The sequence below is a fragment of the Anabrus simplex genome, chromosome 5 (assembly GCF_040414725.1).
Source record: "Anabrus simplex isolate iqAnaSimp1 chromosome 5, ASM4041472v1, whole genome shotgun sequence".
Classification (NCBI taxonomy): Eukaryota; Metazoa; Arthropoda; class Insecta; order Orthoptera; family Tettigoniidae; genus Anabrus; species Anabrus simplex.
The window spans coordinates 93480229-93745137 of NC_090269.1; the positions used below are offsets into that span (position 1 = coordinate 93480229).

General features: G+C 39.6%; 1 protein-coding gene across 2 annotated transcripts; it reads right to left on the minus strand.

The window, feature by feature from the left end:
• Positions 1–22654: 22654 nt before the first annotated feature.
• Positions 22655–219217, minus strand: Rev1 (Rev1 DNA directed polymerase). 2 transcript variants are annotated; one of them, XM_067148274.2, is made up of 11 exons: positions 219060–219217; positions 187465–187588; positions 149697–150573; positions 136373–136493; positions 128796–128949; positions 103896–104218; positions 96885–97003; positions 93965–94092; positions 78760–78812; positions 65208–65374; positions 22655–23923 (listed from the first exon to the last, which is right to left on the minus strand). In XM_067148274.2, exons 1-11 carry the CDS (start codon positions 219108–219110, stop codon positions 23791–23793), a joined length of 2250 nt encoding a protein of 749 aa, XP_067004375.2. In that variant the 5' UTR covers positions 219111–219217; the 3' UTR covers positions 22655–23790. The 2 variants fall into 2 exon arrangements, with proteins under 2 accessions (XP_067004375.2, XP_068083835.1); XM_068227734.1 differs by lacking the exon at positions 219060–219217 and adding an exon at positions 181732–181829 and having other exon boundaries at positions 187465–187507.
• Positions 219218–264909: the final 45692 nt, after the last annotated feature.

Sequence of the window (264909 nt, forward strand, 5' to 3'; positions counted from 1 at the left end):
GATCGGCCTCGAGATCCTCGAGATCTGCGACGTCAGTCTCGAGAGTCTCGAGCGAGAGCGTTGCCCATCACTACTGGCGACAGTGTTACTTGTGTTGAGTATCTGAGAGGAGAGTCCCTTCGAAAGCGCAATCTATGCAGGTGAGGGAACGGCCAGCTTGAGAACTGACTAGACAAAGTAGGCGATTACCAAATACGTGATTTACCTGTGTGTGTACTTAGGAAAGATTTTCAAGACCCCTTTTAGAATGTACGGTAATTTTCAGTTTCTGTCCACTTTTAAATTTCTATATATACGAGCTTTTCTGGCAACTTTTCACTTCCATATTGACCTCCGTTCTCCTTCTTAGAATTTGGAATTTCCCATTGATGGAACCTTGTAAAAATATAAGAAAGCACGAGTGATACACCCTCGTTAACCTTCCTCTCTACTTAAAATTCGGTGACCAGATTTTTTTTCTAATCGTTAACATTAAAGTCTTCCTTTCGGCTTTTAAAATTTTCCGTAACTTAGTCACCTGGTAGTATGGACTAGCCTCTGCTTTGTGGGGCTTTATGCCGAATTAGTTAATTGTGTATTGTCTCTAGAATGCTGGGGTTTTGCCTCCATTCATTTTGTTTCTCAGCACTTTGTTTCAAATTATATTTCTTGTTCTTTCTTCACTTTGGTAGCCATGCAGCGTGGGCCTTCTGCTCCGGTTTACTACGGATCTGTATATCCCTTTTGTACTCCCCTGTAGTGTAAATAACGAGCGTATTATTGTTTTCCAAGCAACAAGAGTTGCTTTTTCTCTTGGTAATGTAATCAAATGGCCCATTTGAGGGAATGTGTAAAATGTGTTCTTGGGTTTGCGACCCTTTGTTAAATGAATTTTGGGTTTGAGACTCTTGCATTTGTAAATTATACTCCTGGGTTCTGGACCTTAATAAATTTTGTAAATGAAACTACCGGGTTCGAGACCCACCTGGCAAATTGTTTCAGAAGCGACGGCTTCCCTCTTTACGGGTACTGAATATACCCTTTCCTAAACTGCACTAGTCAAATTAACCGCTTATGTAACGGCATGTAAGATTTAATAATTCTGTAAGTGAATGAGCATCTGTACTGATGTAGCGCAAATTACTCTGAGCTGTTGAGCTCTTTCTTGTTAATGATCTGTGAGCTTTCGAGCTCTCTTATTTTTTTATTTTTTTTAGAACTTGCTTTACGTCGCACCGACACAGATAGGTCTTATGGCGACGACGGGATAGGGAAGGCCTAGGAGTTGGAAGAGGCCGTGGCCTTAATTAAGGTACAGCCCCAGGACTTGCCTGGTGTGAAAATGGGAAACCACGGAAAACCATCTTCAGGGCTGCCGACAGTGGGATTCGAACCCACTATCTCCCGGATGCAAGTTCTCCCTTTGTTAAAGAGCTAACGAACTCTCCTTTGGTGTTTGAATATTCTGACCTTGTAAACTGAGCGTTGAGCTCTATTTGTTGTTGCCTTAAACTTTTATTATAGTCTATTATATTGTTATTACGATATTTACAGTTGATTCTGTTGAAGAGAAAGAAAATATAAATTTCTCACATTTATTTTCTTCAACTTTAATTTTTGCTTTTCCCCACACATTCACCCCTCACGCTCCCTTCCCTCTGCGAACCACGGAAAAGTCCGTAGCAATAATAATAATAATAATAATAATAATAATAATAATAATAATGGAATGGCCTCGGCTATTGTGTGCAATTCGCTACGCGAATACTATGACTGTATCTTTAATATGTTGGAAGTGCTGTATCGTGCTATATGAATATAAAAATAGTAATACTAAAACCGGTAAATAATAATATAATGGTCTCAGCTATCGTGTGCAGTTAGCTAGGTGAATGCTATGACTGTATCTTTAACATGTTGTGTGCTTACATTATGTAATAATAATAATAATAATAATAATAATAATAATAATAATAATAATAATAATTAATAATAATCATGATTGTTACGGGGATACCCGTGGAATGCAGAGGTGAAAGAAGGTGCGGGCTGGAATGGGTCTATCCACAAAGCCGAGATAAGAATTAAAATTTCATTAAAGGTTATATTTTCGAAAATAGCAAAAGTTAAGAATTTTCATATAGAATTTGAAAATTTAACAAGTAACAACAAGTGAACAAGTAACCGACACTCAGGTGCAAGATCAGGAAAAGCCAAGATTTAGAGACAATTTAACAAGCTGGGCTTCAAGCCCCAAGTTTTACATTTCCTGAGCTCTCCGCTCACAAACACATATTACCAAAGGGCAGAAATCCCCTAATTGCATGGAGCACTTGCTCCCACCTAGCAATGTCAAGCCTCCTAGAGGCACATCTCCAATACATAAAAGAGCTGACCCGCTCTCAGTTTTCCAAGCCTATTAAAGGCATACCATACCTTACAATCACTTGGCATCAAGGCACTAATTACACCACTGAAACGGGGGTATTTGTACCCAATCTACTTGGCCTTAGCAGAAAAAGAATAGGTTAAGTAAATGGCCCAAAATACAAAATGAATGGAGGCGTATACTTGCACTCCTGACTGAAAATTCTTAAAACCCAAGAAGCCCAAGGCCGATGGAACAGGGGCTATTCCCAAACTATGGAGGTGACTCGTATACAGAATAAATTTAACACATTAAGGAAGAGTAGAAAATCGGTTACGAAAACGTAGTCACCTCAAATCAAAAATGAAGGGGAGCTCGAGAGGGTAAAGCACTCTCTATCCACGATTTATAGTTAAAGATATATGAAGTTTTACAAAAGCGACGGCAAATTACATGGTTGAAGACAGGTTACATAATAAAGGTTTCTGACCTTCCCCGCGGGTTAAACTGCTGAGCTAGCAAGAAATAAAGATGTTTGGCGGCCATTACCTTATTGAAGAACTGCTGCCTGAAGAAAGAGGCGCTTCCCGCCTCCTGCTGCACGCCCATACACTAAATTAAATGTTGATGATGTGGCCGAGAGACAAGAAAATCAGCAGTTTTTATACCCTCGGGGAAGATTCGAGACCTTTCATGAATAATTAAGACACACCCACAGGCGTTTATTGGCTAAAGTACACAGTCACACACAAAATCGAAGAAGAAAGACACGATTGGTCAAAAATTAATTACAGAAATAATGTATTGGCTAACTTCAAAACTAGCGGAAAGAAAAGATTAAGATTGCCAACCCACAAATGAAAGAACGAAATTTAGCAAAGAGAAAACTTATGAATCCAAAATTTCTTCAAAAAAGTTCCTTCACTTCGCATCAGTGTGCATGATCAAAGTTTTTTAGTAGAGTCATCTATGAGACAATGTCCAAACTTCTTGATAAATATTAAACAAAAAAAGACGACGAAATTAACACAGTGACATCTTCAGAGCAAAAGTTTAAGTAGATCCAGTTTTAAGTTCACAGTTTCTCCTGTAGAGGAGTACTTTAAGGCGGAAAATTCAAATGTGCGGCGTAGAGGTGTACCAGCCGGTACAATGATAATTATTATGCACACAAGGGTAATAGAGGGGAAGAAGCGGCAGGGCCAAGAATCCTGGACAAAATAACCACACTAAAAATGTACACTTTAAATGTATTTCCTAAATATATTTTTGTTCTTTATTTCCTGTTTCTCTTTCCAAACAGCAATAATTAACTACCGGAATAAATATTTATAAATGGATATAACAAATGTTTAACAATTCAAGCTTTAGAGCTTCATAAGTAACTGGGAAGAAATAGCTCCCAATTCACAAGACTATTAGCGTTTACCACGGTAATATAATTCTTTGGTATATAGCACGATGAAACTGATAGCTACAGTATAATTTACACTGTTCGGAGAGATCGAACCTCCAATATCCACAGGGCCTAGTACCCACATCAAGGTATCTTTATAATGCATTCGCAAAACGTAAAAATGAATCTTAAAAGCTCATCAGCTTTTACACCTTTACACGATCGCTGCTCTTATTTATTAAAGTAAAGTAAAGTAAAGTAAATGACTTTATTTTCCTCCGATCTATAACATTGAAGCCTTATTGATCTACTAAGGAGAAAAATAATAATGCCCAACCTAGGCAGCTTAATCTAACATACACATATTATAATTCCTGTAAAATAAACATATCTGACACCAAAGCAAGGTAAAAAGCCATATTGATATAAATAATAATAATCAAATGGCAACGAGACAGAATGGTCTGTTGTCCCTAGTATAAGACAGTATGGCAGTATGGCAATGAAAAACTAACTGGTAACATATTGCTATGTAGAGTACGATGTTGTGTCAGATTTGCATCTGCACTTTAAACAAGACAGTATGACAGTATGGCAATGAGAAGCTAAACTGGTAACATATTGCTATGTATAGTACGATGTTGTGTCAGATTTGCATCTGCATTTTAAACAAAGAGTATATCACTTCCGGCCGGGTTCGCACTCAGAATATTCTTTCTTGAACACTGGCCTCTCCGGTTCTCTACTTAAGTTGCAGACCTGGCTTCGTATTTCCTCCACTATAGTGCCGGTGTGCAATTTTTCACCTTACGTTTCGTTACTGTTGACCACTATTTGAACTCTATTGTCTCACTATATTTATTAAATTTAGAATCCAGACAAATCACTACCTTAACTGAAACCATATTCGCTCACCATTAACTTGGACACCTCAGCTCATATACCAACCATCTCCACATATTAGCTTTATCCTTAACACCTATCCAATTTACAATCACTCTCTTCCTCATTCACTGCACACTTTACCGCCTACGAATTTAACTATTTAATCACTCTTGTCATAGTTACGAATAACACACAAACTCCGCAATTCTCATGTGCACACCAATTTACTTTCTACTGCAAATTGCCTTTTTTGCTTCTTGTCACTATGCCTTCGTCCAATTTGTTCTTCTTACCCCATATCTCCCTTAGGCTCAAACTTCTCCCTTTCGCCAGGGTACCCCTTGTTTCTTCCTGTCTCCCAGCCGTAATTTCATCTCCTTTGTGTGCTCTTGTCACATCTTGTGTTTCCGCCCCCACAATCACTTCCTGTATCTTCCTTTCTTCTCTTCGTCCTTCGTCCTCTGCTCCTTAAATAATGCCCTGGTCTCGCTGGTTTCCTTCCTTATTTCCCTCCTCATCTCAGCTGTTACATCTCTGGCTCCTTCTTCGATTGATTTGTAAATAGCCTCTGTCAAGTTAATTTCTTCTGCTGCGTGTCTTAGGGTACGTTTATGCTGCAGCCTGGCTGCTGGCACATAGCTAAGCCTCGCTGCTCGATATTAGGCAATGATGAAACAAACCAATGAATCTCAATCAGTGCTTTTACCCTGGAGCCTGGCTTATAGCTGCGCTGCCGGCTGCTATCCTTGCCACATCCATGGTCTCAAACATGTTTGATTTTCGAGCCTGGCCCATCGCTGGCAATCCTGTAACTTGGACTGTGATTGGTTCGTTCAAGGTCATCCAGTCTCCCATTCTTCTATTTGCTTTACACACAGATGTTCTGTGGTGAGCACTAACTAGCTATCTGAACTTGATACGGTAACGTGTGTTTCACTGTTTCGTTTCTGCTATGGGTGACGATTTTAAACAAATGCTGATATCAGCTGTCTTCAAAAGAAATGCAATTTGGAACCAGCGGCATGCGGATCATCATAACAGGTTCAAACTGGACAAACTATGCAATGAAGTGGCAAAAGAATGCGGAACGAGTAAGTAAACTTTATTCTTGCTATTTAGGGACCTATATTATTACAAGTAGGTGATCTATATGAAGTACACCGAGCTCGATAGCTGCAATCGTTTAAGTGCGGCCAGGATCCAGTATTCGGGAGATAGTGGGTTCGAACCCCACTCTCGGTAGCCATGAGGATGATTTTCGTGGTTTCCCATTTCCACACCAAGCAAATGCTGGGATGTACCTTAAGTCCGCTTCCTTCCCACTCCTAGCCCTTTACTGTCCCATCGTCGCCAAAAGACCTATCTGTGTCGGTGCGACGTAAAGCAACTTGTAAAAAAGAAATGAAGTACCACTTTTTCATGGAATATTGGAAAGCTATTTTTTGGACTGTAGGCATTTTACATTTTGTTTAGGAGTCCTAACTAAAGTAGAAATGAGGTACTCCATAACCCCTTTGTTTACTTTATTAAAAGTGCATTATTAATTACGAAATGAGCATTTGTAACTTCATTTTATTATCAACTCCCGCAGTGGAGAAGCACTGAAAATCCAGACGAGGCATTTTACATTTTTGTAATAAACATTCAACAAAGCACATTATTTTAACATGCAATCGCCAACAAAACTGTGACTCACACGTTAAAAAAGTCTCTGAATTTATTTCGCACTTCAAAGGTTTCAGTTGGAGCGGCGTTGTTCCTTCTTGACGAGGTAGCTCTTGGAAGTACGTCTTCGTAGTCCAAAGTGTTCAGCCCCTCTTTATCTATAATTACATTATGTAAAATACAAACAGTCTTAACAATCAGTTCCGCTGGTTCTACATTCGTCTCAATAGATTTGCATAGTATCCTCCATTTTGCAGCTGCAATTCCAAACGCACATTCAACATTTTCCTTTGACAGATCGGGATTTCTCCTAGCATAAGGCTTCATCAAATGTTTCAGTAAGGGATAGGCTTCATCACCTACAAACACGAATGGAGTAGCGATGTCACTATTCGGAAGGAGTCTGTCTTCAGGAATCTGAAGTGCACCATTAATCGTTCCCTGATATAAACCTGACGATCTAAAAATGCCTCCATCGCTTTCTTTTCCATAAGCTCCTACCTCTATGGAAGTAAATCTACAGTTAGCATCACTTACGGCTTGCAGAACTATTGAAAAGTAGTTTTTGTAATTGTAGAACATAGATCCTGTCCATTTAGGACAAATAATTCTGATATGTTTCCCATCTATAGCGCCACAACAATTTGGGAATCCCCATTCCTGATAAAACAAATCAGCGATTACTTTGAATTCTTCTGCCGAGGGTGGTTTCATATGCAATGGTACTGGCAACATTTGCCTTACAATTCTGGATACAGTTGTGATTCCGAGCCGAAATTCGGCAGCCAGACTCGCGTATGAATTTCCTGTTGTCAAGAATCTGGAAGAAAATGAAATCCAATAAATAAGGAGCTTTAAACATTTCAGATGTATTTTCCATGTAATAACTATATTTGATAAATAATCAGTTATATTTTAAATTACTAAATGCTTATTACGACGCATTATGCCAACGCACGTCTCTATAAATATACATTATTTTGTGTGTTGCAGCAACAAATGAAGTTAAAAAGAAGTGGAAGACTCTCCGACAACAATTCAGGGAGAAGTATCAAAATATTCCCAAACTGTCATCAGGAGCATCTCCCTCTGAAGACACAGTACAATGGCCATACTTCAAATCTCTAGAATTTCTGCGCGATAATTTTGAGCACAGGCCAAAAAGTGGAAACCTGAACTGCAGTGAGGATGTTGTGGAAGCTGAAGACACCGCTGACAACAATGATTACGAGGAGGATCATTGCCCAAAAACACATGTATCTGATTCGTAATCTCTGTCGGAATCTCAGTCAGCTATTTCTTCAGTCATACCATCATCATTAGGCTATAGGAAAAGAACTCGACCTATCGACCCAGTAGGTAGTGAACTAGTGGAGATTGAAAGGGAAAAGTTGCGAATGCGAAAAGAAAGACATTCTCAACCAGCGAACAAAGAGGATGAAGACATCGCGTTTTTTACCTCTCTTCTCCCTCATGTGAGACACATGACCCCTTTGAGTAAAATGAGCTTTAGGATTGAAGTGCAGAAACTTGTAATGGAGAAAGCGTATGGCTGCACTTATGTATCGTGTGACACAGGTCGTATTAATCAACCTGAAGCGTTCAATCAATCAATACTGATCTGCATTTAGGGCAGTCGCCCAGGTGGCAGATTCCCTATCTGTTGCTTTCCTAGCCTTTCCCGAAATGATTTCAAAGAAATTGGAAATTTATTGAACATCTCCCTTGGTAAGTTATTCCAATCCCTAACTCCCCTTCCTATAAATGAATATTTGCCCCAGTTTGTCCTCTTGAATTCCAACTTTATCTTCATATCGTGATCTTTCCTACTTTTATGAACGCCATTCAAACCTATTCGTCTACTAATGTCATTCCACGCCATCTCTCCGCTGACAGCTCGGAACATACCACTTAGTCGAGCAGCTCTTCTTCTTTCTCTCAATTCTTCCCAACCCAAACATTGCAACATTTTTGTAACGCTACTCTTTTGTCGGAAATCACCCAGAACAAATCGAGCTGCTTTTCTTTGGATTTTTTCCAGTTCTTGAATCAGGTAATCCTGGTGAGGGTCCCATACACTGGAACCATACTCTAGTTGGGGTCTTACCAGAGACTTATATGCACTCTCCTTTACATCCTTACTACAACCAGTAAACACCCTCATAACTATGTGCAGAGATCGGTACCCTTTATTTACAATCCCATTTATGTGATTACCCCAGTGAAGATCTTTCCTTATATTAATACCTAGATACTTACAATGATCCCCAAATGGAACTTTCACCCCATCAACGCAGTAATTAAAACTGAGAGGACTTTTCCTATTTGTGAAACTCACAACCTGACTTTTAGCCCCGTTTATCAACATACCATTGCCTGCTGTCCATCTCACAACATTTTCGAGGTCACGTTGCAGTTGCTCACAATCTTGTAACTTATTTATCACTCTATAGAGAATAACATCATCCGCAAAAAGCCTTACCTCCGATTCCACTTTACTCATATCATTTATATATATAAGAAAACATAAAGGTCCGATAACACTGCCCTGAGGAACTCCCCTCTCAACTATTACAGGGTCAGACAAAGCTTCACCTACTCTAACTCTCTGAGATCTATTTTCTAGAAATATAGCAACCCATTCAGTCACTCTTTTGTCTAGTCCAATTGCACTCATTTTTGCCAGTAGTCTCCCATGATCCACCCTATCAAATGCTTTAGACATATCAATCGCGATACAGTCCATTTGACCTCCTGAATCCAGGATATCTGCTATATCTTGCTGGAATCCTACAAGTTGAGCTTCAGTGGAATAACCTTTCCTAAAACCGAATTGCCTTCTATCGAACCAGTTATTAATTTCACAAACATGTCTAATATAATCAGAAAGAATGCCTTCCCAAAGCTTACATACAATGCATGTCAAACTTACTGGCCTGTAATTTTCAGCTTTATGTCTATCACCCTTTCCTTTATACACAGAGGCTACTATAGCAACTCTCCATTCATCTGGTATAGCTCCTTCGACCAAACAATAATCAAATAAGTACTTCAGATATGGTACTACATTCCAACCCATTGTCTTTAATATATCCCCAGAAATCTGATCAATTCCAGCCGCTTTTCTAGTTTTCAACTTTTGTATCTTATTGTAAATGTCATTGTTATCATATGTAAATTTTATTACTTCTTTGGCCTTAGTCTCTTCCTCTATCTCGACATTATCCTTGAAACCAACAATCTTTATATACTGCTGACTGAATACTTCTGCCTTTTGAAGATCCTCACATACACACTCCCCTTGTTCATTAATTATTCCTGGAATGTCCTTCTTGGAACCTGTTTCTGCCTTAAAATACCTAAACATACCCTTCCATTTTTCACTAAAATTTGTATGACTGCCAATTATGCTTGCCATCATGTTATCCTTAGCTGCCTTCTTTGCTAGATTCAATTTTCTAGTAAGTTCCTTCAATTTCTCCTTACTTCCACAGCCATTTCTAACTCTATTTCTTTCCAGTCTGCACCTCCTTCTTAGTCTCTTTATTTCTCTATTATAATAAGGTGGGTCTTTACCATTCCTTACCACCCTTAAAGGTACAAACCTGTTTTCGCATTCCTCAACAATTTCTTTAAACCCATCCCAGAGTCTGTTTACATTTTTATTTACCGTTTTCCACCGATCATAGTTACTTTTTAGAAGCTGCCTCATACCTGCTTTATCAGCCATATGGTACTGCCTAACAGTCCTACTTTTAAGACCTTCCTTTCTATCGCATTTATTTTTAACTACCACAAAAACAGCTTCATGATCACTAATACCATCTATTACTTCAGTTTCCCTATAGAGCTCATCTGGTTTTATCAGCACGACATCCAGGATATTTTTCCCTCTGGTTGGTTCCATCACTTTCTGAATCAGCTGTCCTTCCCATATTAACTTATTTGCCATTTGTTGGTCATGCTTCCTGTCGTTCGCATTTCCTTCCCAATTTACATCTGGCAAATTCAGATCTCCCGCTACAATCACATTTCTTTCCATGTCGTTTCCCACATAGCTGACTATCCTATCAAATAATTCCGAATCCGCATCAGTGCATACGATGGCCCATTCCGAACTGCATTAACCTGTGATCACCAAGTATACTCTGTCATATCACCATTACAACAGTTATATCCCGGTAGCCACTTGGAGCCGGGAGCCGATCTGGTCAGCTGTTCACCATCAGCTGAAAGAGCCCAAGGCTCCGCCTCCACTCTACTACCGTAACTCTTTATAATTGGAACAATGATTTATGAATAACTGATCCGTTATTAACGGTGATAAGATAAAGTTACCTATGTTTCTACACCTGTATCTGATTGTGTGTTGCAGCAACAAATGAAGTTAAAAAGAAGTGCAATAAATAAATTTTTCTCCAAATGATTGATTATTCTAACTCTGAGATAAACTACCTATTCATTGCCATCTTGGTAATTATAACTCTTATGATGTACGGTTTTACTTGAGCAGTAATAGTTAAGTTCTTGAAATTCAAAGCATTTGACAGTGTTTTAGTCTTTACAGAAGAATCTGTTATCGACAAGTAAAATGACAATAAAAATTCAAACATACGTAATTAATAAAAAGGAGGCAAATAGAAAGATATGTTTGTCAAATGTTTAGCCATGTTTCATCCAATTTCAAGGAACTGTACGTACTTACGCCGATAGAAACAATTGTACACACATAATGCAATAAATAAATTTGAATGAGACGTCTTACCTTACAGTAAGGACTAGTCGCTCTTCCACAGCAATAGGATTGACTATATTTGGTCTAATTTTCAGTTGCTTTTGAATTTCAGGTTCCACCATATTCAAAATATACTGAAATGTAGATTTGCACATTCTGAAATGTCTAAAATATCTCTCTGGGTACATTTTTATTTCACTATAGTATTTATAGAAGTAGCCGTGGTTAGGACGATTCTGGTTTAAAGGGTGAACACCATATTTCCTTCTCTTTCTTCTTGTCACGTACCACAATCTTGCCACTGATGAATCAGAACTACCACTCTCTGAAGACGAGTACATGTTCACACCACGAATTGCCGACTACAACTGCGAGCTGCCAGCAGCGTGAGCAAGGGACTGCTGCAGGGTAAAAGCTCCATGGTGAGCAGCCTGGTTACAGCCATCAGTGAGGGGCTAGGGCGAGCAGGCATATGCCAGCAGCCAGGCTGCAGCATAAACGTACCCTTATTTTCTTTGGTTCTTTCTTTATCTCCAGGTCCGTCTTCACCCACTTTACTGTCTCTGACTTGCCTTTCTTCCACTCTCTTCCCCACTACCCCTTCGTTCTTCCTATTCTCTTCCATTTCCTGTAATTTCTTCGCTGTCCACACTCTGGTCCATAGTCCGGCACTCCATATATAAATAAGCATTTCTTCCTGCGTTCTCGGTTGCTGTCTTCAATTTCTGCTTTCAGCTTCACCACCCCTTCCTCCATCTCCTTTATTTTTGCCTTTAGTGATATCATTTCTCTCTCGCTGTTTTCTACTTTGTTCATTGTCTCGTCTGTTTTTCCCTGTATCCAAAGCCTCATATGTTCAAACACCTTCATTTGTTCTTTCATCATATTTTTAATCTGCTCAAACGGAAATACTTCTTTCACCACTCTTCTTTATGACCTCCACGTCTTCCCAGTTCATGTTGCCACTGGAAGTCGGGCCGGGGTTCATCTCCACACCTCCTATGGCTAACAGTACCATAATCACCGCTGCCACCAGTATCATCTCGCCCATCATTCTTGTTTCCACTTTACCTCCTTTATTTCTAACTGTTTCCTTTTTCCATCTCCCCTGACATCTTCCAGTAGCTGCACGATATTGACCCACACCAATCATCTTCCTCTTCCCTCCCGACTTACTTTTCCACTCAGCGGTCACACTCCACACCGGCTCTACCGGCACCTCACTCAGCACGGCTGTCACCGAACGCTGACTAGGTAGTCCTCTTATTTATTAGGAATGGGACATGATGATGATGATGCTTGTTGTTCAAAGGGGCCTAACATCTAGGTCATTGGCCCCTAATGGTTTGAAGTGAGATGAAATGAAATGACAAATTAAAAATCCAAAATCCTCTACTGATCAGAATTCAAAACGTGAGGACGAAGAATGAATGGATGGATATGAATTTAAAACGATCAGTGGAACCGACCCACAGTGCCTCACATGCACAGAAGCTTGCGTAAAGCAATAGTATTACTGACCAAGGGACAGCTTCTATAGCACGATACTGAATCGATGATGCTTGTAGTCGAAAGAAGTCCAAAATCCAAGTCATCGGCTCCTCATAATGGTACTTATCGCTAGAAAGGTAGAACCATGGTATTTGTCATGTTGCGGTAATAATCAAAAGTAGCGTAGACTCGCGGTATTCCACACATTATGGTACTACTCACAGGTAATGAAATTCGCACATGTATTACAGACCTACGGTGTTTAGCACATTGCGTCGCCATTTACAGGTCATCAAACTTATGGTGTTCATCACATACGTGTACGAACTACAGGTACTCGTACTATCCCGTGGTGTTCCTCATATAGTGGGTACTAATCATAGGCAAGCCAGAACCATGGGTTCCCTCATCCCATGGTGTCGTCCATATAGTGCTACGAATCACAGGTATTGTAAAAGCCGTTGCGCTCTCGTTTGCTACTAATCAGAAACCTATTTGGTACCTAACATAGTAGTACTACGCACAAGTAAAAGAGACTCATGGTGTTCCCCGCGTGGTGGTACTAATCACGAGTAGTTTCATGGTTCTAATATATCCATCCCATAGTCGCCCCTTTTAGTCACCTCTTATGACAGGCAGGGGATACCGTGGGTGAATTCTTCGTCTGCGTCCCCCACCTGCAGGGGGTTGTGTGTTTGGTCCGCGAGAGGTATTTTATTTCCCTCAAGTCCGCCGGTAAGCCAGTTAGGACCCCCCTATCCGCCACCTGGGACGCCACGTGGGTGTATCACCTCTCCCCCTGCTACGACAGCGTAGGAGGTTCGTGGAGGGATGGGACAGAACAACATCTGGAACAGAAGAATCCAGAAAAAAAACAGGAGATGTTCAAAGTACAAGGCCTAGAATAATTTAAATTGAATGCTCAATAGAAAAGGCGAAAAACAAATAGAATGGGATGCCGAACCGACTCAAACAATCCCATGACATGATCACAATAAAACCTAATGGGACAGCCACGGGTGACTAATTCTTTTTCCGGTGAGCTTACTCTATAATTGTTTCAAGAGTCTTAAACGCTCCAAGATGACCAATAACCGGCTTATTCATGATAGTACGTAAATATAATCGTAACTAATAGAGAAAGGATTACAATTTTAAGCTTCTAATCCTGCCAAGAAGGATAGCAAACAGCACCATTTTTCAAAGAATAAGGCTGGACTACTTTGCCAGGAAAAGTACTACTAACAATTTGTTCAAGCTCCAGGTCTTCTTTTTGATATTTAGCAATATCATGGCACAAAAGAGGAGCTTCAGATATAATTTTATTTACAAGAGGAAACAGAAAAAGACGTACTAGGCAGCACAAGAGACATGATCATTAGTATTAAGATGATTACTAGAAAACATAGACCATCGTCCATCACGTTGTCCAAATCTCTGTGGCGCACATCAAATTGAAAGGCAGAAATTCTGATGGTCCAGCAATCCTAACAACCAGTTTGATGAGGTCCTCTTAATACCCAGCTAAGAGCTTGCTTATCGGTCTCCAGCTCGAACTTTACATGTTCCAGATACATTCTGAACTTTACAAAGGCAAAAAAGAACTACAAGAACCTCAAGCTCAGAAACTGAATATTTAGTATCTTGAGGAGTGAGAGTTTTCAAGGAATACCCAACTGAACACCTTACTACAGTAGAAGTCCGATAGTCCGGCACGATCGGGACTGGCCCGGTGCCGGATTACCGAAAATGCCGGACTATCTGGTGGTACCTCCTACTACGATATAAGTTAAGGCGTACAGCAAGAACACCTGAAAAACGGCGTTTTGCAGTAAAATGTTGATCAGCAGAATCATTAGTTTAATAACACACTCCTCTTTTCAATCGTATTGTTTCTTATTGCCATTCCATAATAATGCCGAAGTTCATCGATGTTTGTATCCGTAAGTCTTCCTTTCCCATTTAGAGTCTTTCCATCTACAACTTCTTTTTTCCTTCTGTCCGCTTCAATTTTTGAAGGCATGTACCCATCTGTTTGTGAACGTGGCCCATACATTCAATTTTAAATATTTTTTGTCATATAGTTGGCATTCCAGTACTCAGTGTAGCACACAGCCTGCCAGACTGAATATTTCCAGTGATAGAGATATTTAAGTCAATGCATATCAACTGGATTGTATCAGATCGATTTGCATTATTAACTTTGAAATAATAAAAAAATACACTTCCAATGGTTTCGACAAATAATGCATGAAATTGTTCAGGAGAGATCATTTTTAAGCGATAATAACATTTAAAAATTCTGAAATGGTGCCGGATCATCGGGCGTTCCGGACTGTTGGATGCTGGACTAATGGAATTCTAGTGTACCTCAGAATCTTGCAGCAAAACATCTGTGAAAGCGGATGAAGAAAAATCAGTCTTAGCTATGAATTTCTTAGAGAAATCGGAGAAATAGCCACATCTGGGGCATTACACAAGGCAAGTTTCAGGTCATCAAATTCCACTTGTTGAGATCAACCCCTACGCAAATTACACTCCTTTACGATGTAGAAGATTAAGTGGTTGAGCGGGATGGTCAAAGGTCGGAATACATTTTCCAAAAGACATTTATTATGCCGATGAAGCGACCAACATGAGTGGAAGGTCTGAAATCGTGAATAGCTTGCGTGCGAAAATGATCAGTTCTGGAAGAGACATGATAGGTTTGGAAAAGGACAATTTGTACAATTTAAAAGTAAGTCTAGCTTTCCTATGGTGATGTAAAAATTAGTTGATATGAACAAGATGTTCTTTGAAAGACTCACTATAGATCATAACGTCATCCATATAATGATAGACAAAATGAAATTTTACATCTAATAGAATTTGATCAAGCAACAGCAAAGCCAGTAGAGGGGACACAGTTGAATTCATATATTTGACGAAGGTGGTAAGAGGCTTTGATTCCTCAACTAACGGAATCCGATAGTAGGCTTGGTTGTGATCCTAAGTAGTGAAATACTCAGACTTAAAAAATCATGAAAAGTCTGAGTGTAAATAGGGTAGAGGTACAGACTGCAGGATTACCTTTTCTATCTGAAGCACAGTAGTCAACTTATGGTTTTGGCACAAGGAAAATAAGTGATGGCTAGGTTGAAGTAGAATAATCCCATTATAAAGCATCTGAGTGATTGTAGATTTCCGTCAAAGCATTCAATTTGGGAAGGGCGAGACTGTACGGAGGAAACCTTACTGGTATAGAATCGTCACTTCAACTTTATAGCTTATGACGTTGGCAACTTGTCCAAAATCACATCCGGATAGGTTTCACATAAGCTACAAGTCCTATCTGTCGGATCATGAAGTAGGTGACTAGGATCTAACACACCTTATCCTGAGCAGGTGACACAACACAAGAATAAATATAATTACTAACAAGAAAAGGGATAGTTAGATTACTGCAAAATTTGAAACAAAACACATGAATTCGTAGACTGGAAAGACACATCAAATTGGCACCCGGAATTACATCACGATAAATTTCTAATAACGAAAAGCCAAAATTTCCAAGCGAACTTAGAAATCCTGACCTTACATTGGATAAAACCTAATACAGTGTTTCAAGGGTGGTCATGTTAGCTGAAATACATTTTTGAAATGAGGGGGGATTAAGGAGAAAATTTAGAAGCAGGATGTGACCAATGAGTGGACGCTACTGGATGTCACGAAAACGCTCTTGTATGGCTGTATAATCCCATAAGTGAGACACACTTGTTTTCCAACCTCCAGAAGGCATGTGAAGGCCTTTACCACATTTTGAAGAGAATAACTCAAGTCATCTATCGCGTACAATGGACCTCAAGATGCAAGATGAGGGCGGTGCATCTGGAGAGATTGGTGCCTTACCAATCAACAGCTGAAGAAGCTAACTGATCAAGATGATCAACTCTCGAAGGGAGGCAATGTTACATGCTCATAAGACTGCCAAGCCTCTGGATGCACCCCTCCAGTATTTCCTGAAAGGGAGGGATAAGTGAGTCAGGCGAAGGAGCTACCAGTTGACCTTAGGGCTTTGACGGCTCCTCCTCCTATTGTGCTTTGCGTCTGATGTCTGTGGATTTTCTGGAAGGAAAAACTAGAACATTCCTATTCTGGCCGCACCCTGAAGGTACTAGAACTTCATCACCAGGTATATGAACGCTGGTTTACCACGAACAAGGAGTAGAGTGGTCACTGTTTAGTGGTTGGTGCTGAGTTGTTGTGTTGTCTTGCTGAGTGATATGCATTGAGTAGTTCAGAGTGTGGAGCAGTTACTTGAGTCAATTGTGTATATTATTTATTGTTCTTTTATGGGCATAAACCGTGCATATGGCAGTTGTGCATTGTGATAGCCATTGGACACAGATTTGAAAACAAATACAGGGAACCGCTGGGTGAAGTGATTGGTGCATGGAAAGCCAGGTCAAAGGTGAGACTTGTCAATCAGGATTATGGAAGGATTGTCTGTTCCACATAAATACCAGCCATCCAGAGATCCACAAGGGCAAGAGACTTTTGTAAATGACCACTAATTCAAGAAGTGTCATTCACTGTCAACAACAACAACAATAATAATAATAATAATAATAATAATAATAATAATAATAATAATAATAATAATAATAATTGTTCCAGGGTATCTGTGGAGCGCAGAGGTGATGAAAGAAGGTGCGGGCTTGAATGGGTCTAACTACAGTCTCAAAATTAATTAAAAACTGTAACAAAGGTTATATTTCTTTAGAGTTTCAAAAATCAACGAATAACAACATAACAGGTACAATTAGCAATTTTGGAACAAGTCAAGGAAAATGTACAAGATTAGTGAACGTGAAAGATTTTGGGTTTCAAGCCCCTCGTTTTACAATTCTTGAGCTCCCAGCTCAAAATTTACAATTCAAAAAGGAACAACTTTAGTAAGGGGCAGAAATCCCCTAATTCACAGAGCACTTGCTCCCTAAATACAGTATCTGGCCCTCCAGAGGTACTCTTTACAATTACAAAGCTAGGAAAAGAGCTTACTGGCTCTCTGTCTCTTTCAGCCTCAAAAATCTTACACTGGCCTTCCATGGCCCAACTTACAATTTGAAACAGGGGTATTTTGTACCCAATCTATAGGGCCTTTGTGGAAAAGAACAGGTTAAGTAAATGGCCCAAAACACAAACTGAATGGAGGCGTATACTTGCACTCCTAGATATGAACACTAAAACAACCTAAGGGGCTCTAAGCCAATGAAACGTGGGCTATTACCAAACTACTGAGGTGACTCGTATAGAAATTACTTTAACACATTACAGTAGGAAAAACAGTTAAGAGAAAAACGTAGTCACCCCAAACCAAGATGAAGGGGAGCTCGAGAGGGTAATTCACTCTCTATTCCCGATTTACAGTTAAAGATTTAATGAAGGTTTTACATTAGCCGGAAGAAAGTTACATTTTAGAAAAGCTGGTTACATAACTAAAGAGTCGGACCTCTCCCTTGGGTTAAACTGCGGAGGTAGCAAGAAAGAAAGAAGTTATGTGGCCATTACCATGTAGATGTTCTGTTGACCGATGAAAGAGACCGCCTGCCTCCTGCTTTGACACGCACACTCAGTAAGATGACGATCAATTGGCCAAGAAATGAGAAAATCTGCAGTTTATAAACCCTCAGGGAAGGTTCGAGATCATTCAAGACTAAACTAGCCACACCCTCTCAATTTTATTGGATGAATTTCAAAGTTACACTTAGAATCGAACAAGAAGCCTGTGATAGGTTGAAAATTAAATACAGAAATTAAGGATTGGCTAGATTTAAAACTGGTGGAAAGAAAAAGGAAATATTGCCAACCCAAAAATAAATAAACATCAATCAGTTACAAAAACCTAGAAATACAAAACTTCTTTAAATTATAACTTCTTACATCTCGCACCAGGGTGCATGATCATAGTTTTTAGTGGTGTCCTCTGTGGAAAAATGTCCAAACTTCTTGATGAATGTCAAACAAAACAAGTAGAAATTCACTCAGGTTAGGAAACTGCACAATAACAAAATGACTCAATATTTCAATGGTGACATCTTCTGATTAAAGTTTCAAGTTGGTGTAGTTTCAGTTTCACTGTTTTATCAATAGAGGAGTTCATTTAGGTGCTAGTTTTGAATGTGCGGCGTTGAGGTGTACCTCCCAGTACAATAATAATAATAATAATAATAATAATAATAATAATGCTATTTGCTTTATGTCCCACTAACTACTTTTACGCTTTTCAGAGATGCTGAGGTGCTGGAATTTAGTCCCACAGGAGTTTTTATGTGCGAGTAAATCTACCGACAAGAGGCTGACATATTTGAGCACCTTCAAGTACCACCGGACTGAGTCAGGATTGAACCTGCCAAGTTGGGGTCAGAAGGCCAGCGCCTCAATCGCCTGAGCCACTCAGTCCGGCAATGTCAAGTATAAGAGTGTGTGTGTACTGAATGGATCATCCTAGATTAAATTTAGTCCAATGAAACAGTCAGTGTTTTATTTGTAACATTATTTTGATGGTGGGATAGAGAAAGATGGATAGGTGTCATTAACATCTTGATTTGGCTAGAAATGGAAAAGGAAAATATTGATGATAATGACAGGGTCTTTAATTGATCAGTGCAAGTGAAAGGTAGGAGTATGTTGAAGAACTGGTTGAGGAATAAAAACTGTGGTACAAAAATGGCAGATGCTATTACTTCTGTAACATCTGTGCATGCTGTTACCATGGTTGTCATTTAAAAATGTTTTCATGTGTCAGTTAACAGTGTGTTTACTCTTATTTGATGAATTAGTTTAAGAAACAAACAAGAAAATACACATACCAGGTAAGGGAACAAGCAAAGACGAATGCCATGGGAAAAGAAATAATATAGAGTGAGGCAAAGTTAAGGCACTGTAGAATTCATGGGCTGCAGAAGGTCCTGCACGACGACCAGGGGCCAGTGATCTCCAAGGCAGGCATAGGCGTTCCTCTGAGAGATAATGAGAGAAACTTCCTATTCACTGCTAGCCAGTTGAGCAATTGTACCTGAACAGATAAGGCGTGGTAGATTGAAAATGCCGTAAAAAACAAAACAAAAACCAACAACAAGGAATATTTCTTGCGGAGATGTACTTTTAAAGAAAATGTATGAAAAATGCTGGCATCATTTTCACAGATGCTACCCAGAATCTGCTCAGCCATCAAGAAGTACCATGGTGCTGTTGCTTAAGAAATGACAAAACTGGATCCATTTCCAATAATAAAAGGCGATGTCTGAAACAAGCTCTGGTTAAAGGGACCCTTCCAGACATTCAATTCAGAATAGAAATGAGTTCAAAAATCTAACTCAGACGCTTGTGCAAGTATGTGGCATTTCTCACTGCTCTGTTGCGGGCTTATGGGGCTGTGACTTGGACGTTGAGAAAAGAGGAAGAAAGAAGACTAGAAGCATTTGAAATGTGGATCTGGCAGAAGATGGAGAAAAACAGCTGGCAGGAAAAAGTAAGGAATGAGGAAGTATTAAAAAGAGTGGGTGAAGGAAGGAGAACGATATTGGAATGCATTCAAAGACAGAAGAAAAATTGGTTAGGCCACTGTTTGCGATGAAATTGTATAATAACCGAAGCATTGGAAAGGAAGATACAAGGAAAACTGAAGAGAGGAAGGAAGAGGTTCAGTTAGTAGACAGTGTAAAGGTAAATAGAAGCTACTCGAAGACAAATAGAATGGCTAAAGACAGAACAGTGTGGAGCATTAATGCGAAGACCTGCCGATAGGCAGACCACCAATGATGATGATGATGATGATGCAGGAGAAAATAAAATAACCCTTAATGATTAAGCTGGACACACTGATTTTTTATAGGTGGATTTTACAATTCGTACACAACAGAACTGTGGATCCTACACTTCTCCAAATGAGCGATGAAGCTTGGTATATTAGCAGGTATGTAAAAGCTCAGAATACATGGTAGTGAGACACTTAAAACTGCATACAATTCACAAAGATCCATTACACAATCAAACTGTTGGGGTATGGTGTGTGATTAGTGCAAGATGGATAATTGGTCCTATATTCTTTCGTGATACAGTGAATTCAGAGCACTACATGAACATTTTGGAACCATTCGCTAAAATGTAGTGGAGGAAAAGAAGGAATACACATACTTACAGCAGGATAGCGCTATGGTTCACTGTTAGTTGGAAGTTGTTCATAACATTTTTGATGTACGAATAATTAGCCATGGACTGTGGCATCCTCCGTCTATGAGACTTAACAGCTAGTGATTATCATCTTTGGGGAATCCTCAAACAGAAAGTGTAGAGGATAAACCCTCACAGTCTTCAGGTTCTTGAACATGAGATCACAGGTGTAATAGGGAGTATAAGCAAGATGAACTGCAGCAAGTTTTCCCAGAACTTTCTGTGCCGACTTGCATATTGAAAATTTTCAACAGCTGCTGTGAAGTACAGGTAAGATGAAACCTTCATTACGATAAAATGTCACTTAAATATATTAGTGCAGCACAACATGTTATCAGTCTCCTCAGCGAGACCACGTGTGCTGTCAGTCAAACGGGAACTGCCCCCATTTCATGAACTCCCTGGTACATTAGGTCTGTCTCTCCCTCTACAATATTATTCATCAGAGACAGGAAGTAACGAGAGAGGGTAAGTTCATCTGTGTTGTTATGGGCTGATGATTTTGATTTTATCTATCTACGAAGGTCATCCGGAAAGTGGTACCCGTTTACACAATAAAGACACAGGAGTAAATATTAACAAATATACACATTTTTACTGGAAAGAGCATACTTTACACTACTTCTCCACATAATCTCCAAACAAATTTAGGCATTTGTCATAACGTGGGACGAGTTTTTGTATTCCAGCGTCATAGTCCACTGCCGCCAGCGCATTGAAATACGTAGTCACGGCTCGTTTAAGTTCTTCATCGCTGTCAAATCTTTTTCCCGACAGAAAGTCTTTAAGCTTCGTAAAGAGATGAAAATCCGAAGGGGCCAAGTCCGAGCTATACCGGGATGGTCGAAGGTTTCCCACTTGAATTGCTGCAAAAGTTGTTGTGCTATCGCAGTTGCAAGAGGCCTGGCGTTGTCATGAAGGAGAATGACGCCTGTAAACAATAGACCTCGCCGTCGATTTTGTATTGCCCGCCGTAATTTCTTTAATGTTACACAATACGCATTAGCATTAATTGTGTCTCCATTGGCCATAAAATCAATGAGCAGTACACCTTGGCGGTCCCAGAAAACGGTTGCCATGAGTTTCCTGGTGGACAGAACTGTCTTGAATTTTTTTAGTTTGGTTGGTGAATGAGCAAGATGCCACTCCATTGACTGCCGTTTACTGTCAGGTGATGCATAACAAACCCATGTTTCATCCTCAGTAATGATGCGAGTCAGGAAAGAGTCTCCTTCATCGGAATAACGTCCCAGAAACGTCAGTGCTGCAGCCATACGCTTGGTTTTGTGCTCCTCTGTAAGCATGCAAGGGACCCATCTTGCACAGATTTTTTAATAATGCAGATGGTCTTTGACAATTTCATGAACAAATTGTTCGAGACACATTAGGAAAATGTTCACAGAGTTCATCAATTGTGATGCGCCGATCGTTCTTCACGCATTCGTCTACTGCGCTCAGCAGTTGGTCTGTAATGATAGATGGTCTCCCTGAACGCTCCTCGTCGAGTGTATTCCCCCTCCCCAGGTTGAAGTTGCGACACCAGCGCCAAACAGACGACTCGTCCATCACATTGTCTCCATACACCTCCGTTAATTGGCGATGAATACCACAAGGTCGAACGCTTCGTGCATTAAGAAATTTAATCACGGCCCTCACTTCAAAACTGGCGGGGTTCTCAATTTGTTTAAACATTTTAAACGATCACAGACACAACACAGGCAATGCTAGCGTCATGCAACCTCGCACAGAGCAGGCAGACAAGCCAATGACGCGGTCTGACCTTGCCCAGCGGCTACCCGAGTCGGCAGCGTTTCATGCGGCGCTAACGGGTACTACATTCCGGATGGCCCTCGTATCTATCTATCTATCTATCTATCTATCTATCTATCTATCTATCCATCTATCTATCTATCATGTCAGAAGGGAAATATGGTACATTAAAAAAAGATCACATACATAATGGTACATTATATAATTTATATAGACTACACTATGTGGACACAGGATTCCACTTTCGTAGCCACTTCAAGTGCATTTGTTGCTGCCTTCAGCAATGTTTAACTGGCCAGACCTGTACCACATTACAACAAGTGGACTGTGGACTATTCTTCTCCACGTTCACACAAAGTGTAATACAAACTGAAGCCCACTTCTTCAGGTTTATTCTACATCCTGTGACACCTGAAGACAGTCCAAGTCACCCAGCCCACCATGTGGCTACGACAGAGATGCTCATCTGGCATGAGCCATTCATTTTGATGCTGGTACAACACTTTTGAACTTTTGAACCTTTGCTTGCCATGATGTTCCTGTAAGTGCCTCAATGGATCTTAAGAAGCTCCTTTTTGATCTGAGATGTTGACAAGTTGGTTGATGTCCAAACAGAGGACGGGACTGAGATGTCAATGACCTGTTCGTTTCTTTCCTGGCAGCAATTCACAACAGATGTCTGGAGGTGTTATACCTGCAAGACAGAGGAGCTTTTGCAAAGATGTGGGATGTAGAAAGCCACTGATAAATAATTTGGTGAGTCTTGTTGAGTGCCACATCCAGCTTTGGCATGGCAGGATTCATACCACATTGAGCATGCATATTCAGGTACAAAACAGCGAAACGCAAGGGTAGATGCCTTCACTACATCTAGACATGCAGCCTAAGTTATTCCAGTTAACTTCCACACAATGTTAATTTTAGTAGCCACTTTCAGCTTCGTATTTGAGTTGTGCTTTCTGAACCTCAAAGCATGCTTAAAGGTATTTTGAGGTACTGCAGTGCCCAGTGGAATTCCTTCCTAGCTGAATCTCAGAGTTCGGAAAGCCTCTGTTCTTAAGATGGAAGCACAAGTTTGTGTTGAACATCGCCTTGTCCTTCTGTACTTGTTCTATGTTTCTGGTCTTTTTCTACCAATATAAACCTTTCTTTTTTGTCTCTCCTTTCCTCATGTCAGTCCAGCTTTCTATGTCCCACAAGCTATCTCAAGGTTAAAAAATTGAATCGTCACTGGTTGCACATAGCAGCTCGATCTGATAAGGTCTATAAATCTACAGCTGAATCTTATTAATGATGTTGTGGAAGCTCAGAACACATCTTCAGTTGATGTCCATAAACTAACTGTACAGCTTGTTGGGCCTTACTCATGATGGTGTTGAAGGCAGCTTGCCAAGTGGAGTGGCTCTGTCTAGACAGTGATCTACAACAAACAACATACATCAATAAGTAATGGAAAGGAACAAGAGTGAAATAATGATGTATACAGAGAGATAGGAACGTGAACATAAACACACAATAGTACAAAAACAATAAGTCAGCATCCAAAGAGGGAGCAGCAGAAAAGGAGATGATGATGATGCTTGTTGTTTAAAGGGGCCTAACATCGAGGTCATCGGCCCCTAATGGTACGAAATGAAATAACAAAAGAAATCAAATTCATCCACTGACCAAAATAAAATAAAAATGTCGTGAAGAAAGAATGGATGGAGATGAACCAAAAAAAAAACAAACAAAAAACGAGCAAACAAAAAAACAGTGGATCCAATTCAAAAAAGATCATAATTAATGTATGACTGACCAAGGGACCACTCATAAAGCACAATCCTGAATCGAGAATGCTTGATGTCGATAGGGGTCCAAAATCCAGATCTAAGGCCCCTCAGAATGGTACATGTCGTGAGTAAAGTAGAACCATGGTATTTGTCATGTCGGGGTACTAATCAAAAGTAGCGAAGACTAACGGTGTTCCACACAAGAAGGTACTACTCACAAGTTTTGCACTTCGTACAGGGAACGCAGACCTATGGTGTCTCGCACACAATGGCGCCACTCATAGCCAACGCAAACCGATAAGGTTCCTCACCTAGGTGTACTAACCACACATCCCGTGGTGTTCCTCACAGAGTGGGTACCAATCACAGCCAACGCAGACCCACGGTGTCGCTCATATAGTGGTACAACTCACAGGCAACGCCCAGACCCGCGGTGTTGCTCACATGGGTACGACGCACGGGTACTGGAAACCCACAGGAGAACCCCCTCCAGCTGCTACTAATCATAAAATTATTTCATACCTAATATAGTGGTACTACTCGCAAGTACAGGCAACCCATGGTGTTCCCCACGTGTTGGTACGAATCAAAAGTAGTTTCATGGTTCTAATTCCGTCATCCCTTGGTCGCCCCTTTTAGTCGCCTCTCACGACAGGCAGGGGATACCGCGGGTGTATTCTACATGTGCGTCCCCCACCCGCAGGGGGTAGTGTGTTTGGTCCGTGAGAGGTATTTTATTTCCCTCAAGTCCGCCGGCAAGCCGGTTAGGACCCCCCTATCCGCCACCTGGGACGCGCCACGTGGGAGTATCACCTCTCCCCCTGCTACGCCAGCGTAGCAGGTTCGTGGAAAAGGAGATGAGGAAAAACATGAGAACACAAAATGACAAGGGCGATTTCAACATCTTCATACACTGCCTTCTTCAAACAGATAGGTTCTCTCCTCATGAAATTCAATTCTCATCCATCCATTTCTTCTGAATCCCTGATGAATTTGTTTCTGCTTCCCAGCTACAACACATTTTGAGATGGGCGTGGAGCAACGAGCTAGAATAACATAGAGAGGTGGAAGCTAATAGAATGAACGTCCGCCATATTTCCTGTGGTCACACAAGCAAGGGGACATGGCCCTTGAATGACGAAAAGTGTAGAAAATAAGCATTTTAGAATCAGCGGGGCAGAATTAAAAACCATTGCTGAAAGCTTAAAGCATTAAAGGTCATAGACTGCGAGTACCGCCACTTCATCATATTGTGGCACGAGGCCAACATCACGATCAGTTAACTGTAGTGTAGTTCGAAATCATCACGCAGTGACATACGAATAGGCCTCAAAATCCAGAAAAAGAGCGTTACCCTGCTTGGCTGTTGTGGTTAAGCGTAAATTACAATAAAAACCATGGACATAAATATTTATGACAGAAATCCTTAAAATGGTAGGGACCGAAAATAGGTTACAACCTCATTCCGATTATATTTTTAAAAGTATTGCATCCCCACGAGTACTGTCTTTCTTCCTTAATCGGTTTACCCTCCAGGGTTGGTTTCTCCCACGGACTCAGTGAGGGATCCCTCCTCTTCCACCTCAAGGACAGTGTTCTGGAGCGTGAGACTTTGGGTCAGGGGATACAACTGGTAAGGAGGGCCAGTACCTCGCCCAGGCGGCTGCAACTGCTATGCTGAACAGGGGCTTTGGCCGTAAGTTAGGTACCAACCCGGCATTTGCCTGGAGGGGAAGTGGGAAACCACGGAAAACCACTTTGAGGATGGCTGAGGTGGGAGTCAAACCCACCTCTACTCAGTTGACCTCCCAAGGTTGAGTGAACCCCGTTCCAGCCCTTGTAGCCCTTTTCAAATTTCGTGGCAGTGCCGGGAATCGACCCCGAGCATCCAGGGGTGGCAGCTAATCACACTAACCACTACATCACAGAGGCGGCCGATGAGTACTGTACCACTATAATAGTTTAATGTAATTATTTATTATAATGTAGGGAGGCATATAATATTTCCCATTACCATATCATACTAGAATTACTATCTGAAAGGTAACCTTGAAAGTTGTCCATTATGAAGTGTAGCCTAATTTTAAATACCAATGCAACTGACATCTAGAATATAAAGGCTTCATAAATTTCACAAATAGCAGAAAAATAGTGTATTTACCATATTGGTGTACGTTTGACCGAAATAGGTGACTTTTCGTGGTTATGCAAGGTAAGTAGACTATTACGTTACGTTTCGTTGATGGTGGGCGCTCCATTTTCTTTGTTTGTAAATGTGAATTAAATAGGGTTGAAACGGCATTTGCCAGTAATTGCCATTGGTCATTTATTTCATACATGTACTTATTTTTGAAATGTGCAGAGCATAAGCGACTGTTTTGAGTGGGATAACATTCATCTCTTTTCGTCCTCACAACGCATTGTTCCTTTAATTCCTTGTTCTTTAAAGGAAATCTAAAACATAATCCGACAAATAATTACCGTGGCTACCCGTACTTTCACTGTGTAAGCATTAAAATGGGTTGAATTACAAACAGAAATTACAAAAAAGTAATCTCGGCTATCACTCAATAATACTTAAAATATGATATACCCTTGGTTTTATTACTCCAATTAGTACAACCGTACGCTGAGCATACGGATGGCATTTTTGAAAGTGACAGTCTATCTTTTCACTTCTTAAAACTTATGAAAACTTATGAAATTAAATTGGCATGCACTATCTCCCTGTCACCTCAACATATGTTCTCGCGCCAACTCGCTTTGTTTTGACAACCGTTAACATGGCTGCCCCTTATCAACTTGCTTTAGCAGGGAGCACTGATGTCAGGTATACAGCTCGTTGGTATGGAGCAACTGGAACCAATTGGAATTGATGAAGAGAAAGACAGTTTATTTGAAGACAGCAGAGTATGAAGATGTGGAGACTGTTCTTCTCCTGTTGGTCCTTACGTTATTTTTTACTACTCCTTCTTCCGATACCGACTTATTATGATTATCCTATTATGTGTTCCTGTTCATTGTCCTATATAAAGAAGTTAAATAAAATAATAATTTTTTTATTTAGTTTAAATTTTTGCCTCATACTGCATTTAGCTTGGATCAGATATACAAGAGTAGAAAGTAAGTTCAGTTCAACTTTTATCTGTCTGTTACAATGTCATGAGAAAACAGCTGAACAGGATTTCTCAAAACTTTCAGGGAATACACTGAAGTATAAACCAAAATCGTGAATATTCTCTGCCATTAATCCCTGGACCTTAAAAACTGGTGAAACAGGGAAGATATGAATTTACTTTTGCAAAAGTTTTATTATGTACAGTGTTTTGATACAGCTAATATTAATACAGAAATTTGACATTTCCTGTTTTGGCCCCCTTAAAATCACTAAGCCACCGAATACTAAAACAGAATATAGCTTAGTGCGCAGCCTGATTATCCCTGAACTTAAATACAGAGTTTTGAGAAATTTGGTTCAACCTTCTTCCTGTGATGTAACAAACAAGGAGACAGACAGACAGACAGACAGACAGACAGACAGACAGACAGACAGACAGACAGACAGACAGACAGACAGACAGACAGACAGACAGACAGACAGACAGACAGACAGACAGACAAAAACGAAACTGAACCCACTTTTGACTTTTGTACACCTTACACAAGATAAAAACGAAGTATAGGACAAAAAACTGGAGCATATAAACAAAAAGATAATTTTATTTATATAAATTACATGAAGTGATAACCTCAGCCTTTGTGGGTGGGATTAAATTTCAATAAATAAACAGGGGAACCTGACCCCTTCAGAGTGTGTCACCAAGTGGTGGATAGGAGGTTTCCAGTATACTGTAGTGTATAGCCAAAAAAGACCAGGGGCAATCTGAATTATTAAACATAATCCAAGAAGGGAACCAAAATTTCATCAAGCAGAAATATTCGAAGGAGCTGGTAAATCTACTAGAGCATTATTGGCAATTTTTAAATTTTTGTCGTAAAGGGCCTTGGAAGATGTTTGTGATTTTTATAATTACGATTAGAGTGAGGAATAAATAGTTTACTAATATTAAAGTGATTAGGTGGTTAGGTTTATTGTAAATTTTAATTAGGTGGGGTGTAGCTTCTGTTCTTAAGATGCTGGTTGTTAGACCTATAGATATCTTTGGCTCTACAGACCAACAGGTAGCCCAATTCCTGGGGGCTTTAAACTTTTCATTGCTGAGTTTTGGTGAACAGGGGAACCCTCTGGGCGGGGCTTTTTCAAAGGAAGTAGCGCTTTTACAGATACATTTTTACTGGTAATATTAATGGAATGTACATCGAGCTCTTAGCACCGCTGCCCAATAAGAGGTCAGGGATGAAGTGAGATGATATTTGACAGCATGTTTTTATGGCCAGATGCCCTTCCTGATGCCAATCTCAGTTAAGAAGATAATGAAGATGAAATGAATGAGGTGAATGAATCAGCTGTGGCTTATGAACAGGATCTGTCCCGGCATTTGCTTGGGAGTGAAAAAAGGAAACCACAGGAAACCACAGGAAACCATTCTCAGGACAACTGATGGTGGGGTTCGAACCTACTCGCCTCCCAGATGCAGAGCTTGGCTCCATAGCAGTAGCATGTTAACACACAGCTACTCTGCTCACTGATACTATTAATGTAATATAACAAAAAATTGTTGATCCAAGAACTAGTGTTATCAAAATCATTCACATTCGAATAAAAGAATTGAGGAGGGGGTAACAATACTGCATCAGATTTGTAACAAGTGAAATATGTAATGCGAGTGGAATGTATTTTTTTTTAAGTCTTTGTTTGTAAGATACAATATGATGTTTTATTTTTATTGACCTAACCTGTACTGTATAATGTTGTAACATAGGCATTTGTAAATAGTAGAATTCTGTCTATAGTTCCTGGAAAGATCTAGAAAGTTACATAACATTTGTACAGGATGTGTTACTTTGTTGGTATGTGTTCTAGAAAGTGTGTTCTGTCTATTCTGGAAAAATACGACTTTCGCGATCATGCGTATTCTAGAATGTTAGTCAAAGTTCTCGATCGAAAGTAAGGTTGTGATTGGTGAGTCTAGGTGGTGATAGGGAACACGTGCACGCTGACTGGTTGCCTCCAAGGCCAGTAATTCCTATATATAGTGAGCGAGGCAGTGTTTGAATTTATTCTGTATCCTGAATTCTGTCGGCTTTGTTCCATCTGTCTGCGACAGCCTATCTGGTTGACGTCCCCCGGTTTTCGGGATGGCGCTCTCCTCGGGTAAGCACTCTTGAATTCCGTTCCTGCTAAAATTTCCGTAATGTTCCGATTTGCTTTTCATACAGGAGTCTGCCCTAACCTCGCCTAGATTCACCAAATTAGTTACTTATGACGCCTTAGTTTTTCTGCTGGACTTACCTGTTCGTTTCCGAGGCATTCCCGTTTTGTTTCACTAAAATATGTATATTGTAGTTTAATAGTATTTCCCTTGGGGTTTGCCTCTGATAGTTCTGTATCACTTTAGGTACGCTAGATTTTGGATAACCTGTAAATTACATTGTACTACTGCATTGGTAATTAGATGCACAGTTGATTTGTAATTTGAATTTACACTACTACGAATAACCTATGTATATCACTGAACTTATAGCTCATAACTTGGAATGTATTTGTAGAATTATCTTGTAAATAATATTTTTAAAACTAAGGATCACGGTGATTCATTTCGGAATCCGCTATCTAAGCCATGTCCATACCTTTGGTAGGTTCCCAGCCCTTCCATCTTCCCGTTTTGTCGTTCACTAGTTGGCCCTACTGATAGTTACGTACTTGTTTTGTTGGAGATCCGCGTATGCTAGCTACTGTTTTTCCGAGTGTGTAGCGTTTTCTTATATTGTGTATTGTACTCTTACCTTCCCCTTTTAACTGTGTTTGTGCCTTGTTTGGTGTTACCACTGTAGTAGAGGTAACAAGATTCATCATTGCTACTTTGCCTGGAACTTTCTTGTAGTTCAATATCGTCTCCTATATATTCTCCCTCTTCCTTATGAAAATATAGCTCTCCAAAATCACTACTTATGAGTCTCTATCTCCATAACACATACGTGAGAAGGTATAGTTGCCTGACTTCCATTTCTCCCCTCCATAGATTTTTGGCGTTACCAATTTTCCGTTACCCACCCCTGTTAGTTTGGAGAGCTAATTAATTATCACAAATTATTTTGATCAAATGTGCCCTTATTATACTGAGTGTTTTGGAAAAAAAAAAGAGACTTTTCTTGAAATACTAATAAAATGTATTTGTATACCTTTACATATTGAGTTTAGTATGGTATGCCTCGAAACAGCAGCTGAAACGAAAGGGCACATTTTTGCAGGCAGCAGCACATTGCTCTTACATCTTCCCTAACATATATTTTCTGATACATCACATATCGCTGGCTAGCATATTTTTTCTTGTCTGTGGATAGAATCTTAGAGATGAAACATCTCTCTTTTAGCCTAAAGGGTGAGGGCTTTATTGATTCCCCACACTTATGGCTCTTCAAATCACAAGGCTGTTGTAAATAGCTATGTCCAACATGTGAAGGAACAATTTCTTATACCACTTCTCAGTTTTCCTCATAAAAGTGTCACTTGATCTTCTAAATCTGCACCCCTCTCCCCCCCCCCCCCCACCATATTCTGATTATAATCAACCACTAAGTCAGGTTTGAAAATTGCTAATTTTGTAATAGGATCAATCTTCTGTATATTCACCATTCCCACCCTAGAGTGACAATTAGATAAAATGGACACTAGTCCTCTATCTCTCCATAACACATACATGAGAGAGTATAGTTGCCTGACTTCCATTTCTCCCCTCCATAGATTTTTGGCGTTACCAATTTTCCGTTACCCACCTCTGTTAGTTCGGACAGTTCCAATTGCATTCGTTCCTTTATTATGGAGAGCTATAAACAGTTTTGGAGAACTGTACCAATTGTCCAGATATACTGTATTGTGCTGCCCTGGTTTAGTAATGGGTCTATTAGATGCATTATAATTGAACCCAAAATCCGTAACTTATGGTTTCCGGTGATGTCTGTACCTTTTCCCATGTAAATACTGCTATTGTAAAGATATCCAGTCCCATTCTTGCATAAATCAAAACTTTTGATTCCCAATAGAGTTCTTTTCATCAGAGACAGCCAGACAAACCCTTCCAGTCAACATTCAGAATGACGTACGGTACGAAGCAAAGAAAAAAATTCCCTCTGTAATTAAAGGATTACTGACCAATTCCTCAAATACTAAGATCGAGAAGGATCTTCAGCGTAAAATTAGACAAAGTGACGTAGTTATAACGAATGCTGATAAAGGTGGAACAGTGGTAATATTAAATGAAACCGAATACATTAAGAAAACGGAAACTTTTTCCATTAACAACAAATTTAAGGTAATTGAGAAAGACCCCACCCTAAAAATTCAAAAGAATTTGAAAGGGATACTGAAGCAAAGCTCCTTCCTTTTTAACGACCAAGAAATTAAAAAACTCATAAATATGAATCCAGGACTGCCTAAAGCTAGAGCTATGCCTAAATTACATAAAAAGGACGCACCTATGAGGCCTGTAATAAATTTTTGGAGAAGTCCAACATACAAAATATCCCAATTTATTCATAAGTTCTTGACCCAAAACTACGTTTTTTATACCAAATCTTCGGTTAAAAAAAATCCAAAGAATTTTGCATGGCTGTTAAAGATTTTAAGTTAACTTCATCTCATGTAACAAGTTCCTTCGACATCAAGGACATTTACACGAACATTCCTATTAAAGACACCATTGAGATTATTAAAACGAATTTATTAGTTCACAAACGTATCAGTATACCCGAAATAGAGAACTTTATGACTATTTTGGAATTCGTTTTGAACCATAATTTCTTTTCTTTTAATAATAAAATATATCAGCAAGATGGACTTCCAATGGGAGCGCCGACTTCTGGAATTTTAGCTAACATTTACCTCGATTATTTGGAACACATTCAGATAATAGGCCACATTGAAGGACTTGATCTCTGGCTACGCTATGTTGACGATACTTATGCCATAATTAATAAGGATATCAATGACAATCTTAGTATTCTAAATACTTTAAATAATTTAGACCCTAACATAAAATTTACAGCTGAAGAAGAAGAGAAAGGCATACTTAATTTTCTAGATATCCAAACAATTCGGAAATACAACCATTTCCAGTTTAAAATATACAGGAAACCCACCTTTACACCAATCACAATCAAGTGCAATTCTTTACATCCCATCTCACAAAATAAATCTGCTTACCATAGTTTCATCAACAGAGCCTTTGAAATACCAGTAACAGAAACAGACAGAAAGAAGGAAGTATCTTTCATTCGTCATTGATATCCTTATTTAGTTTGAAATTCATCAATAAAATTATTACTAAATGCAAATATCAACAACAAATTAAACTTAAACAGCAATCAGAAAAGGCAAAGGGATATGTCAAATTCACCTTTAATAATCCGAGGATTTATGAAATCACCAACTTATTCAAGAAACAGAACACCAAAGTAGCTTTCTCTACCAACAACAACAAGAAACATAGGTTCTTTAATCACAATAAAGCTAATAAACTTAAGGATGACGAATTCTAGGAATCTGGCATTTATAAGCTAACATGTACTCAGTGTAAAAAACTTACGTGGGACAATCGGGAAGGAACTTCTTAATTAGATATCAAGAACACGTCAATGCAGAAAAATACAGAAGATTCTCTGCCATGGGAACTCATATGAAAGAGACTAACCACAAATTCACTAATATCAGACAGGACCTTCAAATCATCTGTATGATCAACAAGGGAAGTCTAATGAACAACCTGGAAAACATCCACATCGTTCTTGATAAATTAGAAAACGGTGAACAGAATCTTAACGAAAACAACGAGCAAAAAAACATCTTATACGAGCATATCAGTAAATACTTGGAATGGTTAGACAGGAAACAGACAAGACGGACAAGAGATATAATCAAACACGACATCGCAGAAGCACAGCCTAATCTTTCTCCTCCCTCACTTGATATATTAGATGACGACAGAACTCTACTTCCCTTCTCTCCAGAGTATTGCACGAACTGTCAGACTGTGTCACATCGCTACTACACTAGATCACGCTCAAAGACAGACCTTCTGGACAGCGCAGAATAAACATCTTTTCCAAATAAGAACGAGGGGCAAGATGTCCTGATCAGGTGACCGCCCTTTTATAACAAAGGAGTCACCAAAGAACTTTTACCAAACAGTCAACACAGCAATTATTTTCATTATAACCCAAGAGTATCACTTGTGCTTATTATCCTAATGTTTTTTCGTCTTAGTTTTTTCTTTATACAGCTGAAGATGACCACTAAGTGGTCGAAACATGTTCTGTAAGTGTTAATATATATTCAATTTTGCCTGAGGCAAAAAAAAAAAAAAAAAAAAAAAAAAAAAAAAAAAAAAAAAAAAAAAAAAAAGTATCGATTAGGTGGTTCTTTATATTAACTTCTTGATTTTACACTCTTGTCGCATACTTGAAAGTATACTACATCACTGCCACTTGTATGTAACTATTGCCTGATATCCACAGTTTAATTTAAAAAGACTTAGTGATCTTATCTGCAGGTATTTTTACTGTTTAATCTGGTGAAACACGGCAATAGACAAAGAGCAAGTTAACAGATGAACGTACTTATTTAAGAAAGCATTGGGAGGGCTACTGTAAGATGAAAGGAATGTCAGAAAGAAGGAAATAGCTCTTGTAAATTGGGTCATTATCCATCTACCTGCTTATATTATGACACTGAAAGCCCCTTCTTTGATTAGGGAAGGCTTCTTGTGTTGCCAAGGGATGTACAATGTACAGAATTCATTAGATATTTGATTTAGTTCAGAAATCTAGATAATTGACCATATATAAGAGAAAAATATGTCTGTATATGCACTAACATACAAAATATGCATTTTTAAAATATTCGGGCCCTAATAATAATAAGTAAAGAGGTCCAAGAGATAACTGATAGTTTGAAAAAAAAAAAAAACGCTGAGGAAAAGGATAGTAAGGTCCTCGAAACATGTACGGTGTATGAGGTGATAACAAACAGTAATGATAAACTCTATATATTGAAAAGGCTGATTTTAAATATCAAAGGTGTATTTATTGGAGTAGAGATTGTAGTCAATACGGAACATTATAAAATCAAACCACAATGGTTAAGTTAATAAAACCAGCAACCAATTCACAATATCCTCCTTCTGCACGCCAACTGTATCAAAAGAAAGAAACAGATGATAAGGTTCTGGAACAAGAAGAGTCTGTTGATGCTGATGAAATGGGAGACCCAATTTTGAGGTTAGAATTCGACAGAGCTTCGAGAGACCTAATGTAGAACAAGGCACCTGGAATTGACGACATATCTTCCGACACCCAGGATTTGTTCAGCTGGTTTTTGAGGGAAGTATAGGTGGTAAGAAAGGTACGAGTGGACCAAGGCATGAATATGACAAACAGATTAAAGTAGATATAGGATGTAATAGTTATCAGTCGAGCTTAAGCAACATATCGAGCGGCAATGGGAAGATGGCAGAGGAGTTTGAAGAGAAAAGCAACAAGGAGAATGGAGTGCAAGGGTGATTTGGGAAGTATGAGAGAGGAGGCATTGGTGGCAGCTGTGGTGGCAGTTCTACTAGTTATTGGGGGCGTGGAATCGAATCCCGGCCTGAATACAAGTGGTAACATCAGAAGGGATGATATCGAAGCCATTAAGGAGGTGGTTAAAGAGCCGTGTCAAATGGACCAAATCAAGGAAATAAGGAATCAATCGAAAGAGTTATATGACATGAAGAGGTGGATTCAAGAAAAAATGGGTGAGACAATGTCCAAGGTCGGAAGTAATGAGGAAGAAATAGTGCTACTGAGGAAGAAGGTGAAAAATCTGGAAGAGGAGGTGGTTAAATTAAAGAAAGGGGAATGAATCAGTAGCCAGGAACATATGAGAAAATGTATATTTATCTATGGTGTCCAAGAGGGAGCGAAGGAGAATAAAGTGGATTCAGTGTACAAAGTGGTGGAGGTGATCCAAAATAAAATTAACTTCAGTGAAGTGGACATTGATGATATAGAAAGGGTAGGAAAAGTGAGAGGTTATAGGCCGATTAAGGTCAGGTTATTATCTAATGGCTAATAATGTGGTGGGAATTTACAACGTGAGAAAGTAAGGGTGAAAAGAGACATGGGGAGTGAAGGTAGTAAGAGCTTTAGAATTTTAAGAAAGCATCTAGTGAAAGCCAGGCCCCAAGGACTGAGAGCATACAGCAAAGATGGCGGAGAGCTCAGTCATAGTGTAAAGTGTGTGTCAATGGCAAACTCATAAATCTGCAAGATAAACAGCAGCTAAGTGCCATTCGTGTCCTAATCTCCACAGTTTTAGTAATCACCGCCCAAGACTGACAACAACCATGATGCTACGGGATGTAGTTCAAAAGCTATCAGCAATTGAAGATGCAATGCAGCATTTCCACACCCAACTCAAGAAGGCGACCAGCAGTGCCAGCCGGGAGGAGAAACTACAGCGGCTGGAGGAGGAGTTCTGTGCGTTTCAAGAGAAAGTGTCTGGTGAACTGAAAGACATAAAAAACATTTTAAAAATAGAGGAAAAGCTGGACGAGCAAAGTGAATGGATGGACGAAGCGGAACAATATAGCTGCCGAAACGGTCTAATTTTGCATGGCGTCCTAGAAGCACCAGGTGAAACCATGTAGGCTAAAGTATTATCAACTATTAAAGAAAAACTGGATATCGAGATTAATATGTCAGACATTGACCGTTGCCATTGCCTAGGTGTTCCGAAGCGAACAACAGCTGATATGGTTACCACGGGTAAACGCCTTATGATTATTAAGTTTCTGCGGTACCAGGATCGTGACCGCATCTGGAGGGCTAAACGTCAGCTAAAAGGCACGCACCTTCTCCTGACGGAATTGCTCATGGGTACCAGGAAAAACATCTTAAATCATGCACGTGATCACTTCGGCTTAAATTGTGTCCGGAGCCAGGATGGTCGCATCGTTGTGCTATGTGACAATGGACGAAAAGTGTTTATTACTACAATGGTACAACTTGATAGTTTAATGTAAAACACGAGTGAGCACTGATATGGGCTCATTACTGAGATGGCATTAATGCATAATGTTGTAGTTTTAAGTAAATGTGCGTGTATGTGTGTGAGTGAATGTGATTGTGCCCCTGGAAGTACTTGTGGAGAAAACAAGGTGAGTAGACAGAAATATTTTCTAGACAATGGCTAGTCACAATACAAGTGTTATTTCTACCGATTGTAGTGACCTTGATGTCAGTGACCAGATTCCCCCCCCCCCCCCCCACTCCCAGTCGCCCCTCTCACCCTACCCTTTAACAGCGTCAGCGGGAAACATTCTCAGGGAAAGTCTTGCAAGCCATCGGTGAGCCCTACAGTGTTGTCATATTAACACACAATCGTTAATGGCTCGCAATGACAAAATACAATCCCTTTTTCATGATAGTAATACCTTGCACTGCATATGTGTAACTGAGACTTGGTTACAACCCTCACTAAACTCAGGCCTTGTTAAATTAAATAACAAGACTTTACATCGTCTAGACCGAAGAAAACGTACAGGGGGAGGGAGTGCTATTTACTTTGTAATGATCTCAAAAGTAAAATAGTGGCTACTTCAGACCAGACAATTCCCAATCGACCAGAATTTATGTTTGTGGAAGTTTCGGATAACAATCAAAAAGTACTGATCGAAGTAGTTTATAAACCCCCAGACGTAAGACATATATCGGACCTTGAACTTAGCCTTGCCAAGTTAATTCCACCGTACGAAAATATTATTATACTTTTTTTTGCTAGTTTTTTACGTCACACCGACACAGATAGGTCTACAATTAAGTATTTATTTATTTTCCACCTAGTCGATACAATGATTGCTTAAACACTATATCTTTTGTCACTTTAGCTATTTTCATCTTTAAGTTGAGGTAGATGTTAGCTTCTTTGCTTGCCTGGTTGGCATTAGGATTACATAAAATCAGCTTCATGGTCCGTATCGTCGCTAACACCTACCTCAACTTAAAGATGAAAATAGCTAAAGTGACAAAAGATATAGTGTTTAAGCAATCATTGTATCGACTAGGTGGAAAATAAATAAATACTTAATTGTGAATCTATTGAAGTGCGATACGGACCATGAAGCTGATTTTATGTAACAGATAGGTCTTACGGCGACGATGGGACAGGAAAGGGCTAGGAGTGGGAAGGAAGCGGCCGTGGCCTTAATTAAGGTACAGCCCCAGCATTTGCCTGGTGTGAAAATGGGAAACCACGGAAAACCATTTTCAGGGCTGCCGAATTATTATACTTCGAGATTTTAATACAAATCTATTGACTATGACAAACGACTCATTACATTTACAAAATATGTTCTTTAGCTTAGACCTAAACATCCTACCTGTAAATGCTACTAATCATCTACATACCGTAAACCGGACGACTTGTACTTTGATTGACTTGATCATAACTAACAATCCTCAGAAAGTTTTAAATCACGGACAGCTTGCAGTGCCAGGTATTTTTACCCATGATCTAATATATGTCTGCTATTCATTAAAGCTGCCAAAATATGAAACTAAATATATAACACATAGGGATATAAAAAAATTTGGACAAGGAAAGAATACGACACGAAGCATATTATCTGCCGTGGAACTATATTTTACACATGGATGATACTGACGTAAAAATAAATAAATTATTGATCTGGTGTTAGAACTGATAACAGATTTGCTCCCAAGAAAGAGATCCGGGTAACTCGATCACCTTCTCCGTGGTTGACTAGTGAGATTAAATCAGAAACGGCAAAGCGTGACTCATGGTACAGAAAGTTTAAACGAACGGGTAATGCTAATGACTTTGAAAATTACCGCGTTCTCCGCAACAGGGTTAAACAGTTAATCAGAAACAGTAAATATAAACACATATGTCAAGTATTGAAATGCAAGAACTCGACAGAAATATGGAAACAATTACGAACGATGGGTATGGGTCAAAAGTTATTAAATCAGGCGCCGAATGTATCCCTTGATGACCTTAAATTTACACCTCACATCGACCGAATCCACTGTAACGGCAAATAATAATAATAATAATAATAATAATAATAATAATAATAATAATAATAATAATTGTACCGGGCGGTACACCTCCACGCCGCTTATTTAAAATTTGCGCCAGTTGAAACTCCTCTGCTGGAGGAAATCTGAACTTTATCTACGGTATTAATTTTCAAGTTTCTCAGAAGCTGTCACTACGTGGAAATTTTGGAGTTTTTGAACTGGGTCATTTTTGATGTATTTTTGTTTTACCAGTAGTAAGAAGTGTGAACTTTCTCTTCTAGAGGACACTACTGAAAAACTACAATGGTGCACCCTAGTGCGAAGTGAAAGAACTGTTTTTTGGAGAAATTTTTATTTCAAAAGTTTGTTTCTTGTTAAATTTCCTTCTGTTATTGTTTAAGTTGGCTGTATACCCCTTTCTTTCCCCTTGTTTTGTATTTAGCCAATCCCGAATTTCTTTAATTAATTTCTGACCAATCTGATGTATCTTCCCCCAACTTGAATATCTTGCTTAACCCTAGCCAATAAAGTTTTTGGTGGGCGGGTGTTCTCATTCCAAAAACGCCTCGAACTTTCGGCGAGAGTATATAAACTGCTGATTTTAGGGTCTCTGCGCCACTTCTGTACCATCTTTCAGTGTGTAAAGTACATAGCAGGGGGCGGGAAGCGCCTCTTTCTTCGGGCAGCAGTTCAACAACCAGGTAATGGCCATTTAATAACTTCTTTTCTTGCTAGCTCAGCAGTTTAACTCTCGGGGCGGGTCCGAAGCGTTTCCACCATGTAACTTTTCCCTAAAATGTAACTACTCTTAGCATCTATTCTCTTTTAAAGCTACATATTGGGATAGAGAGTGCATAACCCTCTCGAGCTCCCACTCATATTGTTTTGAGGTGAACTTACTTTTCACAACCTATTCTTCTTTAACGTAATGTAAATTGTTTTTTTTTTCTAAAGTCACCTCTTTTGTATGGGATTAGCTCTTGCATTTGTGGCCTAGAGCCAGATTAGGTTTTAAAACAAAATGTATTAGGAGTGCAGTTCGCCTCCTCTCACATTGGTATTTTAGAGGCCATGTAATTATCCTTTTCTCGCTTAATAGGCCTCAGTAGGTTGGGTATTTTACCCCTGTGTTTACGTCCTTACAGGACAGCTTGAAGGTCGAGTTAGGTGTGGCCTTTTGATAGGCTTAAAATTTTGAGAGCGGATCACTCTTTTGAAATTTGTTTCTGTGTGCCTCTAGGAGGTCTTACTGTGCAATTTGGAGCAAGTGCTCCTGGGCGTGATTGGGGTTTTCTGCCCCTTTGGTTAACCTTATGTACATGTAAGCTTGGGCTAACTGCTCAGGAATTGTGTGTTCGGGGCTCGAAGCCCAAAGCCTGTAAATACTGTTGTTGCTCGTTTGTTGCCTTGCTACTCTGTACCTTCCATGCTTGTTATTTCTTGATTGTGAAAAGAGAACATAACCTTGTTAAATTTTACATTAACTTTAATTTCGTAGTTTGAGACCCGTTCACACCCGCACCTTCTTTCACCTCTAACTACCACGGAAATCTCCGTAACAAGTGGTAGCAGAGCGTGGTTGAATGGGTCTCAATTTAGCCCCTTTTGACGGCTAAACATTGCTTTGATCCAAACTCTAACAATTTTCTCTGTTGCTGGAATTTTTTGATTTTTTCTGTTTCAAAATTGTTCTGTCATCATGCCCGGCCCTCACGATGTTCTCCATCTTAACTATTTGCGCAAGGAGGAGTTGATCTATGAGTTAACTATCAGAAATGTGCAATCTGGAGGCACGGTTGCAGTAGACACAAACAAGCTTAGAGAGTCCCTTGATTTGCCCATTTCCATCCCCGCTTTGGGAGAGAAAGAAATTGACGACTCTCTTTCCACGATCACTGATAATACTACTGAGCTAGCATCTGTAGTTAGTTTTTTTGAAGAAAATGATCCTTCCCCTAATCAAATTAAACGTGTGCAAGCCAGGCTATTTCATTTTTCAAATAGAGTTAACGATTGTTGTCTCTAAAGTTGAATGACGTTCAGAGGAAGGAAGCTAGTATGGTTCTCGATAGTCTTTCTGAATTACCTAGTAAGGTCACCCAATTGTTAACTGGGGAAGTTCCTCCCAAAACTGATCAACCCGTCACGGTGAATGTAGGTAGCGAGGAAGAGCCTCCTAAGGGAGACGTCAATAGGAAAACCGTTGCGGCTCAAACGACCTCTGCCCCATTGGACAACGAGTCTGAACGCTGTAACTCATTGAATAATGTACGTTCTGAATTAACGTCCTTGCCACTTCAACCTTTACCGACTATGTCACCTGGGTTCAGCAGCTTGCCTCATCCATTGGCAATGTTGCTCAGAGGTATCTCGAAGTTTTCTGTTAACACTACCAGTGAAGTTATTTCTTTCTTAAGGTTTTTAGTTGAATTTCAGGATCATACCCTTGTTTTTTTCTCTTTCCCCATGTCAGATTTTGCAAATCATCTATCCCGATGCAATAGGTATTCTCTCAGACAAAATAGTTAAGAGCCATTGCCGAGCAATCATCGATCGAAGACTTCCACGCCCACTTGCTACCTAACTTCATCCCGGATAGGGCAAGGTCCTCCCTTATTCAGAAGTACTATTATCGGGTACAGCGCTTGGATGAAAACTTGGCAGATTTCATCCAAGATATTAAGTTCTATACTAGGGTGTTTGCTCTTCACTTCCCTGAGGATCAGATTGTACAAGCTATTGTGGAAGGCATTCACCATCCTATAGGTCATATTTGTGTTTCGCGGCGTGCCCGCAAACTTTCTCTGAACTCGAAGCATTGGCCGTCTCAGCGGAAGGAGTTAGATACGCCGATTCTTTGCGTGTCGCGAAAGAACCCCCTCCTTCTTTTAGTAATCTTCGGCCTCCACCTCGCCGACCAGTCACACCCCGTAAATGTTATCCTTGCGGGTCGCCTGACCATCTTCGCAATAAGTGTCCACTGATCAAGTCTAGTGGGACAAGGAATGGAGCTGGTTCATCACAAGGCTGTTTTAAATGTGGGGCTTTCTTACATATCGCCAAGAATTGCCCAAATTCAAATAGCACCCCCTCCTGCTCAACTTCTGGTGCAAATTCCACCAAGGCCAATAATAAAAAATGACTAGTGGCTTCGGCTGAGTCGACTAATCCCCCTTCCCGAGGCTCAGCCCCTGGTAAACAGGTCGAAAATTCAGGGAACGTTCAATCTTCAAATTCATCTTTTGAATGCCCCAAAGAATGTCTTAGGATTGCGGCGGATACCCCGCACCTGTTCCTTTTCTTAAAATTGAGTTAAATAATGAACCAATAACAGCTCTATTAGATTCAGGCAGTGTTTGTTCTATTATTTCGGCTGAATGGTATTCAAAATTGAAATCTGTTTGTAAGCTTCCTAACTATTGTTTGTCTGCGATCCAATATGTTTCGGCTAATTCATCTCCATTAGAAATTCTAGGTTCATTACATGTCAAAATTCGTATTTTTAAATTTACATGGAAAATCAAATTGTTTGTGGCCAAGCACTTGTCTTGCCCCATTATATTGGGAGCTGACTTCATTTCTCACACTGGTCTCGTGCTTGATCTTCAGAGTAAGTCGTGCACATTCAAATTTGCTTCCAATTGTATAATCCCCTTGTTAAAGTGTAATTCTGTATCATGTTTATCTATTTCGCCTACCCAGGATGAGATGTTGTTAGACCTTAGACATCTACCTGAGGGGCAGGCTGATAGTATTCGTAAATTGTGTCAGTCGTTTCCAGAGGTGTTCTCTGATACTCTTGGTGTTACTGACCTTATCGAATATAAAATTGAGGTCACGGATTCGACTCCTGTCCGTTTTCCACCTTATAGGCTGTCTCCACCTAAAATGAAGGCTCTGAAAGAAATCATCGATCAGATGTTGAAGGATGGTATTATTAGGCCCTCTAAGTCGGCGTATTCTTCACCTATTTTTCTAGTCCCGAAACCCCAAGGGGGCTTCAGGCCTGTCATTGATTATAGGGCTCTCAATCGGAAGGTGGTGTTACAATCTGTGCCTCTTCCGGACCTTCATTCTTGCTTTTCATGGTTTCGTAAGGCCAAGTTCTTTACTATCTTGGACCTGAATCAGGCCTACAATCAAATTCCCCTAGCGGAAGAGTCTAAACATCTTACAGCGTTTGCCACGGACTGGAATTTATATGAATACAACCGCGTGCCTTTCGGGCTCCCCACGGGAGCAGCTGTACTCACTAGATTGCTAGATAGGGTCTTCTTCGACATCAAATTTGAGTACTTGTATCACTACCTGGATGATGTCGTCGTATTTTCGGAGACCTTTGAAGAACATCTAGATCATCTGCGAGAAGTTCTTAATCACCTTCGTAAGGCTGGGTTAACTGTGAAGTTGTCCAAGGTTGCCTTCGCTAAGCCCTCTATGTCATTCCTAGGGCATATTGTTTCACCTGAGGGTGTTGCAGTCGATCATTCTAGAACACAGGCCATCCGTGATTTTAAACCCCCTAAGGACATCAAAGGTATCGCCAGGTTCATTGGTATGGTGAATTTCTTCAGGAAGTTTATTCCTAACTTCGCTAATAGAGCGGCGCCCTTGAACCTTCTTCGTAGGAAAGGCATCAAATTCGAGTGGGGACCTTCTCAACAAGCCGCTTTTGAAGATCTTAAATTAGCTCTCTGTAATGCCCCTGTCCTTGCTATGCCTGATTTCTCAAAGAAATTCATCGTCCAAACCGACGCGTCGTAATCGGCGGTAGCTGCAGTCCTTCTTCAAGAGACTGAACTAGGGAGGCGACCCATCGCCTATGCATCTAGGACTCTATCGGCTCAAGAAGCAAAGTATTCCATATATGAGCTCGAAGGTTTGGCAGTCTTATTTGCCTTAGAAAAGTTCCGTCTCTAACTGGAACATGTCAAATTCGACCTGGAGACAGATAATCAAGCCTTAAGCTGGGTTTTAGGTAGGCCGCGTCGTACTGGTCGTATAGCCCGTTGGGCCATCCGTATTTCTGCCTTCCAATTCGATGTCAGGCATATCAGAGGTACCGAAAATGTTGTTGCTGATGGACTCAGCCGTATGTTTTCCAACGACGTTGAGACCTATGAACCGGTCGATAGTTCATCTCCTCCCGAGTCCATACTATCTGATGTTAATGCCATCTTAACAGATGCTCCCATGCTCTTTAGGGATATCGAAAAATACCAACGTGAAGATCCGACGCTGGCTCCGATAATGGAAACCCTTTCTTCTGGGGAACATGTTGTCCCTTATGTTCTGAGGAATGGTGTTTTATGTTGCCCATCGAGGCATGATAAAATGATGAAAGTTGTCGTTCCTGCTGTTCTTGTACCTATGATCTTCAAGTATTATCATGAGACCCCATTAGGAGGGCATCTAGGCATCTTTAAAACTCGTGAGAAGATTCGTGAAATGTTCATCTGGAAGGGTATGGACGGTGAAACCCGTGAACTAGTAAAGGCTTGTAAATCCTGTTTGCTTAGTAAACCAACCATGTCCACCAAGGTAGGCCTTTTGTCTTCTCATCAAGCGTCGCGCCCCATGGAACGCCTGTATATTGATTATGTAGGACCCTTCCCCCAGTTGAAGGGAAATGCCAACAAGTTCATCTTTGTATGTGTAGATGGTTTTACAAGATTTTCCTGGTTATTTCCGACTAAGCTGGCTACCGCTCAGTCCACCATTACTTGTCTAAATTCAATCTTTGCTTCTTTTGGTCCGTGTCAATATATTGTGTCTGATAATGCTAAGGCTTTCACATCTAATTTATTTCGTAAATTCTGCTTCGACCTGTCCATATCTCATGTGACAACTTCTGTTTATTACCCTCAACCATCTCTGGCTGAACGGGTTAATCGTAATCTCAGGTCCGCGCTTATTGCCTATCATCATGAAGATCATTCTAGATGGGACACGTCCCTGCATTGGTTAGCTTTTGCTTTGAATTCGGCGGTTCATGAATCTCACAAGTTTACTCCAGCTTCTTTGATGTTTAAGTTCGTTCCCAACATGCCGCTCTCTAACCTCTGGTCTCTGAGTGACATTCTACCTGAGACAATAGACCCAGACAACATTAAAGATCTTTGGAAGAAGGCTAAAGCCAATCTTAAAGTGTCTCATGAAAAGGTTAGGGAAAGATATGATCGTGGACGGAGACCCACCAATTTGAAGGTAGGTGACCAGGTGATGGTCAAGAATTTTGTTCCCGCGGGCAAGCTTGCCCCCAGATTTCATGGGCCGTGTATCATTCTCGATTTCCTTACTCCCGTTACCTTATTGTTAAGTAATCCAGCCACCGAGAGGATATTTAGGGTTCACCTGTCACAGGTGAAACCGGTGTAATTTCTGTGTTAACATGCTTCATATAATTTTGAAAGAAATAGGAAGGTTATATTTTTTTTTGAGGGGTTTCACTTTTAAGACCTTCCGCCCTTGGAATCTGTTTACCTTGTCTGTTACCATTGATTGTAAACCTTCCCCCGATTAGTTAAACTGCCGTCCTGTCCTTGCCACGGCCATTACCACGCTCCCGTCTCCTGCTTCACAACACACAGTGGCTTAGAGGAATGAAATATATATCTCCACGCCGCTGGCCACTCATCTCCTCCACTGAGACTGTACCCTAAAAATCATTCTGGTCAAACAAAATTCTGCCGCCGAGCTTTAATGTTTCAGTGCCCCCGCAGCAGCGCGGCGCCGTACCGTTCCTGAGGCAGGGTATGGGCCCGCCCTTCCCCAGTGAGGCCAACCTGTGTACGGCGAGCCGGAGCCCTCCTCCCGGCCAAGGATAATGTGCGGCGCACGATCTGCTACCGGCCCGCAGCCTGTATATATTCACCGCGGGCGCGGCGTGCTTCAACACCACTACTCCTCTCATAGTGCGGGCGAGCGGTATCTCAGGGTACTTGAGGGGTCCGGGCGGCCTCCTCTGAACTCATGCAGTGGCGGCTGGTCTGGCCGTTAAAATTATCAACGCCTCTCATAGTGCGGGCGAGCGTTATCTCAGGGTACTTGAGGGGTCCGGGCGGCCTCCTCTGAACTCATGCAGTGGCGGCTGGTCTGGCCGTTAAAATTATCAACGTTTGAAGTACATATCCAGCTATATGGACATTACTACCTTTTCTTGGATTTTACTGCAATACCTGGTGGACTTAGAAAATTTTTCCTCAACTTTAAAAACTAAAGTTTTCCTTCTGAATTCAACTTCTACAAACATAAAGACACCGGGCGAGTTGGCCGTGCGCGTAGAGGCGCGTGGCTGTGAGCTTGCATCCGGGAGATAGTAGGTTCGAATCCCACTATCGGCAGCCCTGAAGATGGTTTTCCGTGGTTTCCCATTTTCACACCAGGCAAATGCTGGGGCTGTACCTTAATTAAGGCCACGGCCGCTTCCTTCCAACTCCTAGGCCTTTCCTATCCCATCGTCGCCATAAGACCTATCTGTGTCGGTGCGACGTAAAGCCCCTAGTAAAAAAAAAACAAAAAAACAAAAAAACAAAAAAAAAAACAAAACAAAAAAAACAAAGACATTACTTCAGCAGTTACTACGAGAATTTCTGAAACTGGATCAAATCAAAGTTCAACAATTTTATAATGCTTCTGCAATTAATCTCCATATCAACATCATAACTTGGACCTTGTTTTCAAACAAAAGTTTATGTTCTTCTGTGTTACCCCTTGGAGGAACTTTTTTTTTGGGGGGGAGGGGAGGTCTGTACCGGGCGGTACACCTCCACGCCGCTTATATAAAATTTGCGCCAGTTGAAACTCCTCTGCTGGAGGAAGTCTGAACTTTATCTACGGTATTAATTTTCAAGTTTCTCAGAAGCTGTCACTACGTGGAAATTTTGGAGTTTTTGAACTGGGTCATTTTTGATGTATTTTTGTTTTACTTGTAGTAAGAAGTGTGAACTTTCTCTTCTAGAGGACACTACTGAAAAACTACAATGGTGCACCCTAGTGCGAAGTGAAAGAACTGTTTTTTGGAGAAATTTTTATTTCAAAAGTTTGTTTCTTGTTAAATTTCCTTCTGTTATTGTTTAAGTTGGCTGTATACCCCTTTCTTTCCCCTTGTTTTGTATTTAGCCAATCCCGAATTTCTTTAATTAATTTCTGACCAATCTGATGTATCTTCCCCCAACTTGAATATCTTGCTTAACCCTAGCCAATAAAGTTTTTGGTGGGCGGGTGTTCTCATTCCAAAAACGCCTCGAACTTTCCGCGAGAGTATATAAACTGCTGATTTTAGGGTCTCTGCGCCACTTCTGTACCATCTTTCAGTGTGTAAAGTACATAGCAGGGGGCGGGAAGCGCCTCTTTCTTTGGGCAGCAGTTCAACAACCAGGTAATGGCAATTTAATAACTTCTTTTCTTGCTAGCTCAGCAGTTTAACTCTCGGGGCAGGTCCGAAGCGTTTCCACCATGTAACTTTTCCCTAAAATGTAACTACTCTTAGCATCTATTCTCTTTTAAAGCTACATATTGGGATAGAGAGTGCTTAACCCTCTCGAGCTCCCACGCATATTGTTTTGAGGTGAACTTACTTTTCACAACCTATTCTTCTTTAACGTAATGTAATTTTTTTTTTTTTTTTTTCTAAAGTCACCTCTTTAGTATGGGATTAGCCCTTGCATTTGTGGCCTAGAGCCAGATTAGGTTTTAAAACAAAATGTATTAGGAGTGCAGTTCGCCTCCTCTCACATTGGTATTTTAGAGGCCATGTAATTATCCTTTTCTCGCTTAATAGGCCTCAGTAGGTTGGGTATTTTACCCCTGTGTTTACGTCCTTACAGGACAGCTTGAAGGTCGAGTTAGGTGTGGCCTTTTGATAGGCTTAAAATTTTGAGAGCGGATCACTCTTTTGAAATTTGTTTCTGCGTGCCTCTAGGAGGTCTTACTGTGCAATTTGGAGCAAGTGCTCCTGGGCGTGATTGGGGTTTTCTGCCCCTTTGGTTAACCTTATGTACATGTAAGCTTGGGCTAACTGCTCAGGAATTGTGTGTTCGGGGCTCGAAGCCCAAAGCCTGTAAATACTGTTGTTGCTTGTTTGTTGCCTTGCTACTCTGTACCTTCCATGCTTGTTATTTCTTGATTTTGAAAAGAGAATATAACCTTGTTAAATTTTACATTAACTTTAATTTCGTAGCTTGAGACCCATTCACACCCGCACCTTCTTTCACCTCTAACTACCATGGACATCTCCGTAACAAGAATAATAATAATAATAATAATAATAATAATAATAATAATAATAATAATAATAATAATAATAATAATAATAATAATAGTACCGGGCGGTACACCTCCACGCCGCTAATTTAAAATTTGCGCCAGTTGAAACTTCTCTGCTGGAGGAAGTCTGGACTTTATTGATGGTATTAATTTTCAAGTTTCTCAGAAGATGTCACTACTTGGAAAGTTTGGAGTTTTTGAACTGTGCCACTTTTGATGTATTTTTGTTTTACCGGTAGTAAGAAGTGTGAACTTTCTCTTCTAGAGGACACTACTGAAAAATTACTATGGTGCACCCTAGTGCGATGTGAAAGAACTGCTTTTTGGAGAAATTTGTATTTCAAAAGTTTGTTTCTTGTTAAATTTCTTTCTGTTATTGTTTAAGTTGGCTGTATACCCCTCTCTTTCCCCTTGTTTTGTATTTAGCCAATCCCGAATTTCTTTACTTAATTTCTGACCAATCTGATGTATCTTCCCCCAACTTGAATATGCTGCTTATCCCTAACCAATAAAGTGATTGTGGGCGGGTGTTTTCTTCCCTGAAACGCCTCGAACTTTCCGCGAGAGTATATAAACTGCTGATTTTAGGGTCTCGGTGCCACTTCTGTTCCATCTTTTAGTGTGTAAAGTACATAGCAGGGGGCGGGAAGCGCCTCTTTCTTCGGGGAGCAGTTCTACACCAAGGTAATGGCCTTTTAATAACTTCTTTTCTTGCTAGCTGAGCAGTTTAACTCTCGGGGCGGGTCCGAAGCGTTTCTATCATGTAACATTTTTCTAAAATGTAACTTCTCTTAGCATCTGTTATCTTTTAAAGCTACATATTGGGATAGAGAGTGCTTAACCCTCTCGAGCTCCCACTCATTTTGTTTTGAGGTGAACGTATTTCTCACAACCGATTCTTCCTTAATTGTAAAGTAAATTGTCCTTTTCTAAAGTCACCTCAGTAGTATGGGATTAGCCCTTGCATTAGTGGCCTAGAGCCAAATTAGGTTTTGAAACAAATACATTAGGAGTGCAGATCGCCTCCTCTCAAATTGTTATTTTAGAGGTCATGTAATTAACCTTTTTCATTTAATAGACCTCAGTAGGTTGGGTATGTTACCCCTGTGTCTATGTCCTGAGAGGACAACTTGAAGGTGGAGTTTGGTGTGTCCTTGAGAGGCCTAAAGGTTGAGAGCGTGTGGATCTTTCTTGAAAATTGAGTGTTGTATGCCTCGAGGAGGCTTTTCTGTGTAATTTGGAGCAAGTGCTCCTGAACATGAATGGGGTTTTCTGCCCCTCTGGTAAAACTTATTTTTGGAGTAAAATTGGGCTAATTGCCCTAGAAGTGTGAATTCAGGGCTCGAAGCCCAAATACTGTAAATACTGTAATTGCTCCTTTTGTTGCCTTGCTACTCTGTACCTGCCGTACTTGTTTTATTTCTTAATTTTGAAAAGGAAATATAACCTTGTTAAATTTTACATTCACTTTGATTCCGTAGTTTGAGACCCGTTCAAGCCCGCATCTTCTTTCACCTCTACCTACCGCTAAAACACGGTAACAACAACAACAACAACAACACCAACAACAACAACAACAACAACAACAACAATAATAATAATAATAATAATAATGTGCCAATTCAAGATACATTTGTGTTTAACCCAATCGCATCATTTGAGGACCCTAGCTTGTCATAGTTATTCGTGGCATATGAATCAAATGACGAGCTCTGCTCATGGCGATGCACAGCTGTACATCAATTCATGTAGTTCAGTCACTAACCCACAGTTGCCACTTGTGTGCATTCTGAGCTGAAGTTTACACATGTGGCTTCGGTTTTTTCCCTTTCAACAGGTTCTCACACACTTCCGGAACAAGAGATAAGATAATCTTTTTTCATATTATTTCGCTCTAGTCAGTTGCCATCATGGCGTCAAGCAGATGTGCTGGTGTTGATGAAGAAGGAATACGGAAGCTAATAGATAGTGTTTTGGAGAGTGATATTGAAGGCAGTGATGTTTGTGATGACGAAATAGACCCTGAAGTCCTTAGTTTGAGTACTAGCGATGCGTACAATAGTTCTGATGACATGGAAAGTGATGCAAATAATGACGGTGTGCCGAGTCTTTCGAAACGAGCTTGTACCTCGGCACAGACTAACTTGACTAACTGGAACTGGACAAAAAGTGACAATAAACCTGTTGTACATAAGTTTAGTGAATACAGTGGGGTTAGTGAAAACTTATTGAAAATGTTTGATACGCAGCCACTATCTAACTCTCAGTTTTTTGTGAATACATGAACCCTTTGTTTGACAAAACACAGTTGAAAGATGATGACAAACGGTTTGAGACTACACCCGACGAAATTAGGGCATATTTTGCGTTAGTTATGCTAATGCCACAAGTGCGAAAGTCAAGAATACAGTTATACTGGAGTAAAAACAGGTGTATAAACACTCCTATTTTTCGTGAAACCATGAGCAGGGGAATTTTTATTATAATTTCACGATTTTTACATTTTGTTGACGAACAAGTAGATAGTAGTGACAAACTAAGAAAGATTAGGACTATAATACAACATTTCTGCTCCAAATTTTCAGAATTATATTTACCTTCACAAGACGTTGCTCTAGATGAAAGTCTAACGAAATTCAGAGGCCGCCTTTCATATGTCCAGAGTAATAGGTCTAAACGTTCTAGGTTTGGAATAAAAATTTATAAAATTTGTGAATCAAGTTCTGGCTACTGTCTGTCTTTCAAAATTTATGTAGGTGATGATGTAACGGATCCAAGTCTGCCAGCAAGTACAAACGTTGTGCTCAACATGTGTGAATCCTTGTTAGGCCGAGGACATACATTGTTTTTAGATAACTGGTATTCTTCCCCAGATTTATTCAAAAGGCTACATGACAAGCAGATGAATGTAATTGGAACTGTTAGACAGAACCGAAAAGACATGCCTCGCGACATCAGTAAGACGAAACTAAAATGTGGAGAGTATGAGATGTGGGCTGCCAACAGTATGTTGTGTGTGAAGTGGAAAGATAACAAGGATGTTTGCTTTCTCACCACTAAACACAAATCAGCTAACATGACAGGGACAGGCAAACTCACACGAAAGAGAGGACAAACCCTTAGGGAAGAAGTGATAAAGCCCAAGTGTGGCCTTGAATACCAAAAGGGGATGGGTGGTGTTGACCTTCAGGATCAGGTTACAGCTCTGTTCCCCGTCATGCGACACACAGTGAAAGGGTATAGGAAAATATTCTTTTACCTTCTAGATATGTGTATTTTCAATTCCTTCACTGTGTATCACAAGATCGCTGCTAACAGAAAGACGAGCTACACCGACTTCAGAACTAGCATTGCACAGCAGCTACTAGAGACTGTTCAGTTGCCGGAGTACTTGGTTTGAGGTCGACCTTCAGCGAGCACCACTCCCAACAGATTACAAGCTAAATCGTGGGCCCACTTTCCCATGCGTATTCCCCTACAGAGAAGAAATCAAAAGTCACAAGAAGGTGTGTTGTGTGCTACAGCCGGGGTAAAAGAAGTGAAAGTTGCTGGCAGTGCAAAAAGTGTGGCGTAGCTCTTCATTTAGTTGCTTGTTTGCTTGTTGTTTAAAAGGGCCTAACATCGAGGTCATCGGCCCAAACTCTTTATTTAGAAGAATGTTTTGAGGTGTACCACACCCAGCAGACGTACTAAAATAGCGGCACTGGTAAGTTTATTACTTCGTTATCATGCATGCAACTTTTCAGAAAGGAATATTTCATGGTTGGTTTTGTATGATTTTCTAAATAATAGTGTGATGACGACGGCCATAGAGCGGTATTTAAATGTGATTTCTTGGTGCACTCCTATGGTACTTAAATGTGAGGCGAATGGGTTAAAGAGGTTGGTATAAATGACGTAAAACGAGTTATGTATTCTCTCAGATCAAATACTTCTGGACACGATGGCATACTTCTGTCTTTCTACAAATATATCATTGGCGCCATTCTGCCGACCGTAACACACATTATTAACTACTGTTTAACCCAAGGAATTTTCCCTACGGTGTGGAAGGACGCCCTCGTCATCCCAATCCCAAAAAAAGGATGGACCCAGTTTTCCTTCAGATTAATGACCAGTTTCTAACCTACCACCCCTGTTCAAAGTGCTGGAACGACTGGTACATGAGCAAATCCTTACGTACTTACATAAATATGCTTTACTCGACTCTTACCAATCAGGCTTTAAGAAAAATCATAGTACCATGACAGCTCTGCTGAAAGTGGCAGATCACATTAGATATGCAATGGACAACAAACGAGTGACAATACTTACTCTTTTAGATTTCAGTAGTGCATTTGATACTGTCGAACCTAGGTTGCTTCTTCCCAAATTACAGTCCTTAAACTTTAGCCAGAAAGTGCTGGAATTTTTCTATTCTTACCTCACAAACCGCCGGCAGTGTGTGGTTGCAAATAATAATAAATCAACGTGGCAAACAAAAAATATTGGTGTCCCACAAGGGTCAGTCCTGGGCCCTGTCCTATTCACTTTATATATAAACGATATCACCAGATCAATTAAGCACTGCAAGTACCATCTTTATGCTGATGATCTGCAAATTTATTACCATACTAGAACTAATAATATACAACAAGCAATATGTAATGTAAATGCTGAACTTGAGCAAATTAATGGCTATGCAATTAAAAACAACCTTACATTAAACCCCTATAAAATGCAAGCCATTATCATCGGTACATCAAAGAATCTTCACATTTTAAAACAAAATTGCATTCCTCCCATAACTTTAAATAATACTGTTATACCTTATTGTGAATCAGTTTCTAACCTTGGAGTTATTATAACGAAAACTCTAAACTGACCAGCGCAAGTTAAGAATATCTGTAAAAAGGTTTATTGTGGCTTGCACCCCTTAAAACGGTTCAGAAATGTATTCCCTCGATCATTAAAAATTCAACTTGTTCAGTCATTATTATTTCCCATTTTTGGCTACTGTGATGTAATTTTTACGGATATAACAAATGAATTAAGCTTAAAACTACAACACACTCAAAATGCTTGTCTTAGATATACTATGGATTTATGGTATGATGCTCGAGTTTCTCTCAATTATAAACAATTATCTTGGTTACGACTAGACAACTGGTGTAAACTACATTCAAATACTCTTGTGTACCAGGTACTTTCGGAAGACATCCCTGCTTATCTCTCCAGCAATTTTGGTCACATCACAACCTTGGTTCTTTACATCTCCATGATACTCGCTCAGTGTCCCTCCTAGAAATACCTGTCCACCGAAAAACCACGTACCATCGATCATTTACTATCACCGCTTCGGGATGGTGGAATGCTCTTCCCAAAGACATCAAGGATGCTGCATCAAAAAGTATATTTAAAACGGCTTACCAGCAGTTCCTCATTAACTGCTTCCAGCAAGATACCTGTTAGGGTGGAACGAGTGACTGTGTGTGAAAATGATATGAAATTATTGTACAATAAAATAAAATATTGGGTTAATATGGTAATTTAAATTAAATTAAAAACATCTGTACTGTATTTACGAAGTAGAAGTAGCCTAAATATAGCTAGTAGTAACTACAGTATTTAACTTAGATCTAGTATTGCAAGGATACAATTAGTTAAATTTCATTCAATTTTTTATTAAACTTACTAGTATTTTTACGTTCTTATTTCTTTCGTTGTGTATTTAAATGAGTATTTTTTCAAATCTGTATTATGTAGGCAGTTCCTTTTCCTTTCTTTCTTCTTTGCGTGTATATATTCATATTTTTGCCTTAAAAATTAGTGTTATTTGTAGTTCTTAGTATTTTAAGTTAATCAGTGTCATTGAATGAACAAATAATAATAGGTGTGTGGTTAAGTGTAAGAAAGGGCCAAGAGTCCTAACTTCACCACAGAAAATAAAGGATTTTATCAATCAATCAATCAATCAATCAATCAATCAATCAATCAATCAATCAATCAATCAATCAATCAATCAATCAATCAATCAATCAATCACTCAATCAATCACTCACTCAATCAATCAATCAATCAATCAATCAATCAATCAATCAATCAATCAATCAATCAATCAATCAATCAATCAGGGGCCAACAGCTGGTTGAGGCAAATGGGAGATGGGTTAGAACTTGATCAGTGACTAAACTACAGAAAATGAAAAGCTTAAATAGGAAGAGTGTATGGTGATGAGGCAAGGTGAAAGAAAGGTCGCAGAGTGAACGGAGGGACATGACTAGGCAAGAGGTGGGGGCATGGTAGAGGACAGAGTCCAGGGCAGCTCAGGAACGGAAACGAGAAGTCAGCAGATTTTAGTGAAGGGAGAAACTGAAGAATCTGCAAGTACTGCCGACAGTGTGCACGTGCATGGAAAAGGTGAAGGTGCGCGAGAAGAAACAAAAAGAAGAGAGGCCTTGGGCGAAGGGAGAAGTCCGACTTTAAGGGACCTGTGGAGGAAAAGGCAGATAAAGAGCGTCACAAAATGTCTAAAAAAGATGGAAATGGAAAGCGAGAGGTCCATAATAACAAGAAGTAAGTCAAGTAATATGGCAGAGAGGAGTAAAAATAAGGGGGAACGTGGTGATGCAGGGGAGGATATGTTATAACTAGATTAGAAGATAGGTTTTGTAAATATTGAAGGATTGTTAAGTAAGATGGGTTATGAAGAAGTAATAAAATTAGTAGAAAGCTTTAATACTGTGGACCTTTCAGAGACGTGGTTAGAAATAGAGAAGGTGTTAATGAGGAGGGGGTTTGTGGTCAAGTACAAATGAGAAAGGAAAGAGTGGACGAAGGGTAGGACACCGGTGGGGAGGGGTATAGTTATTTTAATAAAGGAAGGAATTACTGAATTAGTTGAAGACATTGAAAATGAGATGGAAGAGGTGGTCTGGATAAGGTTCAATATGGGGAGTGAGAAAGTGAGAGAGAGGATGTGCTTGGCTTTTCTATACTGTCATTCCAAGGGCTCGCCATATGCTAGTGAAAAATGTTTTGAGGATTTATTATTGGAAATAAGTGTCACTGGGGAGAAATATGAAGAAGATGGGATGCTGTTATTCGGTGACTGGAATGCTAGACAGGTGACCTTTGTCCAACATATAGCAAAGAATATAAGTTGATGATGAGGGGAATAAGGTGTAGTGAAGATAAAGAAAGGAATAGTATGTGTTAAAACTGTTAGAATTATGTGCTGCAGGCAATTTTTATATTTTGAACAGCTGGTGGGAAGGGGATAGGAAAGGGAAACTGAACGTATATTACATCGCATGATGGAAGTATTATAGATTTAGTAATTAGTTCGGAAGACATGTTGGAGAGAATTATTAAGAGGATAGAAATAGAGGAATCCTATCATGCCCTGGTTTATGTGAAGCTGGAAAGAAGTGAGAGAGAGAGAGAGGAAGAGGAAAGAGAGAAAAGGAGTGTTGTGAAGGGTAGAAGACATATTAAATATAAGTGGTCAGAAAACATAAAACAGGATTTAGGTACTCGTATAGAAAATTAATTGCAATTAATCAAGTGTGGATGGGAGGTAGTTTTAAGGGAAGATAATGTTGACAGAGCGCTGGAATTAATTGAATATCCAATAAAGAGGGTATCACAGATAGCTAGATGTAAGAAAAGAAAGAAGGGAGGGAAAGACAGGAGATATAATAAAGAGTGTAAGGAAATGAGGAAAGTAGTCATGAGGGCTCTAAAAGAATATAGAAAGTAAGGAGGGAGTGCAAAAAGATAAGACTTTTGTAAATTAAGGAAATAACAAGCTTAAAATTGCAGAGAGGAAAATATTATGGCTGAGAGAACAAGCAGAGGCAATAAACAGGGAGTGTAGGATGAAGCAACCTGAAAGGGTGTAGGACAGAGTAAGTAAAATTAATAAGGCAGGGCGGGGGGGGGAAGGGGGCGGGGAGAGGGTTGACAAACTGATTATTGACTATGATTCAAGGCTGGACTACTTCCGAGAATTATTAGAAGGGAAAGATAAGTGGAAAGATACAAGGGGGGAGAAGGTCGTACAGAGGAGAGTGGATATACAGATCTATGATCTTCATAAATATCAGAAGGGGAGGTTATAAGCGTGATAGGGAAACTGAAGGGTAGGTCGGCAGGAAGAAGAAATGGTATCAATAATTTATCTTGGAAAGATATAGGGAAATATAGTCAGATGATAGAGGGCATAGTAAAATTATTCAACAAGATTTTCAAGGGTGGTAGTTTTCCAAAAGAGTGGCAAATTGGGATTATATGCCCAATTTACAAAAAGAAAGGTGAGAGAAATCTCCCGAGTAACTATAGAGGAATAACTCAACTCCTTGAATAAGATCTATACAGGTATATTTGCGAAAAGACTGAGAGATTGGGCGGAAGAGCAGTCGATACTGTCAATTTTTCAGGGTGGTTTCAGAAAGGATAGAAGGATGACAGATAATATAATGACAGTCAAGATGATCCTGGAGAAATATCTGGATAAGGAAGGAGGTAAAGTATATTTAGCTGCCACTGATTTTGAAAAAGCTTTCGATACAGTGAGTAGAAACACGTTAGTAGAAAAATTAGGAAGGGTGGGGGTTTCAGGAAAGATGATCCGAGCGACTGAGGCTATATACAATAAAGTCTATTGTAACTTAAAATCCAATGAAAGTATTTATTAAATCACCTATTCAATACTTTTTGTCCACTTATATGTGGTTATAAATACATATAATCATTTATCACTTTCGGGACATGTTTTACCCTATTTAAGGGCATCTTCAGCCTTGAATACAATCTTAAAATATTACACTTAAATACTAAAAAAGAAGCTAGAAAATTAGCCTTGTAACCTTGTTATTATCTAAAATATTGATACATATATTGTGAAATGGATTACATTTGATAAACTCATGATAAAATGTCAATGGAGTACTATCTATCGTCACTCTAAAATAATGTAGTCTGAGATTTAAACTAGATCTTCTTCTTGGATAAAATTTAAAGTTCTAATAAAATGGTTCATTAAATGGTGTACTATTTATCCAAGACAATATTATGTACATACATTATAAACAAGCGATATCACAAACACAGAGACATATGTCTGTCAAAAGACAGGTTCAAGGTCGCAGCTCATATCTTTAAATTTGAAGGTAGTTAAACATTTAAAGAGTAATTAGGCATAATGTGGAAACTGAGGCCTCGAAACACGATCGTGAGAAATATGAAACATCATGCAGGCATAATTTTGTGTAGGGCACTCTGCCAAGAGCATTCTATGGTTTACTGGACTAGCTGTTCTGTGTTTGTTCTAAACAGTTATACATGACCTTCTGTTGCATCAGCAATCTAGAGATACATCTATCAGAATCATTGCTTCAGAGTAGTGTGATAGGCTTCAGCAGCCGGCACAGTTGACGCCAGATGGGGGCTTCATTCAGTCTATTCCTGATCCAGTTGAAGCAGAAAACAGGCCATGGATTTTCATATTTTCATTCGTTCATTCCTTCATTTTCATTCATTCAGTTAAAATGTGTATAGTTTAAGGATAGGAGTTATTTTTGGGAAGAAAGGTAGTTTGTTGAAACAAAGGTTCTTGAATTAGAATAATGTTTTTGTGGTTTGATACATGTCTTAATTGCAAACCCTTTATGATGTGCATGATATTTGAGATAGCCTTGAAGAATTTGAGTCCTCAGAGTTAATTAGTAAGGATGTAAATTGCAGTGAAAAGAGAGAGAAACATTACAGTAAAAAAACTTTTTAACTAACAATTCATTTTGTGAGTCTGATGTTTTTTAATTCATTATTTGTATATGTCTTACTGAGAATGACCCTATGCCGGCTCAAAATATGTCTATGTAAAGTTTCATCTTAATTGGATGTAAAATATTATAATATTGACTAGGAAGATATCAACATAATTTTGTACAATTTTGTAAGAAGTTCAACCGTCAATACGGACCTAACATGAGTCTGTAAAAGGAAAATTCATGAAGCAATAAGTGAAGTATTTTTATGTACATTTAATATGATGGGAATAGTGAAATCAAATTTACAACATGTTAAGCGAGAAAACGTGTTAATGAGGAATGGACTAATGCCACTTCATGTGCAGGATTTAATCAATAATAATAAAATCCACTTCTCTTCAACTGTGTCCTTGAAAAGGTTGTGACAGAATGGCGCAGAGAACTGACCAACTTGGGTATCCAAAGTGGGATATACTTGGGTCATAAGAAGAAAGGGCTGGTTGTAGATTGCCTGGCCTTTGCTGACAACATGGCACTGATTGACGATTCGCTGGATACAGCAACAATACACATAAATTGCTTCAGAAGATATGCAGCCAAAGTGGGTCTTCAAGTGTCTTTGGAGAAAACAGAGTTCTTTACCAACATCAAAGAAGCTAGCAGAGAGATACTACTAGAATGGGGAAAACTCAAGAGGACTGATAAATTTACGTATCTCGGCGAATGGATGAACCCAACTTATCAGAAAGAGCAACATTATCCATGAGAGTCAACAAGTTGGAACTGGCCTGTCGACTGACAAAGAACACTTATAACAAAAAATGCATATCACGCAATCTGAAACTGAAGCACTACACGTAGGTCATACGACCAGAAGCTCTGTATGCCATGGAGTGTCTTTCATTGAGCCAAAGAGGTCTGATGGAGAAACTGGAAGTCAGAGGAGAATTCTGAGGAAGATTTTAGGTCTGGTAAAGCAAGACGAAGAATTCCGTAGATGGCACAATTCCGAACTCTACGAACACATAGAGAGGCTCTCTGATTGTGCTAGGAAACAAGAACAAGAAGATCTGTACGACGTACCCTGAAGGAAGTCCATGGATTTCAGGTAAAACCCCAGAAGAAAGGCACCCCCTGGACTGATGAAAGAAAGGTGTTACACAAGCAGAAAATGCACCAATACTGGGCAAAGCTCAAAGTCCAATTCTATTCATGTACGTCTTCTCCATGACGTCTGCTATTGTTGATCCCCTGTCTTTGATGTCAATATTAACAATGCCTATCCAATGTGTTCTAGGCCTTCCAACCATTCTTCTTCCTGTCACCTCTCTCTCTAGGTTCAGCCTGGCCATTCTTTCTGGTTCCATCCTCATCACATGTCCGAACCACCGTTGTCTAGAATTGCTGACTCGATCTGGTAACGATGTCTTTATACCACTTCTCTTTCACACCTCCTGATTCCTTATCTTGTCCAACTTGGTTTTTTGTACAGTGGACCTCAGGAACTTCATCTCTGAAACCTGTAGCCTTGACAAGTCTTGCAAGGTTAGGGTGAATGTCTCAATACCATATGTCAATATTGGTACAAAGCAGCTGTTGAACATGATTAATTTTGCCTTCTTTGGAACTTTGGTATCCCATGAAGCATCCTCATTTGTTGGTAGAAACAGGAACTCTTTTGCATGCTGTTGTTTATCTCCTTTGTGACTAGGCCCACGCTAGAGATTATGCTGCTGAGATAGGAGCAGCTTTCTACACATTCCAGCAGTTGGTCTGCTAGTGTGATCCTTGCTGAATGACCCTCTCTGCTCACTACCATCACTACGGTCTTAGTCATGCTGATCTTGAGGTTGAATGCTTTGAACTTGGCTTTCCAGACATTTAATTTTAATTGAACCTCCACTTCTGACTCTCCCCAGATCACATCATCATCTGCCAAGGCCATGGCTTTTAATTCACCTAATGATGTTTCTTTGATGGATTTCATTATTTCATCCATTACAGTGATGAACAGTAGTGGTGACAGTGCATTTACCTGTTGTACTCCACTCTTGGTCTGGAACCAGGATGGAACCAGCTTGTACAGTCCTCATATAACATCCGAATTTTCCTCACTAATCCTTCAGGCACATTTCTCTTTTCTTAGACAATCCCAGATCTTTTCTCTTGTCACACTGTCATATGCTTTCTCGACATCCAAGAAAACCACGAAGAGATCCTTGCATTTCTCCCAGTATTTTTCTATCAACATTCAGATGCCTAAATTAGGTCCGGTGTTGACCTATTAGCTCTGAAGCTATATTGCTCTTCTTCTAGTTGCTCCTCTAAAATGATCCTCAGTCTCCGTTCGATGACTTTTTCCAGGATTTTCAGTCCATGTGATAGGAGAGTTATTCCTCTATAGTTTGTGAATTGTAGCCTTTTTCCTTTCTTGAATAGTGGAATGACTACACTCTTGTTCCAGTCTGTAGATATCTTATTGTCATTCCAGACTACACTGAGTATTCTATGCAACCACTGCAGACTTTATTGATTGATGCTTGTTGTTTAAAGGGGCCTAACATCTAGGTCTTCGGCCCCTAATGGTACAAAATGAGATGAAATGAAATGACAAATTAAAAAACCCAAAATCTTCCACTGACCACAATTTAAAACGTGAGGACGAAGAATGAATGGATGGATGGATATGAATTTAAAACGATCAGTGGAACCGACCCACAGTGCCTCACATGCACAGAAGCTGGCGTAAAACAATAGTATTACTGACCAAGGCACTGTATCTATGGCATGATACTGAATCGATGATGCTTGTAGTCAAAAGGAGTCCAAAATCCAAGTCATCAGCCCCTCATAATTGTACTTATCGCTAGAAAAGTAGAACCATGGTACTTGTCATGTTGCGGTACTAATCAAGAGTAGCGTAGACTCACGGTATTCCACACATTATGGTACTACTTACAGGTAATGAAATTCGCACATGTATTACAGACCTACTGTGTTTCGCACATTGCAGCGCCATTGACAGGCAACGCAAACCTATGGTGTTCATCACGTAAGTGTACTAACTACAGGGACTCGTACTATCCCGTGGTGTTCCTCGTATAGTGGGTACTAATCATAGGCAAGCCAGAACCATGGGTTCCATCATCCCATGGTGTCGCTCATATAGTGCTACTAATCAGAGGCACTGTAAAAGCCGTCGCGCTCTCGTTTGCTACTAATCACAAACCTATTTGGTACCTAACGTGGTGGTACTATGCGCAAGCAAACGTGACCCATGGTGTTCTCCGCGTGGTGGTACTAATCACAATGCGTTTCATGGTTCTAATATAATCATCCCTTGGTCACCCCTTTAGCCATCTCTTACGACAGGCAGGGGATACCGTGGGTGTATTCTTCGTCTGTGCCCCCCCACCCACAGGGGAGTTGTGCGTTTGGTCCGTGAGAGGTCTTTTATTTCCCTCAAGTCTGCCGGCAAGCCGGTTAGGACCCCACTATCCGCCACCTTAAACGCACCACGTGGGAGTATCACCTCTCCCCTGCTATGCCAGCATAGTAGGTTCGTGGCACTGCAGACCTTGTATCCCTGCTGCTTTGATCATATCAGCGCTAACATCATATCCTGGTGATTTTCCAGTGGGCATTTTCTTCAAGGTTTTTTGTTTCCATCCATGTTATCGGATGTTCTTCGGTATATTCTTCGACAACTGATTTTGTGTTCTTCAGCTCTTCTGTTGTCCCATTTAGCAGATTCTCAAAGTGATTCCTCAAGACTTCCCTGATGCCACACTCTTTCCTGATCATATTTCCATAGCTATCTTCAAGAGCCTTTATGGTGTCCATTGGTTTTCTTCTTTTTTTGACCACTTTGTACAGCAACTTCCTGTTTCCTTTGCTGTCTTCCTCCAGTTTCTGAGTGAAGTTGTCCCAACATTTAAAGTTTCCTCCTCAATTATTCTTTTGGTTTTTAGTTTCTTATCACGGAACACTTATTCAAGGATTCTGATCTTCACCTCATCCCGTATATCATGTCTAGTTTTTCACGGTCCTTTTCTCTCCTAGCCAAATTTCTATCCTTTATGGCTGTTTTCACCTTTGTGCTCCACCAGAGTGTTATAAGGCTTATTAATGTCTTTAAGTTACAACAGAGGGTTATGGTATGGCCAGTGAAGCCACTACTGCCCTGGACATCAATAATGTTAAAACATAACCTATTTTCACAATATACAGTTCTTAGGAATGTAAACATATTTTGAAGCAGAACTTTTTCTAATCTGTTCGAAAAGTTTTAACCAACCATCATCATCATCATCATCTGGAGCAGTTTCTAACCACAGGCTGGATCTGCTTGGAACATAATCCTCTTCATCGTTTTCTGTTCGTCCACCACTTCTTTTCTGTCAATGTTGTCCAGTTCGCTCCTCTTGCCTCGATGCTCTTCTTTACACCTTTGAGCCATTTCTCCCTTAGTCTTCCTCTAGGTTTCCTTCACTTCAACTCCATTTCTAACATCTTTCTTGGTAACCTCTCTTCTCCCATTCTCTTAACTTGTCCATACCACTGTAACCTTGATTTTTCTATCTTTTCCTGTAGGGGTACCTCACTTACCATTTCCTGAACTCTCTCATTTCTTACTCTGTCCATTCTCGTTAAACCTACTTGACACCTTTGAAACTTCATTTCCACTGTTCTTAATTCCATTTCTAGTGTTTTCCTTTTTCAATGGCTTTCAGTGAAAATCATGGGCAATGAAAATTGTTGATTGTACTTTGATCAAAAAGTTTGTAAATTTGGTAATTAAGCATTTTAAATATCAGTACAGTACAGTATTGTGATTGGTTAAATACAAGAACAGCTGACAGTGGGATGATTAGCTGTTATAGCCTACACTTGCACTGTGCAATGGTGGCACGCTTAAATTCGCAAAGTGATGATGCTAGTCCTACTCATTCTGCTATAATAGTGAGTGTGTCGATAGCTTCAGACCTTCTGCTCAACAAACTCAAAATTATACCCAAAAGCAAGTATGGCTTGATCATCAGCACAGAATAATTTTCTATTCCACTTGGTAATGGCTGACTGTTGTGTAAATATTGACAGTGATGGTGCAAGCACAATTCCTTGGGGAAGACCATTATCCTACCTTCTCTGCACCAGAAATCAACAAAGAAATTCCAGTTTTGAAGCAGATTTTGGATGGCACAGGTAAGATAGTAGTCTGTTCTTTGTGGCGTAGACCCTTCCCACGAGATGATGATGATTAATAGTATTGTAAGTTGCCGAGAGGTCTATGAACACAACTCCGGTGATCTGCACCTTTCAAAGCCATCTTCTAAATGCTGAGTTAGTTTTTATCAACTGTGAAGAGCAGGTCTTTCCTTTTCTGAAACCACCTTGATGAGAAATCAGAACTGGCACTTTCTTGTCCATCAGTCTGTCTAAGATAAGTCTCTCCATAACCCTGTAATAATAATAATTTCGTGTGGTTATTTCTAGCCGAGTGCAGCCCTTGTAAGGCAGACCCTCCGATGAGGGTGGGCGGCATCTGCCATGTGTAGGTAACTGCGTGTTATTGTGGTGGAGGATAGTATTATGTGTGGTGTGTGAGTTGTAGGGATATTGGGGACAGCACAAACACCCAGCCCCCAGGCCACTGGAATTAACCAATGAAGATTAAAATCCCCGACCCGGCCGGGAATCGAACCCGGGACCCTCTGAACCGAAGGCCAGTATGTTGACCATTCAGCCAACGAGTCGGGCCACCCTGTAATGATGGTACAAAAGAGTGATTGGTCTGTAGCTTTTAGGGTCATTTTGATCTTTGCCCAGTTTTAAGATGGCTATGACCCTTGCTCCAGATTGTTGGGTTCTTACAAGATTTCACATAGTTGTTTGTTACTACAATAGCCAGAACTTTGTGGCAGGATCATATTTCTTAATTTGGTCCATTTTAACGTCATCCAGACCTGCTGTTTTGCCAGTCTTACATTTACTTAAGGCTAATTCCAGTTCAGATAGCATGAAGAACTAGATAGATTGTTGCTCTCATAGGCCGATTATCTGAATGTGGATTTCTTCCATACTTTGATGCCAGGTGTAGATTTTCCATTCATTAGAAGTTAATAGGTAATATGATCTGCCCTTATATTGACACTACTGTTTGGGAAGGATCATTAGTCACGCATTTTAAAATCATCCGAGCCTTCTGGCTACTTCTGCCCATATCAGCTTGATCTTTGCCTGCGAGATGGAAGAGAGAATACTTTGCACTGCCTGATGAGTTTGCTCACTGAAAATATCATCATAGGGCTTGTAGTAATCTTTCAATAGGGCTGCTGTTCTGGGAGTAATTCCTTGAAGGCAGCATGAGGAATTTGCTCACTGAAAAAATCATCATAGGGCTTGTAGTAATCTTTCAACAGGACTGCTGTTCTGGGAGTAATTCCCTGATGGTAGCGTGTCCTACATCCTCCTGGAATAGATGCATGGGAACAGGTTTTCTCATTAATATCAAAAAATGCTCTTATTCCTCAGGATTTTCAGAAATGGAGTTGCAATTAACTATTATGCTGTATATATTCAAGCAACAAGATTTTTCTATTGTCCTCAAGAAAGCTTTTAAATAAGAAGAAGCCCTTTTGACATCACAGGATGTTATGGAACAATATTTAAGCTCTGAAATTTGTGATGCTAGATAACCTGATATTTGTTTCCCCTATCATACTGCAGTATTCTTGCAACAAACTGTAAAAATCTCGCAAACCGGGTGAGTTAGCTGTGTGGTTAGAGGCGCACAGCTGTGAGCTTGCATCCGGGAGATAGTGGGTTCGAATCCCACTGTCGGCAGCCCTGAAGAGGGTTTTCCGTGGTTTCCCATTTTCAAAGCAGGCAAATGCTAGGGCTGTACCTTAATTAAGGCCACGGCTGCTTCCTTCCAACTCCTAGGGCTTTCCTATCCCATCATCGCCATAAGACCTATCTGTGTCGGTGTGATGTAAAGCCACTAGCAAAAATCTTGCAAAGTAGATGAGATGGTGGCTTTATGTTTTTATTAGCTGTTCTTTTAATCTCAGCTCCATAAATGAGTCATACACTTCTAATATTATACATTGGCCAGAGTAAACAATGCCTTTTGTTATAGAATACTTTGTTGATTGCTGAGGAATTACCCACAATTAAAGTATTTGCTGACAACAGTGCTCTGTTTGAATGTTGTCAGAATCAAACAAAGACAGCAAAATATAAACTATATTGTATTTCAATATCCTCATTTCTTCTGTATTTCATTTTCCCAATTTTTCATATTCTTAATCCAGTTTTACGCATCAGATGGCTAAAAAAAAGAAATCAATAAACTCCTCATATTTATGTGTTAAAAGCCCAAATATGTATGCATATATGCACTATAAAATCTTGTCCTTCAGTTGCAAATGACCTGGAACAAATTTACGATCCAATCCGCAACTAAGGAATAATATGTACATGCAAATATGCTAAAATCAATCCCATCATCAGCATAGCAAATATTGTTGATCCAGACCCTGTTGTGGTTATACCTTTTGCTACATCTTCAAGTGCTTCCTGAAAGATCCTTTCAGAGTACAATAAAAAAACAACCCACTCATAAGCAGAAACTAATTCTGCTCTGCAGGGGTTAAGCGAGTTGAATTCTTTATCTTGCTCTTCACAGTACAGACCTAAGTTGTAGACTAACCTGGAGAACTGCCTAAGGAGAGTTCCAAGAGCTGAGAGTCGTCGACTGGCTGCCAGCTGTTGGAAATACTGGGCTATGAGTGTTACGTCACACTGCTTGGGCTCGTATTCAGAGTTGACCCAAGCATGAATGATATCTCGAGCCTGGGCAACAGACATCAGTGGTTCCTGAAAGATTACACAAAGACTACATTTCAGACTTGTATTTAATTTAGTATTTAACCTGTATGAAATTATTACTTTTAGGTGAGACACAGAGTAATTCAATTTTGTCAGAATGGACAATATAGTGTGTAAGGTACTTCTACTGTCAGAATGAAACCTCTAACAGATACTGGTAAGAGGAATAAACAATGCTAAGTTCCATGTCTGTAGCTTTAATAGTTTTCAAGAAAATGTTGGTTGTTCTGCATTGTAAATTGCAATGTTGTTGCTACTGGTAGAAGCCTGCACAGGTGCCAGCCAGGCGTGGAGGGTCCATCTGGCTTGTGGTCAAGTGCTTGCATCATATGTTTAGTGTCATCTTCCCATTATTACGAAGGTCGAACAAATATAAATTGGATTTTTGTTCCTGAACATCGACAGTTGGTAGGACTGGCTCCGTGCTTCTGCTATGCTTAGGCGGGACCGTTAGGAGCGGGAAGAGCATGCTGTTAGATATTTCCCGCAGTTTCATCAGTAACGCTCACAATATTGGAGCAACAGGTGCACCCCTCCACTGTGCAACACAATTATAAAATTTCTTGCTCGTGAAGGAGTTACAGCAGCAGAAAATTACCAGAGATTGACTGCACAGTTTGGTGATCAAACATTGTCAAGGACGTGTGTGTTTGCCTGGCATGAAAAGTTCAAGGAAGGACGAGAACGTGTGGAAAATCAGCAACACGATCACCATCCTTGGATCAGCATTACAGATGAAAACATTCTTGCAGTTAAAGACATTATTGCTGCTTGATTTTTTGCGTGAGCGACGCATAATCAATACTGCTTACTACTGCAAGCTGTTGAACAAGGCGAGGGTTGCATATCGCCGCAAAAGATGAGACCAACCGATACAACAGGCCATCCTTCTCCACGACAATGCGCAGCCCCATTCTTCAGCTTTAACTGTCTCCAAGCTACAAGAAATGCACTGGACTACACTTGATCATCCTCCTTACAGCCTGGACTTATCGCCCTGGGATTTCCATTTGTTCGGACCGCTTAAAGAAGCTCTAGGAGGGCAACGATTTCAAGATGATGAGAGTGTGGAAGACTTCGTGCGCAACTGGCTGGTGACATGTAATTAATCTCATAATGGAACCGTACTGAAGTTCATATATTTAAATTATAAAATTTTATTTCAATACACTACAATATACTCATTGGATTATAGTATAATCATGAAGTATCTTAAATAATGGGACATGTTTCGTTCGACATAGTGAACATCATCAGCCATTAATGCACAAATACTAGGTCAGGGCCCTGAGTTTAAAAATGATCAAAATGGTTTTATCAAAATCAAAAGAGAAACCGTGTCATAATAAAAGAGTGATCATCAATGATCAATACAGTATAAACAATAGACTTGAGATTGTAACAAAATATGTGCAAATTAAAAACAAGTATTTGTCATGAAATGCATTAACAATAACAATCTGTAAATTAAAACAATCACGGGGTTGTTAAAGTATGACAATAGACGCTGTGGACATTAAAATATACATCAATGCCTGAAGCGTGGATTAAATAAAAAATTGTGGAGTTGGAATTCCTTCAGATTAATTAAAGACAAAAGTTAAAAATAGGGTTCGTGAATCATCGCATGTCTAAGTTGAACCAGTCAAAAGGCACATAACAGCAATACAGACTAAGGTTTACATATGACGTGAACATCAATATTTGTGAATTCCATAGGAGAGACACAATCTTGATACCACAAGAATTCAAGCCGAACAAGTCAATTTGCACATGCTAGCAATAAGACTAGGAAACTGTATGTGATGTGGAACACCAAATAGTGGACTCCTTATAAATTAACGACAATCTTGAACATAAGGGGAGTTCTACCAATCCTTAGCTGAAAGAGAGCAGATTATGGCGTGTGTTCGAGTTTAGAATCCCTGGAGCAGCAAAATGGCTGGTGACACGACCCTGTTCTTTTTACGATGAGGGCGTCAAAAAGTTGCCCATACGCTGGAAAATATGCATTTCCAAAGCAGGAAACTATGTGGGAAAGTAAATTGTAACTGCCTTGTGTTTTTCAATCATCATCATAGGTTGTTCTGCCATCCGGCAGGTCCTGTCATGGCTGTGACCTCCATATCTCTCGATCTTGTGCCTTTTTCTTCACTTCTGCATAATCTTCCTTTCTTTTTCTAATGCTGTCTAATAACTGGTATCGTATCCTTCCCCTTCCTCGTATTCTTTTTTTTTTTTTTTTTTTTTTTTGCTAGGGGCTTTACGTCGCACCGACACAGATAGGTCTTATGGCGACGATGGGATAGGAAAGGCCTAGGAGTTGGAAGAAAGCGGCCGTGGCCTTAATTAAGGTACAGCCCCAGCATTTGCCTGGTGTGAAAATGGGAAACCACGGAAAACCATTTTCAGGGCTGCCGATAGTGGGATTCGAACCTACTATCTCCCGGATGCAAGCCGTTTTCCTTTTATCATCCCTTCAATTGCTATTCGTAGTAAAATGAATTTAAATAAAAAATAAAATCCTGTTTATATTTGATCTCGTCTTGTACTTCTCAGCCACACTCCTGTCCTTCAAGTTCTCCTTCGGCTATTCAGCTGTTCTGCCACCTCGCCTAAGTTCGTGCAAAGCACATGACTGACAAATATACATTGCGAACGGATTGTTTTCTACTTGAGACCAGAATTCTTTCAAAATGGCAGCATATTATCTGTCTGTTTAAAACAATATAATTTTCTTCTTTCAGTTGAACCTGATACAACTACTTTTAAAGAAACATCAAAAGTACTGCAAGTAGAGTACATGCTAAAACAAACAGTATTTCTCTAACAGAAGTAAAAGTTAAAAATGGCTTTCATAACATTCCAAACATTACTCATAATGTCAGCACACAATAAACAAATGCATACCTGGATACAAATCATACAATGTTAAATACCTGGTCATTATTCAGCAACTTCATTGTCATCTTTTTCATGTTGGTGTCCATTTGAAGAAGGGGGCGATCCAGACTCTTACCTCACCCAAGTACCTTGAACTGTTTAGATGTACAGTAACTACTGTCACTAAAGTATCTTGAAATATTTAAATGTACCTACTGTCACTGAAGGCTATCTGAAATACATTCACAGCACTATATGCATTATCCAACTACCGCTGGATGGCTGCGTAATTCTTAAGTCCATCCAAATTACTGTACCGACTGATAGACCCACAACTGAGTCGACAGGACAAATGAAATACAGTCTACTCGCCCTGGCCATACAAATGAAGAATGCAGTAGAGCCTATGCAGTGTTCGACGATGGCAGTGTTATTCCTTTTCCTTTATTTAAACATGAATTCCATTCTTCTATACCGTAAATCCGCAAACTTAGAAATGACTTTATCGTCAAAGGCAAGCATATCGTAAATGAGGTATTTAGCAATAGAAATCACTGCCAGAGCAGTCGTTCTTCAGTCATTGTGTTGCGTAGACATGTCTTAATATGAGCCAGTGTCGAAAAACAGCACTCTGCTTCGGCTGTGGACATAGGTGCTGTCACAATTTTCCTGAGAAGCTTTAGCGTTTCTTTGAACATTGATTTGAGATTCATCATCATCATCAGTTTTCCACTCCAGTTGCCCGGGTGTGGTTTACGAGCACTCTCCACTTCTGTCTGTCCATGTACCACTCTTCTCTTGAGATTATTTTCTAAAATAAAAGTGAGGAGCGGCAGAGCTCCTTTAACTTGCCTGAAACCTGTCCGTTTATAAATCACTTCTAATTCCATATTAGCCTTTCTTTCTGCAACATTGGATAATGTAACACAGTAGAATTGAATACATTTACTGGAAAGTGTGTAACTTCTGAAATTTATTGAAATACTGAACAGATAAACGTTGACTCAAATAAGTAAATAACAAGGATAATGGGCGCCACCTGCAAAACAATTGCAGGAATATTTAATTATGTAGAGCAACGAGTCACTCCCTCTCCCAAGGCGACGGTCATCAGGCTGACGAGGCTCCAGACTTGCTTTGTAACCTTACCTGTTGCTATATAACCCCTGAAATTAAATTTGGGTAACATGCCAGGTTCAGCCTTACTCCACTGACTAAAGACTCACTTAAAGTTTGATTCTATGACTTTACTCCCAGAATAAGAACTAATATGTGACAAACACCAACAAAATAAACACTTATGCAACCCACTTAGTGCTTGCTGTTTACATAGAGCTAATATGCACAATACTACCCAACAAAATCATCTCTTCACGAGATTTATTCGTTTGCCGTCTACAAAGGCAAATTACACATCATTAAACTCACCAATAAAAATAGAACATCGAATAAGAACTAATATGTGACAAACACCAACAAAATCAACACTAATGCAACCCACTTAGTGCTGGCCGTTTACATAGAGCTAATATACACAATACTACCCAACAAAATCATCTCTTCACGAGATTTACTCGTTTGCTGTCTACAAAGGCAAATTACACATCATTAAAATCATCACTAAAAAAAAATCGAACCTCATTATACTTTTAACATACCTCCAGGTAAGAGCCCCACTGCACTCCACTGTTACCGTGAATCCTAATCTGGTAGAGAAAAGTACGACGACTATTTCTCTACACATGGATGCAACCTTCTTTACTAACAGCATCCCTAACCTTATTTACACTTCTTCGTCGTCTTGAATTCTTTACAATTGCTGGCTGGACAGAAAGCGTTACATGTCCGGAGGCAAGCAAACAGCAAAATTCTCCACCAACTGAAGCTGCATACTCGGGTGACAAGTTCCAAACAAATACTTTCTTTTACAGAAAGTCCACTGCAAAGCCGGTCAGTCGTTGAGATTATACCATGTTCACTCCGTAACAGATAATCACGAACAATAGCAGATTGTATAGCAAACTGCGCAAATACGTCGCTCCCGCAGACCAGTACAAATGAGAAACACACAGTATCAGCATCAGAGTCAGAAACACAATGAGAATCAGAATCAGAAACACAATGAGAATCAGAATCAGAAACACAATGAGAATCAGAATCACTCGCCGCACACGCGTACCCACTTATATGTGCTTCCTACACGTGGTAATCGCGTCCTGAAAAGTTTAGTGGTAGCAACGCTCACACCGGCACCTCTTCCCGCGTCACTCTGTCAACACAAACCTCGCTCAAAACAAAGCCCTCGCATTGGCTATCGAGTATATGATGTGACATAGACCGTCCACTCATGTATGTCCACATTGATTCACTCCAATTCTTCAACCGATACAACCTGCCGTACCCCGTGTTTTCAAGCCACCTGTTGCAACACATCCAACTGACTTCAACCGTCCTTCCCGATATAGTCGCAGTTTTCCCAGTTGCACAATCCTTACGGCTAGGCCATATTTACAGACTCTTACCCAAACGGAAATTTATACAAAATATAATGATGAACATATGCAATATTCCCTAACTATACATTCTTCTTATAATATTACGTTTTTACATGGTAAATAAACAAAATTACATGATTTTAACCTAACAAACTATATACGAAAATTTCCTAGCCTAAAAACTCGGGGATCGTACATACGTACGGTTACAAGTGTATAGAAAATATGTCAAAAGAATCGGAGTACAGTAGTGTTGCAGCTGCAATATACCGGTACCCAGTAAATGCAAACCTATCATGGACCTGCTTCATTACAACGTCACAGACTTCTTTTGCTGCAATGGTCCCTGTGTCTTTTATCGGAATTATTGCAGTCCGTGAGATCACATACAATTGTATCTATTTCTACACCTTTTTGTGTTACACACTTTGCAAAGTCAGAAATAGCCTATTTTTAAAATTTGGACTGAATCTGTTTCGCGATTTTGTAGCTGAATGTACAGTATGTCAACCTGCGGCATTAATTTCTGAAAAACAGACAACCAGAACAATAACATGGTATCCTCAATAGCACGGCCCATTCCACTGACTTCATTTACTCAGTTTCCTTCTATTCTCGTAAACTACAGAGGTGTGAAAATTATTAGAATAATTGTGATTAACACCACACCTCTGTACATTCACCATACGAATGTTGTAGTTCCAGCGAGTAGTGATTTTCCGAGGGAGTTTAATCTTCAAAAACATGTTCAGATTGCGGACAGGTAACAGAAAAATAATTTGACTTGGGGATTATATGAACAAGCCTTTTGCATTGTCAAATTTAGTTGGGTCCATAACAAAGAACAAAATGCGCATTAGAGTAGTGTATATTCAATTTCGCCTACAAACCCCCTGTCCTTCCGCTCATTATGCTGGCTCAGTCATAACTTTGACAAATAAGTTTATGTGGTGTGTACCTTAATATGGGATTAATTTGCTCTAACTGACACTGACTCAATCCATCCGCTGTCCTGACGGTTGGATTCAAGAACCCCCAAAACTTTTCATGGATGTGACCCTCTAATGCATTTCGAAAAGCAAGTACCACTTGGTATTTGTTTGAAACATCCGTTGTTTCATCTGCTTCTATGGCAACGAATTGGGATTCCCCAATTTCTGAAGAAATTTGTTCCCTACCACACATTCAACATACAGTTGAGAAGCTCGTTCTGAATGGTTTTCGACATACCTTTAAATACAGAAGCTTTTGCCAGGTGTTCTTTCATAGCAATGCCTATTTCAGCTGTAAAATAAATGAGACCTTTGAAAATTCCAGGATTTAGAGAATTTTCTGTCTCATAATGGCCACGGAGTGTCTCTTCAAATACCATACGCCACAGAATGTTATGCACTGAATAATTCTGCGTAATATGTGCCTATTTTTCCTAACCTGATCATTGTGTTTGTTAATGGATTGGCGATAAGCAGATCGAATTGAGCCACTATATTAACTTTCCCCAGAACAGCTAATTCCAAGCATGAATTGATATGCTGGTAGGAACTTTCGTGATTTTTAACTTTTTTCCCTAGTGTTTGAGATCTGTTACTCCGGTTTTCATCCACGTCAGGTCATGTCGGAATAACATGCATGGAAAACAGAAAAAATGCATTCCTTGAATCATAGCCACACAACCACTCGTATTCTGTATACAACCCTGGCTGAAATCTACATCGATATTCACACCTGTTATATTGTCTGACTTGTTCTAGTTGTAAATGAGGTGTTGGTTGACCAAGTGTCTTTATCTCTGTCTTTGCCATTAGGGACAGTTGAGAAAAAGGTCTACTTAAAATATTACTCACAGAATTTATTGCACGTAGTTTACAGGTTAATCATACCTGTGTGACATAGGCCTACCTAATGCGACTCTTCATAGGGATTCTATATATCTGCACACAACACACAACAGATTTATTTATAACGACATCACACTAAATATTACGAGATAGGATACTGACTAATTTCATTAGCCACTAGAGCACGTTTATCAGACTGCAGATGACAGACTTGGAACATGAATTTGAAATGGATGTTCTGCTCGGCGCGATAAGCCTTCGCGTATTTTTGGAATCGTAGCGGGCTGGCTTCGGTAACGACCCAATCTCCCATTCAGTACATGTTAAAAAGTAGTTACTTCTACGCATGTGGAAACAAAAATGACCTAAGAAAGAGTCAACAGCTAAGGGCACAGGGCCAAGATGACTGGCCAGCGAAGAGCCCGCCGGAGGAAGCAAAGTACGCGTCTGATTAAAACATTGACGCACTAGCTGCATGCAGCGCCTTATATCAAAACTGAATGTATCATCATTCAATTTGCCAGTATTTGTAAAACCATACATTAAGAGTTACTTAGCTGGAGGGGCACGTGCTCCTCTGCCCTTTAGAGCGAGCCGCTACTACATAATGTTCACGCAGATTTTGAAAAATGTAGCAAATGAGTGTTGTTGCAAGTTGCAAAGGAATGTGGTACAATATTTTCTTGCAATCTCACAACTGAAGACTGGACATCAATAACGGGCTAAGTGCCAAAACAATTAAAAAAATGTTTAGACCCAAAAAAGTGAGCTCTGTGCCATTGCCAACAACCTATAAAGCGCGCTATCTGCCATGACCATGACTGTAGTGCATACAAGGCCCGAGATATGGCATGAGAGATATGTGCCGGGCCGCTGGTGACGCTATTACGGGCTATGTGCCACCGAGCTTTTACTGTTGATTCTGAGCGTCATGACAACAACATCGCTGTGAATTTTAACCTAATTCTTTTGAGAAAAGCCTGTTGAGAGTTTTAATTTGTGATAGTACATTTTAAGAACGATGGAATTAAACAGTGACACAAGCAAAATAGAAAGAAGGGAGAATCAATGTTTTATTCCCCTCAGCTTTCATGCTACAATCTGTGTGTCCATGTAGGTGACAACAAGGGGCTCGTCGTACTTGTGGCACGAGGGTATGAGTGGTCGAGGCGATAATGAAATTGCTCAATGTCTGTTTAAAGCACTCGGTAGTCCTGAATTTATGACAAAACGAAAACTTAATGTCTAGTCTGATAACTGCAATGGCCAGAACAAGAACAAAATGATGTTTCTTTGGATTTACGTGATGATTACTGGCAAGCATGATGAGATAAACCATAAATTTTTAGTCTCTGGCCATTCAGTTTTATCTTGTGACAGAGATTTTGCACAGATCGAGAAACGTAAAAGGGTTGAAAATTGTCAAGTTCCTGACCTGGTCAAACTTATGGTGAATGCAACACCGAACAATCCATTTATGGTTACTATGCTTCAACCTGATGACTTCTTTGATTTAAAAAAAAGCAGCTGATTCATACATCAATACGACAAAACTTAATATTTCCAAATGCAGCTGGATTAAAGTTCAAAAAGCCGCACCCGGATTCGTCAAGAAGAGAACTATATTTAATGAATTTGAAGCATGGAGCACTTGCAAGGTTCTCAAGAAAAGGGTTACTACTAATGCAATCAAGAACTTGGTTTTACCATCACACCCGTGTCAAAAAAAACTTGTCAGCTGAGAAGAAGAGATTTGAAGGAAGAGAATAGAGTATTCTTCGAAGAATTAATCAATTAAAATTGTTTTGTATTCTTAGAAAAACTATACTAGGATTTTCTAACTAGAAGTAAAAAAAGGTAAACTGTAATTAAATGCTTGAAAATGTACTTGGACACTTTTTATTATTGTACAATTACTGAAATAAACAGTTAAAATTAATAAAAGGTTGAGATTTTTCATTGGCATTTACCTCGTTTTTGCTGACAAAAAATGTGGCACTTAACACGTTCTACATTTTGCTGAGTAAAATTTTATGTTTTATTCATACGAGAAAGGAAATTAAGAAAAAAATGCAATAGGAATATGAATCTTGCCTTAGATATTAAATAAAAAATATGGTTAAGGTTCTTTATCAAAAGATTTTTGACAAAAACAAAAAAAGTTGAATAACTCAAAATCAACTTTTTTTTTTTGCTATGGGCTTTACGTCGCACCGACACAGAAAGGTCTTATGGCGACGATGGGATAGGAAAGGCCTAGGAGTTGGAAGGAAGCGGCCGTGGCCTTAATTAAGGTACAGCCCTAGCATTTGCCTGGTGTGAAAATGGGAAACCACGGAAAACCATTTTCAGGGCTGCCGATAGTGGGATTCGAACCTACTATCTCCCGGATGCAAGCTCACAGCCGCGCGCCTCTACGCGCACGGCCAACTCGCCGGTAAATCAACTTTTTGGCACTTAGCCCATTATTGATGTCCAGTCTTCAACTGTTGTCGGCAGGTTCTCCAGAAAAATGGACGCTACATATGCATCAGGGAGTGAAAGGTCATATGAATGCAATGGATAAGAAAAATCTGTTTCATGGAAAATTATGTTCACCAAAAGGTTCCCAGAGAAAACTGAATGAGTTTCTGGCAGTGATATCTTGTAGAACCATCGAGTATGATGTGCAATGTTTTGTGTATGACAAAATCCTTGAAGATCCCTCAGAAATTGTGTGATTATAAGGTTTCTACACTGATCATGGTTAAATGTCAGAAGATGTCCACCACTGACTTCCTCAAAATATTGGCCCAATACACTTTTTGCAGGTACGGAGCACCATATTGTTACATGTGGAAAATAAATGGGTTTCAGAACAACAAAGCCTATTCGTTCAAAACCAAAGAAGCGAGTTTTCTGTCTATGTACCCACTGAAATGAATACGACACTCGTTGGTGAATCATATGTTAGACAACAATGTGAGATCTTCGTTAATCATTGCTAGCACTATATCACAGTACACAATTCTGACTTGGAAGTAAGTATCACCAAAATGCTGTCCAATCCGTATTCGATATGTAAATCGACTCGGTCTCTTGAACAATCTCTGAATGTTACACTGAAACCTACTTTCAAAGCCGTTCGCTTAAGACTTCTCCTTTGAGACTGTAACACCAGAGTCAGAAGGCACATGGTTATCATTGTTTGTCATTGTAACAGGCTGCTTGAGCAGCCCTTTCCTTGATGAAGGACACTTCCTGTAGAGTGAAGCTTATCAACAACTTCTTGTGAAACTTATCACGAAACTCATCTGAAAGGTGTTTCAAATCTGGATGAGCATGAACAGAAATAGTACTCTACAATAAAATATATTTTCTTTGTTGTGGGAACCATTTTAGCAACTCTCCACAATTAGTTCTGTTATATAACATCCTGGTTGCATTACACACATGTGCAGTATCAGTGCGAGAATTTCCGTACTGTTTGTTTTGGTGCATACCGACACAGATAGGTCTTACAGCGACGATGGGATAGGAAAGGACTAGGAGTTGGAAGGAAGTGGCTGTGGCCTTAATTAAGGTACAGCCCCAGCATTTTCCTGGTGTGAAAATGGGAAACCACGGAAAACCATCTTCAGGGCTGCCGACAAGGGGATTCGAACCCACTATTTTCTGGATGCAAGCTCACAGCTGTACACCTCTAACCGCACGGCCAACTCGCCTGGTAGCAACAGCATTAGGAATGTTATCCACTGCAAAGGACATGGTGAAATAAATTCCTGATTTCAATGGAAAAGTGACTGACAAGTTTACAAGTGACAAACACTGAAGGATGGATTTCTATTACACATGATTAGGCCTACCAAACTACCAATATGATTTTTTTTTTGCCAGTGGTTTAATGTCACACCAACACACTGAAGGTTTTCGGCGATGCAAGGTTGGGAAAGGGTTAGAATTGGAAATGTAGCGGCTGTAGCCTTAATTTAGGTACAGCCCCATCATTTGTGTGGTGTGTAAATGAGAAAACATGGAAAACCATCTTCAGGGCTGCTGATGGTAGGATTCGGACCCACCATCTCCTGAATGCAAGCTCACAGCTACCAAGATTAGTACCTAACATACTTTACTATACTGGGTGATTCAAAAGATTGAGCAGAAATTGAAATAGTCCATAGGAGAGTCAAAGTGCAACAACTTTTGAATAAGAATGTACAGTCTAGGATGAAACCCTGAGTCAGTATAAGTCTGGGAACATCATGAATGACATAACAGACCATTTATTTTAATCAGTGGCCAGTGTTTAACTTCACTGTGTGCACAAACGACTATAGTCGTGCTGGCAGTAGTACCAGATCTGTAGCTTAGATTCTTTCCACCAGAACTAATATGACCATAACACAATCGGTAGAGCATCTGATCTGAAATAGGAAGAGTGTGGGTTTTGTTCCAACTGACATACAGTTAGCCATTTCTGTGTGTACTTAACACCTCTTTGGCATATACTAAATTTATGTAACACAACTTAATAAGCTGAAAGTTTATTTCAAGACTATCACTTTACTGAGTGACAATTCTGAATTGTTAAGGAAAGCAGAACATTTTGCAAACACAAATTAGATAAATCATGCATTATGTTGTTCTCGACATTCCCAGGCTTGCACTGAAGCAGGGTTTTGTCCTAGACTACATGCTACTATTCAAAAAGTTTTGCATTTTGACCCCTCCATGGGCTACTTCAGTTTGTGTGCAACCTTTTGAATTACCTTGTATAAAAATGTCTCTGTGCTCTTAGTTTGTTGCCAGGCTGAGTGGCTCGGATGATTGAGGTGCTGGCCTTCTGATCCCAACTTGGCAGGTTTGACCTGCCCCAGTTTGGTGGTATTTGAAGGTGCTCAAATAAGTCAACCTTATGTCAGAAGATTTACTGGCACGTAAAAGAACTCCTGCGGGAAAAATTCTGGCACCTCAGTGACTCCAAAAACTGTGAAAGTAGTTAGTGGGATGTGAAGCAAATAACATTATTATTTATCATCATCTTAGTTTGTTTTCATTTCTATGGCTGAGCCCCTTCGAAATAAAATCCAAGAGTCGCTACAAGTATTACTGTAAGTCATGGTTGTATGAGGCAACAAACACAGGAAATGCAAGGCTCCAAAATCCCATCGTTTATTAGAACTATCCTGTATAACTCATTGATCTCTAGACAATTCGTCTACCCCAATATTCTGACTACCATTCCTGTCTAATGTTGTCCCACCAGATCTGCAATGTTTTAATGCATTGCCTCGAGAGTACAACAAGATCCTTAACTAACAATCTCCTACCAATCAACAGGGACAGCTGGGCCGAGTGACTCAGATGGTTGAGGCGCTGGCCTTCTGACCCCAACGAGGCAGGATCGATCCTGGCTCAGTCCGGTGGTATTTGAAGGAGCTCAAATACGTCAGCCTAGTGTTGGTAGATTTACTGGCACATAAAAGAACTCCTGCGGGACCAAATACCAGCACCTCGGTGTCTCAAAAAACCACAGAAGTAGTTAGTGGGACGTAAAGCAAATACAATTATTATTTTTTTATTTCAACAGGGACATCAGAGACCCTTGCACCTGTGGACTAAAATCCTGCAACCCATCAATCATAACAGACAAGAAGCTGTCAGCAACAAACTTGCCTAAGTGAAAAGTGGGAAATGGAATTGACACATGTAGTTCCAAAGCAATTCAGACTGCTCATTCTAAATAACACTTCAAGAGGCTTCGATCTATCTCGTACGACTTGGTCAGCATCAAACCAGTTTAACGCGATAGATACAAGGCTGATGTGCATACGCACTTCATAAGTGGGACTTCCGGATCTCACCTGACTGTGATTGTGGAGCTTTCCAACAGTCTGTGTGGAACACATCTTTTCAGAATGTCCACTGAGCTCATACTAAGAACCACAAGCAGACCTTGTAAATACTGCACCATTATTAATCCAGTGGCTGAATGACCTTGCATATTCAAAAGGTGTAATCATTATCTTTCTGTTGGCAAGGCTGTTGACACCTTACTACTGTATATACTGTACAATTATTATATATTTATTTTCTAATACTGTGTGTATTAGTATTAATACACATATGATAAATAAATAAATCCTGTATAAAACTATGAAATTAAAAATGAACTGACCTTCATGTAAGAGCTGTCATTTTCTCTTCGCTCCTGCAATATGCCTGGTTTATCTGCAACAATAATACAACGAAACGAATTACTTCAATAGAATGTTCAATGTACGTTCATAAACTGGCAGTTCTACATGACTGTTAATAACCTCAGCGATGTGGCTTTTCTTATAAATTTAACAAATAAAGCAGAACAAAGAGACAAACATCAAACTAACAAATTTACACACATGATGAACTAGTGAAAGACAACTTGAAGAAAGTAAGAAAATAATGTAAGAAAATCATCAAACCTCTAAAAATATTTTTCTGAAGACTTTCAGATTACATGCTTTAAAACAAGAGATTGCTCAATGAAATCTGTTCAGCGACCCCATCGCCCTGTGGGCAACCACTGCAATCAGCCTCCCGAGTATTGGCGGGTAAACCATAGACTTAACTGACATGAGGAAATGGGTGTCAGGCACTGACCATCTAGTGCATAATAAAGTATCAACGCAAAGATCCATGGTAGGCCTAGCAAACCAATGGTAGCGTCTTCGAATTGCTTTCAACAATCAAACGAGCCTCGGATGGAGATAAAAAATAATACCAAAACTGACAAAGTCTTCGAGCAGATCTGGCAGGTATGACGGCCAACATGGCTCTGATGAAAGACAGATATGTCCGAAGAACAATGTAAGAATTGGGACTATGAATATTTTGACCCTGACTGGAAAAACTGAAGAACTTATCGATATGATGAAGAGGAAAAATCTATCCATATTGGGAATGAGTGAAACAAAATGGAGAAAGGCAGGTAACAAGATTCTCAGTTCTGGAACTTAACCTTTTATTCATTGAATTTGAACTGTACCTGTTCAGATTCTCCCCAGATCACATCATCAGCAAAAGCCATAAAATTAAGTTTGTGCCATGAAAAACTTTTAGTCTCCCCTGCCATCGTTTGTTTTCTTTTCATGGGCCATTACCGAAGTATCCTATAAGAATGACAGGATCATTAAATTATCTATGCAGCTGGAGTCCACAAATTACACGGTAGTGCAGGTATATGCACCACAGGTTGGATGTAGTGCTCAAGAGAAGGAAAAATTCTGTCAAGATCTAGAAGATATAATTGATGAAGAAAATGTCATCAGCATTGGGGACTTAAATGCACAAGTTGTTCTTTCCAATTGGTCATTATCCAGGGTTAAAAAAAAGCTTTCCTCTTGTTTTGGCACATGTTTATCCAATAGAAATTACAATAAATGGTAAAAAGTTGGTCTCTTAAAAAAAAAAAAAAAAAAAAAAAAAAAAAAAAAAAAAAAGGAGGAACAAACATGCAGGATTTACAAAAAAATTTCCTATAAAAATCTGCCTACCCATTTTCTTTGTAATTCTAACAGTCTGCCAGAAAATTGCAGTTTCACATGTTGAAGGAGCAAGCAGGTGCAGGCAACTGTGTAGGATGGGGCATGTGTCAAATTTGTGTGCATAGACCCCAATGTGCAGATGCAAGTGCTGAGTGCAACTGTCTCCCCATCTCACACAGGGAGACTTGTGCAACTGTCATGCACCTTCCACAGTTCAGTCACCAACTTCCTTTAGTCAGCACATTACCAGTTAATTGCACAGTAGATAGTGTTTTTCCACTTTACCAGAATGACAGATTAGTCTAATGAAAGAAATATATATTTTGTAGAAGATTACTGTTCATTTCCTTGTTTGTGGCGTACATGTCTTTTGTTATTAGGAAAGCTACACTGTTTCTGGCCTCTTCCTCACGTCCATTCTATACTAATTTGTAGCCATCTCTGAGAATCTGGCCTTATTATGCTTGCAAGCTGTCTTGTGTATTGTGAACTTGTTGGATGTATTTTAAATGTATTCTTTATTTGCTAAGGGTTAGCCCTTAAATAATAAATCATTACCCTTGTTTCCCCGCATGGCTTCAGAGAATTTCAGAATGTTCTCGCTCTGAAGCGCCTCCCTTCAGATCGAGCTCCCCCCCTCTTGCTTCATGCCCCTTCCCCTTCCTCCTCGCCCCTCTGGGGGAATTGCGTAAAACTTGACCTTGGCTGCTGCTCGCGGTGGTCACGCTGCCTGCGGTGAATTGCCTGCTAGCACTTGAGCTGTGCGCTCCCTCTTCAGGCTCTTTCCTTGGCCCTTTGTCCCGGTCTCTAGCGTGAAGGTAAGAGAGTGGGACTTCGTTCCTTTTCTTGGAATGTTAGCGTATGGGATGGGCCTGAGGTATTAGAAAACGTTTATTACGAACATGTATTTATAGTAAACTTGTAATGTTTTAGCTTCTCTTTTGAGAGCTTTAAGCGTGTAGACCCGCTGGTGTTTAGAAATAGCTTGTATTGTTTTGTAATGATGTTTTCCCCTTCAGGGAAGTGCCTGTACTATGGGCGATCTGAAATCTCCGTATGTAGAGGAATAAGCCTCTGCTAAGTTGTGCAAGTACTTGAAGGTTGTATCGAGCATTGTATTTGCATGGTGCTGTTAATTATTTGGGGAATTTCTTAACGTGCCTTTGAGAATTGGTTTTGAAATACGGAGGCTATTAACTAATTAGGTGTAAATTCTGGTTTCCCCTTTGTATTAAATCTGTTTAAGTGTTCTCTGCTTATTTTGGAGAGTGTTTTAATTTAAACTGTAATCTTTATTGTGGTCTGGTTATGCTCTAGGTGTTCGGAGTAAGAAACTTTTCTCTCACTTGTTGTAAACTGAATGGTGCATGTTAATGAGGGCTGGCTCCCTCGTTGTTTTAAAGTAGTTATAATATATTCTCGTTCCTTTGTATTACTCAAGATATGCGTGATTTTAATTATGTAAATAACTTCATGTCTTGTGAAAATGAAGAAGGCAACTTGTTCTATTTGTAAAATAAAGTTTTGGGCATATTTTAATTTAAGGTGGCCTTATTACCCAGCCCTTAGGCTTACCGCTTCTTATAATACTGCTATTGGACAATATTTTCCGGAACAAAGTTCACGAGAGGTTTTGATGTTCTTTATTATGTCACCTGTGATGGTAATAAACAATAACTGGGACAGTACACTGCCCCTGTTGGACTCTACTTTTGGTCTCGAATCAGGATGAATGTGTGTTACCAAATTGCACACAGCCGGTACAGTGCTCATACAGTATCTGTACTTTCTTCTTCTTCTACTTCTTTCATTTCTTGGTGCCCTATCTGTTGTGGATGTCAGCAATCATCATGGTGAAGTTGCCTTTTGATACGACAGCTCTGAAGAGCTCCTCGGAAGTCGAGTTGCACCATTTGTTAGCGTTACCCAACAAAGAAATCCTTCTCCTCCCAGGTTCTCTTCTTCCATCAATCTTTCCTTGAACGGGCGAGTTGGCTGTGCGGTTAGGGGCGCGCAGCTGTGAGTTTGCATCCGGGAGATAGTGGGTTCGATTCCCACTGTCGGCAGCCCTGAAGATGGTTTTCTGTGGTTTCCCATTTTCACACCAGGCAAATAATGGGGCTGTACCTAAATTAAGGCCACGGTCACTTCCTTCCAACTCCTAGGCCTTTCCTATGCCATCATCGCCATAAGACCTATCTGTGTCGCTGCGACGTAAAGCCACTACCAAAAAATCTTTCCTTGCAAGAAGAGCTGGAGAAGGCAGTACTTACGCTCATTTTCCTTCTTTTCTTTACAAGTTATTTTACATCGTACCGACACAGATGGCTCTTATAATGACAACGGGGCAGGAGAGAGCTAGGAGTGGGAAGGAAGCGGCTGTAGCCTTCATTAAGGTACAGCCCCACCATTTGCCTGGTGTAAAAATGGGAAACCAAAATGGGAAACCACAGAAAACCATCTTCAGGGCTGCAGACAGTGGGGTTCGAACCCACCATCTCCCAAATACTGGATACTGGCCACACTTAAGCAACTGCAGCTATCGAGCTCGGTACACTCGTTTCACATTAGATACTGCAGTTTCCTCTTCTTAATGGTAAACACGTGTTCAGGCTGATAGGACAACACATCATCATACGACTTCTTCGTTGGACACATGTTGGACCCATGTAACCTTGAGCAGGCGCCTGTAGGTCCACATTTCGAAGGCTTGGATTTTCTTCTCCATGGCATTGGTTATTGTCCAAGCTTTGACACTGTAAAGAAGTGTGAAGTAGACATAATATCTCACTAGTCGCCTCTTCAAGTTTGGACTGAGGTCAGGACTGTGTAGTATCTTTTACCCATCTTAATGAAGATATTTCTTGCTCGTTCTATGCAAAATCTGAATTCTAAAGAAGGATCCCAGACTTTACTTAGGGTAACCAAGTAGATGAATTTAAGTTACCCTCTCAACAATTAGCCTTGAGTATACTCAGAGTGGCACTTCATGTTTGCTGCTGACCATGTATTTCAATTTTTTTAAACATTAATTTCAAGGCCGTATCGAAGACTGGGATGGCACACCTTGTCTAAGAGATTCTGCAGTCCCTCATTACCCAGCAATTAGTATGGTATCATCTGCATACTGTATGTCACCAATATATGGAAAAAGTGGATATCTCTCGTGTGAGATAGAAATTACGTCTAGGAGCAGTGCCTTACATTTTTCCTAATTTGCCGAAATACCTTTGAAGTGAGATTAAGTCACGTGAAACTCCCAACAGGAAAAAAAACCTGACACCATCAGGAAAAGAAGAAAGAAGACCGAAGACGGGAGTGCAGTTGCAAATCGGGAATTAAAAGGTCAGTCTAATGTTGATCAAATTTTGGGTCATTCTAGTGTACTTTCTGATGCCGAAAAGACAATATCACTTAAAAGGTGCCTAAAAAAAGGTTAATCAAAATTTATTTTACAATCTGGAACATTTGCCAAATCTTCACGCAAGCTTTTGTTAAGTCCAGTAACCAACAAAATGAGTTGGCAAGTAGAGTATTACCTTTAAATAGTTCCTGGGCATTTGTTATAATATGCTGGGAGTTATGTGTTATTTATCTGTTATGTATGATTTTTTTCCCATTGTGCCCTGCCGTGGTATTTAATTGCAATCTCTCATTGTTTTTTAAAAGACAGTGTATATACTTATCAGTTACGGAGTAATTAATATGTTTCCTCTGGCATCATTCCTAACAGCAGCTGATCGGTACTGTGGAGCTTGCCCACTCTAGCACTGCCTGGCAGGGCGTGCTCGAATTCGAGGAGTCCTCACACTTGTTCTTATATTCGTTGTAACACATTCAATGCAGTTCAAGAATTGGAATGTTATTGTTTTCACAATGTGATAAAGATTTTAATATTTTCCTCAAGAGATAATATAAGATAGGTTTAGGACAGTGACATGAAAAAGCATATTATTGTAGATTTTAATGTGTGTTTTTAAATTTAGGTATTTTATAGCGAGGTCTTATATATTGTAATTTTAAGCATTTCCTTGGAAATGTTGACTGTTATTTTTTCTATTAACGCTGAAGAAGAGAAATTATCATTTTCTCGAAACATGTATGAAGATGAATTGAATTAGTAATCACTAGGGCCCGGATGTTTATGCAGTAATAGGTTAGAATGCAAACTTACTGAAGCGAGTAGCAAGTACAGTCTACCTTCACAACGATCATGCTAGGGGTACGGCCCATCAGAACCCCTATAATTTATGTTACTCTTGCTACACTATGGAAGAGCGGGTGGCCAACACTTCCTACTAACCAAATTAGTTTTCAATCCAACCTGTTACTGCATAAAAATCCGGGCTTTAATAATCACCATATGCTGATTGTGTAAATCCATTGTATTGACTGGCAGACCCATATTAGCCCAGTTTCCTCACAGGTTATCAAATCACCCACTACATTTAGTCGCTAGTTTACCTTCTGATATCAAAGTGTTAATATGCTCTCATATAAATAATATCCGGTAATATTGAAACATTTCTTGGTTTATCAGACGGGCTGAATTTGCTGGCCGCCGAGTTCAATTTGATGCCAGTGACTAGCAGCAAATCTTGCTGACGTTGTCGTCTTCAGTAATGTTGTTGTAATAGTTTTGTGCCATGTTTTGAGTTTTTGAATGTTAAAATATATGATTATGACTGATAATTTTTGCATTTTTATGAATAAAATGATGTATTATTTGATGGATATATGACTTGTGAATTAATTTTAGCAGAATTTACACATTGAGTTTGCAATGCCAGTAAAATATACTAGCCACTACAGGTTAAATGATCGCCAGTTTTAGGATTAACAATGCATTTCTTAATTTCCACAACAGCAAATTGCAACCATTTCATATTTAGCACTATCACATAACAATGAGTAAAATAACATTCACCGAGCCAGCTGGCCGTGCGATCAGGGGCGCGCAGCTGTGAGCTTGCATCCGCGAAATAGTGGGTTTGAATCCCACTGTCGGCAGTCCAGAAGATGGTTTTTCGTGGTTTCCTATTTTCATACCAGGCAAATGATGGGGCTGTACCTTATTTAAGGCCACGGCAACTTCCTTCCAACTCCTGGGCCTTTCCTATCCCATTGTCACCATAAGACCTATCTGTGTCGGAGGGACGTAAAGCCACTAGCAAAAAAATAACCGTATATAGGCAATTAAAACCTCAGGTGTTATGTGTTAGAAAGTTTAAACAAATCTGTCTTGTCAAGAGATATGCCCTTCATTGAACATGAAATAACACATGAAGTTTTGATGCGTAGCTTTTGCACTTGATCTAGCATTCCGAAGAATTCTTCCAAGCTCGGCTAGTCCCGAATTAGTCCCACCATCTGCTCTCCAATATTCTGGTATCACTCATCCTTGTGTGGAATTTTTGCAGGTGGTGTAGCCTGGAGGGCAGTAGAGGTGCAACAAGGTTGAACTCTGATGAAGAAAGTTGTGTAGACTGACACATGTGAGAACAATGTATTCTAACGTACCAATATTCACCATCATAGGCTATCTGAAGATTTTCCACACAGCAGCTAAAATCCAAAATCTGTTTTCAACTATACGACAAGCTCTTATCAGTCTGTAATTGAAGACCTTACCGGAATAAGGATGAAACCAACAAATTTTGGAAAGTGAAATTTTAGTGGAAATAAGAGTGTATCATCATGCCTCTATGCTGTGGTGTCATTTTATGTCTTACACTTGATTTTCAAGCTGGTTTATAGCCAGCAGAACTTTGTCGTCCGTGGTGTAAGGATGGAGCACCAGTCAAGAGGGTGGACAATGCTTGTGTTGGTTCATCATCAGGTGCAATAGATGATTTTAAAAAGGTCACAGACGAAATCACATCTGTATTTTGAAATATTATCTTGACATTTTTATTATTATTTGTTTTTTTATTACACTAATATTATTTACTTTCATTTTTGTTGCATTTGCATGTATAGGTTTTCTCTTTTGTTATATACAGATGTGAGACATACTTTCAGATTATTTTCCATTGTGTCACTTCCAATTCATACATTACTTTTAGAGAGCAGTGTAATGAGCCCTGTGGAGCAACATTCCAACATCAGACTTGCAACCTGGTTTACCTATGTTTACATACTGAAATACATAGTTTGCATTCACAAGAGCAAATAAAACAACATTAAAATCATTCTCTTGTAATTAATGTAGCTGCTTCCACTTTTGTAGGTTTTTCAGGACTTATACAATGTGCTAAGAACAACATGTTCTGTGACTAATTACATAATAATAATGTTATTTGTTTTACGCCCCACTAACTACTCTTTTACGGTTTTCGGAGATGCCGAGGTGCCAGAATTTTGTCCCGCAGGAGTTCTTTTACGTGCCAGTAAATCTACCGACACGAGGCCGACGTATTTGAGCACCTTCAAATACCACCGGACTGAGCCAGGATCGAACCTGCCAAGTTGGGGTCAGAAGGCCAGCGCCTTAATCGTCTGAGCCACTCAGCCCGGCAGACTAATTACAGAAGATACACTACAATTTCTTGATCTTGACCATGCTACCAATGATGACACCACTGAATATGAAAGCGATTTCCGTAGCACTGTGGGGAGTGACGGTGAAGATGTTAAAGACAGCATGCCGGAAAATAAATTGAATTTTATCGGCATTTCCTACAAAAAAAATATAATAATGATCGATTACTGGCAAAATGACAGTGGTAAACAGAGAAATCGGAAGTCTGTTATGTGGAAGAAAGGATATGTAACAAAATCCTTATGTCATCCGAGAACCATTGCGAGAGTATTGATAGATCGCACACAAAATCGGCCATGATTGTGATTTAAAAAGATGGACACACCAAGCAGCTCAGCGGGTATATTTTCCTTCTTTCAAGGCTTTAGTTTGTGGGTGGATAAATTAAAACAATCTTGTAATATTTTGTCAAGAAAAATTACCAACCTTGTCACGAAACGATACACAAATGATTTCACTAGTACTGTTGCAATTTAATAGTAATGTTATTGGCTTTACGCGCCACTAACTACTTTTACGGTTTTTGAAGACGCCGAAGTGCTGGAATTTAGTCCCGCAAGAGTTCTTTAATGTCCCAGTAAATCTACCAACACGAGGCTGATGTATTTGAGCACCTTCAAATACCAATGGACTGAGCCAGGATCGAACCGGACAAGTTGGGGTCAGAAGGCCAGCGCCTCAACCGTCTGAGCCACTCAGCCTGGCATTGTTGCAATTTTGAATACATTTTTGAGTGATTCAAAAGATGAAATCAGCAAACGTGGCCTCTTTAGCGTTTTCAACATGGACCAATAAGGGTTCAGTTTTGAATTCCATGGTGGCAGGACACTACATGAACATGTTGACAAGACTGTATTAGGTGCGGTGTAATCACTCATCAGCAGAAGGACGTCTCTTACCAGTGATTCTTATTATTTTGCAAGAGGAAACTGCTTTTTTGGCCCAGGAGTAAAGGAAACCTTGTTCCAAGTCCCAAATCTTTATGTCGTTGCCCCTAAATCCGGAAAATTAGACAAGAATATTCTTTGAATCCAAACCTTTGTACACAATCAGTTGTCTTCTCCAAAGGTTACAAAAATGTGAAAATGTGTGTGGTACAAGGCAGCGCATGTTCATGACAGGCCAGACCACTTTGAAAATACAATTTCATTTTGTTTTCATTCCATGGACTGCGACATTTGATGTGCTTCTTGTAGCAAACTGTCTCTAATCAAATGCTCATGGTGCAAAGCTTCTTTATGTCTTACCTACCTTTTCTCCAATATAGTTTGGGCAGAACTAGTGGGATTGAGAGCTGCTTCAACACGTGTTTTCCAGCTGTAATGGGCATGGAGTATGAAGAAAGCATTAGTAGGTTGTCTTGACAGCTCGGAATTTTTCCAATCACATGTGACTAACCACAAAAGACCATAGGCCAGCGAAGAGGAGGGAGGCAAAGCTTAAGGCAATGTTACCATTTTGCAACGTGTGGTACGAGAGGGCTTTTCCCAGCAGCGGTCCCTGTGCTATCAGTTTCTTAACAGTAAAGGTTACTTTGTATTTTTGTGTGTATAATTGTACATTTAATTTTTAAATATTGTTTGATTGAGGGAGTTGGCTGTGCAGTTAGGGTTGCACAGCTGTGAGCTTGCATTCGGGAGGTAGTGGGTTCGAACCCCACTGTCAGCAGCCCTGAAAATGGTTTTGTTATGTCAGGACTTGTTTTGGTGCATTCTTCAATACAGGGTGGTTTGTCTGGCCACACGACCTATTATTTGACATTTAGCAATGGGAAGATTCTGTATTCATAGAAACAATGACAGATAACAGAACATGTCAAATAATATCCATTGACAGTCTCAATTAACATCAAATCTCAATTATGTATATAATTTACTTCCCTACATCAATGCATTTGACAACTATTCAAGGAGTATTTAGAATATAACAACATAAAAAAGAGCAGGCTGTTACTATATAACAGGATTTTATAATTTTATATATCAAGACAAGAGATCATACCTCAAATTTAACTCGATTTTACAGTCATCCCAACACTGTGTACAAATTCTTACTCATGATGACCTTGAACTATAAAATATTTTAATATTCAAAACCTTTTCAACAAACCAAAAAAAAAAAAAAAAAAAAAAATCTGTGTACTATGTTTTGTACAACAGATTACAGTAAGTATAACCTTGATTATACGTTCCCGGAAACTACATTTTCCCATATTATTCGTTCAAATTACGTGGTCCCGCGAGCATCCTAATTAAATCACATTGTAAAAATCCCATATTATCCATTCCTCGAAGAAACGATTTCCCGGATCAACCATCCAGAAATTTCAGTTCCATCAACGCTAAATCCTTGATCACGCGTTTTTCAAGAGACTGTATCTCACGAAAGGACGGCTACGGCACACTTACGGAACTTGGTGTTAACATCCCGTCATTGCAATAATTAGAGGAAGTACTGTACTGAAAAAGCGATCGGCGATGATCTTGCATAAGGGACCATCTTAGCATCGCATTCGGGTGGTACTGTTTAGAGAATCCTCGGAAATCATAAAGCAAAGAGTGGCCACAACAATTGGAAGGAGACAGAGCGCATTTCGACAGCTCTACTTGAAGATGGAACGAGTTTCGTCAAATGTTCGTACTTGCAAAACATCTACATTATGTCCAGGGTTAGTTGTTTAATTTTTTTACTTTTTCAATTGTATCACCGAACAGGTTTCCGGCACTTCCCTCAGGGCATTGTATTGTAACTGGGCTTTCAGGCAGAAATTGAAACTGCTCCTTCTTAACACAAATTTATTTATTTTAATATCATCGTATATGATTATGTTATCAAGACCAGAACAGATGTTGCACCTTACATGCATGAAGCCATGGGAGGTTTTGGGATTGCCTATTACTGTTTTGGTCCTAATATATGAATCATGTTTTTGTGTTAAAATGTCATAAAAACTGCAGTTGTTTTAATTGCACACGTTACATTAAAAAAGTTTGTAGCATTTCGCACTCGTACTGACTTGTACAGTGAGCGCGCTTTTCAGATGAGCTCAAGGTCATGAATAACCGTAATTTCTGAAGTTTAAATGATATTTTTTCTCTTTCCAATTTGATTGTGATTACTAGCGATAAGTGATGGGCAGAATTGAATATAATGCATTCGAGAACTTTCGAGAATCAATATTTACATTCGAAACCATATTCGTGAGTTCAACATAACCTTTAAAAGTCGATGTAGGCCTAATTTACGCGGTACACAATTTCCATCAACTGACTACGAACTGTATACCGGTGACCAAATTAAACTGGAAGATTAAAAAAAGGGATTTCGCCATCATGTTGGGCGCTTTTATATCTAATGTGCTTTATTTTATTAGATTAGAGAATTAAATACTACTTGCGGTCGATTGTTGTTTGGCTTGGCATTACTGGTATCAGATTTTTAATTCGTGTACCGGTAATTCATGTTTGAAGCCGGCCCCGCGATCTAACTCTTCTGCCTCTCACCCGGAGGGCACGGGTTCAATTCCCGGTCAGGTTACGTATTTTTACCTGCATATGAGGGCTGATTCCAGGTTTACTCATTCTATGATAATACCAATATAAATCGTCTGTTATTGGACATTATAAATTTTCCAGCCAACTCATTCCTGGTTGTCAGCGTTTCGCCCCCGTGTGCTAGGTTGGGCTCGTCAGGTGGTACCTAGCACACCTACCAAGACGCATGACCTGTGCATACCGTGGAGGCCACTGAGTAGGCTAACTGAAACCACCGGCAGTGCCAATGCACTATGAGAGACTTCATCTCACTACCAAAAATTGATGCATCATCTGATGGCCAAGCAGGCATCAATTTTTGGTAGTGAGATGAAGTCTCTCATAGTGCATTGGCACTGCCGGTGGCTTCAGTTAGCCTACTCAGTGGCCTCCACGGTATGCACAGGTCATGCGTCTTGGTAGGTGTGCTAGGTACCAACTGACGAGCCCAACCTAGCACACTGGGGCGAAACGCTGGCAACCAGGAATGAGTTGGCTGGAAAATTTATAATGTCCAATAACGGACCATTTATATTGGAATTATAAATTTACTCATTCGGGACAAATATTTCAGATTCCCTATGGGAATCAACATCTGTATCATCATTCTATGATTACCTTAGATTGATTAACTATAGAATGGTGAGATGGGGACCTCGGTCTAGAGAGCCAGGAATAACGGCTGAGAGGATTCGTCACACTGACCATGTGTAACCTCGTAATCTGCATGTCTATTAGATTATAATAATAATACACATTTCATTTTTGGGACATTTAGCCAAATTGTTGATGGTTCATTCGATTCTGGACTTTCCGTTTTCCCATGTTGTACGGATTTGTTTTTTTTTCCGCGGTCCCTCTAAAAACGGAGAATCAAGGTTCCACTGTATTGAACTATACGGAGCATGCACGGCCGCTCTTAGCGCCTCTAGCGGAAGAAATCGGTAACGTTCTGGTGATCTTGTCTTGAGCGGTCAGTCCAGGCTGTGTAACTGTGGGTGTGAAATTGTGGTGGTAGTAGTATATCAAAATACATAAATCAAATAGAAACTGTTGTGCAGTGAACTGCCACAACGCACAAAGAAACACGCATGGAAAAGGAATTATATTTCGCACATTTCCTGGTCGTCCATGGGAATCGGACAGACGCAGGAAGTGGATTTCGGCTGTGGGAAGAATAAAGTAAGAACAGTAACTTATTTCATTTGTCATGTAAATCACACATTTCATGTCACACAATTCAACCATACCAGGTATGCCAAGTCAAGAACACGTTCATTTAAGTACACTTTGAAATAGTACATTTCATTTCAAGTATGCATTGCAGCAGGTTCGTATGTTTACATTCATGACCTTCCATGTGCACACGTCTTCACTACGCTGAATATTAATAATAATAATAATAATAATAATAATAATAATAATAATAATAATAATAGATGTTTTCCTGCATTTCAGCGCAGATGGAACTCCATGGGAACCCACCAAATGCTCCGTCATTTGCAGTGAACGTTTTTTGGAGGAAAGCCAAGTAATATTGAAAATCATCCATCATATATACCATCTGTGTTTCATGAGAGCTATAAGAAGAAACCGAAAAGAGAATGTGATGTATCCTGGTGTGAAAGAGCGAGTAAACGAATGAAATGTTCAAATATGCATACGTCTTCTAATCAGGAAACTCATGAATTTATTGAGAAAAATGAGTGTGAAAAACTACATGAGTCGGTGCAAGCAGCATTTGAGACTGAAGCAACGCCTTTCGAATTCACTTGTGTTTTAGTGGGAATGATGTAGGCACACAGTGCAACTCAAGCACAGTACCTCCAAGTATTTCAGAGAAGGTGGATAAAAATTGTGGTCCCAACACCCCCCGGGACATATGCAGAGGATTTCATGGATACCAGAGCATAAAAGTGAGGCACAGTTGAAGGATTTAACAAGTGTTTCATTTAAAACATTAAAAGTTTCTATAAATATAAATAATAATGATGTTTGTTTACTCTTTTTAATGAAAATGAAATTGGGTATAACCTTTGCTGCCTTGGCAGTCATATTTGATGTACATCGGACTACTGCTGCGCGGAACAGTCAAGAAATGCACTTCTAATTTTATTTTCTAGCCTAGCAAACTATCCGTGCAAAACACTTGGCCTTGCTCTTTTAAAACATTTTATCCTGACGCACGAGTTATAATAGATTGCACAGAAATGAAATCAGAAACGCCAGCAAGAATAGATGAGAGATGTTACATGTATTCTTCGTACAAGTCATGTTATACATTAAAAATAATATTAGCTGTGGCCCCAAACAGAACTATTGTTTTTGTTTCCCCTTGTTATGGTGGAAGAACTAGTGATACTTTTATTGTTAACAATTCAGGCTTCCTAAATCTTTTGAGTGAAGGGGACGTTATATTAGCCCACAAAGGATTCCGAGGTACTAAAACACAGTCGCCTCATTCTTTACTTGTTATGCTGCCTTTTCTTCACAATGGGAGATTTACAGAAGAATAAGTGCTACAAACTCAGAGTTTAGCAAGAGTGCGAATTCATGTTGAAAGATGCATACAGAGGGTGAAAATATTCAAAATCTTGAAAAATATTCCTAAAGATCTGTTTCAGTATATCAGTGACATTGTTTACGTAGCTTGTGTGCTAGCAAATTTCTTGCCACCAATAATAAAGAACGTAGAACTGTAACACATGGCCACTGTCAACAAGTTTCTGCGCGTTATTTACTGTTGACTTGCAACTATTTTGGAAGTGTATGTACTCAAACCCATATTGTATTACAACTTCCATAGCACTACTTCATATCTTGACAACAAGATGCAACAATATTTTTTGCCTTAACGATGACGCAAGTCTTCACTTCAGCGGAACGCACTCTCACCGTATGAATTCTCGGAACTCCGCCAGAGCGCTCTGTTACTAGTACCGTGCACGCTCCCTATAGAACATGTATTCTAAAATCATTTTAACTGAACTCTACACTTGTTTTTAGATTTAAATAGATTTAAGGCAAGAGTATGTATAAACTTTTAATCATAATAGCCTTGAGCTACTGAAGTGTAGTTTTAATATTCAAGATTTCTCTGTAAAACTTAATTACTTAAAGCTTTTGTTAAGCATATTATTGATTGTAACATATGTAATTTTAAAGGTCAAGTCCATACCAAGCGTCGAAACATGTAGGGTCAATAATGAAAATTTGACTCCTTCACAGAAGAGGTAGCATTGTATTGAATAGGATGAATTAAAACCTACATTATTGTATAACTCATTTTGTCAATATGGACATGAAGCTGGTATCATGCAACAAATATTCCGACTGTAATTAATTACTTTGAACACATCCTTATTTGCTCGAACCCACCACTAGGACATGTCTGTTTTAGCTCAGACCTATATTTTTGTACGTTCAATATTAGGGGGATCTGTTCAGATGAGGTAAGATTTCAAATGAAAAACGTTCAAACAATACTACTGCATCAAAACCAATGCTTACATTAATTTTTGATTTTTTTTTTAGGGGACATGTTTGGTTTTGCCTAGATGTCCCTCATATAGCCTAATGCAGAACCTAGCTATCCCTGAGCTTAAATAAGTTTTGGGAAATTTTCTTAAATAATTTTTCTGTGATGTCATAAAAAATGGACAGATGGAAAAAAATGAACTGAACCTACGGCATTTTTATATCTAATCCAAGATAAAAATGAAGTACAAATTAGAAATTTTAAATGTACAGACAATGTTATAATTTTATTAAAAAAACACTTACCTTGTTGTCTGTTAGCGGAGACATGCCTGTCTCTTTTTGTAGCTGCCTGCAAACGAGACACCTGGATGCCCATACCACGCAGATCACTAGGAGTCACATTCAGCTGATGTTCTAATGCTAACACCTCCCTGTACAGCAAACATAAAGCTGATCTGTTATGAAATGGACTCAGTATACTGTTCAGTAACAATAGCATTGATTACATCACACACAGACACCATATCCAATGTCGTTTGAACAGATAGTAAGATGGCGGCTTGTCACATTCAGGTTCCTGAGTAATATTTGTGTTCTCAACAGTTAACTACACCTACGGTCTGGTTCGTTTGTACCGATGTGATTAGAGTACTCTTAAGCTTGACAGTGCGTGAGATACAGTTTGGGAAAGAGTACTAGTAATAAACGCAGTTTATATGGCCTCATGGCTTCTCTAATAGCACGAAGTATTTGGTGTCACCACAATGAAGTGAAAGTTGTTTTTCATAGATATTCATAGAGATAACATAGAGCAGCAATCCAGCATTATAGGAACCTCTCTTAAAAGGATCTCTTTAACGTAATGCAATGAAAATCTTGAACATTACCTTATTTCTGATATGGTATGTACATATCATTTTTAATATTATTGACACTACACTGTGTCTTCCATTGCTTAAGTGTTTTACAGAAATTATTTTATTCAACCAGTCTTAACTTAAAATTCTATTGATTGTATGTACAGTTTTTTAAGACCATTATGTCACTACGTTGTTTATTTTAGTCGATACATTTGTGTAATTTGCTTCATGGTTGATGACGACCTATGATTTAGGTCGAAACTAGTCCCTGAATGTTAATATAAATGTATATCATTTATAATTTGTATTGAAAAGGTGAACATGAAATATAAAATATTTAACTATTATTGTAATTCGCAGTTCAATACGGACCAATAATAATGAAATTTCATATTCATAAGTGTCCCAGATGCATAATTTTTCAGACTTACTCCACTGTTTTTAAAACTGCCTGCTTTATGCAAAAGCTGGCATAATTATAAAAGCCTACAATAATATGGAAGAAATAAGCTTTCAAATGGTGAAAGAATGAAGTCGGTTGAGTGGTTCGTATTATTGGTATAGATTTGTTAGACCTTCATTTCTACATCTCTATTAACGGTAAAGCTATACTACCGTCCATACGCGAATAATCCCCGCCCTCTAATTTTAGGAAGTGAAATTTAACAAAAAAATGTTTTTCCAGTATTTGTATAGCTTTGTTAAATATATACTGAGAAGTATAATTACAATAGTACAATAAATTACATGTTGTAATCTTCAAAATATGCTGACATCTGGTTGCATTACCAGTTCGCAAGAGTAAATATGAATTTCTCTGGTGCAAACAAATATCTAATCTATGGAAATTCATTATGTTTTTTTTATAATTGGCTGAGAGATGATGTACAAAACTAGTTTTCCTGTGAAAACTAGGTAACTATGTTCAAAAACATGTGTGAGGCATCCTGAGCTAGCCTTAAAAAAAGTACATTATAACTCTTGTTATTGCTACAGCTTTCAATCAATATATTTAATTTGTGACTAAATGTCCAAACGGTTTCTTTTCACTCAAATACTTGCACATCCTCTTTTTGATCCTAGGAAACACGGCTTTTCGTTGGTGAAATGCCCGGCAGTTACTGTTCCTGTGTATATCCATGTCACAGCAGACAACATATAAATAATGCACAGGAGAGTTTTCCACCTATTCAATACTAAGTTGTATTTACAATGTTATTTACATTACATGGGACTTTCAACCCTACTCGGGGTCATTTTTTTTGCTAGGGGCTTTTCGTCGCACCGACACAGATAGGTCTTACGGCGACGATGGGATAGGAAAGGCCTAGGAGTTGGAAGGAAGTGGCCGTGGCCTTAATTAAGGTACAGCCCCAGCATTTGCCTGGTGTGAAAATGGGAAACCACGGAAAACCATCTTCAGAGCTGCCGATAGTGGGATTCGAACCTACTATCTCCCGGATGCAAGCTCACAGCCGCGCGCCTCTACGCGCACGGCCAACTCGCCCGGTCCTACTCGGGGTCATCATCAGCCATGATGACCCCGGGTAGTACTGAATACGTGGAAAACTCTCCTGTGTATTATTTATATGTTATCTCAGTTCAATACGGACCAACAACATGAAGTTCATAACCCTTGACACAGAAGACAAACTGGATGAATGAGTTATGTGACAGCATACACCATGACCCATTCATTTTTCCTTCAATCAAATACTACAATTTTTGTCCATGTGGGTTATTTGTAATCAGAAGGTCAAGTCCAATATGGCTTGTATATTTAAGTGTATGAACATGATTAGTTGCATCCAATGGTAAGATCGTCATGTCGACGGAGATAAATGAGGTTAATAGGTTGCTGTTTTGGTTAGATTTGCCAGCCAGGGCTAAGATATTTGTGTTTAAGTCACCAAGAAGTAGTATATGCTCGTAGGTTGGTACTAGTTTGAGAAGGTCAAACATGTTAGTAACATTCGGTGCTTGTACTTTCTTCCTGCAGTGCGATTACCAGTTTGCTCTCCATCTTCTATGTGCAGTATTTCTTTAGTTGTGACTGAGAATTCAAGCCAGCTGTTGAAACACACACTACTACTTAAACTGCCGCCACCCAAATGATGCGATACGTAAGCAGCGCACTTGTCGCTTAAGGCAGGAACAGAGTTGCCAAACGAGAGGAGAGAGAAATAGTAACTTTCAAATCTCTGTGTGCCAGGAGCACAGTACCAACCTTAATGCAAATAATCCCTGCATCCCAACTTTTTGCTGTAACATTTTGAAAAAATATGCTGGGATTATTCACGTATATTCAGTATGTCCATACTGAAACGAACTTACAAGATTGCTAGGAGAACTCTACTACATACCTGGCAATTATACTGGCATCAGATGTTGCAGAAGGCAGAGTGGATGATCGAGTTATGTGGTCGCACACTCCATGACCCATGTATTTTGCAGTCTCCTTGCCCGCATTTTTTGCTCGAACCTTCAACATGTCAGTAACAGATAATTGTTAAAAGAAGGCAATACAGACAATGAACAAAGATGGGTTAGCAACTAGGGTCAGAGTTAAACAATATTTTATTTAGAACACAGTAGGATGACTTGTAAAGGGAAATATTTCTACAGTACCATTTCCTAAGTCATACTGTACATTGACAAATGCTCCAAAGGTGATGATAATAATAATAATAATAATAATAATAATAATAATAATAATAATAATAATAATAATAATAATAATAATAATTGTACCAGGGGTATGCCTTCCCTGACTACTTAAACTGCACACCTTCTCTATGGCCATCTATGCCAGTGGACAGTGGACATGAACTTTTAAAAACTTTCAAAAAACCTTCTTCTTCAACAGTTGGATGGCTATGCCATCTATTTGCTAGTGACATCTAATGGCTGGACACAAACTAATTGCTGAAATTTTGTTTTTGTTATTGGTAAACCTTTTCTGAGGATTGTTTTCTTTAAATGTATCAAATTTGTCAACGCTTCAGTGGGTTCCTCCTCTATTGTAATCTACCTATCACATGCTTGTAATTATGTTCTCTAGCCAATCAAACCTGGGGGTGTGTATGGAAATTCAGCCTATCAGCGTTTTGTACTTTAATTTAGTCTGGAACTTCCCCTAGGGAACGATTATAAGGAGAGCACTTTAGGGCTGTCTTGTCTGGACTGCTCCAGTTCTTGAGAGTGCAACCTGACGGAGGCCAGAGAGAGCTAGGGAGCAGGGCGCGGCCGCCTTGAAGAAGATCCAGCGCTACAAGGTAATAGCAGAATTTACCTAAACATGTGATCCTGCTTGCAGATAGTTCAAGGGGAAAGTTTCAGCAGTTTTCTTAATATCTAACACGTAATCTTTCCTTTTTGGGGTTGAAATGTAGGATCTTCTGCACAGCCTTTGGACTCTATTTCTATTCCCTGCTAGGAAAATATTTAATGTAAGAGAGCACAAGTGGTGACCCTCAGTTGTCTTCCCTTCAGCTTTTGAACTGGGTGACTAAAGTTTTCAACCTCTAAATTTTGGAAATCTTGTCTCGGCTTTTTCATTCTCCCCCCTTTAACCACCCTTTTTTGGTGTGGGATTAACCTCTGTGTCATTGGGCCTTAAACCCACTAAGGTTCTCGTCTATTCCAGAATGTTCGTCAAGGATTGCTGGTGTTTTGCCTCCTTGCCTTTTGTTAGTGGCCTGTTGTGCGTAACCTTTTCCTTTTATTCATAAGTCCTTGTAGTACAGTGTCTATGTTTAGGTTCTCTTTGGGAACAGTACTTAAACTTATTGTGGACCTTGGTAATAGATAAGCCCCATGAGGCACCCAGAGTATGAACAGTATGAAAAGGTCACCCTAGTGGTTACCATGTGTAATTAAGAGTGTAAAAAGCCACTGATTGCCTGTTTGAGGCTAGCCACTTGTATTTTGGAGCCTAGTTTCCTATGAATTGTACCTGTTTGGAACAACTACGCTCTTTCATAACATTGTAACTGTCAGGAGCAATTATGCTCTTTTGTATGTAATTTAACGACTGGGAGTTTCTCCCAATTTACTTTGTACCTGATTTAGGACTTCTAAGTCCAAGGCATTGTTGGAGCTGACAAGCTTGTTGTAAATATTTTCAACTGTTCTTTGCTAAACTATTAAATTTTTCTCTCTGAATTTTAAGGAAAGAAAGAAAATTTCCAAATTTGTTAAAGTAAAAGTTGCTTTAAGTAATCCCCTGTCCAGCCATACAACCCAGGCACTTCCTGTTCCTCTGCGAGTCACAGAATAATAATAACAACAGCAATAATAATAATAGGCAACACCTTAAACATCTGAATAAATTGAAGTTTGTAGAAACAAGCTAAACTTTATGTTACTATGCAGTTCTGAAGCCTGCCAATAGATATCACTGATTTGATTAATCTTCTAAGTGCTGAGTTTTTTCATTCGTATGTAAAAAAAATTGTAGAAGCCTCAATTTTTAACTTATCAGTGCGGTGATTAGCTTAACATGTTTATAAATGTTGAATATTATTTTGAGAGAAAACAAAATTAAGCTTATGTGCCCATACATGCATTATCTTTATACAAAGTAAAGAACCCAAAATAATATTATTTCCTAAAATCTGTAGGCAACTAATACATGTAACTTCTTAGAAGTATATAAGTTGATATTTTAAAATACTTTCCAAACCTGGAATGTGGTGATAGTTAAATGTTTTCTACTGGTTGTTTATGATGCCGATTTGTTCCAACTATCTGCACCAACTTCACTGGCACAAAAGTTTCTAAAAAATAAATGATTTTCGGGTTGTCATCAAACACTACTTGGCCCTCAGAGCCTGTCACAGTTACCTGAAACTCTGGTGAAGAAAGGTAATCCATCCGCCATGAAATTAGCGATAAAATAGCTTTTGTACTCATTGTGTTTTTCTTCTTTCGTTTAGAAGGAGGCTCTGTTTCTCTCTCACATACTATATTTTCGGCACTCTCTCTATCACTCTCACTTTCAAATCGCTTAACAATTCCTTAAAATGAATATCTCCATCATCACTTTCCGGCTGTGGTTAATAACTGAAAGATTCGTTGATCCGAAATAACATCGCTGCAAGAGCAACTAAATTGTTGTTCCGCCATGTTTGTTTACATCACAGATGAACTCCACAGACGTCTACAAAAAGCTCTGTAAGTTACTTCCCGAAGCTATAATCTCTGATCAATTAGTTCTACATAATGCCCAACAGATGGCAGAATATGTCAGAGATCAAATTCGAACTCGAAAGCGAACTGGGAAACTCGAAAAACTTTAAATTCTCGCGTCAGCCCATCTATAGGCAGGCATACCACTCATCGGGTTAAGGGTGCCACCTAGGAAATGTGGATTAAACTCTCTTTAGTGACGATATGTAATGGTTGGAGGTGGTATTCCCATATACTCACTGGTAGTTCTAAGCTTGCCCCGACTGAACTTTTAAAATTAAATTAACCAATCAGAGCCCAGTTTGCCATTATAAATAAGGCAGTTTTCGCTCTCCCAGAGGTGATCTTGACTGGTGTATCGACGTGTGAGGATCTCCCTCAATTAAGGCAGCTGGTGTGCTGGGACAACATCTAAGGAAGGTGGCTTTACCATCCCAATTATGTGAACTAATTTGCATGTGGCGACGGGAAGATACCAGCGTTCACCTTGGCATGTAACTGTTATTTGTATTAATGTAGAGTTTTGTAACTTTATTTAGTTGTGTAAAATGTAAGGTTTCTAGGATTTCAAGCCAACAATTAACCACCTGGGTAGGTGCCATGTCATGAGGAAGCACAAGTGTGGACTCTCGTTTCCATAGTTAATTTTTGATTTCTTGTGGTTAAGTTTTTCAAAATTAAAATGTTCTTTTCTTGCATTTTCGGTAGTTAGTTTCCCTCCCCATTCATAGTTATAAAGTATCATGGATTATCCACTGTGTCACCAGGCCTTCTGCTCCATTAGGTTTTAATGTGATTATGTCATGGGATAGCTTAAATGGGTTCAGCATCCCCTTCTCTCTGCGTCTGAAATATTTTCATGTTGAATATTTAATATTCTCTTTATTCTCTTGGCCTAGTATTATGTGCTTTTGCTCCTGTTTTGCACTGGATCCTTCTGATCCGAGCTGCTTCCCTGTGGCATAAGAGCAGTGAGCATCAAGTGTGTAGTTGAGGCAAAGGCTCTCGTAAGCCTTGAGAGTTTCTTCCCCCCTCCCGGAACAATTTAAGAAGGTGCCTTAATTTTGATGTTACGCTCAAAGTCATGAAGGTTGGGAGTTCATTCTTCCCAAAAATTAAACAGAGTTTGGTCATGTAAAGACTTATAGGTTTTGGTAAAAAAGGCAGCTTATGCTCCTCAGCAAATTTGGAGCTCAGTGAGCTGATTTTTATTGTCATTTCAGATATTAATCCTTGTTGTTTTGTTACTGCTGATTTAAAGTAAAAGAAAGAAAAGAGAAAGAAAATATTAGGAAATATATTCCAAATTAAATGTTTTCCTTGTGGGCATTATGTGTCCACCCCTTCAGCTCTGCTTCTTTCCCCCATCTCCCACTCTTGTGACGACGACGACGACGACAACAACAACAGTATTGCCTCAGTTACCAGGTGCAGGCATTTTTATTAGAGTTTATGTTCAGACCTGGGTAACCGAGTATGCAGATCCCATTATTTATTTAATTAATTAATGAAATAATTAACTTGTTTAGGTCTTTAGCAGTGGCGAAGTTATGGATCATGGTCCTCTCTTACATTTAATCACATAATTACAATAAAGAAATACTATCAATGAATTAGATATGTAAACAAGATAATAAGTTAGAAAAATACATAATAAGTTAGCAATGCACATCAAAGAAAAATATAAAGCAGTTATGAAAAACAATACATATTAAAGGATACATACTAGGCCTATCTATCTATACCCATATATAAAACAGAATGTTCCTTATACAAATCCATACTGTTCCACTGATCTGAATAAAATTTTGTATACTTACCTTAAACATATGAATTCGAAACAACTTCTTACATTTCATTATGATTGGAGTTCATTTTATGGCCTAGCGCATGTTCCCGCGTATTTCATATTTGAATGTTAACATGTAATATACCTTGTGGTGTATATTTGTAGTGTAATTTCTTTTGATAGTATTTCTCCATTTTATGTGTGGTTTTAGGCTTATTATGGGCATTCCTTTGTCATATAATGATAAAAAGTATCACATCAGTAGGATAGGAATCACATGCAATGATGGAGACTTAGCAGTACCCGTGTGACAGCACAGCTCTTGGTAGCAGGCCTCTTTTTCAAGATGGCTGTGAATGTACCCATTCCTTGGTCCAGCTTCTAGAATTCCATATTGCCTGGCAGATTTTCACCAGCTTTTCAATTCCAGCATCGCCTGTAGCTTTCAAGATCTCTGAACATAGGCTTATTCCATCAGGCCCACATGCTTTTCCGGTTCTCAACATTTTCAAAGCCATTTCTACTTCAACTCAAGAGGATGCTAAGTTCAAGATCAGTTTTTCTACTTCACTTTTTTTTTTTTGCTAGTTGTTTTACGTCGCACCGACACAGATAGGTCTTACGGCGACGATGGGACAGGGAAGGGCTAGGAGTGGGAAGGAAGCGGCCGTGGCCTTAATTAAGGTACAGCCCCAGCATTTGCCTGGTGTGAAAATGGGAAACCACGGAAAACCATTTTCAGGGCCGCCGACAGTGGGGTTCGAACCTACTCTCTCCTGAATACTGGATACTGGCCACACTTAAGCTACTGCAGCTATCGAGCTCGGTCTTCACTTATTCACTCAAGAGATCCTGAGAGTACATGTCTCTAGAACATTCTCTATATCCAGAATATCGCCATCTTGAAGGTTTTGTATAGTCCAGGAATGTGGCTTGAATTCTTGAGTACTTGTTCTAATTTTTGTCAAAAGGATCCTTTCTGTGGTTTTGGTTTGTACGGTCTTCAATCTCAAAACAAATGTTACTGAGGAAATTATTCTTCTTTCTTCTACAAGATGACAATCTTTTGATCAAGATCAGACATTTGTTCCCTTTCTCTTGAGTGTTAATGCCAGATTTAAGGCTCAAGATCCACTGTTGCTTCCTAGTGCTTGGTACTTGAGATTCACTCACAGAGAACTTTCACAATGATTTCTTGTTTCACCAGTTCCCAAGATGACTTCATCCATTCACACACTTACTTGACTGTTGGTATTTTAATTCTGCCTGTTGGTATTACATCATGGAATGGAATATCCATTCATCTTGTGCATTCCTCATGCATGAAGACTTTGACTAATACTTCTTTATGGTTTTCACAGAAGTTGAGGTGCCGGAATTTAGTCCCGCAGGAGTTTTTACGTGCCAATAAATCTACTGACATGAGGCTGACATATTTAAGCACCTTCAAATACTACTGGAGTGAGCCAGGATCAAATCTGCCAAGTTGGGGTCAGAAGGCCAGCGCCTCAACCGTCTGAGCAACTCAGCCCGGCAAGACTTTTACACTTCTCTTAGTCATTTCTGTTACATGTGATTTGAAAGGGTTACAACAATCCTTTCTCTGCCACCCTCTTAGCTGATCACTACTCCTACTACTATTTACAGTTGAGGTAAAGGTTACAGATCTCTTTGCATGGTTATGAAAGTATTTAGGAGTTGTAGTAAGGATGTACACAACCGTACCTGGCTTGCTAGAGCAAAGAAATAATGATGATGATGATGATGATGATGATGATAATGAGCAAGGATATAAATTTACGACCCCAATTAGAGTATGGTTCCAATGTATGGAACCGACACCTGGACTACGTGATATGAGAACTGGCAAAGATCCAAAGGAGAGCAGCATGATTTGTTCTGGGTGATTTCCGAAAAAGAAGTAGTATTGTTGCAAACTTTGGGCTGGGAAGACTTGGGAGTAAGGGGACGAGGTGCTTGACTAATTGGTATGTTCCAAGCTGCCAGTGGAGAGATGACGTGGAATGACATTAGTAAACGAATAAGCTGAGGAGTAAGGGATTGGAATAACTTATGAAGGGAAATGTTTGATAAATTTCCAAGTTCTTTAAAAACGTTTCAGCAAAACCTAGCTTCAAAAATGATAGGGAATGTGCCACCAGGGCAACAGTCTTATATGGAGAACAGTCATGACTGATTGATATCGTTCTGTATAGTCACAAATATCTACAGATCTTCAGACCACAAGATACAGGGGAGTTTCACGTTGTATTTCATGGGTACGGTGAGAAAAATATGCTAACAAAGTACACCTGGTAACCCTAATGGCCATGTAGGAAGGGAAACGTGCAAGGCATTGACAACCAACTTGCCAGCCCACGATAGACACACTCACCATTAATTTTAAGGTAACACACTGTCCTCTCATACCAATGCTGTTTAATCTGGACTCCACTTCTGTCGCCAGCTGCTGTAGAAACGTGTCTGCCTGAGTCTGCTCTGTGAAGCGGATGCCATAGTTGATCTCTGCAGACACCGACTTGCGCTGGTGACTCACAGCCAGAGTTCTCTCATCCAATCCTCGACTGTGCTTGTACAGCATCTCACCTGTCTTTGCTCCAAACTGTTTCTTCAGCTGGTTGAGAGGCAAATTCTGCAGCTCACCACACGACGACACTCCCTGAGAGTGCAGGCGGCTGGACAACGAGTACCCCACACCTATACAGTGCAGAAAGAACAATTTTCTGACAAAATACTTGGAGGGATAGAAACAACAGCTTGTGGAGCATATTGGTTACAGTGGATTATTATCATTATTATTATTATTACTAAATATATTGCAACCGAGATGTATTTATTACTTTAACCATTATGGTTTATTCTGGTCTGCACTGATGTTTATCTAATAACAACACTTAGAAATCACTGGTAATGTGTCTGCCTTGTCAATACTATAAAGAAACTATTTAATCCTTATTAATTAATCTGCCATACATGTTTCGAGAACCACTTTCATTCTCTTCATCAGCGACTAAAAATTCACCAAATAATCTGCGGACTTGATTCAATTACATACCAACAATATATTACCAAATAAGTTATGAATTAAAAACACATGAATCTAAATAAAATCTTGGAAATTACAATAAAAACTTTTCTTCTTAAAGTATTCTGAATACTCTATATAATGTCTCTAAAAACCATGTTTGTGTCGAAAATTTATATTGCAGCTCCAGCTGAATTCCTTGTGTGTTGAAATACCTCCCAAAATGGTTAACAACTGTCAAACTGGGTTGTGATTAATCTTTCCATTACATGTTGTAGCTGCTTATTTACATATCAAAAACCCTAATAAATGCAGGTGATCGTGACTTGTGAATTGATGTGATATTGCTTTTTTTTTTCCTCACAGAACATGCAAGCTCGTCTTGATGTAACTCATTCCTTTGTTACCTGTGTGGCTTCTTGTATTGTACCAGGAAATACACGTACTTCACATACTTCGGTATGCTATCTTTACACGTACTTCATGCTTGATGTGTATGTATTCAATAGGAGGACAAATTATATTTCCTTTGCAAAGTGAAAACCGTCAAAATGGAATGATTCTAATATATTGTAACGAAGAGCACGAGACGGACGCAAGGCGTGTTCGGTATGCTATCTTGGAGCAGGTACAGAGAATGAAAGGTTTGAAGTTGAAATAATGTTCATAATCCTTTTGTACTGTTCTTTTATTGAAAGGAAAGCAATTGAAGAGCCCAACACAAGAACCAGACAGCTCCACTTTTTGGTCAATTTTGGTTTTTTTTTCTGTAAGCTATCACAAAAAGAAAGCTCTATCTGCTGGTGCAAGAACTGTAATGCTCCACTGATTTGGTGCGTGGTAAGAGTGTAACAGGAGCTGTCGGGGTTGTTTTAACTGTTTCTTCAGGTGCATGAACCCTGACAGCTCCTGGAGCTGTCTGTTTCTTGCAGCGACCATAGTTCAATGTTCAACCGCTGCGACTGGACCTTTGGCGTAATCGAGAAGGAAAACGAAAAGCCAGAGAGAATATATCTGCCCCAAGATTATCGTGCTCTGGTACAGAATGCAAGTTGCAAGTTCATTGTTCATGATGTAACACAAACAGTGTTTTTGGACTACATAACTCCCTTCAAAACCTTTTTCAAAACAAACGTCAGTCCTCATACAGGTGCAACACTGATAGTGTCAAAATATAGATACGTTGAATACAACAGCAATGGACTGTCGTGCAGTGTCAATTTGAGTACCATGGTACAGGATGTCTTTGTTTTGGAGAGAGCAGGAGCTAATTTATCCTTACCAGACACATCAAGTGTTCTACATCGCAGTGTCTTAGAAGACAATGCAAATAAGGCAAAGGATGTTAAAGATATAGCTTCGAAGTATGTTCCACTTGACTGTTTGTGGTTCTACAATCAGATAGTTTCAACTGATGATTCTGGTGCTGAATAATCATGAACTTCCTTTGACCCTCATTTCCTTGGTGTATAGAAATCTCGTTGCATTGTAACGATATTTACTCTCACATTAAGTCTGCTGTATAATAAAGTATCTTTACACTGATAACTCATACTCCATTGTAAACATAGCTCACCAGTCGACAAACTTGACCATTCAATTTTACGGACCAAAAAATCAACACAACTTTCAAACACACATAAATCTTCAACTTATACTCCATTTCAACGATTATGCCAGAGTATATCTTAAATGAATTCAACTCAACGAAGAAACACCATTTGTTTCTTCTTAACCTAAATTCAACAGTTGGAACGTATAATTTAAAACAAAATTCATCCTCTGATCTGCTTAGCGCGGCAAATATTACTGACTTTTACTAAAAAAAGGATCCATTTCAGTTCCAGACACATGCTGATTTTAAAAACTTCTTATTACAAATAATTTTTAGACAATATTGTAAAATATACTACAATAATTTTATCATGTGCTCGTGCTTCCCATGTCAAATTTCTTAACTACCGATTCAAAGAAATTTTTTTTTTAAAAATCACAACATACCTTATCTCAATTTTTCATAATCAATAATGTAATCATCCTTAAAAAAATTGTTTGTTTTAAGATTAACTAAAGTGCTGATGATGCCCAATAAGAAGGGCAAAACAGGTACACAACTTTTTAATCTTTTATGATTATGTAACCACAAAACATGGTATTGTAGAAAGTGAATAGGTGAATAATGAATGTATACTTTGTAAAATTGAATGTGATCACTGTTGTCAATACGGACCAAAAAATGAGATTAATGACTTGTAAACTTGACCATATCGGTCCTTAATTGCTCTGTATTGACTCATAATAACAATAAAAGAAACGTAACGGGAGGTTTGTTCCGCTCTGTTTTAAAGAGTCCGGTCCTACAACAGTTGAGCATATCATCATCTGGCACATACATGGCTAAATTTTAATATGTATACAACTTTGTAATAAATCAGTGCATCCTATAAAGGGTCTTAACTTCAACAAGATGTCAAAATTGGACGATAAGATGGTAGATTCCTAGTAGCAGCAACAATACAGCAGTGACAAGTATCGTTTCATCAGTGTCTGACTCAGCTAATGGATCCATCCAGGGTGATGATACACGTTGTAAGAGTGTAAAGGACAGGAGAAATGAGTGAACTGTTCAAGAGTGTTTTTAAATATGTTCCATGCCTTACGTGTTGGGTTACAACAGATATTATTATTAAAAAAAAGCAAAGTGTACGTATGTTAGTCTAGAGTTGATGTTATACAGGACAATGCTTAATGTTATTATGATATGATGTATCTTGAGATTTGGATAAGGTTGATTTTCATGTAAATAAGCTGATGAAGGGAGTTAAGGCTCCCGAAACATGTACATATAAATAATTCAAATACAGTATTAATAATATATTGACAGGACAGACTAAACAATCACCCGTTGTACATTATTGTTATAGTTCACCAGGGCATGAAACAAGACAGCTCCAGTGGTTGTGTGAATAAACTGAGAGGAGTCCAGTGACACAACCCGTATCATTTCCACTTCAATATGTACAGTATGTACTACAACATGTACAGTATGTTACTACAACTTTTAGCTGGTGTACATAGATAACCCTTACTTTTTCAACATATAATTATTTTATGAAGTTTTTAGTGTCTCCTGAAAATTTTTATAGTTTGGTGTTGTCTGGTTCTTGTGTTGAGCTCTTCAATTATAACATCACCACAGTACAGCCAGAGTAATTGAGTACAAGATCCCCTCGTACAATTGAATGCGGTGTCAGCATCAAACCCTGGCCCTCCTCGTCCAGGTCAGGAAATAGCTGCCGAACCATGAAAACCACAGACTACTCCCTTGTTGGCCGATCTTGAAGACCCAGAAGTTCTAGAATTTCCCAGATGATCTAGAATATCTTGTAGTTCACGTACAGGTTGCACTCACTCGAGTCAATGAGGTGAGCACACACGTATGAGTCACTCGTACTATGGTTGGGTAACAAAGTGCACTTTGTGATTTACGTTCAACGGTCCCATGAAGGCTTTAAAGAAATGTCTTAAATGCTTGTAGAGTTTATTCATGATAGAACACTGCTATTACCGAAGAGAAATTATTTACAACTTTTCACAACATATACTTCAACTGCCTGCTCGAAGTTAAAATGTATTATGTGTGAAGCTAGTCCCATTTACAAATATCAGTGTGAAAGTAATACGAAGTTATTTTACTTGAATATTATCACTAGAGCCCGGAAGTTAGGCAAAATGCCTTTTTTATTTGACTGGATATATTGAAGAATCAGATAGAGATAAATATGTTTTTGTGCATTTAGGAAGTGTAGAGACAATTTTTATTTTGCCTTTTTTGCCTATTTTGGCTTCCGTTGCCTATTTTCAGATTTAAAGGCTTTTTTTTGCCTTTTTTAATCACTATGCATTTTTTTCTGCGATTTATTTTAAAAAGCACATAATGAATTTCCATACATCGAAGACAAAAAAGGTTGCACAAATTAAATTACATATTGCCATCACAAATATCTATTTGGAATATTGTTCTCTGTAAATCGTTTGTTTTCAGGCATTCGAAAGCTTATTTTCTTAACCCATTCATTTAACCTCTGTAAATAGCAGAACCTTCATTAGTGAAAGGAATGCACAAACATAATTAATACCAGGAAAGAGAGAGGATGAGGGAAGTACGTCTCTTCTCCTTCCTCACACCCCTTCTGCTGTGACAATGCGTAATTACCTGGTATTCCTGATTTAAAAAAAAAGGTTAGGTTAATGCAGAGGAAACCCTCAGGACGTTTCTACAGAAGTACACTAAAGAAGAAGTTCCGTCAGAATCCACATTAAGAAAAACGTATTTGAATATCTCCTTTGAAGAGACCCTGCAGAGGATTCGAAGCGGAGTTGCAGGAAAGAAGATCTGGATCTCCACTGATGAAACTACAGATGCAATGGGACGTTACATGGCCAACGTCATCATTGGAACTATGAAAGCAAAGCAAACTGACCTATCATCAGTATTTCTTTTGACGACAGAAGAGATACCAAACCAAACCCCATGGCACTACAGCCCTTGAAGGGCCTTGGCCTACCAAGCGACCGCTGCTCAGCCCGAAGGCCTGCAGATTACGAGGAGTCGTGTGGTCAGCACGACGAATCCTCTCGGCCGTTATTCTTGGCTTTCTAGACCGGGGCCGCCATCTCACCGTCAGATAGCTCCTCAATTCTAATCACGTAGGCTGAGTGGACCTCGAACCAGCCCTCAGGTACAGGTAAAAATCCCTGACCTGGCCGGGAATCGAACCCGGGGCCTCCGGGTAAGAGGCAGGCACGCTACCCCTACACCACGGGGCCGGCGACAGAAGAGATGGAGAGAGCAAATGGTTCCACAGTGGCACATTTGTTCACAAATTCATTAATGTTACTCTGGCCGGATGGAATACGGCATGATGATGTCCTACTTTTTGTCACAGATGCGGCACCTTACATGAAAAAAGCAGCTACAGCCTTGAAAGTTCTCTTTTCTAAAATGCTCCACCTCACATGTCTAACCCATGGACTGCACAGAATTGTTGAAGAGATAAGAAGTTTGTATCCTCACGTGGATAATTTATTTTCAAATACAAAGAAAATGTTCCTAAAATCACCCTCCCGAATCCGGGTTTTCAAGGACGTGGCACCAGAGCTCCCTTTACTTCCACAACCAGTTCTCACCAGATGAGGAACCTGGATCTCAGCAGTCGTATATTACAGCAACAATTTGGACAAGATACGTGAGGTACTTCATGCCGTATCAGTAGAGGAAGTTGCTTCAGTTCAGGTAAATAAGTTGTTGGACCATGAAGAGCTCAGCAATGATCTGGCATTTATAACAGCACATTATAGTGTGATACCGGAAGCAATCTTGAAGTTGGAGAAAAGAGATGATTCGCTGGTATCATCTATGGCGATCTTCGAAGATGCAGTAAATCAACTGCTACAAGCACCAGGAGAAAGAAAGAAGCAGTGTTAGTGAAAAAAAAAAAAAAAAAAAAAAAAAACGTGTTTTGAGTTGTAATGTGGACATTGAAAAAATGAAGAACATTTCTGAAAGGTGAAAATTCTGTTTTAACTGGCATGTGTCCTTCCGAAATAGATTGTTTCAAATTTGCGCTAATCACTTCAGTGGAAGTAGAACGTTCCTTTTCCATGATGAAAAACATTCTTTCTGACAAGCGTCTGTCTATGATAGTTGATACTTTGAAAAAGCACATTGTTGTTGCTTGTAACCAAGGAAAGTAAGAATAAGTATGCTAATTATGTGATAAATTGATAATAAAGAAATTAATGAGTATTTAAAATACATATTTTTATTAATAATGACCGAGCTCGATAGCTGCAGTCGCTTAAGTGCGGCCAGTATCCAGTAATCGGGAGATAGTGGGTTCGAGCCCCACTGTCAGCAGCCCTGAAGATGGTTTTCCGTGGTTTCCCGTTGTCACACCAGGCAAATGCTGGGGCTGTACCTTAATTGAGGCCACGGCCGCTTCCTTCCACTTCCTAGACCTTTCCTATCCCATCGTCGCCATAAGACATATCTGTGTCGGTGCGACATTAAGCAAAAAAAAATAAATAAAAAAAAATAATGAGTGAGATTCCTCTTTGCTTTCACTCCTAATAAATGCCTATTTTAATTACAGTACTGCCTATTTTCAGTATTTCAAGTGCCTTTTTGCCTGCCTATTTTAACGACAAATAAATGACTAACTTCCGGGCTCTAATTATCACTGTTCAAGTTCACAAAATAAATAACAAAAAGACTGTTATAACATAGTTCACTTTGTGGAAAGAATAAATTAAAGTTATTTCACATGGAGACTATCACTGCACAGTTTTTGTCAAGTAGTAAAGAAAGTGAAATTGTTCCACACAAAGACTATCTTGACAGTTCAATTCGTAAAATTAGTAGAGCAAGGTTACTTCACAGAATACAAGTATTTACACAGTTCAGGACATAAAAGTATTTCACAAGACGGTTCGTATAATACAGTTTAAGAACAACCTAAGTGTTTGAAAGACAGTCTATTCTTGGAGAAATATTAAGTTCAGAGATTACTGAATTTATAAGTTACCTAAATGTTCACTGCAGAGGCGAAAATCTAAGTTTGAATCAGTAGGTTATAATCATTTTGAAAATGTTGAAATTCAGCAGCTAATTTGTTTGGAATATTTTAAAGTACCTTAATCACTGCCCCCATGGCTCATTCCATTTGCACGTAGAAATTTAAAGTATTCATTCTCACAAACTTTGAAGATTTTCACTCACTTAGCCATCTCGGCACACCGACGCTCACCAGCAGCCCCCCATGTGGTTCTGACTGTGGAATAAGACTATATTTGTGTCCCGTTCTCGCATCTCTTTTATACTGGAGTTCCGGGTGGTGACTGTTTCATATTTCCTTTAATAATTTATTTAATACGTGGAGGATCTTGCTGAAACTTGGAGATTTCAATGATATTAAAACGAGGCATACAGTGGTGTTATTCCCATGCTTCTATGGTAATTATTATGGGACGTATTCCGGGTAGAAGGAATGTAACATTCTATGGATTATGTGACGTAGCCTGGGTGAGGTGGAGCCGAATGCTATGTTAGCTGCAGCTGGCAGCCCACTAGCGCACGGCACGTGTTTCAAAGTTTTAAAATACTTTGCGAAATGATCACAAGACCAGCGTTCCTGGTTCAGCATACATGTGTTCCATCATTCCCAATCATATGTCCCCAAATCGTTCACAGAACACCACCAAATGCAGCACTTAGTGTTCACCAGCAAAACGTGTAGATTACGGGTGAATGCCCAAGCCATGACCCCCATGTATCTCACAGAGCACAGACATAGTACTAGCTGCAGAATTAGTGAAATTCATCTTACTGTATCACCTTCTACACTACCTTCTTCAAAACATGCAGCCTACCTGGCCTTTGTTTTGTTGTGGTTGTTTTCCAATTCCATTTCACAATTTCATCTTGGACAGTTGACTTGGGGAACCTGAGAAGACCAAAAATGGCTTTGACTGACTATTTACTGGTGTGGCAACCAATAATCATTTTATGTTTTAAGCCAGTATTTTATAACAGCAGCTGTCACAGTGATATCTAGAGTCTAGTTTACATCTACAGTGGGGTGTTGGGATCCTGCTGATCAGATGTAGTCTGGTTCCATACACAACCAGCTGGTTTTCTTTCAGTAGGCCTAACTGCTATGAATAATTCATTATATGTTTCAACTGTAGAGAGTGCATGTGAGTATTTCACTTCATGGAATGTGTATTTATATTAAATATACATATTTTTTTTTGACCAAGCAGACTGGCCACACGTGTTAACATTGTCCTAGATGCCAAGCTCTGCATTCTGGAGACAAGTAGGTTCTTCGAGCCCAATGTTGGCTGTCCTGAGAAGTTTTGTGTGGTTTCCTATTTGCACTTACAGGTAAACGCCAGGACAGTTCACAGGCCACAGCTGATTCCTTCCACCTTGTTATCCAATTTCATTCACCATCATTCATCTTCATTAGCTCCACAACTGAAGCTGAAGGAGCACAGTAACAACCTAGTCACATAATATAACCTGTGTCCATCATCTACCAATGCTAATGCCCTAGCGACATCCTCTGAGCTCAATGGCTTCTTCACTCTCATTAGTGCTCTTTAAAACTGAGTAGAAGGTTGAGAATTCCCTCCCTCACACATGGAGGTAACAATTAGGACATTGAAATAAAGATACGCATCAAGAATGGGTTCAAGCCCAGAACATCATACTGCAAGGACAAGAGGGGCCTTTTGGTTGGAGAGGAGGAGAAGGGCGATGGGCAGAGCACTTCGAAGAGCTCTCAAACACTGACGGGGCAGAGGCAAGGGTGCCTGATCAGGTGACAGCTGGCTACCCACCTACTGACAATGAGCATGAGCTAGTCTCCAAAGTGATGAAGAACGAGGTGAAGGAGGCAATCAACCTTATGCACAATAACAGAACGCCAGGAGAGGATGGCCTACCAGTGGAGCTGTTCAAGTATGGAGAAGAAGAGCTTGGAGATAGCATGGATGCACTGATCGATCTGTATGGGAGAGCGAGGAAATGCCACAGGACTGGAGCTAGGCCCTTATCTGTGCCATCTACTAGAAGGGTGACAAGACAGTGTGCAGCAAATACCAACGAATCTCATAACTCAGTGTGGCCTACAAGATCTTTTTGAAGGTGCTGGCTAGGAGACTTGAGCCCTTTGCAGAGAGGCAACTGGAAGACTATCAGTGTGGTTTCCAGCACAACAGATCAACAACAGACCACATACTAACCCTACGGCTCATCCTTGAAAAGTGTCATGAGTACTACATCAACATTCACAAGCTCTACGCTGACTACAAGGAGGCTTATGACAGTGTGGACAGGTCAAGGTTGCGGCAGGTGTTGGAGGTGCAGGCGTCAATGAACATCACCCACCTTGTCCTGATGACTGTGAGGAGTATCAAAGCCATGGTGGAGATCCAGGGGCAGCTCTCCGGGGAGTTTGAAGTGCAGAGAGGGTTGAGGCAAGGTGACATGTTTTCAACCACCCTGTTTAACCTCTGTCTGGAGCACATTGAGCATGGAATACCACTAAACCCAAGAAGTATCATTTGCAAAAGAACCCTCCAGTACCTGGCCTTTGCATTGTTGTCGTGCTTGTGAGAAGTGCACAAACTACCCAACGGAAGCTCTGCAGCACATGAGCGAAGGATCACAACATCTGGGCTTGCAGATCAACAAGGACAAAACCAAGTACATAGTGAACACCAGAGAAAAAACAAGATTTCAAGGCACGAGAGGCCTGGAATATGCAGGCGACACCTGTGAGAGAGTGGTGCAATTTAAGTACCTGGGAGTCCTCATGACTGAGGACAACAAAATCAGCAAGGAGATATAGGCAAGGGTGGTAGCTGGGAACAGGCGTTATTTTGCCTTCCAGAAGTTACTGAAGACTACAACGCTCTCCAGAAGATTGAAACTCACCACATATCGGGTTATAATCCACCCAGTGGTGCTGTATGCGTGTGAGATGTGGATGCGAAACGAGTGATAAGAACTTTCTATGGGTGTGGGAGAGAAAGATCTTGAGGAAGATCTTCAGTACGCACGGTTCATAATCAAGGGGAGTGGCGCATTGGGACCAATGAAGAAGTCTACTCCCTGTACAGTGGCCTCAAGATAGTTGCAGAGGACAAAAAGAGGAGATTTTGGTACCTCAGACACATCGTAAGGATGGACCAGGACTGAGCAACAAAGAAGATACTCGACCAACATCCTGACGGCCAATGAAGACGGGGGACACCAAGGACAAGATGGCTGGACAATATCTTGAGAGATTTGGAGTTGTTAGGAGTCCAGGGCCCCTCATGGGCTGTAGTGCAAGAAGAGTGAATGAGTGAGTATTCTTGTGATAGGCAGTAATTTTCAGCTGCATAATACTATTCCTTTGGGATGGTAAATTGTAGGCTATTGTTGAGTTCATTCCATTTGGCAGTCTTTGAAAACATTTCCTAAGATTCAGTACATAGTAAACAGTTTCACAGGAGAGGATGAGAAATGTTAAAATTTATATTATACTAGCTGTAGTACCTGTCATCCATGGGACATTCATTTAACATATGCACGAAGACATGTTTGGCTATCCCTCTTATTGTTCCTCACATTCTGAGGCACATAAGGAAGTATGCCTCTCCCTGTCAGTGGCTTGTCATGGTGTACTCGCTTCCTTGCTCTTTGTGGCCCTTTACAGTTACTTTTTTATTTATTTAATCATTGCTTATCTTGACTTGACCTCTTCCTTCTGGTTTACAATAAAGATTAATATTCACAAAATGCTGACAAATGCACAAAGCATTTAAAATGTTGCCCGGAAGATCATTGCAACTCTCTCTACAGTCTACAGAGCTAGTTAGTGGCTCTTGGGCTTTAACTTTCATGTGACTACCACTCATACTTCCCTTTTTGTTTTTCACTTTATCAGGAAAAGATATAGAACATAAAATCGCCATGAATTTTTCTTTTGTTTTGCAAAACCAACTGTAGGAGAGACATAGTTTTATACTTTAGGCCCCTTCTGAAACACACCTTCCTGCTGAATTTTTTGGACAATGTATAGCTAAGATCCCACTCAACCCTATACCAAACTGATATATCAAGTTTCATTAAAATCCATCCATACATTTTCCCACGATGCTGTAACGGACAAGGACAAATATTAAACTGAACTCAACGTAGGCCATTACAATGATGCCAGCATTCTTGTCAAAATATAATATTAACCGACTGTTGTAATGTCATGGGTAAAAGCAATGCTATCATATGAAAGGCTCAATCAAATGAAAAATGACGCACTTCCTCACTTTTCATGAACAATCACTGGTGTTCTGACTGCGCCAAGAGCTGAAACGACTCAGCCACAGACAGCGGTGAACATTGTTCTGCCATTTACTATGACGTGCACACTTCTCATTCCTATCAGAGCCTCAGAGCATGGATCGAATAGCTGGAATACTATGATGAACCACTGTGTCACGCACCAGTAGTTATGTATGAACCAGTGGAATGGCATGCTCAAAAAGGAAGTTATCTAACTTTCCGGCTCTTCCCACAAATATTAAAGTAGGCTGTTATATTCAGAACACAGCAGTAATCCCATCTATCAGAAATTAATGGTAGCAGAAGAAACAGAGCACATCACAACAAATAATAGTCAATGCAATGTTATTCTTGATCTATTTTATGGGCTTTCGATATTGTAGGCCTTCAAATTTAGTTTTCTTCTGACTGTGATATTAGGGAGTCGTCCTTCCTCCTTTCATGACTCCCTCTTGTCTTATTCTTCAAGCGATCATTCTTTTGAAACCTTTTTCTCATTTTGATAATCATCGTAATCATTTTCCTTTTCGATATGGGCTGATGACCCTGTGGTTTTCTTATTAAAACAATACTGACAAAAACCACCACTATCATCAGTTAACATGATTGAACAATATTTCCATGTTAGCAATTCTCAGCGTTGACATGGATTTAGCAACAAAAGTCTAAATTCATGAATTCTATTATCATAGACAGTACGGTAAAACTGTGTAAGACATAAATGATTGGAAATTGTATTCTCAATAAATTTTGTTATGCAGTATTTATCAACAGAACCAATAATAAAATAAATATTTGAGAACTAAACTTTAGGCCTAAGTGAATACATTTCTTATAGCCAAAGTTCAGAGCCCCTGTGGCCCCTTCTAGTCACCTCTTATGACAACCAGGGGATACCGTGGGTGTTATTCTACTGCCCCCACCCACAGGGGGATCTGAATGTGATGATAAATTGTCAATTATCTATTTAAATTGTTTGCCTAAAAAGAAATAATCTCATAACATTTTTATGTATGAACTCTAGTTAATGTGTCTGTGAATATTTTGCAAATCTCTAAATCTGATAATATGAAAGGAAGATATTGTTTTATGATTACAAACAAACTTACTTTTAGCTCTCACAGTCATTATTTAATCCTGTGTCATACACAGCATCTTTGTTAGTTCGCCTCTTAATTCAAACTTGTGTGACCTTGTATGGTGAAGGTTTAGGCAGGGAAGACCAGCGCGTAGAGGGGAAGCGTGCTACTATCCGTTGTTCAGGGCAGGAAGAATGAGTTGGGGAAGGAAGGGGAGGGGAACACCTAAATCTGGTTATGCTGTTGCTAATTTTCTTCCCCCCCCATCCCTGTATTTTCTTACTAATTTAAATAGCACATTCTCATCATTCAGCGGTTCATTCAAATTCAATTCACTAATCCACTTTTGTGCCAAGTAAATCCATATTCTTTCTAGAATGTCCATCAGTTTTCCTTTCTTGACTATGTGTAAAATCTTCATAGCTTTTCCTATGTCTGTAAACCTGAGATTAAACTCCTGTATTTGTTCACCCATTGTCGAGTACCTCTTATGCTTAATTGCATTAACGTGTTCTTTGTATCTAATTTCCAGGCTTCTACCTGATTGTCTGAAATACTGTTTCTTGCAATCCTGGCATGTAAGACAATATACCCCTGCAATTTCAATTTTCAGTCATCTGTCTGTCTGTACACGTATCACAAGAAAATGGCTGAACAGAATTTAATGAAAATCAGTATGTAAAGTCGGGGAATAAGGCATACTAATTATGTCAGTAGTTAGACGTTGTTTATTTTAGGTATGGCGGAGCAGAAGGTTCCAGATGTGTGCTGTTATTACCATGATTGATTTTATTTTATTGGAAATGTTTGGTCGCTTTGGCTGATAAGCAGATGATTACATTATGGTACGAAATGACATAAGAACTGGATCGTTGGGATATTCAACTTGTACGTTAGATTGATAAATAGCTAGGCGATGGTATATGACAGACAAAATATGGGAGGACAAACTTTGGGCCAATACGTGACAAAAATGAATGAACAAAGTGAATATTTCATATCCTTAACTTCGACACACCTAGCTCCACCCCTACTCCCACAACAGCAACTCTCCCTACCCCTCCTTCCCTTCCCCTCACAGCAGCTAGTATGAGCCCAAGACGAACACGAAGCAGTACACAACGAACTCACATATCAAATGCAACTCAATCACACCAATAACAGTAAGTACACATTCAAATTAGCAAACAGAATCCTTAGACATTCCCCCAACATAACATATCACTCACAGCTCAATCTTATCTTCCACAGATAATTATAACATCACTGCACAGCTACAGATGGGAAAGGAGCCACCACTTTGAATCCAATGCCACTCAAATTTTATGAATGTCAAAAGACAATGTTGTATGTCCGTCGCTCCCTTCTCGATCCGCCAGCCAGCTACACGCGTGCCAGTGTGTTATTCTTCGAGCCTCGACGCGCAGCCCTCAGTGCGCGTGCCTGGAACGTCGTGTGTGCTATATAAAGGAGCTCCTAGCCTGTCCAGGCGCTCACTGACCCCGGTGTCCAGCTCCAGAATACACCCTACGTCGAGCACGGAGGCTACTCCTCTTGAAAATGTGCTTCGGCCAGGTGGACTGAATTTCTGGCAGTAAGAGGTCTCACCTCAGGTCACCGCTCCTCTTGCCTATTCCGCTGTCCATGCCCAGTCTTACCATTATATACCACTATCATTCCCTAGCTAATGCAAGCTCCCATTATCGACTTAGTTTCACTAAGTAGGAACTCTTCAGTCATTGAACTTACGTTAATGAACTCAGACACTTCAACAAGGAAGGACTCTCTGAGATATTTACGTCAGTGCTTCTGATAGTTTTCGACTATCAAGAACTTTTCATGTCACAAAGACTATCTTTCCGAAATAGTAGTGAACGTGAATACTCCAACGTGTATATAGTGTACAAAGACAGACTCTTTCTCCAAATTCATAGTTCAATTTGCTTCGAGATAACTTTCAGTTTTGTTAGTGTAAATATTGTAATTTTACATGTGAAGCAAATAAAGAAGTTGTGCTTTTTGTAAACCCAACCTTGTTTACAACAGACAACATGATTCAATTTTAATATAAAACAACTAGATTCAACACACAGCAGAGCTGAATATTAATATTTTATCCTAACTGTATCCATATGCCTGGCACTCTTTTTAAATTTGGAAAGTGTTTTTATTCTATATGAAGACAAAATCTTTTATACATATAATGTGATAATTTTACAAGCATATTATATCATTCAAGCTCCAAAAAGATCAACCAAGTGTACAACTATGAAAATAAGACTTGAACATAGAAGTCAACCGATGAACTGAATAACACGCAAGACACAAACGTTCATATGCATGAAGTGTTCCCACATATATTGTTTTTGTCTTATATACTTATAAGTTTTAAGTAAAGATAGTGTTTTATAAACTAATTTTAAGACCTAAAGCATATCATTATAGACATATAATTGCATTGTCACACATAGTGACATACACGCCAGTTCCCGTTTTGACATGCCCTGTTGGAGTAAAATGAAAATGTTAAAGGTCCACCATTTCAATACCATGAATGTTTATTGATGTGAATATTTATCACATAACGTCTAGAGAAGGTTGGTACTAGTTTCGACGCTCATTGCGCGTCATCATCAGCCAACAAAGTAATTGAGCAAAATGCAACTTATCGAATAGCAATATATAACACATGATAGCACCTACAAGACAAATGTTAAACTATGACTAGTTGAAATATAAAACACATGACAGCAAATACAAGGATTAATGTTGAAAGCTAAATTGTCAAAAGTTAAGACAATGAAATCAAAACAGAGAAGGTAACAAGAGTTAGGGTATGATACACGAGAAAGTAGTCCAGCTTGAGGTTTGTACAACATAAGGCGTATCTATATACAACATTTAAATGCACCAACTAAGGCAAATTTTAAATGTAACATTAAAATGATGAGGGTATGGGCGTATAACCATCTAAAACATATGACAGCACCTATAAAGTCACTGTTAGATTATAACCAGTTGAAATGATGTGGTGTGTCTGACTGTAAAACATAACATTTTTGAGAAGGTATCCCAGTTGTTGAGTCTTGATAAACAAGAGAATAGTCCAGCTTGAAGTGCATAAATCATAAGGCCTCATATGTTATCAGTGGGAAGAATAATCTTGTTCTCTTAAGTTGCAGTAATTAACAGGCTTAATTCAGGTGGTTTCGAAGCCAACAATGTGGCTTGTGAAATCATAATTTGAATTAACGTCATAATTCCCAGTTCAGTATGGAAACGTGGAGACCTGACGAAAAGATTGAAAGCCAAATTAGGCGTGATATAAATATACATAGCCAAAAGAAATATAAGGGAAAGGAGGCGAACTCACCTTGAGTAGCGTGATGGCATAGATGTTGAAAGGAGAGGAGCTGGGCTAATGAAGAGAGCAATAATGGAGGCCGAGTAGCAGAAGGGAAGGGAGAGTGAGGGGAGGGAAAGGGGGAAAAGGAGGAGCTAAAGCTGAGGAGTAGGGCTATGGTGGGGCAGAGGGATGAGGTAGTGGGGGTAAGTGACGGGGATGTGGACTGCACATGGCTTGAAAGATAGCGCTAGAAATCAAAAAGGATATTAGGCTTATCAGAGATTTCATTTAAGTTGAAGTTAGGATTAAAGTATTGATCGAAATGGATGAAACAATTTTCGATTATGTTCATGAGATGCCCTTTATTGGCCATTTGAAGGATCTCTAAATTGTGTTCAATGTCGGTAAACTTGTGGTTGGAGTCAGAGATGTGTTGACCTATTGCTGAAAACCTATTGTATCTTATAGCGTTGACGTGCTCTGAATATCTAGTGGTGAAACTGTGTCCTGTTTGCCCGACGTATGAGGCATTGCAGTCATTGCACTTGAATCTGTAGATTCTGGACTTTAAGAAAGTATTGGACAAGTTAACTGATGGGGAATTGTGCAGAATTTCAGAGATCCTGTTATTTGTTCTGAAGGAAATTTTTACGTTATGTTTACTGAAGAGATTGGTGATAGACATCTTTGTTGAAAGTAAAGGTGGAAGAAGTGGCGTCTTTAGATTTTTCTTTAGTAAGAGTGACCTTAGGTCGGTGTCTGAATTTGTTGATAATCTGTTCTATAAAGGGTTTATTGCAATCGCCAAATGCAGTTTGTGTGGGTTTCGTAAAGATTTTGTAAGATAAAAGAGGAAGGGTGTCTATGAATGGTCAAATCTAGAAAATTGATTAACCTGTTTGTTTCAGACTCAAGTGTAAATTTAATGTGGGGATCAATGCTGTTAAGATCGTGAAGGGTAGAGGCCGCGTTCTTAATTTCTTCGTTCATGATTACAAATGTGTCATCCACGTATCTCGCCCATAGTAGAATGTTGGGAAAGTTGTTGATTTTAGAGTGTTCCAGATAGTCTAAATAAATCTCCGCTAAGATACCAGAGGCGGATGAACCCATTGCTAATCCATCTTGTTGATAAATAGTTTTGTCAATAGTGAAAAAGTTATTATTGGCGACTAATTTCAGAATGGAGATGAAGTCATATATTTCAAGTTTGCTAAGAGGACTGCATTTCTTTAAGTTGATTTCAATGATAGGGAAAAACTTTGCTGTTTGTATGCTTGGATACATGTTGACTATGTCGAAAGAATGAAGGGAGTGGTTAGGTTGCAAGTCGAAGGTCTTTAGTTTGTCAATTAGTTCAATGGTGTTTTTGGCGAGAAAATGGTAGTTTTTAGCCAAGAAACTTTGGACAAATTGAGAGGTTTTATACAGAGAGCTAGGCCTATAGTTAATAATAGGGTGGATAGGGATGTTGGCCTTATGGATCTTTGGGAGGGCTTTAGCTGTAGGAAGACCCGGGTTCATATTTAAAAGCTTAGATTTTTCGAGGTCCGTGAAAAGAAAGGAAGTGTTCTTTAGGGTTTGTTTTAATTGTCGCTGAATTTGTTGGGTTGGGTCTTTCTTAATTATTGAAAAGGTGCTGCTGTTAAAAAATTCCTCAGTTTTGGAGACATAGTCGGTTTTATTCATTATAATTGTGGTATTACCTTTATCAGCTTTAGTGACTATTAGGTCGTTATTATTGATTTTCTTTTTAAGATCGTCGATTCGTTTGTGTTCGGAAATCTGCCTTTTGTCAGCGGGATGAATGGAGGAGAATCTTTTGTTTACGTTGTCAGAGGTAAACATTTTGTCTAATTTCCTTTTCACTTCGAATCTAAGTTCGTCGTGTTGTTCTAGCGGCATTTTGTTGATGGCGGCCTCAGAATCAATAACTAAAGTAGTGGCGATGTTCATTTTGTTCAGGTTAGGCCAGTTGTGCTTTGAGCCTTTCGATAGAATGGCGGTTTCTTCTTCATTTATAGTTACTTTAGACAGGTTAACTACAGGGGGGTGGAATTTCTCAATTACATTTTTAGACAAATTAGTCTCTTTAGACTGATTTTTCAGTGGAGTTGTGTTCAGTTTTAAAGTTTTTAAGTGTTTAATTTTTTCTCTAATGTAAGTTGTTTCTGTGAAAGTTGGTCAAAAAGTCTGTTGTTAATTAGGTCTTGGAAAAGATTCCACTGGGCACTAGGGAGCAAATTGGCTGCTTCAAGGTGAGTCTCGTAAAGACTATTATTCAAGTAAGATTTTTTCTTGTGTAAAAAACGGATTTCATTTCTTAGCCAAATTTTGTTGGTTTTTTGGTGAGTTTTGATAGAATATAGATACGCCTTATGTTCTACAAACCTCAAGCTGGACTACTTTCTCGTGTATCATACCCTAACTATTGTTACCTTCTCTGTTTTGATTTCATTGTCTTAACTTTTGACAATTTAGCTTTCAACATTAATCCTTGTATTTGCTGTCATGTGTTTTATATTTCAACTAGTCACAGTTTAACATTTGTCTTGTAGGTGCTATCATGTGTTATATATTGCTATTCGATAAGTTGCATTTTGCTCAATTGCTTTGTTGGCTGATGACGATGCTCAATGAGCGTCGAAACTAGTACCAACCTTCTCTAGACGTTATGTGATAAATATTCACATCAATAAACATTCATGGTATTGAAAAGGTGGACCTTTAACATTTTCATTTTACTGTAATCCCAGTTCAATACGGAACAAAATGAAGTTTCTAACTTTCAATGCCCTATTGGGACGTGACCAAATATTTGTTATCATATGGCATTCCCCAGACAATGTAATCTCAATCATAGCTTCATGATCTATATGTGAATGAACTGTTCAGGTGAAGATGACCCTATATAGGGGGTCAAAACCGGTACTGTAGTATAAGTGCAATAAATAAGTATTGATAAGGTGGAAGTCCTTTCCTATTTCTAATTGTGTAGTTCATCAACACGGATATGAAGATCATATTTACGATACCTCTAAGATCAGACGAAAAGTCAGGATTGCTTCACATGTTCCTAAATTTCTTCTGAAGTCAAACTGATCTTCTCCCAAGTCAGCTTCAGCTTGTCTTTCCATTCTTCTGTAAACAGTTCATGTTAAAAATTTGCAGGCATGGGATACTAAACTAATGGTGCGATAGCTTTCACACTTGACAGTACCGGCTTTCTTGGGAATAGGTACAACAATGTTCTGCCAAATATCGGATGGCACTTCTCCTGTCTCATATATCTTGCACACTAAATGGAGTAACCTTGCCATGCTGGTTTCTCCTAGGCAGTCAGTACTTCAGAGGGAATGTCATCAATTATTCCAGGTGCCTTGTTCTGGGTCTCTCACAGCTCTGTCAAACTCTGACCTCAAAATTGGGTCCCCCATTTCATGAGCATCAACTTGTTCCAGAACCAAATTGTCTACCTTAGTACAACTGTTGGATATGTTCCTGCCATCTTTCTGCTTTGTCTTATTTCCCTAGAAGTGGCTTTCCATCTGAGCTCTTAATATTCATACACCTAGATTTCCTTTCTCCAAATATTTCCTTGATTTTTCTGTATGCAGCTTCTACGTTTCCTAGGACCATACAACCATCAACATCCTTGGACTTCTCCTTCAGCCATTCTTCCTTAGCTACCTTGCACTTTCTATACACCTCATTCTTTAATCGCCTGTATTCTTTTCTGCCCTCTTCATTTCTAGCATTCTTGTATTTTTGTTGTTCATCAATCAGGTCTAGTATTTCCCGAGTCATCCACTGATTCTTAGTTGATTTTTTCTTCCTTCCTAATATTTCTTCAGCAGCCCTACTAACTTCATTTTTCATGATTATTCATGCTTCCTCTATTGTGTTTCCTTCAGCCTTTTCATTCAGTCCTTGTGCAACATGTTCCTTGAAACAATCCCTCACATTCTTTTCTTCCAACTTGTCTAGTTCCAATCTCCTTGCATTCCTTCCTTTCTTCAATTTCTTCAACTTCAGATGGAATTTCATGACCAACAAGTTTTGGTCAGAGTCTACATCTGCTCCTGGGTAAGTTTTGCAATCCAACACCTGGTTTCTGAATTTCTGCCTAATCATAATGAAGTCTATTTGATACCTTCCAGTGTCTCCAGGTGGGGGACACGAGAGAAACCTCCTAGTACGGTGTATTTGCATGTGATATTGTTATACATCCGGGTGTCTCCTGGGCAACGGACTAGGACTTTTCCTAGATGGCTGATTCTCTCACTCCAGAAGTACCAAGATCAATTTCAATGGTTGATAAACCCCACAAATGGTCGTTTTCAGGATCAAAGCTGACAGTTGTATCAGTTAACACAGAAGGCATAACATCAAACAAGGAAACCCTGTTACAACTACTTTGCCAAATACACAAGTGTGACATTCTCTGTGTTCAAGAAACTCACAGAAGTAGCAACCAAAGATGACCAAGAGTACTAGGAATGCGTTTGGTAGCTGAGAGACTGCATGTAAACTACGGTAGTTCTATATTCACAACGCCAGAACTGAACGTAATATCTACTTCATCTACAGACAACAATGATATAGAAATCTCAACAGTGGAGCTATAGAACTGTATCATAACATCTGTCTATAAACCACCAAGCGTTCCATTCCACTTTACTGATTCAGCTGTAGGGCAAGAGGAGAAGATTCGTGTCATCATGGGCGATTTCAACAGTCATAGCTGCTTATGGGGATATAGAGAAGAGAATGAAGACGGTGAACCTGTGATTACGTGGTCAGAATCTAGTCAACTGTACTTAATACATGACAGTAAACTTCCCGCTTCTTTCAACAGACGTCGATGGAAACGTGGATACAACCCAGATCTCATTTTTGTCAGTGATGCTATATCACTGCAGTGTGTGAAGTCTGTCTGCGAACCTATACCCAACACACAACACAGACCCGTTATGTGCCAAGTTTTCTCAGCAGTTCATCCACAATCTGTGCCATTCAGAAGGCGGTACAACTTTAAGGAAGCTGACTGGTTGAAGTACACAAAGCGCTTGGATGAAATGATAGCAGACATCGAACCTGTTTCAGAGGTATATGATGTGTTCCTCGATGCCGTGCAAGAATGCTCTCGCACATCAATCCCAAGAGGCTGTAGGGTTCAGTACATACAGGGTCTAGATGCCAGTACAGTAGATAAATTAAATGAGTACCTAATGCTCTATGAAGAAAATCCCTTCAGTGAGGACACTATTCAGGCTGGTCAACAACTAATCCAGTCCATGGGTGAAATAAAGAGAGAGCATTGGGTTAAGTTGATGGAAGAATTAGATATGGCAAAAAACAGTAGAGAAGCTTGGAAGCTACTTAGACATCTGAACAATGACCCCATGAAAAGTCCTCTACATAGCAACATTACTTCTAACGAGATAGCTCATCAGCTCCTAATAAATGGCATAACAGACAAGCGAAAAAGACTACCAAAACTTCAAAGAAATATCGAACAAGAAACGTCCAGTCTGTCCAATCCCTGCTCTATGAACGAGCTGGAAAATGCCATAAAAATGAGCAAAACTGGCAAGGCAGCCGGTCTAGATGACATGCGTATGGAGCAGATACAACACTTTGAGAATGCTACCAAACAATGAATCCTACAGCTTTTCAGTAATTGTCTGCAACGATGTCAAATCCCTAAAATCTGGAGGAAGGCTATGGTGGTTGCAGTCCTGAAACCTGGTAAGCAGCCTATGGATCCAAAGAATATAAAATTATATATATATAAAATTTTTGAAAGAATGCTTCTGAACTGTATAACACAAATGGTCGAATCTCTTCTAATCCCAGAGCAGGCTGGATTTAGACCATGAAGGAACTGCTGTACACAGATCCTTAATCTGACACAGCACATAGAAGATGGATTTCAGAGTGGTGATATTACTGGGGTGGCTTGTGGTGATTTCTCTTCAGTATATGATACTGTACAACACCAGATAGTTCTAAGGAAATGTTACCATCTTACTATGGATTTCATGCTCACAATTATTGCCACGCTGTTGCAGAACTGATGTTTCTTTGTTGAATTCCAAGGACAGCGGAGTAGATGAAGAATACAGAAGAATGTTCTCCCACAGGGCAGTGTCCTAGCACCAATGCTATTTAACATATATACCATCCACCAACCTCTTCCACCTCACACAAGGAGCTTCTTGTACGCAGATGACCTGGCCCTGGCAATTCAGAGTAAAAACTTTGAGCAAGTGGAACAAAACCTTACTGCTGCTTTGAAGATGCTCTCAGATTATTATGAGGAAAATCACCTCAAACCAAACTCATCGAAAACTAATGTGTGCGCCTTTCATTTAAAGAACAAAGAAGCCCCATGGAAGCTGTGTGTGAATTGGAAAGGAATGGAGCTGGAACACAGCAATACTCCAGTTTACCTTGGTGTTACCCTGGATTGTTCGCTGACCTTCACCACACACAGCACCAAACTCAAGGCAAAAGTTTCATCACGAAACTGCCTATTGCGTAAGGTAAATCGTTCTGGGTGGGGTGCCCATTCCCAGACAGTACGGACAACTGCCCTAGCACTCTGCTACTCTGCTGCTGAATATGCTAGTCTTGTGTGGTGCAAATCAGTTCATGCAAAGAAAGTCGACATTGCCTTGAATGAAACCTGCAGGCTAATCACAGGCTGTTTAAAACCAACACCCATACAGAGGTTGTATTCACTTGCAGGTATAGCCCCACCTGATATTAGCCGTGAGGTGGCCACTAATATCGAGAGACAAAAGGTTTGCAGCATCTCAGCCCATCCCCTTCATGAACATCAGCCACTACCAGCTCGACTGAAGTCCAGGAAGAGTTTTCTACAGTCTTCTGCTCCACTTGATTCTGACCCAAAAAAAGCTAGGGTTAAGCTATGGAAACAAAGGTACCCAGATCATCCAGAACGTGTTGAAATTGAAGTGGTGTATAGGGAAGTCGTTAAACAGATTGCGGACCGGCGTTGCAAGATCTACGGACAATCTTATGAAATGGGGCATCGTGCATGGTGGGGACTCATTGTCTGACTCGTTGGCTGAACGGTCAGTGTACTGGCCTTCGGTTCAGAGGGTCCCGGGTTCGATTCCCGGCCGGGTCGGGGATTTTAACCAATGGCACGGGGGCTGGTTGTATATGTTGTCTTCATCATCGTTTCATCCTCATCACGACGCGCAGGTCGCCTATAGGAGTCAAATAGAAAGACCTGCACCCGGTGAGCCAAACCCGTCCTGGGATATCTCGGCACTAAAAGCCATACAACATTTAATTTCATTGTGCGAATGTGGAGACGAACAGACTTCTAGGCATCTCTTGCACTGTCGTCTATGCCCAGATTCATGTACAGGGTTGGAATTGGCACTGACTGGGAACAATGCCATCAATGTAGCCAAATACTAGTCACAACTTGTGTAAATAATGTGTGTAGATATTTTCATGTATTACTTGCTTTCTCCTTTTTATGTATGTTCTTCCATTTGTTATACTTCATATGCAAATTTTTCAAGCGCTTCATTCATAACTATATACGATTACTTTGTTCATGTACATTTTTCATATTCAGTACACATATTCAGTATCTCTTCCTCGTATATATTGGTACCTCTGACACCGAATAAAAAAAAGTGTCTCCACGTCTCGTCCATGTATACAGCCATCGTTTGTGGTGTTTGAACCAAGTATTGGCAAGGACTAAACTATGATCAGTGCTGAATTCAACCAGCCAACTTCCTCTTTCGTTCCTTTGTCCCAATCGGAATTCTCCTACTGTATTACCTTCTCTTCCTTGGCCTACCACTGCATTCCAGTCTCCCATCACAATTAGATTCTCGTCACCTTTTACATATTATATTAAATCTTCTATCTCTTCATATATTCTTTCAATTTCCTCATCATCTGCTGGACTAGTAGGCATATAGATCTGCACTGTTGTGGTGGGCATTAGTTTGCTGTCTATCTTGACGACAATATTTCTTTCACTATGCTGGTCGTAGTAGCTTACCCGCTGCCCTATTTTCTTATGCATTATTAAGCCAACTCCTGCATTTCCCCTGTCTGATTTTGTGTTGATAATTCTGTAGCTGCCTGATCAAAAATCCTGTTCTTCCTGCCAACGTACTTCACTTATACTAACCACATCTAACTTTAGTCTATCCATCTCCTTTTCCAGATTCCCTAACCTACCACAATGATTCAAACTTCTAACATTCCATGCTCCGACTCACAGAATGTTGGTATCCATCTTCCTGATGATCGCCCCCTCTCGTGTGGTCCCCACCCGGAGATCCAAATGGGGGAGTAGTTTACCTCCGGAATATTTTACCCGGGAGGAAGCCATTATCAGTACATCATTCATACAGAGAGAGCTGCATGTCCTCGGGAGTTAGTTATGGCTGTAGTTTCCCCCGTTGCTTTCAGCCGTGTAGCAGTATCAACACAGCTAAGCCATGTCGAGTATTATTACAAGGCCATATCAGTCAACCATCTAGACTACCGCCTTTGCAACTTCCGAAAGGCTGCGCCCTCCCCTTTCGATGAACCATTCGTTAGTCTGGTCTCTCAACAGATACCCATCTGATATGGTTGCACCTGCGGCTCAGCTATCTGCTTTATTGGGATGCGCAATCCTCCCCACCGCGGCAAGGTCACATGGTTCGCAGGGGAGGTAGTTCCATTTAACTTCATATTATTTTAAAGCAGCAAATTGCTCCGTCAATATCTATTTCACCTTATTTGTGGATTATTCATGGTTTCTCTACCCCCACTTATTGCGGATAATAGAGGGTCTACCATATTTCAACAAATACTGAAATGTATTCAGAACACTGGCAAACTATTCAACCTGGTTGAAGAATTCATATTACACTGACCTGGCAAGTCCTCCACCGAGATAGTCAGCATGAAGTCCTTGACCGCTGCAGGCTGAAGGTAAAACTGCCCATCAGGTTTGGCCTTCCTGGTGGCCAGTCGGGCCTGGAGTGGATTACTGCCTAAGCCTGCAGAACATGGGCACCCTGTCTTGGACTGCAATAAATATAATGAAAAAATCTGAATGAGGGGACAAGAGTATCTTAAGGATGTGGTGTAAGGCAAAGTTCACTATTACAGAGGTTATCAACACCTAACTTAACATATCATAATTTTAGTATTAACCCTTTGTTGATTGAAGGCACGTTAAAGGCACCTTGACATGAAAAGTTGTTATTATACAAGCTATTTTCCATCACACCAGCACAGATAGGTCTTATAGCGATGATGAGATAGAAAAGTGTTAGAAGCGAGAAAGAAGTGGCCATGGCCTTAATTAAGGTTCAGCCCCAGCATTTGCCTTGTGTGAAAATGGGAAACAGCGGAAAACCATCTTAAGGGCTGCCGACAGTGGGGTTCGAGCCCACTATCTCCTGAATGCAAGCTCACAGTTGCGTGCCCTTAACCGCAAGGCTATCTTGCTTGGTGAAAAGTCACAATTAAATTGAAATAACAAATAACGTAGTTCTACCTATTCTATACAAATAAATAAGAAATGTAGTGTACATTTCTATTTAATTATAAGCGGAAGCGGTATTGGTTTCAACCCCAAACTGGGTCATCAGCCGAATAAAATGCAAAAACAATGCATAGGTAAATAAGAAATTAAAGAATGAGTCTTTCATAAAAACAGTTTAAGAGGCAAAATAAGATAATGGGGATTGGCACTGTGTGATTTTAAATCATAAATCTAGAAGAAGTAGAAGGTCAGTCACTTATATGAAGTAAGGCATGATCTTCTGAACAGTAGCACAACACACGCAAAGTTTGGCACTGTCTCAAAATGTTTACGAGAAGAAGTGAACAAATGCAGTGGCCTCCACAGTATACACTATCCAGCGTCTTGGTGGGTGTGCTAGGTACCAACTGATGAGCCCAGCCTAGCACACGGGGGCGAAACGCTGGCAACCAGGAATGAGTTAGCTGGAAAATTTATAATGTCCAATAACGGACCATTTATATTGGTATTATAAGAGGTGAACAGTTAGGTGAGCCAGTATGCATATCTTATCAGGCGTGAAGTCGCAACACAATTTAATAAATAAATATGAAGTCCCAACCCTGTAGAGAAATGGGATAAAGGTTGGACACATACACTTGTTTGAATATAGTATTTCCTGAATGGAAAAATAAAGCCATTTTCATCAGTACTGATTAATTCATCTTAGATAAAAGATAATGTTCTTACCCCAAATCAGAACTATTAAATACATATTATTTATTCAAGCATACATTTTTTCCTTGTGTAAAGGCTTCTTTAGTGGATAGTTCTTTTGATAAACAAGTTATACATCAGCACAGTTCAATCATTAATAAAAAGTAAAAACAAACAATACATTCTAAGCAAATTCATTCAATCAAATTGAAATTAAATTTAAGGTGAGAGGCTATTTTAATTAGAAGTTATTAAATCAAGGCAGCAATTGAAATTAAACAGCCTGGCGGGAATGGAACCGAGATCAAACAGAAGAAAGCAAAAGGAAGTATCTCAACAGCAAACTGAGATGTAAGAAGGTGGTAGGAGAAGAAAAGAAGAAGAGTTGGGAAGAATTTACACAGAAAATGGAAACAGACTTAAGTGGCAGTAAAAGGATGTTGTATGGACTTATAAGAAGTAAGAGGACAGAAAGAGTTGCCACAAAGCTAGTGAAAAAGGAAGATGGGGAACTGTTAACACACCCAGAAGAGATAAAAGAAGATGGTAGGAGTATTTTGATAAGCTACTGAATGTGAACAATTGTACAGGGGAGACAGAAGCAATACAGTGCAAGGACTCAACAACAGAGCATGATATAACAATGCGGGAGGTGGAGTTAGTGGTACAAAAGATGAATATGGGAAAAGCAACAGGGCTGGAAAAAATCAGTGTGGAAATGATAAAGGCTGCTGGACCTGTTGGTATGCAATGGTTGTACCGACTACTAAAGTGTATGTGGAAACACAAATGTGTACCAGAAGACTGGAAAAAAAGGGATAATAATACCAGTGTTTAAGAAAGGGGACAAGAAAGTTTGTGGTAACTATAGAGGAATCACACTTATATCGCAGGGAGTTAAAATACTGGAAAGGATATTAGAAAGAAGAATGAAAAGAAAGATTGAAGGAGAGTTACAAGAGGAACAATATGGCTTCAGAAGTGGAAGATCTACAGTGGACCCAATCTTTAACATGAGACAGCTGATGGAACAGAACAGGGAATATAGAAAGGATCTGGTCATGACTTTCATAGATATAGAAAAGGCATATGATATTGTACCCAGAGAGAAGGTTTAGGAAGCCATGGTGAAAAAGAGATTCGGAAGAGAAATGTTAGAAATGGTGCAAGCAATGTACAACAACTGTGTTAGCAGAGTACTGACCCGACTTGGAAAGACAGAATGGTTTAGGAATAAGACTGGACTAAGACAGGGGAGTGTGCTGTCACCTCTTTTGATTATTATGGTCATGGACGAAATTGTAAAGGAAACAAAGGAAGGAAGCCTATTGAGATAAAGAGATGAAGATACTGCTATTTGCAGATAATGTTGTGATCTGGGGAAAGGACAGCAAAGAAGTCTAACAACAAACAGATGTACTGAACAAAAAATTGAGAAGTATGGCATGAAAATCAGTACAGAGAAAAGCAAGACTATGGTGATGTTGAGAGGGGAAAGGAGGTAGGAGGGGTGGTGGTATACAATTTCTTATCATTAAGATTGCAAGCTAAAAGTCTGAATTCAATTCAAAACCTCTCTGCAGTGTTTATATGGAGTGAAGCCACATGGTGCTGTTGATGGCGATTCGTCTGTCATATGGAGATGTAAAGCCTTGGGCGGACCGCTCGGTGCTCTTCGACAGGAGTAGGCTATGTGCCAGCACTGGGTTTTACCCTCTCCTTTCCTACTATCACATATCATGTTATTCATTTCATCTCACTTCATATCTAACCTGTAGAGAAATGGGATAAAGGTTATACTAACTATGGTCCGCCTCGGTGTAGTGGTTAGCGTGATTAGCTACCACCCCGGAATGCCCAGGTTCAATTCCTGGTTCTGCCATGAAATTTCAAAAAAGAAAGAAAAAAAAGAAAAAAAAAAAAAAGAAAAAGAAAGTGGAACGAGGGCTGGAATGGGGTCTACTCAGCCTCGGGAGGTCAACTGAGCAGAGGTGGGTTCGAATCCCACCTCGGCCATCCTCAAAGTGGTTTTCCGTGGATTCCCACTTTTCCTCCAGGCAAATGCCGGATGGTACCTAACTTAAGGCCACGGCCGCTTCCTTCTCTCTTCCTTGCCTGTCCCTTCCAATCTTCCCATCCCTCCACAAGACCCCTGTTCAGCGTAGCAGGCGAGGCTGCCTGGGCGAGGTACTGGTCCTCCTTCCCCAGTTGTATCCCACAACCCAATGTCTCGCACTCCAGGACACTGCCCTTGAGGCGACAGAGGAGGGATCCCTCCCTAAGTCTGAGGGAAAACCGACCCTGGAGGGTAAACAGATTAAGAAAGAAAAAGAGATGAATAATTATGAATAATTCAGTTATCTCTTCATTCAGTATGAATAAAGTATTATTTTCACTTTTCAAAATGGTTTACATTTGTGGGATAAAATAGGATCATATGATCGTTAATTCCGTTAACAATTATATAATAATAGCAACGACAATAACAGCAAATAATAATAATAATAATAATAATAATAATAATAATAATAATAATAATTATTATTATTATTATTATTATTATTATTATTCATGTGGCTGTTTCAGCCTTATAATATTCCGGCATTTACGTGGAGCTGAAATGGAAAACCACAGAAATCATTTCAAGAACAGCCGATGGTAGGATTTGAACCCATGGCACCTCCCGACTTCGCGTTACTAGCCCGTCACCCTATCACTGAGCTAGTCCAGTTTTATGTGTCATTTGCGTTTTAGTATTCAGGGCATATTTTCATAACCTCATAACCTACTTTAGATCGACATGATACAATATTAACATTATTTCTTCATGCCTAAATTCCCGAGCTACAATACTAATACTACTACTACTACTACTACTACTACTACTACTACTAATAATAATAATAATAATAATTCAGCTTAAATCAAAATGACAAATTAATTCCACAAAAATATTTTATTCCTGCTCTGGCTCATCTGGTGCTAATGAGGTAGATGATTTGGCAACTCTGGCTACAGTACTCATTCACTCATTCACTCACTCACTCCGCAGGCTTCTGATCTTGCCGATCTTGCAATCCTCTTCCATCCTTTTCGATCTTGAGCCTGCTCTTCCCAGTTATCAATTTGGAGGGCCCGGCATAGCTTGTTGATCTCCTTTTTCCAGGTGCTTCGGGGTCTTCCTGAAGGTCTTCTCCCATTAAGAGATCCCTTGTATAGATCTACTGGTGCTCTGTTATCCTGCATCCACAGCAATGTCCAGCTCAGCACGGTCTGTTGGATTCTATCACACCCATTATTGTGTGTTGTTGAGAGAGGGTGTAAATCTCATAATTAGATCTTTTCTGCCAGCTCTGAGAGGTTGGATCGAACCAGGGCCCAAATATTTTTCTATAAACTTTATTCTCGAAGACTTGCAACTGCTGCTGCTCTTGCTTGGTTGTACTCCATGTCTCGGAACCATACAGAAGTACTGGTTGAATGTATTGTTAAATAATCATTTTTGCACTCCTTGTTAAAAACTTGGAGCCTAATATAGGGCTCATAGAGCAAAATCCCTTATTTGCCTTCTTAATTCTAGCTTGGTGTTCCTGTTGCCTTCGGTTTTGCTCATCGATTAATACACCAAGGAATTTAAACTCCTCTACTCTTTTATATATATATTTTGCAATCTTCAAAGGCAATCTGTCAACCTCCTCATGATTCAGTCTGTACAACCATGTAATCTGTCTTTTTATCATTTACCCATAAGCCAATTTTTTCTGCCATTTCCTCTAGTTCCACAAATAACTGCTTAATTTCTAATTCATTGTGGCCAATAAGAACAATATCATCCGCATATGCAAGGACTTAATGTTTTCTCGCCAATATGATGCCACCAGGTACAAGAGCTAATTTCCTGATAATCTTCTCCAGTGCAATGTTGAATAGAACTGGCTACAGGAGATGTAGTAAATCCTATAAGCCGCTAATAGACACCAGGCTGCCTTCGTGTATGATTAGTATCAGTAAGATAAGGAATAGGAATTGTAACTGCAATAGGTATATTTTTTTAAGTAATGGGATTTTATGTGGTAATGATTAGGAAACTGTGGGGTAAACTCCTGTAGATTTTCATGTTTTGTTTTTGGTCCTTTTTCTAAATTAATAAAATAGTGCTTGCCCTAGGTTTACAGTATCCCGAGTGTGGGAGGGAGTCTCGCAAAGGAGCCACCGGTTGGGCGATGCTCACTTCATTATTGGAACAATAAAATTAAAAAAACCCTTGGATTGTTCGTCTTCATCAAAACCCTTCAAAATTGTTGGACACTGGCATTGTCTGTTCTATTCCCCTTTTCTGCTGCATATCTGTTTGTGTTGGAGTTGCTGCAAATTTTATGTCCATCTGGTGGACACACTACTGTGCCCGTTTGGATGTTGCACTACACTATTTGGTCGCAACAGTCCAATACTGGGATCAGAGTTGACATAATGTTCCTGGCTTTATGTGGTTGGACTGAATGTGTATGGGGAGTCTGTTAGCATATGGCTGGTGTTGACAGCTACCTAAATTAGCGATACCCAAAAGAAAAGGAAGTGGATGCATATTAACGTTCCAACAGTGAATGGCATCAAAATTGTGTCGTGTGGCAAACCCTCCAATTAATGTGAAATTTTTGTGTCAGTTTTTGAGCATAGCTTGAGTTTGTGATGTGGAGGATGTGGCAGTATAAAGACAGCAGTGGGAACGGATGGAAATTTCTTATTTTATTGTTTTAGAATTTATTTATTTTTATATAAAATTTTGTTCTGTTTGGATCTTTGGACTTGGAAGAATTCTGTTTTAGAAGCTCTTATTTATAGGTTGTATCTAAATTATAATTTATCTGTGAATTTTAATTTTTTGTTGCTGTTGTTAAAATTTGTGAAACGGTGTGTACCTACACGCGCAGTTTTGGAAGCGCGTTTCCTGTTGCATACACGAAGACTTTTCTTGAACAATTATTAACACTGTGTCAGCAAGAACAAAGAGACTTTTGATTGGAGAAAATAAGAGTTAATGTAATTGGTGAATGTGAAAGTCGGAGGTAAATTCGATATACTGTTTGGTTCTCTTTGGTGGTTGCACCATTTCCTGTTTCTCAATCTTACCCCGCTCCCTCTGTGGGAGAGAGGTAGGATCTGTGTCTTTGATCATCTGACCATCTTAGTGAGCAGACGTGCTCCTCTCTTGATCCCCTTGTCGGAAACCCGGCCTCAGTATAAGCAATGTTTCTACGTTTATTTCAGTTTTTAATTTCATTTAAATGTGATATAATTTCTTTTTCTTACACAGGAGTTTATCCCTGAGTTTCACGTTCCCCGCTAAATTTGTAGAAATGACTTAGCTATTCAGCAACGACTATATACCTTTTGTTTCAGAGGCAATACCTTTTCTTCTTAACTTTGTAACTCATAATGTAATTATCCCTCAGGTTGCCTCCCAGTATTTCTGTCACCTTACATAAGTATGGTAAGTCTTTGCACATTATCTGAAGTGTTTTAGATAGTGATGCAAGTTACTGTACCTCTTAAAATAAATGTGTGCAATCCAAGGGGAATTACTCTTTATATTTTCTTTCTTTGCTAAAGAACCTCTCAGGGTTCCATGCCACTTTACACATCCATTCTGTACTTTTTGTTTACATTTTGTGCTGCAATGTTTTGTTGAACCTTAAGTTTTCATTTAATGTGTTTAAAATTTCATTCTTTATTATAAATTTTTTTATTTGTATTATCAAGCCAGTTCCAGTTACAGAAAAGACAACAGAGTAAAATCCAGGCCAGTGAAATTTTTAGGAAGTATGATGGAAAAGACAAGAAAGGGCAGAGCAGAGTAAGACATGAGGATGTTAGGGAGGATATCAGAGTAGAAACATTTTCCAACAGAATAGAGAGAAATGAAATGAGATGATATGAACATGTTATGAGGATGGAAGAGGGAAGGATTCTGAAGCAGACGGTGGAGGCTAAAACAGAAGAAGAACAAGCGGTAGACGCAAACACAATCAAGACCAGTATAATAAGAAGGAACCTGCATTGGAACACAGCTGAGAAACAGCAATGATGGTTGGATAGAGAAAGACAGAAAAGTGCCATTAAAATCCTGGTCCAGCAGAACTGGAAAAGGGAAATTGAAGATGATGATTCACAAGTGCTACGTTGAAAACAAGAAGGAAAGTGAAATAGGCATCCAAAGAAAACACATCAAAATCCAGGTAAAACCACTGTCGTAAAGAAAGGTACCTTTATCTGCTGTCGTAAAAATGCTGCAAACTCCAAAGGCGATGCCCTAGTGTCCTTAAGAACTGTTGTGCAGTCGACATACATCTCGTCGCAACTCACTGCCTCGATGTCTAAAGTGAAGCTGTACAGAATAAAAACATATTCCTTTTACATATTTCCATGTTTGTTTATTTTTAGAACTTACCCTCTTCATGCAGTGTCACTATAGTCTGATATTAGTAAGAATAATGATATTAATTTTGTGTGATATTCCTAGCCTGGTGCAACCCTTGTAAGGCACACCTTCAATGAGGGTGGGCAGCTTCTGCCATGTACAGGCCCTGAATTGAGTAAATTAATCATTAAAGATTAAAATTCCTTGACTTGGCCAGGAACCGAACCTGGGGCCTTGAGGACCGAAGGCCAAGATACCAGCCCTTATTCATGGAGCCAGTCATTTTCAAGAAGGAATGTGTATATAGAATAATGTACAAAATTTTTAAAAACCCTGAAAATATTCTGGCTCTTTAGGCTTCTTCAACAATTAAATTATCAGCACAATATGCATAACAGCTGGAATGGAGGAGAAGGAGGAGGAGGAGGTTGCCCAGTTGTACTTCTTAAAAATACCCCCCCCCCCCCCCATCAAACTACAAAGTTCACATTCAACACCTCTGACAACAGGTCAACATGGGCCAAAGGGGCGAATTCACTTTTTTTCTCTCTCTTTTCTTTTTTTTACAATTTGCTTTACATTGCACCGACACAGATAAGTCTTATGGCGATGATGGGATAAGAAAGGCTTAGGAGTGGGAAGGAAGCGGCCGTGGCCTTAATTAAGATACAGCCCCAGCATTGAAAACATGAAACCACGGAAAACCATCTTCAGGGCTGCCTACAGTGAAGTTCGAACCCACCATCTCCCGAATGCAAGCTCACAGCTGTACATCAACTTTTCTTCTTCAACCTGCATTCATACATTAGTCGTTCAATGCTTCCTGATCTCCTAATTTCTATGCAGCCATCCATATACGAAAAATAAGCAATAGCATTAAAGGATGTTCTCTCGCAAAATAATAGCTCTGTGTTTTGTTAATTTAGTAATAACACATTAACATCAAATAAGAGTGTGTACAGAGCCCAAATACAGAATTTATTTTTAACAAACATAATCAAAAGGAATTTATAACAGATTTTATGTGAGCAAGTGTTAAATACCTATTCAATAACAAGGAACTTTTACACAATATATTATTAACACATCAGCTTCCATAGGTTTTTAAGATCACTATTAGATCAAAAGGACTTATACATTTTTCATAGATGTGAGAAAATACCCCTTTAATTAGAGAAAATATTATCAGAACATGATAAACAATAAATCGCAAGAAACATGTTACTAACACATCAGAGATCAACATTTCTGTTAAGTATTTAGGGTTTATGATGAAACAAATAATTTTAGTGAAGTATGAATTTTCAAAGAATTTTAAATATTATGTTTTTTCTATGTATGTGTGATGCTATTTATAAGTTTTTAAGTTTGTGTATGTTAGCTGAAGATGATCCTAAATAGGGACAAACTAGTCCTGAAATAATAAAACAGGCTATTTAATTACAACTGTTATAGTGTTGATTAGCTGGAACGTCCTTTAAGGGACCTTCATTGAAATTAGGACATCATCAACACGGAACATGAAAATCTTAAATTATGAAACTACAAAGTGTGCGTCCATCAGTGTTCAGGACAGTTTGAAAGCATAAGCGAGTACGTTGCATGCTGCACAGCATATCCAAGGGTATGCCTGTTACCTCTCTTGACATGTTTCTCTTCAGATCAGCACATGTAAGAACATTGCCATGATAAACCCTGCCTCTCAGGTATGGTGAAACTTTTAAATCTTGTAGCCATAATGTGGATATTATTCTAACCAAGTTTGGTACATGCACTATGAGGCGTTTCTGGTCTAGTTAAGTAGGGCAAGTTTCATTGTAATCATCCAATGCTACGGACACACTGCCAGAAGACCAGAGGCAATGGAAAAATTAGGTGAGGTAAATGTTGATGTCCGAAGACCCAGATGACATGTACCATCTCAATGGACAGACCAACTAAGGAGCAGAGAGAGAGAGAGAGAGAGAGAGAGAGAGAGAGAACGCGCTCAGAACTTTGACTCATCCTTAGCTTCGTACTTTAACAGGCTACGTGAAGTAAGGTCAAATAGGTTCACTAATTCAATACATAAATATATAAATATATATCAAATAGGTGGACCTATTTTATCTTATTTCACACGTAAAAACTGTCAATATGGATCATTATGAAGTTTATATCACACGACTTTAACAGGCTACTGAACTGTGAGAAACTAAGACAAAGATTATCCTTGTCCCACCTCCTCCGAAGTCCGCCATCTCTCGCCCTCCTTGCAGGATGAAAATAAACACTAGAACGACAGGATACGATTATTCTTAAATAGGGTATCCAGTACATTGAAATTTCATGAGTTTTCTAAAGTTTCCGAGTTTGTTAAGCACACAAAATATTCCTTTTGAAGGTCTCATCACAAACTGAAAAAAATCAACATTTTACCTATAATGCTGAGAGAAATCAAAATGTCCACCATAAAGTTCTCCCTTAGGGGAACGTCATTACTGATTTTTCTCCATTTCATTTCCTTGTGCTAGCAGTATCACTTGTTTCATATTCACACACCTGTTATTACTTGCTTCATCGGATGGTCATTACTGAATGGTATTATTATTTTTGCCTGACCAGGTTCACTCTGCTATGGTAATAGAATAGACCGCACAGCCAGCGACTCAACGCCGATACTGGGCGCCGGAAAATAACCCAACTCCCTTCATGGGCCAACGGCTAGGGGCGAATGAGCCCTTGTATGTGGTAACGGGCTCTCAGTAGAGGAAATGCTAATGAAAACCCATTAGAGATTGCGTCTGTACTCCAGTAGAGCAGCTATCAAAGGAGTCTGTTCTCCATGTTAGGGGCAGCCTCACTTCCTGCTGGCAGTAGCTCCAAACTGCCTAATGTCAGGCTGTGGCGACAGGGCAGTTAGTAAATCCTGTCGCAACAAAATGGACCGAGATATGCCACTACTGCTTTTAGTGAATGTCAGTATCCCCACAAAGCAACACGCTTTGGTACCGCCTGACCAGCGTGAGAAGAAATAATAATAATAATAATAATAATAATAATAATAATAATAATAATAATAATAATAATAATAATAATAATAATACCCGTGTGGGGATTTACCGGTTACCTCCATCAGGCGCGTCCCATTGGAATTGGGGAAGCTCGCTGGCTCTGCCGCCAGCAGAGTCAGAGGGTAGTAAGGAAATAAAATACCACCGTGAAAAAAAAAACTGGTCCCTTGCCAGGGTTAGGGCGAAGACTGGTAAATGACCAGAAGCCAGAAAACATCTTGAGGCAACCTCTAGGGCTAACAACCCTAGTTGTAAAAGGATGGGTACCGACCAAAGCAAAGTCAAGTCAAAAAGCATGATGGCACAACATTTCAAGAAACATACCCCAGGGGGTAAATCTTCGGATAAATCCCTCGCCGTGAACGCCACGGCGCAAGAGTCTCATTCGGATTCTGGAGGAGACTCGACATCATGCAAGAGACGAGTCGGAGCGTTTCGGTGTACCCCGAAGAGTCAAAAACTCAGGCCAAAATCTAAAACCTTTCTAGCAACTTTCAACATAAATTCATTTATACAAACTGGCAAGCTGAAAACCCTCACCAAAGCTCTTCACGAAAATCAGATATCCATAATGGCCCTACAGGAAACAAGGTACCGAGATGAAGAGATTTTTGAATCCGAAGGCTACCAATTTTTCAAGAGCAAAGCGCAAAGAGGAATCTTCAATGGAGCTGTGATGCTTGGAACCGCGTTTGCTGTTAGAACCAAGATCCTTAAATCGGTTGCAAATTTCGAACCTGTGAATGACAGATTGTCTATACTCACAATTAAATGCGCGAACAAAACCTACGCCCTAATTAACGCACATGCTCCTACAAACGATAAGAGCAAGTCTGATCCAGACGAAGTTGATAATTTCTGGGACCTACTGGATGAAAAATCAAACAAAATCCCCAAACACGATGTCAAGCTTCTTTTGGGTGACTTCAATGCCCAACTAGGTCGTGAACAGAAGTACAAGAAAGTTATAGGAAATTACCCTGCTCACAAAAGAACCAATCCCAATCCCAACGCCAAAAGACTGGTGTCCATTTGCGAAAATCACAACCTGCAGGTCATGTCGACCCACTTTCGCCATCTACCCAGAAAGCAAATGACTTGGCGTTCTCCCGTCCAAGCTCTCGGAGAGTTCCAAATTGATCATGTTGCAATCTCCAGGAGAAACAGCCCTGAGATTATGAATGTCAAGGTAAAGAAAGGCATCAATGTGGCCTCAGATCATTATATGTCTCTTATCAAATTCAAACCAATTCCCGCAAACACAAGGAAGACAACCAAACAGATCACATGCTTCGACAATGATAAACTTCGGCAAAGGGTCGAGGAGTTCCAGGAGAAGGCTAGACCAAATGACACTGACTTTAACAACGCCAAAAGTCTCCTTGTTGAGGCCGCCAAAGACTTTGCAGAAATCAAGAGAGGCAAAAAGCATGCCTGGTGGAATGGTACCTGCGAATCAGCCCTCCAAGAAAGACTCAATGCGTGGAAACAGTACTACTCTACAAAATCAGAAAATGATCGGGAAACCTACAAAACCCAACGTGCCCAAGCAGCTAGAGTGTTCAGAACTGAGAAACGTAAATACGAAAAATCTTTCATTGAAAAGATAGAACAAAACTTTGGGAAGAATGAAAGCAGAGAGTACTACAGAGCCTTCAAACGCAAACTCACTGGCTATAAACCACCATCTCTATGCTTTGAGCGAAAGGACGGCACACTGGCGACATCAAATGAAGAAAATTGCAGCATTCTGGCAGATTACTTCAACAATTTACTTAATTGCTCTAAACTTCAAAGCGCCATTGAGACCAAGGAACCCTTACTCAGGTACCCAGATTCCAGACCACCCGCCAGAGATGAAATAAAGTGCCACATTGCCCGTCTCAAAAATAACAAAGCGCCGGGGGAAAGACTCAGTAGTAGCAGAACTATGGAAATATGCCCCAGAGGAATCACTTGATATCTTGCAAAAGCAAATAGAAGAAATTGGGAACAAGGAGACCCTACCCGAAGATTGGAAAATAGCTTTGATCCATCCATTACACAAAAAAGGCAGCATGAAGAACATCAACAACTACAGAGGAATATCTTTGCTACCCGTGACCTACAAAATTCTATCACTTGCCATCCTGGAGCGTTTGGAAGCACAAGTCGAACATCAAATAGGTGAATACCAAGGAGGGTTCAGAAAAGGTCGCTCAACAGCTGAACAGATCCAAAATCTCAAAATGATCATCAGATATTGTACACTAAGGTCCAAGCAGTATGTGTCTGTCTTTGTGGACTTTAAGAAAGCGTACGACTCCATTGACCGGGAAGTCCAGCTAAACATCTTAAATGAATTTGGAGTTGATTTGAAACTGCTGGCATTAATCAGAGCCACCCTGACCAATACAAAATCCAAGGTGAAGTTCCACGGATGTCTCTCGCATTCCTTTGACATCAAAACAGGAGTCCGACAAGGTGATGGGCTATCCGCGATACTCTTCAACTGTGTTCTTGAAAAGATCATCAGAAGCTGGCGGGTGAGATTACAGGAAACCAACTACAGTCCATTGAGAATAGGAACCAAATCCAAGGGGATCGCAACAGACTGCTTAGCATTTGCCGATGATATTGCTGTTCTCTCAAACGACATAGAAACCGCTAGAGCTCAAGTTGAAATTTTAAAGGAAATTGCCGAACAAACTGGTTTGCAGATATCGTTTGAGAAAACAGAAGTAATGACTAACATCAAAGAGGCTCCACCAAAACTCCATACAAAATACGGGGACATCACCCGAGTAGACAAATTCAAATACCTGGGTGAGATCATCATGAAAAATGGACTGGACAAAGAAGCACTTCAGGAGCGAGTACGCAAACTGGAAATAGCCTACCAAACATCCCGCACTATCTACAACAAAAAATGCCTTTCCCAAAACACCAAGATTCGTCACTATGAAACAGTTCTGAAGCCAGTAGTTCTATATGCAGCCGAAACCCTGTCTCTAAATGCCAACAAAGGACTCCTTGAAGAACTGGAGAAAAGAGAACGCAAAATTGTGAGAGGAATCTTGGGATCAAAGTACAGAAATGGAATCCATCAAAAGAGATCCAACAAGGAAGTCTACAGCAAAATAGAGAAAATTACCAACACAATCAGAAAAAGACGGGCACAATTTTACGGTCATCTGAAAAGAATGGACGGAAGAAAGTTAACTAAAGAAATCTTTCACTTTTTTGATTCAAACCCCAAAACCACAATTCCCTGGTTTAGAAATACCAAAGAAGACCTGCAAATGCTACATATCTCAGCTGAAGACGCCCTTAACAGAGATCTCTTCCGCAAGAAAATATTGACGAACGGGCTAAACCGAGACAAGCAGCCGAAGAGAAGACACGGTGCCCCTTGGACAGAGGAGCGTAAGCAGGCCCATTCACAGAGAATGAGGGAAATTTGGGCTCTAAAGAAGGCCAAGTTCAGTGTCAAATGCAACAAGACTTAACGTGGTCCTTGATGGCCCCAGCGAATTATATAATAATAATAATAATAATAATAATAATAATAATAATAATAATAATAATAATAATAATAATAATAATAATAATAATAATAATAATAATAATAAAATAATAATAATAATAATAATAATAACAACAACAATAATAATAATAGCGTGTGGCCTCCGAAGATGCCTGGTGCAAGTCTTTCGAGTTGACCTGCACGTCTGAGAGAATGGCGCCCTACCTAAGACGATATCTAATGCCGAAGACTGCACAAACACCCAGACCCCGGAGCCATAGGAATGAACTAATTAAAGTTAAAATCCCCAACCCAACTGGCAATCGAACCCGGGACCTCTTGGACCAACCGACCCTTTAGCTATGGAGCCGGACAGCGTGAGAAATGAGCAAGGGCTACCGAATGTCTAACGCACTTGGCTAAAGAAGCTAGTCCAAAGAAAGGAGAGATCAATGCGCATCGCCACACTAGATATATATTTTTTACAAGTTGCTTTACGTTGTGCCAACACCGATAGATCTTATGGCGACGATGGAACAGGAAAGGGCTAGGAGTGGGAAGGAAGCGGCTGTGGCCTTAACCCATTCAATGCCAAAGCCGTATATATACATTAGTGAACGCCGTGCCTCGTCCGCCAAAACCGTATATATACGTTTTGGTGCAGTGTGTACTTCACCGATCTCATATATGAACGGGACATAGTGTCATGCTTTGAAATTCCGTGGAAATGCTCAAAGAAGTTCTGTACGGCAGATATACCACTCTATTTTGCTTGTTTTGAAAGCGATGTGATGTTATTTCAGCTTCGTTGGAGTGGAACATTTTTCCCACTAACGTGTAGCCATTATGGCGTCTTGAAGTATACATTTAACTCTTATTGAGGAAGAAAGTGGATGTTTCCTCATAAATAGAAATTCTGGAGAGCGATATTTTGATAACAAAGATGGAGTATATATAGAAGGCAATACTGAACTACAAGGAAGTGCGAGACAAATTAGTAATGATGAATCTCATGCGGAATTGTCAACCCCTTCTCAGATAAATTTTAAATTCTTTTTTCCCCAAATGTCAATGATTTTGATAATACCAGTTCTTGGATCAACAATTTTATATTATTATTTCAGTAACAATATCACTGAGCGGAGTGGCCGTGCGTGTTAACATGCTACGGCTATGGAGCCAAGCTCTGCATTCAGCAGGCGAGTGAGTGGGTTCGAACCCCATCGTCAGCTATCTTGAGAATAGTTTTTCTGGTTTCCCTTTCACACTCCCAAGAAAATGCCAGAACAATTCCTATTCATAGGCCACAGCCAATTCCTTCCACTTCCTTACCCAGTTTCATTCACCATCATTAATTTCATATTCATTACCTTCACAACTGAGGTTGACATCAGGAAGGTCATCCGGCAGTAAAAACATGCTGTAAAATATAATCTCACTTCATCCTCAACCCCATATTGGGTTGCGGTGCTAATATGCATTCCATTAAAAGTATCAGTAAAAAATCTGTAAAAGTGCTTATAAAAACCTGGCCCAGAGGGCTTGCCTGTTCATCAAAACTCAGCAGTGAGGAGGTTAATTAAAGTACAGCCCCAGGATTTGCCTGGTGTAAAAATGGGAAACTACGGATCCAAACCCACTATCTCCCGAATACTCTATACTGGCTGCACTTATGCGACTGCATCTATCGAGCTCGGTAACACTCAATACTGAGACACCAACTGGGCGAAGTAAAAAACTCGCTAATATTCTCAAACGCAGTCATGTAGACATGGCTTGCATACAGGAGACAAAGTGGAAGGGCCAGAAATCCTATGACTTTGGTGAGAGTTATAAGCTCATATACTACGTGGACCGTTTTAAGTTTTTCCTATCATCCTTCTCAGTTCAATACGGACAAAAAAAGCAGCCAAAATATAACTTTTTGTATTGAAAAGGTGGACCGTTTTAAGTTTTTCCTATCATCCTTCTCAGTTCAATACGGACAAAAAAAGCAGCCAAAATATAACTTTTTGTATTGAAAAGGTGGACCGTTTTAAGTTTTTCCTATCATCCTTCTCAGTTCAATACGGACAAAAAAAGCAGCCAAAATATAACTTTTTGTATTGAAAAGGTGGACCGTTTTAAGTTTTTCCTATCATCCAAGAACAGAGATGTCGCAATCATTGTGAATTCTGAGCTATGTAGTTGAGTTGCTGAAGTATACAGATATTCTGATCACCTCAATGTCTGCTGTCATTGATGCTGACAACTGTTTGTGTAATTATCTTCTCTGCTTATGCTCCCCAAACAGGCTGTGATGAGGAAGAAGAAAAGGATCAGTTCTGGTGTGACCTGTACGACCATATCTCGTCCTGTCCGGCAGGGGAACTACTACTACTACTACTACTACTGCTGCTACTACTACTACTACTACTAACAGAGTGCCAGTGATGAGCATGGCTGCCATGGAACATAGGATATGGCTTGAGGAACATCTGCTCATCACCAACGCGTATTTCAAGAAGCGACCCTGTCACTTGATCACCAATAGCAGTAGCAATCATCAGCAATAACTAATCTTCTTGTGCAGAAGTGAGATTCCCCCGCTGAGCTAAGTGTAAAAGTAATTCCGTCTAAATTCTTGGCCTCTCAACATAAGCCACTTGTCGTTGACATAAAAATCATCACTTGGAGAAGATGCTGCTCAGCAGACGAAGAGACAATCGAGAGGCAGAAACTACGTGAGCCTAAAGAGGGCACTATCAACATCAGCTTCCCTGTGATCACTCCAAACTCAGTAGATGGCACGAGTTAACTCTTCATGAATAATATCATCACTGCTGTGCAAACTGTGCTTGAAACTAAGAAGCTTGGACATCGCCATGTAGGTAAGCAGGTGAGGCTTTGAATAGGCCAGGTAAAGCAAAATGGGCAGGAGAAAAATTCGGCCTTAGAGGAGGGGTCTGCACTGAAGACTGACGAGAACTGGTGGAAGTACACAAACATCCAGAGGGAAGCTATGAGGACTGTAGTGGCTGCATGTGATGAACACTACTGCAGCCTTCATGACAAACTGGGCACAAAGAAGGGTGAGAAAGTTATCTATAGACTGGCAAGAGCTTGAAGCAAAGCAGCTTGAGACATTGAATTCTACTACAAGTGAGTGAAGGACAAGGATGGGCATAGGCTACATGACAGAAGTACAATTCTGAAATGGTGGCAAGATCAGCTCAGTGAGATTTCAAATATCAAGCTCCCTCACCAGCCTATCCCCAAAGGCCAGAAAACTGCAGCTCCCATACCTCAAATCACAACCAGAGAAGTAGAGAGAGCTATTAATACCATGAAGGACCTGAAAGTGCCTGGTCCCGATGATCTGTCGGCTGGTTTGTGAAAGCTCAAGGAACTTCAGGGAACCACTACTACCTAGTTCACAGACTTCTTCCTTCAAATTCCTGCTGACTTGACATCAACTGTAACAACGACTGGAGATCAACTTTTTTTTTTTTTTTTTTTTTTTTTACGTCGCACCGGCACAGATAGGTCTTATGGCGACGATGGGACAGAAATGGCCTAGGAATGGGATGGAAGGGGCCGTGGCCTTAATTAAGGTACAGCCCCAGCATTTGCCTGGTGTGAAAATGGGAAACCACGGAAAACCCTCTTCAGAGCTACCGACAGTGGGACATCAACTGTAACAGTACCTCAGTACCTATTTTTTTTAAAATAAGGGGGACCCATCTTTGTATTCTAACTATCAACCAACTCCTCTTTTGTGTCAGACCCTGAAGATCTTCCAGCGAGTTCTTGACCAGCGCCTTTGTCAAAGGTTCCAGCACTACAGATGTGATTTTTGCTGCAAGGATGCTGCTGGAGAGACACCACGAAAAGGAAAAGCCATTACATCTAGCATTCCTTGATTTGGAGAAGGCCTTCGACCATGTCCCACACCAAATTATATGGTACTCGCTGCGTGGCCATGGAATTTCAGAGCTCCCCATCAACTAGATTCGACTGCTGTTCTCAAGAACTACCAGACTTGTTCAACGCTTAGTTGACACCTCTGATGACTTGAGTGTGAAAGTTGGCGTCCATCAGGGATCTACGCTGTCACCGCTCCTTTTCATCCATGATGGTCACAAATGGTTCGTGTTAATTTAATTATTACAGTTGTGTCCATGTTCTGTCTTGTCAATACAATTCAGAATGTATTATTATTTGAACTATCATTTACTTATATACACACACAAGTACAGTACACGTTTCGAGAAAACCAAATTCTCTTTTTCAGCTTGTTGGTAAAATCACATGTACGAAAGACCTTATTTAAAATGAACTATGTGCCAACAGATTGCAGACAAGTTGACAATACAACAATATTAAAAATTCAAACATGCAAATCTTTCATGTTATGTCCCAGTTCTATGAAATGTCTGTATGTGATGTATTAAAATACAGCTGGTTGACTGTTGATCCATTGTATTTAAATGTGGCATTATTGATGGTCTTTGGCAGTCCCACCGTTTGGTGTTGAGACCGTCTGCTTATCATTACAATATCTTAACGGAAAGTAACTCTGTTATTTGTAGATTAAGCCTGACAGGTTAAAATGGACTTTTTCATTTGTATTAAATGCAGAGGTCTTGCGGGTGTGTGGGCACTATCAGCTCAATTGACAGACACTATAACACATGATTTACACTGTGATGTCCCATGGACAACGCTGATGACGTTATGCTTGCAATTTCAACTAGGGAAGAGCTCCAACGGTAAGTACAGATGTGGACCATTCACCTTTTGCAGTTTGGGCTTCGTCTTAACACTGTGAAAACAGAGTAGACTATTTGGAAACAAGTCTGGCTGATGGTTCCATCCAAGTTAACACGTTCCCTGCGGCAGTGAATTTCGATGACTTAATGTTACGTCGTATCGGCCCACCGGTGACCCGATGCTGCCTTTAGTTATTATCGGTTCGGGTCACCGGTGACCTGACGAATTTGACTTTGTTTACTCCCTAGTATGAAATCCTAAACAATGCAAATGCACTTGTGTGCGTTATTGTTGAGGAGACATTCCAGCGTATTTACCTGTGCGACAGTGTTCCGATTCAACAATTGCGTGAAACAGAAATGACCCCGGAAATAATTGGGTCACCGATCCTTTGCTTCAATTGGAACGCTATGTTGCCATTAGTTAACAGAAATTCGTAACTAGGACGTAGTTACTTACTTCGCAATTCTGGGAAGATCGCACCGACGGATAAGAGTAACATGTTTCGGGGCATATGGTGACCCGAACCGCACGGAACATGATATAGGCCCACCCCAGTGCTGTCCTAACCCTCTTTCTTTTCCGTGCCACCGGTGTGTCAGAATGTGAAAGCTCCATACCTAAAAAAGGACGTGAAATTGCTTGTAAATATTATATACAGAATATAGTAAATATGTCAATAACTATAACTCCAATAACCTCTATTGGCTTTCCTAAGAGCAATGCAGAAAGCAGATATCAGAAGGGTGGTACTCCTTAAACAACAATCTACGATCTGCGGGCATCAACACTCTAGGCTTCATTCACCGTAACCGCGCTAAGCGATTCCCGCGTAAAAATATAGGTCAGACAACAATCGGGACTCAGGGTGACCCGAAGCGATATGAATGGAAGATGAAAAAAACTTTCTTCGGGTCACCGGTGGGCCGATCAAAACTAGCAGTATGCCTCGATCCTTTGCTTCAATTGGAACGCTATGTTGCCATTAGTTAACAGAAATTCGTAACTAGGACGTAGTTACTTACTTCGCAATTCTGGGAAGTTCGCACCGACGGATAAGAGTAACATGTTTCGGGGCACATGGTGACCCGAACCGCACGGAACGTGTTAATGGTTTAGGTCTCCACAAAGCTAACTTGTTCAGGTACCTGGGATCATACCTGCAGGGTGAAGGTGGAATCGACAATGATGTCAGAACACAAGTCACAGCAATAGGGTCAAAGTGGAGGGAAGTCATAAGTACTTTGTGTGACCACAGAATGCCAATCTATCAGAAGTCAAAGATCTAATGAACTGTTGTACGTCCAGTGGTGTTATATGGCACAGAATGGGGCCAGCAACCAAAACTAACGACAGTAGACTTCACGCAATGGAAATGCACTTGGCTCACTGGACAATGGATGTTTCCTTGGAGGATCACATACAAAACAAACCACGCAGGCAGCGGTTTGGTATCACTCCCATTCAAAATAAAATGCAAGAAGGGCAACTACAATAGTTTGGTCACATCTTATGGGCAGCACCAGGAGCAGTTGCCAAAACGCAAGAAGGGGAATTACAACAGTTTGATCACGTCATGTCTTCAGTGATCATTATGCAGAAAAATGTACTCAGTGATCATGATCTTCGGGGTTGAGGGAAAGATTAGAAGAAAAAGAAGACGACTGAACAGTATGGTGAGTTTGTACATACTATACATGTCTCTAAAAATCAACAGACAATGACCAAGATTGAACCTGTCACCTTACACATTGATGAAATTCACTACAACCTGGATTCAGAGCCCTTTCACCACTTGGAGATAAAGCATAAGAAATATTAAAACCTGTAAAGCCTGCACTACATTTATAATGTACTCACCTTGCCACAGTGTCATACAGAGTGTAGGAGACTTGCTTGTATGCTTCAAAGTCATAGGGAATGGTCTTCAGGTTGGGGCACATCTTCAAAGCAGCACCAAGGAACATACCATTCTTTAACCCAAATTTCCTAGCTTCATAGTTACAGCTTGCTATCTCTGACATTGAACTCTTGGCATCAAGTTCATCGTACCAATGTGACACTTCCTCGGAATCATTCTTATGTTTCTCTTTATAACAGTCTATTTCCTTCTGTATGACAGCAGGGTCTGTCCGAGGCTGTCGGGGGTTGCCCTTTGCATGTGTGACGGCTACAGGTTTGCCTCTCAACTCGGGTCGAGTTCGTAATCCAACAGACACAAAAAAGCAGTCCATATCTATGTGCATGATTACTTTACCCCCACCAACATCACTCAACAGATCGTCTTCAGTATCTCTCACCACACTCTTCTGCTTTGTCTTCTTCCACTGTATTAGACTTCTGCATCCAGGAAAGTCAGAGCTGAAGTTCTTTTCGCGGAGTTCACTAACATATTGTTTGAACATTGCCCCCATAGTGGACAGATGATGAAGTCGAGATTTGCCATAGAACTCAGAGATAAAGCTGGGGTTGGCTGCTGATTTAGAGGTTGAGGGTCCAAAATTCAGCTGTGGTTGACGGTTTGAGTAAAGTAAATACTGATGGTAGTCCTGCAAATGACCAGCTTTTAAACTGTCTGTGATCCATTCCGGCCTAACTATTTTCTGCAAATTTAGACGCTTCACTTTGCAGTCGGGAAGATTTGAGGCGATGATGTGAGTGGTGAGACTAGTTTCATAGTGATGATACACCCCTCCATGGTGCATCATGATTTTCTTTAATTCATCAGCAGAAGGTACTGAAAGCAAACAAGTACTGAGTCAACATTCAAGCTGAAATCATCATGATTAATATCTTTTTCTACTCTAGATGCCAAGTTGACTAAATAAAACTCATTCACATTGGGTTTTTATCTCCCTGATTCTGCAAGAAACCCTTCAGAAAAATATCCATCTATTGAAAGAGTCTAGATACTACTTTAGTACAGTGAGTTTCTCTCATTGGTTGGCTGGCAGGTGCGCCCACCTTATCTGCCTCCCGTTGACTCATCACTCCCTGCTTCACGGTATACGAACAAGGACAGCACTTCGCTCACTTTGTCCACGCATGACACGAGATAATAATTAAAATTAAGAATTAAGAAAATAAGAATCTAGAAAATTAGTAATTCAGAATTTAAAAAAATAAGCTTGTACCTTATGAAAGGAGTTGTTGGAAATGTTCTCCTCCTGCATCCACACATTTCTGGCATCATCTTAGGAAACTCCGATTCACATGCATAAGTTCATCTTCCATAACTGAGGCTATTTCTCTCCGGATATGTTCTTTCAGTTCGTCCAACGTGCGAGGGTTTCTTGCATAAACTTTATTTTTTAAGCTCCCCCATAAATAAAAGTCGCAAACAGTTAAATCTGGGGACCATGACGGCCATAAGTCCGTACTAATAACACAGTCTTCATACATTTTCTCAATTAAGTTTAACATTCTAAGCTATAAGCGTTGTGGCAGAGTCTTGCTGAAAATATCTATTTCCACAGTCAGTGTCAGTCAGCTCATCAAAAAATGGTTTGAGTATATTATCCCTGTATCTTTGTGCATTAATTATGCCCTGAAAAAAGATAGGTCCTATCACTCTGTATCCATTCACTGTGCACCATACTCCAATCCATTCGTCATGTAGAGGAATTTCATGAGTGCGATGGGGGTTTTCTGTACTCCAATATCTGTTATTCTGTGTCAAAACATACCCGTGTAAATGGAACCATGTTTCATCAGAGAAAAATATTCAGCGTGGATCAATTATTTAATCATGAACGTTTTGCAACTGTTATAGTTGTAAAATGTGTGAATTGTTTTTACCCTAAAGATTGACTGTGGGTGTAAAATGTGTACCCTCAAGTCTGACTGTGTGTAATATTAAAAAAAGAATGAGCGAAAACTAAATGAAAAAAAAAAAAAATGTTTTTTTTGTATGTGTGTGTTTAAAGGGAAAAATGTTAATAATTTTAGGGTTGTTTGTTTTTGACGATTTTATTACGTGTAGATGGCCTAGGGCGCGGTGATAAGGGAACAGGGAACTGGAAAACAAGTAGCGATGACATAAAATTGTTAGTGTTGAACTGTAGAAGTATTGTAAAGAAAGGAACAGAATTAAGTAATTTAATAGATATATATTTACCAGATATTGTAATAGGAGTTGAATCATGGCTGAGAAATGATATAATGGATGCAGAAATTTTCTCACGGCACTGGAGTGTGTATCGTAGAGATAGGATAGGAAGCGTGGGAGGGGGAGTGTTCATTCTGGTGAAAGAAGAATTTGTAAGCTACAAAAAAGTTAAAGATGAGATACATGAAATTCTAGGTGTAAGGCTCATTTCTAAAGATAATAGGCAACTTGATATATTTGGAGTGTACAGATGATCGGGAAAGGGTAGCACTGACGCGGATTCGGAATTATTTGATAGGATAGTCAGCTATGTGGGAAACGACATGGAAAGAAATGTGATTGTAGCGGGAGATCTGAATTTGCCAGATGTCAATTGGGAAGGAAATGCGAACGACAGGAAGCATGACCAACAAATGGCAAATAAGTTAATATGGGAAGGACAGCTGATTCAGAAAGTGATGGAACCAACCAGAGGAAAAAATATCCTGGATGTGGTGCTGATAAAACCAGATGAGCTCTATAGGGAAACTAAAGTAATAGATGGTATTAGTGATCATGAAGCTGTTTTTGCGGTAGTTAAAAATAAATGTGATAGAAAGGAAGGTCTTAAAAGTAGGACTATTAGGCAGTACCATATGGCTGATAAAACAGGCATGAGGCAGTTTCTAAAAAGTAACTATGATCGGTGGAAAACGGTAAATAAAAATGTAAACAGACCCTGGGATGGGTTTAAAGAAATTGTTGAGGAATGCGAAAACAGGTTTGTACCTTTAAGGGTGGTAAGGAATGGTAAAGACCCACCTTATTATAATAGAGAAATAAAGAGACTAAGAAGGAGGTGCAGACTGGAAAGAAATAGAGTTAGAAATGGCTGTGGAAGTAAGGAGAAACTGAAGGAACTTACTAGAAAATTAAATCTAGCAAAGAAGTCAGCTAAGGATAACATGATGGCAAGCATAATTGGCAGTCATACAAATTTTAGTGAAAAATGGAAGGGTATGTTTAGGTATTTTAAGGCAGAAACAGGTTCCAAGAAGGACATTCCAGGAATAATTAATGAACAAGGGGAGTGTGTATGTGAGGATCTTCAAAAAGGCAGAAGTATTCAGTCAGCAGTATGTAAAGATTGTTGGTTACAAGGATAATGTCGAGATAGAGGAGGAGACTAAGGCCAAAGAAGTAATAAAATTTACATATGATAACAATGACATTTACAGTAAGATACAAAAGTTGAAAACTAGAAAAGCGGCTGAAATTGTTAAGATTTCTGGGGATATACTAAAGGCAATGGGTTGGGATATAGTACCATATCTGAAGTACTTATTTGCTTATTGTTTGGTCAGAGGAGCTATACCAGATGAATGGAGAGTTGCTATTGTAGCCCCTGTGTATACAGGTAAGAGTGATAGACATAAAGCTGAAAATTACAGGCCAGTCAGTTTGACATGTATTGTATGTAAGCTTTGGGAAGGCATTCTTTCTGATTATATTAGACATGTTTTTGAAATTAATAAATGGTTCCATAGAAGGCAGTTCGGTTTTAGGAAAGGTTATTCCACTGAAGCTCAACTTGTAAGATTTCAGCAAGATATAGCAGATATCTTGGATTCTGGACGTCAAATGGACTGTATCGTGATTGACCTGTCTAAAGCATTTGATAGGGTGGATCATGGGAGACTACTGGCAAAAATGAGTGTAATTGGACTAGACAAAAGAGTGACTGAATGGCTTGCTATATTTCTAGAAAACAGATCTCAGAGAATTAGAGTAGGTGAAGCTTTATCTGACCCTGTAATAATTAAGAGGGGAATTCCTCAAGGCAGTATTACCGGACCTTTATGTTTTCTTATATATATAAATGATATGAGTAAAGGAGTGGAATCGGAGGTAAGGCTTTTTGCGGATGATGTTATTCTCTATAGAGTGATAAATAAGTTACAAGATTGTGAGCAACTGCAACGTGACCTCGAAAATGTTGTGAGATGGACAGCAGGCAATGGTATGTTGATAAACGGGGTTAAAAGTCAGGTTGTGAGATTCACAAATAGGAAAAGTCCTCTCAGTTTTAATTACTGCATTGATGGGGTGAAAGTTCCTTTTGGGGATCATTGTAAGTATCTAGGTGTTAATATAAGGAAAGATCTTCATTGGGGTAATCACATAAATGGGATTGTAAATAAAGGGTACAGATCTCTGCACATGGTAATGAGGGTGTTTAGGGTTTGTTTTTGTTTTTTTTTTGCTACGGGCTTTAAGTCGCACCGACACAGATAGGTCTTATGGCGACGATGGGATGGAAAAGGCCTAGGAGTTGGAAGGAAGCGGCCGTGGCCTTAATTAAGGTACAGCCCCAGCATTTGCCTGGTGTGAAAATGGGAAACCACGGAAAACCATCTTCAGGGCTGCCGATAGTGGGATTCGAACCTACTATCTCCCGGATGCATTTAGGGTTTGTAGTAAGGATGTAAAGGAGAGGGCATATAAGTCTTTGGTAAGACCCCAACTAGAGTATGGTTCCAGTGTATGGGACCCTCACCAGGATTACCTGATTCAAGAACTGGAAAAAATCCAAAGTAAAGCAGCTCGATTTGTTCTGGGTGATTTCCGACAAAAGAGTAGCGTTACAAAAATGTTGCAAAGTTTGGGTTGGGAAGAACTGAGAGAAAGAAGAAGAGCTGCTCGACTAAGTGGTATGTTCCGAGCTGTCAGCGGAGAGATGGCGTGGAATGGCATTGGTAGATGAATAAGTTTGAGTGGCGTTTATAAAAGTAGGAAAGATCACAGTATGAAGATGAAGTTGGAATTCAAGAGGACAAACTGGGACAAATATTTATAGGAGGGGAGTTAGGGATTGGAATAACTTACCAAGGGAGACGTTGAATAAATTTCCAATTTCTTTGAAATCATTTAGGAAAAGGCTAGGAAAGCAACAGATAGAAATCTGCCACCTGGGCAACTGCCCTAAATGCAGATCAGTATTGAATGATTGATTCATTTATTCTGTAAAGGTATTTTCTTTATAACTTTCGGGGCACAGTGTAGGTCCACGTGTTGGGTTTGGTAAGATGCTTCTGGTAGTTTCCGGTTGCATCAGAATGGAAATTTCTCGAAGCTATAGCTCGTTCCACATTAAGAAAACAGTATTGCTCTTATGGACCTACAAGGAGTGAACACACCCCTCTGAGACACCCATAACTCCTCGTGATTAAGGGATATTATACTGTACTGTACTTTGTAATGTATTATGAAAGATAGATAAAAAGGATGAGGCATACTTTCAAGTGAGTTATTAAAATAACTACATAGCATTTCCTTTTTTCATAAATACATTCATAGGGAGGAAGCACAGTGTCGGTAACAGCCATCGCTTCGTTGTCTTCCTTCATTTTCCTTCTTCCGTGTTGCTCTGGTACACTCATACTCTTTGCTCTGATACAAGCCTCGTGTAGTCTCTCACTCTGTGAACCACCGGCAGCTCACTTCTGTAGTGAAATCATCTACAGTATTTACTTGTTGCGTATGCTTTTTAGCTGTCATATCAGTGCAGAGGTCTACTTGTATTGTGTTGAGTGAGTGTTATGAGATTATTAAAAGAAATAAGTTTCATAATGATAGATCCGTACTGAACTGTGATTACAATAGAGTAAATTAATATATTATTTTGGGTCCACCTTTTCAATACAAAATGTAAATAGTTTAAATTACACAGGGACTAGTTTCGACCTAGTAATAGGTCATCATCAGCCTGAAGTAAATTAAAGCGTAAATATCGAAGAAAAATAAACAATGTAAACACAAGTACAGTCTTTTTAAAAGTACATATCATGTGGGATATTGAGCAGCAATATATTAAAAATAATAGCTCTTCCAATTGATGAAGCCCGATCATCAATTACAGACCAAGTCCTCTTTATAATGCTTCTCAATTCATTCAAAAGTTTCTAAGAAGATATTATCATTTTTTTGTCTAAAAAATCTATTAAAAATACTACAGAGTTGATCGAGAATCTTAATAAATTTGATATCCAACCTAACCATTCCCTTCACTCGTTCAACGTTGTTAATATGTATCCTAGTATTCAAACCTCTAAATAAATTATACCCTATCATTGAAAACTATTTAGGCAAATACAGCCACCTAAGTGGTTTAGAAATACAGGCTTTATGTCTATCCTGAAATTGGTTTTAAATAATAACTATTTCACTTTCGACGGTATTATCTATCAGCAGGAGGGTTTGGCCGTGGGATCGCCGGCTTCGGGCATCTTAGCTGAAATCTACTTGGATTTTTTAGAACATACTAAAATTGATAATAATAATAACTTCATTAATATTCTTTTTTGGGCTAGATATGTTGATGACACTTTGGTAATCGTAGATGAAAGCACAACAGACGCAGCTTCCACTCTTATCATACATACATACATACATCATACATACATACATTATCTATATAGACTGTTATGCCTTTCAGCGTTCAGTCTGCAAGCCTCTGTGAATTTACTAAACGTCGCCAATCCTCGATTTGCAACTAGTGTTGTGGCCTCATTTAGTTCTATACCTCTTATCTTTAAATTGTTAGAAACCGAGTCTAACCATCTTCGTCTTGGTCTACCTCTACTTCTCTTACCCTCCATAGCAGAGTTCATTATTCTCCTAGGTAACCTATCCTCCTCCATTCGCCTCACATGACCCCACCACCGAAGCCGGTTTATGCGTACAGCTTCATCCATCGAGTTCATTCCTTAATTAGCCTTTATCGCCTCATTCCGAGTACCCTCCTGCCATTGTTCCCACCTGTTTGTACCAGCAATTATTCTTGCTACTTTCATGTCTGTTACTTCTAACTTATGAATAAGATATCCTGACTCCACCTAGCTTCCGCTCCCGTAAAGCAAAGTTGGTCTGAAAACATACCGATGTAAAGATAGTTTCGTCTGGGAGTCACGTCCTTCTTACAGAATACTGTTGATCGCAGCTGCGAGCTCACTGCATTAGCTTTACGACACCTTGATTCAATCTCACTTACTATATTACCATCCTGGGAGAACACACAACCTAAATACTTGCCATCAATTCTCACTGAAGCCCAATTGTCAACATAAATGCCTTCAATTGCTTGTAATAATCTGCCTTTAATTCCATAGTCCCCCAGTATGGCGAACATCTTTTCCCTCGGTACCCTGTCATAAGCTTTCTCTAGATCTACAAAACACAACTGCCCATTCCTCTCGTAGCATTTTTCAATTACCTGGTGCATACTGAAAATCTGATCCTGACAGCCTCTCTGTGGTCTGAAACCACACTGGTTTTCATCCAGCTTCCTCTCAACGACTGATCGCACCCTCCCTTCCAAGATGCCAGTGAATACTTTGCCTGGTATACTAATCAATGAGATACCTCGATAGTTGTTGCAATCCTTCCTGTTCCCTTGCTTATAGATAGGTGCAATTACTGCTTTTGCCCAATCTGAAGGTACCTTACCAACACTCCATGCTAATTTTACTACTCTATGAAGCCATTTCATCCCTGCCTTCCCACTATACTTCACCATTTCAGGTCTAATTTCATCTATTCCTGCTGCCTTATGACAATGGAGTTTATTTACCATCCTTTCCACTTCCTCAAGCATAATTTCACCAACATCATTTTCCTCCTCCCCATTTGCTTGGCTGTTCACAACACCACCAGGATGATTTCCTTTTACATTGAGAAGATGGTCAAAATATTCCCTCCACCTCTCCAGTGATTCTCTGGGATCTATTATGAGTTCACCTGAATTACTCAAAACACTGTTCATTTCCTTTTTCCCTCCCTTCCTAAGATTCTTTATTATTGTCCAGAAAGATTTCCCTGCTGCTTGACCTAGCCTTTCCAAGGTGTTACCAAAATCTTCCCAGGACTTCTTTTTGGATTCAACAACTATTTGTTTTGCTCTGTTTCTTTCATCTACGTACAACTCCCTGTCTGCCTAGGCCCTTGTTGGGAGCCATTTTTGATGAGCCTTCTTTTTACGTTTACAAGCTGCTCTCACTTCATCATTCCATCAAGATGTTCGCCTTTTCCCATCTTTACAGAGAGTAGTTCCTGTAGTTGCTGTTTCTACTACAGCATCCCTGTATGCCACCCATTCACTTTCTATATCCTGAACCTGCTTACTGTCTACTGTTCGAAACTTCTCACTAATCATATCCATGTACTTCCGTCTAATTTGCTCGTCCTGGAGATTTTCTACCCTTATTCGTTTGCAGACAGATTTCACTTTCTCTACCCTAGACCTAGAGATACTTAGTTCACTACAGATCAGATAGTGGTCTGTATCATCGAAAAATCCACGGAAAACTCGTACATTCCCAAAAGATTTCCTGAATTCGAAGTCTGTTAAGATATAGTCTATTGTGGATCTGGTACCCCTAGCCTCCCATGTGTAGCGGTGAATAGCCTTATGCTTGAAGAATGTATTCGTAACAGCTAAACCCATACTAGCACAGAAGTCCAGCAAACGCTTCCCGTTCCCATTAGCTTCCATATCTTCCCCACATTTACCAATCACCCTTTCGTATCCTTCAGTTCTATTCCCAACTCTCGCATTGAAATCGCCCATTAGCACTATTCTATCCTTGCTGTTGACCCTGACCACAATGTCACTCAATGCTTCATAAAACTTGTCAACTTCATCCTCATTCGCACCCTCACATGGTGAATACACGGACACAATTCTAGTCCTAATTCCTCCAACTGACAAATCTACCCACATCATTCGCTCATTTACGTGCCTAACAGAAACTATGTTGCGTGCAATGGTATTCCTGATCAAGAGCCCTACCCCAGACTCTGCCCTTCCCTTTCTAACACCCGTCAAGCACACAATATAATCTTCTATCTCTTCCTCATTATCTCCCCTTACCCGAATATCACTTACTCCTAACACTTCCAGATGCACATCCACTCTTATCAACCTTAATAATATTGACCCTCACATAAAATTTACGCTTGAATCTGAATCTGAACAAAGAATAAATTTTTTAGACTTAACCATCATTAGGCAACTATATTCCTTAAAATTCAACGTCTTCAGAAAGCCTACCCAAACATCTTCCACTATTCATCAAGTTTCCTCTCATCCGCAAATCCATAAAAGAGCGGCTTATAATAGTATGGTTCATCGAGCCTATACGGTCCCAATGTCTGAAAGTGATCTTAAAAAAGAATTGAACAATATCCGTATGATTGCTAAACTCAATGGATACAATAGTTCTTTCATTGAAGGTATTATCAATAAATACAAACATCGTCCTATAACCACTCTGAAAAAAAGAAAAACCAAAAATTTCTTTATTTTCTACCTTTACGTTCAATAAAGATATTTATAAGGACACTAACGTTTTAAAAAAACATGATGTTAAAATCTCCTTCAGATCTAACAATAATAACGCTAAAGTCTTACACAACTCATCATCTGTTAATAGAACTGATCGTTTTTCAAAATCTGGTGTATATAGGGTCAAATGCAACAGCTGCAATTCTTCTTATATTGGACAAACAGGAAGAAGCTTTAAAATACGATACTTGGAACATGTCAATGCCCAAAAACACAATAAATCTTCTGCAGTTGGTCAACACATGAACGATTATAATCATAAATTTACTGACATTAAACAAGATATGGTAATTCTCAAAATTATGAATAAAGGACCCCTCCTTAATATAACAGAGAATTGCTTTATAAATCTAGACCAATATTTTAATCGTAATTTCAATCTTAATGACATTTCCTAAAATCAAACATTCTTTTTGACCTGCTCATTCAACTTTTCAGACAATCAAAATCTAATATTAAAGGTCCGATTTTTCATTCTATTTATAGTACTTAATCATTCTTCCATATTCCCACATCCCTCAGCCCAACATTAAAAATCCTTTTCTTCTCCTTTATTTTTCTCCCTTCACCTCCTGAAGTTTTTCGTGCATCTCACCTACCACCATTTTCTCTCTTCAGCATATTACAACACACATCAATTCTCTTATGACATAAATATTTTCTTCCACCAGACCAAATATTGTTTATTTCCTTCTTCTTCTTCTTCATAGTACCGTATCAGGTCCCCCTGACGTTGGCGATCACTGTGGCGAATGCAGAACGATCTCTTGCTAGGTGGAAAAGTCTTTCAACATTGTGAATTCCAGTCCATTCTTTGATGTTTCCAAGCCATGGTGTTCGCCTTCTCCCGACACCTCTTCGACCCTGTATTTTGCCTTGTACAATCCGCTGTAAGATGAGGTAACGGTCATTTCTAAGGATGTGGCCAAGGTAAGAGATCTTCCGGAATTTTATTGTTTGAATGAGTTCCCGACTTGCTCTTGCCCTTCTGAGTACTTCTTGGTTCGTTAGTCGTGCAACCCACGAAATCCTGAGCATCCTATGGTGGATCCACATTTCAAAGGCTTCCAAGCGTTTCACTGATATGTTCTTGAGAGTCCATGTTTCCACACCATATAGCAAGGCTGACCATATACAGCATCTGACCATCCTCTGTCTAAGTTTTAAATTTAAGTAGTCATTGCAAAAGAAAGATTTCATTTTTGTAAATATTTTTCGTGCTATTGCTATCCTCTGTTTCAATTCTTTCTCGGGATCAAGTTATTCAGTGACAATGGCACCCAGATATTTAAAAGTGGTTACTCTCTCAATCTGTCGGTTGTTTAGTTGTAAGATTGCCTCAGCATTGGCACGTCTGCTGAAGATCATGAACTTGGTCTTGTTTACATTTATTTTTAGTCCCATGTCCTCACTTACTGCACTGATATTATTGAGCAGGAGTTGGAGACCTTCAAAATTGTCACACAGGATGACTGTATCATCCGCATATCTTATGTTGTTAATTATGCCGCCATTTACTTTTATTCCATATTGTTGATTTTCTAAAGCTGTTTTGAAAATTTTATCCGAGTAAAGGTTGAATAACAATGGAGACAAAACACAACCTTGTCTAACTCCTCTTTGGATGGCTATCTCGTTTGTAGTTTGATTTCCGATTCGGACAACGGCCTTTTGTCTCCAGTAAAGGTTTTCAATAATGCGGATATCTTTGCTGTCAACTCCTATATCTTTTAGGAGTTCTACACGTTTTGGATGTTGAACTCTGTCAAATGCCTTTTCAAAATCAATGAAACAAGCAAACACTTCTTGCTGTTGATCTAGACTGTTCTGAATTAGGATATTTAGCGCAAACAATGCTTCCCTTGTACCAAACGAATTTCTGAACCCAAACTGTGTTTCGTCGAGGTCTTGTTCACACTTAGTCTTGATTCTGTTATGTATTACACAAAGGAATACTTTAAGTGTGTGGCTCATGAGGCTTATTAGCCTATAATCATTACACTTACATGCCTTCTGCTTCTTTGGCAACGTGATGAATGTAGATAACAGCCAGTCAGATGGGATGTCTCCAGTATTATATATAGTATTGAACAACTTTACCAAGAATTGGATATTGTCTTCGTCAATCATTTTAAGAAGTTCTACAGGGATGTTATCTGGACCTGGTGATTTCTTGCTTTTTGAAACTTTCACAGCATATAACACTTCTGATTTAAGAATGTCAGGGCCTTCACAATTAGCTCGTTGGTTAGTTTCCTCACCCCTCTGATCACAGAAAAGTTCCATCAGATAATTTTCCCAAGTATTTAAAACTTCTTCTTCATTAATAATAGGCCTGTTTGTAGCATCAACCAGTACAGAAAGGTTACGTTTTCTGTACATACCAGCTATTTCCTTTAATTTTCGATGTATATTGAACAGATCATGTTTAGACTGAAAGATTTCCATTTCCACACATTGTTCTTTCATCCAGTTCTCTTTCGCAGCACGTATTTCTTTCCTTATGTGGCGTTGTAATTTTTTGTATTCCTCTGCATCATATTTTACTAATCTTCGTTGTTCCATTAGTTCAAGAATATCATCTGTCATCCATTTCTTTTTCTTTATTGGATGTATCTTTTGATCTTTGTTTTGAAGAAGTATCTCTACCCGACTTTTAAACTGATTCCATAAATCATTTGGTGTTTCACAGTTATTGGTATTCATTTCTTTTAAATGCCTATTCAAATCCTGAGCAATTTTCTGCCGAGCTTCACAATTTTGCAGATTAGGTGTATTTAGTACCTTTCTTCTAGGCTTATTCTTCATGATTTTCGGACGAACTCTTACGTTAGCTATCAATGGATTATGATCCGAGGAAATATCTGCACCTGGATATGCTGCGACTCTTCTGATGAAATTTCTGAAACGCTTATTTATCAGAATGTAATCAATTTGGTTCCTTGTTGAGTCAGGATTCTGAGGATCATCTTTAGGAGCTTTCCATGTGTATAAACGACGTTTTGGAAGTTTGAACCATGTATTGGTGAGAACCATTTGATGTTCGTACAGCTTTTCTCCCCGGTCATTGCATTTACCAAGCCCAAATTCGCCTACCAAGTCGGAACGATGCCCTTGACCAATTTTTGCGTTGAAATCACCCATTATGACAGTTATTTCATCCTTCTTCAAGTCTTTAAGAACAGTTCCAAGTTGTTCATAGAATGTTTCTACTTCGTCATCGTACTTTTTGTCCGCTGTTGGTGCATATATCTGCAAGATGTTTACGTTAAAAGGTGAGCATGAAAGCTGTAATAACATGATTCGATCAGAGACTGGTACAAAGTTGCTGACATACTTCGTAAGTTCAGAATTTATAAAGATTCCGACTCCATTTCTATGATCTTTATCATTATCTTCGCTACCAGAGTAATAGAATGTACCATCATCACGATGACATTTACCTGCACCCGGCCAGCGAACTTCACTAATTCCCATTAATGGTGTTCCTTACTGTCATTTATTCAAAAAAAAAAAAAAAAATATATATATTTTTTCCCTTCTCCTTCCTTTATTTTTCTCCCTTCACCTCCTCAAGACTTCCTTTGAACCTTACCTACCACCATTTCTCTCTTCAGCTTATCACAACACGCGTAAATTCCCTTATGACATATTTTATTTAAACATTGTCTTCCACCTGACCAAATTTATTTATTTCCTACTGTCATTTATTCAGAGTCAATTGTATGGTCCGCATTGAACTGCGAATTTATGTCCACCTTTATATAACTCCATATATGTTATTCCGCCTCGTGAAACATCCATTGTCCTTCAAGATTCCAGAAGCAGAAGAGCTTTCTTCTAGCATCTTACTTCGCATCGACAATTATTTCTAGTTTATAAACATCTTGAGAAGACAATGTTACGGTACTTTAATTTCAATTGATCCCTGAATGATCAACGTCATCGCTTGAAAACCAACCTTTTTCGATTTCCACTTTCACAACTTGTCATTTTTATACGACGCATGGGACCTTTTTTATGGATCTCTATTTTTTAACATAATATAGCGCTTCTCTGGACTCCTACAGTAAGCCTCCACGCGCAACAATTACCTAGTTCCAAAAAACTGAAGAGCCTTTCCAACATCCATGTGTTTTGACGTCTATGAATACCTTAAAAAATGAAGTATCTTCTTCGAATATACAACAGCAAACTCAAGAAGCCAGCATTCAACTGATAATTCTTCTTTATAACATCTTTTAGTGCATACTGGACTTTTAATGCTATACGGCGCACTGAACTTTATTCATAAATAAACAACATAACTTCCGCTCAGTGCTTCGTCAATTGGAAGAGCTATTATTTTTAATATATTGCTGCTCAATATCCCGCATGGTATGTACTTTTAAAAAGACTGTACTTGTGTTTACATTGTTTATTTTTCTTCGATATTTACGCTTTAATTTACCTCAGGCTGATGATGACCTATTACTAGGTCGAAACTAGTCCCTATGTAATTTAAACTATTTACATTTTGTATTGAAAAGGTGGACCCAAAATAATATATTAATTTACTCTATTGTTATGAGATTAGCCTATGCGTGTGATTTCTTTCTTTTAAGATTAATGCAGTGATGGTTGAGAACATTACGATATGACAGCACAGCAGTACGCTGCGTTGCCTGGAGAAATTATTAAATGAAATCAAATACATCCCTCACTTCTCAAGTCCATAAACATTATTCTTTGTCTATTTTCTTCCCCGATTTGCCTTACACTCCGATGCTGAAGTTTTGAATGTGCCTTAGTTTACCTCTGATTCTGTATAAACCAAAAATAACCCCTGTAAACCCCCCGTCCCCTTTAGTTCATAAAAATAATTTGCAGCTTAGTTTCTTACGCTTTTTATGTTGAAATAAAATACTGAATTTCCCAAATTTATGTGCCGCCATTTTCCTGTAATGGTGTTGAGCAGAGCCGTATGATATGGCAACCCTGTTGTCATAAGAGCAGTACTGTTTTCTTAACATGGAATGAACTATAGGAATGGTATTTTCTCACCAAATTCTCTGGGCCCTCATTGGCCAAAATAAAACACCTTCCTATTGGCGACTGTAAGATATGCGGGTGCGCTAATTGGTTATTTCTCGATTTCACCACTCCCGGCTGCTGGCCACTTGGCCAGAGCCAAGCTTGTTCCCTCTGTCTTTGTGGTTGGACCTGTGAAGGGAGAAGTTGTCTCCTCCATCTGATCGGTCTCCCAGCCCTCCGAGGTAAGCACTATTTAGTTCATGTTTTGGATTTTAACTTTCAAATGTAGTTTCTTAATTTAAATTTTCTTTACCCTCCGGAGTTTTCCTGGGATTTCTTCCATTTGCCAATTTTAATTTCAAATGACTTAGTCTTCACGGCTAGTCATACTCTTTTCTGTTCTTTTTTTTTTTAGAGGCATTCCCTTTCCTTTTGGCTTTATAAATTGTGAGTAATTATGTAAAATTTTATTCCCATTTTCTTTGGATTTAATTGTGTAAAATATGTAAATTTTAAATTCCCTCGGTTTGCCTTCAGTAGTGCTGTTTCATCTTTGCATACTCGCGTTCAGGATAAGCTCCTTATTCTGAAGTGTTTTAGAGAAGGCATCGGGCTTTGGGTTAAGATTTTAATTATTTTCACTCTTTCTTTTCCTTCTTTATACCTTAATATGTAGGTGTGGTTTGTTAATGTGTGTCCTTTTTAAACATATTTGGTTAAATTATTTCTGTATATTATTATAAACTCACCGCCGTGAAGCTTGTGATCTTGGTATTATGCATCTCTCTAAATTTGCTGTGTTAACCTTAACTTGCATCACTGATGGCACCGTTTGTAATGTTATTTTCCAGTTGTTATCAGTTTAGTAAATGTAATATTTAATGGGAGTCACCGTTAATTTAGTTTTCCGGGCAATGTAATACCTTCTCACGGCCTAGGTAGGGTCCCAACCGCTTCCCAACTCCGTTCCTTTAGTTGTCATGTTGGATAACCTGGTAGTCATATTCTGATGTTTTCCAGTACTTATCATGTGTGAGTGTTTGATTTTATTTGATCTAATCTCAAAGTCATCATTTTTCTTAATAGTGCTTATTAGTATTAAAATGTATGGTGTCAATTTTAACGTTTTAGTAGTCCGCCATGCTGAGCTCTTCGAAACCCCAGCTTCTTGTCCAAGTCATCTTAGGGATTTTGTACGCGTATATTCTAATCTTTCTGCAATTTAATTTACTTTTACCTCGTTAAGTACACGGTTTTTTTTTTTTTTTTTTGCACTTCACCTTTTATCGAGTAAAGAACCAGTTCCTCTCAATTTGTTTACAAGTTTCCGCATGGTGTACATGCGGATGGTGTACATCTGGTGTTACAAATCACCTAACGACTTCCCTGCAAGACTCTGTTTTCACATAATTATCGTACATAAATACCCTTTCTTCTACCGTGTATGCATGTGGAGGCATTATGACAATTATATCCCGAAGTAACACTTCACAACTCGAGAACATTGGAGCGACAGATCAACACCACACGTTCTAAGCACAGACCTGAACTGCGAAGTGCAGGCATTCCCGTGCTGTCACTGTGCTGTGTCACGGGAAGTGATGAGTCAATGGGAGGCAGATAAGCTGGCCAACACATGAGAGAAACTCTCTGTACAAATCTTAACACTTGACATACAACAGTGGTTCAGAAAAATTTGTAAACTATTCAGAGTCAATGACTCTACGAGGCCTGGTGTGGGTTTACTTTTCAAAATTGCAGCCTTCACAATTCTACATACTGTCACCAGTAGTGCACTAGCTTCTAAAATACAAGTTGCACACATTTTATGAGAACTGAAGTAAGAAAATGGATTTAATCAAATTCACCATGAACCCAAAACCAATGATAAGATTCAGTATTACCAGTATTACATCAGTATTACCAGAAATATTGATGATTTTTCATATATTACTGTCCACACAGGGAAGCCACTCAAATGCCATATACAAGACAACAAATTTAACTATGTGGTATGACACAAACAAGCCATTGTGAACAATATGAGACACAGAGTAAGAGTGACACAACAAAATAAACAGTGAGAGGGAAACCGTATCCACCCAAACTAGTAAGTCAATTAAAGTATTCAAGCTCTTTACAAGATAGTGGCACTTAGTACACCATTGAGACACCACTGCAAGTCACACTGGGGTGAAATACTGATAATTTCATGACTGAAAAAAGCCTAAAGAGCTTGGATATTTTAATATTTGCAATACGTGAAAAGGAATTATAGTTCCCTCCTGCAAACTTAATTTTTGAGAGAAGATCAATTGTTAAGGAAGCAACAAAACAAAACAGGAATACCAAAAAAATAAACCAAATCCCATGATGCTAGAGCCCAGATGGGCCATAGCCTACTAAGTGACTGTTGCTCAGTCTGAAAGCCTGCAGATTTTGAGGTGATGTGTGGTCAGCATGACAAATCCTCTCAGCAGTTATTCTTGACTTTCTAGACTGGAGCTAGTATCTCACCATCAGATAGTTCCTCATTTGCTCTCATGAAGGCCGAATGGACCTCGAACCAGCCCTCATATCTAGGTACAAAATCCCTGACCTGGACGGTATAGAACCCAGGACCTAGTAAGAGGTAGGCTCCCTACCTCCAGACTGTGAGGCCAACAATATACAAAGACTCCCTCTCAAAAAATAATTATGCAACTTTGTGAACACCACCAAATACAAAATAGCAAAAAATGTTTTAAAAAATAAACAAGAAATGAAAATAATTTCCAGAGCAAGAAAAACAACAACAACAACAACAACAACAACAACAACAACAACAACAACAACAATAATAATAATAATAATAATAATAATGTCCAGCTCCATGGCTAAATCGTTTGCATGCTGGCCTTTGGTCACAGGGGTCCCGGGTTCGATTCCCGGCAGGGTCGGGAATTTTAACCTTAATTGGTTAACGTCACTGACACGGGGGCTGGGTGCATGTGTCGTCTTCATCATCATTTCATCCTCATCACGACAAGCAAGTCGCCTACGGGCGTCAAATCAAAAGACCTGCACCTGGTGATCCGAACATGTCCTTGGACACTCCCGGCACTAAAAGCCATACGTCATTTCAATAATAATAATAATAATAATAATAATAATAATAATAATAATAATAATAATAATAATAATAATAATAATAATAATAATAATAATAATAATAATAACTGAACCGTGAGTTAGGACTCTCCAGCAGTTCAAATGCCAGCTCTCAGTAGTGTAACCTATTTCAAAAGTCATGAACTCTCTGATGGAAATAGTTTCAACTCTGAGGAACGGATGTCACTACAGGTGATTTACTCGAGATGCCTACTGTTTAAAGGCTACCTAATATTGAGAATTTATTTTTTATCATACTTGAGAATGTAATCTGTCTTCTTTTGTTCGTCTGTTGCCATCCCTGCTATAAAGTGTTCCACCAACAATTTTCCTTCTTTTATAGAAACCTATCCTCCAATCACATTTTTTCTTTGTCCTTTCTGGAAAAATCTGCAGTGTAGCTATTTAAAGGGTGCCTTTTCCTGCAAGTCTTGTCTTGGGGCAGTGAAGCTTTAGTAGTGCTAAAAAAAAAAGGGTAAAGGATGGAGGTGGGGGAGCAGCCAGCATAAGAGCGCAGGTGTGAGGTAGGCAGAATACCCATTATTTGAACCATCACCGGGCGAGTTGGCCGTGCGCGTAGAGGCGCGCGGCTGTGGCTTGCATCCGGGAGATAGTAGGTTCGAATCCCACTATCGGCAGCCCTGAAAATGGTTTTCCGTGGTTTCCCATTTTCACACCAGGCAAATGCTGGGGCTGTACCTTAATTAAGGCCACGGCCGCTTCCTTCCAACTCCTAGGCCTTTCCTATCCCATCGTCGCCATAAGACCTATCTGTGTCGGCGCGACGTAAAGCCCCTAGCAAAAAAAAATTTGAACCATCTGCGTGTGTACTTAGAGAAGAGTTCTACACCCTTTTTATAATGTAATTTTCAGTTTCTGGTTTCTTTAAATTTTAGATGTAGGGTTTTCTCTTGTAAACCTAAACTTGATGTAGGCCTCCATTCTCCGTCTTCAGACTCATAAATTTTTCCCTAATGGGAACTTGTAAAACATAAAGAAGCACGAGTGACGTACCCTCGTGCCTTTTCCTGCAAGTCTTGTCTTGGGGCAGTGAAGCTTTAGTAGTGCTAAAAAAAAAAAAAAAGGGTAAAGGATGGAGGTGGGGGAGCAGCCAGCATAAGAGCGCAGGTGTGAGGTAGGCAGAATACCCATTATTTGAACCATCTGCGTGTGTACTTAGAGAAGAGTTCTACACCCTTTTTATAATGTAATTTTCAGTTTCTGGTTTCTTTAAATTTTAAATGTAGGGTTTTCTCTTGTAAACCTAAACTTGATGTAGGCCTCCATTCTCCGTCTTCAGACTCATAAATTTTTCCCTAATGGGAACTTGTAAAACATAAAGAAGCACGAGTGATGTACTCTCGTAGAACTTCCTAACTCAATTTTGGTGACTAAGTTTTTCTAACTGTTAAATCTAATATCTTCCTTTTGGTCTTCAATTTTCTTCCTTCACTTAGTCACCAAGTAGTATGGATTAGCCTTTGCTTCATTGGGCCTTATGCCCAATTAGGTAATGTGAATATTTTCTCTCAAGTGCTTAGATTTTTTGCCTCCATTCACTTTGATTTCCAACCTTTTGTAAATTTAATCTTTCTATTCTTCACCTTATGGCCCTGTAGCGTGGGCTTTCCACTCCTGTTAATGATGGATCCGTGGATCCTATTTTCTTGTATTGTGTGAATAACAAGTGTACAAATGCCTTTCAAGCAATTGGTTGTTGCTTTCCAATTAATAATGTAACCTATCCCATTTGTGGGCATCCTTGTAAAATTTGTTAAATGGAATCCTGAGTTCAAGACCCTTATAATATTTTGTAAATGGAATTATCGGGTTCAAGACCTGTTTTGTAAACTGTATCAGAAGCTAAGGCTTCTTTCTTGATTGGTATTTAACATACCTTTTCTAAACTGTGCAGGTTAGCCCAAACCCTTATGTAACAATGTCTAAGAATCAAAATTTTCTGTACGTAATTTTGTGAAGTGTGTGAGCTTCAGTGGTCATCTAGAGTAAATTACTCTGAGCTGTTGAGCTCTTTCTTGTAAGTGAACTCTGAGCTTCCAAGCTCCCTGTATTAAAGAACTGAAGAGTTCTTCTTTGGTGTATGAATATCCCAATTTTGTAATATTCCGAGCCCTTGACTCTACTTGTCGCATGAGCTTCTTGCTCTCTTCCTGTTACTTTGTTATGTTGGTGTGAAAAGAAAGAAAATATAAATTTCTCAAATGTTAATAGGTTTTCTTGAACTTTAATTTTTTCTTTGTCCAGCCATTCACCCTTCACACTTCAAGGTAGGGCTACACATTTCACTTGAAAAAACACAATTCATCATAAACACCAGTGAATCTTCTTGTATACTTCATCTGGAGCAAGGAATGATCAAGAAAATGAACAGGGTACCTGATATAAAGGCTGGAGCCCAATCTCGCCAAAGGGGTAGCATTACCAACTTAAGTTTATAAGCTAGAACTGGCACACCAACTAACCAAGAACTCCTACAATAATAAGTCTCTCTTCCATAACACTAAAATCAAGAGGAAAAGTCCTCTCAATTTTAATTACTGTGTTGATGGGGTGATAGTACCTCGTGGGGAATCACTGTAAGTACCTAGGTGTTAATGTAAGAAATGATCTTCATTAGGATAATCACACTGACAAGTGTGCAAAGAAAGGTTACGGATCTCTTCACATGTATATGGGGGTTATTTATGGGTTGCAGTTAGGATGTAAAGGAGAGGGTATATAAATCTCTGGTAAGACCCCGATTAGATTATGGTTGGTTCCAGTGTAAGCGACCCACACTAGGACTACCGTACTTGATACGGGAACTAGAAAAGATCCAAAGATACGCAGCACAATTTGTTCTGGGTGATTTCCGACAAAGGAGTAGCGTTATGAAAAATGTTGCAACCTTAGGGCTAGGAAGACTTGGGAGTAAAGAGATGAGATGCTTGACTAAGTGGTATGTTCTGAGCTGTCAGTGGTAAGATGGCATGGAATGATATTAGTATATGAATAAGTTTGAGTTAAGATGTTAAAAGTAGAAAAGATCAAGATAAACTTGGTATTTAAGATGCCATGAGTCTGGTAGGTGTGCTATTTACCAACTGGTGTGCCCAACTTAGCACACTGGGGTAAAACACTGGCAACCAGGAATGAGTTTGCTGGAAAATTTATAATTATATTGGTATTATAAATTTACTCATTCATGACAAATATTTCAGGTTCCCTATGGAAATCAACATATATATCATCTGACGGCCAGGCAGGCATCAAATTTTGAAAATGAGAAAGTCTCTCATAGTGTATTGGCGCTGCTGGTGGCTCCAAGTAGCCTACGCAATGGCCTCCCCAGTATGCACTGGCCATGTGTCTTGGTAGGAGTGCTATTTACCAACTGATGAGCCCAACTTAGCACACTGGGGTGAAACGCTGGCAACCAAGAACGAGTTAGCTGGAAAATTTATAATGTCCAATAACACCCCCTCCGATGGGGACTGAACTTTGACTTAAATGACATCCATCAGCTTCCCACTCCCACCTCTACAGGTGCTAGGGATGGCTTACCCCCACAGTGTTTTTCTCCGGATAGTAAGTCATAAGTGTACCAAGTTTTGGTTAAAATTGATCCAGTGGTTCAGGAGGAGATGTGGAGAGGTACTTCATAAAACATGGCAGCATGTTCCCATCCTCCTATACATAGCATTTCTTACGGGACTATCATAAAATAAAGAGTAAGTCGCTATCGCCTAGCTACAATATGTCCATCAAGGTCGATCCAAATACTGATGCGGCTCTGTAATTAAGTTTATAACGTAAAATTACTCATCATAAAAGTGTACCTATCGGATTTCATTCAAACCACTTCCCAAACCCTCTCAGGAGTAATTAGAACAAATGGTGAAACTTTCATCGAAATCAGTCCAGTAGTTTTTGAGTCCATTTGAGACTGACGATGATGCTTGTTGTTTAGAGGGGCCTAACATCTAGGTCATCGGCCCATAAAGGTACGAAATAAGATGAAATGCAATGACAATTTAAAAGTACAAAATTCATCCACTGACCAGAATTCAAAACGTCATGACGAAGAATGAATGAATGAGTATGAATTTAAAACAATCAGTGGATCCGACCCGCAATGCCTCACCTGACCAGAAACAATATTACGGACCAAGGGACAGTTCCCACAGTACAATCCTGAACCGATGATGCTTGTTGTCTAAAGGAGTGCAAGATCCATGTCAACGGTCCCTCACAATGGCACTTATCGCTAGTAAGGGAGAACCATGGTATTTCTCAGGTTGCAGTACTAATCAAAGGTAGCGTAAACTCATGGTGTTCCAAACATTATGGTACAAGTATTGTACGTCGTAAAGGTAACGCAGACCTCCGGTGTTCCGCACATAATGGCGAATCTCATAGGCAACACAAACCCATAGTATTCTTCACCTAAGTGAACTAATTACGGGCGCCGGTATTCCCGTGGTGTTCCGCATATGGTGGGTACTAATCATAGGCAACGAAGACCCATGGCATCGCTCATATTGTGTTACTAACCACAGGCAACGCCCAGACCCGTGGTGTTTCTCACTTAATGGTACTAATCACGGGCAACGTAAGATCGTGGTGTTGTGCATTTAGTGGTACTAATCACAGGTACTGGAAACCCACAGTGAACCCCGCTCTGCTGCTACGAATCAAAAAACTACTCTGTACCTAACAGAGTGGTACTACTTGCAAGTAAATGCGACCCATGGTGTTCCCTGCATGATGGTATTAATCACAAGTAGTTTCATGGTTCTGATGCAATCATCCCTTGGTTGCCCCTTTTAGTCTCCTCTTACGACAAGCAGGGGATACTGTGGGTGAAAGTAAACAAAATCTGGCTAAAGAGTGAGATTAAAACACATTACATAAAAAAGTCGCTTTTAAACTTACATCTTTATCGTACACACTTAGAAATTTCTGAGCTTTTAACCACGTTAGAATGGCAATCGGTACAACATTTTACTAATGAGAAACTTGTTGATATATTAGAAAAGAAACAAAAAACTCTAGAAAACAAAATATCACATTTTAGAGAGAACAAAACAAAACAAAATCCGAAAGATGTAATACATCCCAACCACTGTAAATTTGTCGGATATCGCCTTTACGGATAGTGAAATGCGCTTACTGAATAAAGTTAAAAACTTCATTATTGTTCCGTATTGAATAGAGAAATAAGATGTACAATATTATAGGTTAGGATCCACCTTTCAATACTCCGTAATAAGATGGTAAAAAGTAGTTACAACCTGTTTAATGGGACCGGTTTCAACACATTTTAAGTGTCATCATCAGCCAATTTGCGAAGATCTTAAAACAACTAGCACATTGAATACAGGCAAAAAATTAACATTGTATCATAACGTAGCAATTCAGTAAATGTTCAAAACACAACAATCACAGTCAAGAGAGTAAACAGAACATCACTATCTTGCGCCGAAAACAAATATAGCTGAAGTTCATAAGCAAGTCAAATATTCGCTTATGTAAAGTCGTTGCTAGGCAGGTCTTGTAGGCATTTGTTTCTCCGGCCGAAGAGCAAAAGGTGACGTGAATGAAGTCCTAGGAAAACAGTGTAGGATTTAATTTCGTCAAATTTCAAAGTGGATATATAGGTTTTTTAAAATAATTTAAAACGTTAAAAAAGAATAAAGCCAAATAAAAAATATATCTAAAAAATAGGAAGAAATAATGAAAGAAATACGAGGTTCAACTCGAAACAACTTGCCGTAGTAATTGATAAAGAAATGATAAATAGAGAAAGGGGGGGACGTTAATTAGAGGGTGGTGATGGTGGTGGTGGTGGTGGTGGTTATTGTTATTAGAGGAAATACAATTGGGCAACAATCCTTAATATAATACTAATTCGAAGAAAAAAGAAAAAGAACCGACACTTCGAAAAATGAAGATATCGGTTAAAGGAAGACAAGGGCCACGAAGGGCGTGAAAATGAAAGACTCCCTAGCCCTCGCAAACCTAATAGCATCGGGGTCGGAAAAGAACAAGAATTGACCAAGGGAGGTCGGACAGGATAGATGAAAGTGAGGAGCCTGGCACAAGTAAGTGGAAGCAATGCCAGGACTCAGCTAAGGGCCCCGTGGTCGCCAACCCACGCTCTGAAGTTCAGAGCCCCTGGGGGATGGAGGATGGGAAGGAAAGAAAAAATGGAAGGGATCCGATACTTCGAAAAATGAAGATATCAGCCAAAGGAAGACAAGGGCCACGAAGGGCGTGAAAATGAAAGACTCCCTAGCCCTCGGAAAACTAATAGCGTCTGGGACGGAAAGGAACAAGAGTTGACCAAGGGAGGTCGGACAGGATAGATGAAAGTGAGGAGCCTGGCACAAGTAAGTGGAAGCAATGCCAGGACTCAGCTAAGGGCCCCCGTGGTCGTCAACCTACGTTTCGAAGTTCAGAGCCCTTGGGGGATGGAGGGTGGGAAGGAAAGAAAAAATGGAAGGGATCCGATACTTCGAAAAATGAAGATATCAGCCAAAAGAAGACAAGGGCCAACGAAGGGCGTGAAAATGAAAGACTCCCTAGCCCTTCGGAAACCTAAAAGCGTCGGGGTCGGAAAGGAACAAGAGTTGACCAAGGGAGGTCGGACAGGATAGATGAAAGTGAGGAGCTTGGCACAAGTAAGTGGAAGCAATGCCAGGACTCAGCTAAGGACCCCCGTGGTCGCCAACCCACGTTCCGAAGTTCAGAACCTCTGGGGGATGGAGGGTGGGAAGGAAAGAAAAATGGAAGGGATCCGATACTTCGAAAAATGAAGATATCAGCCAAAAGAAGACAAGGGCCACGAAGGGCGTGAAAATGAAAGACTCTCTAGCCCTCGGAAACCTAAAAGCGTCGGGGTCGGAAAGGAACAAGAGTTAACCAAGGGAGGTCGGACAGGATAGATGAAAGTGAGGAGCCTGGCACAAGTAAGTGGAAGCAATGCCAGGACTCGGCTAAGGGCCCCCGTGGTCGCCAACTCACGCTCCGAAGTTCAGAGCCCCTTGGGTGAGAAGGGGGAGAACTGAGGAGGATCAAGGGGGGTGTTGCGGAAGGGGGAAGTGGCATGAGAGGGTATTGTGTAAATTGTGAAAGATTGATTCCTTATTTGTTGACTTCAGGTTATTTAAAAAGGAGATGAGAAAATCGAAAAGGGGATTGGGTTTCTCAGAAATATCATTCAGATTAAGATTTGGATTGAAAAACTGGTCGAGGTGTATAAAACAGTTTTCGGTGATGTCTAGGAGAGGGCCTTTATTTAGAGTGCTGAGAATTTCAATATCCTGGTTTATTGTAGTGAAAGCATGTTTTGTGTCATGTATGTGTTGTCCCACTGCCGAAAATCTGTTGTGCTTTATTGCATTAACGTGTTCAAAGTACCTAATTTTGAAGTTGCGACCAGTTTGACCTATGTAAGAAGAATTACAGTTGTGGCACTTAAAACGGTATACGCCTGATTTAGAAAAGACACTTGTTCTATTTAAGGAGTGGGAATTATGTAATAATTCAAGGTTTCTATTATTAGTTCGAAAAGAAATCATAGTATTATGTTTTTTGAAGACATTAGCTATACTATAGGTATTTGCATTGAATGTGAATGTGGTGTAAGCAGCTGGTTTGGGAATATCTTTTAAGAGTGTTGTGTTAGGGCGGTGTCTAAATTTGTTAATGATTTGTTCAATAAAATAAGAATTATAACCGTTAAATTTGGCAATAGAGCGGATGATGTTTAGTTCTTTATTTAAGTTATCCTTTGATAGCGGAATTTTGAAGGCGCGGTTAACCATACTGTTGTATGAAGCACGTTTATGTGACTGTGGGTGAAAAGTCTTGTTTTATGGTATTAGCTGTATGTGTGGGTTTTCTGTAAATCATATATGATAATGAGGAAGGTAATCTGTTTATTGTTATGTCTAGAAAATTAATAGATTTGTTTGATTCTGTTTCAAGAGTGAATTTAATATGTGGATCAATTTTATTGAGGCTATTAAGAGTAGAAGCTGCATTGAAAACTCTATCATCCAGTATAACAAATGTGTCATCCACATATCTAGCCCAAAATAATACATGTTTAAAGTCGTCATTGTTATCAATGAAATTGTGTTCTAAAAAGTCTAGGTATATTTCTGCAAGGATCCCCGAGGCTGGAGAGCCCATAGCTAAACCATCTTGTTGATAAATTGTATTGTCGAAGATGAAGAAGTTGTTAGTAACTACTAATTTTAAGAGGGTCATAAAATCATTAATTTCAAGTTTGCTTAAGCAACTATATGTATTTAAGTTATTTTCAATAATAGGAAATAATTTTCTGATATTAATACTGGGATACATATTGACAATATCGAAAGAGTGTAGAGAGTGGTGTGGTTGGATTTTGAAGTTATTTAATTTCTCAACTAGTTCTATGGTGTTTTTTACAGACTTATTCGATAAAAATTTGTATTTATTCTTAAGAAATTTATGAATGAATTGTGCTAATTTGTAAAGTGGGCTGGGTCTGTAATTAATAATTGGTCGAATAGGGACGTCAGTTTTATGAATTTTAGGGAGAGATTTAGCGGTTGGTAGGCCTGGATTCATGCTTAATAATTTTGTTTTTTCATGTTCAGTAAATAAGAAAGAAGAGTTCTTAAGGGTTTGTTTTAGAAGACGTTGAATTTGTTGGGTAGGATCTTTCTTTGTTATAGAAAAGGACAGTATAATTAGTAAGTTCCACCCCCCTGTTATAAACTTATCCAAAACAACCCTAGATGATAATGATAACTTAATCCTATCAAAAGGCCCTAAACATAACTGGCCTAACTTAAATAAAAATAACAGTGTTTTTAATACAATCACTGAATCTGAATTGGCTATCAAAAAAATGCCTTTAGAACTACAGGACGAAATTAGACTTGATGTAAAAAGAAAACTTAATAAGATTTACACATCCAATGATAATAGCAACACTGTTCCCTTCGTTGAACGTAAACACATTCTTAACCTCAAAAAGAAAATTAAAGACCAGGACCTCATCATCACAAAAGCTGACAAAGGTAACACTACAGTAATAATGGATAAAGTTGATTATATCGAGAAAACCAAAAATTTCTTCAGCAATAATTCGTTTTCTATAACAAAGAAAGATCCTACCCAACAAATTCAACGTCTTCTAAAACAAACCCTTAAGAACTCTTCTTTCTTATTTACTGAACATGAAAAAACAAAATTATTAAGCATGAATCCAGGCCTACCAACCGCTAAATCTCTCCCTAAAATTCATAAAACTGACGTCCCTATTCGACCAATTATTAATTACAGACCCAGCCCACTTTACAAATTAGCACAATTCATTCATAAATTTCTTAAGAATAAATACAAATTTTTATCGAATAAGTCTGTAAAAAACACCATAGAACTAGTTGAGAAATTAAATAACTTCAAAATCCAACCACACCACTCTCTACACTCTTTCGATATTGTCAATATGTATCCCAGTATTAATATCAGAAAATTATTTCCTATTATTGAAAATAACTTAAATACATATAGTTGCTTAAGCAAACTTGAAATTAATGATTTTATGACCCTCTTAAAATTAGTAGTTACTAACAACTTCTTCATCTTCGACAATACAATTTATCAACAAGATGGTTTAGCTATGGGCTCTCCAGCCTCGGGGATCCTTGCAGAAATATACCTAGACTTTTTAGAACACAATTTCATTGATAACAATGACGACTTTAAACATGTATTATTTTGGGCTAGATATGTGGATGACACATTTGTTATACTGGATGATAGAGTTTTCAATGCAGCTTCTACTCTTAATAGCCTCAATAAAATTGATCCACATATTAAATTCACTCTTGAAACAGAATCAAACAAATCTATTAATTTTCTAGACATAACAATAAACAGATTACCTTCCTCATTATCATATATGATTTACAGAAAACCCACACATACAGCTAATACCATAAAACAAGACTTTTCACCCACAGTCACATAAACGTGCTTCATACAACAGTATGGTTAACCGCGCCTTCAAAATTCCGCTATCAAAGGATAACTTAAATAAAGAACTAAACATCATCCGCTCTATTGCCAAATTTAACGGTTATAATTCTTATTTTATTGAACAAATCATTAACAAATTTAGACACCGCCCTAACACAACACTCTTAAAAGATATTCCCAAACCAGCTGCTTACACCACATTCACATTCAATGCAAATACCTATAGTATAGCTAATGTCTTCAAAAAACATAATAATATGATTTCTTTTCGAACTAATAATAGAAACCTTGAATTATTACATAATTCCCACTCCTTAAATAGAACAAGTGTCTTTTCTAAATCAGGCGTATACCGTTTTAAGTGCCACAACTGTAATTCTTCTTACATAGGTCAAACTGGTCGCAACTTCAAAATTAGGTACTTTGAACACGTTAATGCAATAAAGCACAACAGATTTTCGGCAGTGGGACAACACATACATGACACAAAACATGCTTTCACTACAATAAACCAGGATATTGAAATTCTCAGCACTCTAAATAAAGGCCCTCTCCTAGACATCACCGAAAACTGTTTTATACACCTCGACCAGTTTTTCAATCCAAATCTTAATCTGAATGATATTTCTGAGAAACCCAATCCCCTTTTCGATTTTCTCATCTCCTTTTTAAATAACCTGAAGTCAACAAATAAGGAATCAATCTTTCACAATTTACACAATACCCTCTCATGCCACTTCCCCCTTTCGCAACACCCCCCTTGATCCTCCTCAGTTCTCCCCCTTCTCACCCAAGGGGCTCTGAACTTCGGAGCGTGAGTTGGCGACCACGGGGCCCTTAGCCGAGTCCTGGCATTGCTTCCACTTACTTGTGCCAGGCTCCTCACTTTCATCTATCCTGTCCGACCTCCCTTGGTTAACTCTTGTTCCTTTCCGACCCCGACGCTTTTAGGTTTCCGAGGGCTAGAGAGTCTTTCATTTTCACGCCCTTCGTGGCCCTTGTCTTCTTTTGGCTGATATCTTCATTTTTCGAAGTATCGGATCCCTTCCATTTTTCTTTCCTTCCCACCCTCCATCCCCCAGAGGTTCTGAACTTCGGAACGTGGGTTGGCGACCACGGGGGTCCTTAGCTGAGTCCTGGCATTGCTTCCACTTACTTGTGCCAAGCTCCTCACTTTCATCTATCCTGTCCGACCTCCCTTGGTCAACTCTTGTTCCTTTCCGACCCCGACGCTTTTAGGTTTCCGAAGGGCTAGGGAGTCTTTCATTTTCACGCCCTTCGTTGGCCCTTGTCTTCTTTTGGCTGATATCTTCATTTTTCGAAGTATCGGATCCCTTCCATTTTTTCTTTCCTTCCCACCCTCCATCCCCCAAGGGCTCTGAACTTCGAAACGTAGGTTGACGACCACGGGGGCCCTTAGCTGAGTCCTGGCATTGCTTCCACTTACTTGTGCCAGGCTCCTCACTTTCATCTATCCTGTCCGACCTCCCTTGGTCAACTCTTGTTCCTTTCCGTCCCAGACGCTATTAGTTTTCCGAGGGCTAGGGAGTCTTTCATTTTCACGCCCTTCGTGGCCCTTGTCTTCCTTTGGCTGATATCTTCATTTTTCGAAGTATCGGATCCCTTCCATTTTTTCTTTCCTTCCCATCCTCCATCCCCCAGGGGCTCTGAACTTCAGAGCGTGGGTTGGCGACCACGGGGCCCTTAGCTGAGTCCTGGCATTGCTTCCACTTACTTGTGCCAGGCTCCTCACTTTCATCTATCCTGTCCGACCTCCCTTGGTCAATTCTTGTTCTTTTCCGACCCCGATGCTATTAGGTTTGCGAGGGCTAGGGAGTCTTTCATTTTCACGCCCTTCGTGGCCCTTGTCTTCCTTTAACCGATATCTTCATTTTTCGAAGTGTCGGTTCTTTTTCTTTTTTCTTCGAATTAGTATTATATTAAGGATTGTTGCCCAATTGTATTTCCTCTAATAACAATAACCACCACCACCACCACCATCACCACCCTCTAATTAACGTCCCCCCCTTTCTCTATTTATCATTTCTTTATCAATTACTACGGCAAGTTGTTTCGAGTTGAACCTCGTATTTCTTTCATTATTTCTTCCTATTTTTTAGATATATTTTTTATTTGGCTTTATTCTTTTTTAACGTTTTAAATTATTTTAAAAAACCTATATATCCACTTTGAAATTTGACGAAATTAAATCCTACACTGTTTTCCTAGGACTTCATTCACGTCACCTTTTGCTCTTCGGCCGGAGAAACAAATGCCTACAAGACCTGCCTAGCAACGACTTTACATAAGCGAATATTTGACTTGCTTATGAACTTCAGCTATATTTGTTTTCGGCGCAAGATAGTGATGTTCTGTTTACTCTCTTGACTGTGATTATTGTGTTTTGAACATTTACTGAATTGCTACGTTATGATACAATGTTAATTTTTTGCCTGTATTCAATGTGCTAGTTGTTTTAAGATCTTCGCAAATTGGCTGATGATGACACTTAAAATGTGTTGAAACCGGTCCCATTAAACAGGTTGTAACTACTTTTTACCATCTTATTACGGAGTATTGAAAGGTGGATCCTAACCTATAATATTGTACATCTTATTACTGAATAAAGGATCAAAATTTAATTAGCCTAACAATCATCAAATAGAAGACGTAATAACCACTATAGCTGAAGTAGAATCTAATATAGGGAAATTGCCTTTAGAATCACAAAATCATACAAGATTCGAAGTTAAAAAGAAACTTCCAACTTTAGCAAAAGAAATAAATAATAACTTAAATCCCGTCCTCAATAAACAAATCAAAGAATTAAAGACTAAAATCAACGAAAGTGACAATAGTAACCGAAGTTGATAAAGGGGAAACTACAGTTATTTTGAATAAGCAAGTTTACATTAAGAAAACAGAAGAATTTTTTTCGAAGGAGTCTATTTGATAATACAGAAAGATATTACAGTCAAAATTCAACGGAATCTAAAGAAATTGCTTAAAAATTTGTCTTTCCTCTTTAATGAACTAGAGTGTCAGAAACTGATAAATATGAATCCCAAGATACCAACAGCCAGAGCCATGCCCAAAGTCCATAAAGCTAATATACCCATGTGATCTATAATCAACAGCATGAATAGCCCAACGTATAAGACTTCTAAATTTATACATTACTTTTTAAAAAAGCACTATAAATTTTACAATAATTCTACAATCAGTAACTCAATAGAATTCTGTGATAAGCTTAATAAATTCAAACTGCAACCGCATCATAAAATGTGTTCATATGATATAACTAACATGTACCCTTGCATACCGATTAATGAAACCATTAATATAATCAAACTTAATTTATTCAATCACAGCAAATTAAGTAGGTGTGAAATAGAAGAATTCATAAATGTATTGAGATTAGTTTTAAATAATAATTACTTCACATTTAATCAAAATATATATCATCAAATGTGCTTGGGAATGAGTGACCCTGCATCAGGTATACTAGCTAACATTTATATGGATCATTTAGAACATGTTAACATTTTGAATAACATAGGAGGACTAAACCTTTGGCTGAGATACATGGATGACACGTTTGTTATAATAGACAGTAAACTGAATAATAGTGATAATATTTTGGATTTTTAAAATAAATTAGACAGTAATATAAAATTCACTAAAGAAGACAAAAGTAACAATTCGCTACGTTTCCTAGATATAAATGTAAAGAGAACAGGAAATAAATTTGATTTCCAGATTTATAGAAAACCGACGTTTACTCCAATAATGATTTAAAATGAGTCACTCCACCCCAATTCTCATAAATAGGAGGCATTTTTGAGTTTGGTTTATAGAGCCCTAAAAATTCCACTAACAAGTAAGAGTTAAAAGAAAGAACTTAATTTCATAAAGGACCTGGCACTCAATAACGGTTATAAAATAGAGATGGTTAACAAGATCATTAATAAGGTGAAAATAAAATTGGCCACAAGTCTCACACCAGATAAAAATAAGAAATCTAAATTTGCAACTTTTACATTTACTAACCCAGCTATATTCCAAGTCACTAATACCACCAAAAAACAAAATATTAACATTGCCTTCAAAACCCAGAACACGAACCGAAATATTTTCTTCAACCACAATAAAGTTAATATAAATAGTAATCAATATCAAGGATCTGGAATATATTTGCTTACGTGTGCAGAATGCAATTTTTCGTATGTTGGCCAAACTGGCCGAAGCTTTATGATAAGATATCTCGAACATGTAAATGCAGCCAAACAAAAGGAACATTCTGCAATGGAAGCACACATGCTAGAAACTGGACACAGTTTTACAACTATTGAAAGGGATTTAAGAATTGTAAGAAGAGTAGAAAAAAGGGAAAAAAAATGATGGAATTAGAAAACATATACATTCATTTAGATCAGCAATACAACAAAAATAAAAACCTAAATGATGAAATTGAAACAAAGAACCCCATCTTAGTACAATTACCGGAACTAATACAAATGCTTAAATCTGATATAAATAAATTCTATAAACATTTTAATCCGACAAAAGTTAATAGCTTATTGACGCAAACATACTCAACTCCTCCCCTTACTTCTCCTAGGCAGTCCCCTCCACAATCCATTGCAGTCATCAATGCACCGCCTACCTTCACTTCCCCTTCCCACTCCCCGCCAAAACGTAAACTCATCCACACTCATTCATATAATACAAGGAGTGCAAACAGAACAACAAGTAGTTCTCAAGAGGCTAGGAGTAACACTAGACAATTACGCAGCAGAAAGAAAAGTGACAATTTTTTCGCTAAGAAGTTTATACAGAATTATAATCAAAACCATAAACATATATTTATTATCTTTCATTACAGATATACCAACAAGCCCAATTTGGAACATACTAGAACAATTGAAATTCTACATCACATTAGAAAGTGTTTATTCACCAACAAGTTTGTTCATGAACAATATTCTCGTATTGACAACATAAAATTAATGCCAATACATTTTGTACAAATATTACTCCAGCAACATCGAGAACAAGTTAAATGTTCATAACATAGGCAATTATCAACTGTAGAAAATTGTTAACATAGTTAACGAAGTTTCAACGACAATCATACAAGTCAAGCAACATTGATTCAATACACTTAGCCAGATCTCAAAAGGTTTTATAAAATAATTTTAAAGGATGTTCACCTGATGAGTTTCATCAATAAAATGTTAGATAGATTTTAGACAAATATGTTTTAACTTAAAGACATAATTTTATTGTTATATGACTTGTAAAATATTATAAGATTTGTCAATCAGGTTTACAAGCATAATCTTAATACAATAGAATAGATTCATGATTTTATATAACCTTAAGTAAATAATAATTGGCTGATGATGCTTATGAAAAAGGAGCAAAACATGTACCATATCAACAACTTAATAAACATGTAAGTTTTTATTACGTTTTTATTGTATTGAATAGGTGCTTGTTGTTTTAAGGGGCCTAACATCGAAGGTCATCGGCCCGTATTGAATAGGTGGTAATTAACAAAATTATAAGAATTTGAATCAAAAGGTACAGTCCCGTTAAAAATATCTATGTAAACAAGAAATCTTAATAAAATAATAACAATGCAATATTGTGTTTTTGAAGACTAATACATTTTCTTTTTCAAATTCTATACTTTATTTACCGCGAATAATCCCCGCACCCTAATTTTAGGAAGGATAATTTTGAAAAAAATATAAACTAAAGTTCCTTCCAGTGAAAGAGTTACATAGGCATAAAGAAACATTTCATATCACTCCTTGAGTTCCTTACGCAAATATGAACATGATGAATATAGCTACTTTGCCTGGACTTATTTGAGATGATAAAAATGCATTATCAGTCTAGTCAGTTTGACATGCATTGCATGTAAGCTTTGGGAACGCCTTCTTTCTAATTATATTAGACATCTTTGTGAAATTAATAACTGGTTTGACAGAAGGCAGTTTGGGTTTAGGAAAGGTTATTCCACTGAAGCTCAGTTGACTTTTTAATACACTTAAAGTGATCTACAACATTTTATCTTTGCCCGATTTTTTCGAAGGAAACCAGCTGACATTTCAATACGTATTTTAAAGTGTTCTATTACATAACGAACATTATCAAGAAATGTTTATTGTGTGTGTGTGTGTGTGTTAAAAATAAGGTTATATATTGATGATGTTTTATGTATCGCTGAATGATGTTAGATCTTAAGATATGGGGAATCTTGCTTTACGAGGTAGAAATAGCTGATGAAGGGAGTTGCGTCTCCCGAAACATATACGAGTGAAATAATTGTATAAAATTAGGAACTTGATAATTATACTGACAGGGGGACCAAACCATCACCCGTGGTATATTTATATAATTCAATACGGTAAAGGTCAAAAACCATGTTTATACTAATTTTTGTAAGAAAATATAATTTCCCATCACCTTTTCTCATGAGGGCTTTGGATCACCAATGGCAGGTTTAAAACTGGTGTGCCAGCTGAAAAGCTGTTATCATTTTAGTATAACACAGTATTTACACGGTTTTCACTGCCTATTTACAGAGTTTGAACTTGAAAAATAAATTATGAAATCAAATGTTTGAAAGATTTACAATGCTCCTTTTTCAGTCATCAGCATAATCACTGTCTGATGAATCAGATGAACTGTCTTTTAAATTTATTAAAACAAGATCAATTGTAGGGACGTCTTCCATGAGCGCATCTTTCTCCCAATAATGTTTTTCCATTTTAATGGAGTGTCCAATGCATTTTTTCCATAGCTCGGGCGTAACAGACCTCAAGGCTTCTCAGCACAGATCCCGCATCACCTCTACTGACCTTCCTCTCTCAGCCTCGTTAGACATATGCACTTTGGCTATTTTATGTTTTACATACGCCCATATTAACTCTCTGTGATTCAGCTCACAATGAGCAACCAGCAGCCACATAAGTTTGACGTCAGGACGAACACGCTTGATGATATGCTAGTTTTTCTTTTCAGCTGTCCTGAAGTGCGGCTTGGCATGAACAATGAGCTCTGCATTAGATATATTTTAAAAATTCTGGATTCCTGGAGGAAGTTCAATGCCTCTACCTGTGATCAACGTAATGATTTGATTTTTCCTCCCAGAAATCAAAGGGGTTTTTGTGTCAGGATCAACCACTCTATGATATGGTGCCTGATCAAATCACAATAGCAGACTTTGCAAATAAAAGAGTCAAAACTTTTTCTAACCATTCTTGATAATGTAAAGAGTTCACTTCGTTGTTGTAGTAGTTGCTGGTGTTTTTCTTCCTGAGAAAATAAAGTTCTGCTTCTTCACTTTCGATATGGAGGATTATGGATTTTCCTGCTCCAAGAGATGTCTCGAAACCTCCTTGCCATCCCCAAATTTCCTGTATGTGACCTCTGTACTGGTTGTAGTTCTCAAAACTGTTGTTGAGAGTGTCTGTAACATTTTCTTGCCAGGGTGCTCTGTTTCCTTAAATTTGTATACTGTGATGCAGCAACTGTCACTGACTCCATCAAAACTGGCTTTTTGTTCAGTTTTCGTAATGAAAATCTTAAGATATTCACGACATTTGAAAGAGCTTTTCTTGACTTCTGGAAAATCAGTCAGTCTCGATGAGTTTCTGATGGAGATTTTGAATTGTAGGGAACATGTCGTTGAGACAGAAGTCATGTATACCCCTCCTAACAAATCCAAGTGTCAAATCGTCCAGCTTTATTTTCAGCCGTCCCATCCTCACACACATCATCCTACTCGGCCCACATCCCACATTCTATTAGAGGTGATATTTCTAGAAAAATAAAACTTTAAAGTAGGAACAAGAGAATTCTTAATTTACATGGAAATATGTCCTCAAAATGTTCAGTTATAATCTGGCAGTTTCCTGTTGAGTTCACCGGGTGAAAAAGATCATGAACATGACGCGAAACGATACCTGAGTAGCGTAGAGGAGAGATCCTTCCTACATGCTTGCCAGAAACTCACCAAGCTGCCTCCAGCAGTATTCTTACTTATATAGAAAAATTAAAACGGGGGCACTATAAATCTCAGATTTGTGAACATTTTATATGTTGCTATTTGCCTGGTTTGGTCACCTGGATCAGCTGTCATGAAGACAATTTTCTGTTGCCTGCAATAGATCCTGCATCATGTGTGTCCACAAGGCTGCCACCCTCGTAGAAAATTAGAAAACCGTGTCGTGGCATGCGCCCATAAACTTACTTTTTGTCGCAATTTAGCAAAACTCTAGATGGGATGCTAGAGCTTACGCATCCCAGACTCTCTTTGCTTGCCTTTACCCCCTCAGCACAATGGCTACAAACCGGACCTCACCAATTCAAACCAACGGTCTTTCCACTGGCCTGTTCTTGTAAAGATAGTCTTTGTAGCCTTGTTAAACACGCTGTGACATCGTCCAAGCCATGCCATCTTGTAAGTCTAGCCTCTGTGATATCGTCCTAGCTGCACCACATTCGATCTTCACCCTATGTTTCGTGAAGGCATAGCGGAAGGGTAATAGAGTTTACTAGAATCTACACATAGCGCTGGTGAAAGTTTCTCACAATTTTTAAAAATTACAATTCAGTTGTAGTCCACTTCTGTGGTGTAGTAGTTAGCGTGATTAGCCGCCACCAACGTAGGCTCAGGTTCGATTCCCAGCTCTGCCACGAAATTTGAAAAGTGGCACGAGGGCTGGAACGGGGTCCACTAAGCCTTGGGAGGTCAACTCAGTAGAGGTAGGTTCGATTCCCACATCACTGGGCAAGTTGGCCGTGCGGTTAGGGGCGCGCAGCTGTGAGCTTGCATCCAGGAGATAGTGGGTTCGAATCCCACTGTTGGCAGCCATAAAGATGGTTTTCCGTGGTTTCCCATTTTCACACCAGGCAAATGCTGGGGCTGTACCTTAATTAAGGCCACGACCGCTTCCTTCCAACTCCTAGACCTTTCCTATCCCATCGTCGCCATAAGACCTATCTGTGTTGGTGTGAAAATGGGAAACCACAGAAAACCGTCTTCAGGGCTGCCGACAGTGGGGCTCGAACCCACTATCTCCCAGATGCAAGCTCACAGCTGCGCACCTCTAAGCGCACATCCAACTCGCCCGATGATTTTTCTTCGGGTATTGCCACAGACGCCCTTCTTCTTCACAATAAATCGCAACACGTTTTGAAGATAAAGCGTACGCGTAAAACAATTCACATCGAGAAGGAGATATAAGGGTTCGACGTTGATTGGTTCTCCCATATGTCTTAGAATGTTGGAGGGGTTGAAGGCTTCAAGGTCAAATTGTTCCTTGTTTCTCCTGACGGAAATTTCCCAAGAACTATTTCTGGTGATTTCCAAGAATTCCCATTTTTGTTCATGGTGTAAACAGATCTTGAGAAATGAGAAGATAATACTGTCGAGCGCATCAGTTACAGTATAACGCACTGGAAGGAAACCGGCTTCTTTAAAATAGATTAAAAAGGCATCAAATAGGCATCAAATAGGCAATTATACTCCAAATAGGCACAAACCCCTGAAATAGGCATTTATAGGCATAATAATACCAATTAAATCTAGCTTAAAGGAACCTGGAACAGATTTATATCTCAAAAGCCTACGTTTCTGAGCACAGGAATAAAATAGGCAAATAGGCAAATTACCGTCTCTAGTCATTACTCAGAACCAGCAATACCTCAGCAACTTCCAAACTGTTACAGCCATTAATGAGACTGGAACATCGGTGGAAGCTACATTTTGCTTTGGCCTGTGCCAAGAGACAGATGCAAAAACCAAGTGTCAGGTTAATATTCAAAATGTACAGACAGAAGCTGATTTTATATACACAGATGTAAGTGGCCTTTAGGAAAATGTAAGTGAAAAGGTGTAATCTAAATCATAAGCTCACCTGTATATCCATTAACAAATATAGCCACTCCTTGGAATATTCCAGAAGAAGTCTCATTGGTTTCTTTTGCCTTTACTAGGAATTGCTCCTCCAGTTTGGCCTTCTTGGCTGCCATATAGCCTCCCTTTAAACACAAATTCAGATATACTCTCAAAATAATTTACAAGAGTTTCTGTTGAAGTCACAAACAGAGAACACTGATGGCAACAAAATGACTATCACAGCCTCCAACAATACATTTTTGACAAAACCACATAAAATACTTCCGTATAATGTCAATACACAAATCACTCAATTTAACAGATTATTAGGGGCTAAGGTTTGTCTGTAAAATCGGATGTTCATCAAATTGCAAATCTTTAAGACAATAAAAGACTTTCAGTGTATTAATATAATTTAATGGAAACAATTTTATAGACTGTACATACCATTTTACAGTACATTCAACCTGATAAAGTTTGAAGTTTCAGTTGTTTTCCACTTGCATACTGTTTCTCGATAATTATTTATCAAAATTCCTGGAAATGTTCATAAAAATGTTTGGTGATAAGCAATCACCACTTGATAGGATGAGGCACCTGTCCATATGTTATCTAACCACTAACATCTCCTCCTGGCTTTGAATTTGGTAGCCTGGGTTACCTTTGTCAATGTCTAACCTACGTTCAATGTCATTCTCATTGTAACTGTCACTAACCTGCTTCATAATGTTGCTAAAATCAGGGGTTTCAATCATATTCTGGTTTGTTTTCATTCAATACTTAATTTTTAAAAATTTCATTATCTGTATTTTTTGGCCAATTATGTCCATTAAATACCAAGTCCATTGAATCGAGAGTTTACCGTAAAGGTTATTCTGAACTGAGAAACTAAAGGGCGTAAGGTATGTTACAGTCCTACAGTTTCCCATTTTAAAAGTTTAATTTCTATTTTCGTTTTGATTTTATGACTTCTAATTGGAATAGCTGCTCATTGTAAATTCAATTTTAATTTTATTTAAGGATTTTAATTAGAACATACACTGCTTATATGAGTGAACTATGCTAATGTATATGCTGTTTTAACATTTAACTACTATGGTGTTTATCAAAAGATTAGTGGAATGAAGAAGTCTTTAAACAAGGCAAAATTTATATACTGGAAAATGAAGTACTTTTCATCATCACGGGGTTAACTTTTATTTAAGAAAATGAAATTCTGGGGAAGAGGAGAGGATAGAATAAACTAGGTTACAGTTTCATAAAACAAAGAATAAATAAAATAATTGAAATGGCAAAATATAGTGGAATGAAATGGTATTTACATTAGGATTAGCATGGAATGTGAGTAAGGAACCTCCTGATTGGATGAAAATAGTAATTTCATTTACATCTATAAATAGGGGAACAAGAAGGATTACAACAAAATTATCAAGGTACATTACACTGCCATTTATGACCGGACACCAATAGGGAGCTGTTATGGTGTCTGCATTCACCACTATCACAGTCCCTACCCTTGCACGAAGAGTTTCCTCTAAGTTTTGGTAGATGTCTCCAGGTATTTTCTTCTATTCCTCCTGCGACATGACAAAAAGTTCTGAAGCCGTTTTGAGGCGGCAATCTGGTCTGGCTGTTAACCAGTGCTGTAACTCATCCCAGAGATGCTCAATTTGGTTTAGATCAGGGCTTTGCACCAGTCATTTGATTTCATTCATCCCCATTTTGACAAACCACTCGGTTATGTCCTTCCTTCTACGAACGGGTGCATTGCCATGTTGAAAAAGAAAAGGGCCAGTTCCCAATTGTTAACACAAGTTGGTAGCATAGAATTGTCTAATACTGCCTGCTAGATTTAGTCATTCATGGTTTGAGAAACTAAAACCAGAGGACCAAGACCAAACCATGAAAAGCAGGCCCACATGATAATGCCTTCTCAGCCAAAATTCAGAGTGGGAATGATGCACTCCAGTAAGTAATAGTCACTTGCTATTCACTACCTCCACACATGTCCACTGGACTCCCACAGTCTGTAGTGTACCCGCTCAAAGCCTGAGTCCCGACCAGCATTTATCTCAGGGAGTGTTACGGTCCGAATCCATCGCAACTAATACTCAATAAAAAAATATTTTGAGATATAAGATCTCAAACTAAATGTAAGGGCGCCATCCAATCAGTACTACAGGGTTGAACGGGACATTCTAATCTTTATCTTTAAGACTCATCATAAAACACACAAATTATATATATATATATTCAGATCAAAGGGAAATTATGAAGGCTCCATCCTAGGGATGGGGACGGATATTTAAACGGTCACTAAGGGTTTACTGTTCTACAAGAACAAGAACCTGGAACTGTTTCCTTGCAAATGCTAAAGGAGCATTTTATTTAAGTAAACAAAATAATTTTTACACACAACAAAATCTGTTGACCCTTGATTTGCCGGTAATTTGGCAAATTATTCCTGAAAAATGATTACATAATATTTATCACTTTTGACCACCCTTCCATTTGTGTGGTAGAACCGTTGATATCTGAAGGTATCAGATTTACCTTCGTTAACACCATGACCATATTTGATCATGGACCAATTACCTGTTGGCTAAGTAGGCGTGATCACATGGACCATGTTATCGCCTCCACTTTGATTGAGATGAGACCAACCCGGGAAACTACAAACTCTCCCCGGGTTCCTAACCAAGATATGCTAATCGTTAGTTGAAGGAATACGACAAAGGAACTCTAACCTAATGGTCCAGATGTAGGGATTTGCCTTCATTTTACACATATTAACTTAACTTATTATTTACAACCAATTGACATTATTACGTTAATTCGCCAGCTGACTTCCCTAGTATCATCCATCATCATCCAAAATAATAAGAAAAATAAATAAAATAAAAAAATATTTTATTAAATATTATTATTATTATTATTATTATTATTATTATTATTATTATTATTATTATTATTTGTGGAGATCATGATTATCGTAACCCGTAATCATCCTCGGAATAATATTTCAACTTTTCGTGATTTTTATTTTCATCTGAAATAAATAAAAGTAGGTAGCTTCTTTGATTATTCTTCTTCTCCTTCTTCAAATATTCTCATTGTTATTATTATTATTTAAAAATCTCAAATTTTTCATTTCAACTCTCAATATCATTATGTCCAAAATATTTAAAAAAAGTAAATTCTTCTTCAAAAAAATAAGTTTTTTTATATATATTTATTATTATTATTATTAATTTTAATTAATTTCGCCTGTTACACGGTAGTCCACTGTTAATATGTTTAATGCATAACCCCTTTTACAATTTCGATTTATTTTGGCACTAATCAATCCAGATATGATTTACTTGGAATATTATTATTATTATTATTATTATTATTATTATTATTATTATTATTATTATTATTATTATTATTATTAATAGTAGTATTATTCTTTCGAGAATCTTTATTTTTATTCCCCATCTTTATAATTTAGCCACATACGTTCTCTCCCAAACAGAAATCACCAAGATCCGAATTCACATCGGTCGGGACATAATAGTGTTCGAACCCGCAACCTTATTTTCGTACTGTCGTTAATTCATGGAGACCATATGCTCCTAAGACAATTCTCAAATCCCATAACACCTCGCAGTTGGGCAAATACCTCCAATCTGTGCAAGTATTAAATTATTCCTTCCTTTTCCATTTTGAAGTCCATTTGTCCATTGGAACTCAAGACATTTTCACTAATTAACCCTCGGTGTGTGGACTCTATTCTGCCACTCAAGACACCGGTATATAAATACAACCTCTATGTGGGCCTTAAGATCCATCTATTTCTTCATCAACATCAGTACAATTCACTTTCATTTCGGGCCGGATTTCTGTCCCATAAAACTCCAAATCTCAACCTTTGGCTCAAATCACTCTGGGCTTCAAACATAGCGTGACCATATTATCAAAATGCCTATCTCGTTTCTACCACAATTTATTTATGATTATTATGGAGTCCAAAACGTTAAATCAAAAATTAGTGTTAAAACCGGATTCACTGCCCAAATTATAATTATTCACGGCACATGTGATCTCCACATTTAAATTACTTTAATTTGCAATAATTCTATCCAACTAGGCCCGTGCCTTTATTCTCAAAGATTATTATGAAACACGCCTTTACACATTACCAAATTTTAATGTACTACTTCGACACTTGTACAGATTATTATTATTATTTTGTCCACTGGCAAACTTCGCGATATTTACAAACAAATCAATGGACTTCATTCCGTCCCACAACAATTTAAATCACTTGGCAATCCTACCTCTGGATTATCTTAACAACATGCCTTAATATCTATAAAAGTTCCGATAACGGAAAAACACTTTGGAAGCACTTCTAAATGAATATTAACATTATCTTTACGTGAAACGTGCTCCATATCATATCAAACAACTCAAGCACTTGAATGAACAATTCAACCTTACTATACTCTATTTAATAATCAAAATTATGATGAGTGCTCGATCTAATCATGTACATATTAATTTGTCCCTTTGTCTATCTATCTTTGAATTTATACGAGCCGGAAACGGCTCATTTCACAATCAAGTTACCATGATAAAATAATATGATTTCCTCTCCCTAACGATAGCAATCTACTAATATTTTAAAAGGTTACTCATCTCTGCCATTGTAGTCTGCTAAAACCGGACGAGAAGCACAGGCCCCGTCCAGTCTTTAGCCCTGCATTCCACTGGTATTCATGCCAGCTTGAAGAATTAATCCTTGACCCTTTTCAACTTTACACATTTTGAATAAAAACAAATAAAATAACTGTTGCACTCTGGAATAATTTCCACCCTAAATTCTACTCACAAATTTTACACTCTCGGCCTTGTATCTAGCCCACTTAATGTAGATATACATTCTTCATTCCTTTCCCGGACACTAGGAACATGGGATACCTCGGGATCCCCTTTACAACGGCCCGTGCGCACACTTGAATTTCCCGTCTCATGTTCGTGTAGCTGACCAGGTATCAGTTTAGAATCGACTGTTTACTAGGTGACATAAACACTCGTGACCGTTCTCATGTAACGCACTTCCTAATCTGTTGGTAGAATCTCACACTCCGTAAGTTATGCTTTACTGAGTCCTGTCTATTTGAAACACTTCATATTAGTATACTGCTCAAGACTGTAATATGAGCTACATCACGTCATGAATCACTGTACTATGTAACAATATAATACTTCGAACTCTACTCCACAAGTAAGTACACACTCGCACCTCTGGCGTAATCACGGCTCGAACAAAATATCAGAAGTTGTCACGCACCCCTGGCGTGGTGACCACTCGAACGCTTTGTCAAAAGTAGTTACGCACCACTGGCGTGGTGACCGCCCGAACACTTTGTCAGAAGTAGTTGTCAGTCCTTGTCCACGACCTCATATTTATACTTGTATCCCCTCTCTTCCGAGTTCACCGGAGTTCATCTTGGGACGCGCAGTCCCGATATCTTCATACGACACTTTGCGGATCGGCCCGTGGCTTAAATATGTGATCCAATGATGTAATTATGTTCTCAAAGGCTCTATACCAATTCTCAACTATTATCGTTCGCTGGTAATGGATATATTCGCGAATTTAGCTGCCGTATCCCGGCTCGGGATTTCACGCTCTTTTGTGGCTTCCTTTGCCTTCAGCCAATCAATGAATAGCGTCCATGAATTCTCAGAATTACACCATGCAATCTCCCGCAATTATTAACTTTTTATAAGTTTTATGATATAGTAAGGCTCCTAAATTCCACTTTATTCTGAATTGATAATTCACTTCCTTCTATCAGTTTAATCCACGGAGTTAGCCTCGCTAGTGCTTCTTACAATACGAAGTTGTCGCCTTGCTTTGGTCAAGTAATTTTTCCATTGGTCCACCTAAACCACGTGACCGGGAAGGCTCATATTTTTTTCTTCCAGTGCCAACCCCACGTTCAACTCCCGCTAGTTACATGGAGATACCCCGCCATCATTTCTCAGAAATTTGCACCCGGCTCTCTGCGCTCTTTCCACTACCTAGACTGCCCGGGGCTATGAAAACCTTCCGCAACTAGTCAACAACTCGTGCCTTTCTCTTTCCCCCTCGTCACGATTTCTGAGAATTCTAATTCTGCTGTTCATTGTTTTTGTTAATCTCAATGGAGACAATATTCTGGGCATGTTTCACCATACCATCTCGGCCTGGCCTGTTCTTACTGTATGTACAGTACGATCTTCTTGCTTCTGAAAATGAAATATATATTCCTCCATAACTAATTATAATTGCATGACGCTTATCACACCCCCTCCAGGGCGCAGTAGCGTGATTTGTCACTCCATTTGATGCTCTTCCAATGCTCTAGATTCCAGAGGCGGAGTGTTTTGCTTGAATTATTGTGAACTGTGCTTTGAAACTTGCAGTCTTGTTAAATTTTCAAAGTTTGTACTGAAGTGTATTTGTAAATATGCCTAAACGTAAATGCAAATTTACAGACAAAATGAAGAAAAAGTCTGGATGTTTTGGAAATGGATGAAATAAATATGAAGGCAAGTGCACCGTTTGTAATGCAGGTGCATTTGTTTTGGTCGCAAACAAAGGATCACAGAATCTGGAAGCTCATGTTCAAAATACAAAACACAAAAAGTTTGACATCAGCAATACCAAGTTTCTTTGTACAACCAGAAACCAGCGATGGCATTTATGCAACAGAAGGAACGCTACCTTTCCACTATGTGAAGCATCATAGTAGCTACAAGTCAACAGATTGTACTACTGTTCTTATGAAGAAAATATTCCTAGATTCTAAAAGTGTGAAGAAAATCAAAAGTGCCCACATGAACTCGGAAGCAATTGTGAATTGTTGTCTCCTTATACATTGCAAACCATGTTGGGCACAATGAAAATCATATTGTTTTGTGGTGTGGCTACCGACGATAGCAATCCCCCATCCTGATTCAGTACTTTGAAAAAAATGGGGAAATGAAGTCTAAACTCAGACTTCCAAACAAAGCCAAATGAGACTGCACAAACTATTGCAGATTATGTGAAAACATTACTTGAAAAGTTTCACCTTAGAGAAAAGAACTATTGCCTTTTCTGATGATAACTGTAATACGATATAACAATGGGGTTCGAAACCACCATCTCCCGAATGAAAGCTGCAGAACGCTACTAACTGCATGACCAACTCACTCGGTAATGAAAGATTCCCTAGGTCTTGTGACCTAATACCATCAGGTTGGAAATGAACAAGAGTTGACCAGGTGAGGTCGGAGAGGACAGATGAAAGTGAGGAGCCTGCACAAGTAAGTGGAAGCAATGCCACGACTCAGCTAAGGGCCCTATGGTCGCCAACCCACACTCTCAATTTAAAAGCTTGTTGGGCACCTTTTAGTCACCTCTTACGACAGACAGGAGATACTATGGGTGTTAGTTTTACCGCCCCCACCCAAGGGGGATAAAGACTGCAAATCAAGATGTTTTTCCAATAAACAGATGCCCCTACAGAGTGAAAAAAGTTAACGCATAACTATTTCATAATAACTGATTTAATTAATGTTCCTGGCTTTATGTTCCACTAAGTACTTTTATGGTTTCCGGAGATGCTGAGGTGCTGGAATTTTGTTCCACTGGAGTTCTTTTACATGCCAGTACATCTAACAACACGAGGCTGAAGTATATCAGTACCTTCAACCGCTACCAGACTGAGCCAGGATTGAATCCACCAATTTGAGTTCAGAAGTCAGTGCTCTATCGCCTGAGCTATTCAGCCAGGCTGTCTCACAGTTCCTTTACGTGCCATTAGATCAACTGACACAAGGCTGTTTATTTAAACACCTTCAAACATCACCGGACTGAGCCGGGATCGAACCTGTTAACTTGAGTTCAGAAAGCTACTTTGCCTGGCAGTGGAAATTGATCAGATGGTAAGCTTCGTCTTGGGTATTACATTTCAGCTCATATCATCTGCCCAACCAATGCCCACTGAGTAATACTCTCCACTTACTGATACACTAAATAAAATCACGTGATTTTTAAACAATACAAGAATACTACATCTGTTCTCAAAATCGGGAGATTACCGGGCGAGTTGGCCGTGCGCTTGCATCCGGGAGATAGTAGGTTTGAATCCCACTATCGGCAGCCCTGAAGATGGTTTTCCGTGGTTTCCCATTTTCACACCAGGCAAATGCTGGGGCTGTACCTTAATTAAGGCCACGGCCGCTTCCTTCCAACTCCTAGGCCTTTCCTATCCCATCGTCGCCATAAGACCTATCTGTGTCGGTGCGACGTAAAGCCCCTAGCAAAAAATAAAAAAAAATAAAAAATAAAAAAATCGGGAGATCGGTCTCGGCAATCATAAGCGTGGCAAAAAGGATGTAAAATTGTGAGTCTCCTGTTTAAATCTGGGGAGTTGGCAAATCTGCAATGCAGATTCCAGGAAACAACATGGCAATCGGTTCTACTTCTTATGCACCATCATCCCCTACTCCCGGTTAAAGAAAAAAAAAAGAAAAAAAAAAAAAAAGAGAAAAGTATCCATAAACAGTTTCTGAAAAACAACAATGCGAAGCATTTATGAAAGGGTCAAGATTGCAAACAAAACCGTTCCAGCAACTGGCTGAAAATTCTAGACATCATATGCTTGGGAGAGGTGGGACACTTGAACACACAAATACTCAAATTCGCGAGCAAATGTAGACCAAATTCTGAAATGTACATAACACAGGACACGCAATTACTACTGACTTTTAAAGATGTGGGCAAAAGAAGCAGCATTCTTGCTGGACACTGATAATTTTAAAGCCAGTAAGCATTTCCTGCGCCAATTCAAAGAGTACCATAAAATGACAAATCACAAGGTTCATTACTAGGCGGGATGCTACTCATGACACTGCTGTGAGAAACAGAGCATTCGAGTTTGTACGTGAAATTACAGACTTCATTTCTGGGAATGTAATTGATAATGACATGATGTACAGTAGTGTTGGCTACCGAGTGTGTGATTCAAAGCAGTGTATCGATTCATTCAAGTGCCCGAGTGAACCAATTCACAGGAACAGCGAGCTCACAGCACACAATTCAGCTGACTCGCAGCAGACAGTGCTGAGTGGCGCAATAACGGATCGATGAGACACAACACACGCGGTTCATTATCGGCACACTGGATATTGGCGAGGAGCTGAACTTCCGCTGCAGCGAGACATATAGAGCCATGACACACTGAAAGAATCGTACGCAATCATGGATGAGTGAGACAACACACGTGCGGCTCATGATCGGCACACTGGACATTACAACAGTATTTAAATATTTTATTATTAAGGTCCACCTTTTCAATACACACTGTACAATGTTTCACATTACATTTACGTTCAGGGACTAGTTTAGACCTAACTGTAGATTATCATCAGCCTTAAAACAAATCACACAAATATATTGAAAATAAACAATATGTAGACACAATGTTCTTGAAAAACTGTACGCGCAACTCATAGAATTGAAGTTAAGACTGGTTCATAAAATAAAACTCTGTTGAAAGTTTAAGCATTTTAAGACACAGTGCAGTGTCAATGGCATAAAAATGATATGGACATACCATGTATGAATTAAGGTAAGGTTCAAGAGATGCGCTGCACTACATTAAAAATTTGCTACTGATAGAGATTCATAAAAAGCCGGTGCGCCGCACTACATTAAAAAGTTGCTTCTGATAGAGATCCTTAAAATGTTGGTCAAGGATGGTGCGTAGAAGTTCAATAAAGGCTGGCTCCTTAAATAAGCTGCTTTCTACTCAAAGTTCAACTGAGCTGAAGTCAAGCTGTCCTCCCAAGATATTCATATATTCAGTATACATGAATACGATGCATGATGTTAGAAAGGCTCTTCTGTTTTAAGAATCTTGAAAGATGACGATTTTTGCGCATGGAGGTCTAAATATATAATAGTAACTAAAGGTGGTTGGATTTCGCAGTTCAATGCGGACCGTACAGTTGACCTGGATAAATGACAGCTAAGACAGAAAGAGTTATGTTAGAGGGAAGAATATAATTAAATGACATGTTGTATGGGAATCACCTCACGCTGCAACATGTTGAGTGAAGCTGGATATGAAGCGTGAATGAGGAGTGGAGTGGATGAGGTTTTAATAAAGCCTTGAGAAGGAGGTGCGGGGAGGAAGAGAGGAGAGAAGAAGGAAGGGAAGTGAAAAGGAAGGAGATCAAGGCGGGGCTGAGGGATGCGGGAATACAGATGATTGCCTAAGTACAGTGCACTCCCGATAATTCGCATGCGGATAATTTGCTTTGCGGTTAATTCACGGATCTCGGAGAGTTAATTTCTAAAGTATTAATTCTTACACCCACTAAAGCAGGGAGCACACTGCTTCAGTTCCGTTCTGTTCAGCTGACCTTGGATATTGTGATAACGTGTAACCAAACCTCCATCCGCACACTGCTTCATTTCCGCACGCTTCAGCGTTTCTCCGCCCAGTATCCGTTCAGTTGAGCTTTCCCTTACGAATAAAGTTGACGGAAGACGGAAGGTAGACCCCACCTTGTGAGCCTTCAGTGAAGTGTTTTATTTGAGTTCAATGAGTATGATCAAAGAAGAACTGCTGACTAAAGTCGTAAAAAGACATCCTGATATGATGATATGGGAAGGAGAAGATAAAGTCAATCGGCAAGAAGTGATAAAGAGAAAGCAACTCCGTCCACGGTTACTATGCAAAGAAAGAGATCAAATATTTCTGTGTCCAATGAGTAGGACAATTTTTTAACTGACAAATGTGCAAATGTGGATGGAAAGCCAAAAGTTTGATGAAACCGTGGAATAAACAGTGAGATATTTTAGTCCTCTGCTACAAATTGAATTTAAATCTAAAATAACTACTCTAGTGACGGAATATGACAGGCGGTACACTGGCTTATAGTATTATACAATTCTAATTACTTTGACCGTAGTATTGTTAAATAAAAATATGAAAGGAAATCAATAGTTACTTCACTGTTACTGCCACCAGGTGATATTGGTTTTCTGAAATTTGATTTTTTTAGGGGTAGAACGCTTAGCAACTCAAAAACTTGGAGATTGATATTCTGAAATATTTACAGAAGTTGTGCTCATCAAGTAGCAAGTCCAGAAAGTGAAGGTAATATTCACCACAGTGTTACCTTTTTAAATGAATTTCATGTATACAAAATCTTCTCTTTCATTTCTTCTTCTTCTTCTTCTCCTCCTTCTCCTTCGCAGTCTATAATTTCTCTGTCTTTGGACAACGAGCTCAACATTATTACAGGCGCTATTCCAAGCCAGGTTCACTGACAGCTTCCTAACGACACAGAAGGTATGTGCGGCGGGCGAGCTGATGCGAACGGATACGCGGGAAACTGAACTGAACTGAACCGAGTGGGACGGATGCAATGTGCTCCCTGCTTAATTATCACACTGAGTAAAATGATCTCTGCCTAGTTTAAAAGAATTTTAATGCGATGCGTGGAGACAAAATCAGTGATATTTGAGGAGACTGGACTTCGTTTCTCTACAATGTAGCTGTAGGCCTATATGCACACTGCTGCCAGAATGCTGCAAACTTGGAAACATTCGAGCACGTTGCTGCGCATGGCACAGCACAGATTACCATAATCTTGGAAGCAGAAACAATGAAAGAGGAATGCACTCGGAATTTACCCTCCCTTTCCCCACAGCCCAAGGTCGCTGAACTGTAAGCCAAGTGAAGTGTAGGTGCGCCAGCAGCGAGTGTATTGTAGGCTACTGTACAGTACTTGGGAAGGGTGAACGGAGTGCGGAAGTCTTTTCGAAGTTTCGAATAAGTCAGTAGTAAGAGTTTTCAATATGAGTGGTCGAAAAATGAAATATAAAAGGTTAACCATCAGTGAAAAACTGAAAATTATAGAAAGACTGGAAAAAGGCGAGGCGTCATCAAAGTTAGCCTGCGAGTTTGGTGTGGGTGAAACAACAGTGAGAGACACGAAGAAGCGAAAGGAAACCCTCATCAAATTTTCTGCTAATTGTGATCGTTCATTGTTCCGGAAATCAATGAGAACATCGGACTATGCAAATCTAGACGAAGCCATGATACAGTGATTTAATCAAAAACGAGCGGAAGGTATTCTTGTGTCCGGCCCAATGTGTGCTGAGCAAGCAAAACATTTTCACGATGCTCTTGACTTAGAAGGCGATTTTAAAGCATCTTCTGGCTGGCTTACGCGGTTTAAGAAACGCTACAGAATACGAGAAATTGCTATTCACGGAGAGTGTCTCAGCGCAGACACGGATGCTGCTGAAAAGTTTTCACAGGAATTTCAATCATTCATTGAAAAAGAACAGCCTGACCTTAAGACAACTTTACAATGCAGACGAAACAGGGTTGTATTGGAAATGTTTACAGTCTCGAACATTAGTGATGCAACAAGAACAGCAAGCCCCAGGCCACAAAACATGCAAGGAAAGAATAACCATTATGCCATGTGCTAACGCAAGTGGTGATCATAAATTAAAATTATTAGCGATAAGGAAATCCAGAAACCCCATTGTTTTAAACGAGAGAATGTGCCTTTGCAGTACTACCATCAAAAGGCAGCGTGGATGGACACAGATATTTAAGGACTGGTTTCACAATCATTTTGTGAAACAAATGACGGCCTACCTAATTAAGCAGTCACTGCCAATTAAAGCAGTGCTCTTGATTGACAACAGGCCTTCTCATCCACATGAAGGTGAACTTAAAGAAGGTGATATTTACGTGAAATACCTTCCCCCTAATGTAACTTCTATTCTCCAACCTATGGACCAAGGCGTTATTGCTGCTTTAAAAAAGAAGTACATGTCAACTCTGTTATAGCAACTGCTTGAGAAAGGCATCGATATTCCAACATTTTGGGAGGACTTCAGTTTGTTGGATGCTCTTCATGCAGTCAGTAAGTCATGGGACAAAATTACCGCTACTACGCTTGCACGATCATGGAAATCTGTTCTAGGTGAAGAGCAAGCATTTACCGGCTTCAGTGACGATGATATTTCGAACGGGCAATGTAGTCTCGCTGCGATTATATCATTACTGAAAACCCTGGATAAATGCCAAGATGCAGAAGAAAGTGACATTATTGAGCGGTTAGATGTCGATAAGGACGATTATGATTTCAGACATGAAAGTGTGGAGGATATTGTACGGAATTTGACGGTTGGTAAGGAAGACGGAGATTCAAATGATATCGAGTGCGACAGTGATGCAATGGAAACTCCGAAAGTTTCCCACAGCCAAGCTAGTGTCTCTATAGACACACTTATCTCTTACATAGAAAATAAAGATGAATTTTCATTTTCAGATATTGTTTTCTTGAGAAAGGTACTATCCAAAATTAGAAAAAATGAACAATCATCTAAGAAACAAAAACTGATGACCGATTTTTTTCATTAGATACGAATGTTGACATAATCCACATGTTGTTTTGTAATTTTTGTAATGTTTGAATCCTACCATAGTCAGCAGTTAAGATATTTTCTGTGGTTTCCCATTTTCACACCAGGCTAATGCTGATGCTGTACCTTAAAGCAACGGCCCCTTCCTTCTATCTCCTAGCCATTTCCTATCCCATCACCGCCATTAAGACCTATGCGTGCCAGTGTGGCATAAAGCAACTTATTTGATTTATACTGTAGGCTACTTATTGTGAACAGAGGGGGACACGAGAGAAACCTCCCAGTAGGGTGTATTTGCATGTGATATTGTTATACATCTGGGTGTCTCCTGGGTAACGGACTAGGACTCATCCTAGATGGCTGATTCTCTCACACCAGAAGCAGAACTAATCAATCTTAAAATATGTTTTAAGAAACGGCTCTTTTCAGAGTCATCCATGACAATAATATCCATAAATATTGAAGGCTTGTCAGCTGCCAAAGAAGAACTTTTACAAAAACTATGCCAAGATCAGAAATGTGACGTCTTGTGCATTCAGGAAACGCATAGGGATGAACAACAAAAACGTCCAAAGATTTCAGGAATGATTTTAGTTGCAGAAAGGCCACATGCAAAATATGGCAGTGGTGTATTTGTAAAGCCAGGTCTCCAGATCAGCAGTACTCATTATACTGAAAATAATGACATCGAAATAATCACCGTGGAGCTAAGCAACATGACCATTACGTCTGTGTACAAGCCTCCAAATGAAAAGTTCTCTTTCTCGCCACCTGCAAATTTTGGTAAACACACAAAGTCAATAGTAATCGGTGACTTTAACAGCTGTAGTCACGTCTGGGGATATGCTCAAGAAGATGAGAATGGAGAGATCGTCATTTCATGGGCTGAAACTCAGGAGCTTTCCCTTATTCACGACAATAAGATTTATTACTTGTAATAAGATTCCCTCCTCCTTCAACAGTGGAAGATGGCACCGAGGGTATAACCCAGATCTTCTCTTTGTGAGCAACTGCTTTGTGCAGCAATGTTCTAAAGAAATGGGCTCACCAATCCCAAGAACACAACACTGGCCAATAAATATGTCACCTTTCTTCATCCATAAGACTGCACGATGTTCAGTTCAGACAGAGATATAACGTTCGAAAGGCTGACTGGAAAAGGTTTTCCAGTATGTTGGATGAGAGGATAAAAAAAGTCTCTCCTATACCCGAAGATTACGACAAATTCATTGATATTGTGAAATTCTGTTCACAGGCATCAATTCCCAGAGGCTGGAGGACAACTGCTCTGCTGCACGATTACTAAAGGCTTCACGAAGAACACCCATTTAGTGAGCAAACTATTCAAGCAGTACAAAGTGTTCTTTCCTCTATCTCCCAGGCAAAGAAGGAGACGTGGATGAAGTTGATGTCTGAATTCGATATGGGTAGGAGCAGTCAAGAAGCTTGGAGACTTTTAAGATGCTTGAGCAATGATCCTACTCAAGCTAACACACATGCCAATGTAAGTGCAGCTCAAATAGCACACTAACTTTTGCTTAATGGAAAACCAAAACTTTCCATGAAAATAGGGAAGAATCCTATAGTCAGATAACCAGATGAGAACAATGAGTTATCTAAGCATTTCACACTAACTGAACTGGAATTAGCTCTCAGTAAGTGTAAGACTGGGAAGTCACCAGGACTTTATGACCTTCGAATGGAACAAATTAAGAACTTTGGTCCTACTGCGAAGTGCTGGTTGATAGAACTCATGAACAACTGCGCTCAGTCTTCCATGATACCTAAAATATGGAGGAAGGCTAGGGTCATAGCCATTCTAAACCCAGGCAAAGATAAAAATGACCCTAGAAGCTACAGACTAATCTCCTTATAGTGCCATATTTTTAAGATTCTGGAGAGACTTATCCTCAATAGGTTGACTGATAAAATTGAGCCACTTCTGATTCCACAGCAAGCTGGTTTCAGGAGAGGGAAAAACTGCACATTGCAGATGTTAAAATTAAGTCAACATATTGAAGATGGTTTTGAAAGCCGGAAAATCACAGGAGCTGCCTTTATAGATCTCTCGACAGCATATGATACTGTTCACTGAATTCTCCTAGAAAAGGTATATAGTGTGACAAAGGACTTTCATCTGATTTGTGCCAATAGAAACCTACTTCAAAATCGAAGTTTCTTCATTGAGTTCCAGGGAAAAAGAAGCAGGTGGAGGATACAGAAGAACGGACTACCTCAGAGAAGCGTGTTAGCACCAATGCTTTTCAATATTTACACCAATGTTCAGCCTCTTCCCACCAGTGTGAATAGTTTCATCTATATTGTGTCATCACTTCTCAGAGGGATAACTTTGAGATGATTGAACAAACTATCTCCAAAGCTCTAGACACTCTCGCTGGCTATTACAAGAAGAATCAACTAACACCAAACCCAACTAAGACGCAAGCCTGTGTTTTCCATCTAAACAACAGAGAAGCTTCCCGAACTTTGAAGGTCACTTGACAAGGCATAGCATTACAACACTGTCCTACCCCGAAGTACCTCGGAGTTAATCTGGATCATGCCTTAACCTACAGAAAACAGTGTTTGAACATCAAGCAGAAAGTGGCTGCTAGAAACAATATTGTGAGGAAGTTAACTGGAACATCTTGGGGAGCACAATCAAACACAGTGATGACATCTGCCCTTTTGCTCTGCTATTCTGCAGCTGAATACGCATGTCCGGTGTGGTACAAATCTTGGCATGCCAAAGCAGTTGATGTAGCACTCAACGAGACCTGCCGCATTATTACTGGATGTTTGAGACCTACACTTTTGGAAAAAAGCGTATTGCCTTGCAGGGATAGCACCTCCCGATATCCGCTGTGAAGTGGCAGTCAAGAAAGAAAAGAGAAAGACGTTAACAGCTGAAGCCCACCCTTTGTTTGGATATGAGCCACCACGCCAGCGCCTTAAGTCTAGGAAAAGCTTCTTGAGAGTAACCAAAAGACTTGCAGGAACAGCACAGCAAGCAAGAATTCAAGAATGGCATGCCAGGAGTCAACATACGAGTATCAGTCAATGGATGACCCCAAAAGAAGAATTCCCTCCTGGCCATGTTACAAACTGGGTGAATTGGAGAGCACTGAATAGACTGTGCTCTGGTGTTACGCGGTGCAGGGTCAACCAGAAGAAATGGGGTTTTGAAGTGGGTAGTACCTTGTGTGTATGTGGAGAAGAGCAGACCACAGCCCATTTGCTGCAATGTAGTTCATGCCCATTCAGTTGCACAACAGAAGACCTGGTTAAAGCGAAGCCAAATACACTTGATGTTGCAAGGTTTTGGGCTCACATAGTTTAATGTGGCTCTTCGTCACTGAAGAATTTATATTATGTTTTATGTTCATGTTCTTTCCTCATATTTAATTTAAAACTTATGTATGCTTCTGACACGATATAAATAAATTGTGAACACAGGTAATTTTACATCTAATTATATATATTAGAGCTATAACTTTCAGAGAACTGTGGAAAACCATAAGTTAGTGTATAAAGTTTGAGTTATGTCAGATTATTATTATTATTATTATTATTATTATTATTATTATTATTATTATTATTATTATTATTATTATTATTATTATTATGGATTTTCCATGGTTTAGAGGGATGTAAGAAGGTGCGGGCATAAACAGGTGGACAGAGAAAAAATTTAAACCTGAATTTAAAATTCTAAAATTTGAAATTTTATTTCTTTCCTTGTTTCTTTATTTTATATTTTCTTTCTAAATGAAAGATAAACAACACCAAATAACAGTAGGATAGACAGCGTTGAGCTCATTAGCTCTAGTAACAAGAATGATTTGACAACCCTAAAATAAGCAGGTACATAATAAATAACAGAATGAGCTTGAAGCTCCAACGTTACAACTCTTCCAAAGAGCACTACTGCTCCAATCAATTACAAATAAGGAAACGGGGTTTACCACATTCGAAAGAGCGTCTTTGCTCCACACAATTACCTAGGAGACTACTCTCCAAAATTTACAGATTCAAGCCTCTCCAAGGCACAGTCTAACTTTTACATTAGGTAATATACAACCAGTTTCCACTGTCTTATTAGCTCGACAGTCTAAGTTACATTTATAAGAATAGTTAAACATTAACAGAGGGAATAAGTGCCCATTCTACCTGACCTTGGTGAAAAAAGAAAAGATTTAATATGTCGGCCTTAAACTAAAATGTTAGGATGCAAACACTTGCGCTCCTTTGAAGTTCACTTGAAAATACTTAATACCCTATGTGGGCTTATGGCCCAAATTTACAGAGGCTAAGCCTATACTACGGAGATGACTAGATGGAAGGAAAATTTCAAATTACAATAGGAAGAGATCAATTTTAAAGTTCACGAAATCATAGTCACCCCAATACCAAGTTGAATAGAATTAAAAGAGGGTTCACACTCTTTATTCCCTGAGTTAGAATAAAGTCCTTACACTTATTTGAAAATTTACATTGAAAAATTGAAATTTACATTACGAAAGGATTTTGAAACCTTCCCCTCAAGTTAGCTTTTTGAGACTATCACATGATTAAAAGATGTCAGCCATTACCTTGAGAGGGTGGGCTTTCCGACGATGGGCGAGGCATACCCCCTGCCTCTGACACACACTAAACCTCTTGACTGGAGCGATGGAAAACACAACATGGCCCAAACGGTCCCAGCTTTTATAGCGGAGAGGATGGTTCCAGAACTCTCTGGGCCGAAGCCCTGTACACACCCACATTTTCTATTGGTTAATTAAATAAATATTATAAAATCCTGATTGGCTAAAATTTTAAGAAGGCGGGAAGAGATAAAAGTGCTAGTAACTTCAGAACACTAAAAACAATCTACAAACAATTCAGTTTAGAAAACGTATGAATACCATAATTCACTTGAAAATTAATTTTTCATCCTCCCACCAGAGGGGGCACATAAATCGACAGCAGGGACATCTGGCGATAAACTTTCAAACTTCTTCCAATACACAGTTTGAAGTACACGATACAGATGGCCTTCTAAAAGGCACCCTGTTTAAATGCACGGAGCAAGCGTACCTCCAGTACAGACCTCCACCCCCTAAAGTCCTTCCATGGTTGATACAGTTTTGAAATTTAGCAATTTAGAAAATTTTGAATTTGGAGTCAGAAAATTTCTTGATGGAGAGTTCATTCACCAGATATTTGAAGAAAATAATTCTTGCTGTGATTTCTGAAGTTGTAGAAGTCCAGTCAGTTATGCCCAAAGTTGACAGCAAGAGCGGCTGCCACTGCCGATGCCAGGGCGGGGCTCCCGGACCCCCCCACCAAGTACCCTCAGATACGTCTCTCCCGCTACCTTGAGAGGGGTAGCCATGGTGATGGTCGCCACGGACCAAATCTGGAATTCTGCCCAATGATGAAGTGGGTCGTTGTGGAACCGCATCTCAGCCCTTGCCGCTAATGATGGTGCTTAAGTTTACCGTAGTGAAGGAGACTGGACCAGAGCGAGGTGGACCCTTACCTCGTGCCAGAATCTCTTGCCAGTTGTTATGACAAGGCCTCAGATGATATTAAGTACTGCAACAATAATTTCCTGGGCAACAGTAACTGTTTTTATGGAAAGAGGTTTTTCTTGTGTTATGTTGCTTGGCAGTAAAGGTTGGCAGCGTAGAGGACAAGTGCATGATATCCTGGCTCAGGCTTGGAGGCAGGGGCAAGGTAATGGCAGACAGGAGGAGAGAAGAAAGAAAAAAAAAAAAAAAAAAAAATACTGAAAGGAAGATTTTTACAAGAGGATAGAAACCAGAAAGGAATTTAAAATTAATTTTCCATTATTAACAGAGGCAGAAGGCCTCCTCTTTAACTTACATATGAAAACAACAGATTCTAAGCAGTTAAGGATAGAAATATAATTAAACTAGCAATGCTATCACTTGGAGGCCTATACTGAAAAACAGAGATTTCATACTGGTTTCACTTGGGACAGATGAACGGTATCAACAAGGACTTGGACATCATCGAAACAATAAATAAAGGCCCACTCCTAGACGTAACGGAGCAATGTTACATTACCCTAGATCAATATTACAATTCCAATTACAATCTAAATGATATTTCGGAAAAACCTACAATTTTATTTGACATGCTTATTTCATTGATTAACAGTTTAAAAATTCCTAAAAATCAATCAGTACATAAAATATTACGTAGCGCGCTAGCTTACTATCCCCGACAAAGCTCACGCCCCCCTGACACACAGATACACGCGACTGCAACCTCTCCTACTTCCCTTTCCCCTACATAATACACCCCACCGCACAGATGAGCCCGCCTGGTGGTGTTTGACATTCAGCATTTGTTCCTCACTCTCTCTACACGCCGTTACATTCAACCTGAGGTGAGTTTCATATCTTCAATTCTTTCCTATAGTACTGCGTCTCATTCTCAATAACTCATACTCAATTTATAATTTCCTTTTTAGGTCCGTGCTGGTTCGAGATTAATACTAATTACTGCCCACTTCCACCTGGCATATAAAATAATATTCAAGATCTCAACCATAGTTTCGGCCTCAGCCACACAGTTATTTATCTTGAAAATATTACGAAGCAAGGTTCAAATACTACAATAAGACTAAACATATCAGAAATCTGCTACTCCTTACATTAGTCAAACATAGACTGATTTGTCAATAACTTTTAAGAAAGAAGAACCTGTATATATTATCAAACGGTAAAGTTGCATATTATGAGGAACCAAAAAACTGTGCTTTCATATTGGCAGATGTTTTGTAGATTTTTTATCAATTTTATATGAACTTCCTGTACATCAACTACACCAAATTTATAGACTTTTTCAATCACCTAAAAAACAATTTTAGACGCACCAAATAATACTGAATTTTTTAAAAAAGACCTGTATAATACAATGGGCATTTTTAATGTCTTTCATGTAGAATAAGACTTGCTGTTTAAAAAACTGTAGTTTAAAATGGCAAATACTCTGTAGAATCACTTATCAATTTCATATAAATTTCTTGTACATAAGCTATACCAAATCATAGACTCTTTCAATTATATACAAAAGAATTTTAGATGCATCAAATAATACTGTATTTTTTCAAAAAAGACATGTTATTTGTATAGTACAATGGGTCAATGTTATCTAGCTATTTTTAATGTTTTGCATGTAGAATAGGACTTGCTGTAAAAAGTATGCCAAACATACATTTTATAATGATTTTATAGCATATTTTTACTTTTTTGAATGTTCCTTGCTATTAAACTTCCAATGGCTGATGATGGCATAGTGGATTGCTGAAACTGCTCCCAAAGATGTATTTTACAATAAGTTAAATAAATATGTAATGTTCTAAACAGACCATTATGATAATGTATTGAATAGGTGGAACCTTTAGCTTTACCAAGCATTGTAAAAACAGATGAACCCTAAAAATACTTTTGGTGGTTGGATTGCTCACCAAGAGGGTGCCAGTGTTAAGAAATCCAGAATAATACATGGTCCATTAAATCTGGAGGCAAGCTTGCCTGCAGGAACAAAATTTTTTACCACGACTTGATCTCCAAATTTTTCATTGGTGGGTCTCCAACCAAGATCATATATCTTTCTTTCACTTTCTCATGAGAAGGTTCCACGTTACTTCAGGCCTTCCTCCACAGGTCCCTGATATTATCAGGGTCTACGGCCTCTGGCAAAATCTCATTGATTTACCATAAATTAGACAACGGGGTGTTACAAATGAAAAACATGAGAGAGGCTGGTGAAAACTTATGTGACTCATGAACCGCCAAGCTGAATGCAAAAGACAGCCAATGCAGTGAATATCCAATGGGAACGGTCCTTAGGATGAAAAACGGTCAATGCAGATCGAAGATTGCAGTTAGCACGCTCAGCAAGATATGTGTGTGTGGATAATAGGCAGATGTTGTTACATGCGGAATGGATAGGTCAAAACAGAATTTGCAGAATAAATTAGATGTGAATGCCTTGGCATTATCAGAAACTATATATTGACAAGGACCAAAAGAAGCAAAAATAGTATTAAGGCAAGAAATGGTAGACTGAGCGGTGGCTAGCTTAGTCGGAAATAGCCATGAAAACCTGGTGAAACCATCTACACACATGAGGATGAATTTGTTCCCGTTCCCCTTAGATTGAGGGAAGGGTCCAACGTAATCAATGTATACGCGTTCCATAGGGCGAGATGCTTGATGAGATGATAATAATCCTAGCTTAGTGGTCAAGGTGGGCTTACTGAGCAAGTGAGATTTACAAGCTTGAAACATTTCCCTAATTTTGCCATCCATACTCTTCCAAATAAACATTTCTCTAGTTTTGAAGATGCCTCCCCTAATGGGGTCTCATGGTAGTACTTGAAGATCATAGGCAAGAGAACAGCTGGAACTACAACTTTCATCTTTTGATTATGCCTCGAAGGGCAACACAGAACCCCATTCCTCAGAAAATAAGGGACAACATGTTCCCCAGAAGAAAGGGTTTCCACAACAGGAGCCAGCAATAGATCTTTCCATTGATATTTTTCAATGTTACAGAATAACATAGGGGCATCAGTCAAAATAGCCACTAACACAAGAAGGTATGGAAATAGAAGGAGAAGAGCTTTCTCCCCACTCAATGGAATCAACCTCACCACAAAACATGCAGCCCACCGGGCGAGTTGGCCGTGCGCGTAGAGGCGCGCGGCTGTGAGCTTGCATCCGGGAGATAGTAGGTTCGAATCCCACTATCGGCAGCCCTGAAAATGGTTTTCCGTGGTTTCCCATTTTCGCACCAGGCAAATGCTGGGGCTGTACCTTAATTAAGGCCACGGCCGCTTCCTTCCAACTCCTAGGCCTTTCCTATCCCATCGTCGCCATAAGACCTATCTGTGTCGGTGCGACGTAAAGCCCCTAGCAAAAAAAAACAAAAAAAAAACATGCAGCTTAACCCATCTGCAACCACATTCTCTGATCCCCGAATGTGTCGCACGTCAAACTGAAACACTGAAATGCAGACGGCCCAACAGGAGGTATGTCCTGTATGATGGGGCCTAGCTAAAACCCAGCTCAAAGCCTGATTATCGGTTTCTAATTCGAACTTAACATGTTTGAGATACAGACAGAACTTTTCCAAGGTGAACAGAACAGCTAGTCCTTCTAACTCACAAATGGAGTACTTGGCTTCTTCAGCTGATAAGGTCCTAGACGCATAGGCAATAGGCCGCCTTCCGATTTCAGTTTCTTGGAGAAGGACAGCGGCAACTGCAGATGATGAGGGTCTGTCTGTACGATGAACTTCTTAGAGAAATCTGGCATAGCCAGGACTGGGTCGTTACAGAGAGATAATTTCAAGTCTTTGAACGCAGCTTGCTGCAATGGAACCAATTTGAATTTGACACCTTTCCTATGAAGTAGGTTTAGGGGCACTGCCCTATTAGCAAGGTTGGGAATAAATTTTCTGAAGAAATCCACCATGCCAATGAATCTAGCAAGCCATATAACATCTTTTGGAGGCTTAAAGTCACAAATTGCCTGTGTTCTGGAATGGTTGATTGAAACTCCATCGGGCGACACAATATGCCCTAACAAGGACATAGAAGACTTAGCAAACGCTCCCTTAGATAACTGTTAACCCGGCCTTACAAAGGCATTTTTAAGACTTCCTTAAGATTATCTCAGTGTTCTTCAAAGGTTACAGAAAAAAATCACATCATCAAGGTAATGGTAAAGATACTGAAATTTGATGTCGGGGAAGACCCTATCCAGCAGTCTGGTAAGAACAGCCGCGCCAGTGGGGAGCCCAAAAGGCAAACGGTTGTAGTCGTACAAGTTCCAATCTGTAGCGAAAGCAGTCAGATGTTTCGATTATTCTGCCAGAGGAATTTGATTATACGCTTGGTGAAGATCTAGGATGGTGAAGAACTTAGCCTTATGAAACCAAGAGAAACATGAATGCAAATCAGGAAGGGGCCCCGATTGCAATATGACCTTGCAATTTAACGCTCTGTAATCAATGACAGGCCTGAAACCGCCTTGGTTAGGTTTTGGTACAAGGAAGATGGACGATGAGTATGCCGACTTCGAAGGTCGAATAATGCCGTCCTTCAACATTTGATCAATAATCTCCTTAGGAGCCTTCATTTTAGGTAGAGATAGCCTACATGCAGGAAATCTTACAGGGATCAAATTAGTTACCTCAATCTTATATTCAATTAGGTCAGTAAGACCAAGGTTTTCTGAAAACACATCAGGAAAAGAATGACATAACTTACGGATGCTCCCAACCTGATCCTCAGGCAGATGTCTAAGTTCTAACGTCATCTCACTCTGGTTAGGCAAAATTGATGAAGATGAAGAAGAATTACATTTTAAAAGAGGAATATGTACATTACTTTCAAACTTGAATGTGCAAGACTTGCTGTGAAGATCGAGCACGAGACCAGAATGCAACATGAAATCTGCCCCTAATATCATAGGGCATGACAATTGTTTGGCAATGAACAATTTAAATTTCCACGTATATTTCTAAATGCTAACTTTAGCATGAATAAACCCTAAAATTTCTAAGGGTGAAGAATTCGCTGAAACACATTTGACAGAAGATAAACAATAATCAGGAAATTTACAAAAAAAAAAAATTCAATTTAAAATACCACACCTCAGAAATAATAGAGCTAACACTTCCTGAGTCTAACAGAGCCATGACTGGTTCCTTATTTATCTCAAATTTGAGGAAGGGCACAAATCCTGAGGTCTCAGAGGAGGTTTTAAGACATTCTCTTGGTCCTTCAAAAGATAAATCAGAGGGTGTTTCCTTTCTCAGAGTGTTCAGTGCCTGACTTGACCTGGGCTGAGCCTCGAGAAGCTGAAGCTGGTGCCACAGCAGGGTGCACTAGTCACTTCCTATTGATTAATTTAGTGGAGGCAGCACCAGAAGTGGAACAGGAATGTGTGCTGTTAGGTGAAATACAGTTTTTGTAAAGATGTGAAAATGATCCACACTTAAAACATCCCTGGGATGGCCCTGCTCCAGTCCTAGTTCCATTAGATTTCACAAAGCGGCACTTATTTCAAAACTGTTCTGCCGATCTGCACGCATAACACTTGCGGGGAGAAAAAGTGGTGGCCGAGAACTACTAGCTGATGGAGGAGGGTCTCTAGCGACTCTTAAAAGTGTTTGTGTACCTAACTCCTTCCGCGGACACTGCCATAGCCTCGAGTTCAGAAAATGTTTGAGGTTGAGAAGTGAAACACAAATAAGACCTGTAGGAAGGAGAAATCCCTTCGACAATGGCCTGTATGATCTGACCTTCTGAGCAATGAAGGGCGAACACCCTTGTATAAAACTTGATATCTTGAATGAAGTCTGCTAAATTCTCGTCCAGCCTCTGGACTCAGAAATAGTACTTTTGTATCAACGAGGACATAGCACTTGTGGGTATTAAATTGGCTAAGAGATGGGCATGGAAGACTTTTACAAAACTTCTATCAGCTATTGCCTTTACAATCTTGTCCGAAAGGACACCAAATGAGTATGGGTAAATGATTTGTAAAATTTGTGAATGAAAGAAAGAAAACACTAATGCATGATCTTGAAATTCTACAAGAAATCTCATTCATAGAGTTTGCTGAAAATTTAGAAATGCCCTTAAGCAACATGGCTAAGGGGTAAGGAAAGCTACTGAAACCTGGCCTTAAGGTACAGCCCCAGCATTTGCCTGGTGTGAAAATGGGAAACCACGGAAAACCATCTTCAGGGCTGCCGACAGTGGGATTCGAACCCACTATCCCCCGGATGCGAGCTCACAGCTGCGCGCCCCTCTTTGCTGTAAACAGCTTGAGAAAGTCAATAGTCAAAGCATTGCATACTTCATCAACAAGGGGCTGCAATTGTTGTATCCTGGGAGTGTTGATGATTCTAAAGTCTTTCTCCTTGTCTCCGATGCTGCTTCCTACATGATTGCCACTGCACCTCTCCTCAAAACTTTCTATCCTTCTTTAATTCATGTTACTTGCATGGCCCGTGCTTTGCAGAGACTCGCAGAAACAGTTAGGGCCGAGTTTCCTGCAGTAAAAACTCTAATTTCAACAATGAAGAAAATGTTCTGCAAGGCTCGTTCAAGAAAGCCATCTTTCGAGAGAAACTCCCCTCTATTCCCCTTCCACCACAGCCAATCATCACCCGTTGGGGTTCCTGGATGGGAGCTGCCCTGTATTATGCAGAACATCTTGAGGAAATCATGACTGTGATAGACAATTTGCCTTTAATGGACAAATCTGCATGTGTGTCGTCTGTCAAAGAGTTGTTAAATGATTGTTCCAGTGTTCAGAGAGACATTGCGTATATTCAGGCAAATTTTTCATTTCTTCCAGTCACCATTACAAAAATGGAGGAAAAAGGAAACAGTCTCAAACAGCAATTTTCTGTAATTTAGGAAGCTGAGAATAATACACAAAGTGCTAGGGGCAAGGTAGGGGATAAAATAAGAGACAAGTGGTCTAGTATACTGTAGAAGAACCCAGGTTATTCAATGCTGAAAAGGGTACATCAGGTAATGGATGGGGAAAAGGTAGACTTACCAAATGAAATTGAATTGAAAAATGTAGGTAAATTTTCCTATGCCCCTCTAACATCTGTGAGTGTGGAGCACTCTTTTTCTGTTTTCAAAATGATTTTAACATACAAAAGACACAGCCTGACTGTGTTAAATTTGGAGAAGATTATTGTTATGTACTGTAAAGCAAACTACGAATGAAAGTACTGTAGGAATGTTCCTCACAAATAATAAACACATACTCCATTCACGTTTACACCGTTATTGGATGCCTACAGTGCTGTAATTGTGTACAGTGATTTTAGTATTAAGGTTTTAGATCAGTACTGATAATGATATAATCCATAACTTTCTTGACACATGACTTTTTTATATTGTTTTTTATAAATGTCTTTTTTATTGTCTTAATTTTGCAGTTATTTCAGTTAAGAATAGGGATACGATATTTGTTAAAGTAAAATAGTATCACGTTACAGTTTAAGTGTATATTGTAATATTTTCAAGTCTATTTCCTGCCTCTCCACACATTTTAAAAACATATTTTAAGTGCCTATTTTCTCTTTTAAAAGCCTATTTACTTGTTTTAAAAGCCTATTTTAGGTGCCTAAAACTAATTTTTTTTGAGCCTAAAATCCCAGGTCTACTGATCACTAATGTACAGCAGAGACTAAAGTCAATTCAAATATGAATTCACGTCAAATATGACACTATCAATGATGACTGGAGAAAAAGATGACAGAAGATACTCTTTAAAGCGGTGCATCTACTACCTGCTCGTACACATTTACATGCTTATTTCCATGTACATCTGCTTCAGGAAGGAGGTAAATTTGACAAAATGTGTTCCCAACACACTACAGTGTAACAAACTTCCAAATGTAGAATACAACTGCAATTCTAGAGGTCAGATGTCAACAACTCTCACACTGTCCTGGATATGTAAAGTATTGGAATAGGAACTAAAGGGAACATTGATTCTGTTGCTGGATTCTTGGTCTGATCAATCCGATACAAGTGTGTCAACCGAAGCCTTCAGACATAGTGATGTAAATCTGAACACACACACAAAAAATCATACCACAAAGTACTGTCAGCCTCTTGACATTTATCTCTTTCACCAGTACAAACTACTTGTGACACATGGAAGAGTATATACCTCATGATGAAGAGAATGCCATCAACCTGCATGGCAGGATCTTCATTTTCTAGTTGCACTCTTTTATATCCAATCAGCTGAGTGCACCACAGTACCAGCCTCCACTTTGCTATGCATGGAAGAAAACTCTATACATGTCACAGGAGAAGCCACCTCCATTCATACATCAATTTTGCTGTTCTTGACATACGTAACACTCCTGACTGTGATTCCAGTGCTGTCATTATTTGCTAAAATAGTGGTGTGAGACACAACTTCATTTGCAACAGTGCCTTCTCATATCACATTACCACAATGTAGAATGAGGTATGTATAATATATCTGAAACTTCAAGAAGTTGCAGAATCTCAGCATTTAGGCTACATGTCTCATATTTCACAGGTATAGTATGTTTGGTATGTTATGGCTGCAAACATTACAGTCGGGAAACCTACTTCCATAAGTCTTGTTTTACGAGTTACAGGTATTGCAAAATACCACACTTCACACCAGTTAGTCTCTTGTTTGGTCACCTCAGAAGGTTTTGTGACAATTTTATTGCTGTTGGGAGGCCTGAAAGCTTTCCTTCTTAGTCATAAACTTGGAAATAAATTTCAATCGATCATATTCAGTATATTGGAGCACTAGTCTTGTTATACTCAATTCATGATCACAGGATTGTGATGGTGGTGATTATTGTTTTAAGAGGAAGTACAACTAGGCAACCATCCTCTATATAACACTAATCAAGAGGGAAAAATGGAAGGGATCCGACACTTCGAAAAATGAAGGTATCGGTCAAAGAAAGACAAGGGCCACGAAGGGCGTGAAAATGAAAGACTCCCTAGGCCTCCATACGTAATACCGTCGGGGTCTGAAAAGAACAAGAGTTGACGAAGTGAGGTCGGATAGGATAGATGAAAGTGAGGAGCCTGGCACAAGTAAGTGGAAGCAATGCCAGAACTCAGCTAAGGGCCCCATGGTTGCCAACCCACGCTCCAAAGGTCAGAGCCCCTGGGGCCCCTTTTAGTCGCCTCTTACGACAGGCAGGGGATACCGTGGGTGTTATTCTACCGCCCCCACCCACAGGGGGGTCACAGGATTGTGAGCAAGGTGAAAAACTGACATTGATAATTTTGGGTCTTTGAGGTCAGTTTTAGTCATCAGTCCTAAAAATGGTGTGTAGTACACCAAGAAACATTTGTGAGCAAGGTGCACAAAAATTTGACGTTCATCATTTTTTGGGTCTTTGAAGTCAGTTTTGGTCATCAGTCTAAAAACGGTGTGTGGTACACCAAGAAACACAAGGTCTAATGCATGAATGGGTAAGTAATATTAAAATAAAAGTCGCTTATTGTTGGTAGCAATATTTATGGTTGCCAAATCCCCCGGTATAGCCAGATCCCACCCAGTTTTTAATGCTTTTTCAACCCTCGGTTGAACATACAGAAAACAGGTAAATACCCAGGTTTCTGTGCCGTGAATCACCTGACGGGAACACCTGAAAATTCACAGCCAATACCAATTGGTGGCAGTCGGTAATGAATGAATTTAGGAGTTTGTTTAGACAGAATCTGTATTATAATAGTAATTTAGTTTGTTATTGTTGGAAAGCAGTGAAGCTGAAGAGCAATCCAGGTCAGTATGGAAAGTGACAAGAATGTGCCGATTGTCTCCTATAATTTTAAAAGTGTTACTCGTTTTCAAATCTGCGACAGCACCAAATCTGAAAATGATTTTTTTCTGGAAAGTTCAAGGGAGAGAGAAATATAATTTTCTTAAATGTGAACCCTCTCTTCAAATGAATTAACTTAGAGTAAACTGTGTATTGAAAAAACCCCAATCTTTCCATTTTGAAGTATGGAAACCATACCAATATTAACAAATAGCACATAAAGAAACAAGCCAGTAAGAGAGGCTGTTTAATAATAGGCCTGAAGTAGGAAGTGCACACAATGTGCATGAGGGACGTGACTTAGCTCTCGATGCAGAATTTCACTAGTTTCTCTGAGAGGAGCGTGTAGTTCAGCATGTGATACCTCCCACAGTGGGCACCACATCTATCACACACAGTCTTTACCTATCACGTGTATGAAAACTGATGATACAGCACAACCTATGGTGAAAACCATGTATAGCAAGTCGCATCACAATGTGGCATAAATCATATCCTCCATGGGTCCATTCCCAATTCAGCATTGAGTCATGGAATTAAATTCCTCACGTATTCTTGCTTTCTTTTCGTACAATTTCCTTCGGAGCTCCTGATAAGCTGGTGTTGCTGGTAACATTTTCAATCTCAGATCCTCTATATAAAATCCTTGGAAATTTTGTAGACAAGTCATGTAAGTGTGCATTTAGAGAGAGAGAGAGAGAGAGAGAGAGAGAGAGAGTATTTACAGAGGCTATTTACCATCCACCTTGACTCCAGAATACTAAACGTCATAAGGTTTAAGCCACGTGTGACGAGAAATATTTCCCGAGAATCTACATGTTCTAAGAATAGGTCAGAATATCGTAACTCGACACCTTCAGAAAAGACCACGACCACAGTATACAGTGAAAGTAAGAAGTACTGGAACATTAACGATCTGTACTAAGAGGACAATATATCTGTCATTTTAGCCTATATACTGTATAGGCCCTAATATAAATATTCCTTCAAGTGCGCAGATTAATTTTTACAGATAATTAAGCAGGATTATTACCCTGGCCATCCAACAAAACATACAAATTAATATCTGCATCATTATACAGGTGAAATAAGAATTTGTACAGTAGAATTGTATGCACTCTTCTCAGCCCTTTACTCCCTTCAGTACAGATCTCGTCAATGAGGCAATGTTACACATGTGTCCTTGCACCTGCCTAATATTTCAGTTGTTGCGCTGTTAGCATTTTATAGAGAACATCCTCTAAAATGGGTTGGAAGGCAAAGCATATGACTATGGAAGAAAGGAAGATAGGTATTCGATTTCACAACCAAAGCAAATCATTGCAAGCATATCTAGGATAGTACGTAGAGTGGTAACAACAATCCATCAGGTTCGGCAAACGAAAATACTCACAAAATTTGCCACGAAATGGAGGGCTAAGAAAGTCAATGACGGTGATGGGCAAGCTATTCTAAGAAAAATCAAACTATATCTGATGATCAGTGCGCTCTCTACTGCAACGGAGCTGAAGTCAGATTTCAGTATAAAGGTACGTCAAAGTACAGTTCGCAATTTCCTTAGAAAGAGCGACTAGAATGGAAGAGTTGTCCACAGAAGTTATTATGTCAGTGAGATCAACATGAAGAGGAAGCTGCAGTTCTCAAAATCATGGGTAAACTCCTCCACAGACCGGTGAAATAGGGTTACATTTGATGAGAAAAAATTAAATGTTTTTGTGTCTGATGGAAGATGCAAGGTATGGAGAAAGATGGACACAGAACTGAAGGAGAACATCTCTCCTACAGTAAAACAAAGTGGATGCTCCATAATGGTACTGGAGGAGTACGAGTGGAAGCTCATAATTTTATTGAAGGAAACATGGACCACCAGTACTACATTAATATATTAAAGCTTCATCTCATCCCCAGTGCAGAAAAATGGAGTTTGAGACAAAATTGTAATCATCCACGATAATGCTTCCAAACACACAGCTTCAAATTCAAGAGTGTGGACCCTCTATAACACACCCAGGTACCTCTAAACTCCCCCGCAGTCTCCAGATACAAATCCCCTTGAACATCTGTGGGGTTACGTTGAGAAAAGCAGATCTGAAACGAGCGCTCACAGAAGAATAGAACAATATTCCCGCTGCTACAGCATCTAATTTAGTCAATTCAATGCCAAGACGATTCCAGGTTATTATCTCATCCAAAGACTATCACACTAAGTTAGTGAATGAGTGACACTCTTTCAGTGCCATGTAGATTGAAGAGATAGAAATTTTCTGTGAACTGAACTGTTCGAATACTTACTGTGCATTGTTTTGAATGAATATTTAAAGTTTTCTTTAAAGTTTCGTTATAATGGAATGAAAATATTTAGTTTCATTTCTCTAATTACGGTATATAATGTTTACATATGAAGAAATAGGCCTATTTGTGTTATGTATTTGGTGCAAATATACACATAACCAAGAGGATATGAGTGTTTTTGTTAAAACTGACTAGTGTTCGAATACTTTTTACACTAAGTGTACAGTAGGTGTTGGTGATAATAGGTTATGACAGTCATGATCAATCATCAATGACCTGCACTTGGATTGTCGCCCAGCTTGCAGATTCCCTAACAATTGTTTACCTTGATTTTTCTTAAACGTTTTCAAAGAACTTGTCTTCATTAACATGAACATACATTTTTTTTTTTTTTTTTTTTTTTGAGACTCCGTCAAGTTACAATAAGCTAAGTTATATTCAACCATAAGACATACCCAAACTTCAAATCCATTTTCACCAAAATCCCTTCTTGACTTCTTTTTCATCGTGTTATTACTATCCAAACTAAAGAAGTCTGGCGACACACCGCTTTATGATACTTTTTCTTGAGTGGTTATTAGGCTTTGCCGATTTACGATACAATTCTATTGAGTTCCACCACACTCTCAAAGAATTATGTCATTCAAAAACGCAACCATTATTATTACCAGGGTCGGCAAATGTGGAAAAATTGTTTTCCCTTAAGGAATTCCAGAATTTCCCTTAATTGTTCTGAATTGTTATTTTACTGCAATACTAAAATCAGGACGAATGTAAATGAATTTTATTCCATACTATGACGAATTTGATTATTCTACTTCTAAAAGCGTATCGAAAAATCACACTTCTAACTAATCTCACATTCCATTCTTCGACCGTTTATGGTGATTCTCGCTGAATTACACCAAATACAGTACTACTGTATTTGATCACAATTCCTTCTTCTTGGTCATTTATTGGCATTCGCGTTAGCACAACGACCATTTTTTGTATGTTATGTGTGTTGAAATGAGTAGATCAAAAGACATATGGAGTAAAGAGAGCCGCGTTTAAAGTTCATGACACTCTGGGCATACTTTGAAATCCCCCCTCCATGAACATTATTATTCTAAGTTTTGGTTCAGGAGGAATTTCTTCCTTAATCTCCAACGGAGAGCGATGAGAAGGCCGAAATAAACGAGAAGACATACACAAGTACCAAATCCCCGAACGCAGAAAATTCTCCATTCGAGGTAAAGTCCATTGACGCAGCCCGAAATCGAATCCGGGGACTTGTGTTTGAAGGCCAGCCTGCTAACCATTCGGCTGCCGAAGCGGAATGCTCGTTCCTCCATTAAATGAGGCGACCAACTAACTTGGGCCTCATTGGACAAAGAAAGACTGTACAGTTTTAGTATTTGGCTGGAGATGAAGTAGAAAACCAGCCTACGGCGCGATTCGAAACCACGGCATATCCGTAGCGCGGATTACTTGCCCGTGGATCTTCCGATTAGATAATAATAATAATAATAATAATAATAATAATAATAATAATAATAATAATAATAATAATAATAATAATAATAATAATAATAATAATAATAGCAGTGTGGGGATTTACCGGTGACCTCCATCGGGCGCGTCCCATTGGAATTGGGGAAGCTCGCTGGCTCTGCCGCCAGCAGAGTCAGAGGGTAGTAGGGAAATAAAATACCACCGTGAAAAATAAATTGGTCCCTTGCCAGGGTTACGGCAAAGACTGGTAAGTGACCAGAAGCCAGAAAACATCTTGAGGCAACCTCTAGGGCTAACAACCCTAGTTGTAAAGGGATGGGTACCCGTCCAAAGCAAAGTCAAGTCAAAAAGCATGATGGCACAACATTTCATGAAACATACCCCAGGGGGTAAATCTTCGGATAAATCCCTCGTCGGGAACGCCACGGCGCACGAGTCTCGTTCGGATTCTAGAGGAGACTCGACATCATGCAAGAGACGAGTCGGAGCGTCTCGGTGTACCCCGAAGAGTCAAAAACTCAGGCCAAAATCTAAAACCTTTCTAGCAACTTTCAACATAAATTCACTTACACAAACTGGCAAGCTGAAAACCCTCACCAAAGCTCTTCACGAAAATCAGATATCCATAATGGCCCTACAGGAAGCAAGGTATCCAGATGAAGAGATTTTTGAATCCGAAGGCTACCGATTTTTCAAGAGCAAAGCGCAAAGAGCAACCCTCAACGGAGCTGTGATGCTTGGAACCGCATTTGCTGTTAGAACCAAGATCCTTAAATCGGTTGCAAATTTCAAACCTGTGAATGACAGATTGTCTATTCTCACAATTAAATGCGCGAACAAAACCTACGCCCTAGTTAACGCACATGCTCCTACAAACGATAAGAGCAAGTCTGATCCAGACGAAGTTGATAATTTCTGGACCTACTGGATGAAAAATCAAACAAAATCCCCAAACACCATGTCAAGCTTCTTTTGGGTGACTTCAATGCCCAACTAGGTCGTGAACAGAAGTACAAGAAAGTTATAGGAAATTACCCTGCTCACAAAAGAACCAATCCCAATCCCAACGCCAAAAGACTGGTGTCCATTTGCGAAAATCACAACCTGCAGGTCATGTCGACCCACTTTCGCCGTCTACCCAGAAAGCAAATGACTTGGCGTTCTCCCGTCCAAGCTCTCGGAGAGTTCCAAATTGATCATGTTGCAATCTCTAGGAGAAACAGCCCTGAGATTATGAATGTCATCAATGTGGCCTCAGATCATTATATGTCTCTTATCAAATTCAAACCAATTCCCGCAAACACAAGGAAGACAACCAAACAGATCACACGCTTCGACAATGATAAACTTCGGCAAAGGGTCGAGGAGTTCCAGGAGAAGGCTAGACCAAATGACACTGACTTTAACAACGCCAAAAGTCTCCTTATTGAGGCCACCAAAGACGTTGCAGAAATCAAGAGAGGCAAAAAGCATGCCTGGTGGAATGATACCTGCGAATCAGTCCTCCAAGAAAGACTCAATGCGTGGAAACAGTACTACTCTACGAAATCAGAAAATGATTGGGAAACCTACAAAACCCAACGTGCCCAAGCAGCTAGGGTGTTCAGAACTGAAAAACGTAAATACGAAAAATCTCTCATTGAAAAGATAGAACAAAACTTTAGGAAGAATGAAAGCAGAGAGTACTACAGAGCCTTCAAACGCAAACTCACTGGCTATAAGCCACCATCTCTATGCTTTGAGCGAGAGGACGGCATACTGGCGACGTCAAATGAAGAAAATTGCAGCATTCTGGCAGATTACTTCAAGAGTTTACTTAATTGCTCTAAACTTCAAAGCGCCATTGAGACCAAGGAACCCTTACTCAGGAACCCAGATTCCAGACCACCCAACAGAGATGAAATAAAGCGCCACATTGCCCGTCTCAAAAAGAACAAAGCGCCGGGGGAAGACTCAGTAGTAGCAGAACTATGGAAATATGCCCCAGAGGAATCACTTGATATCTTGCAAAAGCAAATAGAAGAAATTTGGAGCAAGGAGACCCTACTCGAAGATTGGAAAATAGCTTTGATCCATCCATTACACAAAAAAGGCAGCATGAAGAACATCAACAACTACAGGGGAATATCTTTGCTACCCGTGACTTACAAAATTCTATCACTTGCCATCCTGGAGCGTTTGGAAGCACAAGTCGAACATCAAATAGGCGAATACCAAGGAGGTTCAGAAAAGGTCGCTCAACAGCTGAACAGATCCAAAATCTCAAAACGATCATCAGATATTGTACACTAAGGTCCAAGCAGTATGTGTCTGCCTTTGTGGACTTTAAGAAAGCGTACGACTCCATTGACCGGAAAGTCCTGCTAAACATCTTAAATGAATTTGGAGTTGATTTGAAACTGCTGGCATTAATTAGAGCCACACTGACCGATACAAAATCCAAGGTGAAGTTCCACGGATGTCTCTCGCATTCCTTTGACATCAAAACAGGAGTCCGACAAGGTGATGGGCTATCCCCGATACTCTTCAACTGTGTTCTTGAAAAGATCATCAGAACCTGGCGGGTGAGATTACAGGAAACCAACTACAGTCCATTGAGAATAGGAACCAAATCCAAGGGCATCGCAACAGACTGCTTAGCATTTGCCGATGATATTGCTGTTCTCTCAAACGACATAGAAACCGCTAGAGCTCAAGTTGAAATTTTAAAGGAAATTGCCGAACAAACTGGTTTGCAGATATCGTTTGAGAAAACAGAAGTAATGACTAACATCAAAGTGGCTCCACCAAAACTCCATACAAAATACGGGGACATCACCCGAGTAGACAAATTCAAATACTTGGGTGAGATCATCATGAAAAATGGACTGGACAAAGAAGCACTTCAGGAGCGAGTACGCAAACTGGAAATAGCCTACCAAACATCCCGCACAATCTACAACAAAAAATGCCTTTCCCAAAACACCAAGATTCGTCACTATGAAACAGTTCTGAAGCCAGTAGTTCTATATGCAGCCGAAACCCTGTCTCTAAATGCCAACAAAGGACTCCTTGAAGAACTGGAGAAAAGAGAACGCAAAATTGTGAGAGGAATCTTGGGATCAAAGTACAGAAATGGAATCCATCAAAAGAGATCCAACAAGGAAGTCTACAGCAAAATAGAGAAAAATACCGACACAATCAGAAAAAGACGGGCACGATTTTACGGTCATCTGAAAAGAATGGACGGAAGAAAGTTAACTAAAGAGATCTTTCACGTTTTTGATTCAAACCCCAAAACCACAATTCCCTGGTTTAGAAATACCAAAGAAATGCCAAAGAAATGCCAAAGAAATGCTACATATCTCAGCTGAAGACGCCCTTAACAGAGATCTCTTCCGCAAGAAAATATTGACGAACGGGCTTAACCGAGACGAGCAACCGAAGAGAAGACACGGTGCCCCTTGGACAGAGGAGCGTAAGCAGGCCCACTCACAAAGAATGAGGGAAATTTGGGCTCTAAAGAAGGCCAAGTTCAGTGTCAAATGCAACAAGACTTAACGTGGTCCTTGATGGCCCCAGCGAATTATATAATAATAATAATAATAATAATAATAATAATAATAATAATAATAATAATAATAATAATAATAATAATAATAATAATAATAATAATAATAATAATAATAATAATAATAATAATAATAATAATGGTTCATGTTTGTGAGTTACTGTAGTCACGTCCTAGTTCGTGAACCATGGGCAACGGCTGAGTGGCCTAGTAAGTGGTCCTGAGAGTCGGGATACCAGTTGCTATGGAATGGGAGTGGGCATCTCGGACATATTCTGAGTCGTGGCCCTCCTTGTGCTCAGGCGGCTAGGACTATACAATTCACCGGTGGTCCATAACCCGTTAGAGCAGAGATCCTCACTTGGACTATGTGCAAGTAGGGCAGCATCCTGCTTCATGAATTTACCGAGCTCAGAACACTTTAAGCAAGCCTCGGACCTATGGGAGTAATGGAGTCCCACTCCCATTTGACAGGCGAGGGACTCCTTGGAAACATCTTGGCGAACGAAATGGAATTCGATGGGGAGCTATCAATATTAATGGGGCTTATGGAAGAAAGAAGGTAGAACTGGCTGAGTCAGCAAAGAGGATGCATCTGGATGTGCTAGGAGTAAGTGATATTCGGGTAAGGGGAGATAACGAGGAAGAGATAGGAGATTATAAAGTGTACTTGACGGGTGTTAGAAAGGGAAGGGCAGAGTCTGGGGTAGGGTTCTTTATCAGGAATACCATTGCGCGCAACATAGTTTCGGTTAGGCACGTAAATGAGCGAATGATGTGGGTAGATTTGTCAGTGGGAGGAATTAGGACAAGAATTGTGTCTGTGTATTCACCATGTGAGGGTGCAGATGAGGATGAAGTTGACAAGTTTTATGAAGGATTGAGTGACACCGTGGTCAGGGTCAACAGCAAGGATAGAATAGTGCTAATGGGCGATTTCAATGCGAGAGTTGGGAATAGAACTGAAGGATACGAAATGGTGATTGGTAAATGTGGGGAAGATATGGAAGCTAATGGGAATGGGAAGCGTTTGCTGGACTTCTGTGCTAGTATAGGATTAGCTGTTACGAATACATTCTTCAAGCATAAGGCTATTCACCGCTACATATGGGAGGCGAGGGGTACCAGATCCATAATAGACTATATCATAACAGACTTTGAATTCAGGAAATCCACTAGGAATGTACGAGTTTTTCGGGGATTTTTCGATGATACAGACCACTATCTGATCTGTAGTGAACTAAGTATCTCTAGGCCTAGGGTAGTGAAAGTGAAATCTGTCTGCAAACGAATAAGGGTAGAAAATCTCCAGGACGAGGAAATTAGACAGAAGTACATGGATATGATTAGTGAGAAGTTTCGAACAGTAGACAGTAAGCAGGTTCAGGATATAGAAAGTGAATGGGTGGCATACAGGGATGCTGTAGTAGAAACAGCAAGGGAATGCCTAGGAACAACTGTGTGTAAAGATGGGAAAAGGCAAACATCTTGGTGGAATGATGAAGTGAGAGCAGCCTGTACACGTAAAAAGAAGGCTTATCAGAAATGGCTCCAAACAAGGGCCGAGGCAGACAGGGATTTGTACGTAGATGAAAGAAACAGAGCGAAACAAATAGTTGTTGAATCCAAAAAGATGTCATGGGAAGATTTTGGTAATAACCTGGAAAGGCTTGGTCAAGCAGCAGGGAAACCTTTCTGGACAGTAATAAAGAATCTTAGGAAGGGATGGAAAAAGAAAATGAACAGTGTTTTGAGTAATTCAGGTGAACTCATAATAGATCCCAGAGAATCACTGGAGAGGTGGAGGGAATATTTTGAACATCTTCTCAATGTAAAAGGAAATCATCATGGTGGTGTTGCAAACAGCCAAGCTCATGGGGAGGAGGAAAATGATGTCGGTGAAATTATGCTTGAGGAAGTGGAAAGGATAGTAAATAAACTCCATTGTCATAAGGCAGCAGGTATAGATGAAATTAGACCTTAAATGGTGAAGTATAGTGGGAAGGCAGGGATGAAATGTCTTCACAGAGTAGTAAAATTAGCGTGGAGTGTTGGTAAGGTACCTTCAGGTTGGACAAAAGCAGTAATTGCACCTATCTATAAGCAAGGGAACAGGAAGGATTGCAATAATTATCGAGGTATCTCATTGATTAGTATACCAGGCAAAGTATTCACTGGCGTCTTGGAAGGGAGGGTGCGATCAGTCGTTGAGAGGAAGTTGGATGAAAACCAGTGTGGTTTCAGACCACAGAGAGGCTGTCAGTATCAGATTTTCAGTATGCGCCAGGTAATTGAAAAATGCTACGAGAGGAATAGGCAGTTGTGTTTATGTTTCGTAGATCTAGAGAAAGCATATGACTGGGTACCGAGGGAAAGGATGTTCGCTATACTGGGGGACTATGGAATTAAAAGTAGATTATTAAAATCAATCAAAGGCATTTATGTTGACAATTGGGCTTCAGTGAGAATTGATGGTAGAATGAGTTCTTGGTTCAGGGTACTTACAGGAGTTAGACAAGGCTGTAATCTTTCACCTTTGCTGTTTGTAGTTTACATGGATCATATGCTGAAAGGTATAAAATGGCAGGGAAGGATTCAGTTAGGTGGAAATGTAGTAAGCAGTTTGGCCTATGCTGACGACTTGGTCTTAATGGCAGACTGTGCCAAAAGCCTGCAGTCTAATATCTTGGAACTTGAAAATAGGTGCAATGAGTATGGTATGAAAATTAGCCTCTCGAAGACTAAATTGATGTCAGTAGGTAAGAAATTCAACAGAATTGAATGTCAGATTGGTGATACAAAGCTAGAACAGGTCGATAATCTCAAGTATTTAGTTTTTTTTCCAGGATGGTAATATAGTGAGCGAGATTGAATCAAGGTGTAGTAAAGCTAATGCAGTGAGCTCGCAGTTGCGATCAGCAGTATTCTGTAAGAAGGAAGTCAGCTCCCAGACGAAACTATCCTTACATCGGTCTGTTTTCAGACCAACTTTGCTTTACGGGAGCGAAAGCTGGGTAGACTCAGGATATCTTATTCATAAGTTAGAAGTAACAGATATGAAAGTAGCAAGAATGATTGCTGGTACAAACAGGTGGGAACAATGGCAGGAGGGTACTCGGAATGAGGAGATAAAGGCTAATTAAGGAATGAACTCGATGGATGAAGCTGTACGCATAAACCGACTTCGGTGGTGTGGTCATGTGAGGCGAATGGAGGAGGATAGGTTACCGAGGAGAATAATGGACTCTGTTATGGAGGGTAAGAGAAGTAGTGGGAGACCAAAACGACGATGGTTAGACTCTGTTTCTAACGATTTAAAGATAAGAGGTATAGAACTAAATGAGGCCACAACACTAGTTGCAAATCGAGGATGGTGGCGACGTTTAGTAAATTCTCAGAGGCTTGCAGACTGAACCCTGAAAGGCATAACAGTCTATAATGATAATGTATGTATGTATGTATGTATGTATGTATGTATGTATGTATGTATGTATGTGTAATAATAATAATAATAATAATAATAATAATAATAATAATAATAATAATAATAATAATAATAATAATAATAATAATAATAATAATGGTCCCAGGAATCAACGTAGGAGGAGCCCTTAAAGTCTATACACGCACCAACGCGGGAGGCGGAAGCGGGAACGATCCCGTCGCGAACTATTACGAGTACAGCGGGATATGGATCCATTCACACCGGTGCGTCACCCTCCCGCCCACATGGCGGGATTGCTGCGAACCATTTTCAGTTCGCAGCATGCAGCGTTTTCTCGCGTCCCGCATTCATTGTGACAGTAGCAATGGTGACTGAACTGTTGATAGAGTGCGGTAAGAAACATCCAGTGCTTTACGACATGAGTAATGAAGATTACAAGAATGTAAGGAAGAAAGATATCTTGTGGGATGAAATAGAAAAAGAACTGCGTATTCCTGGTAAACTCAAAAGAGATATGGAGAGGATTGGCATCGACATATTGGGGATAAGTGAAATGAGATGGTCTGGAATGGACGAGTTTATTTCGGATGACTACATGGTATGCTTTTCTCGACAAGACAACAACAATAAGGGAGTAGCCTCCATAGTCAGAAGAATAGTAGGTAAAACTGTAATGGGTTGCAACTATTAAAATGATAGAATGATTTCCATCAGATTTCAAGGTCAACATCTCAATGTCACAGTTATTCAAGTTTATGCACCAACCGCTGATGATGAAGAGGACGTTGTTGACCAGTTTTATGAAGATTTACAAGAACTACTACGGTCGACACCAAAAAAGGACGTCGTTTTCATAGTTGGAGACTGGAATGCCAAAGTGGGAAATCAAATTGTTGATGGTGTAACAGGGAAATTTGGTCTTGGTACAACAAATGAAGAAGGGCAGAGACTCCTAGAATTCTGCCAAGACAATACACTGGTTATCACCAACACACTATTGCAGCTGCCCAAACGTCGTCTATACAATTGGCCTTCACCAGATGGCCAATACCAGAATCAAATTGATTATATAATTTGTAATAGTAGGTGGAAGAGTGCTATTCAATCAACTACAACAAGGCCAGGAGCTGATGCGTATCAGACCACGAGCTCTTAATTGCAAAATTCCGGTTGAAGTTGAGGAAAACAGCTAAAGCCACCTCATCATACAGATATGACCTTGGAAGAATTCCTTGTGGTTATACAGTAGAAATCAGAAACTGATTTAATGCATTACAGGTAGAAGACAAAAACCCTCAAGAGCTGTGGACAGAAGTATCCTCTGCTGTCAAGAAGGCAGCAGAAAAACACATTACCAAGAAAAGGAATAACAAGAAGGCCAAATGGTTATCGGATGAGTCACTGCAAATTGCAGAAGAACAAAGGAAAGCAAAAGTCAAATGGGATAGATCAGCAATGTTTGAATTAAATGCAGAGTTTCGAAAATTAGCTAGAAGTGATAAGGATATTTTCCTAAATGATCAATACAAAGAAGTTGAAGAAAATAACAGAATGGGGGAAGATGAAGGATCTCTACAAGAAAATTAGGGACATCAAAGGAACATTCCAGGCAAAAATTGGAATGATAAAAGTTAAAAATGATAAAGATCTAACAGAAGCAGAGGGCATTGAGGAAAGATGGATGGAATATATAGAAGATCTGTATAAGAAACAAACGTGTATTATTGAAAATGACGTCCATGTGCCCTTAGAACTTGGACCAGATATTTTAGAAAGTGAAGTCAAATGGTCCCTAGAGAATACTGCTAAAACAATGCAAATGGCCATGATGGAATTCCAGTGGAAATGTTCTAATTGGAGATAGTGCAGTGAATGTTTTGCATTCTATATGTCAGCAAATATGGAAAACCCAACAGTGGCCAAAAGACTGGAAAAGTTCAGTATTCAAAGAAAGAAAAAATTCTAAAGAATGCTCGAATCACCATACAATTGCACTTAATCTCACTTGCTAGCAAAATCATGCTTAAAATCTTACAAAATAGACTTCGCTATTATGTAGACCAAGAGCTACCTGAAGAACAACCTAGATTTCGTACAGAAAGAGGGCCCAGAGATCAAATCGCCAACATCCGATGGATAATGAAGAAGGCAAGAGAATTCCAGAAAGATGTGTATCTCTGTTTTATTGATTATGCTATTATGTTAAAGCCTTTCACTGAGTCGATCACAATGAAGCATGGAAAGTACTAAAACACATGGGAGTACCAGATCATATTATTAACCTCATACGGAACTTATACCCTGACCATGAAGCGACGGTGAGAACCATATATGGAACAACTAAATGGGTCAAGATTCAGAAAGGAGTACGGTAAGGGTGTATATTATCACCTTACCTTTTCAATCTGTATGCGAAACACATTATGAGGAATGTGGGGTTAGATGAAGAAGAAAGAGGAATCAAAATATCTAGGTTAAATATAAACAACCTGAGATATGCAAGTGATACTATCCTGATGTCAGAAAATGAAAGAAGACTAAAAAAAACCCTCTTACTGAAAGTGAAAGAAGAAAGTTCAAAGGCTGGACTATTGAATGTCAAGAGAAAAAATTATGGCAACTACACCTGTCAATTCATGGCATGAAGGAGGAGAAAAATGGAGGTAGTCTCCGTTTTCAACTATCTTGGCTCACAGATTTCTGTTTATGGTGTCTGCAGCCATGAAATCAAAAGACGATTGCTACTTGGTAGAAAGGCAATGGCCTATCTTGACAATATCTTAAGGAGTAGAGACATTAACAACATAGATCCGTATAGTAAGGGCTATGGAATTTCCAGCTGTGATGCACGGATGTGAGACCTGGACCATAAGAAAAGCTGAACGCCGTAGAGTAGACTCCTTTGACTTGTGGTGTTGGAGGAAAATCCTTAGAGTCCCATGGACTGCAAAGAGGAAAAATAGGTCAGTTTTACAGCAAATAAAACCAGAATGTTCCTTGGTTGGCTTAATCCTGAAACAAAAACTAAGCTACTTTGGACACATCATGAGAAGAAAAGACCTTAATGCTGGCGAAGATCGAAGGTACAAGGAGAAGAGGGCGGCAAAGAATGAGATGGATTGATGGCATCACGGAAGTACTAAATTCCAGCTTGGAAAATCTTCGGGAGGCAGTGCAGCACAGAAGAAATTGGCGTATTTTAGTTCATGGGGTCGAAATCGACTAAACAAAGAGATACCTGGTAAGTATCACTTCTTTAATTATCACTGTTTGTTTATGACTTTCTTGCACACATTTCTCCGTTCGTAAAGTTCCAGATACGTGTAAGATGTATACTAAAACTATATACACCGTTGTTATGCATTCCAAAGAACTCCACAATTTTCTCACGATCAGCGAAGGCTATAGCGGGTGCTCGTCGTGCATCATTGTCAACATTTTCAAAGGCTCCAAATCCTATTTCCAGTGTGGATCTAAATCTTTTCTCTCAGGAAATTGTGCAGAATGCACATTATTCTAATGATTATCTGAGCTGTGTCCACATGAACTTCCATGAGCCTGTAATAAATTCTCCATTTCTGTGCTAATATGCCGAAGGCATTTTCTAGGACCCTTCTTGCTCTACACAGTCGATGGTTGTAATTTTCTTTGCGCTTATGTCCTTTTGCTTAACTTTTCAGAGGAAAGGCTTCGTCGCCGATAATGACATAAAGCGCAGACACGTTCTGTCCAGGAAGATTGTTGTCTTTCGGAACACCAAGGGCGCCCGCTTCTAACTGTTGTCCCATTACATAGTTCTGGAAAATACCACCATCACTGTTTATTCCGTACCCTCCGATATCCACACATAGGAATTTGTAACCTGGACCAACAACTGATAAAAGTACAATAGAGAATTCCTTCAGGTAACAAAAAATTTGATCCACTGTTCCTCGGACATTTTGATAGTAACGTACTTTCCATCGATTCTACCAATACAGTTTGGGAATTGTCACATTCTGTAATATCCTTGAGCTAATTCTATCCATGTTTCGGTAGATGTTTATGGTATGTATATTCCTTGCATTCTGTCACAAAGAGCTTGGCGAACATCTCGCACAAAAGCACCAACTGTTCTGAATCCGACCCGGAAACTGTGACCTATTGTAGAACAGGAATCTCCAGTAGCCAGAAATCTGAAAGAAAAATACATAGAGTGGAGTGGAGTCTCGCAAATCCAAGTACAATTTGAATTGTTTTTTCGAAAATTTAAAATGATTTTCTACAGCATTTCATTCCCTGCGTATTTCCACCATGTCATCGTCCTGTGGGTCCCCTCTACTGAGACGAAGTCTGCCTATTAAAGCAGTTTTATTGCTGGGAAAAGCAGGGCCACATCCAGATGAACGTGAACTGGTATGTGATAACATTCGTGCATTATTTTCCCCCCTAACGAAACGAGTTTGATACAACCTACGGATCACGCCGTTTTGGAATGTCTAAAAAAAAGAAGGTATCGGCACTGCCTGCTACATTCACTCCTGGAAGCAACAGAACGTGAGGAAACCATCACGAACTCTCTCAGACAGATAGCCATGAACGACGTAATGTATTGGACGAACTTCGCAGTGACGGCGGGATTGTAGGTTTCGCTCCCGCTCCTGCTTCCCGCGTCCTGCCTTGGTGTGTGCAGAAAGACGAACTTTGCAGCGACTGTGGGATATTAGGTTTCGTTTCCGCTCCCGCATTCCACATCCCGCGTTAGTGTGTGCAGACCTTTATAGCTCCGGGCAAATGGGAGTGAAATGTGTCGTTTCATGTCATCTGCAGCTATAACATATTGGATTCAGCAAGAGAATCCATCTTAGCCTCTTTCACTCCAACTCCGGTACGTAACCTACAAGAGGTATCCCTGTTAAGCCGAGCAACCCAGTGGAAGGCTGGGTAACCGATACTAGTTGGAAATTAGGTCGGCGATCCGATCAGTGTTGGGGGCTCCAAGGCTCACAACCTTGGCAGTATCTCGGTCGGTGTGAAATATCTCGGCCCCCATCTACACTTTTTCAACTCTGAAAAGCATGGAGGAAGATTCGGCAGAAGCAACTACGATACCCCAGGTGGAGGTGGTAATCAATCCACCTTCGTCTCGCACGACGCATGCAGGCCTTCGGATTCTGGGGAGCCCGTACCGACATGCTTGGAGGTATCGAAGATTCCTACATACAAGATCAGACACATACACCACAACTTCTTCGCAACGTTCAATGTGAACTCCCTTCTGAAACTCGGTAAATTTAAACACTTAATTGATACCCTGCAACATCAACAAATACTGATCACAGCAATTCAGGAAACAAGGTTCGTAGCTGAAGAAGCCTTTAAATCTCAAAGGTAGATATAGGATCTTCAAGGGTAGAGTAGGGAAACCTGTAATAAAGTCTATCCCTCACCTAGGTACAGGATTTGTGGTCAGCAAGGAGATTTTAGAGTCTGTAACTAACTTCACATCCCCCAACTCTCGAATCTCGATCCTTTCTTTTCGAAGCACAAATGAAATCTACACCATGGAGAACGTTCATGAACCAATTAATCAAGCTAACAGGGCGGCAAGAGCTTGCAGATATTCTGTCCAAGATTCCCAAAGAACACACCACCATCCTTCTCGGAGACTTCAGTGCTCAGCTCGGGAAAGAAAAGAAGTTCAAGGGCATTAAAAACATTGATAGCTTAAATGTTTTTAATATTTGCAATCGACGAAATTAAACTATGGTTTCCTTCTGGGAACCTTATTTTTTATATAAAGGCCAAAGGCAGACATTTACACAAGCGGAGGCACATGCTTCCTCTAGTGCACCGTCAATGCATTGTCATGCAGTGGTGTCTCAACGGCGCACTAGCCGCCAGCGTCTGGGAAAGATATAGCAACCCAACTGATGAGCCCACCACTACACTGGGGCGAAACGCTGGTAATCTCATGATTGAAAAAGCCTAGGAACTCAAATGTTTTGACATTTGCAATCGAAGAAATTAAATTTTGGTTTCCTTCTAGGAACCTTATTTTTTCAAGAGTATTGTTAGAGACTACCCGGCGCACCGGAGGACAAACCACAATAGAGAAAGGCTGGTAGAGCTGTGCAAGGCGTTCAACCTAGTTATGAAGTCAACTGCTTTCAAACGCGTTCCTAAGGAACAGAAAACATAAACATTCCCAAATCTCCATCTCAGCGAATTCCAAATTGACCATGTTGCTATTTCTTCTAAATCTCAGAGAGAAATCCAGAAGCTTAAAATCTTAAGAAGCACGAATTTTGACTCTGATCACTACCTCTCAAAGATAAAAGTGAAGCTTATTCCAAGATCCACCAAGAGATTTCAGGGAAGAAAGATCAACAGGTTTGATGTGGAAAAATTAAGGACTCAAAAAGAATTTAGTCAGAAACTTGAATCACCTGAGCCACAGAATTTGGAACAACTCAAAGAAGCCATAGTTGAAACGGCAAAAGAAAACATCCCACTGACAAAATAGAGGAAGCATTCTCGGTGGACCAATGTGTACGACGATGCCATAAACCAGAGGCGACTTGCTTGGCTGCGATGGAACACATGGAAGAACGAAGAAAACAGAGAGAGGTTCCTGATCGCGAGAAAGCAGGCCGACAAAACCATACACAGTGTAAAACGAGCATTCCACAGAAATCATTTTGCACAGATAGATAAAGATTTCAAAGAGAACTACACTCGCGACTTCCACAAAACCTTCAAGCAAAATCTCAGTAAATGCACACCACCCAGTCTTCACTTTAGGAAATCCAATGGGAAAGTTGCTTGCAGTGACAAGGACAACTATAAGATCCTGGGGAAATACTTTAAGTCCCTCCTCAACTGTTAGGCTCCAATATTGACATTTTCCTTTCAAGAAAATATGCCCGTTAATCCAGACTCAAGTCCACCAAGCAGAGAAGAAATCAGGCAGATCATTCAATCACTTAATAACAATAAAACACCAGGTGAGGATTCAATAGTTGCCGAGCTTTGGAAGTATGCAGGTGATAAAGCAGTTGACAAGCTTACGGATATCTTGCGGGAGATTTGGGAAACAGAGAAACTGCCAAGTGACTGGATATCGGCCCTGATCCACCCCCTGCACAAGAAGGGTGGCAAAGGGGACGTAAACAACTATCGTGGCATATCAGTCCTCTCTATAACATATAAGATCCTCGCGAAAGCACTTCAAACGACAGCTGAAGCACAGCTAGATCAGTAACTCGGAGAATGCCAAGGAGGGTTTAGGAAATGATGACCTTGTGTTGAGCAAATCATGAATCAAAAATCAATTCTATCGTACATGAAACTGAGAAGTAAGAAATTCGTAGTGACCTTCGATGACTTCAAGAAGGCTTACGACTCCCTGGATCGAAGTACCCTGATCCAGGTTCTAAAATTGGGTTTAGATAATAAGACAAGAACAATCATTCAGAAAACCCTGTTGGACACGACCTCCAAAGTGAAATTCAAGGGAGAGGTTTCTGAGACCTTCGAAATACGGACAGGGGTAAGGCAGCGATATGGTCTCTCACCTCTGCAATTTAGCTGTGTTCTTGAGAAAATTTTCGCGAGTGGCGTGAAGAATTGTATAAGGAAGGTGTAAAGAATGGTGACAGACTAGGTTGTAACAACAAGGACCTGGAAATCCACTGTTTACCCATCGCAGATGACCTTGCAATTCTCTCTAATTCTCTTGACACGGCCACACAACAAATCAGTCAAGCAGCAGTCAAACAGCTGAGTGCACTAGAGTAAATGAAGGCAGGAGGAGAAAGGGTAAGAGCTAATCCTTCAATGTTAGTTTCTTCAACTTTTAAACCATTCGGCATATTCTTACGAAGATAACTTTCCTGTTACGGATATGTCAACAGACTTTCTTAAGAAAACTTTGATGAAATTGCCATTTGCATGAGTAGTATATGTGGATGGTTCGGCGGCCACCGCCACCTACGGCTCTCCACAGAGCCCTCCTCCTCCTCCTCAGTCCCTCGGGGGAGGCCCTCCTCCTCCTCCTCAGGCCCTCCGCAGAGGCTTCCTCCGCCACCTCCTTCACACGCTCTCGGAAGATTCATCCTCCTCCCATCATAAATTTGAATTTTGGCACGAAATCTGAATTTGTAAACAAAGGCACGTGCTTTCTGACAGCTCTCATCGACAACAACGCATCGCTAACCTCATTGCAGCCATCTTGACGGGCCTAAACCTCATTGCTGCCAACTAAACTTCACTGGCGCGAGATTTTAATTGGTAAACAAAGCCACGTGCTCTTTTGACAGCCACGTGCTTTTTCACAGCTATCTTTAAACAACAACGCATAGCTAACCTCAGTTCTGCTATCTTGACGAGCCTAAACCTCAGTTCTGCCAACTAAAGCTTACTAGTGCGAGATTTGAATCAGTAAACAAAGCCACGTGTTTTTTTGACAGCTACCATTCGCCGTATTGCATCGCAAACATCAGTGCTGCACTCTTTACTTACTTACCTTTGAAATGTGGTGGCGGCAATTTGAAAAATTCTATTTGACGGCAGCCATCTTTAATCAACAGAGCACCATGCTGCCCTCTTTAGCTACATACCTTTGAAATGAAGTGGTGGGTAATTTAAATTCCATGTGATTTTTTGACAGATGCTATCCGTCATCTTTCAACGATAACTTTAGTGCTGCCCTCTTTACGGCACTGCTGGTAATTTAAAAAATTGGGTCAGCTGTCATCCACCATCTTGCATTGCAAACCTCAGTGCTGCACTCTTTAGCTACTTACATTTGAAATGTGGTAGCGGCAATTTGAAAAATTCTATTTGACAGCAACATAATTAATCAACAGAGCATCGTCCTGCTATACCTTTAAAATGTAGTGGCGGGCAATTTCTACGTGACAGCTGTCATCCGCCATCTTGCATCGCTAACCTTAGTGCTGCCCTCTTTACGGCACTGCTAGTAATTTAAAAATTGCGTCAGCTGTCATCCTCCATCTTGCACCGCAAACCTCAGTGCTGTCCTCGTTAGCTACTTGCCTTCGAAATGTGGGTTGCGGATAATTTGAAAAATTCCGTCAGCTGTTATCCGCCATCTTGCATCGCTTGTCTCAGTGCTGCTATCTTCACGGTACTAAACCTTATGGTGTTGGTGGTGGTGGTGGTGGTAGGAAATGCCCTTATCGTGGTGGTGGTGGGAATCTAAAATCTACATGCTTTTTGACAGCTGTCATCTTTAATCATGAGAACACAGTGCTGCTATCTTGCGGGTAATTTGAAAAATTCTAAACAGCTGTCATCCACCATCTTTAATTAACAAAGCACCGTGCTGCTATCTTTAGCTTCATACATTTAACATGTGGTGGTGTCAATTTGAAATTCTATCCAGATGTCATCTTTAATCTACTGAGTACCATGCTGCTATCTTTAGCTACATACCTTTGAATTGTGGTGGCGGAAAATTTAAAAAAATCCGTTAGCTATCATCACATTTAATGCATTTGCGAACCTAACCTCTCATCTACTATCTTGAAGGAGACTATACGACAAGATGACCTTTCGAACACTAATTAGCGCAAGATGGCGGTAGCTGTTATGGCTACCTCCTCCATCTCCACCACCTCCTCCTCTTCTACCTCCTCCGCCTCCTCTACCTCCTCCTCATCCTCTGTCAAGGTATAGCTTTATCGAGCATGCATCGCGAGGGCAAGAGTGTGCAGCGATAACATCAATGTGCGTATTTAGACTTGTGGATTACAAAAGAAACATAACATGACTAAAATCGAACACTGTACTCGATGTTATTAACTTCAACATGTGATTAGAACATTGATTGATGTGCTGAGAACACTAAATAAGTAATCAAGACTAGAATCGAACTCGATACAACTTGTGTTTAGAACATGTCAGGGGGATACCTTTGTTCTAAGAAGATTAGATTGAAACATAACAAGACTATAATCGAACACTGCACTTGATGTCGTTACGTTCAACATGAGCAGAACATTTATTGATGTGTTCAGATCGCTAAATAAATGATCAAGCGTAGAATCGAACTCGATACAACATGTGTTTAGAACATGTTAGGGGATACCTTTGTTTTAAGAAGATCAGATTAAAACATAACAAGACTAGAATCGAACACTGCACTCGATGTTGTTAACTTCAACATGCGATTAGAACATTGATTGATGTGTTAAGAACACTAAATAAGTAATTAATTCTGGAATAGAACACTGTACTCGATACAACATGTGTTTAGAACATGTCAGGGAACACCTTTGTTCTAAGAAGATTAGATTAAAGCGTAACAAGACTAGAATCTAACACTACACTTGATGTTCTTAACTTTAACATGTGATTAGAACATTGATTGGTCTGTTAAGAACACTAAATAAGTGATCAAGACTAGAATAGAACACTGTTCCCGATACAACTTGTGTTTAGAACATGTTAGGGGATACCTTTGTTCTACGAACAGATTAAAACATAACAAGACTAGAATCGAGCACTGTACTCGATATCGTTAACTTCAACATGTAATCAGAACATTAATTGATGTGTTCAAACTCTAAATAGATGATTAAGACTAGAATAGAACACGATACATGATACAACATGTCTGAGGATACCTTTATGCATATCGCGTAACTGTGGTAATGCATTTTTAGACTTGAACACATACTGCTGTTTAAAACATATTACAACTAGAATCGCGTACTATAGTTCGATGTTGTAGAACACTGCATTGCAAGACTAGAATCAAGCACTGTTTAGAAAAAAATCCTTCTCAACATACTTACTAAGCTGCTCTTCTTCCTTCTCCTCTGTCAAGGTACATCTCTATCGAACATTCATTGCAAAAGCAAGAGTGTGCAGTAATAGCATCATTGTGCAACTTTAGACTTGAATACATACTACCGTTCCAAAGCATATACATACTATAGTTTGATGTTGTAGAACACTGCATTGCAAGATTAGAATCAAACACTGTTCAGAAAAAAATTCTCTTCTCAACATACTTACTAAGCTGCTCTTCTAAGACGATAACATACTTACAAATTTGCTAAACACCTTCTTTCTTAACATACTTACTCTTCTTCCTCGAGTGATATACAGTAGTATTGAACAAAACTTTATCTTGCAAAAAAGGAGCGGGTAGAGGAGAAGGTAATACCTAATCTAAAAAAAAGAATAAGCTAATTCTCCATTATTCATTTTTATTAAATGCTACAACTTTAGCTAACTTACGCTCTTTTTTCCTGAAAGCGTTGTTTTTAATATAGCTATAAAACATTCTACAGCTCTAGATGTAGCATTAGCTGTAGCATTATTAGACAGACATTGCAAGAGTACAACTTTCAGCTAACGTCCTCGTCTGTGCACCCAAGTTTAGAACCCTTCCTAGGACTTTTCAGTAGCCTTTTACGATTGTGCAGCCTTAGAATAACAAACTATTTACAGTTTTATTCTTAAGTGCTACCTCATCACTAAACACATACATCCTCAGTTTCTCAGTAAAACTCTAAATCTTCTTGAATTCCCAGTAACGATAATTCTTGATGGACCTAGAAAAGAACAATATATATGAAGGTAGTGTTAGCACTTGCATCGCACATAGTAATAGGAAAGGGCAAAACGGTTTGTCAACAGCTAGCCTGTTATGAATATCGTCTAACTGCCCGAAAGTAGCGTTAGCAATACTTATGTTTGCACACACAGCACTTGCATCGCATATAGTGATGATAGGATAGGAAAGGGTACGTCGGTTTGCTAACAGCTAACCTGTTATAAATATCGTCTAATTATCTATCTGAAAGTAACATTCTCATGTTTACATACACAGCACATGCGTCACACATAGTGATGATAGGATAGGAAAGGGTAAGTCGGTTCGTCAACAGGAAGCCTAGCTATCTTTACAAACGTGCAACTCGAAGATGTTTATTGCCTAGCATAGAAGCACTTGTGATGATGGGATAGGAAAGGGTAAGTTGGTTTGTTAACAGCTAACCTGTTATAAAATATTGTCTGACTGAAAGTAGCGTTAGCACATTCTCATGTTTACACACACAGCACTTGTATCACACACAGTGATGATAGGATATGAAAGAGCAAGGCGGTTCGTCAACAGCTAGCTTAGCTATCTCTACAAACATGCAACTCGAAGATTTTTATTACCTAGCGTAGAAGCACTTGCATCGCACATTGTGATGATAGATGTGAAAGGCTAAGTTGGGTTGTTAACAGCTATCCTAGCTATCTTTATAAACATGCAACTCGAAGATGTTTATTGCCTAGCGTAGAAGCACTTGCATCGCACATAGTGATGATGGGATATGAAATGATAAGTTGGTTTTTTAACAGCTAGCCTGGTTATCTTTACAAACATGCACCCCGAAGATCTTTATTGCCTAGCGTAGAAGCACTTGCATCGCACATAGTGATGATAGGATAGGAAAGGGTAAGTTGGTTTGTGAACAGCTAGCCTAGCCTTCTTTATCGAGGATCTTTATTGCCTAGTGTAGAAGCACTTGCATCGCACATAGTGATGATAGGATATGAAAGAGTAAGTTAGGTTGTTAACAGCTAGCCTAGCTATCTTTACAAACACGCAACTCGAAGATCTTTATTGCCTAGCGTAGAAGCACATAGTGATGACAGGACATGAAAGGGCAAGCCGGATCGTCAACAGCTAGCCTAGCTATCTTTAAAAACATGCAACTCGAAGATGTTTATTGCCTAGCGTAGAAGCACTTGCGTCGCACATTGTGATGATAGGATAGGAAAGTGTAAGTTGGTTTGTTAACAGCTAGCCTAGCTATCTTTAAAACATGCAACACGAAGATTTTTATTACCTAGCGTAGAAGCACTTGTGATGATGGGATAGGAAAGTGCTACAAAAGTTACTTGGTTTGTTAAGAGCTAACCTGTTATAAATATCGTCTAACTGTCTGAAAATAGCGTTAGCACATTCTCATTTTTACATACACAGCACTTGCATCACACATAGTGATGATAGGATATGAAAGGGTAAGTCGGTTCGTTAACAGGAAGCCCAGCTATCTTTACAAATATGCAGCTCGCAGATTTTTATTAGCTAGCGTAGAAGTTGCTTTTGAACAAAAATGCAAACACTACCCAACAGTTTAGGCTTACATTAAGTTGAAGGCTGCAAGCTGAAGAATGGTTACTGGAATAATATTCACAGCAGACGGTGATTTTCTAAAAACAAGGAAAAAAGAAATCGTAAATAATAATAATAATAATAATAATAATAATAATAATAATAATAATAATAATAATAATAATAATAATAATAATATTCAAAGAATAAATCTTACTTATGTTTTACACTAGACGGTAGGCGATAAAGTAGAGGAATTGTATACACACACACACACACACACACACACACACACACACACACGGAGAACTGCGTGCGCTTCGCACAGACTACACTCAGTAGAATGCGCTTGTTACTAGGCGAGCTATGCAATCCGCTGACGTGCGCACTACTGTTGTAACAAAAAGTTTATGCACTAAGAGTTCTCTGTAAATTTACCGAGTACCTTTAGACTGAGCTAGGATCGAACTTGGAGACGCCGAGGTGCCGGATTTTAGGAGTTCTGCTAGTAAATGGGGCTGGTGTATTTAAGCACTATCGGACTAAGCCAGGATCGAACTTGGAGACGCCGAGGTGCCGGAATTTAAGAGTACTGCCACGAACACGAAGTTAACGTATTTGAGCACCACCAAACTGAGCCAGGATCGAACCTGCTGTTTATAGAGACGCCGGAATTCAGGAGTACTGCAGGCTGACGTATTATACTAACGGATCGAACCTGGGGTCAGGGCCCGATCCTCGACCTCTGAACTTAGACGGAGCACTAAGCTGAGCAAAAAGCCAACATCTACGGTATCCCCTACCTGTAGGTAGACAGGGTGCTGATCTGAGTTCTGTTGCTAAACCAGGCTGACGTATTTAAGCACCTTTAAATACTAGCGGATCGAACCTGGGGTCAGCGCGTGATACTCGTCCTCTGAACTTAGAAAGCGTAGACAGGGTACTGAGCTGAGCAAAAAAGAAGAAAGGCAACACCTACGGTATCGCCTGCCTGTAGGCAGACAGGGCGCTGAGCTGAATTTTATGTAGAAACGATCCTCGGGTACTTAGCTAAGCCAACATCTTCGGTATTCCCTGCCTGTACTTAGGGAACGTAGACGGGGCGCTGAATTGTGCAAAAATAGGAGCCATAATCTACGGTATCTCTTGCCTATAGGTAGTCGTGGCGCTGAGCTGAGTTTTATGTAGAAGCGATCCTCGGGCACTGAGCTAAGCCCACATCTACGGTATGCCCTGCCTGTACTTAGGGAACGTAGACGGGGCGCTGAGCTGAGCAAAAAAGCGAGGGAGTCTTCATCTGCGGTATCCCTTGCCTGTAGGTAGACGGGGCGCTGAGCTGAGTTTTATGTAGAGCGATCCTCGGGCACTGAGCTAAGCCCATATCTACGGTATGCCCTGCCAGAGATTAGCGGGGCACTGAGCTGAGAAAAAAGAGAGGGAGTCAAAATCTACGGTATCCCTTGCCTGTAGGTAGACACGGACGCTGAGCTGAGTTATATAGTAGAAGCGATCCTCGGGCACTGAGCTAAGCCTACATCTACGGTATCCCATGCGTGAGCTTAGCGGGGCGCTGAGTTGAGCAAAAAGAGAAGGGTCATCATCTACGGTATCCCTTGCCTGTAGGTAGACAGGGGCGCTGAGCTGGGTTTTATGTAGAAGCGATCTTCGGACACTGAGCTAAGCCTACATCTACGGTATCCGCTGCCTGACTTTGGCGGGGCGCTGAGTTGAGCAAAAAGAGAGGGAGTCATCATCTACGGTATCCCTTGCCTGTAGGTAGATAGGGGCGCTGAGCTGAGTTTGATGTAGAAGCGATCCTCGGGCACTGAGCTAAGTCCACATCTACGGTATCGCCTGCCTGATAGCGACCTTTGAGCTAGGTTAAGAACAACACGAGACACCGAGGTGCCAGAATTTAGAAATTCTGCCAGTAAAAACGAGGCGGACGAATTTGTGCCACGATTGAACATGTTATGTTAAAAGGCCAGCGCCTCTGAGCTACTCAGCCCGGCCCGAAAACAACACTTTAAAGTTGTGTGTGTAATTAACTTATGGTACAGTTAGCGAGCGAGCGGGTTGGACGTTGTACCGGAAGAGAGTTGCTAGTTCACCGCATTCCTGCGCTCGCGCTGGGCCGACACTTGCAGCTTGAAGCTCCCTCTGTAAAACACACACACCTATGATATTTCTTGCCAAGGGGGACTTACGCATCTCTAACCCGGTGTTGGAACATAGCCTACTCCTTATTCGAAACCCGGTGCTGGCACATAGCCTATATACCGGGGTTCGAACTACAGTGTAAATGCTAGGGAGGTGGCTACGACCGTTGCCCTTTCTTCTTCTCCTTCTACTTCTTCTCCTCCCTAACAATTTGTTTTACGGCCGGATGCCCTTCTTGACACAAGGACGGGATTTTAAATCGCAATTACGGTCGTAAGAATCTGTTTTACAGACGGTGTCCCTCACGTTAGGACTGGGATCTTAAATCGCAGTATCTAGTGTCATACATCACGAACAATTGTTTTACATCCGGTTGCCCTTCCTGTCGCCGAAAGACCGAGATTCAGCCGGCTGCCTTTCCTTACGTAACAGGACCGGGATTTATTTTTGCTAAGTCACTTCCGTTTTGCTTGCATAAGAGCATGTTAGATGCGGGTCGTGCTGAGCAGCATTCGCCTAAGGCTGTGGTTGCTTCTGCATGCTTTAACTTGAATCCTAAAACAGATCCGTTGGATAGGGACCGTCAACAAAGAAAATAGTGTCTAACAAATCACCTGCGTAAAGTTGCAAACATGTGTTGATAGTCGCTGTAAAATTACCTACCACCACATTTGAAAGGTAGGTAGCTAAAGATAGCAGCTTAATAGAATTTCAAATCGCCGCCATCACTTTTCAAAGGTATTTAGCTAAAGAAAGCACCACGATGCTTTGTTGATAAAAATGGTTACAGCTGCATGTAGAATTGCTCGCTACTACGAAAAAGATAGCAGCACGGTGCTCTGTTGATTAAAGATAGCGGACGTTAGCTGACGGAAATTTTTTTAAATTGCCCGCCACTACGATAAAGATAACAGCATAGTGTTCTGTTGTTTAAAGATGGCGGATGACAGCTGTTTAGAATTTTTCAAATTACCCGCAAGATAGCAGCACGGTGCTCTCATGATTAAAGATGACTGCTGTCAAAAAAGCATGTAGATTTTAAATTTCCCACCACCACCACCACCACCACAACCACGATAAGGACGTTTCCTACCACCACCACCACCACCACCACCACGATAAGGTTTAGTACCGTGAAGATAGCAGCACTGAGGTAAGTAATGCAAGATGGCGGATAACAGCTGACGGAATTTTTCAAATTATCCGCAACCCACATTTCAAAGGCAAGTAGCTAACGAGAGCAGCACTGAGGTTTGCGATGCAAGATGGAGGATGACAGCTGACGCAATTTTTAAATTACCAGCAGTGCCGTAAAGAGGGCAGCACTGAGGTTAACGATGCAAGATGTCGGGTGACATCTGTCAAAAAAGCACAGGGAATTTAAATTACCCACCACCTCATTTCAAAGGTATGTAGCTAAAGAGGGCAGCATGGTGCTCTGTTGATTAAAGATGGCTGCCGTCAAATAGAATTTTTCAAATTGCCGCCACCACATTTCAAATGTAAGTAAGTAAAGAGTGCAGCACTGATGTTTGCGATGCAATACGGCGGATGGCAGCTGTCAAAAAATCACGTGGCTTTGTTTACTGATTCAAATCTCGCACTAGTAAGGTTTAGTTGGCAGCACTGAGGTTTAGGCCCATTAAGATAGCAGCACTGAGGTTAGCGATGCATTGTTGTTTAAAGATAGCTGTGAAAAAGCACGTGGCTGTCAAAAGAGCACGTGGCTTTGTTTACCAATTTAAATCTCGCGCCAGTGAAGTTTAGTTGGCAGCAATGAGGTTTAGGCCCGTCAAGATGGCTGCAGTGAGGTTAGCGATGCGTTGTTGTCGATGAGAGCTGTCAGAAAGCACGTGGCTTTGTTTACAAATTCAGATTTCGCGCCAAAATTAAAATTTCCCATGGGAGGGGGAGGCATCTTCCGAGAGCGTGTGGAGGAGGTGGCGGAGGAAGCCTCTGTGGAGGGCCTTAGGAGGAGGAGGAGGAGGGCCTCTCCCGAGGGACTGAGGAGGAGGAGGAGGAGGCGGGCTCTGCGGTGAGCCGTATGTGGTGGTGGCTGCCGAACTCTCTACTTATACTACTTGCATGTCACCAATAGTCGTTTATCACCAATTGACAGAGTCCCTGCTTACCTCCGTACGATGCCCTACACTTGTCAAGATTACAAGCAATTTGTGAATTCGACAAATTTTGAAGTAAAATGTTGAATGTAGGACAAAATTCATAACCCATAATCAACAGTGCACATCAGTTTTGTCACTTTTATGGACGAATAGTATAATATTTCAGCCTAACCTCAGCTGTTTTGAAAGTGTATTAAGATTCCAATTCATGCAGTATAATAAGTGAAAATTTAGGCCAGTTGTAACAAAATGTTTGAATGTGTATACAACGAATCATTTGAAAACATTAAGCAATTCAACAGATTGTAAATGTGTTGACATTGTATTTTAAATATTAGAATAAGTTTTTAATGTTTGAAAACTATTATTTTCAATAAGACGACGTAATATACAAACGTTTTAATATTTAGAAGGTTTTTCAAGGCTTATTATGGATAAGTTTGTCAATGGCGAACCATAAGTGTAAGTTCTAAAACTATCTTATCATTTAACCTTGTAAGAATGTTTATAGCTGAAGATGTTCAAAATATGAACGAAGCATGTCCTATGTTCTAATATTTAAGCAATAAAGTAAGGATGAGATCCTAATTTTATAATTGCTTTTAATGTTTTGAATAGGTGATACAAAAGTTTTATTGTTTCTCCTTTTAATACACTTTCAATACGGAAAAATGAAGATAGTCTCTTGCAATGCATTGCACGTGCCAAAGACGTGTTCTTCATTTGTTATTTAAAATATTGTGTAACAAGAAATGATCTTCGAATTATTCTCAGACTCAAAGACGATTACAGACACTCGAAGTGCGCCTGCACTATGATTTGATTGCATCTTATTTTCTGTTTCGGCATTGGTTGTTCCCCTCCTGCTCCTTCCCCTTCCCTTCTCAGGTGTAGTCTAGGTGGCTGGTTGTGTCCAGTGGTTGAGCATCATTATTATTTGTCGCTCGATCTGAGCATCTACTTTGGGTTTCCTTTAGAACCCAAGGCTGCTGGGCTGCCAGCATCGGAGTGTAAGTTGAGTGAAGGATTAATGCTTGTGGCAGCGAATGGACGTGCAATTCGGTAAGTGTTGTTCTTCTGTGTGTAATGTGCTGTGTGCACTTGCCAGTCATTCGAAGACCGTCCCATTTTCGTAATTTGCATTACATTTATGTTATTTTTGGTAATGGACGTTCTGTTCTGTTGTGATGCATAATACGAGGCCAATAGAGTTTATTGGTTTATTGTTGTAAGGTGCATCAGTTATGTTTTGTAAATATTTTGCTACCTTGTACTTTGCTACCTCAGAATAAATGACAGATGAGTTGAGTTTACGGATATAAAACTCCCTAACCACGGTTCACCTCGCTTCCCCTATGGGTATGTTCCTTTTCCCTCGGCCCTAATACTAGTACATTCTCAGGTGGTAGCAGAGCGTGGTTTCCATCTGTAAATTCAGTCTTGTGAATTCTTCTTCCTTATTGCAAGGGGAAAATATAACTGATCCTGGTAAAGACGCTCAAGGGTCAATTGGTCCTGTCAATGAAGATAAGATACGCTAATGTTTCGGTCTCGCATTGCAACGAACCGCGAAGCCGAGATATGAACTCAGTATTAAGGACGCTTCTTCTGCTGGCACATTAAACCATAACACTAAATTACTTCGTTCCTCGTTAGGTAATCCTATTAGTTTATCGAGCTGTCAACCTTCCATTGTTCTTGAAAGTGAGTTAGGTCTCATCGGGGTATCTCTGTCTCAAATAGAGTCCACGTTGGACGAGTTTACTCAGTGTCACGGAGATGTAACTCGAAAGCAGATTCGTGAATTAAAGCTCGCCTGCTTAATTACAGGAACCGTGTATCTGATCTCTACTTGTCATTTGGTGGTAGTATGGGTGATGATGTGAAAACATTATTAGTTTTGTTGTTTGGTAAAGTTGAGTCCAGTCTCGATTGAGTAAGCAGTCTGAGCGGATGTGGTGAGTGAGCGCTGAAGTATGGGGATAACGTGGGCGTTTTCTCAGAAAGGCCACTTAATGTTTTATTAAAGGAATGTTTTCATTATTTACTATTGGCCTCTTTGTAAAGTAAGTTTTGAAGTGTTCTGTGTTCATAGTAACATACTGTATTTAGTCACTGATGACCGTATTGGTAAATTTTTGGACCGCTAACTGTATGTCAGGTCAATATTATGATATGTATTTTCCTGTTTCCCTAAATTTATGCCTGGAGCTATGATTTGTCAGGTCATGTTTAGGATATTGTAAAGGTTATTTCCAAGTTACTTATTATTGTATGTTCTGTATATACATATTTCTTCTCCATTTGACATATCAATTCTGTTTTGGGACCTCATATTGTATTAAGTGTACTGTGTGTTCGTGTATGTAATGTCCTATCGTTCAACCACTTTACTACGTTTGAGAAATGTTCCATTTTCCCCAATAATTTTTACCACTTTTTGGTTCCGCCTTTCTGCTGTTTGATTTATGGCGCAGGAAATAAACTAGTTATAAGCATCTGAAAAACAAAATACATGATATTTCATAAACCAACACAAATTATCAATACCTGTAATGTAGTAAAATTGATAATGAGCTCACTGAAAGAGTAAAGCAGTTTTCATATTTAGGCCTGGCTTTAGACAGTAACAAGTTGGAATGAGCATATCTTAAATGTATAGAAAAAATTACTAGTGTATTTGGAGTACTAAAAAGATAGAAAGACTATGGAATAAACAACGAACACTTGAGAAACATATTTATATACCTCCCTCATACATTCACACGTTATGTACATGAATATAATATGGGGAAATTGTACACAGGAAGCTATAAAGGGGCTAGAAGTACTCCAAAAGGAAGCTTTAAAAATTATGTATGGATATGATTTACTAAAACCATCTGTGGAAGTTTTTCAGGAAACAAACATATTACCAGTACAATGCCAGATTAAATACTCTCAAGCTTTATTTATGTTCAGGTATAAAAATAATATGATTTCTGTTAATACAGAACTACGATACAGCAAAGACATTCACACCCATAACACAAGATCGGCAAACCAGTTTTACAAAGATTCCACTAACACTACCAAATATGGTGTTAAAAGCATTTCTTATTCATCAAGCACAGCCTTTAACATTCTACCTCCCAAACTGAAATAAATCAATAAGTTGTACAGATTTCAGAAAGAAGTGCGCAGCTACTTCCTTGAACAGTATGTTGGAGAATTAATCTATAACCACTGTATACCTATTTTTCCACCTAAGTTATCGTCGCCATAAGACCTATCTGTGTCGGTGCGACGTAAAGCCCCTAGCAAAAAAAAAAATTCCACCTAAGTTTAGTTTTTAATAACTTCTTTTTCCCATGTAAAATAATGATAGTATGATGTAAATCAATAATTATTGTAAAATATTCCTTGTTATATATGTAGGCCTATGCCTTATCTGTTAACTGAAACTAGAAAGCTGCCAAGCTGTGATTGTAAAGGGCAGTCCCTCCTTGAGCCGCTAGCTCACTCGGACATTCTATGATAAATAAATAAATAAATAAATAAATAAATAAATAAATAAATAAATAAATAAATAAATAAATAAATAAATAAATAAATAAATAAATAAATAAATAAATTCCTCTGGGAGTAATCGCGGCATAAAAAGGCTTTGGAGAGTCCTAAACAATCTAATCCTATTGTTTCGATCCATTAGGAGAAATTTGGAGCCTCCCTCTTTGGTGTTGTCCTATGAGATGGTGGGGCATTATTATTCTATACCTATTACCCGTTGCCTCATTTGGGATATGCTGTGTGCTGCCTTGAGACACTGCTTTTCACCAGTGTGATCTAGTCTGCTGTCCAGCTCTTGGAGACATTCGTCTCGTCTGTGCAGAGTATGCTACCCGCTCTGTTATCTGATATATGAACTCGTATCGGCACACTTGGCTGTGTGTCTGTCGTGTGCTAGAAAACCGGTTGGGTGACTGACCTTGTCAACTCACTCCCACAAGTCAAGCTACGTGTTATGTCGGTATCTAGGGTGTGAAATTTTAGTATTATATTCAGTGCAACACACCTCTCCATATTATATCCTTCAATTGATCAGCGATAAAACGGTGTTTGAAGAGAATTGTATGCGCTTGGCCCAGTCTCAGGTGGGGAGGTTGTCACAGACGTGTTCTTCACTTCTTATTTTTTTAAAATTGTGTAACAACAAATTATATTCAAATTGTTCTCTGGCTCAAAGACGCTTACAGTGCGCCTGCGCTATTATTTGAGTGTATCTTATTTTCTGTTTTGACACTGGTTGTTCCCCCTCCCGTTCCCATCTCAAGATTAGTCTACGTGGCTGGTTGTGTCCAGCGGTTAAGCATCATAATCATTTGTCGCTCGATCTGAGCATCTACTTTGGGGTTCTTTTCGAACCCGAGGCTGCTGTGTTGCCAGCATCAGAGCGTATGTTGAGTGAAAGATTAATGCTTGAGGCAGCAAACGAGCGTGTAAGAGTTATGCTGTGTGCCGGGCTCGTGGCCTGTCAAAGGCCGTTCCATTTTCGTAATTTGTATTACCGGTACATTTATATAACTTTTGGTAATAGACGTTCTGTTGCAATGTATTATACGATGCCAATAGAGGTTTAATGTACGGTGCTTCAGTTGCGTTTTGTAAATAATTTGCTACCCCAGAAAAATTACAGACAAGTTGAGTTTACGGACGGAAAACTCCCTAACCACTGTTCGCCTCGCTTCCAATCTGAGCATGTTCCTTTTTCCTCGGCCCTAATGCTAGCACCTTCTCACATACAGGCTTCTGTAAAGCATTCTTTCTTATTATATCAAACGTGTTTGCAAAATTAATAACTGGTTCGATAGAAGGCAGTTCGGGTTTAGGAAAAGATTACTCCACTGACGCTCAACATTCCAGCAAGATATAGCAGACATCTTGGATCAGGAAGTGAAATGGACTGTATCGCGATTGGCCTGTCTAAGGCATTTGATAGGGTGGATCATCGGAGCCTGCTGGGAAAAGTGAGTGCAATTGGACTAGACAAAATAGTGACTGAATGGGCTGCTATATTTCTAGAACACAAATCTCTGAGAATTAGAGTAGGCAAAGCTTAATCTGAACCTATAATAACTGAAGAGGGGAATTCCTCAAGGCAGTATTATTGGACCTTTGTGTTTTCTTATATATTATACTAGCCGATGTACCCGTGCTTCGCTACGGGATTCTCAGAAAAACTGACTTTAAGGTTTTCCTAACTGAAGTCAATATATGTCATTACAAAAACGTCAGTAGTAATGTAGCGATTAAAAGCAATGTTATTATATAAAATACTCGATAAAATGAAAAACTGCACATTTTCCCACTTTTAACAAACAGTACTACGGTGCCGATCTAACAGTCCAAAATTCCGGAGCTGGAATGACCAAGCCGCAGACAGCCGTGAGCACTTCTCTGATATTATTCCGTTAAATATGCACACTTCTCATTCCAATCAGTGCCTCAAGAGTAGGGATTGAATAGCTCGAATGCTACGATGAACCAGTGTGTTACGTACCAGTAGTTTCGGAAAATTTATGAAACAGAGGAACTGCATGCTAAAGAAGAATGTTACCTAACTCCTCAGCTACTTCTCGCCAATATTTAGACATACTGTTACACTCGTACGACTGGGCAAGTTGGCAATGTGGTTGGGGGCGCGCAGTTGTGAGCTTGCATCCGGGAGATAGTGGATTCGAACCCCACTGTCGGCAGCCTTGAAGATTATATTCCGTGGATTCGCATTTTTATATCAGACAAATGCTGGGACTATACCTTAATTAAGGCCAAGGCCACTTCCTTCATATTCATAGCCCTTTCCTATCCTATTGTCGCCATAAGACTCAACTGTGTCGGTGCGACGTAAGGCGAATTTAAAAAAATACTCGGTACGCAGCAGTAATCCTATCCATCGGAAATGAGTAGCAACAGAAGAGAAAGCACATCACAACAATCAAGGGTCAATGGAATGTTACTGTTGATCAATTTTATAAGTTTTCTTTCGACTCTTACGATCTTAGGGGTCTTATAATATTATTTATAGCGTAGACTGTAGTTCCTTATTCTCCGACTTTACATACCGATTTTCAGTAAATCCTGTCTATCCATTATCTCGTGACTCGGCGCTGACAAGGCCTTAGTAACAAAAACCCAAATTCATGAATATCTCTGATCATAGCCGGTATGGTACGTATAAGATCGGAAATTTAATACTATATAACTTTAGTTATGTAGTATTTATCTATAGACGACGCAAAACGTAATTATTTGGGAATATAATTTTAGGCCTACCCCTAAACTACCATTTCTCTCAGCGTGAATACAATTATTTATGGCCTAGATTATAGCGACTTATTCCTCGACTTTGTATACCGATTTTCGTTATAATATGACCACTAATAATATAAATATTTGAGAATTACATTTTAGGTCTTCCCCTAAACTACCATTTCAGTCAGCGTGAATAAAATTATTTATGGCCTAGGTTGTAGCGACTTATTACCCGCTTTTCATTAAATTCTCTTTAGCCGTTTTCTCGTGATGCGTGAACAAACATACAGACAGACCGACAGAAATTACGGAAAAGTAAAAAGTGCATTTCCTTGTTACGTGGGCACGATTGATACAGAAATACCATCCTTTTTAAATTCTGCGCAATGTGCAGGCAAAACTCTTATTTTGCTAGGGGCTTTACGTCGCACCGACACAGATAGGTCTTATGGCAACGATGGGATAGGAATGGCCTAGGAGTTGGAAGGAAGCGGCCGTGGCCTTAATGAAGGTACAGCCCCAGCATTTGCCTGGTGTGAAAATGGGAAACCACGGAAAACCATCTTCAGGGCTGCCGACAGTGGGATTCGAACCCCCTATCTCCCGGATGCAAGCTCACAGCCGCGCGCCTCTACGCGCACGGCCAACTCGCCCGGTAAACTCTTATTTTACATACATAGATGAACTAGCTGATGGACCCGTGCTTCGCAACGGAATTCTCAGAAAGACCGTCTTTCTGGTTTCCCAGCTGAAGTCAACATAGGTCATTACAATGTCATCAGTAGGAATGGAGCAATTAAAAGCAATGCTATCATATAAAATACTTGATGAAACGAAAAACCGCACATTTTCTCACTTTTAACAAAAAGTACTCTGGTGCCGATCTAACAGTCCAAATTTCCAGAGCTGGAATGAACACACACTCCTCTGGCGTTAAATGTGCACAGTGCTCATTCCAGTGTCTCAAGAGTAGGAACTTAATAGCTGGAATGCTATGATGAACCAGCGTGTCACATACCAGCAGTATCAGAAAATTTACGAACCAATGGAATGGCACGTAAATATAGACTCCAGTTACCTCCCGCCAAAATTCAGGCAGGCTGTTATACCAAATAATTTAATACACCAATACCGAGCAGCTCTATCTCAACAGCATTGAGTGGAGTGCGAACAGCGACGGTGGTAACATCTAGCGTGTTGGTGTGAACTGCATACTTGTCTATGCTACAGTTGGGAGGAATGCACTACTCTCATTGGAAATATTTTTGTTAAAATAATTGAATAATCATAATAATTAAGAATGAATTTTTAAAATGAAATGCCTCCTTTATAAACCTCCAAACGAGCATTAAGTTAGCCGTGCCTTTCGCTATATCTTAAAAATTATAAAGCAGAATTTGTTTGAGGATCCACCCAGCCTCTGGGGGAAATATTTAGGGGAGGGTGGTCCACAATGACACACTTTCCTTGATAATTTTTAGAATATTTATTTTTCACAAAATCCTTTGAAAATTTACATGAGATGACGTGATTAACTCTTCTTCACATACAAAAAACATAATTACTTCTGATTTGCTAACAGATAATTAATAAAAAATGAAAATCTCAGCCATAAGAAGTTGTCTCACTGTACCCTACGGTGGTTCACAATGAGACAGTGTATGGTCCACAGTGAGACAACCTACTTTACGTTCAGGTTGCCAAACTTAATCTCAAAACTTAAATAATTGTTTTGCCTTTTGGTTTTTCCAAACAATTTTAGTTTATGTAGGATCATTTTAATGTCTGTTTCGTCGACTGATGCAACATCTGGAGTCCCTGGATGTATAAATTTGTCTGTGTTTTTAAACCTTCTAAGGAATGATATCTCAATATCACAATCTGTATCTCTCTCTTTCAAAACCTCTCCAATGTAGAATGATAAAGTTGTTTTTCCTTGAAATTCAACCAAAACGTAATCTGATACAACTGGGTGCCTATTAAGTTCTTCAAAACCTGAAAAGGTTTCTTCATCATCCATAACTGAAGAACCGGAAGATATTTCAAAATTGTCATCTGAAGAATCTGAATCTGTGCCCATTTCCTCATTGCTTGATTTCTTCCGTAAAACAATTGACTGATTGTTTTAGGCTTGTGCTTTAATGCATTCTCTTTCAGTTCATTCTTTTCCGGTGTGTCAGTAGCTATCATGCTTCTGCCTTTCCTTTTTGGATTTGATTTCCTAGGTTGAACCTTCGGGAACCCCCGAAACACACGTGGACTTACAATTTTACGATGTTCAGCCTCTGGCCATGAAATTACATCTTTACTAGATGTATGAACACATGATGAGCTGCTATTCTTTTCACCATGTGATGTGCCTTCATCTGTTGCTAATTCATGAGTTGAATTTGACTCATCAATAGGCTTTATATTACTGTCACTTTGAGAATCATTATGGTTTGAACATTGTGAAAGTGTGAAAGTGGTGTGGATTCTTCTGCCTCAGCAGCCACATTCATCTCTGAGATGGATCTATCAGCGACACTTGATGGAAGAATATCATTGTCGGTGAATATATTTCTGTCATAAGGAAATATCCCTGTTTTCCTAAATCCAGATGCAATGTTGGATGGTGTCGTTGAACGCTGAAGAGCTACTTCGACACAGCTGGCAATATCATATATTGTGAGCGGAGTTCCAGGATGGTGCACAAACCAGAAATTGACTGCTGAATCGTAATGAGACTTGAAGGAGAAATAAACTCCTACGTCGAGGGGTTGAAGTCTATGTGTACAGTGTGGGTGAAATGTTAGCATTGTAACCCCATTCTCATTTGCTAGATCCAAACAGCCAAGAGAAAGATGGCTTTCATGGTTATCCGAAAGGAGCAACGTTGGATTTTCTTTAGATGAACATGTGTGTTTAATAAAATGTCTCTTTACATCAACAAAAAGTTCTGCATTCATCCAGCCAGATGGTGCAGCTAAGCCAAGTGTATCTGGAGGTGCTTCACGGATCATGTGGTTTTTCAAATGTGTGCGAGGAAATACCATTGCTGGTGGAATGGTATTTCCTAGAGCATTAATGAAACAACAAGTTGTTACTAAAGACACCTTTTCACCACTTGTTGCTCGACTAACTTGCTTTGTACCCTTTCCTGCCACTACCTTTTCTTGTTTTTTGCAGAGTTGTTGTTGTTGCTGCAGTTTCATCTAAATTCCACACATGAGAACCATCTGCAAACGAATCATTCCTCTCCAAAACAATTTGAATTTTGTCAAAAAAGCTATCTACATTAAATCTGTTGAAAGAAGTAGCCCTAGAGAGACTACAACCTTCAGGTTGTCTTATACTGAGAGTTGGGTGCCTTTTCAAAAAATTTCGAAACCATTCTAAACCTCCCATTTTGTTCTCTTTCTACTGATCTGGAATACTAACATTGTTCTTCACAGCTGTCTCACATGCTAGACGGCGACAGTCTAATTTTTTCAAAGTATAATTCATTTTAGCACTCGTTAAAATATAGTCTAACAAGACAGCTTCTTCCTCATCTAACATTATCTTGCGGCAGGTATAATTTGGACTCATGCGAACAACACCTTCAGGGTTAGCACGTTTCTTCCGTACATATATGGAAAGAGTCTTGACTATGTATAGGTTTAGTACTGATGAAATTCTTGGTCTACCATCTGTATTAATGAACAGGAATAACGATCTTACCTTGCCAATGTCTGAAAAGAAAGATTCTTTTGGTGAGCTGCTTGTCGAATACTGAAGCCTTGATTCACACCAACTCAACTCCTTCTTTCATGCAATCAGAAGAAAATGCACCAATTTTCGTTTTTCTTTTTCGATTTCTAGCCATCTTCTGTAATAAAAAGGAAAAAAACTTGTAGTCCTTTATTAGTCAAGTTGTTTTAAAGTCTCTATCATATTATAACATACAAAGTGGGGTTATATAAAAGATTATTATTAAAGTTAACCTTAATTTGTTGTATGGGGCACAGTGAGACAGTCAGTTTTAAGTTGTCTCATAGTACCCCAACTAGCTATGTCTCACTGTGACCCACATGTAGTGCTTTTGTAAACAATTGTTTTTCTAACCTAAAACAACCGATAGCAAAGTTCCTTCTACAGCATTTTATACCTATTGCTAGCTATATTATATTAGCAATATTTGAAAAGTAATTATATTTTACTATAAAAAGCTAGAACACACAAAGCAAACAACAACAAAAAATTACTTTACTTACCTGCTGGAATCCAGTAATCTGCTGGAATAACGAAGAAACTACTTCTTCAAGACTTCTCGGATCAGGATAGCCAACATTGATTCTAGTTCCTGTTTTTACCACCAGAGTTCTTCCTTCCACAGATAATTCAAAATATTTAAAATCAGCCGTGTCTCACTGTGGACCACTCTCTCCTCTTCTTTCTAGCCTTTTCTCAATTACCCAGCGTAGGATTTTGTATGGACTTATGAAAGGCATTTGGCCGGAAAACTAGGCTAACAACAATCATATATGGAGGGATATACACCGTACTCACTATTGCGTGTTTCTGTGGTTGTTTATCGCATGTGTTGTATATACTTCAAGATGCGTATGAATACGAACACAAACCCGTAGCCCTCGATCTACAGGAATTAACAGTTGCTATTAAAATCTCCGACTAAGCCGGGAATCGTACCAGGGCCCTCTGAACGCTGACCATTCCGTGGTGGTGATTATTTTAAGAGGATGTACAACTGGCCAGCCATCATCTATTAACACTAATCAGAAGGGAAATGAAAGGGGTCCAACACTCCGAAGAATGAAGGAATCATAAGGGGCGCGGGCACGAAGCACTAATAATTCAGCAAAAGCGCCAGAGGGGGAAGAAAACTTGACAACCCATGATTTATTAATATTTTGGGAAATAGAAGCTTTCATTAAGGAACAGGAGTTTTGGTACCTTATTTTGACTTCTTCATCATATTCTTCTTCTTATTATTCTTCGGTACGGCCGAACTTCCCGAACTCTACATACGAACTTATCTCACGCTGCTATTTCGCTCTTGCTGTAGTACTTTGAATTTTCTGTTTTACCCCCGAAGACAGGTATACTACATAATATATATATAACACATATTGGGGTTACGTGAGTGAATTACGATGTTCCTGACAAGGAAGAAGTGTTCAGAATTTCCTAAAGTCTCCTTAACAAATTTATGCATGAAGAATTACCGTACACACGTATTAAATTACTATACGCGAACCTTTTCTTGAGCCCTGAGCTCTCTAGTGCTGAATCGGTAGACCTCGGTTATCTTCGACGTCCATATTGGCAACCTTTGAAACACAAGCTATGAATCGCTTATGTATCGCTGGGCGACATCTAGCGTACATTTTACGAACTAGTACTGTTATTGTTTACACAGCAAAGCCAAACTATCTAATTCATTCTAGGAACAAGATTCGCATCCGAGAAATGTTATATAATGTTAAATAACGTATGTGTGACACAGTTGTTGGCGTAAGATAATAAATGTTTAGAAAATTCATATCGATCGATTCACTTCAGATTTAATTTCCATCCAGTTGGCAGTATAACCGGAACCGCTCCTTCCTTACTCCTCACCCCGTAAAAATCGGGCTCAAGAAAAGGTTAGCATATAGTAGTTGGACTGGTGCTCAAGCCTGTGCCAATAATACACTGAAATACTTTTCTTACGCCGGGCTGAGTGACTCAGACGGTTGATGCGATGGCCTTCTGATCCAAATTTGGCAGATTCGATCCGGCTCAGTCCGGCGGTATTTGAAGGTGCTCAAATACGTCAGCCTCGTATAGGCAGATTTACAGGCATGTAAAAGAATTCCTGCGAGACTATATACCGGCACCTCGGCGTCTCCGGAAACCGTAAAGTACTAAGTGGGACGTAGAGAAAATTATTATTTCCGTACAGTTAAAAAAGTGACTGGATTTGAAACTCATGGCCTTGAACTTTCAATTTCTAGACTACCGCGATAACCGTACGCTACGCTGGGTAATTTGTTCATCGCATATCACTTTCCTTGGAATATAACTGCAATGCAAGGTTATTTAGTGACGAACACTGATACATTATAAACAACACGGCAGTGCGCCAAGAATCATACAGATGACAATATGTTATTGATGGGAGGCCTAAGATTCACCGCCATCTAGCACCACGTGTGACGTCACGCAAAGCCGAATATAGCCGACTCCGCTCCGCTCTTACTGTTGTACCCGACAGGGGCCAGCGGCTGCGCGCGCCCTGGGACTCGCATTAATATAATAATTTAGGACAATTCTGAAATATACACTTTCACTGTAGTACGCATGATGCCATGAGATCATCCCCAGTAGTCATTATTAAAAGTAACTTGAAGTATACTTTAAAATTCGAAGTTCTTTTTCTTTTCAGAAATATAAGTACAAAGTACACACTAAATTTGTTATTAAATATCACTTTGTCAAAAACATAATGCTGAACTTCAGCGGGACAAGAATATATCATAAAATAATTTTATTCAGTACTGTTCTGTTAGTTTTGTGTCTTCAGTTAGAATCCTTGGAAAACTCTCTGTAAATAAAGAGTAGTTGTTCACTGTTTCAAAAAGAATATTTTCATGGCAGCAAACTACACGTTTAAAATTCAGTGTAACTTTATTATTGATGTGAAACGAAGAGTCGTTTAAATACCAGTTCTCAAGAAATAATAAAATTGTACAATAAAATACACAGTTTTTATTCGTGAATAGCTAGTTATCTCCCTAGAAATGATGTCTTTAGTTAATCTCCGTTTCAACCCAAACCTCGTAATTTTCTCTATTTCTGTTTATAACTCCACGACAGTGAGAAGGTGGTGGTGATTAGTGTGAAAATGAAAGACTCCGTAGCATTTGCAGATGTAATACCGCCGGGGTCGGAAATGAGCAAGAGTTGACTAAGAGAGGTTCAACAGAACTGATGAAAATGTGGAGCCTGGTAGAACTAAGTGGAAGCAATGCCAGAACTCAGCTATGGGCCTCGTGGTCGCCAACCACGCCCTCCAAGATGAAAGCCCCAGATACCCCTTTTAGCCGCCTCTTACTAGCAAGAGATGCCGTGGATATTACAGTATGTTCTACAGACCCTGCAACCTCAGAGGGTACCGGGCGTGTTAGCCGTGCGGTTACGGGCGCGCAGCTGTGAGCTTGCATCCGGGAGATAATAGGTTCGAGCCCCACTGTCGGCACCCCTGAAGGTGGTTTTCAGTGGTTTCCCATTTTCATATCAGGCTGTACCTTAATTAAGGCCACGGCCGCTTCCTTCCCATTTCTAGGTCTTTCATATCCCATCGTCGCCATAAGACCTATCTGTGTAGGTGCGACGTAAAGCAAGTTGTAAAAAAACCTCAGAGGGCTTCCTGAAAACGTTATATATTACCAACAATAAGCCTATACAGTACTTCAGAGAAAATCTAATATTAAAGATTTCTACATTGGATATATAATTTTGAATTTTTAAAAATAATGTGCATAGCTATAACACAATTTTTTTATTTAACACGTATTATTCTACGCTGTTATTAGCTCCGTAGCTTAATGGTCAGCGTCAAGACCTCCATATCAGAACGTCATAGGTTCGATTCCCGGCCGGGTCGCCTTTTAACTGCGTCTAGTTAATTTAATTACCGGGCGAGTTGGCCGTGCGCGTAGAGGCGCGCGGCTGTGAGCTTGCATCCGGGAGATAGTAGGTTCGAATCCCACTATCGGCAGCCCTGAAGATGGTTTTCCGTGGTTTCCCATTTTCGCACCAGGCAAATGCTGGGGCTGTACCTTAACCAAGGCCACGGCCGCTTCCTTCCAACTCCTAGGCCTTTCCCATCCCATCGTCGCCATAAGACCTATCTGTGTCGGTGCGACGTAAAGCCCCTAGCAAAAAAAAAAAAAGTTAATTTAATTCGGGGACTGGGTGGATTATTTTGCTAGTGGTTTAACGTCTTATTAAGGCAATTTCAGGGTTGTCGACGGTGGGCTTCAAACCCACCATCCGCCACATGCAAGCTAACAGCTGCGCGAACCTAACCGCATGGCCAACTAACTCGGTACTCGTAATATTGAATACATACCTCCACATATATTTGGCGTTAGGAAGGGCATCCGGTCGTGAAGCAGCTCCAGTCCACATGTGTTGCACAGTTGGCACCCAACTTCACAAGATGTTGGTAAAACGGAAGAAGAATAGAAAAATTCCATGGCACTATTGGTTTCCTATTGCATCTGTTATAGCTATGCACATTATTTTTAAAAATTCAGAAATGTTTGTTTCTTTGTTGTTTAAAGGGGCCTAACAGCTAGGTCATCGGTCAAATTCAGAATTAGTATCCAATCTAGAAATCATTAATATTAAAGTTCCACTGAAGTACTGTATAGGCTTATTGTTGGTAATATGTAACAGCTTTCATGGAGTCCTCTGAGATTTTGGGGTCTGTAGAATATAATATCCACGGTATCCCCCGCTTGTCGTAAGAGGCGTCTAAAAGGGGTCCCTGGGGCTTTTATCTTTGAAGAGTGGGTTGGCGACCACGAGGCCCTTAGCTGAGTCCGGGCATTGCTTCCACTTAGTTGTGCCAGACTCCACACTTTCATCAGTCCCGTCCAACCTCTCTTGATCAACTCTTGTTCATTTCCGACCCCGGCTGTATTACATCTGCGAATGCTACGGAGTATTTCATTTTCACGCCCTTTGTGACCCTTGTCTTTCTTTGACCGATTCCTTCATTTGTTGAAGTGTTGGAACTCTTCCTGTGATCAGTTTGTTAGGCGTTGATGGTTGCCCAGTTGTATTTTCTCTTAAAGCAATGATCACCACCACCTTCTCACTGTCATGGAGATATAAACAGAAATAGAGATAATTACGAAGTTTGGGTTGAAACCGAGATTAATTAAAGACATAATTTCTAGGGAGATAACTAGCTATTCACGAATAAAAACTGTGTACATTTTATTTGTACAATTTTATTATTTACCGAGAACTGATATCTAACCGAATATTCGTTTTATTTTAATAATAAAGTTACACAGAATTTTAAACATATCGTTTGCATATTCTTTATTTACAGAGATTTTTCCAAGGATTCTGACTGAAGACACAAAACTAACAGAACAGTTCTCAATACAATTATTTTATGGCATATTCCTATCCCGCTGAAGTTCAGCATTATGTTTCTGACAAAGTGATATTTACAGTAATATCAAAATATGCGTAGGCGTACTTTATATTTATAGGTATTTCTGAAGAAAAAACTTCGAATTTTAAAATATACTTCCAGTCATTTTCAACCATTTTCAATAATTATTACTACTGGGGATGATCTCATTTCATCATTTGTAAAATGCGTACTATAGTGAAAGTGCACATGTCAGTATTTTCGTAAATTACGACATTAATGCGAGTCCCATTGCGCGCGCAACTTCTGGCTTCTATCGGGTGCTGGTGCTGGAGTAAGATATTATTTGTTGTCGGAGCGGAGTCGGCTATGTTCGGCTTTGCGTAACGTCACGCGTGGTGCTAGATGGCGGTGAATCTTAGGCCTCCCGTTATCGATGAGTTGGTCACACCAAGCCATGTAGGTAGCAGCACTATCGACTTTCTCGCTGAAAACAGCAAGCCCTAGATCTGAGGTACCAATGCCGGTGCTCCCATCGGAGCTCCTCTGTCGGTCTGTAGTGGGTGTGTACAGTTGTGTTTAAATAGGATGAGATGAAGTCACTCTTTTGGGTGACCACATCGTAGGTTACTTAGTTAAGAATTGGTATATTCTGTTGCGTAATCTTTGTTATCCTATTCGTTGTTTGGGAGTATTATTTTGTGTGTTAGGATCAATGAAGTTTGTGCGATAGCAGTTGAGTTTATTGTTCTAGGCTGTGTACTTTCTTCATTAATTTTTAATTATTTACGTATGTTAGCGAGTGTCCAGGGAAATGTTACATAATTTAGAATGACTGACACAGCGAGTTCTGTATACGATGTGGATTAGTCAGCATGGTTTCCCATGCAGATTTAATCCTAGTTGATGTTGCGCTTGAAGGTTTGCAATGCTGCATCGTATGTGAATTCGCTTACTTATTTATCATGTAATAAATGATTAATAAGTGTTTTGCGCGTGGAATGACATTAACGGCAGATTGGCAGCGGTGGTAGTTTGTAAGTTGGTAGGGCTCCACATGGGGGTAATGTCGCGGAGACTCAGAGCGGGTGACCACTACCAATATTGCTTAACTGCGGGTGGACGGGGCGATGTGTTTATGCAGAGGTTGCAAGAACGGGCCTTATCTTGTGTGTGGGTTGTCCGTACGTGTGTTTATTACTGTGTAATGTGCTATTCTTGGTTTTTGTTATTTCATTGCTGAAAGTTTAGTCTGGGTTGGTAAGTATATCTGGGATTATTATTATTACGTATTTGGGTCGTCTGTAAATAGTATCTGCTCTGTCTGCGTCGTATTGGCTAAGTGTGTTTATTAGTGGGTTGCCGTGTTGTATCGATATTGTCATATTAAAGCATTTGGTTATACTCGGATATGAAGGACAGCAGAAGACACAATGTAACTTAATGTTATTGTTGATCAATTTTATGAGCTTTCTATATTGCAGGCCTTCACATTTAGTTGTCTTTCGACATATAACATTATTCCCCGACTTTACACACCGATTTTCGTTAAATTCGGTTTAAATATTATATAACTGTGTATATATATGCTAAAGAAATAATGTAATGCTCACTAGGATCACTAATAATATAAATATATGAAAATTTAACATCAGGCCCTCCTCTAAACCACCGTTTCACTTAGCGCGAAGAAAAAAAATTATGGCCTAGATCGTAAAGACTTATTCCCAGACTTCACATACCAGTTTTCATTAAATTCTTTTCAGCCGTTTCCTCGCGATGCGCCTACATACACACACACGGAAATGGCAGAAAATTAAAACTTGCATTTCCTTGTTACTGTGGACACAACCGATACAGAAATTCTGAGCAATGTACAGACAAAATTCTTTTTTTATATAGATATATGAGTAAAGAAATGGAATCAGAGATAAGGGGCCGATTGCAGAAACCTAAATCGAGCACGATCTTCCATTGCATAATCAATGTTCAGCCGATGTTTAACTAGACATCGGTTAAAGTTTCAATATTAGTTTGAAAATGAAGGTAGAAGTACCTTTCGTGCAACTCTTTGCTTGCCGCATCCAATGAAATTCGTCGGTGCGCGCGCCGAACGCCAGTCAGCTGTTTGTCTTCCTACACATTACTCAAATATGGCTGAGCATGACTTGCCAACAGATAAGAGTATCGCTTTCGGTGCAAATTAAATCTCATAATATTATCGACACTAAAGCGACACGCCACCGTACGGGGAAGTGTAGCTTTCATTATAATGTTGTTACAGTGAGTGTAATCAACTCATAAATACGGTAGCTTCGACGAAAAGAAGATGAAGCAATAGCAATGTGTAACCGAGTGTGTTGTACGGGACATATACATGTAGCTTGAATTCTCGAGATCGTAGGTTCGAAACGCATCATCGGCAGCCCTGAAGATTGTTTACCGTAGTTTCCCTATTTTACACCAAGCAAGTACCAGGGCTGTTATTATGGCCATGGTTTTTCTTCCCAAGTCCTCTTCTTTAAACAATCGCCACAATCGCCACAATCACCACCACCTGCCTTTTACTATCTGATAGTTGCCTAGTTTTCATTATTGTGTGTGTTTACTTGGCAGTAAATATAAGTGAATCCCTCCCGGTTGATGTATGGCAGAGCCCTCTGACGATCGGGACACGTTTCTATGATGATAATCGTATGGCCTCAGCTACCGTGTGCAGACATTTCAATTTGACGCCATCTGGGTGTCTGCTCGTCAATTTCGACGTTCCGTTTTACTCTAGGCCCACTAGATGGCCGACCGAGTAAACCGAAACACTCTTGGGCGTCTGTGGCTGAGATTTAATTAATTTTGTCGGGTAAACACCAAATGTGTCACCAGAGATCTTTTACATGCCGACATCGTACGACATGGAGTGTCGAATGTACTTTTTTCCGCCCTTCAAAAATCCGACTACCTCTGCCGGGTTTCTATGTATGTGACCTATAATTCCATGGAAATTACCCAACGTACAATAAAATATATCTGCTGCCAAGAATTGAATTCAAGTTGACAATTACCGATCGGACTGTCCCTTTCTCACTCTCAAGAAGCAAGTCTCTTGAAAGGCGAAACCTTATTTTAAGATCTATCTCCCCGTACATGTCAAACGAATTGCTGCGATTTAGCAGCGGGCGACCCACAGAGGCCGTCGGACTAACCTTTCTTCCCGGAATCGTCTCAACATAATACAAATGACATGTTTAATGGTACATAACCTCTGTGATTCAATCCTCTCATTTGAGGTTAAACAGTGCTCTCGGCAGTATTTAAACATGACCGGTTCAGTCACGCAGTGATCGTTGTACGGTACACTACCATAGTTGTGCGAGTCAGTGGTGCGCGGCAGTGATAATCAATTGTGTTTTGCTTAAGTGTGGTGAAGGAGTGAGAAGTTATGGAGACCGATAGTGGCGGAACGTTGAAAGTGGACGGGCATAATCTACGAGTGGAACGTGAGATTGTCGTACCCATGGATGAGGAATCCATAACTGATTCACCCAGTAATACGAAACAACAGCAAGGTTCTCAGTCATCTGTGACTAATGTACAAAGGCGTAATACGGAAGTGGCAGATCGTTCTAATCCAGAACAACTTAACGATCAATCCGACGTGCCCCAAGTAGCTTCTCCCCCGGAATATTATAATCGCTTTCATCATGGCCCCTTCTTTGTATTCGTTGAATCTATTAACGATCAAAACATAGGCAGTTTACACCCTATGGCACTTGGTCGCCGATTCTATAAAACTAAGCTCAACGTCAAATCTATCCAACGTAAGGGACGCAATAGACTACAAGTCACTTTCCATATGGCTTCTCAAGCCAATGCCTTTTTGAGTAACCCTATTCTTGAAACCCTAAAAATTAAAGCTTATATTCCATCTTCACAAGTGTTACGAGTAGGAATTATTCGTGGAGTGGAAAAAGGCCTATCGAATGATGAAACCTTACAGTATCTGGAATCTGAGGCACCAGTTAAAAGCGTGCAACGTCTTAATCGTCGTGCAATTCAAGATGGAGAAACTCAATACCTTCCTACAGGTTCTATAAAAATAGTTTCCAGGGCTCAAACGCCCCCATCCCATGTTGCCTTGTATAAGGTGTATATGGCAGTTGAACCTTACATCTTTTCACCTATTCGCTGTCGCAAATGCCAGCGCTATGGACATACAATTCGGCAATGTCAAGCCAAAAACGCACGTTGTGGGAAATGTTCTCAGCAGCATGAAACCCAGGCTTGTACTGAGCAATTCACGCAATGCGCCTACTGTAAGAAAAATCATGTTACGGGTTCCTCAACCTGTCCTGAACACAAGTATTAAGTTAACATTAAAAGGTTAATGAGTACTGAATACCTGTCTTTTCCCGAAGCTAAAGCTCGAATTGCCCTTCCAATTTACCATTCCGAACAACAAGAACATCAGTTCCCTCCTCTACCATTGAATCCCCCATCTCCTCCGACACCAAACCCTCATAAACGTAAGTTTACTCAAGTAATCATGCAATCTCCCCCTCCTACACCCGAGCCCTGCTTTGATCGGCAAGGATACATGGCCATCCTGCGAAATGAGCCTTCGGTTCCAGTAAATTCATTCCCGTCAACGAGTGCCATGCAACAACCTCTGCACTTATCATACCCATCAATTTCGTCACCATCTAATGGGCAGCAACCTTCCGCAGCCCCTCAAGATATAAGCTATCCTCCTACCAAGGAACGACTTCAACAAGAAATCCAGCAATTGCTGGTAATGTTAATCCAAAGCATGAGCCACGAGCCTCAGATTCACCATGTATTATATAAACTACGAGATTCTATCATGAACATTCTTGCATGATTACATTACTCCAATGGAATTGTCGAAGTGCCACCTCTAAACGACATGAGTTACAAATATTAATAAACGAAACGCAAGCTAATATTATTTGCTTAAAAGAA

Excerpts from the sequence above, each read along its gene's own strand:
- Rev1 (XM_067148274.2), bottom strand. The coding sequence starts at position 219,110 with ATGAAAAAGAAGTCAAGAAGGGATTTTGGTGAAAATGGATTTGAAGTT. Across the intron at positions 104,219-128,795 it reads CTCGGTGGAGGACTTGCCAG|GTGTGGGGTACTCGTTGTCC; the intron begins GTCAGTGTAATA and ends TGCACTGTATAG. Across the intron at positions 94,093-96,884 it reads GATGCCAGTATAATTGCCAG|GGAGGTGTTAGCATTAGAAC; the intron begins GTATGTAGTAGA and ends TTTGCTGTACAG.